This window comes from Oryctolagus cuniculus, chromosome 3, assembly GCF_964237555.1.
Source record: "Oryctolagus cuniculus chromosome 3, mOryCun1.1, whole genome shotgun sequence".
Taxonomy (NCBI): Eukaryota; Metazoa; Chordata; class Mammalia; order Lagomorpha; family Leporidae; genus Oryctolagus; species Oryctolagus cuniculus.
Genome location: NC_091434.1, coordinates 6,334,955 through 6,553,465, shown reverse-complemented (window position 1 = coordinate 6,553,465; position 218,511 = coordinate 6,334,955). Strand labels below are relative to the sequence as shown.

Genomic DNA, 218,511 nt, shown 5'->3' with positions numbered 1-218,511 from the left:
TCTGATTCTCTTTCAACTAAATACAAGTGAGTAAATGAAAGAAAAAACCCACACCCGGAGAAACTATAATATATTAGAATGGATGCGATTACAAAGTCCGATGCTTGCAAGTCTTGGCGAAGATCCAGACTAGAGCGACCGGAAGTTGATAGATGGCTGGCGGGAGTGTGAAGCAGTACAACCGTTTCGGGTAATTACTTGGCAGTTTCTGACAAAACTACACACACACCCCTGTTACCTTGGCGTCAGCACTCCTGAGCCCGACTGCGTGGATGTCCTACGGGGTCTCTGGGGGGAACTCAAGGTCAAGGGCTCCTTTGCAGAGTCTCCGTGTTCCTGTGAATCTGACATGTGAGAAACGGAGCGAGTTAGGAAACACGCATCTCTGCAGGCAGTGCTCCCTGGGACGAGGACGCGAGTGACAGCCCCCGGGAGGAGAAGGGGGAGGAAGGGGCAGGGCCTTCTTCCTCTCAGCCCCGAGTGGGATCTGCTGCACCTCGTGCCGTATTCAGTCACCTGGGACAGCAACCCGGGAACACTACAGTTGTAACACAGGAAACTTCAGGTGTGCGCGGGAGGGTGAGCAGGTGCACCTGTATGTGCACACACGAACCCACACATGCATGCACACACGTACCTGTGCACACGTGTATCTGCACACATGTGCACCACACACATGCATACCTGCACACATACATGCACACATGTACCTGTGCACATGTGTATCTGCACACACATGCATACCTGCACACATGTGCACCCCACACACATGCATACCTGCACGCATGTGCACACACATGCACACACACCGGTGCACATGTGTATCTGCACACATGTGCACCACACACATGCATACCTGCACACACATGCACACACAAACACATACATGCACATATGTACACATGCATATGTATATCTGCACACATGTGCACCTGCACACACATGCATACCTGCACACACATGCACACACATACATGCACACACGTACATGTGCGCCTGCACATGTGTACACGCACACACATGTATACCTGCACACACACAAACACATATATGCACACATGTACACGTGCATATGTATATCTGCACACATGTGCACCTGCACACTCACAAGCACATCTGAGATCACAACCGTAGACACCAGCCTCGTCACTGTCTTAGCAACACAGCTGTAACCATCGCTGTCATTTCTGTTTAGCACTGGTAACTTGGCAACCTTTCACACGTAACACTGTAGCATCACATCAAAGGGTGAGTCTGACACCTTCCCTTGAATGAGGGCTGTCCTCTGGGGGACACCGTGTCACTGCTCTGGTTTGGATTTGAAAGGGCACCCACTGGGCAGATGGGACGAGGGGGCTCCTGTGCCTTCCAGACCCCAGCGGCACGCGCGCCTGTTGCTGGGGAGGGGACCAGAGGAGCCGCGTGGTCAGGCGGCTCCCGCTCATCAGCGAGCGAGAGCCAAGCATCTTCTCCTGGGACTTTGGATCTGGAGGGCCCAAGCTCCCGGGCCGTCCTCCGCTGCTTTCTCAGGCCATCAGCCGGGAGCTGGGTCAGAAGTGGAGCAGCAGGGGCTCGAACCGGCGCCTGCATGGGAGGCTAGCACTGCAGGCAGCGTTTTCTGCAAAAAACTGAGTATGGCAGGAAGACCCACTGGGTAGGTACCTACCCATGCCTAACCAAGTCGGCCCCTGCTCTCTCACTCTCTCTGGCCACATCCTCTACCTTCGTTCCAGTCCCTGCCAAACCCCCACCCCACCACGGAGGGGTCCAGTTCTTGTCCTGTACTGGCCCTGAAGCCTGAGACACAGGGAAAGGCCCTCGGTCTGACCTCCAGGGTTCCTCGAAGGTCAGAGACTTGAACTTGCCCTGTGTGTGAGGATGCGTTTTTACTTAAATTCACGACCATCTTCCAGCACACACAGAAGCTGAAATACTTCCAGGGGTGCCATCTCTGGATTTTTCTCTCTTAATTCTGTGGGACACAGGGTCTCAGTTGCTGTCTGTGGAGGGCACGGTCCAGCAGCATGGTCAACTTCCCCACACCACGTCATCGGGCTGCTCTGGCCGGCAGAGTGCGAGACGAGTGACTGGCCAAGGCCGGGGTCAAGGCCTCCCTGGCTTTCTTGGAACCACAGCTGGTCTGCTGGAGAATGCGCCAGCACCCTGGGGCTGACCTGCTCGTGGAGGGGGGGCATCCTCGTCCTTCTAACCCCAGGTGAGCCACAGCTGACCACAGGGGTCACACCACGGACCCTCAGAATCGTGAGAGGTAGTGAGGATTGCTCTAGGTCTCTGTGGTTTGCAGTGCAAGGCGTAAGGGATATTTTTGAGGGCGTTTATGAAGTGCCAGGGTATGCAGCCGTCTCAGGGGAGCAAACTGCCCCGTGGCATCTGTTGTGCCCCAGAGGCCTTGAAGGCAGCACTCGCAGGCGCTAGGAGAGGCCCCCAGCGCCAACACTGCCATCTGTACAGGTTTCAGGGTTTCTTTATGCTCAGCCAATGCACTCCTGTTTTGAAGATGAAAGTCCCAGGAGCGAGGCTACGACACTGAGGACGCTTGTGACACAGGGGGCCCCAGGTTTCAATCTCACTTATTTTCAGGGCAGCAGGAACCCTGGGGATGAACCAGGAATGGCAAGGATAGGGACGGACCTCAGCACTGTGGAGTTCCCAGGCTCAGATGGTTCCAAGTCCCCATGTAGAATGCACCTGCGGCTGGCGGGGGATGGGGGTGGGGAGGCTTGGCTGGGTCCTGGAACAGGAAGCCGTTTGCATAGAAGTCAGTCTCATTGTATCATTTGGGTCAACGCTCTTTCCTGAAGTACACACCTCATCGTGTTGGGGGAACTGGAAAGTTAGATCTCAGCTCACGTGTGGCACCTGCTGGACCTGTCCTCCCGTCCCCGATGGCTTTCAGAGCCTTTCATTTTACCAGCAGCCTTCAGCGCGGACGAGTGAACGACCAGGCAGAGCCGGGACCCCCGTCCCTGGTACTGACCTGCCAGGCGGCCGGCGTTCCACTCCCGGAGGTCTCTGGCTTTGCTTCTGTGTCTCATGGCACGGTTGAAGATGGAGTTTCTCTGAATTGGAATGTAGCAGCGGGGCTCCTCATCTTGGACCTCGTGGTCTGAGTGAGCAGGGTCCTCTTCTTCTGAGAGCAACTGGGGCCTCATCTCGGCCAGTTCACCGTCAGTTTTCCACGAACCAATCACCGGTTCCCTCTGGGGCTTTTCCAGGTCTTCAGATTCTTTGATTTCCATGGAAATCCATCCATTGGTTTCTCAATAGAATGATCAGTGGTCAGCAACCTCCCCAGACATCGCTGGGTCCGAGCGCTGTAGAACAGAAAGAGAGAGAAAAGGGATCCACTTTTAGTCAGAATCAACAGACTAAAGATTCCATTCCAGGGGTCGGCACTGTGGTGTAGCAGGTAAAGCCACTGCCTGCAGCGCCGGCATCCCATATGGGCGCCGGTTCAAGTCCTGGCTGCTCCTCTTCTGATCCAGCTCTCTGCTGTGTCCTGGGAAAGCAGTAGAAGATGACCCAAGTGCTTGGGCCCCTGCACCCACAAAGGAGACCCAGAAGAAGCTCCAGGCTCCTGGCTTCAGATTGGCCCAGTCCTGCAGTTGTGGCCATTTGGGAAGTGAACCAGGGGATGGAAGACCTCTCTCTCTCTCTCTCTGCCTGCCTCTCTGTAACTCTGACTTCCAGACAAATAAATCTTAAAAAAAAAAAAAAAAAGATTCCATTCGAGCACAAATTCCCCTCCCATTTGGACTGGAATCTGGAATAACCCGCCCACATCCTGGCAACCAGGTCTTTGTCAATGAAAAATCACAATTGTGGCTTTGCAACTTGGATGCATTCGTGTGTCTCGTTTTGTAATTGAGGTGTGTTTATATCATTCATAGGATGCACTCGTGGTGGAGAGGTTTAAAGCGCCTTATATAACTAATGTTCAAGTAAACATTTCTTGAATAATTCAAGCGAAAGAGTAGCAAAAACAGTGAGAAGACTGGGGAAGCATTGGAGAGACACAGAGAGCTGTGGGGAGACCAGAGGGAGGGCCTTGGCCAGGGACTAGACTTGCGCCCCAGGGGGACAGACCTCAGCTGGTGGCTTTGTCCCCTGTGTGTGTGTGTGGGGGGGGGTGTCACTGGCCTCTCTGATAGAAACAGGCCTGGCAGCTGTGGGAGATTACAGACCCCACCCCACCCAGACATCCCTCACCGGCTGGGATCACAGGATGGCTTCATCCCCTCCAGGCTCACCCACATGCCCATCACCTGCACTGGGACCTGTCACAGGACAAGGGTGCCAGAGGGAGGAAGCAGGACTGTGCAGGCCAAGCCATTTCTTTGCAGCGGGGAGGAGGGACTGACTGTATTGAGCCTTGGATCGAGGTGCGAAGCGGGGACACCAGGCTGCGGTTTGAACACGGCTTGTCCTCTCTGGGGCTCAGCTGACTCTGGGCTGCTGCGGTGGCCATGTTGGGAGTGGAGCCATCAGGAGGAAGCGGTGCCTCTCTTGGGGAGGGGGTTCCTTGTCTCGAGTGTGGGCTGAGGCTGCATCTCCTGTTTTCTCTCCCGCATGCCTGAGCGTTGTCTTCCCAGCCGCACCACGAAGCAGCACGGAGCCCCCACCGGAAGCCAAGCAGATGCTGGCGGCCTGCCTGTGGGGTTCCCAGCCCCCTAGCAGTGGGTCGGGGTGAACTTCATGTCTCCCAGTCTCGCGGCTTCTGTGGCAGCGACCTAGTAGCAGCCTGGTGATCCCTCCATGCTCTCCACCTAGCCAAGGACTTGGAACCTGGGGTCCCACGGCCACTGTGGAGTGTCGGGGTACACTGGCCGGGTGTCGGGGTACACGGGCCAGATGCAAAGGCCGGGTGGGTGAGGACGCTTGGCTTCCCGGTGCAGAGCTCCCATCAGGTCTCAGGCAAGTCCCTCTGGTCCCGGCCCCTGTTTCCTGACCCATGGAAGCTGGAGTGTGCACCATGGGGGCAGCGAGGTCCTGTCCAGGTGGTGAACGTCACTGCTATTTCAGATCAAAGCGTGCAGCTGCAAGGTCCCATCTCGGCTGCACAGCGGATATGACAGCTTCCCAGGAGCACCTGGGACGAGGACGCCTGGGCATAAACTGGGCAAGGAACCACAGCTCCAGTGTGAAGGGTGATTTTCACCCACGACAGAGGAGGTGACTATCACTCAGCCAGAGGAGGTGACTATACTCAAAGCTAAAGTGCTATCGAGCCATGTGAGAGAACGAGAGAGAATGAGAGGGGTTTCTATCTTGACCAGATGAGCAGGGACCCCTGCCCTCCCTCTGGTGGGCACCCACCTGAAACGTGGCTGAAGGCCAGGCAGAGAGGACTCAAGAGAGACAAGATCAAGTTGCCTCCATCTGTCCCCGGGGGTGCAGCAGGGGGTGGGGGATGAGGATCGTGGGGAGGCCATGGCTCAGCACAATGTGGGACAGAGGCTGCTTCACAGTGTGAGTCCCAGAGCTGTCCCAAGAGGGAGCGGCGGGGGTAGAAGTGGGGGTGGGGGTGGGGACACATCCCCTCACTTCTTAGCTTGCAGCTGGGTCTGATGATGGTGAGTGGGCAGGGTCTCCTGGGGTGGGTGTGGGGGTGGATAACATAAGAAGGAGTGTGTGCTGGGGTCCGTCTATGGGGGCGTCTCAGAGTCACATCTGTGGGGAGTGGGTGGCAGCCCCTAGAAGTCCTGGGCAGGTGGGTCGGGGCGTGGAGAGCCTTCTGGGCAGGTATCCATAGGTGTGTGGTGAGCGAGCCAAGGGCAGGGCTGGGGTGGGGAGTGGGAGGGAGCCCAGGGCTCTGCCGACGGTGGATCTGGGAGGGGCAGGTGTGGAGCCGCCCGTTGGCAGTGACACTGCCGTGGGAGCCAGGCCGGTCTGGGGTTGGAGCGTGTTGGGCTGGGGGTGTGGGGCTGAGGAATCGCCTGGAAGAGAAGTGCAGCCAGAAATTCCTGGCTGAAGTCGGACTGGGGAGGCCATCCTGCTCTGGCCAGAGGATCCTGCAGGCCTCTGTGCAGTGGGCCTACCACAGGCTTTACTTTCTTGGGCACTGAAAGTTATAATCTTCCTCCTCCTCCACCTCCTCATCATTTTAGTCTGCATTTAAAAATGGAGTTATTGGGGCCAGCGCTGTGGTGTAGTAGGTAAAGCCACTGCCTGCAGTGCCAGCATCCCATATGGGCACTGATTCGAGCCCTGGCTGCTCCTCTTCCAATCCAGCTTTCTGCTATGGCCTGGGAAAGCAGTGGAAGATGTCCCAGGTCCTCGGTCCCTTGCCACCATAGGGAGACCTGGAAGAAGCTCCTGGCTCCTGGCTTTGGCCTGGCCCAGTTCTGGTTGTTGTGGCTATTTCAGGAGTGAACTAGCAGATGGAAGACTTCTCTCTGTCTCTGTCTCCTTCTCTCTCTGTAATTCTGCCTTTCAAATACATAAATAAATAAATATTGGGGGAAAAGGTAGAAACGGAATCAAGTAATGGTGACCAGGAGGTGGGCCTAGTGGGAGGTCACAGGGGCCGGTCTCGGGAGATGATGGTTTTAAAAGCCCAGGTCAGGCCAAGCCACTTCTCTGCTGCCTGGCTCGCCATATCCTCTTGCTTCCACTGGGGCTTGGCTGCCCAGCGCCTTCATCAGACACCAGCCCAACGGGGCTCCTGGATCTTGGACTTGAACCTCCAAAACTATGGTCTAAATAAGTCTTTTCTCCTAGATTTCTCAGCTGTTTCATTGAGTGATGAAAAGCTGACTGATAGAACCATCTTTAAGATCATTACACACACACACACACACACACACCGACACACACACACAGGAAAACGAGTCTAATTACCTCAACTACTGACCATTTCAGGCAAATGTGCTGGAAGTCTGGGATATTGCTGTAGTTGTTTTCATTCATACTATGGTGTGCAACAACTGGTGGAAAGCCCAAGCCCCCCAGCCCATCTCTAACGTGCTAGGCCCATGAGTTTCGGCTCCTGCTGTGAGGTTGAGTTCAGAGTGGAGGTGCACACGGCGAGCTTCGTGATTGGCAGGGTAAGGGCTCAGGGAAAGACACAGTTGCCAATTCTATCCACTCATCCATTCATCCATCCACCATTCCATCCATCCATCCATCCATCCACCTGTTCATCCATCCCATCCATCATCTCTCCATCCATCCATCCATCCATCCATCTGTCCACCCATCCATCCATCCATTCATCCATTATTCCACCCATTCATTCATCCATCCACGATTCCATCCATTCATCCACCCTTCTCTCCATTCATCCATCCATCCATCTGTCCACCCATCCATCCACCTCTCCATCCACCTGTCCATCTGTCTATCCATCCACCTGTGCATCCATCCATCCATCTGTCCAGCCATCCATGCATCCACTCATCCATTCTTCCACCCATTCATTCATCCATCCACGATTCCATTCATTCATCCATCCATCCACCTGTTCATCCATTCATCCATCCATCTCTCCATTCATTGATCCATCCATCCATCCATCCCTCCATCCATCCACTTCTTCATCCACCTGTCCATCCATCCATCTGTTCATCTACCTGTTCATCCATCCCATCCATCCATCTCTCCATCCATCCATCCATCTGTCCACCCATCCATCCATCCATTTGTCCATCCATCCATTTGTCCATCCATCCATTCTTCCACCCATTCATTCATCCATCCACGATTCCCTCCATTCATCCATCCATCTCTCCATCCATCCAACCATCTATCCTATCCCATCCATCCATCTGTCCATCCTTCCACCCATGCATTCACTCAGCAAGCACTCTGGCCACTGGCTGATCCTCTGACCCCTGTCTTTGTCCCCTACTCAGTCAGCTGGTAGCACACAGCAGCCCTCTGTCAACCTTCGTTGTTCACAATGAATGAGTGCACGGGTGACTGTCCTTAGGACTCACAAGCACTGCAGGGGTGGGGGGTGGAGTGTGGAAATTGGCCCTGTTTCGTGGACAGGAAGCTGCGGCTCTGGGGTCTTGGTAACTTGCCTGGGACAGCACAGCCGGCTAACGGGTGGGGAGGCCAACAGGGTGTCTGTCTGACTCATTCACAGGAGTGCAATCCTGTGTACGCGGGCTGACGGCGGGCCTGGGCGAATCAGAGGCAGGAGCAGGGCTCCTAATCGGTGCCTCAGTGCTTGCTATGTAGCTCTGGCCACCTGAGCCAAGAGTGAACGCGCATCCTCCCGGCAATGGGCTGCAGGCCAGGGACCTCCCCTGCGTGAGTCAGTGGCCTGAGAGATCGGGAGACGAGGGGAGGAGGACGGCGGTGGGGGGGTGCCCGCTGTTGGGGCGGGGTGGGGAAGGCATATGGGCGCGGGGAGGGGGCTTCCAGACCAGCGTTTCCCAGACTTCGGTAGCTCTCGCTGAAACGTAGATCCTGTCCAGGTGGGTCGGCCAGCCGACACCCACATGGTCGGTCAGCGCCACCCGCAGGCCAGCGAGGTCCTGCAAGGGGGGAAAGGCAGCCCCAGTGCTGGTGTGGGACGGAGAGGGCCCTGTGCTGGCTCTGCCCGCCTCTGCCCCTGCCCTGGCTGGGCCTGGTGGGTGTCTGCCACAGGCCAGAGATGGCTGGGGCCAGGGGCTGGGGCAGGTGTTGCCCCTCATTGTCCCCTGTGCCTCTTCCAAGTGCAATGCAGCGGCACGGTGGGGAGAGGGTGGAGAAGGTAGGGGAGACCCCTGAGCAGGGCAAATGCCCACGTGGGGCCCGAGCAGCCCCTGATGGGGGACATAGGGGGAGGGGCCTTGGCAGGGAAAGTTTTGGCGGGAGCAGATCACAGGGGGGCTGCAGCACCAGGGGCTTTCACGGAGGGGCGGCCCCCTGGGCTCTGGCTTCCACCCAGCAGGGAGCAGTGTGTGGGGACACTGGTGACACTGGCACCTTGCCTCTGTCTTCAGAGGAGGCACCAGGACACCAGAGGTGACCAGGAGGCACATTAGGGGTCCAGGCAGGGCAGCAATGACAAGGGTGGCCTGAGAGAGGGCCCCTCCCCTCCCCCCAGTCCTTGAGGGAGAGGCCCCCAGGCCACCTGCGTTGTTTCCCTGACAACGACACTCCCTGCACCTAGGCCTCTGCCCAGCTTAGTGCCGCAGGCCCGCCTGGGGCTTCAAAGACAAAACCTTGAACTGGCTCCCCTGGATGGAGGCAGCAGGTGGCACAGGAGGTGCTTAGAGGAATTTCTGGTTTCCCGGAAAAGGCCCCACTAGACAAGTAACCTGGGAAGCACAGACTCCTGCAGGGAGGCGGAGAACAAACCTGGAGGATTTAAAGGGGAAGTTCAGAAACTGGGGAGCAAGCCGAGCCGCGGGAGGCCCAGAGCAGAAAGAGGGAAGAGGTGAGCTGGGGGTGAGGCCTGGAGGCTCGGCTGGCTCCGCCCCCCCCCCCCCCCAGCTCTGCCCCGTGGACCGCAGGGCCACTTGAAGGCAGTGCCAGTTTCAGGAGGGAAGGGGGGACCCCAGATGTGAGAGAAGGGTGGGTGGGACTTTAGAAGCAGGACTAGGGCTGATGCAGTTCACAGAAGGGGCAGAAGGTTTGGTGGCTGAAGGGGTAGCCAGGACTTTCAGGTAGGGTTCAGGTAGGGGCTGGACCTGCAGGGCAGGGTGAGGCGTTGCTGGGTCGGGTGTGTGGCCTGGCCTGGCCTCTCTGATGTGTATGCGTTGGGCCCTGAGGGGAGGAGCACAGAGAGCCAGCCTCAGGGTGGCAAAGCTTTCTGATGGGGCTGGCATCCTGGCACAGTTAAGGACCGCCTACAAGGCTAGCACCCCGTAAGAGCAGTGATTCGAGTCCCAGCTGCTCCGCTTCCAACCCAGCTCCCTCCTAATGCACCTGGGAAAGCAGCAGAAGGAGGCCCAAGTCCTTGGGGCCCTGCACCCACGTGGGAGACCCGGATGGAGTCCCAGGCTGGCCATTGTGGCCCTTTGTGGAGTGAGCTGTTGGATGGAAGCTCTCTCTCTCTGTCTCTGTCTCTTTCTGTGTCTATGTGACTCTGCCTTTCAAATCGATAAAATAAGTCTTTTTTTTTTTTAATAGAAAGCTTTCCAGTGGGATTTGTTGTTGGCTTGCTCTTGGCTCAAGAGAGGGAAAAGTACAGATTCATCCTGGGGTCCCTTGAGGCCATTAAACTAATGAAGCCGGAAGTTGAGGTTAGAGGGAGGTGGGGCCTTTGGCAGGAAGTTCAACTTGAAAATGGTCCATGGTGACAAAGCACCAAGAAAGCGACCTTGTCAATCAACGTAAACTCGGAAGGTACAAAATAAAAGGGTTTTATGTGGGGTCTTGGGAACTGCAGTCATGTCTGAGTCAGAGATACCAGGAAGGCAGGAAAAGCGGGGGCTTGGACGGGGCACCTGGCGTGGAGAAGGGGCAGGAGCCGCGTGGCCAATACAAGGGGAAGAACAGAGTGCATAGCGGAGTGGAAGGGCCCAGAACCTCTGGACACAACACCGTCGTCTGATTGGTTACGTGGGTGCAGGTGCTGGAGGTCAAAGGGTGGAGGTGACTCAGGTCGCATTCCCTGACTGCAGGGAGGAGAGACCGCAGACCCAGGGACATGAGGGAGCGCCCTCCAGGATGCCAAGTTCCAGGCCTCTGCACTCTGGAGCCGCTCTCTTCCCACAGCCCAGCCCCAGGGACCGTCCACGCGGAACTCGGCAAGTGGACAGAAAGAGCCACACAGTGTCTGTGCCTGGGAAAGGAGGGGTCAGGCGCGAGCAGGTACAACAGAACTCGCTGACGTGAATCCCACACCTGAGACGCAGACGGACGGACCGACCGAGGTGGAGGCGGGCTCTGCGTCCACACCTAGACACTGTGGCGGGAGGAGAAACCAGGTACCCTTGTGGACAGAAGTGGCCAGGGACAAGCATAAGGGGCGAGAGGGGTCACAGGTGGGGTCTAGGCTGCGGAAGGCCAAGTGTAAATGAGCCGACGTGGAGGATGGAGCCGGAGAAGGCCTTGGGCCAAGAACAGTGCCTGTGCGGCAGGCGTAAGGCAGACGACGGAACTTTTGAGCAGCTTTGAGCCCAAGACTTGGAAACCTGCTTCCTGGCACACAGTGAGTGCTTAGCCCAAGGTGCTGGATGAAGGAGCAGCTGGCAACGAGGAAACTGGGGTGAACTTAGAGATGGGGGGAGCGAGGAAGACTGCCAGGCCCCCAGTGACACCCCCATCTACTGGAGGGGCAGGTGCTCGCCGGGTGCCAACGGGCAGCACGAGGCCTGTCTGGCCCACACACGCGTCCCCTTCCTTCTGGTGTGTGTGGGGGGAGCTCCAGCATTTGTCCCTTATCGTCCGAAGCGCAGCGCAAACTCTGGCATGAAACAGCTGCTTGTGTAGACCCCAGTTCCCCCGCACTCCCCTAAAAACAGTGCTCAGGTCACCAGTCATCGGGGAAATGCAGACGATAAGCACAACGCGTGATCGCCTCCCTCCCGTGAGGACGGCTGCCACCACAGAACAAAAGACAGTGCGTGTCGGGGAGGGTATAGAGACGAGGGAGCTGGCACACCTGTGGGTGGCAATGGAAATTAGTACAGCCACTATGGGAAATAGCACGGAGGTTCCCCCCGAAATTAGAAGTGGAAGTATCCTATGACTCAGCACTTACAGGGATGCAGTCAACGGAGTAGACCTGCCCCGTGACTCAGCACTTCTGGGGGTGCATTCACAGGGTCTTGACGCAATCTCTGCACCCCCAGGTGGGCTGTGGTCTGATTGAGAGCAGCCGTGACACAGAGACGAACTAAATGGCCGTCAGTGAGTGACACATACCAATGAAATATTATTTAGCCAACAAAAGATGAAATGCTGCCATTTGCAATCAAACGGATGAGCCTGGAAGACTGGTGCCATACAGAGATAAGAAAGGGCGCAGACACTTCGCCTACTGCCAAAGATGCTGGTTGGCGGGCTCACATCCCAAGTTAGGGAGTACCGGGTTCAAGCGCCGGCTCTGGCTCCAGACCCCTGGAGCTCAAGCACACTGGGAGGCAGAAGGCGATGGCTCAAGTGCTTGAATCCCTGCCACCCACGTGGGAGACCTGGATGGAGTTCGTGGCTCCTGATTTTGGTCTGGCCCAGCCCTGACCATTGTGGGCATTCAGGGAGTGAATACGTAGATGGGAGTGCGCTCTCTCTCTCTCTCTCTCTCTCTCTAAATGCATTTTTTCAGTAAAGTTCTTTTTTAAAAGTAATTTAACTTACATGAGCGGGTCTTCAAAAAATTCATGGAAATCACATATGGTGAAAAAAGGATGCACATAAAAGTTCTTTGCACCAAAATAAACTTGTCTATTAATTCCGTTTTCCCATGGACTATTGAAGTGCCGTCACATGTGGAATCTAAGGACATCAAATTCAGCGAAGCAGAGGGTGGGACAGTGGTTGCCAGCGGCTGGGAGAGAGGGGGTGGGAGATGGCGGCCAAAGGGCACGGACTGCAGTTAGGATGTGAGCAAGCTCCGTGATGGCGAGTGTGGCTCGGCTGGGGGGGTGGGGGCATGTCCACTGCTCTGCTCGGAGATGGCGAGTGTGGCTCGGCTGGGGGGGTGGGGGGTGGGGCGTGTCCACTGATTTGATCACAGTAATCATTGCACGTTGCCTGCACGCATCCCATGTATCAAATCACTACATGGCTTCCCTGGAGCATTCTCAGTCTCAGGTAATTAAACAGTGAAAATGCTGGTTAATTAAATATTGAAAACCTTATGAACAGTTTCTAAATCGCAAGGTGAAATCGGGGGGAAGCAGAGAACAGTGATGGCAGCTGCACGCGGAGCAGGATCTTTCCTGCTCGGGAACCGCCGCGGAGCCCATCCCTGCTGCAGCTTGGATCTGCCAGCGTCCCCGAGGCAGTCCTGGAGGAGACGCGGCCCCTGCAGCAACCCCCCTGGATTAAAAAGAGAGAAAGAAGGGAGGAGCCTTGCTTCTGGGGGTGCACCTCCCAGGGAACCCTGGAAAAGTCTGGGGGCCCTGGCTGTTGCAGGCATTTGGGGAGTGAGCAGTGGATGGAAGATCACTTTCTCTCTGTTTCAAATAGCAATAATAGATAAATAAACCTTTCGAGGAATAAAATGAGTAGCAGAGAGTCTTAAATGCAGACATGAGCCAGCTCTAAAACCCAAAAGAGGCAGGGAGGTGATGGGACCCGGCCAGGACCCCCAGGACCCCCAGGAGCCCCCAGGACCCCCCAGGAGCCCATCTTCCCACCAGGGAGATGCTGCCCAGAGGAAGGGGACTGTGAAGCTGCTTCAGAGATTAGATTCCCCTGGATCCAGAGATAGACTCAGAACGGATCGTTAAAGGAGATGTTTTAATCCTTTAGCAAAATATTCTCAGCGTGATGTACATGAAATTGAGGCAATCTCGCCCGCGCTGGGAAGTCCTGCCACAGTACAGCTCGCAGGAGATCAACTGACAAAGCAGACTGCCAGCGCCCGGTGAAAACCTCTGGAGACGAGACTGGCGGGCAAATGGCACGCGTGAAGGGCACGGTGAGTCCCACAGTCACGGCACAGCGAGCAGGCGGGGGCTCCAGCGGGACAGGGGCCCTGCTGTCACCACCACCATCAGCGACACTTGTTTTCTGTCTCTTCCTCTTTTTTTTTTTTTTTTTTTTTTTTTTTTAAGATTTACTTATTTTAAAGGCAGAGTTACAGAAAGGGAGGAAGAGATGAGATCGAGATGGAGATAGATAGAGATGATAGAGAGCTTCCATCTCCCATCTGCTGGTTCACTCCCCAAATGGCCACAACGGCCAGGGCTGGGCCAGGCCAAAGCCAGGAGCCAGGAGCTTCATCTGGGTCTCCCACGTGGGTGCAGGGGCCCAAGCACTTGGGCCATCCTCTGCTGCTTTCCCAGGTGTGTTAGCAGGGAGCTGGATAGGAAGTGGAGCAGCAGGGACCCCACCAGTGCTCATGTGGGATGCCGGCGTCACAGGCTGTGACTCAACCCACTGGCCTCAGCAACGCATTTCTGGAGGTTTGTGTCTGCTTGATGAAATGCAAAACAAATAAGTTTTCAGAAAAAAAAGAAACAATCATAATTTTTTTTATTATCTGTGGAAATAATATGAAGCATTTATTTGATATATTGGACAAGAACAGAGCCAAGTAATCCAACACTACTGCAGCATTACAAAAGAATCATCCCCTCACCAGAGTGTGAGATTTCAGTGTAATCTGCTCAAGGGTGCGTGTCATATAAAACATGGTAAGACTGCCGCTGCCCTGCCAAGTGCTTCCAGTCCCTACCCAGGTCCTACAGAAATACTGGTGGTCCCAAGTTTTATTGAAATAAATCACTTTATTTTTGAAAAATAAAGCATTTAAGGACAAATCAAAATGCCTCAGTAACCATATATCCAACTAAACCTTCATCTATTTAAATGAGTTATATATGCTGCCAACTACTAACCTTTATTTCACTCACACTAGAGCAATAAATCTTCTGTACTTATGTATCTTCCTCGCCCAATTATTCAAAGGAAAAAACTCAAAATGATTAGCAAAGAAAAATGGAGGAATTAACACCCTTTTTAATTTGTTTTAAACATTTTTAAGGTTTAAAAAGTTTAAAGTTAAACAATCATAATTTGAAAGTTACATGGTTTATATGACTAGAGAACCCAGAAAGACCAAATGAAACTGTTGGAATTAGAAAGAATTCATCCCAGGTCCAAAAACAGTGTAGACTCGCTGCCTGTCAACAAAAACAGACGCCAGTCACGGCAGTAAAAGTAACAAAACCAGAAGACTCAAGGTAGTTCTTCTTCTTCTTCTTCTTCTTCTTCTTTTTTTTTTTTTTTTTTTTTTACAAAAATAAATAAATCTAAGGCCCAGTGCTGTGACATAGCTGGCAAAGCCACCACCTGCAATGCTGGCATCCCATATGGCACTGGTTCAAATCCCAGCTGCTCCACTTCCCATCCTGGGAAGGCAGCAGCAGATGACCCAAGTGCTTGGACCCCTGCCATCCATGTGGGAGATCCAGATAGACCTCCTGGCTCCTGGCTTTGGCCTGGCCCAGTCCTGGTTGTTGTGGCCATTTGGGGAGTGAACCAGCAGATCTCTCTCTGTAACTCTGCTTTTCAAATAAATAAATCTTAAAAAAATATATAAATTTAAATTTTTTTTCACTTTATTTGAAACACACACACAGAGAGACGGAGAGAAAGAGAGAGAGAGAGAGGGAGAGAGAGAGAGAGAGAGAGATCTTTCATTGGTAACTCAGTTCCCAAATGCCTGTAACAGCCAGGACTGCCCCAGGCCAAACCAGGAGCCCAGAATTCAATCTGGTTTCCCACTTGGACAGCAGAGATGCAAGCACTCCAGCCATCGTTGCTGCCTCCCAGGGTGTGCGTCAGCAGGGTGGGAACCCAGGGCGTCTGATCCGAGATGAGGGGGGTAGCCCAGGCCCTCCTTTTACAAAGGATACATAACATTGCATGGTTTTCATCACGCATACCGCCATGCTTTGAAGATTTAGCTATAGTGGAGTGGCTAAATCTAGCGAGTTAACAAATGGATTACCTCATCTGGTTGGCATTTTCCTGGGTAGAGAACATAACATCCAGTTTCTACATTTTTAAAGAATCCATCATGTTACCAACCACAGCCACCTCACTGCACTGTAGACCCCATGAGATGCGCTCCTGTCACCTAACTGTAGGGAGAGCACGGGGGAAAGGCTTCATGACATTGGCCTTGGAGAGGATCTTTTGGACAAGAGCTCCAAAGCATGGGCAGCAAAAGCAAAAACAAACAAATGGGGTGAACTGAACCAACAAGCAGAGGAAACAGCAAAGAGACAGCCTACAGCAAGGGGACATGTTTCATCGAACCAGGAGTTAATATCTGAACTATTAAGTCGCTCACACAGCCACATAGTGAAAAACAAACAGGCATAACACAAGGCCGAGTAACCACGTTAAAATCGCCGAATCGACCTTTCTCAAAAGAAGGTACGCAAATGGCCAACAGACGCATGAACAGGTTGTCCACCATCACTGACCATCAGGGCAAGGCACGTGCTCACTACAGCGAGCTAGCACGTCGCCCCAGTTAGAACAGCTATGACCAAAAACCAAGAGATGACAGGTGTTCGCAGGGCTGTGCAGTGTACTTGTGCACTGTTGGTCAGGATACAAAATAGTACACCCACTATGGAAACATCACGGAGGTTCCGGAAAGAATCAAAAGTAGGAGCACCGCATGATGAGCACTTTAATAAAAACAAACTGCCCAGAAGGTTGTACATTACAAAGGCAAGGCTACAAGAGGGGGCGAGTATGTTCAGAGGCCGTTGGTATTTTATGAATGGAAAACCATACTACACATACGCCAGTTCTCTCTGTTAACAGTTTTAGTGGCAATCCAAAGCCCTCATCAGAATGTTCAGACAAAATGATGGGCAGGCAAGATTAGCTTAAACCTTTTGAGAAACAAAAATAATAAAGAGAGCCTACTTGTCCCAAATGTTACAAAAAGTTACAGTAACGAGAAGGACGTGCTATTGGTATAAGACAGTCAGTGAAACAGGACGGCCGGCGCAGAACTGAATGCTTACTGTAAAAATGCTGTTTTATACAGGAAGCATCACGAATATAAAATAATGAAAGGCTTACAAAGCAGGACTAAAACATCACAGAACCAGACCGATGTCTTACTAACACAGAAGTCCTCAACAAAACACCAGCAGGTCAACCCAGTAATATATAAAAAGATTTATACCATGACCACCTAGGCTTTATCCCAGTAGTGCAGGTTTGATGTAACATGCAAAATCAATCAATGTAATGCGCCCTGTGAGTGGGTTAAAGGACGGAAGTCACATGTCATATCATCTCATCATCTCATCACATCATCAGACGCAGGCATCAAATGGCAGTTGAGAAAATTCAACGCCTTCGGATAGAAACACTCAACAAAGCAAGCATAGAGGCGCATTCTAACCTGAGAGAGGATTCTGGAAGCGCCCCAGGTAATCTAGCACAGTACCAAGTTGTGAAAGACTGGGTGCTTTCCTTTTATGATCACTTTATTACTCCACGTGGTAATGGGGGTTCCGGCCAAGGCAATTAGTCAAGAAAAAATTGGAAAGGAAGAATTTAACTATCTCTATTCAGAAACAAAATGATGTTGTACATAGAAAATCCTGAGGAATTCAGTACAAAAAAAAAGTTGTTATAACTAATAAACAAGTTCAACAAGGCAGCAGGATATAATTAATATATAAAATTGATTGCATTTCTATACAGTAAGAAGGAAAAACAAAAATGAATTTTAAAAATTTCAATTACAAAATCATCATAAATAATCAATACGAATAATTTTAAAAAGTGCAAAGCCTAGATTCTAAGAATTACAAAATGTTTTTTAAGTAAATTTTAAGAATACCTAATAAATAAAGACATCCCACTTTTAGGAATCAGAAAAATTAACATTACTAAGATGGCAATATTCCTAAATATATATGTACAGGTGCACATATATATACTCAGCACAACCCAATTAAAATATCAAGTGCTTTCTTTGCAGAAATTGATAAGCTGATCATAAAATTCATCTGAAAATTCAACGGATGCACACCAAAACAATCTTGAAAAATAACACAAAGGTGAATTCACACTTTTTGATTTCAAAGTCTACTACAAAGCAGTATTAAGATAGTGTGGTTCTGACACAAGAATAGACCTAATAGGCAATAGAAAAGGATTGAAAATCTATAAGTAAATGCGCACGACTATGGTCAAATGAGTTTGGCAAGAGTGCTCAGACCATTGAGTAAGAAAAGAACAGTTTTCAACAGGTGATGCTGGGCCAACAGAGTGTCCATATGCCAAAGAATGAATCCGGACCCCTACCCCACACCATATACAAAAGCAGCTTAAAATGACCAAAGATACCCTTGTAAGAACTCAAGCTAAAAAGCTGTTAGAATGTACGCAAATCTTCATAACATTGAATCAGGCAATGATTTTCCAGATAAGACACCCAAAGCACAAGCAATGAAAGAAAGAAAGAAATTGGACACCATAAACATTTAAAACATGTGCATTTCAAAGAACTCCATCAGCAAAATTCTCACAGGGGCCAGCACTGTGGCGTCCCTGCTTCCCCAGCATCCCACATGGGTGCTGGTTTGAGTCCCGGCTGCTCCAGCTCCCTGCTAATGGCCTGGGAAAGGCAGCAGAAGATGGCCCAAGTGGTTGGATCCCTGCTGCCCACATGGGAGACCCGGATGGAGCTCCTGGCTCCTGGCTTAGGTCTTGTCCAGCCCCTGCTGACGCAGCCATCTGGGGAGTGAGCCAGTGGTTGGAAGATCTCTCTCTTTTTCTCTCTCTCTGTCTCTCCCTCTGTCTCTGTAGCCCTGACTTTCAAATAAGATAAATAAGAAATTCTCACAGAACAGAAGAAAATAATTATGAATCATATCTGATAAAGGACTTCTATCTGGAATATATGAGAAGTCATCTAAAAATTCATGGGAAATGTGTATTATGAAACTACGCATGGATTTAAAACATTTCACATTAATATAAATTCATCTTTTTTTAAAAAGATTTATTTTATTTATTTGAAAGAGTTACAGAGAGAGGTAGAGACAGAGAGCGAGGTCTTCCACCCACTGGTTCACTCCCCAGATGGCCCCAATTGCCGGAGCTGCACTGATCTGAAGCCAGGAGCCAGGAACTTCTTCTGGGTCTCCCACGTGGGTGCAGGGGCCCAAGTGCTTGGGCCACCTTCTACTGCTTTCCCAGGTCATAGCAGAGAGCTGGATCGGAAGAGGAGCAGCCGGGACTAGAATTGGCACCCATATGAGATGCCAGCACTTCAGGCCAGGGCTTTAACTCGCTGCACCACAGTGCCAGCCCCCTAAATTCATCTTTTAATTCCATTTTGCACAAACTTTTTAAATCTCCCTTATATTGCAAGTGCATTAGACAACTCAATGATAAAAAATTCAATTAAAATATGGACAAAGTCTCTGAATAGACATTCTTCCAAAGAGAACATACGAATGGCCAATCAGCACATGGAAACTTGTTCAACTTCCTTAGCCATCAGGGAAATGCAAACCCAAACCACACTGAGAGACCACATCCACTAGGGTGTGTGTTCATGGTAGAGGGACCGACAACAGCAAGCATGGAGAATGTGGAGGTGCTGATGGGAATGTGAAATGGTGCAAATACTTTGGAAAACAGCCTGATGGTCTTTCCAAAGGTTAAACATTACCCAGGTACCATATAACCCAGCGATTCTACTCTTAGGTATCTGTCCAAGAGAAAGCAAAACACACACCCATGCAAATAGCTGTGCACACACGTGTTCAGCAGCATGAATTGTAACTGTTGAAGGGTTAAGAATGGAAACACCCAAAATGTCTGTCAGCTGATGAATGGGTTAACAGATATTCATACAATGAGGTACGATTCAGCCACAAGAATAGGATGCGTATGGACGCACACGACAACATGAATGAACCTGTAAACCATTTTGCTAAGTGTCTAAAGAAACTGTCTCTTGTTTGACTGTGTTTACATGAAACACGCAGAGTTGGAGAATCCATGGAGACAGAAAGATGATGAGTGGTTGCCTAGGGCAGGGCGGGGTGGGGGTGAGTCAGGTGGGGAGTGAGTGACGCATACTGGCTACAGGATTCCGTTTGGGGAGATGAGAAAATATTAAAAAAAATTTCATTTGATGATGATTGCACAACTCTGGGGATACAATAATAACCACTGAATTGTATACTCTAAGTGGGCGAATTATGTGCAATATTAATTATATCTCAATAAAGTTGTTATGTGAAGAAAGGAGAGGTGTGGGGTGAGCATTTGGCGCAGGGCTTAAGATGCCATTTGGGGGCCGGTGCCGCAGCTCACTAGGCTAATCCTCCGCCTAGCGGCGCCGGCACACCGGGTTCTAGTCCCAGTCGGGGCACTGGATTCTGTCCCAGTTGCCCCTCTTCCAGTCCAGCTCTCTGCTGTGGCCCAGGAAGGCAGTGGAGGATGGCCCAAGTGCTTGGGCCCTGCACCCGCATGGGAGACCAGGAGAAGCACCTGGCTCCTGGCTTTGGATCGGTGCAGTGCGATTGGGGTGCAGTGCAGTTGGGGAGTGAACCAACGGAAGGAAGACCTTTCTCTCTGTCTTACTCTGCCTGTCAAAAAAAAAAAAAAAAAAGATGCCATTTGGGATGCCTGCGTCCCACGCAGGAGTGCCTGGGTTCATGTCCTGTTCCAGCTTCTGGTCCGTGTGCACCCCAGGAAGCAGCAGGCAGATGACGGCTCAAGTGCTTGGGTGTCTGCCACCCATGGGGGAGACCAGGATTGTGCTTCTCGCTTCTTCCTGGCCCAGTCCTGGCTGCTGCAGGTATCTGGGGAGTGAACAATTAGACGGGAGATTTCCTCTCTCTCTCTCTCTCTCTCTCTCTCTCTCTCTCTCTCTCTCCCTGACCCAGGGGAGACTTTTAGGGGTTTTAGGAGAGATGGACACCCCATCTTCCCCACGGTGCTGCATTTGATCAGTGTTTGCTGGGGACCGTCCTGCAATGGCGCTCACAGAGCAGCAGCAGGAGGCGGCTCACCCATGTGATCACACAGCCGTGAGCTGCCAGCTCCGGGCAGCGCAGGGGGCTGGGACGGGTGCACGTCCTTTCAAAGGAGGAGGGGAGGGCATCCCTGCAGTGGGGTCACGACCGTCAGGAAAAACAGCCGAGTAGCTATGAACCTGCTCTAGCCCACAGCCTGGCAGGTGAGCCAGATCCCTCTCCTGGCCTCCAGGCCACCTGGCAACCCCAGGGAAGCCGTCCAAGGAGGCGTCTCGCCTTGTGCAGCACGACCTTCTGGTGTCCCCTCCAAGGTGAACGCTTTGTGAAATCCCCGCCCAGGTCATCGTGCTCTGGACGGAGCATGCGCAAACCAGGGAAAATGCAGAAGCGCAGCACGTGTCAGAACTGGCAACTTTGGGTTGAGATGCGTCGATCATCAGCTCTTCTCTCTGGTTTTAATTAACCAGCTTGGTATGTTGTCTGTCGAGGCTGTTTTAGGGTTGAATTTAGAAAACCTTTGTGGACAAGGATAGAAGAATGCCCAACATTGTCGTCTCTGGGGAAGAGGGCAGATCCCCGGGGTCGCTTCCATGTGATTTCGGTTTCAACGAATCAGTTAGATTATGAAGGGGGTGGTGTGGGGGAGGATGGTAAACAGTTCACTCCTTCGTATACTTAAAAAATCTAACTATTGTAGTAGGATACAGACAAGCCTGCCCTGGTGTGTTTTGTGTTGTTACAACAAAGGCCTGGAGGCCAAATTACTTCCAAAGCCAAGAGGATCAGTTGGCTTGTGATTCTGGAAGTTTCAATAGCACGGTGCCCCTGTCCTGGGGAGGTCCCCAGCTCGTGACAGCACGGCAGAGGGCAGAAAGGAAACCAGACAGGCCCTGAGGGGGCCAAGCATGTGAGCTGGCCTTGCTTTTATGACACTCGGGCTCTGGGGAGAATGATCGTCGCCTGAGCCCTAATCCACTTCCTTGAGACAGCCATTAATCCCTTCCGAGGGAGGTGCCCGAGACCTAACAGCCTCCCACTAGGCCCCTGCACAATATGGCTACACAGGGAGTCGGGCGAGCCTCTGGGGCCAAACCATGATCCAAACCTGAATCTTAAGCGCACAGACTGCTGGAGGTCCACAAAGTGACCAGAGCCAGACACAGCCATCGGACACATGGCTCGGAATCTGCTGCGAAAGCTTCCCAAGGCTGCCTCGGGGCCACTTCTCCCTGTCCCCAGGGCTAACCTCTGTCCCGTAATAGCACGGACCCCCTTGGCCTATTTGGGTGGGCCAAGTAGATCGTGTTGCTCCACACACTCTCCTTCGCGCCTGGCTTCTCCCTGTGACCTGTTGCTTGTGGGCCCCAGCCCTCTTGTCCCTTGTCCCATTGCACTCGGGTCTTCCTGTCTGTAGCAGTGGCTGTCATGGTCAGTGGGCCCCAGAATCAGCTGCGGAGTTCCGGCGTGGGTTTCTGGGGTCTTGCTTTTCTAACAGGCCCCCAGATGCTGCTGTGACCCAGGCACCACCCTGCGAGGGCCCCCCTTTCTCTGGGGAAGGAGCCTGGCCTTGGTGTAGCTGCTGCTTTCAGAAGTCGTGGGGACAGCAGGTGTCGCAGGGCTGCGGCGGTGTGGGGACGGGGCTGGAGCTCCCAGGCCAGGTCCCGAGCCCCGCAGGCCTGTGCAGTGACAGAGAGGACCCACGTTCTCTCAGGTCCTGACCCCACAGGGCCCCCGTGACTTGGAGCCTGGAGGCTGTGTGGCTCATAGCCTTCTAGCCCTTTTAGAAGTTAGCACGCACCTCCTTGCGGGGAGATTTCCGGAATGTGATCTGGTCTGCCCCGGGCTGGAAGGCACCAGCGGCCAGCTGCACACAGCACCGAAGGACCCCTCCTCATGACCCCATGTCTACCTGGCTCCCTCGGCCCCCTCCAACCTCACTTTCCCCATCCTGGGCCTGCAGGTGCATGTGGGCGGGGCTCCCAGCATCTCTGGGGCTTCCCGCCTCCCTGCTGAGGTCTGGGGCTCTCTCCTCCCCAAGTCACCTCTGTCCTTTTCTTTCTTACTGGCTTATCTGCGCCCAGGGCTTTTACCCAAGGCTCTTCCCAGAGGCCCTGTCCTGCTCTGGGCTGTGTGTCTAACAGCGCCACCCTCCGGCCAGCATTTGCACACCCCCAGGCGGCAGGGAGCCATCCCGAAGCTCTGAGAGGTGGAGCCTGGGTGGCCAGCTGGGGGCTGCAGGCATCCTCCCGCCCCTCTGGGCTCAGGCCACAGGGCTGAGGACAGCAGTGACCGGGCCAGAGGTGGTGGCTGGAACAAGCACTCAGCAGAGAGCAGTGCTGAGCGGGAGATGCTGTGTCCCCCTCTCTGGTCCTCAGGGCAGCTTGGGTGTGGGGGTGACCGTGGGTCCCTTTTGGAGACGGGGAGCCAGAAGCTCAGAGACGTGGCCAGCTGGCCAGTGGCTGAGGCAGGATTTGAATCCGGGTCTTCCAGGCCCCAGAGAAAGGACAGGCCTTAGGTATGACCCACACAGGGGAGGGTGGGTCTTGGCCTGCAGACCAGCTGCCCTGATGGGGGAGTGGAGGTCAGGGCCAGCGGGCACAGCAGGGACAGGGCCAGCCCTGGCTCTGTCTGCAGCCATTGGCCTCTCAGCCATAGAATGCTCAGGAACCCCTCCCTCCATACTGAGGGAGTTCCGGGCACTTTGGAGGTAGGGGTTCAAGGCAGGTGCAAGGGTCCTGTGGCCGTGAACAGTCACCCACAGGCTCCCCACTGAGCAGTGAGTGGGTGGTCAGCCAACTCCCACCTCGTGCAGCCTACTAGGTATTTTTTGGGGGGAGGGGTACTTTCCTTCTCTCTGTTGTCTAAATTGGGCTGCAGCTAAGGGACCCCTGAGACCAGGGTGAGGGTAGGAGCGGCTGGATCTTCCTAGAACTCCCCTGGTAGTGAGGGGATGGCTCTCCTTGGGCACTGGACACACCCCCGAGCCTCAGCTCCCCATGTGTGGGCTGATGCCCGTGCCTACCTCCCACTCTGCCGTCCAGCACGGGGCCTCCGGGCCTGGGTTCCACCACCACTAAGCACGGCGGTGTCCCACACAGGGGCCCCGAGCCCCAGCAGCTCAGAGAGAAAGGAATTTCCTAACATCCTCCATTGTCCAAACACGAGTGTGCCCCTCCCCTGGCCTCTTCTGGAACATTCTCTCTTCTGTGCATCGATAGTGCAGGGACTGAGTGAGATCTTGGTGTCTGCCGTCAACAACCCCACCCCCACCCCCAGGCTCCTGGCAACTGAGCGAATGATCTGCTTGTTTATGGCGCTTTTACTTTTGGGCGGATGGAAAATCAAAGGTGGTAAGAGGTACAAACGCTCAGCACGAAAACAGGTGTTTGGAAAAAAGGACTGAGGGGTCCGTCGGAGCCCCCGCGGGGGCTGTGTCCCAGAGCCACGTCTATGCCTTGTCTGGGCCTGGCTGCGGGGCTGCTGGCCCCAGCTTGGTGACACCTGGCACGGGCGCCGGCTGCCAGCGGTGAATCTGCCGGGTTTGCTGCCTCCACACAGGGCACAAGCCTTAGGAGGGAGTGAGTCGGGGACCAGGACCGGGACTGGGACCAGGACCAGGACCAGGACCAGGACCACTCCCAGGGTGAGCCACCTCCGAATCGGCAGGGCCACCGCCCTTGGCAAGTTCCCCGCCTGCTGCGGGCAAGGTCTGCCCATCCCAGCCAGAGGGAGGAGGCCAGGGCTGCCGAGCGCCCAGCCGCAGCGGGGAGCAAACACTGACGGTGAGCAATGCCCTCTCCGTAGCCAAACAGGACTGTTTATGGGAGGAAGCCGCACGCCCAACACTGGGTCTTTGTTGAATTCCAGGAGGGGGCCCCTGGGCACGTCGGAGTCACTGTGAATTCATTTATTAACCCGTATGCAAGGACACTTATAAAAAGTCCTGCTAAAAAGGACAAGACCAGTACTGGTGTCCTGGCCGTTAGGGCTGCCTTAGCAAAGTAAACACTGGGCCTTACACAGCAGCGTCTGCTTCTCGCCGGAAGGAGGCTGCAAGTCCAAGGTCAGGGCTCTGCTCCTGGCTTGGGGGACCCCCTCCCGCTGTGTCCTCGCGTGGCCTTCCTCTGTGTGTGTGTGTGTGTGTGGGTGTGTGGTTGGTTGGTGGGTTGGGGGCGGAGAGGGGGAGCGTCTTTCTCTCTTCCTCCTCTCGGAGGGCACTTGTGCCACTGTGGGGGCCCCACCCCAGGGCCTCCCCCAGACCCCGTTCCCAGTCCCATCCCGTAGACTTAGGGCTTCCACATAGCACTTTGGGGGAGGCACAGACGCCCAGCCCACAACTGGCTCCATTCACGTCTCCATGCAACTTGATTTCTCCAGATGGCACTGGGGGGCCAGCGTTCATGCCTGCCCCCTTTAGGGAGTTTGCCCATCCTCAGCCCTGGAGGGGCTCTCTGAGCCTCCCGCCCACCAGGCAGAGTGACCTTTGGCCCAGGGGAGTCAGCATGAGGCTGGGCTGTGCTCTTGGACCCAAGGTGAGGACAGGGGTGACGCTGAGCGAAGCTGTGTCCAGCACTGTGCTGGCCCTGGGCTCCAGTGGAGCAGGCAGAGGCAACCCCCCAACATCTCTTCTCGTCTGCAACAGAACACGCCCCTTTGGCCTCCTTCCCTTCTGGAACCTTCCTCACAAGATGATAGACATTACCCCGTAAGCTTGTGGGTAGGAGGGGAACGACTCGGTTCCTGGGCCAGGTTTGCTGGGGGGTCCGGTCAGCTGAGGTGCACAGAGGTGGGGCCCAGACCTCTGACGGCACAAGCAGTCGTGGCAGGGACAGGGACCTGAGGGCCTTTCACTCATGATAGTCCCAGGACCTGGGCGAACTCTAGGTCATTCCTGGTCCTCGCGTGGGGTTGGAGCTGACACTGCGAGAGAGTCGAGGAGGGGTCAGTTGAACACCAAACATCGATAGCTATTGCATTAGTCAGCTCTTCAGTACTGCAAGGAGACACTGGGTAGCTAACTTTATAAAGGAAAAAGTACATTTAGCTCACGGCGTGGGAGGTTCCTGTCCAACCCCGGGCAGCCTCATCGGCTGGGCATCGTCCAAGGGCGGTGGAGTGGCCAGGACAGAGCACACGCCGGGCAGCGCTCGCGGCACGCCAGGAAACACAGAGGCCGGGCCCGCCTCAGGCTTTCTCTGAGAGCACTCCTCATGGCCCAGGGCCCTCCCGGACACCCACCTCCTAGACACCGAGTCTCCACCCTCTTAGTACTGTCAGGGTGTAACACCCTGTGTGAGTTCAGGATCCAAACCATAGCAGCTATGTGTTGCTATGTGTGACAACAGAAGCGACATTGAACGAGGTTTTCCCGAGGGAGCCAGGGAAGCAGGACCTAGGCATGTCCCGGGCTGCTGCCTGGCATTGAACTTGGGTTGCCTCTACCCTTTGACCTCAGGCACCCGGAACAAACAGAACAACCGCGCGCACACTCGTGCCCAGAGGCTCGAGGCACGGACATTTCCGCTCTGTGCACGCAACCGTGCCTTTGCCTCTGCCACTCGCTCGGCCCCTGTGCCTTCTCTGCACTCAGTCCCCCATACGAGCCCCTGTGCTTTCTGGGAACACGAGAGCTCTCCGAACCTGTGTCACCTGTTCTGCAAATCCTAAAACCCCGAATGAGGCCCCTTGCATCTTGCAGCTTCTGAGTTTGGACGGATCAACCTTGTTCCCGGAAAAAAAAAATCCAATTAGCACTTGATGCCTGTGATCTCATAAATATTAATACTTAGGGCGGCAATAAATACGGTAGGGAATGTAAAGCCTACTTGCAGAAAATATTAGAGGTGCAGGTAGCATGTAAATACGGTAAACTCGTAAATGTGAAGACTAAACCAATGACACTCAGGGAGCACTGCACGGATATCCGTGGGGTGGACCAGACGCCAATAGCACCCTCCGCCCCACGCTCACGTCCTCTCCGCATGCCGGTGTGGGCCTGCTCGGAGCAGCACCAACAGCTGGGAACTGCTGTTTAAAAAATTAAGCTGAAATGCAGGGAGAGACCATCAGCAGCTGGGTCACTCTCCAAATGCCTGTGCCATCTGGGGTTGGGCCAGTCCAAAGCCAGGTGCCCAGAACTCCATCCGGGTCTCCCATGTGGGTGGCAGGGGCCTGAGCACTCACACCATCCCCTGCTGCCTCCCAGGGTGCACATCAGTAAGAAGCTGCATCAGGGCCTGGCACGTGGCTCAGTGGGTTAAAGCCACGGCCTCAGTGCCGGCATCCCATATGGGCGCCGGTTTGAGTCCCGGCTGCTCCACTTCCGATCCAGCTCTCAGCTATGGCCTGGGAAAGAAGTGGAAGATGGCCCAGGTCCTTGGGCCCCTGCACCCGTGTGGAAGACCAGGAGGAAGCTCCTGGCTCCTGGCTTTGGCCTGGCTCAGCTCCAGTAGGTGTGGCCATTTAGGAAGTGAATCAGCGGATGGAAGACCTCCCTCTCTGTAACTCTGACTTTCAAATAAATTCTTATAAAAACTAAACAAGCTGAATCAGAAGTGTAGCTGAGACTCAGACACTCACTCAGATCTGGGATACAGGCATCCCAGTGGCACCTTAATCGCCGAGCCAAATGCGTGCCCGTAGAAACTTCAAAGAAATGCAGGTTCTTGGGCCCCACCCAGAGGCCCCGGGCGTGGGGTGTAGGCCTGTTGTAACAAGCCCCTCTCCCGGCTCGGTTCTGCTGCGATGTGCAGCTTCCCTGGGCAGCTTCTCTATTGTCCGCTAAGTCTCCCCCTGAGGCGTCTGCCTGTTTGTTCCTGGCCTGGGCTGGGAAGCCCCTCCACACACAGACTACCCTGGCCTCCCATCCATCCGTTGGCCCCTTGCTGCACCAGCAAACCGTCCCTGCACACCTGCCTGCCCCAGGACAGGCCCTGCTAGGACAAAGGTGTAGTTTGGGCCCAGTGGGGCGGTGGGCGAGCAGGCCAAGACGGCCCCACCACAACGCGCAGGCCTCGAGCTGAGGTCTCCTTGGCAGCAGATCATCCAGGAGTCCCCTCAGTGCCCACGGTGGGGTCTAGGATGCCCCTGATGCCGGCACACTCCAAGACTGCTCAAGTCACACCGAGCGTGTGTCCAAGGCACATGCCAGGCCCTCCTCTTGCTCCAGTTTGACCATGGCCTTGTGGCCCTCACTTTGCCTTTTTCCAGCAGACTAAGATGTAATGCCGTTGGTGTTGTGTGCGCTCCTCGCTCGGGTGAGGGCAGACAGGTGTCCCAGGGGCGTCACGGCCGCTGTGCAAGACGGGCCAGCAAGCCGACTGTGTTTCTCCAGGGAGCCTCTCCCGCGTTCCCAGCAGGGACCAGCTCCCACCTGCCTGGCCCTGCCCACCTTGTCCTTGAAATTGGAGACCTTGGAGAGCACTGCCCACCCACCCCGTCCGCAGCCCTGCCTGCGCCTGTAGCTCCTTCTTCTTCTTCCCCCTCTCAGGACCTGACATCCCCTGCCTCACTCTCCGAGGACCCCTCCCTGCCTACCTGCTTTTCCGCACCTGCTCCAGGCTGCCGGCACCCTCCCGTGTGAGCCTTCATTCACTCACACAACCACAGCCCTCCGCAGGGGCTGCCGCCTCTCTAGCTGGTCCCCACCCGTCCTGCCCACCTCACAGTCAGACTCAAGGCTGCTCTGGACAGGGACACCTTGAGCCCCTGGAGCCTGAGTGCCCTCCAGGGACCAGGACCCTCGTCTTCCTCCAGGTGCTATGGAGGGTGCTCACTGAGACGGCCAGGCAGGAAAGCGCAGTGATTTCTGGGGACCCCAGAGCTGGCCAGACCCGGTCCTGTGAAGTGGAACAGGCCTCCTGCCGTGTGTTGGCTTGCAGCTCTTTAGATGCCAGAAGCAACCCCAAGGCCACCAGGACCGCATCGGAGGCCAGCCTGGGTGGGGGTGCAGTGGGTGGGGCACAGGGCCGACCGCGGCCTGGGGGCCTCTCTGGATGGGTGGACTGCATGGACGTTAGGCTGAGCCGGGGCTTTCTCCCAGCCCCTTGCTCATCAGATGATTTTACCGACCACTTACTGCACACTGGGTGCTGGGGGATGTCAGCTCCTACGGGTGACTGTGACAGCCACCTGATTCCAGAGCTGGACCCCTACTCTGTGTGCCGGCCTTGCAGAGGGCGGCTTTACCCACGATGCTGCAGTGCCGCATCCCCCTCCCCCAGTCTCTCATTTTAAAGATGAGGAAGCAGAGAGTCGCCCAGCCTACCTGCTCGGGCGCACATGGAGCAGGTGTGGCTGTTCTCTGGGTTCCCAGCATCTGCGTGTTAGTAAAGGCCGCCTCCCAACAGGAGTGGCAGGTCAGAGGCACGCCTCCCCCTGCTCCTCTGCCATGACAGACATTGCTAATCAATTGTGGTATGCTTTCCCTTTAGGCTGGGCCTCACCAGATTCCCCTGCTCCTTCTCCATGACAGACATTGCTAATCAATTGTGGTATGCTTTCCCTTTAGGCTGGGCCTCACCAGATTCCCCTGCTCCTTCTCCACGACAGACATTGCTAATCAATTGTGGTATGCTTTCCCTTTAGGCTGGGCCTCACCAGATTGCCTGGCAGCGTGAGGATGGCTCAGAGCCAACTCGTGAGCAGGTCCTGTCTGCCGTTTATGTGACCAGCAGGCTGCTCAGCCTTTCCTCGCCTGCCCCTGCAGTGATGGCAAATCCATCAACCGGGTCGGAAACTGGAGCTCTCTCCCTGCCTGAGCCCCATCCGGCTCCCTGAGCGTCACGGGGCTCCCAGTGTCCTGATGCTGCGACAGAGGGCCCGGAGCTGGCAGGGCCGCTCTTCCATGTGTCCCCACATGGGGGACGGTGTCGGGGAGCAGCGCTGGGGCTGCTCCTACAGCCCAAAGACACAGGCCCTGACACCAGCAGGAAGCAGCTGCACACCAAGCACTTCTGCCCACAGTCTCAGCCTGGAGGTGAGGCTCTCCGGTCCTCCCTCCAGGCGATGGCGCCTGCGTGATTGCAACACACACCCTTCTGCAAAAGAATGAAACCCTAGAGGAGCCAGGCCCTGCAGGCCTCGGGCAGCTAGGGGAGCCTGTGGGTGTCAGCTGGTGCCCTTGGTCTCCTCGTGTGGGCCAAGGTCAAAGATACCTGCATCTGCAGGAGGTGATGCTAGGGGAGTTGATAGCAGACAGTGCATGCTCCATTCTGTATTTCCTTTCTGGCTACACAGCTTTTTGCCATTCGAAGTTTTCAGAGTTGTCCACTACTGCCAAACATGTCAAGGATACATCCAAGAGGTCTGGGGGTCTCCCTGTGGTGGGCTGAATCACGCCTACCCAACCCAGGGGGTGAGCAGTTCAAATCCCAAGACCTCCCATGGCAAGAGGGGGTTGGCAGGTGTGATGCCCTGGGAAGGCCAAGACAGCAACACGGACTGGTAACCCAGCAGGGCCCTGGCGCTGCGCGCGTGGAAAGACGTTGGCTTGGGACCCACGGTGCTTTGTCTTGGCGACGTCCGGCTACTTCCCCAGTGAATACGCATGGCGGCCATAGAGCTGTCCCCACACACAGCCTAGGCGGACCTGCTTCCTTGGAGCACTAAGCTGGCCTTGTTTGGACCCTGAGCCAGAATCTCTCCATTGCTTGCGCTGGGTGAGGAACCAAGTTAGTCAGCTGCAGGGGACTTTGCCCTTGACTGGTAGCAGCCTCCAGAAAGGCTAGGAACTGGAGAAGGTTGCAGGCGGCCGCTGCGGGGTCGAGGGCACGGGGGAGAAAAGTGGGCCCTGGGCCAAAGACTGTTTGTGATCCAGAAACAAAGAACATCAAAATCATTGAAGAGTCCAAAGCGACTTTCCTACAGAGGACCTCGGCCGTGAAGGTGGCTTCCCTGTACCCGGGCTGTCTCGGACGAGAGCACAGGACACACTTCCGGGTGAGGGGTTACAGCCAGAGAGGAGCCTGGGAGACAAAGCCCCCGCACCAGCGTTCCATGGACAAAACCTGTGGCCGTGCTTTGCCTCACGGCTCAGAGTTCGTGGGACTCCGGGCGCAGGAGCGCCCAGTGTGTCAGCTGCGCCAAGGACCCTGGGTTTTCCGAATCCACTTATTCATTCAGCAGAGAAGAGGGGGGGAGGGGATGGCTGAAAGGCAGGTGCGGGGTTGGGGTTCGGGCAGGGGGGTGGCCCTCCTGGCGGCGTGGAACGTCCCCCCGGGATTCAGTCCTCAGGGCGGGGGCATCCACAGTGGACTGAGATCGGGACACAGCAGGCTGTGTGAACGGGAATGTGGGATCCAGCGGCGCTTCCCAGCTCAGCCACTCGGGCTGGGACGGGGCGGGGTCCCCAGCCGCAAGCTTGCCTGCCTTCCCTGTCTCCGTGGGTCCCTGTCACAGGGCTCCCCAGCCCGTCCGGTCCCTGCAGGGCTGGGGAATCTTTTTCTCTGCCCAGGGCCACTTGGATATTTATGACGTCCGTCGCGGGCCACACAAAGTTGTCAACAAGTTGCCAGCTCCCGACGTATTGAACGTCGAGTTCCACCTGCGGCTGCCTTGGTGGGGGTGGACCGAGTGACCTCCGGATGTGCCCCATCCCTGGCCAGGCTTCATGTCCTCTCGAAGCCTGGTTTGTCTCGGGTTGGAAACACGCATTAGTGAGCCACGTAATGTTTTCTGACTTGTCTCGACTGGCACATGGGGTCCAGTTCTGTGCCCAGGTCCAGGGTCCAGTTCTGCTGCCTGTGTGCATCAGGTCACGGCGGGACCAGGGCAGTCAGCGTCTCCATCACTGTAACATTTGCCCCTGCTTCCCCGTGTGCACATTCGCCGTCCTGTCTTGGAGCTCTGTGGAGGTGCCCACTCACACAGGGCCTTCTCCCTCACCGTACCCCTGGGCTCTGAGCGCCCAGTGTTTGCAAACTCATCATGGCCCTGGGTGATTGGTGTTCAGAGTTTCTTGCTGCGGAGACACCAAGGCCGGTGCTGGAAGCTCCAGCCAACAGTGGAGGTGCCTGAGGCAAGGCCACGGGTGCTGTGCACGGAGGGAGCGTGGGCCCCCCACCCCCGGCATGCTGGCCACGCACGTCCCTGCCCCCAATCTCTGTGAGCCTCTGGGGTCCAGGCATCAGGGGCTGTGGTGCTCTGCCCCTCCAGGCAGGCCTCACCCTTCCCCAGGGCACACCCCAGCTTCCCCTGCTAGGCTCCTGTGCCCCCTCGCCGGGAACGTGCACCCCGTGAGAAAGTGGTGGTGCAAGGAGCCTGCGGCGTTGAGCTAGGGTGAGGGTGAAAGAAATCGGTACCCGTTCCCAGGTTCGAGAGCCTGAGCTTACGATGCAGAAAACCAAACCCATCAGCTCTTCTCCTGCAGAGTGGTTCCTAAGCAACATGATGATACCACGCTCAAAGGCCGCCTCCTCCCTGAAGGCCTCCATGATCTTCCCTTTTGTGACTCCCTTCTGCCCCCACTTGAACGCGTGATTTGTTTGTTCGGGCGAGTTGAGGCAGAAGGCTCGAGAACTGGCCTGAGCAGGCTCTGGGATCTTCAATCAGCTGCCTGAGCAGTTTTCCTAAAGGAAGCTGCTAAGGGACTCTCCCCGCAAATGTCCACTCTGGTGCCCAGACGGGGTGGTCTCCCGGGCGCTGGCTTTAGGGGCTGATGTCCCCCAGGAAGGGGGACCGTGAAGGCCTTGTGGGCATTTCCTCTGCTCCCCAGGCAGAGCCCCCACCCCTCTTCTGTCCTCTGCCCCAGCAGGTGCCATGGGCGGCTCGGAAGAGAGGCAGCCCCAGGCTCCCAGGTGAAGCCCCGCTCAGCTCCTCCACCCGATCGCTGTCCCTGGGTGGGAGGTGTCCTGGGCCCCCTCTGCCAGCCTGATGACCTCTGTCCTGTCCGTGCCCCCAGTCACACCCCAAAACCTCACAGGTACAGGTCTCAGCGAGCATGGGAAGCAGGAACCAAGGGGTTCTTGCCATGGTGTGCGGACAGCCTCCCTGCCCCTCGGTGGAGCCAGTGGGTCTGGACTGGCGTCCAGTGGCAAAAGCTGCATGGGCTGCACTGGCTGAGGACAAGAGCACCCCACAGGCCATGTGACAGTGAAGCCATCGTCTCCCTCCGTCTCAGGCCCCTGGAGGGGAGGGCCAGGGACCACTCCTCACGGTCCTGCTGGCTTTCCTGCAGGAGCCCCCCCCCACCTCCAGGGGCGTTCCCAAGGTAGTCTGGACCCCAGACAGGGGTGGGGTGTCTGCTTTCTCAGGCCAGAGAGCTCCAGACCCCCAGGAGGTGCTGCCTTCTGCCTTCTTAAGGCTACGCAACCCCAAAGGGCAGCCCACGCTGGGGCAGAGGGGAAAAGACGGGGAAATTCTCAGTGGGCAACTGGAAGCAGAGGGGAGGGGCAGTGAACGGGGACAAGGGACACGGGGGGAGGGGCGCCCCCACCAGGGGGCTCACGGCATGAAGATCAGCGCTTTTCCAGAACTGTCCAAAGAGGCCGGTGTGGAGTGTGTACAGCCCAAACATTGCTCAAGACCGAAAACAAGAAACAGCACCACCACGTCCGAGAAAACGCGTCCCAAGCGTCTGAGTCACGCCATGCCCTGACTTGAAGCCAGCCAGGTGCACGTATCTGGAAGGTTCTGCCGTCCCTCCGAGCAGGGGAGGGCCGTGGCCGAAGAGCGATGTGCAGCGAGCTATCCCCTCTCGGCTGTGACGGCCCAAGGGTGCTTCCCGACCCTGACCCCTGGGCCATGGGTCCACGGGAATCCCAGCGTCTCCCAGTTTGCACACACGTCCCCCATCAGGGCCGGCGCCCTGGGCAGGGGACCCGGGCAGCCACAGGGCCCCGCTCTCAGACGGTCCTGGCTGGGTCTCACGGTCTCTGCTGCGGTGACAAAATTCTCCGCGACTATTCCACAGAGGCCCTGCGCTTTCCTGTGGTACACCTGCCCCAGCCCCGGCGGGAGAGGGCTGCAGGCAACTGCTCCCCTGACTCCAGGGCAGGGCCCAGCCCCTCGAAGCCCCTGATGGAGAACATGCGCTTGTTCTCCGCGGGTGCTTGGGTGGGGGTCTCCCTAGGACCAGCCCTCACAGGAATCTCTCCCGCATCTCTCATTGCATCTCATTCAAAAGGTACCAAAGCCACTTGCTCACCTGCCTGTGAGGAGCTCCTGGAGGCTGGGCTGCCCTGGCCCGTCCGGGCGGCTTCCAGCAGGGCCGTGGGTCCCCGGCTGAATCCACAGACCGTCCGCTTTGTCCCAGAGAGCACACGGCCGAGTGCTTTGTCTATCACTGGAAGAGCTTCCCTGGGAAGCGCTCCTGACCTTCGGACCCGCCTCTGCTCAGAGCTGGCCCTGTGCCTGTGCCCACCCCTTCCTGGCTGGGTGTTTACCTTCGTGGGCCCCACAGGCCCAGCCAGGGCAGTGACCACACGCCTGATCCAGAGTCCGCGAGGGTAAAGACCAGGGCCGACTGGAATCCCCGCGCCCCGGTGCAAGGTAATGCTGACTGTCCCACAAAAGGGAACCCCAGCCCACCTGACTCAGCAGACACAGGCATTGGCCAGGCCAGCTGCACAGCACTCAGATCTGAGACCTTTGGCTTCTGCTAGCGGTCTGCTCACTTCTTATAGATGGCCACGTGGCCTCAGGACCCTTGCTGCTTTGGGAAGCATCTTGTTCCATTATTACTATTACTATTATTATTATTACTCTTGCTAATAACGTCTCTCTACTTAGTGCTCACTGTATGCAGGCGCTGGGCTAAGTATGTAACGTAAGCTCTCCATGTAATCCTTGGGCTATCACCACGAGCAGTGAATTACACCCATTTCAAAGGTGCAGAAACAGAGGCTTGTAGAAGTTGATCTTGTCCTCAGCTGCATAACTAGTAAGGTAGGGATTCAGGATTCAAGCCCAGAGCAACCTAGAACTAAAACCCAGGCTCTTAGCGACAGTCGTCATTTGCCAAGTGCAGGTAACGTGACGACCATCTCTATAGAAAACCCTGTCAGCTATTGTTCAAGTGGTCCGTCACTGGTGACACATTAACCGCGGGGCTTGGCAGCTTAGTGCAGTTCTCATTGTTATCGCAGTTCCCATGGTCGGGAATCTGGGCACGGCTCGGCTGCTTGCTCTCGCCAGGCTTCCTGCCAGGCTGTGGGCGAGCTGTCATGTGCCCACGGGGAAGGATCCACCTGCAGGCTCCCCACGCGGTGGCAGGATCAAGTCCCTCGTGGCTGTGGCTGGAAGCCTCCTTCGCCCTGGCAGCTCCCTCATGGTGGTGTGTGATGGTGTGTGACAGTGTGTGACGGTGTGTGAACCAACTGCGGAGTGAATCCCATCTCCTGGGCTGCATTTTGCTCATCAGAAGGAGCTGTTAGAGACAGCCCACGTGCAGAGGTAGGCGGTCACACAAGCGTGTGGGTGCCTGGAGGTGGGGACCACCGAGGCCCATCTCGGACTCACACTTAAAACCCCACTGCCTCAGCCGTCTGCTTGCCACAGGATGCTGGGTGCAATTTTGCATATAAAAGCCAGGCAGAAATAGTCTCTCTGCATCCATCCATCATTCACCCACCATCCATCCATCTATCCATCCACTATCCATCCATCCACAATCAATTTACCATCCATCCTTCACACATCCATCCATTCACCATCCATCCATCAATCCACCCATCCATCCATCATTCACCCATCCACCCACCCATCCACCATCCATCCATCCACAATGGATTTGCCATCCATCCACATCCATCCACCATCCATCCACCATCCACCATCCATCCACCATCCATCCATCCATCCATCCACCATCCATCCACCATCCACCATCCACCATCCATCCATCCATCCACATCCATCCACCATCCATCCACCATCCATCCACCATCCATCCATCCATCCACCATCCACCATCCATCCACCCATCCATCCATCCACATCCATCCACCATCCATCCACCATCCACCATCCATCCACCATCCATCCATCCATCCATCCACCATCCATCCACCATCCATCCACCATCCATCCACCATCCATCCATCCATCCATCCACCATCCACCATCCACCATCCATCCACCCATCCATCCACCATCCATCCACCATCCATCCACCATCCATCCACCATCCATCCATCCATCCATCCACCCACCCACCATCCATCCATCCATCCACCCACCCACCATCCATCCATCCATCCATCCATATCCACCCATCCATCCATCCACCATCCACCATCCATCCATCCACATCCATCCATACATCCACCATCCATCCATCCATCCATCCACCATCCATCCATCCATCCACCATCCATCCACCCCTCCATCCATCCACCATCCATCCATCCATCCATCCACCATCCATCCATCCACCATCCATCCACCATCCATCCATCCATCCACCATCCACCATCCACCATCCATCCACCCATCCATCCACCATCCATCCATCCATCCACCATCCATCCACCCCTCCATCCATCCACCATCCATCCATCCATCCATCCACCATCCACCCATCCATCCATCCACCATCCACCCATCCATCCATCCACCATCCACCATCCATCCACCCATCCACCCATCCATCCACCATCCATCCACCCATCTACCATTCATCCACACATCCACCATCCATCCATACATCAACCATTCATTCACCCATCCACCATCCATCCATCCATCCATCCACCCACCCATCCACTCATCCATCCACCATCCACCCATCCACCATCCATCCATCCACCATCCATCCATCCATCTATCCACCCATCCACCATCCATCCATCCATCCACCCACCATCCATCCCTCCACCCATCCATCCATCCACCATCCATCCATATCCACCCATCCATCCATCCACCATCCAACCATCCATCCACCCATCCACCCATCCACTCATCCATCCACCACCCACCACCCACCATCCATCTACCCATCCACCCATCCATCCACCACCCATCCACCATCCATCCATCTACCCATCCATCCATCCACCATCCATCCACCCATCCACCATCCATTCACCCATCCACCCATCCACTTATCCATCCACCATCCACCATCCATCCACCATCCATCCATCCACCATGCACCATCCATCCATCCACCATCCATCCATCCATCCACCCATCCACCCACCCACCATCCATCCCTCCACCCATCCATCCACCATCCATCCATATCCACCCATCCATCCATCCATTCACCATCCACCATCCATCCACCCATCTATCCACATCCATCCATACATCCACCATCCATCCATCCACCCCTCCATCCATCCACCACCCATCCACCCATCCACCATCCATCCACCATCCACCATCCACCATCCATCCACCCATCCACCCATCCTCCATCCACCCATCCACCCATCCACCCATCCACCCATCCTCCATCCACCCATCCACCCATCCACCCATCCTCCATCCACCCATCAACCCCTCCATCCATCCACCACCCATCCACCCATCCACTCATCCATCCACCATCCACCATCCACCATCCATCCACCCATCCACCCATCCACCATCCACCCATCCACCACCCATTCATCCAGCCACCATCTGTCCATCCATCCATCCATCCACAATCTATTTACCATCCATTTATCCATCTATCTATCCACAATCGATTTACCATCCATCCATCCATCCATCCATACCTCCATCCCTTCATTCACTCACCAAACTTGAGAAAGACACCATAAGGCAGATTCCACATCAGACTCAGAAGATACCAGAATAAACATGATGACCCCACGTCCCCTTGCTGTCCCCTGCCCCCAAAGGCCCCCAGTAGAGCCGTCACACCTGCAGGGGCCAGGAGGGTCCTCCATCCTCCGGGTCACCAGCTCTCTCTCCTTTCACCAGTCCCCAGATGTCACATTCCTGAGACCCTTGTCCTTGCGCTCACTCGCCTTCATCGTCTCACTTCTTCTTTTCAATTTTTATTTATTTATTTGACAGGCAGAGTTAGACAGTGAGAGAGAGAGAGAGACAGAGAGAAAGGTCTTCCTTCCTTTGGTTCACTCCCCAAACGACCGCAACGGCTGGCGCTGCACCGATCCGAAGCCAGGAGCCAGGAGCTTCTTCCGGGTCTCCCATGCGGGTGCCGGGGCCCAAGGACTTGGGGCATCTTCCACTGCTTTCTCAGGCCACAGCAGAGAGCTGGATCAGAAGAGCAGCCGCCGGGGCTAGAACCGGCACCCATATGGGATGCCGCAGCCGCAGCCGCAGCCGCAGCCGCAGCCGCAGCCGGAGGATTAACCTACTGTGCCACGGCGCCGTCTCACTTCTTTAAAGTGCATACTGTAGGCGCCTCCTGAAGGCACGTGCCTTGCTAGCTGCTGCAGCTGGCGGCGGAGGCAGGGCCTGGCAGGGATTGTGTGTGTGTGTGAGGGGTTAGCTCCGATGTCCTCGGCTCTCTGTCCCTTTGCTCATTTGCGGTTTTCTCCCTTTAGCTCCCGGGAGAAGCAGGCGCCTCGGCTTCTAGGAGACAGCCGTCACCCCCCGCAGAGCCAGCAGGCATGCCCTACTCCCAGTCCTGCCTCAGCCATGCACTTTTGGGGGTGCCTGGCGGAGCAGGACGAGAAGTGGTTCCACACTCTCACTGGGCAGCAGGTCCAGCCGGGGACACAGAGGAGCAGGAGCCGCGGGCTAAGGCCCGGGGCTGAGGGTGTGATGCCCGAGTAGGGGTGACAGAATGAGCGGCCTGGTGTCCGCGGCGCCCACGGGGTTCACGGGGCATAGAATTGCAACAGAGGAGACCAAGCTCTCCACGGACGCCTGAGCACCCGGCGCGTCGGCACTCAGCTGGGTCTGGCAGCGCCTTCGCAGGCCAATCTGATTTCCGGTTTTCTCTTCCACTCCACTCCACTGCCTCTGAACAAGCCCCCACGGCCTCCCACCAGATGACGGCAGCGTCTTTGAGACAGCTCACCCCCTCCCTCCCCTTCCCACTCAGCATCCAGGGAGTCGGCTGCACAGGCCTGAGCTCCGCACCTCCAGCCTCGCTACCAGTTCCGTGAGTCTCCTCCCAGAAATGCTCTGTCTGTGCAGCGTCTCCCCTCCCCACCCCCTCTCCCGCTCTGTCCTTCCCCTCCCCCTCCCCCTCCCTCTCCCTGCCTCCTCCTCCTCCTCCTCTCTCTCTCTCTCTCTGACGCCTTTTGTTCTACCTCACATGTATCTATAACCTGCGTTGTTGTCTTGGTGATTTTCCAATTCAGCACACCTTAAAGGTCTGCCCCATGTTGTTAACATAGTTTTAAATGTATTTATATGAGAAGGAAAGAGACAGGGACGTGGGGGGGGGGCACTCCTATCTTCTGGTTCACTCACTCCCCAAGTGTCCCGAGTGTCTGGGGCTGGGCTGAGGTTGATTCTGGGACTGGGGACTCAATCCAGCCTTCCCACGTGGGGGACAGGAACCCAATTTCTCGAGCCACGGCTGCTGCCTGCCAGGGTCTGCGTCAGCAGAAAGCTGGAGTCTCCCAGGCACTACAACGCGGGACAAGAGCCCCGAAAGCCCCAGGCCACACACCTGCTCCCCTGCACGGATCGGAGGCTGCGCACTGCTCTGCTCTCGGGGACAGAGGCTCAGGGCGGCGCCACGACCCGGTTCCAGGCCCTCGGTGCCCTTGACCGGAAGCATTTGCCTGAGAGGTAGTCTTAGTAGGTCACTAATGGGCTTAAAAATCATAAACCAATTGTTTAAAAAGGCTTAGAATAACAGTGCTTTGGCAAGAATTAGTCAAATAGAATGAGTTTCATTTATTGCAAGAGAATTTCTTTCAAAATAACCTAATAATTTCCCGTGTTGAGTTTGCCTTTAGGGGTAGGAAGAAGAGAAAAAGTTAAGTGTTTGAAGTTTTGAAAAATTATTTTAGTTAATTTCTTTTCTTTTTTTTTTAAGATTTTTATTTATTTTATTTGAGAGAGTTACAGACAGTGAGAGGGAGAGACAGAGAGAAAGGTCTTCCTTCCATTGGTTCACTCCCCAAATGGCCGCCATGGCTGGAGCTATGCCGATCTGAAGCCAGGAGCCAGGCGCTTCTTCCGGGTCTCCCATGTGGGTGCAGGGGCCCAAGGACTTGGGCCATCTTCTACTGCTTTCCCAGGCCACAGCAGAGAGCTGGATTGGAAGAGGAGCATCTGGGACTAGAACCAGTGCCCATATGGGATGCCAGCGCCACAGGCAGACGATTAACCTACAGCGCCACAGTGCCAGCCCCTGTAGTTAATTTCTTAAAAAATGTAACTGTCTAAAGGTGATGGACGAGAACTGGTCAGGAAAAAGAACTGGGCAGAAGCAGGCACCATGACCAAACCCTCAGGGACCACCTGGGAACCAGATGCAGTTCTTTTAAAAAATTAATTAATTTATTTGAAAGACATAGTTACAGAGAGACGCAGAGAGAGGTCTTCCATCTGCTGGTTCACTACCCAGATGGCCACAGGGCCGGGTTGGGCCAGGCTGAAACCAGGAGCCAGAAGCTTCTTGCAGGTCTCTCACGTGGGTGCAGGGGCCCAAGCACTTGGGCCATCTTCTACTGCTTTCCCTGGTACATTAGCAGGGAGCTGGATTAGAAGTGGAGCTGCCAGGACTTGAACCGTCGCCCATATGGGATGCTGGTGCTGCCGGCCGGGGCTTTAATCCACTGTGCTGCAGCGCCGGCCCCCCATACCCAGCTCTGAGCACGTCCAGTGAGTCCCTTGTTCAACCATGCTGCAGTCTTGGGGTGAGAGGCTGGACGTGCACACATAGAGGCTGCGTTCCTGGGCAGACGGAAGTGTTGAGTGTGTAATTTTATTAAAGTGTAAACGTGTATTTGAGCATGAGAGCAGGAAAGGTAAAACTCCAGGTGGTATAAATGTAGGGAAGAACCCCATGTTTACTCAGGTGAGCTGATGACTAAGGGACAGTTGCATTCCCTAGAGCGTTTGTTTTAACATAACGGTTGCTGGGCTACGGCTAGATAAAAATCACCTATGAAATACAGAAATTCCAAGATGGAATCAGGAAACTGTGACCCCGCTCCTTTTTTTAAGATTTACTTATTAAAAAGAAGAGTGAGGGGCTGACATTGTGACGTAGTGGGTGAAGCCACTGCCCCAGACAGCGGCATCCCATATGGACAACGGTTTGAGTCCCAGTTGCTCCACTTCTAAGCCAGCTTCCTGCTAATGCCCTGGGAAAAGCACTGGAGGGTGCCCAAGTGCCTGAGTCCCTGCTGCCCACCTGGAGACCTGGCCCAGCCCTGCGGAGCGAGCCAGTGGATGGACAAGCTCCTTGTCTCCCTTTTTCTCTGTAACTCTGAATTTCAAATAAATAAATGAATTATTTTTTTTTCCTAAAAGGAAGAGTGATGGAAAGAAAGAGAGAGAGAATCTGTGACCCCTGATGACTGGCAGACGCCAACTCCAGGGAGGGCTCCACCAATCTGGGGTCCACATGGGAGCAATTTCACCATCACACCCGAAAGATAATTCCCACTGAAGATGAGCTTGCACCCCAAAATTGTAAAGTGCTTAAAAACAATCAATATGAAGAATGTAAGTGACCAAAGATTATTATTCCAAAGTATAAAACGCTGGAGGAACTCCATGGTGAAGGAAGGAATTCCACAAAAACAAGAGTTGACAAATAAGGAGACAGAAAAATAGAAGCCATACTTATTAAGAAATAGGACGGCTTCTCACTGTCGGAAGGAGAGTATGAGGCTGTTCCCTTCACGGGATTCCAAGCTGTTGGATGGCTTCTGTCCTCGGACAGTCGGAAGGCTGAGCCAGCCAGGCCTGCAGAAGCACTTGTGCTTTGCTGGGGGAAGTGGCGGGAGCGTTCGTGTGGGGCAGGCAGGGTGTTGCTAGGGCCTTGACCATGGAAATCGATTTTCTCACAGCTCTGGGGGCTGGGGGTCCAGACGACGGTGCCGGTGGGCTCGCTCCTACGAGGCCTCCTACGCTGGCTGGCAGACGGTCACCTTCTGTGTGTGTCCTGATCTCGTCTAATGAGGACACCAGCCATATTGGATTAGCAGCCACCCCACTGGCCTCATTTTACCTTAACCTCCTCTGCAATGACTCTGTCTTCACATGCAGGCACCGTCCTAGATGCTAGAGACAGAGATTTCAGCACACACATTTGTTTTTTCTTAAGGAAGCTTTTATTTAATGAATACAAGTGTCATAGGTACAGCTTTAGGAATTTAGTGGTTCTGCACCCCCATATCCGCCCTCCCACCCGCACTCCTGTCCCACCTCCTACTCCCTCTCCCATCCCATTCTTCATTAAGATTTGTTTTTAATTAACTTTATACAGAAGACCAACTCTATCCTAAGTAAAGATTTCAACAATTTGCACCCACAGATGCACTGTTTGAGAACAAGTTTTACAGTTAATTCTCATAGTTCAACTCATTAAAGACAGAGGTCCGACACAGGGAGTAAGTGCGTAGTGACTCCTGTTGTTGATTTAACAATTGACACTCTTGTTTATAACATCAGTGATCACGCGAGGCTCTTGTAAAAGAGCTACCAAGACCATGGAAGCCTTTTGAGTTCACAAACTCTGTTAGTATTTAAGGCCATAATCAAAGTGGAAGTTCTCTCCTCCCTTCAGAGAAAAGTACCTGCTTCTTTGACGGCCCCTTCTTTCCAGTGGGGTCTCACTCACACAGATCCTTCATGTAGGACATTTTTTGCCACAGTGTCTTGGCTTTCCATGCCGGAAATGCTCTCATGGGCTTATCAGCCAGACCAGGAAGCCTTAAGGGCTGTTTCTGGGAACAGAGTGCTCTTAAGGGCATTTGTCATTCTGTGAGTCTGCTGTGCGTCCTGCTTCCCATGTTGAAACTTTCTCTCCTTTTTAATTCTATCTATTGTTATTACCAGACACGTGGTCTACCATTGACACTTAATCCTATGCATATGATCAATTGCACACTTAGTATGATCGCTTTAACACGTAAGATGGCATTAGTACCCCCCAGCTTAATGGGATTTGAAGTCCCATGGCAAGTTTTTAACTTTACCCCTGGGGTAAGTCTGTGGGAACGTGTACAGTACAGCTCCTTCCTCTCTTCTTCCCACTCTTATTTTTTACTGGGATCTATTTTAATTGACTCAATGCACCTATGATTAATTCTATGTTAAGTAAAGTATTAAGCCAATGGTATTAAGTAGAAAAATAAAAAAAAAATAATAAACTGTTCCTCGACAGTCAAGACAAGGGCTGATCAAGTCATTGCTTCTCATAGTGTCAATTTCACTTCTACAGGTTTCCTTTCAGGTGCTCTATTAGTTATCCCAGATCAGGGAGAACTATGGTATTTGTCTCTTTGGGACCGGATTGTTTCATTAAGTATGATGCTTTCCAGATTCATCCATTTTGTTGCAAATGACTGGATTTCATGGTTTTATTTTTTTCTTTTTTACTGCTGTCAACATACACATTTTAAGGTTACATAATTCCTCCCCAAGCAGAGCAAACCACTTATTTCTATTTTCTTATCCCAATTTAACCAGTTACTAATGGTGTGACTTTGGGCTGGTCGTATATAATCACTTTTTCTCCTTTGTAAAATGGGCATGATAAATAGTGCTTGTTTCATAGGGCTGTCCGTGGACTTACATAAATCAATATATGAAACAAATAAATCAATATAAGAAAGCCCTCAAAAGTAAGTACATTTGGGGTAGGCCTTTGGTGCAGGCACCCACATCCCTCTCCCGATTCTGTCTTCCAGCTAATGCTCACCCTGGAAGACAGCAAACAATGGCTCGAGGAGTTTCGTCCAAGCCACACTCCTAGGAGACAGATTTAATTCCAAGTCTCCCGGTGTCTGCCTGGTCTCACCCCCGCTGTTGCAGGCAGCCGAGGAGTGAACCAGTGGATGAGGCACCACCATCTATCTCTCCACCTTTCAAATACATAGAAAAGGTTTTTAAAAATGCCCCCAAAAGTACAGTTAAAGTGCTGATGGAAATAAAGTAGTAAGAGTATAAAATAAGAGTAGGAAGTTGATATTAATTTTTATAAAAAGAAGACTCAAGGACATTTTTTCAAATTGCATTAAAATATCTAAACTAGACACAATTTTAGATGCAGTGAGAGCTGGAGGTTTGGCAGCTATAGTTGAGAAAATCACACGGAGAGAAGCACCAGGAAGCAGAGACGGAAAATACGAAAGGAGATAACACCCCCGGGGCGATTTGTTACAGCGGTTAAGATGTCACCTGCTAAGCCTGCGGCCCTTGTCCGAGTTCCTGGTCCAGGAGCGTGCACTGCGGCAGGCAGCAGGTCCCTGCCACCCACACGGGAGACCTGGACTGGGCTCCCTGTAGGGGTTGGCTGTGTGGCCATTTGGGGAGTGAACCAGTAGATGGGAGTTTCTTCTATCTCTGCTTCTCAAATAAATAAATAAAAATTTAAAACCTTTTAGGATCTCACAGCGTTATTTGGAAAATAATGCCTTTTAAACTAATAATGAAATTCATGTCACTGGGAGAGTTGAAGGGAGTAGGTCAGCGTGATTTGTAACCACTCTGGTTAATATTAATTGACAGTGTTCACTCAGGCTACAGTCAATAGATATTTACTAACTAGCTATGTCATTTGAGCTATCGTGCTAGGTTTGGGGGTGTAGCAATGCACACTGAGTGGGGTTTTGATCTTTAAGCTAGATGCTCGAGTGCATAATATACTCAAGTTTACAAACGTGGGACCCACCTTGAGTGCTACCCTTCGTAACTCACCGTCCTCGCGTTTTCTCAGGCGTTATCGGGTCTCTAAAGCACGGGTTGGATTCACGGGCTGGTGCCCCACCCGCTCGGCTCCTCTGGTCCCCTACACTTCACCCACTGTGAGAACAACCCCACGGTGGCTCCACCAATCAGCAGGCAGGAAAACAAGGGGCTCTCCTGCCCATCCGTGGGGTGAGGGTCGGAGGTGGGAGCTCTTTGGGGGTGCTTCACATGGGCTGGCCTTTGGGTGGAGGTCAGAGCTGGTGCAAGGGGGGCACAAGAGCAGGAATGAGAGCACGGAACATTCCGCCTGGGACTGCCCTCTGACCTGGGGCCCTCCTGGAGAGCTGACTCAGCACAGAGGAGCTGGCTGTGCCCTTGGCTCTGGGCCACGGGAGCCTCCAAGAGCTGAGCAGTCCACAGAAGGCAGCATGGACTGACCTTGACTGTGAGAGGAGAGGGCCTCCCGTGCCTCGTGGCTCCAGGCCACGGCAGCAAGGGTGCTTTGGGATGAACTTGACCGCGTTTTGATCTCCAGCTCCTGCAGCCACGTCCCTGCTGTCTGGAGGCAGAGCGGGTGAGGCGCTTCCTGTTTCTGCCGGTGGATGACTGGTCCTCCAGGGAGTGGCCTGGAGCCTTGGACACGGTTATGGAGGGCACAGCAGGAAAGGGTTTGCTGTCAGACGCTGCACCTACTGGTCCCTACCGTGGGCCAGCGCTAGAGTAAAGATTCAGACGGTGGGGGCGGGGGCGAGGCAGGTGTTTGGCACAGAGGTTGAGATGTTTCTTGGGTAACATCAGCTGCATCCCACATCAGATGCCTGAATTCAGGCCCTCTTTTCTCCTGACCAAAGCGTCCTGGGAGGCAGGCTTCAGTAGTTGGGTCCTTGCCACCCACATGGGAGACCCAGAAGGATTTCAGTCTCTGGCTTTGGCCTGGCCCAGCCTTGACTGTTGCAGGCATTTGGGGAGTGCACCCCTGGGTGGGACATTCTCTGTCTCTTCCTTTTGCATAAATGAAAACTTTAGTGAAGAGATTTAAATGGGTAATCTGAATGTAGTTCTCACATCGGCCCTGCTGGGAAGGTGTCACTCTTCCTTCAGCAATGAGCATTGATTAGGCACCGACAGTATGCCAGAAACAACCTCAGGCTCTGGGCTATGGAAGCACACACAGCACCCACAGGCTCTGCTCTCATGCAGCTGCCAAACTAGACAGCTCTTTAAGGAACACTGATATCTGTTTGGAAGTGGCCCTTGCTTTGGGAATACGTAGGGGTGCATTAGAAGGGAAGGAAATTTGAAAAAAAAAATTATTTATGTATTTGAAAGTCAGAGTTAGAGAGAGCGGGAGAGAAAGACAGATCTCCCATCCACTGGTTTACTCCCCAACATGGCCACAGCAGCCAGGGCTGGATCAGGCTGAAGCCAGGAGCTTCATCCGGGTCTCCCACATGGGTGGCGGAGGTTAAGACAGTTGGGTCATCTTCCACTGGTTTTCCGAGGCCATTAGCAGCGGCCAGACTTGAACTGGCGCCCATGGAGGATGCCGGCACTGCAGGCGGGAGCTTTACCTACTGGGCTACACCAGCCCCGGGAGGGAGGGACAGTTCTACGGGCAAAGAGGAGGATTGCGTGCGTTCATCTGGGATGGCAACCCTGGCTGCAAGGGTTACCAGCGGAAGCAGGGTCTGTCTGGGGTTGGCCTTGCAGAAGGCTCAGCTGGTGTCTGTGCCCCTGTGGGCCTGGCAGGCTCCGTGTGATGAGCTTGTCTTGGAGCAGGTGTGTGTGAGATCCGCCCTTCCTGTCTTCATTATTATCATCTCGTTAGCAGAAGCGGCTCCACTTTGATTCTGACAATTTTCACATCGTCCCTGCATGGGCCTGCTCACCCAGGCAGCTCACGGCGGAGACAAAACAGCCCAGCCCTTGACCGGGCCCAGCTGTGCTCTGTCCTGGGCCCCCCAGACCCTCCAGGCCCTGGCTAGCCTGTGCTCGTTGGGCCCAGCCCCTGCCCTGCCCTGGGTCCCCCAGACCCTCCAGGCCTGGCTAGCCTGTGCTCGCTGGGCCCAGCCCCTGCCCTGCCCTGGGTCCCCCAGACCCTCCAGGCCTGGCTAGCCTGTGCACACTAGGCCCAGCTGTGCTCTGCCCTGGGTCCCCCAGACCCTCCAGGCCTGGCTAGCCTGTGCTCGCTGGGCACGGGTTCTGCTCGCTGCATCGTTTTGTCACAGGTAAGCTGCACTCAGGCTCTGATTCAGGCATGACTGGGCCAGCGGCTGGACCAGCTTCTTCCTGACTAAGGACAGGCAGTGTCCTAATTGGGCCTGGGGCTGGCCTGCATGGGGACATGGTGCCTGGGGCGTGTTTGGTCAGCTGAGTGGGCGGCAGGTCCCGAGGACTCCCTAGGGTGTATATAGGCGTGAATCGACCAGGGGGCGCCCAGACTCCAGGGGAAGTGGGGAACGCAGGCGTCACTCAGGACCTCTTGGAGAAGGCTCCTTTGCCTCTGCTCACCAGGCCCTGCTTCCTGCCCACGCCCCTGTCCTCGCCTGCGAGCGCTCGCCTACGTTGTTCCTCTGTTGACACAAACAAGACTTCTCGCTACCAGGTAATTTTGAAGTGAGCGAGCCGTGTTTGGGGAACCTCAGACAATGGCGATTTTAAAGAGCCCGCTGGCTCCTGGGACGCCACAGTGGCAGCCCGGGTGCTTGGATGTGCACGGGGCACGTTGGAGGGGGAAGGTGAGGAGCAGGCTTCTCTCAGGCTCAGGAGACCCCATCCTGTCCCCAGGCTCCTGCTGGTCTGCACAAAGGACGCTCAGCCTCCCCGACCCAGCCAGGGGTCGAGCCATTCCTCCCAGCTTGGGACAGAAATCACAGCTGGGCCCCGGCTGAGCGCTGGGTTTTTCCTGCGGAATGAGGCTGACCCCACCTCGGGCCGTGCTGGGGCTGCTGATGCCTGCTGGGTGCAGGCTACCTCCCTCCCCAAACTGAGCACAAGCACACAGACTGTGGGAGTGGGAAAAGCTGCAAGTGCCGATCCCGGCTACCGTGCCATCCTGGAAGGCAGGGGCCGGGGATGATGGGTTTATCTGTCTCCCAGCATACCACGGTACTGACCACGGTGCCGCACGCATGTCTGTGGGTTGCTGGAGCATCTCCCCGAAGCGGGTGAGCAGCGAATGCTGGCGGGGAGGGAGAGGGAAGAAGAGGGAGAGGGAGAGGGAAGAAGAGGGAGAGGGAGAGGGAGAGGGATCGGACAGAATCCCTTCACCGCGCGTCTTTGCAGGGGAACATCGGAGAGCTCGTGGGCCCTGGTGGCCCAGCTGTGGGTCTCACAGCAGGAGAGCCTGGTGGTTGGGAGCGAGGCCTCTGGAATCTGGCAGATCCAGCCCGAGACCCAGCACCTCCCACACCGCGGCTGCACGTCGCCCTGACCCACTTAGCAGCTTCTCTGCAGTGTGACGGCCTCAGGGGCTGTGTGGGGAGCGGGGAGCTTCCTCCTGTGAGATGCTGGGTGCTGTGGCTGCTCCTGGCAAGGCCACAGCCAGCAGCAGCCATTGGCAGCCTTGGGCAGGGCCAGGTGACATTGCTGCTGCAGTAGGACCATTATGGACCGACGGCCGATTTTCAGAGCTGAGCCCGGCAGCTTAACCTGTCCGGTGGCCTGGCTACTGCTGCCCGGGACTGAGTTGTGCTGGGGTCCTGGCCACCCCACCCAAGAGGAGCTGGGTTCCAACACAGTCCAGGCCTGAATCTCATCCAGGCTCCCCAGGTGATCGGGGCACCTGCAGGGTCACCTCACTGGGTCCCTTTTTGCCAGGTGAGGGAGACAGAACCCTGGGAGGCAGGTGCTTGCCTGAAGGCACGCACCTATTAGGAGCAGAATCCAGTCGTGCGACCGCTAACTCGGTTCTCTCACCGCTGCGTCAGCCTGAGCTGTGGAGTTAACCTGCCAACGTCAGGGTCAGGGCAGGCCGAGGGGGGATGGCTGCTGACAGGAGGTGCTGCAGCATCCCCGGGAGTTCCACGAGGGGCAGGGAGATTAGGTTTTCCGGACCTCCTCCAAGGCGATTCTTGAATCCCAGTGCTGCTATTCAGGGTGGCGTGGCCTTGGTTTCTGCATCCGCACAGTGGAAGAATCATCGTATCCGCTTCATGGGGGTGCCAGGAGGGTTCAATGAATAAGCAGCTGTAAATCGCGTTGTACCTAATAGGGTTTGCAAACGCAGTTGACGAACGTTCTTAGGAGATACGGCAGCGCTCAAGGCGTGCCCAGCAGCACGTGAGGGCTGTGTGAGTGTCTGGTGTCCTTACCGTGAGGGCATGCAGGTGGGTGTGTGAGTCTGGCAGCACTCAGGGGCTGAGGGGAACTGGGACAGGCACGGAGCTGATGTTGAGTTCCCCCTCCCCCACCTCTCCCCTGTGTCGGGACAGATGCCTACGGGGGCTGGAGGAGGGTCTCGGGGCTGGTCCTCCACGCCGCCATCTCTCCCCTGGCGCAGGGCCTTTGTGGGTCACCCGAGGCGGTCCCTGCTGGTGTACCGGGCACTGCTGGGAACTCAGTGTAGACGCAGCCCCTGCATCCCCAGGAGAAGGCAGGCCGCCTCGAGCAGCGAGCTGGGTGTCTTTTGTTCCCAGAGCAAATGTGGGTGCAAGAGGAGCACTGTGAATCCCCGCTGCCCGGGGTCGAAAGGGGGACCTGGACCCTGTGGACACCAGGGCAGGTGCTTTCGGCTCCGGCACTCTTGGCTTCGCTGTGGTTTGCAGCTGACCCTGCCGCTTCCATCTCTCAGAGCCAGGCTCCCCTGTGTGGCCCCTGTCCTTGCCTCCTCCAGGCTTTGGTTTGGTCCCACTGGAAAACTTCCATGCACCCCCCTTCCGCTCCCTTTTCCCTGAAACCAGAGCCAGGACTTCCTATAAATACTGCAGGTTGGACCACTCCCTTGCTTCCCCCGGCCTCGGGCTAAAATCCTACTCCAGCAGCCCATAAGCACAGGCAAATGCAGAAAATTAGTCATCAGGGAAATGCAAATCAAACGCGTGGCGAAACACCACTGCACGTGCTTCAGGAAGGCTGGCATCAAAGAGACAGCGTGCCAAGAGCTGTGGGGACCGGGGAGCAAAGGGAAACCCCCCACACTGCAGGGGCAAATGGCGAATGGCAAAGGCGTTCGGGAAGTAGCTTCACAGTTGCTCAAAAAGTGAAATAGCATTGCCATCCGGCCCAGAAATTCCACTCCTACGAATACCAGGCGGCCGGCCATTGCGTCAGCAGGTTAAGTCACTGTTCGAGACCCAACATCCTACGCTGGCACGCCAGTTCCAGTCCTGGCTGCTCTGCTTCTGATCCAGCTCCCTGCTAATGCGCCTAGAAAGATGGCCCAAGTGCTTGGGCCCTGCCACTCACTGAGGGACCCAGACAGAGTTCCTGGCTCCCGGCTGCAGCCTGGCGCAGGCTTGGCTGTTGCAACTATTGGGGAGTGAACCAGCACATCTCTCCCTCTCTCTTTGTAGCTCTGTCTTTCAAATAAAGTAAATAAATCTTTTTTTTTTTAAAGATAATAGAAAATGGAATTAGTAGACCATTTTATTCTGGTGCAAATTAAAAAAAATGCATAGTTTTTTATAGAACACATTTTCCATGAATTTTTTGAAGTTTTCCAATATGCATGGATTTCAACATTTTTTGCACCAAAACAGATTTTTTAATTTTATTTTCCACAAACTTTTTGAAGTACCCTCAGACACCTAAGAGAGCAGAAGGCAGAGGTCCACCCGGCAGCCTGTACGTGAATGCCTATGAGTCAGCACAGCCAAAAACCAGACACCACCCGGTGCACAGCAACCGAGGCCGGGTGGGCCCTCTGATTTGCACAGCTGTGGCAGTCGCACGGACGGCAGACTTTGTGAACCGCAGACATTCGCTTCTCAGGTCTGGAGGCTGGGAAGTTCAAGATCAAGGCCAGGGCATGTGGGTGTCTGGTGAGGGCCCAGCCTCCGCGCCCAAGGTGGCGCCCGCTACTTCATCCTCCTTCTCCCTCGGACGCTCATCCTTGAGCCACAGCTCCCGGGACACAGTCCCCTCCGGATTTCGGGATCCATTTCACCATGAGGGGCGCAAGCACTCCAACCACGGTGTGGTGCAGCCGCGCGGTGCCAATTCTGCTCATCCAGGTAGCTGGGATGGCAGTGTGGGTTTGTGCAACACCACGCGTGAGCCCTGGAGACGCCCCCTAAGAGAAAGAAGCCGGTCACAGTGGACCCCGTGCTGCATGGCTGCTTTGCTGTGATGTGTCCACTGCGTGCCGCTCAGCGAGGCTGAAAATAGACCAGCAGTTTCCGGGGGCTGGGAGAGCGCTGGAGAGTGACTGCTCATGGGTGAGGTTTTCTCCTGGGGGGATGAGAATACCCTGGAATTCAACAGTGGCAAGGGCTTTGAGGTCTGTGAACTCCATCTCAATTCCCAAAACTGAGCGGTCCACTTCCTGGGGACAGGTCGAGGATTCCAGCCGGAGGTGGCCCATCTCCCCTGCTCCGGTTCACTGCCCTCTAAGCGACAGCCACCAGCTCTGTCCCTTTCCTAGGCCTTGGTCTGCATCCACCTTCTCACCCTTTGGAGTTTCTTTGAGGGTGTCCTCAGCGAACCTCGCTCGCGCCTTCTGAGGGCCCGCATGGTGCCGTGTGCAGAGCCGGGTCATCGTAGGAGGTACAGAAAGTTGCCTCTGATTCGGCCAATGTCATTGGAATTTCATCAAGGACACTTCCCAGGGCAAACTCGGCGAAGCCGCAGCAAACCCTCGATCCGTTTTCTGAGCTGCTAAACCGCAGCTCCCTCCTCTCTGGGATTTTCACTTCTAATCCTGTCTGATTCTTTTCCATTTCCATTCCATAACTGAGTTTCAACCAGGCCCCTTGGATTGCGGTGTGCAAGTCTGGATCTTATCACAGAGGCGTCATCCTTCACCCACATTTAGCATCTGCCCTGCTAAGTTTTGCCTTGCTCTGTGGTCCTGATAATGCTCTCTGTGGATGGCTGATAGGTTAGGTTGGAATTGGAGGACAGTCCGTGAGGGACGAAACACCAGCACTCTGAAACAGTGTGCAGAGGAAGGCCCCTGTCCCCTCCTCGTGGAACCCACCCTCCCACTCCCCACTCCAGAGGCCCCTCCCTTGCAGGGGTCCCCCTACCCCGGAAGCAGGTGCTCCCTGGGAAATCTCCAGGCAGGAGGTTTTCGGGGGGGGGTCCCCGGGGGTCAGCACCCGTGGAAGGGGGGGTCCCAGGAGGGGCAGAGGGCAGCTCACCGAGACGAAGCCTCAAGGGAGGCCCCGCTGACCCACAGGGCTCTGGAGCAGGACAACGGGGCCACGTGGGCTCCACGTTCTGGGTGGGCTGCTCCTGACAAGCGGGGGTGACTCGGGGGGCAGCCCTCCCTACAGCTGGGCGTCGGTCACCCTGTACGGGACACCACTGTCACTCCCTGTTGCCAAGGGTGCTCCATTCCTCCCTACCCTTCTGACGCAAATACTCAGTGTTTCATCTTTACTTTCTCACGCCTCTGGGGGCTCTTCCCAGCTCCGCTGAACCACCAGGGGCCTCTGTCACCCCTGCTCTATGCCCCTAGGTGATGCCCACAGGGGAGGGGCCGTGACTGAGCCTGAGCCCCCGCATCCCGGGCAGCAGAGGCTTGAGAACCGGGGATTTTTGTCCCCCTAAAACAACCCTCTAGGGCTGTGGAGGAGCTAGTAAAAGCTCCCAGGTGCCGCCCCCGGCAGCTGCGGGATGCTGTCGGCCAACGCTGCTGTCCTAGCCGGGCTGAGCAGCTGGTTGGCGTGTGGGGTTCGGCAAAAGCAGCTGCAGGTTATCCCAAATCTGTTGAAAGGGGATTATCTCATGAAATAAAAATCCAATACAACATAGACTTTTGCAAATGCTCCCTGCTGACGGCTCACGGACTGGGTGCTGTCAGTCCCACGGGAGGCACCAGCAGGGACATCAGAAGGAGGGAGTCCCCAGTGGGGGTGGCCAGGCTGCCCGGACCTGGGTCAGCCCGCGGTGGTGGTGCAGGGGGGCGGTCAGGGTCCCCCATCTTGGTGGACATCTCCGGCTCCGCCTCAGGTGTGACTGTGGGTGACTTGTCTCCTCTTCCTGTCTGTGCCTTCAGCCCCATGGCCACCTGCCCGGTCCTGCAGAGGGAGACCTTGTTCCAGCTGGGAAGCCACACCTACAGGATCCCGGCTCTGCTCTTCCTGCCCCAGCAGAAGACGCTGCTGGCCTTCGTGGAGAGGCGGGGGAGCAAGACGGATGAGCACGCCGAGTTGATCGTGCTGCGCCGGGGAGACTACGATGCAGCCACCCACCGGGTGCAGGTGAGGCGGGACGGCGTGTGCACGTGTGCGTGTGTGTGTGTGTGTACGTGTGTGTGAGGAACCTGAGAGGCAGGGGTTGGGCGATTGGCTGCAACCTGAAGTTCCAGCTCGAAGACCTGGTGGCTATCTTGATGAAGATGCCCGAGATCACTTACGCTGTTTGAAGGGCTTTGACTGTTATCAGCACGACCCTGAAAGAGATGGACCTGGGCCCAAGTTCTGTGCGCCACTCAGCAGAGTGGTGGCCTTGGGGACTCACCTGCCCTACCCAGGGCCATCCATCTCCGGCTGGAGCTACCAACGCTGTCCCCGGGGCGAGGGAGCAGCAGGGGAGCTTGGGGCGGTCAGGCTGGGCAGGTGCCCGTTGGGGCTGAGCTGTCAGTGGAGGGGGCGACAGACGGCAGAGCTGCAGGGCAGACGTCATGGGCCTGGGGATTATGGGAGCTGACTGTGAGTCCCCAGTGTCCAGGGCTGCACCCCAAGAGTGTGGTGTGTGGATGATGGGAGGGGACATGGCTCAGGCTGTCGCTGCCCCTTGCTAGGGCTTCACTTCCCAAGGACAGCAAGCTGGATGGGACTGGTGCGTGGACAGGAGTAGAGGAAGTAGGGAATGGCCAGGGCTGGGTCATTGCTATGGCGCGGCCTGGTGTGGGTGCTCTGTAAATGCGGCCGATGGGCAGGGAGGGAAAGGCAGGGAGCCATTCTAGCAGAGAGCAGGCGACCTTGGGGGGCAGTAGTCACCCCAGGAGCTGGACAGGAGTTGGGGGGCGAAGCGGTCCCAGCAGACCGCTGAGACGCGGCTGCCGGCTCCTGGCCCCCCTCGGTGCGGGGGAGGCAGCTCCGCTTGCCGTCTGGGGTGGCTCCAAAGCTGTGCTTCTCCTTTCTCTCTCCTTACACACAGTGGCACGCGCAGGAGGTGGTGGCCCAGGCGCAGCTGGAGGGCCACCGGTCCATGAACCCCTGTCCCCTGTATGACGCGAAGACGGGGACTCTCTTCCTCTTCTTCATCGCCATCCCGGGACAGGTCTCTGAGTACCACCAGCTCCACAGCAAGGTCAACAAGACACGGCTGTGCCACGTCACCAGCTCCGACCACGGGAGGACCTGGAGCCAGGCCACAGACCTCACCAGCTCCGTCATTGGCCAGGCCCACAGCGCATGGGCCACCTTTGCCGTGGGCCCCGGGCACTGCCTGCAGCTGCGCAGTGGCAGCCTGGTGGTGCCCGCCTACGCCTACCGGAACCTGCCCGACCTCCTGCACCCTTCCCCCTACGCCTTCTGCTTCCTCAGCCAGGACAACGGGCGCACGTGGAACACGGGGAACTTTGTGGCCCCACAGACCCTGGAGTGCCAGGTGGCAGAAGTCAGGGCGGGGGGGCAGAGGCTGCTGTATCTCAACGCCAGAAGCCCACAGGGCTCCAGGGTCCAGGCCCAGAGCACCAACGGTGGGCTCGATTTTCAGGAGGCCCAGGCCGTGAAGGCGCTCGTGGAACCCCCCCACGGCTGCCACGGGAGCGTGGTCAGCTTCCCCAGCCCCACGGCGGGGCCTCAACGCCGGGGGAGGTGGCTGCTCTACACCCACCCCACCGACTCCCAGCAGAGGTCCAACCTGGGCGCGTACCTCAACCAGCAGCCGCCCAACCCCGAGACCTGGTCGCAGCCCACGCTGCTGGCCGCGGGCAGCTGCGCCTACTCGGACCTGCAGAGCATGGGGCCCGGGCCCGACGGCTCGCCTCTGTTTGGGTGTCTGTACGAGGCCAAGAATTACGAGGAGGTGGTCTTCCTGCTGTTCACACTGAAGCAGGCCTTCCCGACCGCGGTCGCGGCTACGGCTGAGTCCGAGTGAGCCCACGGTGAGTGCACGCAGGTCGGTCCCCTCGCTGCCCCTTCCTTCAGCAGCTACGGAGGCTTGCTTCCCGGTCCTGCCCCCTCCCCAGCACCGCTGCTGTCAGCTGAGAAGCCCCAGGAGGCCGGCTCCCCGTGGGCCCCCCCTGAAAGGTGGGGAGCTCTTCTCCCGGGCTGCCCTCTGCACCGCTCCGCCTGCCTGGTCCCCCACGCCCCAGCCCCCGAGCCAGTCCAGCCTCCTCCGGAGATGCTCACCAGGTTCCTGGGGAATGGCTTCACCCAAGATGGGAACACCCCAAGAGGCGTGTGTGTGTGCGCCTGTGTGTCTATGTGCGTGCATGTGTCTGTGTGTCTACATATCTTTGTGTGTGTGTCTTCACGTTTGTGTCCCTTGTCCGTGGGTTTGTACATGCATGTACCTCTATGTGTCTGTGTGCTCATGGGTGTGGGTCTTTGTGTGTCCTCATGTCTGTGTGTCTACGCTAATGTTGCAGAGCAGACACACCGGGGAACGGCTTTGCAGAGAGAGAGAGAGAAGCCGGGCCTGGGACAACGAAGCCAGCTCAAGTCACTGCCTCTACCAGGACCCGTGCGGCAAACACCACACCCTTGCGGTTGCGGCCTAAAGCTACGGAACAGCATTCCTGCCCAGCGCTGGAGGCTGCAATCTGAAGTCAAGCTGTGGGGGCTGCTCCCTCCAAAGGCTGCGGGGAGATCCTTCCTCACGATCCGGCTCCCGGGGTCTCCCACTGCGTCACTCTGGTCCCTGCCTGCGTCTTCCCACAGCCCTGCCCCCTTGGTTCTCCCTTCTGCCTCCCATAGGACCCGTGTCACTGCACCTGGGGCCCTCGCCAATAATCCAGGCTGATTCCACCTCTCAAGATCTGCAAGGCCCTTCCTTTCTCCAAATATGGCCACGTTCACAGACGCTGGGGCTCAGCACCAGCACTTAGCTGTGGGGGCCACCGTGCAGCCCACTGTAGCCATCACAAGTTCTTTTGTAGCCATGAGGTAGCCAAGGTGGGAGAGAAGCCCAGTGGACCTGAGAGTTCAGAACAGCAGAGGTGGGAGGGTCGAGGTTGTCCTGTGTCTGTGTGCAGACCTGCACTGGGACACGGGGTCTTTGGTGACCTGAGAGCCACACAGAGCTGGAGTGGGGAGGGGTACTGTGCTGGCCTTCCTGTAAGAAAGAACAGGGACAGGGCTGGCGCTGTGGCATAGGGAATAAAACCGCCACCTGCAGTGCCAGCATCCCACATGGGCACGAGTTCGTGTCCCGGCTGCTCCAATTCCGATCCAGCTCCCTGCTAATGCGCCTGGGAAAGCAGCGGAGGGTAGCCCAAGTACTTGGGCCCCAGGACCCACATGGGAGACCTGGAAGAAGCTCCTGGCTCCTGGCTTCAGATCAGCTCAGCTCTGGCTGTTGTGGCTATTTGGGGATTGAACCAGTGGATGGAAGATTCTCTCTCTCTCTGTCTCTCTGCCTCTGCTTCTCTGTAACTCTGCCTTGCAAATAAATAAATAAATAAATAGATAAATAAATAAATAACTTTTAAAAAAAAGAAGGCTGTTCTTTGCTCGGGGGGTGGGCTGGCATCTCGAGAGGGAGCCTAGCATGGGTGGGGGGGGGGGTGGGCACCTCTCTCACCCCTGGGGCTGTTCGGGGACCTCGGTCACATGTCCCTTGGTCACGTGTCCCTCTGTCAGTCAACACAACCCTCTGGAAGGCCCCCAGTCAGAGACATCAAGGACCAGTCATGGCTCTTGCAGCCATCTCCGCATGGACGGGTGTTTAAGTAGAATTTTAAAGTGTGAGGAGCTGGAGGCGTTGCTGGGTTCCTGGAGGGGTCCCTGGCCCTGGCCTGGTTTCAGGGCACTGCTTTTCCATGTGGAGTCCTGGGAAGGCCCCTCTGCTTGGGGGATGCCCACTTGGTGTCTTCCAGAATGATTCAAGGGGAGCTGGCAGAGGGAGGGAGAAGAGGCTGAGTCCAGGAGGGTGAGGACGCGGCCTGTCTGCAGGGACACCCCCCCGCCAGGGGCTCCGGGGTGGGCGGCCCTAGTGCACTGTCCATGCTGGGGTGCCCTTCAGAGTGACGGGAGGTGCTGGGCATAATTCCATCAGGACAGCAGGCACTAGCCAGAACTGTCCCAGACAGACAGAGCGAGGACTGTTCTGGGGGGCTGGCAGCCACTGGCTCCCCAGGCAGAGCCAGCCATCTGCGGCGGGTGCAGGGAGTGGGGAGCAGCATGGGGCACCCGGGCACTGCCAGCTGAGCAGAGTGTGGCTCACCGTCTGCGTTCACAGCTCCGAGTGTGTCTTGGAATTCTCTGGGGGAGTTTTTAAATAATTCTAGTGTCTGGGCTCCAGCCTTCATCAAAGGATTCGGAATATGGGGGTGAGGCCCAGCCAGGGATACTTGCCCCCAAAAACTCTTCTCAATTCTTCTAATGAACAGAAGGAAGCTGCTACCTGGGTACCAGCATCCCATATGGGTGCTGGTTAGAGTCCTGGGTGCTCCACTTCCGATCCAGCTCCCTGCTAATGGCCTGGGAAAGCAGTGGAAGATGGCCCAAGTGCTTGGGCCCCTGACAGCTGTGTGGGAGACCCAGAAAAATCTCCTTGCTCCTGGCTTCGTATTGGCTCAGCTCTGGCCATTGCAGCCATTGGAGAGTGAACCAGTGGATGGAAGACCTCTGTCCCTCTCTCTGTAACTGTGCAACTCTGCCTCTCAAATAAATAAATCTTTAAAAAAGAAAGCACTGGCACAGAAGATCTATAAAGTTCTTCCTAATTTTAATGATATACAGAGGCCAAGGTCTTCTGATTTGAATGTTGAAAAAAAATTTTGATTTGATTAAAGCTGAAGTGATCTTATCAAAGGATACCATTGAGGGAGTGAAGAGAGAAGTCATGGGTTGAGTGTTTGTAATATGTACATCTGCCAAAGGACTTGTATCCAGCATATGTAAAGAGCTCCTACAAATTAATAAGAAAAGGAAAACCGAAAGAAAATGGGCAAGACCTTGAACAGGAATTTCACACTGGAGGATCTGACAAAGGCTGCGAAACGCACATGAAAATTACTCAGCACCATTAGTCATCAGGGAAAAGCAAATGAAACTCACAAGACGCTGAGTCACTCCAGTGACTAAGGTGAGAAACATGGATCATGGCAAATATCCACAAGGATGTGAAGCCACTGGACCCCCTCTCATCTGGAGGGAGAGCGAGTGCTACAAGTGCTCGGGAGAGCAGACATCTAAATCCCTCATGACCCAGAAACGCATTCCAAGCGTGGACTCGAGAGAGCTGAACGCGGAGATCTGACAAGAGCAGCCTCGTTCAGGACGGTCCTGCCTGGAAACAGCCCAAGAGTGGATCAGAGACGCAACACACAGCTGAACTAGGGGACGTTCGCGCCGCGGGATGCTACAAGAACGGAGCACGGCGGCCCACCGCAGCCAGATGATTTGGGGGCATTATACTGAGTGAGAGAAGCCAAAACGGTCTATGCTTCACAGGAGTATCTGTTTCAGGTTCAAGGACAGGCAAAGCTTGTCCAGGGTGTATCCGTCGGGGTAGTGGCCACTTCAGCTGCTGGCTGGGAGAGGGTGAGAGGGAGACTCCTGGGTGCTGGAAGTGTGCCGGTGATTGGCCTGGGCTCCATGTGGGTCGTGTGGGTGATTCCACGTGTGGGAGATCAGTGAGCCGCACACCCAAGATTGCTGTGCCTGGCCGTGCGTGCACTGTGTCTCAGTAAAATCGGAAGTTGGACTGAACGGTGCGTTTGCTAGTGTTGTGCCCGAGTGAGTGCACTGATACATTTTAGAGTCTTTTATTGTCGGCCACAGAGCGGGCTCATGCCCCAAAGGACTCTCGACCCTGAAGCCCAAAGCAACAGGGTTTATAAAGGCAAAAACCGCAAAAGCACGAGGGGAATACATGGTTGCTAAGATCATGGGGAAATATACATAGTTACTGGGGTCAAGCTGACCTAAAACCTATGCAAAATTAATATCAATTATAATCTTGACGTTAATCCAAATATTGGTTTTAATCATACGTAGGATGTAGACAAATTACATTTTTATCATTAACCCAGGTGCAGCCTATTCACTTCCAAGCTTGAGCGATCATGCTAGGGGGTTTCTATGCTCTGCCAAGTGTGATGTAGGGGACTGCTATTGCCCGACTGTGTTAGATCATAGTTTCAGACCAGAGTCTCACGGTGTGTGGTGGTGGTGGGGTGTCTTCCCAGAATAGAGTCTCAGGTTCTCCAAAATGGAGTCCCTACTGTCAAGGTGTCACTTCACTAGTTTCACTCTCAAAACATATATTGGGGGGTTGGTGCTGTGGCACAGTAGGTTAACGCCCTGGCCTGAAACGCCGGCATCCCATATGGGCGCCGGTTCGAGACCTGGCTGCTCCACTTTCAATCCAGCTCTCTGCAATGCCCTGGGAAAGCAGTGGAAGATGGCCCAAGTCCTTGGGCCCCTGCATTCACATGGGAGACCTGGAAGAAGCTCCTGGCTCCTGGCTTCGGATTGGCACAGCTCCAGCTGTTGCAGCCATCTGGGGAGTGAACCAGTGGATGGAAGACCTCTCTCTCTCTCTCTCTCTCTCTCTCTCTGCCTCTCCTCTCTCTGTGCAACTCTGACTTTCAAATAAATGAATAAATCTTAAAAAAAAACAATATATTGGATTTTTGAACTTTAGAATGAGTTTTTTAAAGAAGATTTTTCTTTTGGAATGAATTTTACAGCTACAGAAAAGTTGCAACGATAGAACAGAGCACTCCCCGAGGCCCCATACCCAGCGTCCCTGAAGGTTAGCGTCTTCTGAAACAGCGGGCGACCAGCACTGGCACGTGACTGTTGGCTGAGCTCTGGGGTCCGGACGATTCTGCAGTTTTCCCACTAACATCCTTCATCTGCTGTGGGATCCAACCCAAGATGTAGTCAGAGAAACGGAATTTTTACTGGAATGAGTTTGTATCCTTTGAGACAGACACATATGCAGATCCATGCACATATACAACAGGCCTCTCCCCCCAAAAAAATCACTTTCTTTTTCTCTTTTTTTAAGATTTTTATTTATTTGACAGGTAGAGTTACAGACAGTGAGAGGGAGAGTCAGAGAGAAAGGTCTTCCATCCCCAAATGGTGGTGACGGCTGGTGCTAGACTGATTCGAAGCCCGGAGCTTCTTCCAGGTCTCACATGTGGGTGCAGAGGCCCAAGGACTTGGGCCATCTTCTACTGCTTTCCCAGGCCACAACAGAGAGCTGGATCGGAAGAGGAGCAGCTGCGACTAGAACTGGTGCCCATATGCAATGCTGGTGCCGCAGGTGGAGGATTAACCTCCTGTGCCACAGCACTGGCCACTCCCAAAAAATCAGCCCAGATGGATAGTGTGCAAAGGTCAGAGTTCACCCCTGAGGCTCAGAAGGTGGCCCTTGCATCAGTTATACCAGCTCGTGCCATGGTCAGGGGCACATGGGCCAGATTTGAGTCCAAGGCCACTGCCTGGGACATGCAGGGTTGGTGTGTGTGTGTGTGTGTGTGTGTGCACATGCATGACCATTGCCATGTCCAGTGGAGGCTGGTGGGCCAGCCCTGATCAGCATCCTGCCTGCATCCAGGCAGGGGTCCGGGAAGCCTGGGGTGTGGTTCTTGCAGATGCTGCATGCGGGGCTGCCACCACCCCCCTCACCTCTGCAGCCTGTCCGTGCAGACGCTGCCCTTAACTTCAGCCTCTGATGGGACCTCCGGGCTGTGGACCTTCGTCAGCTCTGAGCATGCGCAAGGCACAACGGGTCCGCAGGCTCCAGGGAGCGCAGTCCTGCTCGGCCTCTCCCTGAGGAAACACCAGGGGCCTTGGGACCTCTGATTCCAGAAGGTCTGCACACGCGCCCTCTTCTGTGTTCTCATGTGGGTCGTAAACAGCGTCAGCGAGAAGGCAGGGGCTGGGGCTTCAGGACTGGGCCGTAGCCAGTATTTCCAGGGCTCACGGGTTTGGAAGTCTTCCGGATGGAATCCATTTCAGAGCATTTTTATCCGGAAGTGGGAGTTGTGTTTTACATTCTTAAACATCACCTTCAAGGGATTTTGAATCTTCCTCTTTGCCTCCAGAACGCCTCTTGGAGGATTTGATTGACAGACGTAATACATACGCACAAGCTTGATGCACGAAGATGTTCATCGCAGTGTTATTTATAACAGAAAAAGAAGTCACGGAACTGCACACTCTGACACGGAAGGACTGGTTAGGCAGTGCCCGGGGCATCTCTGTGACATCCTAACGTTTGCAAGAGAAGAATCTGTAGGAAACACCCGGGACCTAACGTCACTTAGGAAACGGAGCAGCAACCCTGCGTGGATTTTGCAGCTTGATGAGTTCTGGAGAAACAGGGGTGTTCACAGAGAAAAAACCAGAGGAGTGGGGCTCTGGAACACTTTCCCTGGTTCTTTATCCTTGCAAACCGTTGGCACCCATTCCAGAAACGGTGCAAAAATGGAATTTGACAAAGTAGCACAGTCAGCTCTCTCACCTTCTCTTGGAGCGCACATTTAAGTGCTGGGTGTCTTCCTCTCTCCCTCTCTGGGTAGGGCCCCGCTCTTGTGGTCACGACGCATGTGGGGCCCCTGCAGCCCTGGCTCCCTGGGAACCCTGCCCTCTCGGGCCATGGACGAGGCCACAGTCAGGATCTCAGCGCACACGGCCTCTTGGTCCAAACCCCTCTGCCTGGTGGTCCACAGAGCAGGCCACTGCCGGGGCTGCCATCATCCCTTCCCCTGGCGAGGAGGTGAAGGAAGGGCAGCGCCCAGGGCCTCGGGACCCAGGCTTACGACCGAGGTGAGAACACAGAGGAGGGTGTGTGTGCAGACCTTCTGGAATCAGAGGTCCCAAGGCCCCTGGTGTTTCCCGGCCCAGCCTTGCTCACCTGGTGAGAGCTGGGACAGAGGCCTGGGGAGGCCACGCAGTGGGCCAGCCCCTCCCCACCCTCCTGGACAGAAGACAGAGGGTCCCACTAAAGGGTCCCAGCTGTTGCTGCTCCCTTTTCCTTCACACCTGGGAGAGCAGCAGCAGATGACCCGTGAGCTGGGGCCCCTGCCCGCCACGTGGGAGACCTGGGTGGAGTTGCAGGCTCCTGGCTTCGGTCTGGCCCAGCCCTGGCCATTGTGACCATTTGGGGATTGAACCAATGGATGGAAGATCTCTCTGTCTCTCTGTCTTTCCGTCTCAATCTGTAAATCTACCTTTCAAAATATATAAATAAAATATTTTTAAAACTTTTTATTATTATTTATTTGAAAGTCAGAGTTATACAGAGAGAAAAGGAGAGGCAGACAGAGGACTTCCATCTGCTGGTTCATGCCCCAGTTGGCCGGAACGGCCGGAGCTGACCTGACCCAGAGCCAGGAGCCAGGAGCTTCTTCTGGGTCTCCCATGTGGGTGCAGGGGCCCAAGGACTTGAACCATTTTCTTCTGCTTTCCCAGGCCAAAGCAGAGAGCTGGATCGGAAGTGGAGCAGCCAGGACTTGAACTGGCACCCATATGGGATGCTGGCACTGTAGCCGGTGGCTTTACCCACTATGCCACAGAGCCAGCCCCAATAAAATCTTTTTAAAAAAGTGAACATTCCTGAAAGGCTGCTTGCTTGTGGGGCATCAGTCAAAGCCCTTTGCAGGCGTTCTGCGCTCAAACCTCCAGGCAACCTGATGAGACAGGTTACTACGTCGCTTTCATCCGGGAGAGGAAGAACAGAGGCAAAGATTCAGCCAGCTGCCCCCAAGCTCACAAGCTGGAAGTGGCCAAGCCAGGAGGTGGTGTCAGGAGTCTGCCTTCCTCCTGCTCTGACCGGGAGAGGAGTTAGACTGGAAGTCCCCTGCAAGTCCCAGCGTGCTCAGGAGGCCGGGGGTCCTGTCCCCTGCTCCGTGTCTGGGGACCGGGTGCCCGTCAGCATCTGTAGAATACACGAGGGAGTGAACACATGGACGATGCCAACCTGATCCTAGGATGGGTGCAGGGGAGCGTGGGGCGGTGGGAGCGGGGAGAACTGGCTGGGCCCCTGCTAGGGGGCTGCTCTTCCGCCTCGGGGGCTTTCCCCTGCACCCGTGGCCCAGTCCAGTTTGCCTGTCAGGAAGAGATTCTGTTCGACGTGCGGAGGACTGGGTCGGGGGCGTGGGTGAGCTGGGGAGGGGACAGGCTCGGGGAGGCCCGGGGACCTTGACGCAGTCTGGGGACGACTTGCACACGGGCAGAGCGAAGGCAGGGCCAGCAGCGCTGGGGGCCAGGGCAGTGGATTCAAGGAGTCCAGTGACTCATCGGATGTGGGTGGTGAGAGGGGCTGGGACAAGGATGTCACCCCGTGTCTGGCTTGGGGGCAGCCGGTTTGGTGACAGCAATCGAGGCAGGCGCTCCCTGTGGAAGTACTGGGTTTTGGGGGGGGGGAAGGTGGAAAATTCAGATGAGATGCGGTATGAGGAACGGCTTACCAGGCGAGAGCCTGGGAGTGCAGACTTGGAAGCCACAGCCAGGCAGGTGCCCTGGGAGAGAGCGGTGCAGACAGAAGAGGGCGGACACGAAAGCCTGGAGACACCCAGGGACAGAGGGTGGGGAGCAGAGCCAGGTCAGGGAGGCAGACTGAGAACGGGGCGGGTGGGGGCGGGGAGCATGTCAGGAGGGTGGGACAGGCCAGCAGGGAGGGCAGGGAGACGCAGCCAGGTCAGGGAGATGAGGGCCCGGATGCGGCTGGAGAAGGTTTGAGGGAGGGTGGGCCAGAGGTCCAGCAGGAGACAGGGGGCGCTGCTCAGGCACGGGGGAGGGGGAGCCGGGCTCGCTCTCAGCCCCACCTTTGCAGGTTTCTGTTTAATTGGTCTGAGGCCGGGCCTTGCAGCTGTGAACTGAGAACCTCTTCACAGGGAGGTTTTTCATTTTCTTCTGCACTAGAACAAACTTCAGCGCATGCACAGGAAGAAGGGGAGGCGTGGGCAAGGAGGAGAGGGAGAAAACCCAGCAGCCTGGGGCACCGCTGGGAGCTGCTCCCCGCCCCACAGGAAGAGCAGGGGCGGGTGGGGGCTGATGGGGTCCTGGGAGGCGGCCGGGAGATTCACGCTGTCTGTGGGCAGGAGAGTGAGGGGTTTAATGTTTGAGGGTTCTGGAAGGGGGCTGGCCCCAGGCGTGGGCAGAGGTGAGGTGGACAGGGGAGGCCAATCGGAAAACCACAGGCTTTGGCACTGTGGCCGCGGGAGATGGCGGGGCAGCACCTGCTGGTTGGAAACCTTGGGTTGGGACTGTGAGAGATGGAGGGAGGGGCATGGTGGCTCTTGGAATGGCGCAGGGCTCACGGCCAAGGTGGGGGCTGCCTGGGTTCCCTGGCAGCGGTGACAGGAGATGTCCAGGTGTGCAAAGAGCAAGAGGGACTCCCGCCAGGCTCCCAGGAATAGGCTGGGATAAGGGAGACCAGCCCATTTCTTTTCCTTTTTTTTTTTTTTTAAGATTTATTTATTTACTCAAGAGGCAGAGTTACAGACAGAGAGAGGCAGAGACAGGGAGAGAGAGAGGTCTTCCATCCGCTGGTTCACTCCCCAGATGACCACAATGGCTAGAGCTAAGCTGATCTGAAGTCAGGAGCCAGGAGCTTCTTCCAGGTCTCCCACATGGGTGCAGGGGCTCAAGGACTTGGGCATCTTCTACTGCTTTCCCAAGCTGTTAGCAGGGAGCTGGATCAGAAGTGGAGCAGACGAGACTCAAACTGGCACCCATAAGGGATGCTGGCACTGCAGGCAGAGGCTTAACCTAACTGCACCACAGTGCTGGCCCCTAGCCCATTTCTGATTCTGCCCTCCAGGTGCTAAGGAGCCACGGGGCGCTCAGCAGGGGAGGGTCTGAGCATTGCCAGCCCCATGGCAAAGGCGGGCTTTGTACCTGAAGTCTGGGGAGGTGGGCCAGGTCAGTGACCTGGGGCGGGGCACGCGGGTAGTCTGAAGGCTGCTCATCCATACTGGAGTTCACAGCAAAGCCCCCGGAGGTAGGGTGAGACCCCTGTGGGAACCTCCTCTGGGTCTACAGGCTCCGCCCATCTCCAAGGTCCCTTGGAACGGTCACCTGCAATCCAGGCGTGGGCCCTGTGATTTCTGTACCTGTGCTGGTTGCAGTAACAGAGCGGTTGTGGCAAGGGGAGCCCAGGGCTTGCAGGAAGGAGGCGGTGCCGGGCGGAATTTAAGTGAGCAGTGCGCAGGCTCAGAGCCTGAGGAATTCCAGAGGCCAGCACGGACATCCAGCTCACCCAACCCCAGGAGGGAGCGCACGCAATGGTCTGAGATTGAATGTGGAATCTCAGCTCTGCTATGGACTTGCAGGCAGATTACGTGGCCCCTCTGGTCTCAGTTTTCCTGCCAGTAAAATGGACATGACCATGGGCCCAATCGTGCGAGTAAGGCGGTGAGCTGCAGAGAGCGTGTGGTGCTCTGTACTTAACAGCTGTGCATGGGTAGCAGCTGCTGTTACCACCCAGCAGGTTTGCATTTGCATGGGGCACTTCTAGGAACTTCACACTGATTCCCAGATTCGTACCTGGATGTCTCAACTCCCCCATGTGAACGTCTTCAGATAACTAAGGTTACACGAGGTCCCAGGGTGGGTTCCGACCGATACGGCTGATGAGCTTCTAAGAGGAGGATACTCCAGGGAAGGTGGCTGCACACATGGCAGGAACAGACCTGCGCCAGATCCTGTCCACGCCAGCACCTTGACCTCGGGCTGGAGGCTGCGCCTTCAGTGGTCTTTGGTTGCAGCAGCCCGAGCTGAGGCTGTAGATGGGTGCCTGTACAAGGCGAGGTGGACCAGCTGCGAATGAGAGCAGGCTGGGTTCTCACTGGGGTGATGAGTGAGTGGGGGCACCCGGCTAAGGGAGGTGCACACCACGCACGGGGCCCTCAGGAAAGAACGCATGATGAAAAACTGCAAAACCTTTGGCACCCTGATGAGTTTATCTTTTAATGCAATTCTTTCCTCCAAGTCAGGGCAAGTCAGGAGAAGAAAACGCTTTTGTGCAGGCTGGGGGTGGGGTGTGGGATGAGTGGGGGCTGCTGGCTGCTCCTGCAGGCTCGAAGGTGGGGACAGGCCAGGGAAGAAGGGGCTGGCACCGGGGCTGGGGAGCAGGTGGGAGGGAAGGCTTGGCAGAGCCATTGTCCCACTGTCCCCCGATGTGGGATGTTGTAGGGAGAACCTGGGCTTCCTAAGCCGCAGGTGGAGGGAGAGAAGGAGGGGGAGGAGGAGGAAGAGGAGGGAAGCCAGCGAGGGCCAGCCGAGCCTGCTGGGAGCCCACAGGGAGGGCTCTGGCACGCGGGTTAGGAGTGGTGCTGGCAGCGGAGGCGAAGAGGAAGAGGAAGAGACTTGAACTGGGAAGGGGTGCAGCGTAGTCACACGGAAGAGGGCCTGTTGGCAGGAAACGCGTTTGGGAAGTGAGCTAATGGCCCTGCCAAGAGAGCTGTCGTGATTCACGCTCGGGAAGTGCTGGAGGCCAGAACGGAGGCTGGGGGAGGCGCAGGGCCTGCCGTGGGGTGGGGTGGAGGGGTGACCTGCTGCCTCAGCTCAGGGGCTGGCTCAGTCGCTATGGCAATGAGGTGGGATGCGGGGCCGGGCAGGGCCATCCCAGGTGTGCCTGGGGATCCACACATTCTCTTAAAAATTCAAGTCATCCTGTAAATGCCAGAGGGCAGCTTATTCTTTCTCAAAAAATTTTGAAAACATTTATTTATTCCTTTGCAATGCAGAGTGATAGAGCGATCTTCCATCCACTGGTTCACTCCCCAAATACCCACACCTCCAGGCACTGGGCCAGGCTGGCCTCCCATCCTGGTCTCCCACACCTCCAGGCACTGGGCCGGGCTGGCCTCCCATCCTGGTCTCCCACACCTCCAGGCACTGGGCCAGGCTGGCCTCCCATCCTGGTCTCCCACACCTCCAGGCACTGGGCCGGGCTGGCCTCCCATCCTGGTCTCCCACACCTCCAGGCACTGGGCCAGGCTGGCCTCCCATCCTGGTCTCCCATGCGGGTGGCAGGAACCCGAGTATTTGGACCATCGCCCAATGCCTTCCAGGAGCATTAGCAGGAAGCTGGCTCACTAGCACAGGGTAGCTGGGACTTGAGCCGTGCACTCTGATACAGGATGCAAGGGCTTACCCTGCTGAGCCACAACACCTGCCCCTCTTTTTTTATTGTTAAAGATTTATTTATTTATTTGAAAGGCAGAGTTACAGAGAGGCAGAGAGAGAGAGAGAAGTCTTTCATACACTGGTTCACTCCCCAAATGGTTGCAACAGCTGGAACTGGACTGATCCAAAGCCAGGAGCCAGGAGCCTACTCTAGGCCTCCCACGTGGGTGCAGGACCCCAAGCACTTGGGCCATCTTCTACTGCTTTCTCAGGCCATAGCAGAGAGCTGGATCAGAAGTGGAGCAGCCAGGTCTCGAACTGGCACCCATACAGGATGCCGGCATGCAGGCAGCGGCTTTACCTGCTCTACCACAGCATCTGCCCCCTGCCCCTCTGTTTATCTTAAAAAAAAATTATTTAAGGGGCCAGAAAAAAAAAAGAGTAAAGAAACAAAAGGCAGTCTCTTATGTGCAGCGGGGGAGGAGTCTGGGGGTTCAGCCGGCCGTCCACACAAAGCCAGGCTCTTCAGCAGGACTGACGCGCACAGGCTGCAGGAGAGCTGGCTTTCAATGATCTCATGGGTATGGCTACCAAAGTGGCAAAGGAAAGCCGGAGCAGTGAGGGGAGAAGACCCCTGCTCACAGACAGACTGCCTAAGCAGCGTGTTGTTCCGGGAGAGAGTTTCCTGCAGTCGGAGTCCTGCTGTATCTCCAGTCTTGGTTTCCTGAATTTTTCCCCCCACGTGACATCGGTTCTCAATTATTTTCCTGTGGCCTTAACAATCTTTTTTTTCCCTTTTTCTTTTTTTATTTTTTGACAGGCAGGGTGGACAGTGAGTGAGAGAGAGACAGAGAGAAAGGTCTTCCTTTACTGTTGGTTCACCCTCCAATGGCCGCCATAGCTGGCGCACTGCGGCCGGTGCTGTGCTGATCTGAAGCCAGGAGCCAGGTGCTTCCTCCTGGTCTCCCATGGGGTGCAGGGCTCAAGCACCTGGGCCATCCTCCACTGCAATCCCTGACCACAGCAGAGAGCTGGCCTGGAAGAGGGGCAACCGGGACAGAATCCGGCGCCCCGACCGGGACTAGAACCCGGGGTGCCGGTGCCGCAGGCGGATTAGCCTAGTGAGCCGCGGCGCCGCCCGGCCTTAACAATCTTGACGAAGACGTGAGTTGATTTTGTGGCCGTGGCTCTGTTTTCTCCAACTCTTCCCACATCCATCCAGATTCTGTCTCAGCTCAAGCCCATTTGATTCTCTGGAATCTTCTGTACAAGGGCAGAGCTGTTCAGAAGTCTCTGAGCACGGGGATGAACCGTAGGGGTCCTCGGCCCGGAGGGGACGTCCACTCCACTCCTATTGGCTGTGTTTCTTGGGAAGGGACTAGACCTTGGCTCAGGTGTGCCGGCCACAGATCAAGGCTCCCCCTGGTGGCCAAGACTCACACGGCTGTGCCGTGACCCAGAATGTTTTGATTGAGTCAGGTGCTCTTCTACACCTGCGTTTCGGAACTGTGGCAAAGGGCACTGGAGCTGGCTGCCTGCAGGAGCCCGCCACAGAGCGCCAAGGCTGTGCGCGGTGGGCACTGGTCCGGAAGAGCATCTGGGAGGCCCCCTTTCAGACACCCACACCAGGATGTGAGATGGAGACCCCAACCTCGCCCCCGTATGTGGAATTCACGGTCTGGCTTGCAGCTCCGAAACATGGGTGGAAGTGGGGTGGGCAGTGCTGAGAGTGGGGACCGCACTTCTCAGTCTTCCGGCCGTTCCGTGCCCAGGTGGCCTTGGGCTCCAGGGCCTGTGGGATGCAGAGGATGTTTGCAGCCCACTCTGCAAACCTGACCAAAGCTGCGTCTGCAGGGTCCCGGGTGGATCCGGAAAGCCCAGCTCCTAAGATACCAGTCGCAGAGATGGAGCTGGAAACAGAGGTGGAGCAGGTGTTGGGAGGGGAGAGGGAGAAGGGGGCCTGTTGGGAACAGTCAGGGCTCTGATCCCCCAGGTGTGCAGGGGACAGTTCTGCCCTCCACGTGTCTGCTGTCACCCTGGTCAGGGGCTGGGACACAGGTCTCATGTCCCTGGCCTTTGGCGTGGGCGGGGCTGCAGGGGCAGGGTAACTCCTCAGCACAGAGAGTCCGGCTCCTTCCTGACGCAAGCTGAGCAGGGTGCCAGCTCCTGTCTCGGTTGGCCTTCCTGGTGGTCTCTGCAAAGGCAGGAGGCAGGAGCCTGGGAGGCTGCCCCTGATGCCCTGGTCCCCTGGCACTTGACCCTGGGAGGGGTCACTTCTCCCCTTTCTCCAGCCCAAGATGTCTTTTCATCAGGTCTGGGGGTGCGCCAGGTTCACCCCGATCACAGCAGCCCACATGCAGCTCTGCAAGCTCACAGAGCAGAGTTTGCTCCTTTCCCGGGGGTGGGGTGTCCCTTGCACCTAGGGACGCATCCTGAGAAGGGCGTTGCTGGGCGATGCATCCCTGGGAGCAGCCAGGGTGTAGGTACACAAACCTAAGCACAGCTGGACGACTTGAGGCCATGTGTAACAGCCTGTTGTGCGTGGGGGCCAGAGGCAGGCAACACAAGATTCCATCAAGCTGGAGGGAACATGGCTTGGTCCAGACTTGTGGCTGCTGGTGCAACCTGCTACATTGTTTCACAGTCCGTTTGTAATAACTAGGAGTTCACTCTTGTTCACCAGTGTCACAGTCAGCCATGGTCATTACTGAGCCCCACAATTGCACGGGCTCTACTTTTTATGTGGCTGCCACCCACGGCACATAAACTCACGCAATGCATCGTGCGACAATGACACAACAGCTCCTTATAATCGCTCAGGGACCACGCTCGTGTCTGTGGTCTGTTGCTGGCATGACCATGGCCTTGAAGAATAAGAACAAAGTGCAGGAAGCCATTCGCTGAAGACCCCCAAACCCCGGGCTGGGTCCCGGCTGGATCTGGAGGAGTGTGGGATGGCCTGGCCCGAGGACGGCACAGCTGCACAGCCCTCCCCGTGTTGTGACCGTCATGACCACGGCAAACGCTGGCCGTGTTGGGAGGAAGGCTGAAGCTGGCCATGATGCAGAGTGCCCCGCTGGCTCCGGGTGCTCAGACGCGCTCCAGAACCGTCGTCCGTTACAGTGAGGCTGCAGGTGCGGACGTGCCGGCAGGGGGAGAGGTGTCTTGGAAATCCTGGAGCTCATCTCCCTTGTGGGTCCAACCTCCCTATCCCAGAAACCAATGCCCGCAAGGCCCTGCATCCACAGGGAGGCTGGGTCAGTGCCGGGGGTGCATGCTTCTGGCGACAGGGTAACCTGTCTCGCTTGGGGGCAGTGCTGCGGGCTACAGATTGAAATCTTTTGGGATCAGGCTTGGGACGGGCCCCAGGGCCTTCAGCACCTCCTTAAACACACCCGACTGGGGATTCCAGGAGCAATGAGAAGTCGTGAGTGACCCAGTCCCTCCTCCAGGAAGCCCTCCACATCGCTGTGCCGGCCACACTGAGTGGTGCTGCTGAGAGAGGCACCCGAGTGCGAGGAGTTTCCTAGGGGTGCGGAACCTGCCCGCATCCGCCCCTCGCTGGAGCTCTCCGGCCCTTGGTGAAAATGGAGCTGCTCCGCCCAACACCGCCACGTCGACCCAACCGCTGGGCTGGGTGTCATGGCAGCTTTGAGGGTTTGCTGCCTGCAGCGCCCAGGCTGGCGCTGCAACCAAAGCGGATACCGGGGCTGGGAAAGGAGTGCACCATCTGTGAGTGCTCCCCAAGAACCCGGCTTGGATCTGGGGTGCTGCCACCGAGGAGCGCCTGGGGGCTCTCTCTGTGCATCTGCAGAGAGTGAGGAACGAGGCTGAGGACAGGCAGCCGACAGCCCTGGTGCCCACGGCAGGGAGGCGCTCCCTGGAGGTGGTCCCTGAGGGTCCGCTCGCAAGGAGCTGTTGGAACTGGGGCCAGAAAGGGAGCTCCCGGCGGAAGAGGGGGCCGAAGGAGAACAGGGGAGGAAGAGAATCCATAGGAATGGGCCCGGCAGACCCCAACCAGCGTCTTACAAAGTCTGGAAACATGGACCCCAACCCCAAAGGGCTTTCAACATTGAAACAGGAGAGAGAAGCAAACCAGCCTGGAGGTATCTCTGATGAGAGACGTCCCCCCACCCGGGGCAGGCCCTAGGAGGCATTGTCGCACAGGAGATGATGGCTTCCGGCCTGTGGCCGCCTCTGAACACCTTTCAGGGGCCAAGGTGCGGAGCTGGCAGACCGTGACGGCCCTGGCTCCGGGCAGCCTGGCTGCTGTCCAAAGATGTTCAAGGGTGGGCATTGTGGTGCCGCCGGCGTGGCTGCCACTTGGGGCAACCCAGCTCCTCCGCTTCCCATCCTGCTGTCTGCTAATGCACCCTGGAAGGCAGCTCAGGGACCTGGGCCCCTGCCACCCATGTGGGAGACCCAGATGGAGTTCCGGGCTCCTGGCTTCAACCTGGCCCAGCCCGGGCCGTTCTTGGGCATTTGAAAAGTGAACCAGCCAATGGAAGTCCTCTCGCTCTCTTTCTGCTGCTGCTCGGCCTTGCAAATAAATAACCATTTTTGAAATATTTCAAAAAATTAAAAAAATAATTATTTAAATATAGATAAAAGCTTATAGCATAAGCGTATAAAGAAAATATTTTTATACAGTGGTACAACGTATTTATGCTAAGTGATATTATGAGTCCAAAAAATGAAAACATTTAAAGTTGGTAAAAAGTCACAGTAAGCAAAAGTTAATTTATTATCGACAAAAGAAAATCTTTTTACTAATTTCCGTGTAGCCCAAGGGTCCCGTGCTGACGACGCCTGCCACAGCGGGCAGGAATGTCCTTGGTCACCCACCCACTGACTCCAGTCCCTCGAGCTCCCTCAGGTCAGTAGCTGCTCCAGGCGCACCACTTTCTAGCTCTTGTGTCGTGGAGTTCCGCACGTGCTTGCCGTGGTGTTAAGTGGCCTGCCGTGCTTAGTACGGCAGCTCTGTGCAGGTTTGTGTCCTGGGAGCAATGGGCTGGCCCGTGGAGCCTAGGTGTGTGGCGGCTGTGCCATCTGGGTTTGTGCAATGCACTCTGTGACATTTGCACAATGACAAAATCACCCAAAGACGCGTTTCTCAGGACACGTCCCTGCCTAGTGACCAATGACCCCGTCCCCATGTCACAGAGACGTATGTCGACATTATGTATAGACAGATGCATAAGATACACCTGCATAGGAAGGCACTCGATAACAAATGGATGATAGATAAGGGTGCATGACGACATTACGTAGAGGTAGACGCACAAGATATGGCTATATGGGAATGTAGTAGATAAGCAGGGATGGCCAGATCGGGGTGGACTTTCAGGAGTGGCTCACGCGACTGTAGGCTGAGGAATCCAGGATGTTCAGGGTGGGGGGGCAGTTGACATCGGCTGATTCCCTCTTTGGCAGGGCCAGGCTTTCTCCATCCGGGCCTTCAGCGAGTTGGGCGTGGCCACCCACAGAGTCCTCCGATTGCAGTGTTCATCTTGTTTTCAGAATAGCTTCACAGAGACAGCGCAGGTAGGGTGGGACCCCTCGGCGGCGGCTGACACAGCTCCCTCTGCGTGGGTGAGGACCGTGCTCACCACCCCTGCTGATGGTTATCTCCCTGCCCAGGCTGCAGACCCCGGAGTGGGCTGGGGTACAGCACAGGCCCCCAAGGAACACGGCACGGGTGGAGAAGAGGATCAATTCTGAGACGTCCTGTTCGGGAGTGGTGGCCTGGCCTCTGCCCCCTCCTGTCCAGTCGCTACAGCTGGGGCCTCACGGATCCTCTCCTGGTTCAGCCCCTTTCTCAGGCCCTGGAGCCGGTTCTGTTTCTTGTCCGTGGAGGAAAGAGCCCCGGGGGAGTGGCTTCGCGGGGTCTCCGTTGCCCCTCCCGCTCAGCCTGCCCGGCTCCTGCTCTGGGGCCAAATGAGGAGTGCCAGCCGGTGCCCTGCTGACCTCTGACCTGCCCGCAGGAGGGTCAGAAGCAGAAGCCCCGTTATGCCTTGGTGCCTGCCGTGGAGCGTGTTCCTTCAACACTGATGTCTGTGCCTTCTTCCCTGAGCTTCTGGGGTGGCCCAGTGCCCATGACCGGGTGCCTGCCAGACCACCCTGGTGCTGCCCACTGTCCTGCCCTCCCAGAATCTTTCCAAGTCCCCCACCAGTGCTTGCGACTGGCCAGGGCTGGCAGTACCACTGGGTGAGGGCCCCAGCCTCGACCTGGACCCTTATGAGTCCTGACCCCACTGCTGTTCCTCAGCTGCTTTCCAAACTGCCCAACATGCGAGGTTGACCAGATGCTCCAAGGAGCACATCTCATGTCTATGGGATCATCTGGGGGTGTCACTGCTGAGTGTGGCTCCTGGGAACATGGCCTGCACACTCATCATCTCAGTGGCATCCTCTCCCACCTCCCACCTTTGCGGTGATGTCAGGTCTTCCAGGGTGGTCCTGAATCATGCTGGGTGCTGGATGGTCATCCCAGAAGAGCAGGGGGCGCCCTTGTGTGTAGCAGCAGAACTGTGGCCATCGTTAGGGGCTCAGAGAGAGAGAGAGTGAGAATGTGAGAATGCTCCCATCTGCTGTTCACTCCCCAAATACCCACAACAGCAGAGCCTGGGCCAGGTCAAAGCCGGGAGCTGAGTCAGTCCAGGGATCCCACGTGGGTGTCATGAACCCAGCTAACTGCCCCCTCACTGCTGCCTTAGGGTGTAAGAAGCTAGAATCAAACCCAGGCTCTCCGACACGGCACGTGGGCGTCCCTATCTGCGTCCTCACTGCTGGGCTGAACGCCCTCTCTGGGAACAATACCTTTATCGTGACAAAAAAAGGACTTGTCGCCCACATTTTGTTCATACTCTGGGTAAGACACACATTGTGGCCCTCAGAGAGTCAAAGGAATGACCTGGAACGAGTCACGAGAGGGCAAGCTCCCAGCAGCCCCGTGAACAGAGCAGAGTTGTGAGGAGCGGGGCAACAGCACCGGGAAACAGTCCGGGGTGCCAGCGGTGCCGCCCGTGCTGTCTCCATCTGGACAGAGTCCGAAGAGCCAAGAGCAATCACGAGTTGTACCTGAATCTCTGGGCCAGACGCAAAGCCAGCCAGGAGCGGGGCGTCGCACGGGAAAGCATCAGAGCCAGTGACTCCTGGACCCAGAGGGACCGAGAGACAGGGAGCTCCTGACAACAGGACGGTCAGTGTGTGTACCTCGCCTCCCCCCTGGCCACGACTGCAAATCTGTGCCACAAATCCTTGCATCGCACGTGGGTCTGTGGATTTGGTGGCGCACGTGTTGTGTGCACTGTGTAGACGGACCCCAGGCCACACCCCCCAGAGGGGAGGCCCCGATCCAGATGCCGGGATATTCTAAGCATGAGCGGCAAGGGGCGGGGGCCGAGGACGTGCACTGGAGAGGAGCTCGGGCAGCTGGCTGGGGAAGGAAGTGAAGATGGGATGGGCCTGGAAAAGCAGCGATGTGCGCACCTGTGTCCCGCGTGTGTCATATGTGTCCATGTGTGCCATGTGTGTCATGTATGAATGTTACCGGACAAGATAATTGGGCCCTGGCTGCTTGCTGCTGGAGACCTAATGTGCCAGAGACGAGAGTTGGTAAGAGGAACAAGGAGAGATCTGTGGATCCAAGATGTGCCCTCCCCCGCCCCCAACAAGCCAGCAAAAAAGGTTTTTAAAGGGAAGGGCGGAGGTGAGAAAAGAGAAGCCGGTGAGTCCAGGATGCACAGGCAGGTTTTCAGGTTCGTTCCGGTGCTGGCCCCAGCAGGTGGAAGCTTCTGGATCACAGAGCTCAGTGTCCGCAGTTGATGGTGTGAGGTCGGCCCTTCCTCTCCTCTCAGCAGGTCCTGGAGACGCCTCCGGAGACACCGGCACTCACGGGTACTTCAGACGCCAGCAGCAACATGGAAAGAGAGGCAAAGCATCTCCATTACGGCTTACGGGGACCTGGGAAAGACCGGAGGCTTTGAGGTCGAGGGCGAGAAGTTCAGCGGGGAAGTGAGGAGCGGGGAGGGGCGCAACAGAGCCTGGAGTGAGCAGAGATCTCTCGGGGTTGGGGCAGGGTGGTCTCCACGCCGGGGCCGTGGCAGAGCTGGTGCCCTTGGGGCCACGCTGGGCTTTGGGAAGGCCAACTCTCAGCACCACCGTGTCCCCACACCTGGCTCAGGCTCACCTGTCATGTGTGCTGCTGGGTGGGGGGCTGCTGGGGGCTCCTGTTCTGGAACAGTCACCTGTCCAGCCCCTGCACGCACGTGAGCGTCTTCGGGAGCTACGTCCCTCAAATGAGGGAAGGGGGCCCCAGGCTGGGAGACAGAAGAGCTTGACCAAGCTCCCACAGCTCCAAAGCGGAGGTGCTGCCTGGGTGGGGGTGGGGCGGGGTCTGGATGTGCAGTTAGAGGCCACACCTGCTCAGGAGGTTGGCTCTTGCCTCTCTCCTCCCGGCTGCTTGACCACAGGACTAAGGGCACCCAACCCTAGGGTCCCAGGGACAGGTGTCCGCCCCAGACCCACCCCCCCATTCCCTGGAAATCTGCTGCCCTCGGACGGCAGCTCCCGTCTAAGCAGTGGGCTGCGTGGCCGGGCCCACCACCCTCACTCTGCCATGAGGCAGGGCTCGGGAACAAAGGTCGTCTGGGGCCAGCTGGCTCTGGCCGGGACAGTGGGTCTCCACGCCTGGTCTCCAGCATCGGAGGGAAGCCCAGCAGTCCATGGTTCCTGTCTCCAGCTTGCCAGGCTCCCTGTGTGCCTCCCAGCCTGGCAGAGCTGCCCGTGGGGAGTGGGTTGCCCGGGTCCCTTCACCCGCAGCAATGCCACCTGGGCCCTCCGAATCTGCAGGTGGTGGGGCCGAGGCTGCCCAGCGTCCAGGCTGCACTGAGGTGGGGGCAGGGTTCCACCACCCCTCTGTCCTCGGTGCGGCCGAAGAGCTCTGCCCTTGGTTATGCTGGGGGGCCCCCCGAGGAGAGCAGAGGCCAGCCATGGCCATGCTGTGGCCTTCCCACACCTGCTGGGCCCCCTTCTCCAGAAGTGAGCCCCCGTCTCCTGCCCCCTACGGAGCTGGAGTGGCCGGAGAGCGAGGGGAGGGGCTGCACGCCGTGGCTGGGGTGGGCAGGTGCAGCGGGGGCCCGCTCGCTCTGGGTTTTCTGTCATGAGGAAGTTCTCTGAAGCTCAGTTTCCTTTCCCTCGCTGGGTGCCTGAAACAGGAAGTCAGTCAGTTAAGCTGTGGCAGCAGCAGCAGCAGCAGCGGCAGCAGCCGCCGCCAAGGCGACCGAGAGGGGACGGGCAGCAGGTCCCCGGGGTGGCGGCCAGCCGGCCGGGGAGGCCCTCGGCCACCATGGTGCCCTGCTGGAACCACGGCAACATCACGCGCTCCAAGGCGGAGGAGCTGCTCTCCAGGACCGGCAAGGACGGTAGCTTCCTTGTGCGCGCCAGCGAGTCCATCTCCAGGGCGTACGCGCTCTGCGTGCTGTGAGTACTGCCTTCCCGGAACCATGGAGGGGTGGGGGGAGGCCCTGGGGGCCGAGGGACCTGGCTGTGGCTCCCGGAGGCCCACCTTGGCCTTGGAGTCCGCCAGCTCGGCCCGCGGCACGTTTTGCAGCGCCCAAGCCCTCCGAGCCGCTCGGGCCTGATGGCACCTCCAGCTGCGCATGAGCTGTGGGCCAGGAGGAAGCTCAGGAGCTCAGGGCTCCGTGCAGGCAGCAGCGTTGAGAGGCAACTCAGGTGCCAGCCGCAGACGCCAGGCCCAGACACCCCACGGAGGGCGAACGTGGCAGGAGAGAGAGCCCTTCCTGCCCCCTGGCCTGGGGCCCCTGGAAGGAGCCGCCAGCACGGGGTGGGTTTGACGAAGGTGGGACTTTCAGTTCACCCAGAAGTCACGTTCTGGGCCCTGAGAGCAGAGGAAGTCACTGTCCCCACCGCAAGCAGCCTCCTGTGGCCTTGCTCCCCGCTACGCCCTGGGCCGTGTCCCCACCCGTTTGGGTCTCTCTGCCACCAGCCGCTCCCCGCCACCCAGATGGGGACATTGCTGACTGTGCTCGTTGCTGTTCTAAACTCCCCGTCGTGTCCAATGTCAGAGGGAGGCCCTGCTCCCAGACTGGCCTCGGCAGCGCCAGGGCACACTCGGGAACGGTGTGTGCACCTGAGCGTCTCAGGTGGTGTCCCTGGGCTGGCAGCAGGGTCCCTCGGAGCAGCCAGGGCTCAGGCAGCAGCGGGGCGGGTGACAGGTCACAGACCCGCTGTGCTCTGCATTTATTGGCCCACTTGGTCCCCACAACCTGAAATGCACGAACACCCCATTTTACAGATAAGGAAACTGAGGCTCGGGCAGGTTCAAGTGAAGGGCGCCAGCCAAAGCCAAGGCCATCTGCCCCCAGAGACTGCAGCTGAGGACAGGGGACTGTGCAGCCCCCCCCCCCGTCCCTGCTCAGGCCGGGTGTGCACGTGCCCTGGGGTGGAAGCAAGAGAAGGCGGGGTGTTTACAGGGTCACTCCAGGCGTTGGAAACCAACCCAGGCTCACAGCCGGCTACCATCCTGTGCTGGCTGAGTCAGCAGCCCCGCCTCCCAAGGCCGGCTTCCTGTGGCCCCCATCCTCACGCCCCAGGGGAGGGGACGCAGGCCGGTATCTGCCCCCCAGGCGCTGCCCCTGGGGACCTGCTGCCTCCAGGGGCCTTAGGAGGGGAGGCCAGGTTCTCTCAGCATCTCCCAGGCTGGCCCACGTGCCGCTCTCCCCTGGGCCCAAAGAAGCTCTTGGGGCTGGCTGTGTGCTGAGACTCCCAGGGCTTGGGGTCCCCAGGACCAGGGCCCTGTGGCGGGGGGACTCTCTGATTCTCCACAGTGAGCTTTCTAAGGTCCAGGATCCTGGCAGGCAGAGCCGGAGCCGGGGAGGGCAGAGAACCTCCGGGCCAGCAGCCCTGGTTTGCAGGGCACAGACGGAGCTTGGACAGCGGGGGGCCACCATGTTGGCTGGCGGCAAAGCAGGGCTCCAGGCTGTGGATCCTTACTGCTTCCTCCTCTCCTTCTTCTGAACACCTGTCTCGGAGGGAGGTGCCCGGCACTCACAAATGCCCACCACCCTCTTGGCCCAGCTCACTGCTGAGTTCCAAACACCAGCACCGCACCCCCCCCCCCAGGCAGACCTCCCATCACCCAAGCTCAGGGCTCCCCTCTCTCCTCAGCTCACTGGATGCCCGCTGTAGGCGTGGGACCCCAGACAGCAAACTTTCCAAAAACCTCGGGACCACACACACCTGCTATCCCTGATGTTGCCAATTAGGGGGCTTTAAGAACTGGAAAGCAACGGAATGAATGACAGCTGTCATCTTCCAGCAGCCCAGTTCCTGAAAGCATCCTTGAACACCAAGCAGGCAGGAACATATACTTAAAAAAAAAGTAAAAGTCAGTCCTTTTCTGCTAAGGGAACTAATTTCTCAAAGCCAGAATGCCCCACGCTTGATCTTCTCTGGTCCCTGCGGACGACTGAAAGCCAGGCTGCACCTGCCTGGCCACGGCCTGGTGCCTGGGAACCACAGGAGAAGGCCCTGGGCAGGCAGTCCCGGGCAGGCTGGGCTCCAGAAGCAGCAGGCTTTGTCCTCCGGCGGTCCCAGGGGAGGTGCTGTGGGGCTGCCATGCCAGGCCTCTGAAAGGGGTCCGGGCTGCAGGAGGCAGACACAGGCACCCTGCTGCTCCGGAAGCAACCCCAAGTGGGGACAGGCCATGTGCCCTGGCCCCCGCAGGAGCCCCAGGGCTGTGTTCCCTCCCAGGTCCCCTCTGGTGAGCAAGGGGACAGTGGCTGGGCATCACCGGTTGAGCACAGGGACTCCTGCCTGCCTGGGTGGTTTGCGAAGTTGTAGCTGGGACCTGCAGAGTGGAAAGAAGTGAGGTCCCCTTTAGTGGTTCAGTTGTGTTGGGCAGCTGCTGGGACGGGGGAGCTGAGGCCACCGGGCTGCAGTCTGCTGCCTCAGATCGGTGGCTGGGAACTGTCTGAGGCCTGGCTGTGTTCGCGAAGGCGGTGTTGGGGGTGAGACGCAGCCAGGACTGCTGCACAGACTAAGGAGGGGGCTGTGGGGCTCCTGAGTAGGATGAATGCGGGTGCCTAGAGGTGTATGTCATGGTCCCTGTTCTCAGGTCAAAGTCCTAGTAATGAATCCTCAAGAAAATCACAAATAGCAGGGGAAAAAAAAAAAGAGGATGGAACTTAACTATTTAAATAGAGCTGGGGGTGGGGCCAGGGACATGGCAAAAGGCAAGGATGCGCTCGGGTGCTGGCCTCGTGACGTTGGGGGGCACGTCCGTCCCGCGCCCAGCACAACTTTCAGTTCCTGGAGCGAGAGGGCAGCCCCCTGGCCTCCTGCTGGGCAGGAAAGCTTGGATCTGCCCCAGGACGCTCAGTCTGAAGGCAGCCTGGCGCTCCATCCCGGGGGACAGAACCGGCGTGGGAAGACCTAGCAGACCAACATGCGGCTTGAGCCCAGCTCTGCCACCTTGCAGGGGGGACTTGGGAATGTGAGGGGCAGTGAGCTCCTCTGGCTGGGGCCTGGGTCACCCTCACTGGCCCCCCAGCATGTTGGCTCCTGGGGTCCGCTTTGCATAAGACAGAGGGCCAGTGGGCTCTGTGCAGGGGTGCCCCTCCTGAGTGTTGCCCCTGCGTGCAAGCCCAGGAGAGAGCGACGCCTCGGGGGAGATCTATATTTAACTCATCAGCGCGTCTCTGGGGTGAGGTGACTCAGAGCAGCCATGCTGTTTCTCCAAGCGTCCTGTGCACCTGCCCAGCACTCCGGGGCAGTCCTCTGGACACGGGTAGACACTGGCTCTGACAGGTCAAGTTCGCCTGTACATGGACATCAGCCCCTCTCCACTGAATGGCCCGTCTCCCTGGGGTACGGGCTCTGTGTGATATGATCCTGCCCACCGGGCCTTTCTCCCGGCCCCCAGGACGGAGGACCAGGAGCTCTGCCCCAGGTGTGCAGCACTGTGGAGTGAGACTGCCAACTCAGCGTGCGCGCTGGTGACAGCAGGATGGGATGTTCACCCGCGGGGCTGTGCTTTCTCAATTGAAACAGAATTCATATGCCATCAACCATCCTTTTTTTTTTTTTTTTTTTTTTTGACAGGCAGAGTTAGACAGTGAGAGAGAGAGACAGAGAGAAAGATCTTCTTTCCGTTGGTTCACCCCCCAAATGGCCGCGCGCAGCGCCGATCCGAAGCCAGGAGCCAGGTGCTTCTCCTGGTCTCCCATGCGGGTGCAGGGCCTGACCACTTGGGCCATCCTTCACTGCCCTCCCAGGCCACAGCAGAGAGCTGGACTGGAAGGGGAGCAACCGGGACAGAATCTGGCGCCCCGACCGGGACTAGAACCCGGGGTGCCGGCGCCACAGGCGGAGGATTAGCCTAGTGAGCCACGGTGCCGGCCCATCCTTTTTTCTAACTGCAGTTCCATGGTTTATAGTGCATTCGCAGTGCTGAGCAATGTAATTCCAGAAAAAGACCTTAGAAAGAAATCGTGTGCCCGTTCACAATCTCCCCCTACCCACCTCCTGCCAGCCCTGGCACTAGCCCCTTGCTTCGTCTCTGAGGACGGGCCTGTTCTGGGAATTCCATGTATCTGTCATGCTCTGTCATCTGTGGCCTTTTGTCCGGACGTCGTCATGTGGCATAATGCTTGGAAGGCTCATTCATGGCGAGACGTGAGTCATTGTGTTCAGAGGCTGATGCTCCATTGTGTGGGCAGGCCGTACTTGTCCGGTCATCAGGCCACGGACACTGGAGCTGTTCCCACTCCGTGGCTTTGGTGAATCCTATCTGGAACCGCAGCGCTGTGGTCATCCATGGTCAGTAGCCCGGGGTATATGGCCGGGAGTGGACTTCTGGAGTGCGTGCTTATCTTCGGTTTCGCGTGTTGAGCAACTGCTGAGCTGGTTCCCCTGGCAACCGCACCATCCACATCTTCGTCGGCAGCACTGAGGGTCCCGCGATGCTTCCACCTCCTCCCCGACGCTGGTTGCCATCTCTGCTGATGGAGGGTGTGAGACAGCATCTTGTGGCTTCCATTCGCGTTTTCCTAATGACTAACAAAACTGACCGTCTGCAGGTGCACACTAGCCGTCTGTGTGTCTTACTGGGAGAAATGTCTATCTGGGTCCTTTGCACATTTAAAAAATTGGGTTATGTGTCTTTCTGCTGGCGTCACTGGGAGGTGACGGGGGAAGACGTGGGCAGCACACACCGTCCACGGCCGGGACTCAGCGAGCACCTACTAAGTGCCCTGTGTGCTCCAAGTGCGGCCGGCCGATGACGTCTTAGGAGCTAAAAGCGAGCGGTGACATCTGGGAAGTGGGCACCACCGACAGCGGCAGTGTCGCGCCCAGGACTTCCTGCAGGCCTCGGGAGACACTGGGCTGTCGTGTGGGCCTCCTCAGAGGAAGTGCTCGAAGAGACCTAGACAGGAAGAGGACATGAATGACGCACAAGTGGCCGCCGACTGTGGGGCCGGGGCTGGGGCCAGGCGGCTTGAGTGAGGGAGGGGTCTGGGAGGACGGGCAGGTGGAGCCAGGTAGGGGGGAGATGAAATCAGCAGACCGGAAGGCTGGGTGGGAGGGAGGGGCCGAGGGACAGAGGCCTGGGCTCTGAGCAAGCCGAGGAGAAGCAGGGCGGGGAGGAGCCCAGCCCGTCGTCTGTCCGTCTCCTGCTCAGCTCACACCCTCTATCCCCGAGGACTAGCAAAAGCATCCTTTTAACAAGTCCCAGGACCCAACCTGTTGGTGCTTGGTTGCTTATTATAAATAATAGCAGAGGGTGTTGCCCAGGAGGACCTGCTGGTCACCAGCCAGGGATGCACTTTGCAGAGGGAGAGGCTGGCCGGGCCTCAGGGCCAAGGTCATGGTCAGGGCTAGGTGCAAAGGCACAACCCTGAAAACTGCTTTTAAGTCTTGGGGCCCAAGAGTACCAGCGTAAGGCAGAGACTTACGGGACGCACATCAGCACGGGTCATTTGTCCGGGTACCTCTCATCCTCTCCCCCTCGCCACGGCTTGTAGGCTCTCCCTTTGGTGGCTCCCTTCTCTCTGTGAGTAACAGAGGCTTATCACTGCAGTGTGAGGTTCCGACTGAGTTGAAATTTCTTCTGAAATATCACACTTAATGGATGTGCGGGATTCCACTACACAACGCACCCTGTATGGAATAATCCCATTGTTGGACACTTACCAACGTATAAATGTGGCAGTGAGGCCCGGCTGTGTGCAGACATGTTATCTCTGCTTGTTGCAGACTCCTGAGGGGGGTCTCGAGATCAAAGGACAGGAATGGTTCAAGGTTCTTGAAGCAGAATGACAAATGGCTTTCCCGAAATTTCATTCCTGCAGCACAAGCGCGTGCTCGCTCACTGCCATCTCCCCTCCTAAATATCTCCATTTTCCAAAGCATTTTTATGTTGCTAGTGAAAAGTGGCTGATACTCATTTGATTTGCATTTGATTGCAGTTTTGTTGAAGAACTTACCTGATAGCGTTATTGACTCCAAAATTCCTCCTTTGTGAAAATTCTCTCTGCTGTTTTTCTGTGGCATCTGTCACTTTCTGTTATCTACTTGCTGGAGTTGTTCATATAATATTTCCTGCAAATATTTTCACCAGGTTTACCTTTAAACTTTGTGCTTTTAAAAAAAAAAACATTGAGAGACCATAAAGTTTTTTTTTTTTTTTTTTTTTTTTTTTTGACAAGCAGAGTGGACAGTGAGAGAGAGAGAGACAGAAAGAAAGGTCTTCCTTTGCCGTTGGTTCACCCTCCAATGGCCGCCGCGGCTGGCATGCTGCGGCCGGCGCACTGCGCTGATCTGATGGCAGGAGCCAGGTACTTAGCCTGGTCTCCCATGGGGTGCAGGGCCCAAGCACTTGGGTCATCCTCCACTGCACTCCCTGGCCACAGCAGAGAGCTGGCCTGGAAGAGGAGCAACCAGGACAGAATCTGGCGCCCTGACCGGGACTAGAACCCGGTGTGCCGGCGCCACAAGGCGGAGGATTAGCCTAGTGAGCTGCGGCACCGGCCCCATAAAGGTTTTTATAAGAAAGCCCATCAATCTTTTTTCTTTTATGGTGTCTCCCCTGGCTTATCCATGTAGGGAATCTCTGCAGACAGAAATCTACTTATCTCCTCCTATGGGAGACTGAACGGTTATGACGGGGCCCTTGGAGTTAACGTGAGGGTACTTCAAAGTGTTGTTAGAAAATGAAATTAACAGGTAACTTTACTTGGGATACAGAACAAATTTGAGAACCATCGTATGTACAGTCTTCAAAAAGTTTATGGAGAAAATTTTGAAAAAACTATGAATGGAGTTTCATTTCCTTTGAAGCCCGGTAAACTTACCTTTTAATTCTGTTTTTCCCCCAAACTTTTGGCTAGTGGGATGCGTCATCTGGGGGCCCCCAGGGTCGGGGTTATCCAGGGGCTTCTGGCCCTCAAGGCAGTGAGGACTCTGACAGTCACACTGTCGCACTGGGGCCTGGGGAGGGGTGCTGTGAGCCCCCTCTCTGAGGCAAAGCTAGGGTGCCCACTCGAGGGACTCCGCTCCCTGGGCTCCAAGCCCCTGATGGCCGTGGATCCCTCCTGAAGTTCGGGCCACCAGTGCGGGGCGTCTTTCCATGTAAGGGTACCTGCTGGGGCTCTGCTATGCACCCTCTCCCTGTCTCAGGGCGTCTGTCCATGTAGGGGTGCCTGCTGGGGCTCTGCTATGCACCCTCTCCCTGCCTCAGGGCGTCCCCTAGCCTGGGCTCAGGGCTCACGGCTGCCGGCTGGGTCTGCTCCTCTCCCTGTGATGCCCTCCCAGGCCTCCGTGTCCTACAGAGGCTCTGCAGGGTGCTGGGGTTCTTCCCTGGGCACGCACTTTGCGATGCAGATGCGCACTTGCTGCTCTGGTTGTCCTCTGGGGCTGTGGGGGTGAAACCGGGCGCCTCCATTAGCCATCTTTGCAAAGCTCCAGGAATGTGAAGTTCCCCCTGTTGCCCATTTGGCCTGTTCTCTGTGTGTCTAATTTTCTTACCCCAGTATCACACCAAATGCCTTGCCACAGTTTGATAACACATTTTATTTTAGGAGTTTTCGTATCTATCCTTTCCAAATATTTTTCTGGTAAACCAGATAATTTTTTCAAATTGGAATAAAAAAAAACACTTTTGGAACTTTGATGGGAATTGCATGAAATCCATGATATCATTTGTGAAAACTGACGTTTTAGTAGTATTCAGTTCTTCTTAACAGCCACTATGCTTGTCTTTATTATTTGCAATTTTCTTCCTATCGATCCTGTATATTTCTCATTACACGGACGTCTGTTGTTTTGCATTTTTGCTACTATTGCTAATGTCCTTTCCCCTAGCGTGCAGTTTGTGCCCTGATACGTTGGCCCTAGGGTTTCCTTTCCTACTCGCTATTTCAGTTTTCCAGTCGTTTCTCTTGGGTCTTCTTCCTACACCGTCATATTGCCCACCAGTGATGCTCCTCAGTGGTCTCCTTCCAAATAGTGGAAACTCTAATTCGGAGTTCAGAATGAACCAGAATTTCTTTTATCAGAGTGGGGGATATTGAGAAAAGAAAATATCTACCCCAGGGGGAAGTCCTGTGAGAATCATGCCTGGGAGGGACTCGATATGGTGTCCCTGACGGGAGGAAAGTGTCTGTCACGTCAAACAGGGCCTGCCACTCATCTGGGGAGTTCTGAAGTGCTGAGCCCTGAATTTTCTCAAACACCTGTTGGTGCCCGTTCTGATGGTTTCACCCTGTGCCTTGCTTCTCTTACTGGTGTCATAGCTTATTGTTATGTATTTTCTAAGACAAAACCATTTTTGCATGATTAAAACGAACTATTCTTGCTAATGATAAGGATTTAGGACAGTAAGGGCTTGGTGTGCACATAGGTGCTCACAGATGAGATGGATGTGATCTGGGTCGTCTCACGGTCGGAGACTCACGTAAGTTTTGTTAAATATCCTGTGTGAGGCATCACGGGCCGCTTTCTGAAATGTTGGCAATATTCGGGCAAATCCACTTCTGCTCATGGCCGTGTGCAGAGATAATCCCTGAGTACGTACTTCTGTGTCTTCTTGGGTATTGATTTATTCTTTTTTTTTATTTCCTCTCTTGACCCTTTTGACACGGTATATGCACTTTTCAGAGAATAATTCATCCGTATCCAGCTTCTCTGGGCTCTGTCACGCGGGCTCCTCGCTCACTGCTGCTCTATCTCCCTTCAGTTCTAACTCTGTTTGCGGCCAGGCTCCCAGCCGGAAACGGATGACAGGCTCCAAAGGGGCCACAGACCTGGGGACAGAGAAGCCAGCAGCCTGGGGCCCAGAGGGCAGGGCAGGGGCTGCAGTGGGCGTGTGCAGACCCGGGGCAGGGGAGCAGGGACACACACACACACACACACACACACACACCCACCACCACCACCACCCCCGCCCCGCTGCCCGTTCTGCCCTGCCTCCCACTGGCGAACCCTGGGTGGGGGAGCCCAAGGAGGCCACTTCCTGGCGCTGACCCCACTGGGAGAGGGGAGGGGCAGGCGGGAGGAGAGGGCCCCGCCCACTTGCATTTGAGTCTCTGCTTCTCTCTCCTTGTCAGAGGTTTGCTCATTTACTTTCCTGCTTTCCAGGGTGCCTTCATCTGGGCTTATTGACCTGTTCTGCTTTTTGATTTTATATTTATACATATATATAAATAACTCAGGAAGCCCCTCCCTGTCGCATTTGCATCTCTCTATATTCTTCATCTTCTGGATCATGTGATTCAGAGTTAAAAGATTTTTTTTTTTGACAGGCAGAGTGGACAGTGAGAGAGAGAGACAGAGAGAAAGGTCTTCCTTTTGCCGTTGGTTCACCCTCCAATGGCCGCCGCGGCCGGCATGCTGCGGCCAGCGCACCGCGCTGATCCGGCAAGAGCCAGGTGCTTCTCCTGGTCTCCCATGGGGTGCAGGGCCCAAGCACTTGGGCCATCCTCCACTGCACTCCCTGGCCACAGCAGAGAGCTGGCCTGGAAGAGGAGCAACCGGGACAGAATCTGGCGCTCTGACCGGTACTAGAACCCGGTGTGCCGGCGCCGCAGGTGGAGGATTAGCCTAGTGAGCACCAGCCAAAAGATTATTTTTTTTTTCTAATTTATTTGAAAGGCAGAGAGAGACACACACAGAGATTATCCAGCTACTGGTTCGCTCCCCGGATGCCTGAGATAGCTGGCCCTGGGTCAGGCCCAAACCAGGAATTTGCCACTCAATCCGGGTCTCCCACGTGGGTGGTGGCAGGGACCCAAGGACTTGAGCCGTCACCTGCGGCTTCCCACGGTGCACATCGGCGGGAAGCTGGAACCGGGAGAGAAACCAGGATTTGAACCCTGATGCTGCTCTGGGGTACAGTGTCCTAACCCCTCGCCCCATTTGATCATCTCCGTCGCGTCTGCCTGTGGGGATTCCTCAGGGTCCTCCTCCTCAAGAACCTTCACAGACACAGGGGCCATTTCCCGCCTGCTGCTGGCTTAATTCCGACTCTGAACTGCTTGGTTGTTTATTTTTATTTTTATTTTTTCATTTCTGGTCTGTTTTCTTTTTCTCAGCGTGTTCAATTTTCACAGCCCTGATTCAGAGGGGCCTCGTCTCTTAAACCGTACAGAGTTCACGAATCGGATTCCTCCGAAACGCTTTGCTTTCTGTTTCCGAGCGGTGATTCCATCGGGGACGGCGGGCACCCTGCGCGTCCCCGGGGACACGGTGCCCCTGTGTGCGTGGTGATGTCTGCCGTCTGCTGATCATCCTGTCCCAACCCGGACTGCGGGGAAGCATGGCGTCCTCCTAGAGATCTGCGTGGGTTTCTGCCCGAATCCTCTTCCCAAACGGGGAAGGCTGGCCAGGGATGGGGGTGGGAGACGCCCGGTCCTGCTGCACTGGTGGCGGGCGCTCCTCCAGGGCCCACTCCTGGGGCTTTGCTCTGTGCGGTTTGGGCAGAGACTGACTGAGAGGGCCTCGTGCTTCCCGGGAGGGCGCTGTGCAGGCCCCCGACGATACTCTCACCTGCGCACCTGTCCTCACCTCCTCCCCTGCTTCTCTCCTGCACACCCTCACCTGTCCTCACCTCCTCCCCTGCTTCTCACCTGCACACCTGTCCTCACCTCCTCCCCTGCTTCTCACCTGCGCACCTGTCCTCACCTCCTCCCCTGCTTCTCTCCTGCACACCTGTCCTCACCTCCTCCCCTGCTTCTCACCTGCGCACCTGTCCTCACCTCCTCCCCTGCTTCTCACCTGCACACCTGTCCTCACCTCCTCCCCATGATTCTCTCCTGTGCACCCCACCTGTCCTCACCTCCTCCCCCTGCTACTCTCCTGCACACCTGTCCTCACCTCCTCCCCTGCTTCTCACCTGCACACACCCCCTGTCCTCACCTCCTCCCCTGCTTCTCTCCTGCGCACCCCACCTGTCCTCACCTCCTCCCCCTGCTTCTCACCTGTGCACCCAACCTGTCCTCACCTCCTCCCCTGCTTCTCACCTGCACACACCCCCTGTCCTCACCTCCTCCTCTGCTTCTCTCCTGCGCACCCCACCTGTCCTCACCTCCTCCCCCTGCTTCTCACCTGTGCACCCAACCTGTCCTCACCTCCTCCCCTGCTTCTCACCTGCACACACCCCCTGTCCTCACCTCCTCCCCTGCTTCTCACCTGCTCACCCCACCTGTCCTCACCTCCTCCCCCTGCTTCTCAACTACTCACCCCACCTGTCCTCACCTCCTCCCCTGCTTCTCACCTGCTCACCCCACCTGTCCTCACCTCCTCCCCCTGCTTCTCACCTGCTCACCCCTACCTGTCCTCTCTTCCAAACCCCTGCCACTCACTGCTCACCCCATCTCTCTCCTGCTCATCCTGCCTTTCACTGCTCACCTCTACCTCTCACTACTCACCCCTGCCACTCACTGCTCACCCCTGTCTCCCTCCTGTTCATCCTGCCTCTCACTACTCACCCCTGTCTCTCACTGCTCACCCCACCTCTCACTGCTCACCCCTGCCTCTCACTACTCACCCCTGCCTCTCACTGCTCACCCCACCTCTCACCTGCTCACCTCTACCTCTCTCTACTCACCCCTACCTCTCACCTGCTCATCCCTTTCACTGCTCACCCCACCTCTCACCTGCTCACCCCTGCCTCTCTCTACTCACTCCTACCTCTCACCTGCTCACCCCTACCTTTCACTGCTCACCCCGTCTCTCACTGCTCACCTCTACCTCTCACTGCTCACCTCTACCTCTCACTGCTCACCCCTACCTCTCACCTGCTCACCCCTACCTTTCACTGCTCACCCCGTCTCTCACTGCTCACCCCACCTCTCACCTGCTCACCCCACCTCTCACCTGCCATCTCTCTCCTGCTCGCCCCCACCTCTCACTTCACTGCTCACCCCATCTGTCCTCACCTGCTCACCCCACCTCTCACTGCTCACCCCCCCACCTCTTGGCTCTGTCCACCCCCTCCAGCCTCCCCGCTTCTGGATGAGCCCACAGCAGCCGTCACTCATGGTGTTCTCTGGCTGGGATCTGGGGTGGTGGCTGCTGCACGCCTCGCTTCCCACGCGGGGCTTTCTTAGGTCCAAGTCAGCCCAAGGCGCCTTTTTGCTTAGGGGCTTCCCAGGCCCTGATCTCACCCCTGCTGCACCCAGAAGTCTTAGCCAACACACAGAGAAAACACCCACAAACAGCGTTAGAGAGGAGAAGGGCTGAGCGTGTTGTGTGCACAGCAGCATGTGTGTGTGCTTGTGTGAGCTAGGTGTGCACACAGATGCACGGATGTGTATGGGCTGCACAGAGGACCAGGACGAGGTGCAGTGTGGTGAATAGGGGTGGCCCCACGGCGCCCCCAGCACCCGTGGTGTGCACTTGGGAACCACTACTGTTCTGCTGGCTGCTGGTGACGCCTGTGCGTCCCGTTGGAGAGCTCAAGTGACCCCACACAGCCCGGCAGGGGCTTCAGCAGCCGTGTGTCTCGAGGGAGGCGTCTTCGCTGCCCAGTGGACTGGCTTGTGGATTCGCACCCGCCTCAGCAAGGAGCGGCTGTCTCTGTTTCACTGTTTCTAGCGCATCCAGGGAGGGCAGTGCGTCTGCCACGCGGATCTCCTGCCCCGTGTGGCTGCTTTGGCGTCTTCCTGTGAGTCTCTGCTCTTTCTGTGTAACGCGGGGTTGGGGGCTTGCTCCAGCTCTTCCATGCGTTGGCGGCCCTCAGCGGGCCTCGTCTGCACAGCTACAGGAGGAGGTGTCGAGAGCAGAGCTTTGAGAGAGGAGAGCAGAGCAGGTGGAGCCGGCCTCTCCCCTTTGTCTGGCGTCTGGCAGGCCTGCAGAGGGGCCGGTGATGGGGGCCACGGTGAAGGGGGTGAGGTGGGTGCTGGGGTGCTTCTATGTGTCCCTGGGGTGTCTCTGGGCAGTGAGGACTGGACATTCGCCTGGGCCCTCTCTGATACAAGGCAATTATGGTCTGGATTCAGGCTCTGGATTCTGCCCCTGGGGCAGAAATGTGGGAACCAAAGGAACCAAAGTGCACCCTTCCCGTGTGAAGGGAAGAGAAGGTGCGAGTGAAGCGACTCCACACTCTGTGGCCATGCTCTTGAAACACCCACTGATTCAAAAACCGTGAAACCAAAGATCGTAAGATTGCCCACATGAGATTATAAATCTTCCACAATAGCAAAAAGAAAAAAAAAGTCCATAAGCACTGTTAAATAACCCCAAAATATGTTGTAGCATGTATCAGAGTCTTCTAAGAAGCCAAAGACGATACCCAGAAAAGGGAGCCAGGGTCTGCGTTGTGGCACAGCAGGTAAAGCTGCCACCTGCAGCACCAGCGTCCCATACAGTCCTGGTTCAAGTCCCAGCAGGTCCACTTCTGATCCAACTCCCAGCTTATGTGCCTGGGAAAGCAGCAGAAGGTGACCCAAGTGTTTGGGCCCCTGTACCCACATGGGAGACCTGGAAGAAGCTCCTGGCTTCTGTCTGGACCAGCACTAGCTATTGTGGCCATTTGGGGAGTGAACAAGCAGATGGAAGACCCCTCTCCCTCCCCTCTCCCTCCCCCTCCCCTCCCCCTCTCCCTCCCGCTCCCCTGCCCTCTCCTGCCCTCTCCCCCTCTCCCCCTCTCCATCTTTTCCCCTCTCTCTCTGTAACTCTGCCTTTCAAATAAAATAAATCTTTTTTTTTTTTTTAAGTAAGCCAATGACAGGAAAAGGAATTCTCAGAAAAAATTCCGATCGCTGTCATGAGGATGGTGGAACCTTCCTCATAAAAGGCAGATTAAAGCGAGCTGGGGTTTTCTTTCCCCTCTGACTTGCAAAGATGAGAGAGTCTGATAGCAGGCAGCTGGCAGGGTGTGGGGAAGCAGACTCTTGACATCCGGCTGGTCTGAGAGCAGAATGACACGGCCTCGCGGCAGGTGCTAATGGCCGGTGTCTGTCACAGCGTGCAACACAGCGTCAAATGCCCATGTCGCGGCCCACCTGGCTCCCTCTGCTGATTCAGGAACTGTCACGAGGAAAAGCCACTGCGTGCGACCGGCCTGCACCAGGTTCCCTCTGGAGACGCATGCACGTGTTGACTGCACACAGCCACGCGGGGATGTTGTGTCATCGCCCTCCCCAGCTTACGGATGAGGAAGCTGAATTCATTCATGTCTGAGCGGTAGGAACAGAGAGGCTCACTGTAGCATCCCCGGCCCAGCAGAGAGCTAACAGTAACCTCTGGGGCCCTGCCTTGTGCCATTGGACCCGGCTCCCGCTAATGCACCCAGGAAGGCAGCAGGTGATGCCCAAGCCCTCGGGCTGCTGCCACCCATGTGGGAGACCCGGATGGAGCTCCTGGCTCCTGATATCGGCCTGGTCCGGCCCCGGCTGTAGGGGCCATTTGGGGAGTAAACCAGCTGATGGAAGATTCTCTCTGTCTGTCTCTCCTTCTCTCTCTCACTCTGCCTTTCAAATAAATTAATAAATCTCTAAAAACAACCTCCTGTGCTAATCTGAGTCGGGTCAGGTTCACAGCGGTCCAGCCGCTAGGTGGAACAAATGTGGCAAATGAGCCACCTCCCTCAGCTGTCGCAACAGGCTTCTATGATTTCTTTTTTAGCAAAAATAGCAAATTTCGGAACAACCTATACACCTATACACTGTGATATCGTTGGCCTTTAAAAAGATTTGCAGACACGAGCTTGTGCATGCGTGTGTGTGTGTGTGTGGCTGACAAATTCTGGGACATTCTACAGGTAGGAGTGGTGACCCTAAAAAAGTGGGGCTCAAGGGCTGCCGCTTGGTCTCTGTATGGTACGTGTGGTCTTCAGCCTTCGCGAACGTTGTTGTGTAGTGCCATCTGCAGAAGCTTCGAGAAGCACGGGCACGTGGGAAGGCTGAGCAGTAGTCTGAGTGTTGTCTGGGGGCTCAGAGGCGTGGGCGAGTCTTCAGGGTCCTGGAGAACCCCGTATGGGGGGAGGTGAATGTACGTGCCAGCCACCTTGGGGAAGAGTGCTAGATCCACAGAGCATTCGCCTGAACTCACAGGAGCCGCCGGACGCCCGTGGCCGTCTGTGCTCGCGCGGCTCAGATTGCCCAGCAGGACACCCCTCTCCCAGGACTCCCACCCTCCACCCCTTCCCCTTCCTCTCAGAGGGAGGTAAAAATTCCTCCTCCTCCTCCTCTCCCGCACCTCCAGGGGACATCCCTGAAACCAAGGATAAGGATGGCTGAGCTCCAGAGAGAGAAAGGGACCTGGAATTCCCAGCGCTTCCTCACTGGAAACCATTCAGAGGCCGGCTCCCCGGCTGCTGGGGTGCAGGCGGGTCTCTGAAGGGGTGCCCCCACCTTGGGACAGCAAGCCCACAGCACAGCGTGCAGGAACTCACCAGCGGCCCCGCGTGAGCCTCGCCTTGATCTGTGACCCTCTGGCCCAGCCCCCCAGGAATCTGGTTTCAACTCCCAGCACCTCCTCTGGCTCTGTTCTCTGAGCCAACATGGTGGCCGAGTGGCTGAGGAAGCCCCTCCCCAAAGCGTTTGTGCCCAAAGGCCCCTACCTGCCTCTTCCTGCCACTCCTGGAGGGCCGAGGGGGCTGGCTGAGCCAGCAGTGCCTCCGTCCAGACCCGCTGGGTATCACGCTCACCTCCAGCTCAGAGAACGGGCAGCTGCAAGGTGCAGGGACTTGGTGCCCAGTTGCCTGGAGCCAGGTCAGGAAGATTTGTCTCCTCGGGTCCAAGGGTGACTGCTGATGCAGTCTTTGGTCTCTTTCAGGTATCGGAATTGCGTCTACACCTACAGAATCCTGCCCAACGAAGATGACAAGTTCACTGTGCAGGTGAGTCCTTAGACACCTGGACACTTGACCTCAACTTGGGCTGACCCCAGCAGAGAGAGAGAGAGAGAGAGAGAGAGAGAGAGAGAGGAAGACAATGGCCCGCGGCTAAGCAGCTGTGACACAAGGGCCCGAGTGAGCTTTTCTTTCTCCCAGAAGTCCATGGGGCGGCTCAGCGGGTAAACTGTGACCCCAGAGTGCCCGATGTGTGACTAAAGGAGCAGGCATCAAGGAGACATTAACGGGGCTCCTGCGTCTGGCGGTGATGGTCAAGGATGCCTGGAGCAGAGGGGAAGCCGGTGGCCGTGGCTGTGTCCATCCTCTCCCGGGGGCTCTCGGGTGAGTGGGAGCAGGGCAGTGGACAGAGTGGACTGTGTTGCTTAGAGACAAGCAGTCAGCCGGACCCTCCATCTGCAGAGCCCAGCTCCACCCAGGTCTGATCCCTCCGCGTGAAGTCTGAATGTGCAAAATTGGCAGATGGATTTAAAAGCAAAACTCAGCCGTAGCCATCTAAGCCTGAGAGAGACCACTCTTCCCCTTCCCCCACCCCCAGCACAGCACATGTGACAAATACCCAGAGCTTTGTTGAACTCCGAGGTGTGACGGCTGAGTGATGTGGCTGCTTTGATCCGGCTGCCTTAACAGAAAAATGGGGGAGGGAAGAAGGGAGGAGGTGAAGGTCTCGCGTCCTTGGTGGGGAGGAGGGTGTGTGTGATGCTTGGTCCTCGGGTACCCCGGTACGGGGCATGGCGTCCGTCCATGTCTGGAGCAGGCAGGGCGGCCAGGATGGACGGGAGTTTGGTCTCCGAGCCCTGGAAGGGCAGCAGGAGGTTAAACAGAAACCAGAAGTGAGAGCCGGAGTCAAGGGCACCACGGCGGGTGTCTCAGACTCCAAGGGAGTGATTCACTTTGTACAGAACTAGGATCCAGGAGCAGACATGGAGCTGGGCTCGAGGGCTGGACCGCCGGCCGGTCCCTGGGACAAACATCACCAGCGATTAGTCCCGAGGGAGAAGCTGTGTTGGGCTAAGTGCCTCTCGGGGAGGCTACGAGGATGAAAGGGGTCCCTTCCACCAGCCGCTTGGTTCAGAGAATAAGACCCAGAGCGGGGCTCGGAGCTGCCTGCCCTGACGCCTGCATTACTTCCACGGCAGATGCCGGTGTGGGCTGGAGCAGAATTGTTCTGCTGACAGAGGTCGGGCTGGACCTTGCCTCTGGCGTTTCCAGCCCTCCCTGGCGTGTACCTGCACCAGTACGCAACGTGCTTCCCCTGGAGGTGTCCAGCTGGTCTAGGCTGCCCACGGGCCTGGCCTGGTCCTTGATAGATGTTACCAGGGGCAGATGGCTGCATGCCTTAGGTGAGACCCCCCTTTAGAGAACTTGGCAGTTACTCGACATGTGCTACATTGGTCCCCATGTGGGCTCCTCATCTGGGAGGAACGTGGCCTGCTGATGACTGGCAGGTGGTTGGACCAATGACCTCCGTGGTCTTCCCAAGTCCAGGAACTCCCTGAATAGATGGCACCCTTGGTTTATTGAACGGAGTCTGAAGTTCAAAGTCGATCAGTGCCTTTGATCTTCCAGTCTTTCAAAGCCAACACAACTTTAAGTATGACTGGAGAAGCCGTGACTTCAGGGTGCCTTGTGGCATCTGTGCCCATAGCTGGTACCTATAGGTCCAGGGCCTTCAGACTGGGCCCCTGGGCCATCATGCTCTGTCACTGTGTCTCTGTGTATGGCCACCTGCCCTGCGGCAGCGTCATCAGGACTAAGGGCTTGCAGGGAGCAGAGGCCGGCCTGGTGCCTGGGCCAGCTCAGGGAGCCACAGGGAGACCTGTCGGGCAGGGGAGAAGCAGAGGGGTACTGCCCAACAGCCCCCAGGCTTAGCCCAGAAGCGCTCGGGGCCCTGCCCCCGGCTTCCACCTCCATGACTCAGCTCTTCTCTGTGGGTTTGCTCTTCCCCTCCCAACAGGCTCCCTTCTCAGTCTCGGGGGAATCTGATTGGCTCCGCCTCCAACGGCTTTCTCTGGCTGGGCCACTCAGGGCCCCTAGTCTGTATGACTTGGCTGTCTGGGAGCGGGTTCCTGCCCACTGCACACAGGTGGGGGCCAAGGCCTGGGGACAGGGCCCGGTGGCCCACGGCCCACACTCAGCCAGGCAGTCTTCAGGGAGAGGAGTGGCCTTGCTGACTACATCTGCTCCCAAGCCCGGTGGCCAGCACCAGGTAGCCAAGGCCCCGGGAGCTATGGGCTTAGGGCATCTGAGCCTTCCTATAGGATACACCTCCTAAAAGGAAGGAGGAGCCAGCGTGCGCTCACGCCCAATTAAGCCAGCCACCATGTCTTAGGAGGCTCCAACAGCCACCGATCGCTGCTTGTTTTATCTCGGGTTTCTCTCTCCAGCTCCCCCTCTTTCCTGAGCTGAGCCCCCTTGTCTGAACAAGTCGCCCCCGACACCGAGTCTGCAGGGCTGCCAGGCCGTGCAGACAAGCAGCTGGCGGCAGGGCGGGGAGGCCCTGAATGGCGGTGCTGCTTCTTGTGATCATCATCTGAGCTCCTCTCGCCGGAGCTGCTGTCTTGTCAAAGCTGGAGAGGGGCGGCCGGTCTCTGTTCCTTGCATCGTTGGTTCAGACTTTGTGGCCTCCGATAGCCCCACGTGGGCTGGGGGGAGGGTGACCCTGGCACGCAGCAGCTCTCCCCACCCCCCTGCCTTTTGCACACTCACAAGCGTGCAAGCTGGCTCTTCCACTCCCTGATTTCAAATGCAAGTGTCGCCGGGACCTGCAGAGGTTGGCGCCCATGCCGGGTCTCCAGACCGCCCCTGCCCACTCGGCCTTGTTTTCTCCAGCCCAGGAAGTGTTTCCAACGCTTTCCCTGGGCAAGGACGAGCCCAGCCTGCTGCCTCGCGGCACAAGGGTGGCTTCCGCAAGGCCCTGGCCTCTTGTGCTTTACACGGCTGTGGTCACGCCTGCTCACAAACTGGCCCTTGTGGGAAACCAGTGAGGAACCTGGCTCAAAGCAGACGCCTCTACTCGCGGCCGGGAGCTGGGCTCCATCCAGGCTTTGCCAGCCGCGAGACCTCGGGCAAGGAGTGGAAACCACACACAGGCCTCTGGTGCAGTGGCTCAGAATCGGCCAGAGAGGTGGCGTGGGCGAGATGCCGGGGCGGGGGCGGGCTGTTGGCGTGGGGAGCCGCTGCTGTCTTGTTTGTGGTGAGAAGAGCAGGTGTCAAAGGACTCCATCATGCCCACTGCCTAGGATGCATGGGTCCTACCTGATGCTCGGGGTGGGGGGGCCGGAGAGCAGGGAAAAGGGAGAAAATGGGATGGAAAGGGAGGGGGAAAGAAGGGGGGAGAGGGGAGAGAGGAGAGGGGAGGGGAAAGAAGGGGGGAGAGGGGAGAGAGGAGAGGGGAGGGGAAAGAAGGGGGGAGAGGGGAGAGGGGAGGGGGAAGGAGGGGGGAGGGGAGGAGAACAAGGAAAGGGGAAGTGGCACCATTGCAGTGCAGACTCCAGGGGGCGGGCTGGGGGCAGCTGCAGCCTCGGGAGAGGACCTTGTCGCTGGGCACGTGAGCGAGAGTTCAAGGCCCAGCAAGCAGTCCCCGTGGGCGGCCTGGTGTTGTGTGACAGAGAGGCCCCAGGCTGGGGAGCGGCCTGTGTGGCACAGGCCTCTGGCTGCCCCCACCAGGCCCCGTGGCTGGGGTACAGGGGACCCTTTTGCCCCATCCCACAGCCTGCCAGCCCCTGCTCCCTCTCTGCAAATAAAAGCCGAGCTGGCGTCCACAGGACAGCAGCCCCCAGAGCAGGCTTGGACTGGAAGCCTCCCACTCGGGATCCTGTCCCCGCAGCCTTGGGGGAGGGGGAACAAAGGACCGCTCCAAAAGCCATGGTGGCCGGGAGGGCAGCGCTTGTGGTGCTCAGGAAGCCGGTGGCAGCTGGTATTGTTCTCGGTGGTCACCCGGTGCAGGCAAGATTCCGTCTGAGCCGCCGGGCGGAGGGCGTGGCGCCAGCACACTTCCTGACCTTGTGCAACGAGTGAGCGAGCAAGCCGGCAGATATGGCTCAAGCAGCAGAAGCCAGCACTGCCCTGGCCGCTCAGCCGCTCGGAGGGCGGCGGGCCCGCCAGGGGTCCACAAGGCTTGAGTGGCCCCTTTCTGCCATGTTCTAGAAGATTCCATGTCTGCAGAACTTTGATCTGGTTTGTAAACCTCCTACTGTCTTAAAACATCTGGTGGTTGCCTGCGTATTCAGAGGGGCATTTGACGCCGAGAAGGTTCTTGGGGACATTCCACAGTGGTGGTGTTCCAGTGCCTTCTGGAACTCCGTGTTGCACCTCATTCCGGGTACAACATCCAGGGCCAACCTTGCACCGGCTGCCACAGAGGCACCTGGTTTGTCCTTGTCCTCCTTCTGCTGGGGAGTCTTCTCCAAGCTCCTTTGACCCCCTTTGACACAGCGCTTGCAAGGTGCACGCCTCGCTCACTTAGCAAACGCGGGTCTTTCTTTGAGCAGAGATTCTTCTTCTGTTTGGTCTTTTAGATTTTTTAATTCTGCTTTCTTTCTCAGAGTGCTCTGAGTCAGGTCTGCCTCATCTCCTCACCCTCTGGGACACACCAGCAGCTGCCCCTGTCCCCTTCTCCTGTGGGACTTCAGGGTGTCGAAATCTTTTTTTTAAAGATTTATTTTATTTATTTGAAAGATAGGCAGGGAGGGAGGGAGGGAGAGAGAGAGAGAGAGAGAGAGAGAGAGAGATCTTCCATCTGTTGGTTCACTCCCCAAATGACCGCAACGGCTAGCGCTGAACTGATCTGAAGCCGGGAGCCAGGAGCTTCTTCCTGGTCTCCCATGCAGGTGCAGGGGCCCGAGGACTTGGGCCATCCTCTACTGCTTTCCCAGGTGCATTAGCAGGGAGCTGGATGGGAAGTGGAGCAGCTGGGACTCAAACCAGCACCCATAAGAGACACCAGCATTGCAAGCCGTGGCTTTACCTGCAATGCCTCAGCACTGGCCCCAGGATGTCTAATTCTTTCCTGAGAATTTTGGAAGATTCTGGAAAGAGTGACCAGGCTGTTCTTCCTCACTACCCCCAAATGGCCATCTCTGTCCTCTCCCCATTGCCCTCAGCCACCTTGTCTCTGCCTCTCCGTGTTCCAGAACCTTCTGGCTCACCTTGCCCCGGATCATGGGCCTGTTTCCTCACTTTGTTGCCCAAAGCAGTCTAGGACTAACACCAACTTATACCACGTAACTAATGGGTTTACACTGGGGAACGGGAAGCAATTGAATCAATGAGACATGGGGCAGATTGTTTTGTAGGGCTTTGAGTAAAGGCCTGTTTGTCTTAGAAACAGACACAAGGCTCACAGAGCCCCCTCTCTACCTTTGGATGCTGTCACAGCTTCCTGCTTTGTGAAATGACACCTTTCTCCGCAAGTGGTTGGGTTAGGGTTTTCTGACGCCTGCAGCTAAAAGCGTCCCAATGTGTAAAGGTTTGGCCCTCCAAGGGGGATCTCTAAGCAGGCAATGGATATCTTCAACTGTGTATCAAGGACCACGAATCCACAAGCCACGGTCTCACCCAGCGGCCCTGCCTCCCATCCTTGGCCATGGTCGCGGCCTGTCCCAGGCATTCCTGATGCTGTGACTTTGTGTCAAACAGCCCTGGGCTCTGTGTCCCAGATAAGCACATACCCAGTCTGCTGTCTTGCTGCCAGGGGAGGCGTCTGGACTACATCTTATTGCAGGAACGTTAGGACTCTGCTCAAGGGTGTGCTTCAAGGCCAGGTTCTAAGAGGCCACTGGAAATCTCACCCATCGGGAGAGCCCTTCCTCTAAGAAAGGCCCTCGCCCTTGGGAGCGCCCTGCTCAAGCATGCAGTGACAGGCCCCTTGTCCTGATGGTGCCGCTTTGTTTCCTGTGGCACTTGTGACGATGGGACCGCCCACCGTCACCCCTTGGTCTGTGCATTGCCTATCCTGGCCGGAACTCCTCCTCGCACGTCGGGGTGCTCGGTACATCCTCACGGAGCGAACGCACAGACAGAGCTCCAGGCTCCGCCGGGAATGATGCTCCGTGCCCCTAGTATCCTTGGACTTGGCTCCGTGCCCCTAGTATCCTTGGACTTGGCTCCATGCCCCTAGTATCCTTGGACTCGTGGCCCTTGCTCTGGCTGCCTGGGCCAGCCTCCTCCGCGTGTAGAAGGGCTCTGCTGCCCTCGGACTCAGCCCTGCGCTAACTCCCTCCAGGGTGGACTTGAGCTTCACACTGGGTATTCTCTCAGCAGCTGCTCGCTGGGCTCGTCTCCTTCTTCCTCCTGGGGGTCTCCGCTCCCGCCAGGCAGCTAGGTCCTTCCCTGGGCTCGTGCCCTTCCCTCTCTCCGACAGCTGCCTCTGCAGCGAAGACTCCTGCGGGGTTCCCAGGGCGATGGGGTCCCGGCTCGCTTGGCTTGGCCGTCGGTTCTGTCAAACCTGCGTCGCTGTGCCACAAACGGCGCCGTGACAGCGTTGCTCTCCCATAGTGGGTCTGGATGAAAAGAGATGGTTTTTAAAAAAGATTCGTTTATTCCTTTATTTTGAAAGACAGCATTAGAGGGCCGGCGCCGTGGCTCACTAGGCTAATCCTCCGCCTTGCGGCGCTGGCACACTGGGTTCTAGTCCCGGTCGGGGCGCCAGATTCTGTCCCGGTTGCCCCTCTTCCAGGCCAGCTCTCTGCTGTGGCCCAGGAGTGCAGTGGAGGATGGCCCAAGTGCTTGGGCCCTGCACCCACATGGGAGACCAGGAGAAGCACCTGGCTCCTGCCATCGGATCAGTGCGGTGCGCCGGCTGCGGTGCGCCGCCCGTAGCGCGCCGGCTGCGGCGGCCATTGGAGGGTGAACCAACGGCAAAGGAAGACCTTTCTCTCTGTCTCTCTCTCTCACTGTCCACTCTGCCTGTCAAAAACATAAAAATAAAAAAAAAATAGTAGAAAGACAGCGTTAGAGGGAGAGAAAGAGAGAGAGAGCGTGCTCTTCCATCCGCTGGTTCACTCCCCAGATGGCCGCAACAGCCAGGGATCTAGGAGTGTCACCAGAGTGTCCCGGTAGCAGTGGGCCAAGCACTGTGGCCATCTTCTGCTGCTTTCCCAGGCCGTCAGCAGAGAGCTGGATCAGAAGTGGAGCAGCAGGGACTCGAACCAGCGCCATATGAGGTGCCAGCATCGCAGGCGGTGGCTTTACCTGCTACGCCACAGCGCCAGCCTCCAGGGGATGAATGAGTGTTTTAGAATAACAAGAGGCCGGCCAGCTGCAACCCCAAGAGGCAGTGAGGGAGGCAGGGGCGAGGCCTGCGAATGCGGGGACGCTGGGCGGGGCGGGGGGGGGGAGTTCGGTGAGCTGGGGACACAAGAGACTCCCAGGGTTTGAGCCCTGGGACCTGCCCCTGAGAGGGGCAGGGGGAGGAAGGCAGCTGGCAGAGGCCTCTCCGTCGTGTCTCTGCGGGGGCCTGTGTGCTGCACCTGCCCAGGAGACAGAGGCAGGGGCAAGGGCTGGCTGGGGTTCTACCAGGGAGCAGTGCGAGCCTGGGAAATACTGGAGGGGGTGGTGGAGCGAGGGTCCCCATTTCCTGGTTACCGTCGTCACCGGAGCTAGGTGCTTGATCCGTGTCATTTACTTAACCCTGGGAGGGGGGTTTGATTCCGATTCTTCCCATTTCAAAGTCAGGGAAAGCGAAACAGGATGGCACTGCTTGCTTGGGTCGCACACCAAGGGAGTGGCAGACGAGGATGTCATTTGAGCCTCCAGCTGTGGCTCCCGGAGCCGGGGCTGCCTCCGCTTCCTCTGTTTTGGCTCTTAGCCTGGGTGTTGTGCTGCTGTGGCCCGGCCCCCCTCACCCCCCAGCCAGAAGCAGCCTGGTACCTGAGCCAGCCTTCATCTTGAACGAGGGGGCCCCAGTGTTAGCCCTGACTCCTTCCCCTCGGGGTCACAGCGGCTTGGCCGGGAGGTGTCCCGCCCTCCCACCCCCACCGGAGGACATGGACAGCCCAGCCAGGCCCTCCGGGAAGCCCTCCAGGAAGCCCACTCCCCCACCCCACCCCGCAGCTCCCCAGGTGGTTCCCTGTTGCTGCCGCTGCCCCTCCCCGTGGGGGGTGATGGTCGACCCCATGCCCGTCTCCCCAGGGAGCTGTGGCTGCCTCTGCTTCTCCCCGAGCCTGGCCTGGGGCGGGGGATTTGTGACGAGCCCCTCAAGGAAAGGCCCGGGCCTCACAGACCCCCGACCTTGCTTCATCTAGAACACCCCCAGGATAGGAAAGCCCAATGTTCCCCCCAACTTAACTGGGAGCTGACGAGTTAGCCGCTGTCACAGACTGGCCATGAGAGAGGCATGCGTTCTGGCCGTGCCCTCTGTCCAAGCCTTGGGGCCCGTGGGGCTGGCAGTCCCCGCAGTGTCCCCCTGCCTCGCCACCATGGCTGCGTCCCTTCCTGCTGATGTCAACCAAGCCGTGGCCTCAGCCCTTCACCCTGCGACGGCAGCAGAACTTGATGACAGGCCCAGCCTTTAAGGAAACAGATCCCCCGTAAGGCCCCCAAACAGGCAGGTTCAAGGCTGCAAAAAAGTGCCAGTGGGTGAATGGGAAACTGAATAATGGGATGGCTTTGTCCGCCCAGGAAGGCCATGAGGAGATGGTTCCTGCCCCAGCACTGAGCTCCTTCCTGCCCCAGGACCTTTGCACCTGCCCGTGGCTGGCTACTCCAACACTGCACCTCGGAAGCATCTCCCAGGTCTCCCCATCCTAAATCATGCCCACCCCAACGTCGCTCTCATAATGCCTCCTCTTGTTATCCTAATCGATCACTTCCCGTGTAGATCTTCATCTCATACTGCTGCCGTAACAAATTCCCACACACTCAGTGCTTTTAAGGAAAAAAAAAGTCTCATTGATTTGAAAGTCAGAGTTCCAGAGAGAGAGAGAGAGAGAGAGAGAGGAGATCTTCCATCTGCTGGTTCATTCCCCAGACGGCCTGCAGTGGCCAGAGCTGGGCCACCTGCAGCCAGGCGCATTCGGTCCCCTGGGACATCAGCAGAGGTTGCTGAGAGCAGGGCGTTGAGGGCCCGAGTTTCAGCTGCTCTGCGGGGTTGGGGTGCGGCAGGTGCAGCAGCTCTGGGTCTGGGATGAGGCGAGGGCGGGAGAGCAGAGCTGACCGGGAGCGCCTGGGGCTGCGGCTCCCTGGAGGCCTCCCTCTCCGGGGCTGAGGACGTGACGTGTGGCTGTCAGCTGTCACTGCTGCCTCCCCCAGAGCACCCTGAGAGTTTTGCAAAAAAGAAAGAAGCAGTTCGGGCTGTGCAATTATGGATAAAAATAACCCCAGCAGGCTCCGGGCGCCAGGAAGCAGGGGGTCGCGTGCATTTCCGGGATGGCCGGGATGCTTGGAAACCTCCTGACGAGTGCACGGTTTAGGAGTTGATGGGCCCGTGCAATGCGAAACACCACCTGAATACCAGCTGGGCCAGATGCCGTGTGGTTGCATTTTTGAAGGGGAGGGTTTTAAACCGAGCAGCATCTTAAACACGGGACCTGTGCTCCAGGGTGAGAGGGGAAGGGGAATGCACATGGCCCAGGAATGAGCGCTCCGGCTGCAGGGGGCAGAAGCGGGGTGGGCAGGACTTGGAGACCCCCACCAGGTCCCCACCTCCCACCCACTCGGTCTTCCAGCTCCAGGCGCATGAACCAGGCAAAGAAGCCCCCACCCCGCCCCCCGGGCCCCAGCCAGCTCTCTCCACCAATGCTTTGCATCTAAAAGGGCTCAGGATATTCCCGCTGGACAAAGAACGGCACGGCGAAGCATCCCAGTCCCGGTTAGGGAGCAGCGTGGCACACGGATGACACGCGTGGAGCAAGGAGACCTCCTGAATCCTCCGACCGCCTTTTCCGGCTTCAGGCCCGGGAGGAGTTCTGCCCACGGGTCCTCGGGACTCTGCCTTTTCTCTCAGGAAAGCAGTCACGAGGGCGTTCAAATCGAAAACGCGAACCAGAAGTCAGGTGCCCCGTCCCGACGCAGGCGTCCCTCCTCAGGAAGCCCGCCCTGTCGACGCAGTTCTGCAAAACTGAACTGTAGAATCTCTAATATATCTGGTGCCTTAAAAATAGTCCCCGAGGCTTTCCGTGAGCATACTGAGCGCTCTCTGAAGGCCAACCACACTCTGATATTTCGGGGAGGACGGTGGCCGTGGTCAGGCCCTGGTCAGTCCTGGCCAGCGGTGCTCGGGTCTAAGTGTGCTGCGGTTCCTTAACGCGCCTGGGGGTGTAGCCTGGGGACAGGCAGTGGCCACAGTGCTCATCACAGCGTTTGTTGCTCGAGTCCTCTTGATGCGTCAGGCTGGGCACTGCCCCCGCTCCCTCCTACTGCCCGTGGGTGGTGGCTTCAGGCCATGCTCCCATGGCTGAAGAACGCCCTGTTCTTAGCATCTCCTGTGCACCTGCTCCGCTTCCCACCCCATTAACCCTGCGCAGCGCCCCCGGAGCTGAGAATTGGCCATGGCCCTGGTCCTCTCCCTGCAGGGCCTGAGAGATTCTCTGCAGTTGGGCTGTGCCACGGGACAGCCGCTGGCCACGTGCGGCCCTGAGCACTTTGAATGCAGCTGCTCTCATTTTAAAAGAATGTATTTAGCCGGCGCCATGGCTCACTAGGCTAATCCTCCGCCTTGCGGTGCTGGCACACCAGGTTCTAGTCCCGGTCAGGGCGCTGGATTCTGTCCCGATTGCCCCTCTTCCAGGCCAGCTCTCTGCTGTGACCAGGGAGTGCAGTGGAGGATGGCCCAAGTGCTTGGGCCCTGCACCCCATGGGAGACTAGGAGAAGCACCTGGCTCCTGCCTTCGGATCAGCACGGTGTGCCGGCCGCGGCGGCCATTGGAGGGTGAACCAATGGCAAAGGAAGACCTTTCTCTCTGTCTCTCTCTCTCACTGTCCACTCTGCCTGTCAAAAAAATAATTAAAAAAATTAAAAAATTAAAAGAATGTATTTATTTGAAAGGCAAAGTCGCAGAGAGACAGAAAGATCTTCCATCTGTTCATTACCCAAATGGCTGCGACAGCCTGGGCTGGACCAGGCCGAAGTCAGGAGCCTGGAACTCCATCTGGGTCTCCCCTGTGGGTGGCACTTGGGCCGTCCTCTGCTGCTTTCCCAGGTGCATTAGCAGGGAGCTGGATTGGAAGGGGAGCAGCCAGGACTTGAACCAGTACCTATAGGGGCTGCTGGTGCCTCAGTGCCGTGATGCTGGCGCCTGGTTGAATTTGAGATGTGCAAAGTGTAACATGCTCACCAGGGTTCAGAGGCCTAAAAGTATGTAAGATTTCCCATGATATCTTAATTGCACCGCGAGATCTTAACATTTAGATTCTATTGGGTTAGACGGACCATCCAGTTGTTGCTTGGTGCCCAAGGCCATGGTGGGTGCTGGGTCATTGGGGTTCTGGAACCTGAGGCTGCTCAAGTCCCTTCCATAACGTGGGGCAGCATTTGCAGAGAGCTTACACACAGCCTCCCGTGGCCTTCAATTCACCTCTAGGCTTGCTCTCCCACGAATGCCACGTAAAGGCTACGTAGCTTTCAGGCTGGGTTATTTAGGGACCGAGGTCGGGCGAGTGTGTGCTTGTGCAGAGCAGACCCCGTCTCTTCCAAATCGTTCCCATTGGAGGTTGCCTGAAGACATGAGAGTCAGTGGCGGGAATCAGATGGCTCTCGCCCTGCTTAAGACATTTTTATGTGGCTGCTGGAAGATTTAAAATTATGCACGAGGCTCGCGTTCACTTCTACTGCGCCTGGGCGCTCCCAGCGTGGTCCCCAGCCAGCAGCAGCAGCAGCACCCTGGACTCAGTCCAGCCTTCGCACAGGAGCCCAGTGGTCCTTGTGCACACGAGGGTGTGGGTGTGGAGTAGGGGAACGGCGGGAGGGTGTGCACGCTGGGTCAGGGCCCGTCAGTCTGCGTGGCACTGCACCCTGGGAGCAACGCCCCCTCCCTGCAGGGACTCGGCCAATGGGTTGTCCCACGGGCAGAGATGACTGCACAGGAACATTCTGTTACTTCGGTAGGGGGCCAGCCAGCCAGCACCCCAAACATGATGCAAAGGGACCAGATAACCAGTGTACTGTGGTCTCCCCAGTGCACACCAGCCAATGACAGCAGAGCTGAGTCTATTAAGATCTCCAGAATTTAACACAACAGTTGTTTTAAAACTAGAGCTTTGGCTACTGTGCATTGCCCGAGGAACCAACAGTGGGGCCAGGATGGGACAACAGGTCACTGGCAGGTACCCAGAAGAGAAGGGACTTCCGCTTTCCGATTTATACCTATTGGTGCTGGTTGAAATTTTTTTTAACCATGGCCACGTTACAGCTTTTATAATTTTTTTTCTCTTTCACATTTCACTTCTTGTTTTTATGCTAAAAATATTATTACAGGAAATGGGATAGTTTCAGAGCATCTAGGGGTAAGATTGCTGCAATTTGGGGTCTTAAATGGGATCCCCAGGAGAGGCATCTGGGAGAAGGGAGGTTGGAACCGGGTTGCAAAGGGGTTGGATGTTGGGCTGGGGAGTGGACGTCACTCTGCTGACAGCGGGAGCCACGAGGGCTTTGCTGGTCTGGTTATGAAGGTGAAGTTTATGTAACACAAAACCAAGCATTTCAAAGTGAACACTTTCATGCCATTTACAGCATATGTTGGGTTTTTTTTTTTTTTTAAGATTTATTTATTTGAAAGGCGGTTATAGAGAAAAGGGGACACAGAGAGAGAGCCCTTCCATCTGCTGGTTCGCTCCCCAAATGGCCACAAAGGCCGGGGCTGGGCCAGGCCAAAGCCAGGATTCCAGAATTCCGTCTGAGTCTCCCACGTGGGTGACAGGGGCCCGAGGACGTGGGCATCTTCCGTTGCTTTCCCAGGTGCACGGAGCAGGGAGCTGGCTGGGAGGTGGAGCAGCCGGGACTCAAATCGGTGCTCACATGGAATATCTGTGTCAGGGGCGGTGCCTTAACCCACTGCCCCCACCACCCCTTTCCAGAAGGTTCCCAGACATCCCATCACTCAGGCATTCCACGTGACCACGTGGTGGTTCAGGTAATTGAATCCCCTTGGAGCCCCACGTTGAGTCGCAGGCTCCTGGATGATCTGATTCCCTCACCTCAACGCACTTAGAGAAAATATGGTTTTCTTCCAACACCCTTAAAGTCTGTTATATTTAGCTGTTTATTTCCTTTTACAATTGATGTAAAACAGGGACTATAGCTCTGCCTTCAAGTGGACAGCAATGCCACCTGTGAACTAGTGCACACTTTTCGCGCCAATTCGCAATGCCCTCACCTCGTGCACTGACTCCCCACATGGTCCTAACCTGACTCTGGCCTCTTCTTCTCCACGGATCCGCTCATGCATCTGCGCTCCAGTTGTGTGTTTTCAGTAACTGGCTCCCTCAAACCCTCTGTTGGATTTCACATCACGGCAGTGAGGTTCTAAGTTGACGTGAAGAGAATTCACGTCCTTGTCACACTGCTGCTTCTTTCTCTTCCAGGTCGCAGCTTCTCTCCATTTATTCAGATTTTCTATCACATCTCTTTTATGGTTTTTCCACATCACTCGGCCCTTCAGATCCCTGAGTTCTGCTTCTGTCTATTCAAGAAACCGCAAATCGAAAATATCCTGGAAAAATATTGTATCGGTACTAAACACATATGGACTTTTTCCCCCTTGTCATTATTCCCTAAATAATACGGTATGACAGCTATTTCCATTGCGTTGGGTTAGAAGGGACTTGAACATCCTTGGATTTTGGTGTCCTTGGGAACTCAGGAGCCAATCTCCCGGGTACTGAGGGGCCAGTGTGGTTTTTCCACCTGCCCGGTTACCGGGTGTGATGTAGTTCTAGTCGCTCTTGCAAACCGGATCTTTCTTTCGCATGCTATTTTCTTCTTTTTTAAAAAAAAGATTTTATTTATTTTTTTGACAGGCAGAGTTAGACAGTGAGAGAGAGAGACAGAGAGAAAGGTCTTCCTTCCGTTGGTTCACCCCCAAAATGGCCGCCACGGCCGGAGCTTCGCTGATCTGAAGCCAGGAGCCAGGTGCTTCTCCTGGTCTCCCGTGGGGTGCAGGGCCCAACCACTTGGGCCATCCTCCACTGCACTCCCGGGCCACAGCAGAGAGCTGGCCTGGAAGAGGGGCAACCAGGACTAGAACTGGCGTCCATATAGGATGCCGGCACTGCAGATAGAAGATTAACCTAGTGCGCCTAGTTCGCTCCCCTTGCTATTTTCTAATTCGGTTTGGCAGGTGGCTGGGGGAGTTGTAGGTTCTCCAGGGTGCCCTTAACTGTCTTTCCGAATCATCTCTCAGATCTCACGGGTTTGAGGTTCATTCCTTTGGGTTCTGTAGACACTGAGCCTTGCTGTGCTGTGTGTCATCATGACACGCTCATCTCTCTGTTCAGGCCAGCTCACTGGAGGTGGGGGGACAGAAGGTTCTGGTTTGTTCCATGCTGGCCAGCACCCACTGCACAACGAGGAGCGTCCATGGCAGGGGTGCTATGTGCCTTGTTCCTGACTTCCAAGGCCGCTTCTGTTCCTGAAGCAGGACACTGGCCCAAGACAGGAGAGAGACAGGCGTGACAGGGACGGGCACCAGGCCACACCGGTGAGCCAGCTCAATACGCCCGGGGTTCCTCCTTGCCGACGCTTGGTGCTGGGGGAGTGGCCAGTGCCAGACCAGGAGACTCTCCGACCACACCCCTACATCTGCAGACAGCTGGGATCATCTTTAGCGTGCTCCTTAAGCAGAGTAGAATCCTGCCTCCCGGGAGCCTCCTCTCCCGGATCTCAGCTCTGCCCCCGGGGACACACAGGATCTGCAGCTGCTCCGAGAACCAAGCAGATCTCCCCTGAGACGAATCCAGGCCACGCCCTTGAGTGGCTTCAGCCGTTGCCCCTGCCCCTCCCTAACCCTTCCCAGGTCTTCCTCCCATGATGCTCTCTGCCTGGCATCGTCCTGGCTAAGGGGGTGGGGGATGCTAGGAACTCGAAGCTGCAGGCGACCTGGCCCCATGCCGTGAGGGCGCCTGACGGAGCTGGGATCTGAGGCAGCCGCCGTCTCTCGCCTACACTGCATCTGCCGTCCACGCCAACTCCAGTCTCTTGCACACACTCCTGCTGAGCGGGACTCAGAACCTATGATTGCTTGTTCCCAGACCTCACCCGGCTGAACCCAGCGCACTGCTGCAGGGTCTGCCTCACCCTGGTCCCCCACCCCCACCCCGTTACCCAGCGCAGCTGCGATTCCTCCTAGCTTGGCGGTAGCTGCGCGTGGGTAAACCTGCCTCCTGCGCCCTGATCTGAATGGCCCCCAGAGACCTGCGCTGGGGCACTGCTGTGCCCTCATGCTGGCCTGCACCTCTCCAGGGCTCGCCACAAGTCACCAGAGGAAGGAATGTCCCCAGACGCTCTCTTGAACTCCCTCCTCAGTTATTAACTTATAGATCCCCAGCTAGTGGCTCCCATGTTGGACTGACTTAAGAGCTCCATTGGCCTGACTCATACCGCAGTTAAAAGCATTTTTCCTGACTCAGAGACTTCCGCTTACTGTAACTGTTCGCTCCCCTTGACAGTTCTGAAGATCTGGGGAGGACATTTGGCACAGCAGTGAAGTCACCACCACTTGGGGTGCACGCACCCCATATTGGAATAGCTGGCTTGGGCCCTGGCTATTCCACTTCTGATCCAACTTCCTGCTAATGTGCAGCCTGGGAGGTGGCAGAGGATGGCTCAGATCCTTGGGTCCCTGTCACCCACGTGGGAGATCTGAGTTGAGTTCTAGGTACCTGGCTTTGGACTTGCCCAGTCCTAGCTTTGCAAGCATTTGGGGAGTGAACCAGCAGATCTCTCTCTCTCTCTCTCTCTCTCCCTTTCAAATAAAAAAAAATAAAAATTTTAAATGAAAGAAAAATGTGACAATCTGATAATCTTACACCTATTTTTTTTAAAGATATTATTTATTTAATTGAAAGAGTTAGCCGGCGCCGCGGCTCACTAGGCTAATCCTCCGCCTAGCGGCGCCGGCACACTGGGTTCTATTCCCAGTCGGGGCGCCGGATTCTGTCCCGGTTGCCCCTCTTCCAGGCCAGCTCTCTGCTGTGGCCCGGGAGTGCAGTGGAGGATGGCCCAAGTGCTTGGGCCCTGCACCCCATGGGAGACCAGGAGAAGCACCTGGCTCCTGCCTTCGGATCAGCGCAGTGCGCCAGCCGCAGCGGCCATTGGAGGGTTAACCAACAGCAAAGGAAGACCTTTCTCCCTGTCTCTCTCACTGTCCACTCTGCCTGTCAAAAAAAAAAAAAAAAAAAAAAAAAGAAAAAAGAAAGAAAGAGTTAGAGAGACAGAGATTTTCCTTCCTCTGGTTCACTCCTTAAATGGCTGCAACAGCTGGGGCTGGGCCAGGCCATAGGCAGGAGTCTGGAACACCATCTGGCTCTCCCATGAGAGCACAGGGCCCAAGCACTTGGGCCGTTCTCGCCTGCTTTCCCAGGCTCATTTGCAGGGAGCTGGATCAGAAGTGGGGCAGCCGGGACTCGAACCGGTGCCCCTATGGGATGCCGGCCCCCAGGCTCACTTCCTCCCCTGGCATGGAGCCGGCATCAGAGGAAGCAGGTGTGGTGCAGCCCCTTTCTGCCTTGGGCTTTGGTTCCATGATGCAGGGCCACCTGCGTCAGTTTCCATGCGCAGGAGGCACCTGCAGGCGAGACTTTCGGTTCCTCTGACAGCGCAGTGTACGCTGACCTGCCTCTCCACGCCCGTTCACCTAAACCAGGCCTCCCACATCCCAGGTCTGCGGGGAGCCCTGCAGGGGAGCTGGAGGACCTACCTGTGTCACCGCCGCTGGCCACCAGAGCACTGCCACTGGCATCCCCTGGCGTCACGCAGCGCCCTCGACAGCTTCCTGCTTTGAGCTGTGGCGTCTCACTGAATGCAGTGCCCTCCCGCGTTCCTGCGACGGATCAGGAAGCGCGCGATGTGGTGCCAACCGTGCTGTTTCCTGAGCCAGCGCCGCTTTCTAGGGACTGGGGCCAAGGAGCAGGAAAGACGGGGTGCACAGACGCGTCAGGCAACCACTTCTCCAGGGAGGAGGACGAGGCCCTGATTCGCCTGCTTCCACGGTGTAAACACTCTCTCCGTGGATCCCACAGTGGGCACAGTGGCCGCGTTAACAACCAGCCTGGGAAACTACAGCTTGAGCCAGTATAAGGCAGCACCAGCCAGCACCAGCCAGCACCAGCCAGCACCAGCTCACCACGGGCGGTGTGTGTGTCCTACACACCTACTGCTGAGCCCGGGCTCTGCGGGCCTCTGGGATCGGCCGTGTTTGTGTTAGAGACCCCGGGAGCTTGTTAGGAGCGGGCAGGTTCATAACCACCTCCACATTGCTTGGATCCCGATTATTCCCGAAGCCCTTACTTGTTAGTTATTTTAACTCGGGCTTACCTCATCCCGCCTCCCACATTTGGGGAGGATATTTTTTCCACCTGCCCCTTCTGCCTTCTTACCTGTGCGATGCACTGCTCTGAGCCACCGACTGACCTGACAGCGGGACTTGCTAGTGCGGTAGCCCTAGGGACATGGGGCGGGTGCTCTGTGATGATTCTTGTTGCAGAGAGCCATGCCTGGGCTTATCGTAAGCTAGGTCTTAGAATCTTCTTTGATTAGCCTCAAGCAGTTAAATCCCGGATTCCAGGTGGTACAGCCAGTTGGTTGTGGACCCCATTCGAATTTGTGGCTCACACATTTGAAAAAAAAAAAAATGAGTTGCAAACATTGCAAAATCACCGAAGAACCTGGGTTTTTACTTTCTGTTGATGGGCTTGCGACTCCAGCTGAGGTCACTCGGGGCCTGTCCCTGGAGCTGAGTGGACGCTGCTCCACAGATGTGCCGCAGTCCCCACTCCTCCCCACTGCCTGCCTCGCTCACATCAAACCACATGTCTTGTGCTTCTCCCCTTGGACCACAATATTCTTTAACTCACTACTTCCCCTTGCCCCCTCCCACCCCTCCCCGTCACTCATACAAGAAGCTGAGGCACAGAGCATTTAGGCCAAATCACAGAGGCCAGCCTGGAGTAAGAACCGACCGTTCCCTGTCAGGCCGGGCGCGTTCCACTGTAGTCACCTCCCCGCAAACGGGCTCAATCCTCTCCATCCCCACAGTCCTCACCTGTCCCTCCTTCCCATACACCTGAATGCGTCTCTTTATCCGAAGAGTTCTTCCAAAATGTGTGTTGTGCTATGTGCATGCATTGTTAGATTGTCAGAGTTGCCACAAGCAAACCCACGATGGTCGCCTGCTTATGGGAACCAGTGTGAGCCCTGGGAGTGGCATTCCTGGGTCAAAGGTTATGCTGGTGTTTAATTTGTGCAATTGTTATGCATAGTGGCTGCACTGGTTGGTACTGCTGGGGAGGGGGGTGCTTTCCAGTGCGCAGTTCCATCAGGACCGAAGGTCTTTTGAATGGAGTTCAGGGTTGCCTTGTTTCGTCCCGGCAGAATGGCGGGCTCCCAGAGGTCAGGAGCAGGGAACTCAAAGTAAGGGACCTGAGACCTGGGTTCAAGTCCTGGCTCTGCCATGACAGGCCAAGTCGCTTGGTCCCTGTGCACCTCAGTTTCTTTACCTGTAAAATGGGGAGACTGATGGAGCCTTCTCAGCGCTGAGATGAGCACACGATGTGTTTTGTCACCTACAGGCCATCGTTTCTGAGCAGGCACAATCTCGTCTAGCTGGCTCGGGGACTCCCGGGGCCGGAGAGGGGGACTTGGGGTGACCTGTGCAGACAGAAAGGAGGTTGGGTGTGTGCTGAGCAGGGGGTCCAGTGGGGGAGAGGGAAGAGTGAGGGGGGAGAGGCAGGGTCCCCGTGGCAGCCGTGTTTGGGGAGGAAGGAGGAAGAAGAGGAGGCCAAGGGTTTGCATCTGATGAGCTCCTCCACAAAGAGGAAGTGTCCAGATGCCGGCCAGTGCTGCGGGGCTGGGGTTGAGGACTTCAGGGTGAATCCTTGGGTGAGCCGTTGAGGAAGGCTACAGACGGATGAGTACAAGGACTAACTTTGAGGACCAACCACCAGAGTCAAGGTCTCCCAGAGGCTGACCTTGGGCTGGAGCAGGAATCCACTGAAGGGCTCTCCGGGGGCGGTGTCCGGCATAGCGCCGAGATGCATCCCACACTGCAGTACGAGGGTTCGAGTCCCAGCTCCACTTCTGACTCCAGCTCCCTGCTCATGCACACCCTGGGAAGCAGCAGTGATGGCTCAAGTAGCTGGGTCCTTGTCACCCACATGGACATAAATGGAGTTCCCAGCTCCTGGCTTTGACCTGGTCCAGCCTGGCTGTTGTGGGCATTTGGGGTGTAAACCAGTGGACGGGAACGCTCTGAATATCTAGCTCTGCTACTTTCTGTCTCTGCCTTTCAAGTAAATAAAATAAGTACATTTTTTACAAGAAAGAAAGGCCCCCAGAATAAATTAGCAAAGGAGCGGGGGCCACAAGCCAGGGAAGCGGAAGCCACACCAAGGCCCTGTGGCCGGTGGAGCTGAGCCCCTGCCTGATCCCACAAGGAGCTCCAAGTTTGCCAAGGCGCTGGGCTTCTGCACATACTCCGGCTCTCATTGGCTACCTGGGGAAGGGACAGGAACGTCGGCCTCCCCAGGTCCCTCTGGGATCTCTGTGTGAGTGCGGTAGCTCCGGGGTCCAAAGACAATCATTGGAGGTCGCGGCTCCAGGCTTCAGCAACAAAGCACCAGGGTGCCCCAGAAGTGGGGCTGAGGGCGTAGAGCTGGTAAAGGGCCAGCAGCGCAGCAGGTCCCCTGGCAGGACCCACGTGTGTTTTCTGTTGTGCAGACCACGTGTCTGTGTTAGCAGCAGCACCTGGCTGCTCCCTCGGCCCGCCACGATGTCTCCCACCTCCACTCTGCCTGGCCAGCTCCCAGGCTTCCTGTGCAATGCCGCCCAGTGACTGCTGCCCTGAGCCACAGGCAGCGTGCCCTGTCCCTGCTCCTCGGCTCTGTTTACTCAGTGGTCACGGCACCACGTGTGGCTTCTGTGCTGGACTCGTGGCAGGGTCGGGATCTACACTGGTCCCCGCTGGGCAGGGCGCCCCGGAAGAGGTGAGCAAATGCTCATCCGCTGCCTACCGGCTCATTGAAGCCCTGCTCTGGTCTACTCCGGCCCTGCGCAGGTGCACACGGTGGGGTGGGGGCTCCTCCCGGATAACGACTTCCATGAGCGAGGACTGCAGGAGCACAGGCTGCTGGGGAGAGAGCAGCTCTGGGGGCACAGTGGGGCTCGGGTTTCTTGAGAAATGGGGTGGCCAGAGGGACCGGAAGGTCTATACCAAGGCTGAGGTGGGGGCACAGTGGCCTGGGGGAGGCTGGAGTGAGCAGGTAGACCTTGAAGGTTTGTCCCTGGTGCAGGTCCTGGTGGGAAGACACACGGCTGGTGACGGCTCTGAACTGGAGGGCCGGGAAGAGGAGGATCATGAGGAAACGCTTGGGCTGGGCTGTGTGTGCTGCACAACGCTTGCAAAAACCCCAGGACTTAGAACAGCAAACACAGACTTTCCACGCCCGAGGTTGGCTGCTCTGGGCTCTCTTGGACTCAGCGGGACTCCAGGTGTCCAGCAAGGGTCTGGACCGACGGGCTGGAGGCTCCCTGGGCATCTCTTCCCATGGCCAATCCCAGGCAGAAGCCCATGGGTGCCCTGGAAGCCCTCGGCTCAGACCTGAGGCCATCACCCACAGGGCATTGGCCAAAGCTAGTCACGTGGCCTAGCCCCGTGTCGTCAGGACCAAGGGGTGGATTCTTGGCTTCCTAGTGCAAGGTGCCGCACAGGCCTGTGATGGCGGGCATGGTGCGGGATTCCCCGGCAGGCGGGGGTCGCCCAGCCGCAGCCCCTTGGCCTCCCCCTCTTGTGTTGACTGGTGAGCTCCGCTCTCCTGGACGAGGCACGCGCTCGTTTTCTGTGTTGCATGACAACCGCACTGGGACGCCACGTGTGAGGCACGGGCTCTTAGCGGTAACTCTAGTGGCAAAGGACTCATGCTGACCTGAGGTCTCCAGGCAGGGGGTGCATCATCCGAATGCCAGCCTCTGTGTGACAGGGAGCGTTGTCGTCCCCTGCCCCCTTGATCCAGCCACGGGGACATCAAGAGAGACCTCCAGGCTGTCACTTCAGTACCAGCCAGAGTTGTCAACTTCCTACCCACCAGCCTGCAGCTCCTTTGATGTGTGGGTTCCATCCCCTAGAAGCAGCTCAAGTCTTCAAAGAGCACTCAAGGCTGACTCCACTGGCAACAGTGTGAGAGTGTGAACAGCTGGGGTTCGGGGACCTCATGATCCCCACACCCCACTGGGGATCCCAGCTCAGGGGCCACAAGGTAGAACAAGCCCAGGTGAGTCTGAGGTTGACCCGCCCCGGGAGTCCCCGGCAGGAAGCGCAGTAGGAGGGCTGCGGGTGTGGGTGGGAGCCGGTCTGGGGAGAGTGAGACGTGGAGGTGGCAGGGGGGGGGGGGGGGGGGGCGTTGCTAGCCCAGGGACAAGCTGGCTGAAGGCTGTGTCAGCTTCAGGCCTGCTCTCCAACTCTGAGAATCGGGAGGGGCTCCATGGAGAAGCCAGTGCAGACCCTGCTAGGGGGTGGGGTCAGAGCCCAGGCAGAGCCATGCAAGAGAAAAGCTGAAGAACCCGGCTCAGGACGTGGGGGCTGCCCGGAACAGGGAGTGGGAGACCCCAGCCTGCGGCTAGGTACAAGGCAGTCCCCCTTGCCAGTGCCTGGGCCCAGCAGACCTGGGCAGACGCACTCGGCAGCCTGGTGCCCACTCGGAGCTGGGGACCTGCATGGTGTCTGGGCTCTGAACAGTGACTTTCTGCTGGCACTGGCCAGTGGGTGGCCCTGGGCAGGGGCGGCACCCAGGTTCCGCTTTCCTTCCTTGGAGCTTCCTGCCTGCCCCTCCCCCGCCCAGGGCTGCAGCCCCCCCTCCCGTGTGCACATGTGCTACCTTAGCAGGCTTGGTATCAGCTTTCAAGTCCCCAGACGTGTGATTTGGGGATCCCGCCGTGGCGCAGGCCAGCAGGGACAGGCCTATACCCAGAGAAGCAAGGATCAGCCTTCCCACCCCCCCCCCCATCCACACAGCCTGGGGTCAGGCCAGCTGCCGCCCAGGATGAAGGCTTCTCCCGGACGCCAGCTCCACACCACTCAGCCCCTCCACGCAGGAACTGCCTGAGAATCTCCAGCTGCCTGGCTCCTGCCGAGCTGGTAGCCCCAGACTCTTCCTGTCCCAAGAGCTGGCTCCCATCTGGTGAGCCAGTGCACAGACACCCACTCCCAACATCTCCAGTTGTCTCTCATCTGGAAACACCCCTCCGGGCGCTGTTCTTCTAACAGTGCCTCTTACCACCCAGCATCCTCTCTGCGCTCCGTTTTCGCACCTGCAACTTGGAAATGCCGCGTCCACCTGCAGCGTCGGCTGTGCTGTAACGTGGGTATCACACGAGCGCACACCTGGCCCCAGCCTGTCCACACCCGGCGGTTAATCCACCCCTCCTTCTCTCACTTGACGCTCACCACATGTGTGTTCTCCATTTGAGAGGTGGGGTCCCCAACTGGGGAGATCCAGGGAGGTTCTAGGATTCCTCTTGGAGGGACCCCTCCCCTGCCGCTGGCATGAGACACACGGCAGGGACCTGTGCCCTCACCACCATCCGCTGGTACCCAGGACTGTTCAGGGCTCTGAAGCAGGGACCAAGGGCGGGTGGGAAAAGCCCCTCCCTGGGTCTGGAGAGTTCATGTCCCCACCTGCCCTGTTCCCCTCCCAGCAGCACCACACCCCGGGAACCCACAGGGCCAGACGCCTGTCGGAGATACGGCAGCTCGGTGGCCCCCTGGAAAGTTCCCACCAATAGTTCTGAGTCGTCCCCGACAGAGCCCTTCAGGCGCGGCACAGAGCACTGCCCCCGTTCCTCCCTCTGTTCCCACTGCGTGGGTCCCCAATGGGCAAAATACCTTGAAAATGCTTCCACTACCCCCGTACCACCAGAACACCAGGGCTCCTGTCCCAGCCTAGGGCTCCGTAGCAGGTGCCAAAGCTACCTGCCCGTGAGTCCATCAGGCTCTTCATGGCAGAGTGGGGCAGCCTCCTGCCTAGTGCATGGCCTCCGCCCATGCCCAGAGACCCACAGCTCCTCCGTCTACATGTCCATACCATCAGTTTCCAGCTGTCAGCCCCTCCCGCTGGGGCTAAATCAAGTCCATGGCCCTCAGAGAGAACAGAAACTAAGCCCAGAACAACACCTTGCTCCTCAATTGTGTCAGCTTTTTTTTTTTTTTTTAACTATAATGAAATGCCTGAGACAGGCCAAAGTGTAAAGGAAAGAGGCATAGCTTAGTTCACAGACCTGGAGTCCTGGGTCAGGCAGGCCCCATGCTTGGTCTCTGGTGGTGGCATTGCTGGCAGGGTGATGAGGCTGCACAGGCATCGCGTGGCAAGGGGCGGGGAATGCAGGTGCCTGTCTGTCATCCCTCTCCGCAGGATTCATCATGGGCCCCACGTTAACGACCTAATTCAGGCTCATCACCTCCCAAGGCCACACTGCTAAACACCAGAGTTGGCTTTTCTTTTCTTTTTAAAAAAATTAATTATTTATTTATTTATCTGAGAAGCAGAGTTACAGAGAGAGAAAGGGAGAGAGAGAAAGAGAGGGGTCTTCCATCTGCTGGTTCACTCCCCAAATGGCTGCAATGGCCGGAGCTAGGTTGATCCAAAGCCAAGAGCCAGGATTCCTTCCAGGTCTCCCCTGTGACTGCAGGGGCCCAAGCACCTGGGCCACCCTCCACTGCTTTCTCAGGTGCATTAGCAGGGAGCTGGATTGGAAATGGAGCAGCCTGGACTTGAACCGTCACCCATATGGGATGCCTGTGCCGCAGGCAGAGGCTTAACCTACTGTGCCACAGTGCCAGCCCCCGTAGTTGGATTTTCTACCATCCTAGTACCATTAACATAAGCCCTCAAGGAGCAAGCTCCTATGTGAGCCTGGGAGCCGAGTCATATTCGCATCACTGTACCAATGGATGAGATCTTTGCAGGAGCCCGGCTCTGCCACACCCGACCGTCCACTGTGTCTCCAGGCTGCAGCCCTAGCCCACAACACTGGGCTGAGGGAGCCAGTGCTGCCCCTGCCCCCTCTGTTCCGCCCCAGGCAAGGCGGCAGCCCTTGCCGTGATGTTTGTCTGGGTCGTTGCCACCACCTCAGCTCCATGCACGCACACTGTGTGGTGCTGACCCCCGGGATTCTCTTTGTATGCTTTGGTACATCCGTAGAATTACTGTTACCTGGGCCTCGCCGTGTTTCCAGGGTATCTGCAGCCTTTGTCCAGGAATCTAGGCGTGCACAGATCTGTTTTTGTAGCATAAAAGGAAATTGGACACCTTTAGACTTTTACGTCTCTCTCCCCTTTGTGTGTGTGTGCACACTAATTAAATAGGTTACATAAGTTGGTTTCCAGAACTTTTCTTATTGTAGTGTCTTCCTCAAAAAACTGTACGTGTCACCACCTTACCGCCTGAATGCCTTTTTAAAAAATGTTAATATTGAAAATAATCCGACTTAGGAAAATTTTAGGAAGATACAAAGACGTCCTGTGTCCCCAGCACTCCCTGTCCCAAGCCAGCATTCAGCGACCTGAGTTGATGGTTCTCTCATATCACCACTGTTACTCTTCTGAATTCTTGGGGAGTGAGTTGCTGGCAGTGCTTCAGTGTGTTCTTGTTCACTACCACCTTCAACATCAACATCACAAAATTGGGGCTGGTGCTGTGGCGTAGCGGGTAAAGCCACTGGCTGCAGTGCCAACATCCCATATGGGCGTGGGTTCAAGACCCGGCTGCTCCTCTTCTGATCCAGCTCTTGGCTTGTGGACTGGGAAGGCAGTAGAATAGAAGATGGCCCAAGTGCTTGGGCCCCTGCACCCGTGTGGGAGACCCAGAAGCAGTTCCTGGCTCCTGGCTTTGGATCAGCCCAGCTCTGGCCGTTGTGGCCATTCGGGGAGTGAACCAGTGGATGGAAGACCCTCTGTGTCTCTCTTTCTCTCTGTAACTCTGCCTCTCAAATAAATAAATGAATCTTAAAAATCATGAAATTAACACTGATAAAATATTACTATTACTTAGACTCCACTCACATTTCTCCAAAAGTCTTTTCAGAAAACATTTGATTACTTTATTGGAAAGGGGAGACAGGGAGAGAAAGAGAAATCTTGCATCCACTGGTTCACTCCCCAGGGCTGGGCCAAGCCAAAGCCAAGAGCCCAGAACTCGATCCAAGGACTTGCTACGTGAGCCATCATCTGCTGCCTCCCAGGGTGCACGTTAGCAGGAAGTTGGATCTGAAGTGGAGGAGTCGGGACTCTAACCAGGCACCCCAATCTGGGATGTGGGCGTCCCAGCAGGCATTCTAACCGCTGTGCCAAACACCTGTCCTCCCATAGTCTTCATAGAAATAACTACACGTACTGGATGTCTATATATATAGTATGCAGTTATTGCTGTGATTTAGATGTGATGTGTTGCCGCCAAAACTCATGTTGAACTTGAATTGCCATTGATGGCTTTGGCGGGGGGTGGGGGGCAGGATGCTTTTAGCAGTGACAACGTCGTCAGGAAGGGTTGGTGCCTCCTCACAGGCGTGAGTCTTGCTCTCCCCAGCTGTTAGGTGAGGAGAGAGCAGGTTGTTAATAACCACGCAAGCCGCCCCGCGTGGCTCGGCTCTCACACACGCCCACTTGCCCTTTCTCTTTTCACCAGGACCTGAAACAGCAGGAGGCGCTCTCGGGCGCCCCAGGTCCCGGAACCTGTGCTCTGCTCTTTCTAGATGACCTGGTCTTGGTGTTCTGTTATAGCAACAAAAACCGAGCGAAGATGACCAAGTGTGACTATACACCTTCTCCACCTCCGCCAGCCCTGACTTCCAACCAGGTCCAGCCAGGGTCTCGTGTCCCCTGTACTCATCACCCCTTTGAGTGTCCATAAACTGGGCACTGATGGCTCTGCCATGGTCACTTGACTTGGGGTTGCCAGGTGTGTCCCCGTGGCTGGGTCCCCATTTGGCAGGAGCACCCAGCAGTGTTGCTGTGTTCTTCTCTGGCCCTCGTCCCAGAAGGCGCACGGAGCTGCCCTGTCCTGGTGGTGGTGAGGTGACCCGGGAGCACGTGGTTAAGGCCATGTCTGCCAGCTGCTCTTTTCCCTCCGGTGTTTGTAACTGGCAGGGTATCTGAGGGCATCCTCTTCCTCCTCGTGTCGGGGATCGACGACGCTTGCCTGAGCCAGTGGTTACTCTGCTTTGTTCCGTTGCCGTCCCGACCATGCTGGGTGCTCCTGTCCACTGTCCTGTCAGTGTCCCTTTGGGAAGTCCCCAGCACGTGGAGGGCAAGTGCCTGCTTCCTGAGACGGCAGCTGTCCCAGGCTCCTGTGACACTTTCTCAGCGTTTGATCTTGGGGCTGCAGGAATCAGTGATCTCTCGAGCGGGCGCTGGTTCTGTTTGGTGCGGGAAGGTATTTAGTGACCAAGGCGTGAGCAGCAGGTGCGCTCAGTGCTGTTGGGCTATGGCTGCTTTCAGAGGCTCTCAGCAGACAGAGCTAGGAAACTGTGTGTGTGCGTGTATGTGCATGGGGAATATGTGTACATGTACAAGGAACTATGAGCACATACATGGGAAATACATGTTTTCATAGGAACTACATGTGTGTACACATGTATGTGTACACTTGTGTTTACCTGTATATGTACTACAACCCTGAGTTCTCACCGATGCTTCCCATTCTAGCCCAGCACGACAGAGTTCACCCAGCCTAACTCCTTCTTCCGTGTGTATTTCTTTACGCACTTGTTTCCCAGTGTGCAACCTGTCTCCTGTGCCGCCCCCTGCCCCGACCCCCTGCCCGGCCCACTGTGCAGGCTCCGAGGACCCTGGCCGTTTCCTTATCCTGGCTGCATCCCTCACCCCCTGGCTCTGCATCCTCCTGCATCCTGACCTTTGCTTGGCCCCAGCCCCAGAAGCCTGCTGGCCCTGGGCCCTTCAAAGGGAGGGAGTGGAAGGGCGCCATGAAGATGTTTCGCAGGAAAGAGAAGGGAAGGGAGGGAGAGAGGACTATCTATTTCCAGAATGAGATTGATTTGTTGTTTACGTATTTAAAGAAAGGCAGAATGACAGAGAAAAGGGGTGAAGGGGGAAGCTTCCATCCACTGGTTCACTCCCTCACATGGTGCAACAGCCGGAGCTGGGCCAGGCTGAGGCCTGGAGCCAGGAATCCATGCAGATCTCCCACATGGGTGGCAGGCACCCAGCTGCTGGGGCATCGTCTGCAGGGAGCTGGATCAGGAATGGAGCAGCCAGGCCTCGAACTGGCACTCCAACATGGGACGAGGGAAATCCCAGGCAGTGGCTTAACCCGCAGTGCCACAATGCCGGCCAGCCCCACTGACCGTCTTTTAAGGCTGAAGAGGGATTTTTGGCCCTTAAGTAGGCCTGTGCCAAACCTGACCCCCACATCCCCACCCCATGTGACCTTCCCTTCTCATTAAATGTCAGCGACATCAGCCAGGGACCTGGGAATCCCCTCCCTGCCCGCTCCTGGATGTGCTAACAAGTGGCCTGGTGGTCCCAGATCCAGCCCATCTGTGCTCCTCTCCCTCGCTGTGTCTCCCTAGCTCAGCACCAGAGTGGAGCTGTTGGAACCCCGCCTCCATGCCTCCCCACGCCAGGAACAAAGCGATATTTTCGAAGTCTCTATCTGAATGTGTCACTCACACACATGCAGGCACGCGTGCACACACACACACACACACATGCCCAGCTCTGAAAGGCTCCAGATCACTCTAGAATCCTGCCCCTCCTGGGGTGCCTGAGGTCCAGGAGCCCGTCACTGCTCGGCCTGTCCCTGTTCTTGCCCACGCTGGGGTCTGTGAGTCCCAGTGAGAGCTGGGAGGAGAGAACGTGTGAAAGGTTCAGAACCACCAGGACGGAAGGGAAACTAAGACAGTATTCTGGGGGCTGGCAGAGGTGCAGGGGGCTGCAGGGAGGGCCCGGGCTGGGGTGGGCCCACTCACAGTGAGAGTCACAGGACAGGATGGGGCAGGCACGGCGGCAGCAGCCAGCCTGACCCTGTGGCCCAGACCCCCCTGCCATGCAGTTCCCGTCACAGCAGCCGGTGCCGTGGTCACTCCCCTCCTTATGCCCCGTCTAGGGCTTCCCCCGTGACCTTGACACAGCCGCTTTGGAGTGGTGGGATGAGTGAGGTCTTTGTTTCTTTGTGTTGCTTCCTACATCTCAGATCTTTCCCATCATTTGCGAGACGTCCACAGTGGCCGTCTGTGCTTTTTTGGCCATTGATGATTTACCCCGCAGGCTGGCACAGCCTCCAGGAGGGGCTTCCGGGCGCCACAAGGCTCCCGCCCGGCTCCGCGTGTGGCCTTCCTCTGTGATGGTCCTGTTTCACTTCCTCATTCAGAGACAGCAGACGATGCTGAAGTTAAAATTACTCACGGGGAAACTTCAGCCTGTGTGGTACTCTGTGTTCCCTGGCCCGATACCCCGACCCGGGCAGGGCATTGCAACGTCATAGCCAGGACTGCTTCTAGAAGCACACCCTGTCTTCATGCACACGGCCCTGGGCCTCCAGCAGCCTGGACACCGCTGTCCCTTGTTTGAGAGACGGCAGTGCCCTCCCTTTGCTGACTGCCGGGACCACGGGAGGCCCTCGTGCCAGAGCTGGGTGCCTTCCCCGGGGGTCTTGCCCCCTCGGTGAGCTCAGGTGTCCAGCACAAGGACCAAGGGGCCTCTCCCTGCAAGGCCCAGGGTGGCACTCAATAGGCACCTGCTTCTCTTTCTGACCACGAGGTCCACTGAACGCCTCCTTTGCAAGGAGACCTGATCCTTGCGAGACTCCCAAGCGGACATGGGAGCCCAGGCCAAATCAGCCACTGGCTCGCAGCTCGGCTTCCTGGGCAGCTGTCTGCAGAGGCTTGGCAGACATGATCTTGCTGGAAATCACCCAGAACTTTCCCTAGCGCTGGAGATGTCCGTGGGAGGCAGGAGACGGGATCGGTATTTGTTTCACCTCCTTCGAAACGGCTGCGTTTTCTTCGGTACGGCTTTGGGTTGTGATGCTGAGTTCGTGTCCACTCCGTTGGCCCAGCAAACCCTGATGGGGGCTGTCTGGGCCTGGGTCTTCGTACACGTGACTAGGTTAGGGAAAGCTGTTCTTTGGAAGCAAGCTGTCTCCTGCTCGGGTTGTCCGCTCTAGAGAGGAGGGGTCTGCTGCCGGCCCTGCCCCTGGTCCCACCCTGGCCACAGCCTCGACCCCAGAGGATCACAGCACTGGTTAGCACCAGCCTTAGGGCTTCCGGCTGCTGCTTCAGAACGAGGAACGGGGCCCAGCGCTGGACCGCTGGGAAGAAGCCAGCGCAGCCCCCTCCCTGGTGGGAAGTGTGGCAGGTGCTGCCTTCCGGCCCGAAACCGGACAGTTCATGCCCCACCCCTACCCCGCAGGCCCTGCGACACCGTGTCACCTGCTCCCTAACCGCAGCCGTGTCCCGGCATCCGCCTTGTCAGCAGCCCTCAGCGCCGGCCCCCCGGCTTCTCAAGGAGTCCTTTTAGACGGTCCGAGCCGCTTCTCACCGAACGCGCCTTGGATTCCCCGGATTCGCGTCTCTGAAACAGAGCATGCGCAGTCAGCGCTGGTGCTTGGACTTTGTAGCGGGCCACAGGGTCACGCTGTCCACGTCAGTGGACCTTAAGGCCCAGAGCTCACGTGCCATCTCCGGCCCGCACGGCCCACGCACCCTAGGCTGGGAGCCCTTTTCAGATCCACGCACAAATCCTTCCACTTCGATTCTCGCTGGTGTCTTTATTTCCCTTTTCCAAGCACTTAGGCGCCATCCAGTAGCTGAGGGCTCTTTGACAGGTGCCATCCAACGGCTGTCATGGAATCCAGGTCACAGATCTTGCATTATGTCCAATTTTTTTTGTTATTTTGCTTGCTTTTGGGTTTGAACTTATTTGAGCCACTTTGTAGAAAGCTTTGCTGCTGGTGCTGCTGGTGAGAGATTTCTGGTTAACAGTTGCTTGAAAGAAATTGTTCAACAGGGGGCTTTGTGGAAACAAGGAGATTTTTGAAAAGAATAAACAAAGCCTTTTGTGAAACTCTCTATAAATTTGCTCAATAGCTTGAACCATGCAACACACACCATGGATAGATTGATGCGTGTGTACAGTGCGTAGGCACACACAAAGCACATAGAGCGACAGACAGGAGAGGAGAGGGGGCAGAGAAAGCCCGAGTCACAGGTGACTGATGGAGGTGTGGCAGCATGGCAATCGAATTGTCCTGCTGCAGCTTGGAGTTGCCCTCCCAGGAGCGAGAGGTCAAAGGCCTGTGTGAGTGCCGCCCAGTCTTGTCCCCATGTCTGAGCCTGTCCCGCCCACCTGTAATCCTGAAGACCCTCAGGTGCACAGGGGGTCATTGACTGGATGATGCGATGGAGATGACAAGGGGGCAGGATCACAGACACAGAGTGGGCAGGGCTAGGGGTGTTGAATGTGCACCTCTTTGGTGCCCTTGCCAGCCCCCGGGGGGTGTGGCCTCCATGTGGGTGGGGCCTCAGCTGGGCGGGGCCTCAGCAGCAGTAGGGCTGGCGGCTCATGGAAGACCTTGAATTTCTGGCTGGAGCCATACAGCAAGGGACCCCCGGGGTTCGGGCATCTCAACAGCCCCGGGCAGAATCACCGCCATCTCCACTCCTCCCTCACCGTCGATGGAGATCCAAACAGGCAGATTTTTGCCTAGGTCATTTTCTGAGCTTTGAGAAAACAGAATTACAACAAAAAAATGCAAATAAAGGCAAAGCAACTGCCAGAGTAGATTTTCCCCCTGTGTTTAAAAATAAGTGATCTTTGTGGGGGGAGGGGAGAAACAAAAATAACTCCCCCACCAACACATGCCCAAAATGTCTAGAAGAAGCAGATTCCAATTCCTTGTTTAAAAAAAAAAATCAATACAGAGTTCTGATTTTTTGCCAGAGTACAAATGTATTATTTCTGTAAAGAAATACTTGCAAAATAGTGTGGCTTTTGTTTTTTAGACTGCAAGGGAAAAAAAGACCTTAAAATGATCGCATTTGCGCCTTCTGTGGGAGGGCAGGATGTGAGGGTGTGTGTGCAGGCGCCGGGGCCCTCCCTCGGTCTTGCCGGCCCCGCCGCAGGTGGCCTCTGGGGCTGGGCGGCGTCTGCTTGGTGACAGTTTCTTCTGTCCTCAGGCGTCCGAAGGTGTCCCCATGAGGTTCTTCACCAAGCTGGACCAGCTCATCGAGTTCTACAAGAAAGAAAACATGGGGCTGGTGACGCACCTGCAGTACCCCGTGCCCCTGGAGGAAGAGGACGCCGGCGATGAGCCCGAGGAGGACACGGGTAGGAGGGGCCAGGGCGCCTTTGGGATACCCTCCCCCAAGGCTTATGAGTCCCTGTGGACTAGGCGGGTCCTATCGTCACAGGGAGACAGTGCGATGGGGTGGTTAAGGACAAGCAAGGACCGCAGGCTCTGGGCTCAGACAGACGTGGGTGAGAATTCCCGCGTCACAGCTCATGAGCCATGTGACCTTGGACAAGTTGCTAAGCTTCTCTGAACCACGGGCCTCTCTTGAAAGGGACAGTGAGAATAGCATCTCCCGCTCTGGGTGTCGCGAGGATCAGATGAGCCAGTGACTGGTTGTGGGTCAGCCCTGCGCAGGTGCGGCTGCCCGCGGGGGTCCTCACGTGCACAGCGGGCTGGGCTTCACCAGAGAACCGAGGCTGAGGGCCGAGCCCTGGGCAGGAGGAGGAGACGGGTGCTGCTTTAGATCGTCACCCGCGGGGTGGGAGACTCGGGGCTGCCCTCCGCTGTCTGGGACAAAGACCACAGAGCAAGGGACAGCTACACAAAGTCAAGCAGAGACAGACAGCAAGCTCCTGGGAGCGCTCATAGCCTAAGGGGAAGCCACGAGGTGCCTGCTTGAGCCCCTCAGCCGTTCAGAGCTCCCCCTAAATCACACCCCCTGGAGACCACCAGGTCCTGCAGGCTCCCCCGACCTCTGCGAGGGGAGACGAGACCAGAGATGCCGAGGCTGCTGGCCTGGTGCCCACCTGACCCTGCCAGGCACGTGCTGGGTGCCCTTTGAATCCTGCGGGCTTGCCTGTGGGCCACCAGCACCCCCACGTCCACCCTCCCAGAGACCCCCTTTCTGTGGTTACAAGGCTGGGTAGGATGGCAATCTGCCTCCTGAACTCTGGGGGAAGTGTGTTCCCCAAAGGGCGGCAGCCCCATGGAGACGGGGGCAGGGGCAGGGGCCTAGGGATCAGGCCTCCACATGGCCGCCCCCTGCACCGTGCCGCCCCCAGGAGCTGTGGCGCAGCAGTGCCACCTCAGCCCACCCTCTGGGGACGGCCGTCTGGGGAAAGGGCCACGCATGCTTTGTGCAGCGCTAGAAAGGGAACCCTGTCTCGTGACCGCTGGCTTCACTTCCCCCAAACACAGCCACCCAACTGTCAGCCTGAACCGAGCCAAGCGGCATTTGTCTCCCAGGCATCCAAGTCAGCCCCGTTTGTCTCAAGGTGCTGCCGCCTCTGAGGCTCTAACCCGACCAGCACCGTATTCAGGACCCAGGCTCGGGGAGGGAGTGGACCTGTAGCCCAAAAGACCCAGGCAGCCCCTCGGGGTGGGAGAGAGGCTTGGGAAGGGAGTCCTGGCCCCCAGGGGCTAAATGGCCTTTACCTGTGCAGGGCCAGCAGGCTGGCAGCTCTTCTAAACCTGATGGGCAGGGTTCCCATCTCTCAGACCAAGTTCAAGTCGCATTTCATCTTTCAGGTTTCTGAGTGTAGGAGCCCCCTGCCCCCATTTTTCTAGAGGAAGAGAGAAGGGAGGGCAGGGGCGGGAGAGGGGGAGCAGAGAGCGGGGACCACCATGGCATGGGTGGGATGGGAGACAGAGGAGCAGCTGGCTGGGCCTGCCTCCTGCCCCTGCTCTGGCCACCTGTGCTCAGGACCTATGGTAGGGGCTGGGTCTCTGCCCAGGCCTGGCTCAGCCTAACCTGAGACACCTGCTGGCCTGCCTGAAGCTGCAGCTCGGTCTATCCTAGGTCAGCAGCCCTCCAGGCCACCCAGCCTCTGAGCCCAGCGGGACATGTGACTCCAGCAGGTGTCGGCTGAGCGCCACCATGAGTTGGGCACCAGGGACCACAAAGACCCTGCCCCTGCCACTCTTGAGGAAGTAGGAGGGAGAGGAGTGATGGGGGCACCATTAGGAGCCTGGCACATGGGCGCAAGGACCTCACAGGGCTGCGGGGAGCGTGAGGGGCGGAGTCACGCCCTCCTGGAGCCTCATTGCGGGTGTTCCTGCTGTTCTCTCGGGCAGAGAGCGTCGTGTCCCCGCCGGAGCTGCCCCCGAGAAACATCCCTCTGTCTGCCGGGCCCTGTGAGCCCAAGGAGCTTCCTCTTTTGGTGGAGAATTCCCGAGCCCCCGAGGTCAGCCGGCCGAGCCTCTCAGAGATGCTGCTCCAGCGACTGCAGAGTATGGATACCAGCGGGTGAGTCCTTGTCTGGCGGGTCCCCAGGGGGCTGGTAGGTGCCCCACGGAGGCAGGTGCGCCCAGGCCCTCCCAGGAGGCTGGTGGGTGCCCCACGGAGTCAGGTACACCCAGGACTTCCCAGGGGGGCGGTGGGTGCCCCATGGAGGCAGGTGCACCCAGGCCCTCCTGGGAGGCCAGTGAGTGCCCCACGGAGGCAGGTGCACCTAGGTCCTCCCGGGGGGCCAGTGGGTGCCCCACGGAGGCAGGTGCACCCAGGCCCCCCGCTGGCCAGACCCGAGGACTGAGGCCTTCATCCCCACAGGCAGCACCTGTGGTCGTTTTCCTCTACTTTCTAGCCAGGGTTCTATTGTTTTGGCCAAGGGGATATTGTTCGTGTCCCTTGCCTGTTTTGTTTTTGCAACCAGGTTCTTCACGCTTTTCTTACCAACTTTTTTTAAAAATGATTGATTGATCTGAATGGCAGAGTTATGAGGGAAAGGGTAGATATTGATCTTCCATCGCTGGTTCACTCCCCAAATGGTCACAGTAGCTGGGACTGGACCAGGCCAAATCCAGGAGCCTGGAGCTCCAACCAGGTCTCCTCTGTGGGTGCAGGGGCCCAAGCACTTGGGCCATCTTCTGCTGCTTTCCCAGGCCACAGCAGAGAGCTGGATCAGAAGAGCAGCTGGGACTCAAATTGGCGCCCATATGGGATGCCGGCACTGCAGGCAGAGGCTTAGCCCACTGCGGCACAGCGCCGGCCCCTACATTTATTGTAAGCCCTTGTGTAAGAGTCTCAGTTGTCCCCTTTGTGAATGCACACTTTACACTTGGAAGGTTGCCGTCGTCCTCTGGGGAGCGCTGCCTCGGCACCTGCAGTGGCCAGCGCTCCCAGCGCGTTTCCTAGAGCCAAGCAGGCTGCACCTGCTCACTCCGTTCCGTTCTCACAGCACGTGAGTGCAGGCTGCTCCCTCCCACAGACCAGACCAGAGCGCCAGGAAGGTGGCTCATGGGCCCAGAAGGGATCTTTTTCCTCCCTAATGATGCCCCCACCTCCCTGTCTGGCCCCAGGAGGGCATCACGAGGTGATTATCCCCTTAGTGGGGAAGCCAGGCTGCATGGTGACATTTGTGACAGAGCTGAGATGGTCAGAAAAACTCAGGCTGGCCTAAGGTGTCAGATTGGGCCCAGGGCTGGAAACATGCAGATGCAAATGTGATGCAAATGTGATGCAAATGCCATAGCCCTTGGCCTGTCTGGTCCCAGCTGCTGAGTGGAGAGGTCTGGGCTGTGGCATGGGGTCATGAGCCGCCCCCTGGGCCTGCAGGGAACCCTCATGGCCATGAGTGGGAGAAGCTGGTCACTCCGGGGCTTCCCTTCTTGTGTGGCACTGCTGTGGGAGAGCTGCTCACCCTAAGTCACCTGAGCACCAGCCCTGGAATCGGGCCATCCGGGGAGGATTTAACACAGGTCCCAGTGGGCTGTGGGGAAGCCGCGGATGTACCGGGGAAGAGCAGAGGACAGCACCCTGGGCTTGGAGCCTCTGGCCTTGCCACCTTCTTCCTTCCCACAAGAGGCCTGGTTGGGTCAGCTCCGAGAGGAAGGCAGGTCCCACTTCTACCCTAGGACAGCTCGTGGTTGAGCCTGCCTACCCTTGCCAGGGCGTCCGAGGGAGCCCAGCTCACATGGCAGCTGTGGCCACGTGGATACTGGTGGCTTCGCTAGGTGCCCATCTTCCCCAGGCCCAGGAGTCCACACTCCTTCCACCAGGAGCCGGCTCTGCAGTGACAGCGTCCTGGGGCCAAGCACACAGCCCCGATGCAGAGCTGCCCTGTGGGGCTTGCACATGGCTCCTTTTCCTGCCACCAGTACCTGCACTGCCAGGAGTCCCTGAGTAGCTATGGCCTTCACAGAGGAGCCGCCCACACCCACCCCAAGCCTGCTGCCCAGCTCTCCCCTGCTCTGGGCCCCCACAGAGCTGGCTGCTGGCACCCAAGATGGGTAGAGCATTATTTTTATTTATTTACTTATTTGAGAGGTAGAGTTACAGACAGTGAGAGGGAGAGACAGAGAGAGAGGTCTTCCATCCGCTAGTTCACTCCCCAGATGGCTGCAACAGCTGGAGCTGCTCCAATCCGAAGCCAGGAGCCAGGAGCTTCCTCCAGGTCTCCCACGTGGATGCAGGAGCCCAAGCACTTGGGCCATCTTCTACTGCTTTCCCAGGCCATGGCAAAGAGGTGGATTGGAAGAGGAGTAGCCAGGACTAGAACCGGCACCCATATGGGATGCCAGTGCCGCAGACAGAGGATTAGCCTACTGCACCACAGCACCAGCCCCTGGGTGGAGCATTATTTCTGGGTGTGGCAGTGACCATGGGGGCGGCCTTGGCATGGCGCCCCTCTTTGTAGTGGAGGACAGGAGGTGCCATCATTCTAACGCTTCCATGTTTTCTCCCCTTTGGTTGGGGTTTCCCAGCCTGGTCTCACAGGAGCTCCCCTGGCTCCACAGCGAGCCTGGCACCCCCGTGGCTGGGTGATGCTGGCTTCCACTTTCCTGATGCACCTGGCGGCCCACAGCAGGGCCTCCAGCCGGGAAGACCAGGTTGAAGTTGCCAGGGCTGCTCTCCAACCAAAATCAACAGCTTTTCATTCCTTCATGGATTGCTTTGAAAAATCTGTGTGGCCTCTAATGCCGTGGATTCTTTGTCAAGGATGGAACAGGGATTTTGAAAGATTTTTTTTCCACGAAGGTCGTTAACATCTTGGAGTTTCAGGTTCCTCTCTTCTAAAACAGGGATAATAGTAACAACAACAACAGCTGCCTGTGAGATTGACCTGTGGATTTAAAGCTAAAGTATTTAGGGTAGGGTCTGGTGTACTATGCTCAGCGATATTTTCCATTATTATGGGAACAGAGATTCAAACGTTGCCCAGACAAAAAGGTGCTGGAGATGGAATGTAGAGGTTGATGCAACTGCAGGGGACAGCCCCCAGGGGACCCGACAGGGCTCTGCTTGTGCCTGGGCCACAGGGGTCATGGGGCAAGGGCAGCAGGTCCTACCTTCCAGCTCCATCCATTTTGGAAACTTAAGGGCTTGGCCCCAGTCAGGCAGGACTTAGTGGCTTACATCGTCCCCCAGTCCCAGCCCCGTCATGGACCACACAGACTTCCCCAAGGGCCCTGCTCCGCAGTGCGCTGCTGGGAGCCTGGGCCATGCATTTGGAGTCGGCAGGTGAGCCAGGCCTCTGGCCATCTCTACAAGCTCACCCTGCAGCCCTCAGAGCCTATCTGTGTGGCTGGACTTCCCCTGTACGCTTCTTAGTCCGTCGCCTCCTTGTGAAAGGACAGCCGCTTCCCAGCCCTCACACAGCATGGCTTCTTCCCAGCAGTGTGCACACACGCCGCCAGAGGCACCTGCTCTCTCCAGCCTGCCCTGCCGTCTGCCCTCTGCCCCTGCAGTAAGACCCAGGACACGGGTGTGCAGGTGCACACGTGCTCAGCCAGAGACTCCGAGAAGGAAGCCCTGTTCCTGGGGCCGCTGTGGCTGTTGGTGCTGGTGGCCAAGGGAAGCAGAACGAGCTTTGCCGTTTTCTTTCCAGGCTTCCAGAAGAACACCTGAAAGCCATCCAGGATTATCTGAGCACTCAGCTCCCGCTGGACTCGGAATTTGTGAAGACGGGCTCCGGAAGCCTTCCTCATCTCAAGAAGCTGACCACCCTGCTCTGCAGGGAGCTCTACGGGTAAGGGCTCCCCGTGGGGGTGGGGCGGGACGGGGATGCAGGGGCGGGGCCGGCCCCAAGCTGCAGAAGGCGCTCATTAGGGTGACCCTGAGCTCGGCGGGCTCCTCTGAGGCTTCAGGATAATTGGGCAGTGGGCAGAGTTTACAAACCTCTGTGGTCGTTGGAAGGTTTTGTGTCCATAGAATTCGAACGTGTGTATGTGTGTGTGTGTGTGTGTGTATGTTCTCCACTAATTTGACGCTGGCAGCCAGAGCTTTCTCCCTTGCTCAGGATCCAGACCTCAGCGACTTTCGCTGCCACACTTCCTTCTTGCTGTAGCTGGCACATTTGACAAGCACATCAGGGAACCAAGAGGGAACAAATTAAAGTCAGTCTATTTTCAGTGATGGCCCAAGATTTCCGGCATTTGTTTTAAAGTGAGCTGATATTAAATTTTTTTTATTTTTTCCAATACTGAATTTATGGAGCAACCAATTTGGCAACAATTCTGATCTCTTTTGGATTCTCTTCATTTTACAGTTTTAATTTAATTAACATTAAAATGATTTTCAAGCTTTATTACTGTATTGTTTATTTGAGAGAGAAAGAAAGCGTTCCCCAGGCTGAAGCTGGAACCCGGGAATTCAATCCAGGTCTCCCACAGGATGACAGGGACCCAATTACTAGAGTCATCGCTGCCACCTCCCAAGGTCCTTGTTGGCTGGGAGCTGGGATCGGGAGTCAGAGGCAGAGACAGAAACCCCATGCTCCCGCGTGGAAGGCAGGCCCAGCAACTGCCCTTCAAACTTAACTACAGTTCCATGGTCAAGGGCACAAAAGCAAGACTTGGGTTGCATTCTTGGCTCCTGGCTTCCACTTGGGGCCATTGTGGGAATTTGGGGGAACAACCAGCAGATAGGAGTTCTGCCTGTCTCTGCCCCAAATAATTATATATTAAAAGGCAAGACTGATGCTCCATCTGACTTAGCAGACAATATTTTAAATGCTTGATGGGTATAGATTCCCAGGCACCTCGAGGAAGTGACAAGGAACCAACACGATCCCATCACTAGTAAAAGGTCAACATTTTAATTGAACAAATAGCATTTCGGGCATTGTGGCACAGCAGGTTAAGCCACTGCATGCAATGCCCATATGGACACCGGTTCGAGTCCCAGGTGCCTGGGAAAGCAGTGGAGGATGGCCCAAGTCCCTGGGCCCTGAATGCACATGGGAGACTCAGAAATAGCTCATGGCTCCTGGCTTCAGATCCACCCAGCTCTCTCTAATTCTGCCTTTCAAATACATAGTAAATGTTTTTTTAAAGATTTATTTATTGGGGCCAGCGCTGTGGTGCAGCAGGTTAATGCCCTGGCCTGACCCGGCATCCCATGTAGACACCGGATTGAGACCCAGCTGCTCCACTTCTGATCCAGCTCTCTGCTATGGCCTGGGAAAGCAGTAGAGGATGGCCCAAGGCCTTGGGCCCCTGCACCCACGTGAGAGACCTGGAAGAAGCTCCTGGCTCCTGGCTTTGGATTGGTGCAGCTCCAGGCTTTGTTGCCAAGTGAGGAGTGAACCAGGGGATGGAAGACCTCTCTCTCTCTCTCTCTCTCTCTCTGCCTCTCCTCTCTCTGTGTAACTCTTTCAAATAAATAAATAAATAAATCTTTTTTAGAAGATTTTTTAAAAAACAGTAATACAGACAGGAGAGAGAGAGAGAGAGAGAGAAATCTTGCATCGCTGGTTCATTCCCCAAATGGCTGCAATGGTCATGCAGAAGCCAGGAGCCAGGAGCTTCTTCTGGGTCTCCCATGTGTGTACAGGGGCACAAGGACTTGGGCCATCTTCCACTGCTTTCCCAGGCACATTAGCAAAAAGCTGGATCGGAAGTGGAGCAGCCAGGATTTGAACCAGTGCCGAAATGGGATGCTGGCACCACAGAGAGAGGCTTAACTTTCTACCACAGTGCTGGCTCCAATTAAGAAAAAAAAAAAAAAAGACAGCATTTCATTCCTCAGCCTGTGCTGTATTGTTTTATTGTACTAAGCAGCTTCAAGATATTCTTATCAATCAATCTTCGCTTACAAAGAATCTTTCCACACCAGTAATCAAATTCAACTTCCTGTTTAACGGCTCTTAAAAGTGCAATGCGTACTTTTGGTAAAATTGACAAACAATGTCTCTGACAAACAGCCGTGGTCAAATGGGCCAGGCGGGCTGGCCTGCGAGGGGGTGACGGCAGCGCCTCCGGCCACCGGATTCCCGGGCAGGGGTTTTGCTCCGGTCCCGCTGTGGGAGTCGCCCCTGCGGGAAGCCCAGAGCCCCCGCTCAAGACGGCTGCGGACGGCTTTCATTTCTCCTTCCGGGGGAGCCGGTTCTGTGCCGCTTCCTTGTCGAGGAGGAAATACATTTTAAGCCCACGCCAGGCATCCCCGGGCTGGCTCCCGCACATCGGCAGCCTGCCCCCACCTCACCGGATGGGTCCTGAGGGGCCACCTCGTCCCCACGGTGACCGCAGCTGCCCGGCTGCCGGCTGGTCTGGCACGTGTGCTGGCAGACCCGGCTTCCTTCAGCTCTGGCTGTTGCAAGTCTCTGCCGACCGGACAGTTAACTGCGAGTCGCTCTTAGAGCCTCCTCAGTGTTCCAACCCCCCAGCGCTTCCCTGCGTTTTCCTGGGGAACGTGGTAGTCTCGCGGCAGGCTGGATGAAAGGCCAGAATTTTAGAAAACCTTAGATAGGAACAAAGCAGAGCCTGCCGCCCCGACCTGTGCAGGTGCCGTGCCACAGAGCTGTGAACCTGTAGCAATCCAGCTGCTTGGATTGGAGAAGTCTTCAGTTCATTCATTCATACACTTCATTCATTCATTCACTTAAAGGCCTTCCTCTCTCTTGACCTTTTTTTCTTTTTCTAAAGCTTTTATTTATTTATTTGAAAGAGCTACAGAGAGAAGGAGAGAGATCTTCCATCTGCTGGTTCACTCCTGGGGCTGAGCCAGGCCAGGGCCAGGAGCCAGGAGCTTCATCTGGGTCTCCCACGTGGGTGCAGGGTCCCAAGCACTTGGACCATCTTCTGCTGCTTTCCCAGGCCTTAGCAGGGAGCTGGATCAGAAGTGGAGCAACTGGAACTCAAACTAGTGCCCATATGGGATGGTGGAGTCACAGGTGGGGTGTTTACCCACTGTGCCACAATGCTGGCCCTCTTTTAAGACCTCTTGGGAGCTAACATCTCAGCAAGGAGCACAACTGTAGATTAAGAATATAAATAGGGACCGGTGTTGTGGCATAGCAGGTAAAACCTCTGCCTGCAGTGCCAGCATCCCATATGGGCGCTGGTTCAAGTCCCAGATACTCCACTTCTGATCCAGCTCTCTGCTATGGCCTCAGAGGACAGCAGAAGATGGCCCAAGTCCTTGGGACCCTACACCCACGTTGGAGTTCCAGAGGAGGCTCCTGGCTCCTGGCTCCTGGCTTTGGATTGGTGCAGCTCCAGCCATTGCAGCCAATTGGGAACTGAACCAGTGGATGGAAGACCTCTCTCTCTCTCTCTCTCTCTCTCTCTGCCTCTCTCTCTCTCTTTGCCTCTCCTTCTCTCTCTGTATAATTATGACTTTCAAGTAAAATACATAAATCTTTAAAAAAAGAATATAAATAAATAATTTTAGGAAGCAGCTGATGAAAATAAAGCGGAGTAACGTGAGGGAGAGACGTTGGGTGGAAGAGTATCAGGGTCCTCAGGGAATCAAGGAGATGACAGAGCTGGGACGTTGGTGACGAGTGGGAGCCAGCCACCCTGCCACCTGGCTGAGGATCTCCAAGTGCAAATGTCCAGGCAGGAAGCCAGGGTCGTGGGGACACGAGGAGTGAGGGATGGCATTCAGCAGGGAGCAGGCAGAGGCAGCATTGCCAGGTAGAACCACAGGCTGCCCAGTTCAGTGTGAATTTTAGATGAATGCAGACTGTTTTAACATCAGTTGTAGGGGGAGCTCTATCTGTATTTCTCTCACTTACTTCCTCTCAAATAAATAAATAAGAAGTATTTTTTAAAGATTTATTTTATTTATGTGAAAAACAGAGTTAAAGAGAGAGGTAGAGACAGAGAGAGGTCTTCCATCCACTGATTCACTCCCCAGATGGCCGCAAGGGCCAGAGCTGCGCCGATCGGAAGCCAGGAGGCAGGAGCCTCCTCCAGGTCTCCCATGTGGGCACAGGGGCCCGAAAAGTTGGACCATCTTCTACTGCTTTCCCAGGCCATAGCAGAGAGCTGGATCGGAAAAGGAGCAGCCGGGACTAGAACCAGCACCCATATGGGATGCCGGCGCTTCGGGCCAGGGCTTTAACCCCCAGCACCACAGCACCGGCCCCAATAAAAAATATTTTTAAAAAACCATAGTCTTTGGAGACAGGAAACAGAAAGTTAACTTATAGCAGGTAGAATGGGATCGTAAGCCGGCGCCGCGGCTCACTAGGCTAATCCTCCGCCTAGCGGCGCCGGCACACCGGGTTCTAGTCCCGGTCGGGGCGCCGGATTCTGTCCCGGTTGCCCCTCTTCCAGGCCAACCCTCTGCTGTGGCCAGGGAGTGCAGTGGAGGATGGCCCAGGTGCTTGGGCCCTGCACCCCATGGGAGACCAGGAAAAGCACCTGGCTCCTGGCTCCTGCCATCGGATCAGCGTGGTGCGCCGGCCGCAGTGCGCCGGCCGCGGCGGCCATTGGAGGGTGAACCAACGGCAAAGGAAGACCTTTCTCTCTGTCTCTCTCTCTCACTGTCCACTCTGCCTGTCAAAAAAAAAAAAAAAAAAAAAAGAATGGGATCGTGAAGAAGCAGGAAAAAAATGATGCAGAACTGATGATTAAGCATATAATATTTTAAAAAAATCCGATCTTATAAAAGAGCTGACTCCAAGTATTGAGAAGCCTCAGAAAGACCCAGTTAATATAACAATCAAAGAACAAGAAAACCTCTGTTTATTATGCTTCAAAACCACAAAGAAAAATTAATTCAGAAGGTAAATAATTAGGAACATCACCACAGCTTTATATTTTCAGCACTGAACATTCTTCAGACCCTTTGACAAAGCTATAAAAATTCTGAAACAGTATCTTCCAGAAAAGACCACTGACGTTAGATTAGGTCAACCCGGATGTCGTTCAGAATACAGGGAGTCTTTTTAGGAAGCTATGAAAAATGTTCTAATCGAGGTGGTGTTGTGGCACAGTGGGTTAAGCCGCTGCTTGGGACACCAGCGTTCATATCAGAGTGCCTGGGATCAAATCCTGCCTCCACTCCTGTCCAGCTTCTGGCGAATGCACGCCCTCAGGGGCGACAGATGACGGCTCAAGCACTCAGGTCCCTGACACCCGTGTGGCAGACCCGGATAGAGCGCCCGCTCCCGGCCTTGGCCTGGCCCAGCCCTGGCTGTTGCAGCCATTGGAGAATGAACCAATGGATGGAAGATCTCTCTCTCTCTCTCTCTCTCTCTCTCTGCCATTCAAATAAATAAAAATAAAAATTTTAAAAACATGCTCATCTAATGCTTCTGCTACAAAAGGAATCCAAGATTTTTTTTTTCTCCAGAAATTTATAGCACTGGTGATCTTAAAAATAAGAATCTAGGGGCCGGTGCTGTGGCTCACTTGGTTAATCCTCCACCTGCGGCGCCAGCATCCCATATGGGCACAGGTTCTAGTCCCAGCTGCTCCTCTTCCAGTCCAGCTCTCTTCTGTGGCCCGGGAGGACAGTGGAGGATGGCCCAAGTGCTTGGGCCCTGCACCTGCATGGGAAACCAGGAGAAGCACCTGGCTCCTGGCTTCAGATCAGCGCAGCGCCTGACATAGCAGCCATTTGGGGAGTGAACCAGTGGAAAGAAGACCTCTCTCTCTGTCTCTCTCTCTCTCACTGTAACTCTACCTGTTAAATAAATTTTAAAAAATATTAAAAAAAAAATAAGAATCCAGAAGCTCACTGAGCAGCAGGCTATGGAGGTGCTCACAGCAGGATATGTTCATTCTGCACCCCCAAGTGCAATGTGATGGAGACTGATGAAATTAGAAACTAGTCCCAGCTAGCCAGCTACCTGGACATTTAAAGTAACTTGCTTCCTAAATGACAAACGAATTAAGGAAGGAACTGACACAGGCTCGTAATAGCCCACATCTGTGGGGCCACAGACAAGAGTAATCAAACCACTGTCCATCAGAACTCTACAGGTGCAGGCAAACCAGAACTGAGAGGAAAAGGCGTAGCTTTAAATGCGCTGTTATTAATTCAGGGGTGGATCGATCAGATCTAGATGGCAAGTCCCGTGACACCATCGCACGTCCTGTCCTGACCGTGACGTCATCACACGTCGTGTGCTGATCGTGACGCTGTCACTCGTCCTGTCCCGAAGGTGACGCTGTCACTCGTCCTGTCCCGATGGTGATGCCGTCACTCGTCCTGTCCCGATCACCTGGATATTCCCAGCATCTGCAAAGTGCCTGCAGCTCTGACCCACTCAGTGTTCATGAATGAAACATGTGTAGGCTGCGTGCCAGGCACTGGGCCTGGGCTGAGCCAGGGCCCCGAGGAAGCTGTGCTGTGAGGGAGTGCGCACTGGCATCCAGACAGGAGAGCAGCGGAGGGCAGCAGTCACCGTGAAGAGAACTACACCAGGAAAAACAGTAAGGACAATTATTAAAACGTAGAAGGAAACAGAAGAATCAGCATTGGAGATTGCAGATCAATGAAGTAAATGGTGCACAATGACATGGCTACGATTCTACAAATGATAATTACATCGGGCAAATATTTTACAGGAAATATTTAACATAAACATCCCCACGAGTGATCCCCATTCAGTCATCATAACCTACAAATTATTCCCAAGTGACAATCAGCTATTTCACCCTGTACTAAAAATACGGTTCAATACAAACTCCTGACCCCAATACCCGTCTGAAACAAAACCAACTCCAGTTTTATGTATTAATATAGCTGTATGTTATTTTAGTAATATTCAGGCAAATAAAATTTGATGGCATGAAAAGTGTAGGCTTCATCAAGGAAACCACCCCAAAGACGAGCCCACAAAAAGAAAACTGTCATTTAGCAGTGGAGCAAAAGACAAACGGCGCAGTGCGCCGGCCGCAGCACGCCGGCTGCGGCGGCCATTGGAGGGTGAACCAACGGCAAAGGAAGACCTTTCTCTCTGTCTCTCTCTCTCACTGTCCACTCTGCCTGTCAAAATAAATAAATAAATAAAAATTAAAAAAAAGACAAAGGGATCATTGCACAGAACAAGCCCCTTTCTAATTTTAGAGAATTTTTTTTTTTTTGACAGGCAGAGTGGACAGTGAGAGAGAGAGACAGAGAGAAAGGTCTTCCTTTGCCGTTGGTTCACCCTCCAATGGCCGCCGCGGCCGGCGTGCTGCGGCCGGCGCACCGCGCTGATCCGATGGCAGGAGCCAGGTGCTTTTCCTGGTCTCCCATGGGGTGCAGGGCCCAAGCACTTGGGCCATCCTCCACTGCACTCCCGGGCCACAGCAGAGAGCTGGCCTGGAAGAGGGGCAACCGGGACAGAATCCGGCGCCCCGACCGGGACTAGAACCCGGTGTCCCGGCAACTAGAACCCGGTGTGTCGGCGCCGCAAGGCGGAGGGTTAGCCTAGTGAGCCGCGGCGCCGGCCGAGAATCATTTGTAAAAGAGGAGTAGAAGCTGCTTCCTGACTGTGACCTGCTCCAGTGCAGAACCAGTGACACCGGCGTAAAAGCAGTGACACCGGCCAGGGTACCACCGCCGTCAGCCCGGACGCTGCGCAAGCCAGGACGAAGGGCTGCTCTTTGTCACGCGCTTCCGTCACGCTGGATGAGACGGTTTTGCAGAAGCGAGGGAGAAAGAAAGACAAAAATAAAGGAAACGGCAAAGCAGCAGCACGTCCCTTCCAAGTCTCGCGTTCAAAGGTTCTCAGTGTGCGAGCTGCAAACCTGAGCGAGTCTTGGGGAAATTCGCTAACTCGCAGAGAGCAAGAGGGGAGGCCGCTCTCCCTCTGGTCCGCCCAGAAAGACCAGGTGGGGTCCCAGATGTGTCTGGGGCCATCTGGACCCGAGGACCACTGCTCTCCTCGCCTCAGCCTCCCCCAGGGTCCCGGCTCCGCCTTCGGGGACCCGTTCCTTGCGGCAGCGACCGGGGCTGGACAGGTTTCCCAGGAGGCGCTCCTGGACGAACCCTCTCTGTGCCACGAACCTGGTCCTTCCGACCTTAGCTGACACCGCCAGACGCGGCTGGGAGAGCTCCGATTTTCTGAGGTTTTCAAATGGTTGGAAAGACAGGGACAGCGGCCGCGTTCTTGGGAAATCCTGGAGATACAACTCATGCGTCTGCGTCTGTGTTTTCTGGGTAAATCCTGAAAAAGGAGAGTGTCGAGGGATGTCGATCGGATGTGAAACCTCTTCTGAGCTTAGCTTTCGGAAGCAGGCCTAGCCCGGGCTCTCCTGGAGTGATCGTGTCAGAGCACGGACAAGGCAGCTCTGCCGGGGCTGGGGACCCGGGACACCCCTGCCCTGCTGAGCGCCGCCCCACTCCATCGCTGGCCGCACCTCCCACCCTGTCCTCCTGTCCCCATTTCAAGCCAGAAAGCTAAGACAGCGTGGGGCAGTGAAATGGAAATCCACACGCCGGGGGGGCCTGGAATTTTAGAGGAGTGAATCGGAACCTGGAGACAGAACCTGCCACCTTCAGGAAGGGCCTAGCCCAAGAGAACTCTGGGAAGAGGACATGTTGAGTGAAATTGAGCAGCAGTACGGATAAATGTGAGCTACGCGCTAAAAAACCCCTCACACACGAAAAAACGCACATTTAAAAAGCACATGACAGGGGCTGGCGATGGGCAGGCTGGGTTAAGCCACTGCCTGGGGCACTGGTTGGACTCCTGGCTGCTCCACTTCCAGTCCAGCTCCCTGCTAATGCACCTGGGAAAGCAGCAGGAGACGGCCCTAGTGTTTGGGCCCCTGCACCCACATGGGAGACCCGGATGAAGCTCCTGGCTTCAGCCTGGCGTAGCCCTGGGCATTTCAGCCACTTGGGGAGTGAACAGCGGATGGAAGATTTCTCTGCCTTTGCCTCTCCCTCACTGTAACTCTGCCTTTCAAATAAACAAATAAATCTTTTTAAAAAAATAATTTAAAAATTTTAGATAAGGAATTAAACATATGTAACAACAAATCCCTCACATGAAACATATTGTTAAAAGCTAGAAAAAAATTTAAAATGAGCCACTAATTGCTCCCTAGTAAATACGGATGATAAATTTTTAATAAATGCAAGCAAAAAAATGCCGAGGAAGTATGAAAAATAGAGTCATAAAAAATAAAGTAATAATTTAAAATTGTTAATTGTTTTTTAATGAAATCCAGCCCACCCGTGACAATAACATAAGAGAAAAAATAACCTAGATTAAATAAAAGACAAAGCCGTATATAAAAGTTCTCACACAATTACCATAGAAAGTTGGCAAAGCTAATAAACAGTTTATGCAAGGAGAAATACAGTGGAAATCAACAGTAGGAAAATATCTCATGCCACTAGGGATTAAGGATATGCAAATTAATTCATTAATATTGAAGTGTGGTATTATGCCCATTAATAAAGAGAAAAAGGAAGACGTCGCAGAATGCGGAGGAGCTCCGGCGTGAGCAGGTGCGAGCTGAGCCCGACGCTGGCGCCGGTGCCGTCGCGGCAGTCTGGCAATGCTGACCCAGAGCCACAGTCGCTAATTATCCTGATGCTGTCATTGAAACGCAGACGAGCAAAGCTGTTCCCGCAGCCTTTATTTATAACAGCAAAGATCTCAAAGTAACCCAAACATCTAGCAGTCGGTTTGGGTACATTTGCTTGATAGATTATTTTGGAACCATTAGAATGTTAAACATGTAAAAACACGAACAGTTTTTGATGACATAATAAGTGAGAAATGGAACTCAAATGATCGGCCCATCACGCTTAAAATGACAGAACACAGCGAGAAGGGACCAGAAACCTGATAAATCCCTCGTATTAGAGTCACCAATGAGTTTGATCCTGGAGAAGTCCCTGGGGGCTGCCCTCTGCCCCTCTGCTGCTGAGTGGAGATTTGGATCACAAATGGGTGGGGGGTCCAGGTGTATGTGGGGGGGGACAGGGAGAGGGAGAGGGGAGTCTGTCTTTTTTTGGGGGGATTCTTTTAGGTTTTTTTTCCTTTTTTGTTTTTATTCCCCCCCCCCTTTTTTTTTTGAGCGAGAGGTTCTTAGGAACACAAAGGCTGGGAACACTGTTACATGACTAATGACTCTAAAGTGCGTTTGTGATCCCAGATCCAAGTTTTGCGCACGCTGCAGACGAGGGTGGCCCCGACCCGGCGAGATCAGCTCCACACTGCACAGGGCTGTGTGGGACAGGACAGGATGGGGTCGAGGGTGGGCGCCAGCACCAGCAGTCCTCGGTCTTTGCCCGGGCTTGTCCGGGAGGGATTTTCTGCTTTCCCAGACGGGGTGTCACCCTGTCTCCAGCCTGAACCCCCGCAGCCTGGGAAGCCTCGTCCCGGTCCTCACTAATCCCTGCACTTCTCTCTTCTCTTGCACCCCCAGAGAAGTCGTGCGGACCCTCCCGTCCCTGGAGTCTCTGCAGAGACTGTTTGACCAGCAGCTGTCCCCCGGCCTCCGTCCCCGTCCTCAGGTAAGGGCCTTGGCGTTGGAAAGGTGACATGGGTAAGCCAGGGAGGCAGGGGTTTGAGTGCGCCGTGGCCTGCGGGCTCAGAGCCCCAGCACCCTGCTCTCTCCTGGAAGGCAGCTTTTGATGGGAGGAATTAGGATCCCAAATGATGCACTCAGCAAACTTCCCATCCGGCGCTCCCTCGTTTCTCATCAGAAACAGAGAAACGTGAGGTGCCTGAATTCCTGACCCCCGGAAGAGCAAGGCGGGGATACCCCCTCCCACACACCTGCTGACAATGTGGCAGGGCCTGAAGTCAAGCTTCCATTAAGTAAGGGTCTGTGTGATAAATGTCATCAGCAGCAATTGTTTTTAAAAAAGGAAAAGCGGTATCTCTCGTGTAAAAACGTGTAACAAATATTTGAGGCAGAGGATTAATGTGGTTTTTGAAATGCCAACAGATAAGTGGAAAAACAATGCAGGTTTTCAAATGCTTTTTATGAACAAGGACGTTCGCTGAAGAGGGGTGGAGGAAAACCAAACAGGAGGAGAGGTCTGGCCTCTCCACAGTGTCCAGGAAATGACCTTCTGAACAGGGCTGTCTCTTCTTGCCTACCAGAGGCAACAGCTATGGCTGGTTTGTCAGGGCTCTGCTGGGCTGTGGGGTACAGGGCTGTCCTGCTCACTGTTGGGACTGTGAGCATCCTACAAGAGAGGTTGTCTCCGGGCTGCACACGCACAAAGAGGTGATGGCAAAGATATTCATTGTAGCTGTGTCTCTAAAGCTGACAGGGTTGGAATCACAAAAGTAGAGAGAGACAAAGTAGAATCCCTGGGCAGGTGCAGGCCTTCTGTGTAGACCACGTCCCACAGGCGGGTACCTGACCATGGGTTTGGGTCCTGCTCCCAACCCAGCTCCCTGCTAAGGCAGACCCTGGGAGGCAGCAGGGGATGGCTCAAGGGTTTGGGTGGGGTCCCTGGCTGGAGTCCTTGGCCCCTGACTTTGGCCTGGTCCAGCCCTGACTGGTGCAGGCGTCTAGGGAGTGAACCAGCGGATCGGAGATCGATCTCTGTGGCTCTCTCTGCCTTTCAAATGAGACAAAATGTGAAAATAAGTGAAGTAGGGTGCAGGACTCTATGCTAAGCTGTAGGCATTGCCATGGAAGGATCTCCAATGTGGATGGGGCGAAAAGCAAATGGCAGAACGGGATGTGGCCAGTGAGGCGAGTCTGCGTGTGGAAGCCAGGGTAGAGGGCTTGAACCCAGAGGCTCGCCCTGCTCCCCTGGGGAGCGGAGGGGGCTGGGAGGAGAGCAGCTGGACTCGCAGTTTGCCTGCACTGTCTGAGCTGTAGGGGAGGTGAGACGTCCCCCCACTCTCTGGGTTTTGCTGATTTGAGTGTCTAGCAGATTAGCAGGAGAACAGGCAGACCAGAGGATCGCCTGCCTATGCATGGGAGCCTCACAAAATAGAGAAAATCCCGGACTATGGAAGTTTTCACGCCACCCTGAGGCTTTAGGAGGGAGAAGGGCAGGCGGAGTTGGAGATGGGGTGGGGGGCTGGGCAGCCGTACCAATGATGGGGGGGAGGTGCAGGTGGACAGTGCAGAGCCAGTCTCTCAGGCAGCAGCCCTCCCAAGGACACACTGTGCCGGCTCAGCCTGGCACTCACGCTGCTGGGCTGGGGCCGGGCGGATCTGACCCTTCCTAGACCCATGTGACGAGTAAGCTGCAGCCTGCACCTGCTGTTCCCTTGACCAGTGTAGAGGGGCAGATTTGTGTTGTAAAAGGACAGCTCTCCAGAGCCGTACCTCTGAACAGCCAGCCCGTCCCTGGCATTTCTCCCCAAGACAGTGACAGCGAGACATCTGCAAAAGAGGTCTTCATCTCATTGTACTTGGCCTGATCTTTTACGGAAGTGCAGAGAGAGTAGTGATCGACTATCCAGGCCTTTTAAAAATGTGCTTGGCAGGGCCCGCGTTCTGACATCAGCATCCCATATGGCCGCTGGTTCCAGTCCCCGTTGCTCCACTTCCGATCCAACTCCCTGATAATGTGCTTGGAAAAGATGGCCTGGGGTGCTTGGGCCCCTGAACCCACATGGGAGTCCCGGACGAAGTTCTTGGCTCCTATGTGTTTTAAAAGATACGTACATAAAAAACAAAATGTGTCTGGACCTTTTTCCTGAGGAATCCCTGATCCAATTTTAAAAGCCACTCGAGGTTAAGGAGGCAAACGCAGGACGACTTGCCTTGAAACTCCACCTGTAGCACCTGGATAAACCCTGTCTTCTTGAGACTCCAACATCCTGAGGGTCCTGGGCTTGTCAGGAAGAGACCTCCCTTACTCACCATAAGACTAGGAGCCCTGTAGGGAACCACATATGCAAGATACTAGCCAGGCCTGCGCTGCAGCTCACTAGGCTAATCCTCCACCTGCGGCACCAGCACCCCGGGTTCTAGTCCCGGTTGGGGCACCGGATTCTGCCCGGTTGCTCCTCTTCCAGTCTAGCTCTCTGCTGTGGCCCGGGAAGGCAGTGGAGGATGGCCCAGGTGCTTGGGCCCTGTACCCGCATGGGAGACCAGGAGGAAGCACCTGGCTCCTGGCTTCAGATCGGCGCAGTGCACCAGCCGTAGCGACCCTTTGGGGGGTGAACCAATGGTAGGAAGACCTTTCTCTCTGTCTCTCTCTCTCTCACTGTCTAACTCTGCCTGTCAAAAAAAAAAAAAAAAAAAAAGTCTGTATAAATTTAACTCAAGGAAGGTTATGTACCTTTTTTTAAAAATGTCAATGCTTCTCATATAATTAAACACAACAAAGAAGCCTAATTAGTTTAATTTTTTTTACATAGGCCTTTGGAGTGTTCCAGGGCTCTCTGGAAAATATCACTTAAAAGAGAAGACCAAATTCTGGTCTTGTATCGGTACACTGTTTAGATTAAGGTTCATTTTTAAAACCCTTATAATAAACTTTAGTTTATTATATAAAGTTTATATAAAATAAACTTTAGTCGGCTTAGCCACACAAAGTTCTCTCTCTCTTCATCTTCCCAACTTTTTATATCATGTTTTATCATTTATTAGGTCTTTCTTCATTCATTTTGAAACAATCTTTAAATAACCTTTAACTGGACAAAATTGCTCTTCTCTATAACAACACCAGCGAAGCCACATACTTATAACCTCTTACTCTCCTTGTATACTTTGCATATGGACTTGTTCTCCTTATTTCTTGCAGTTTTAATTATATACATTACTTACAATTTTAATTCCTGCCAATTTGAGCCATCATTCTGTAGACAAACCCAGTTTCATAACCACTAGGCATACTTCTCAAAATACGGTATTGCATGTTTACTGTTAGATCCACCACCATCCTTTGTAAGCAGCAGCCCAATGTAGGTTAACTTGAACCGTAAGTTCAGCAATTAATGTTTCAGTGTCTTATCTTTGTAAATCAGTAAATCTCTATCTTTAACTTAGCAAGAATCTGAGAATATCGTTACCAAAGAGGCTTGGGAAACCTTCTTAGTGAAACAGAATAGTTTAAAAGTTCACCTATAGGCCGGCGCCGCGGCTCACTAGGCTAATCCTACGCATGCGGCGCCGGCACTCTGGGTTCTAGTCCCGGTCGGGGCGCCGGATTCTGTCCCGGTTGCCCCTCTTCCAGGCCAGCTCTCTGCTGTGGCCCGGGAGTGCAGTGGAGGATGGCCCAAGTGCTTGGGCCCTGCACCCCATGGGAGACCAGGAGAAGCACCTGGCTCCTGCCTTTGGATCAGCGTGCTGCGCCGGCCACGGCGGCCATTGGAGGGTGAACCAATGGCAAAGGAAGACCTTTCTCTCTGTCTCTCTCTCTCTCACTGTCCACTCTACCTGTCAAAAAAAAAAAAAAAAAAAAACACACACAAAAACTAATGTTAGCGACCAGCTTTGACCCTGTGAGCAGATCATCTCCACTCGTCCATTTGCAGAAACACAAATTGGATCCCACTGTCCTTTTCTAAACTGCTGAGTTTTACATACAGTGTCTGTCCCACAGTTAACATTGTTTCCACGGAAGCCGTAAGGCACTTGTGTCTGCATGTTTGTGAGGGCGTATATGGGTGCACGTGTGCACATGTGATAGATCTCTTCTATTCAAATCAGCTAGAATTAAGTGGCCACTCATCCATGAAATGAACACTCAAAGCTGCTAGAAATACAGGAACTTACTCAAATGCTTTTCAAATTCACATGATCTTAGTCATACTCGGTATATTATTGGTTTACTTAAAACAGGCACGTCTTTCCATCTCCACTCTAGATCCCAGCTCCCTGCTAATGCACACCCCGGGAGGCAGCAGTGGTGGCTTAAGTACTTGGGTCGTTGCCACCCACAAGGGAGCCCAGGCCAGCTCCCGCCTTTGGCCTGGCCTCGGCCCAGCAGGTGCAGGCTTTGGGCAGTGAATCAGCAGATGGGAGCTCCTTCTCTCTCTCTCTGTCTCACTGTGTGTGTGTGTGTCTTTGCCTCTCACATAAATAAATAAACAAAAATTAAAACAAGATATCTGTCAGGATTAAATATAATGTAAATCATACAAATATAAGTTTGATCCAAAAGCAAATGTGCAGAGTAGCATCTATTACTTCTTGCATATCAAGCACAGCAGGAAAATGAAAACTCACACATTGAAGTTCGGAGGTTCGGCTTTGGGGTAAACTGTGTACACAGACTGTACAAATGGTGAGAGGAAAATCAACTGGAGATGACAGCTAGCTTTGTCTACTATCTCATGAAATTTTCCAGGCATAATTGTTAAAAGCAAATGAATTACATATATGTAAGTGGAATAAAAGATTATAGGTGAACTTTTTTTTTTTTTTGGACAGGCAGAGTGGACAGTGAGAGAGAGCGACAGAGAGAAAGGTCTTCCTTTGCCATTGGTTCACCCTCCAATGGCTGCCGCGGCCGGCGTGTTGTTGCGGCCGGCGCACTGCGCTGATCCGATGGCAGGAGCCAGGTGCTTCTCCTGGTCTCAGAGTTACACAGAGAAAGAGATGCACTCACGGGGCAGGGGGGTGGTCTTCCATCCGCTGGTTCACTCCCCAGTTGGCTGCAACAGCCAGAGCTGCACTGATCCAAAGCCAAGAGCCAGGAGCTTCCTCCGGGTCTCCCATGCAGGTGGCAGGGGCCCAAGGACTTGGGCCATCTTCTGCTGCTTTCCCAGGCCACAGCAGAGAGCTGGATCGGAAGTGGAGCAGCCAGGACTCAAACTGGCACCCATATGGGATGCTGGCACTGCAGGCGTCAGCTTTACCTGCTACACCACAGCGCCCGCCCCCTTTGCTTTAATTTGGTCCTCCATGGGCAATAACAACACAGTTACTGGGTTAAGAACTCCACCCTCCAATTTTTTTCTTTTTCTTAACAATTATTTTTTGTTTTGTTGATTATGTATTGCAATGAATGTAGGAGTACAAATACCTTTTGCAAATTTTTAAAAATTTTTATTTATTTGAAAGGCAGAGAAAGACAGAGATCTCCCATCCTGTAGCTACTCCCCAGATGTCTGCAACAGCTGGGGCTGGGCCAGGCTAAAGCTGGGAAACTGGAACTTGGTCCGGGTCTCCTACATGGGTGGCAGGGAGCCAGCTCCTTGAGACGTGTGCATTAGCAGGAAGCTGGAATCAGAAGCAGGGGCAGGACCTGAACCCAGCACTCCACTACGGGATGCAGGTGTCCCAAATAGCATCTTGACAGTGATGCCAAAAGCCCACCCCTTCTTTTTAAATACAGCCAGTTTCTCTACTTTAAAAGTGAGACAAACCAATCAGCCTTTTCCATGGAAGACACAGTGCATAGCACGGTGTTTTCAGCGTGGGAACTGAAGACACAGGCTTCGTGATCCCTCTCCAAGAGACCTTTATTGGCACAGGTGGAGAAGGGGCGTGGCTGTGGGTATGAGCTGGGTCCAGTTCCCCATGGACGCATGGGGTGCTGTGAGGGTGCCTGCAGTCACACACCCACAATCTGTCACACTGAGCAGACTCTGCTGGGGCTGGACCACCAAGCAGGAAACAGAGGCTGAGATGACGGAAGTCCTCGCTGGATGACGCTTCTTGACAAATTCCCCTGAGAGCTGGGCACAGCTCTGTTGTCGCCAGCCCTCTGAGGAGCTGCCAGGCACCTGACAACTGCGCCCTGCACTGGCAGACGAGAGAGAGAGAGAGAGAGAGAGAGATGAGGGAGATCTCACTGGCCCAAACCCCATGCTCTTGGGACATAAAGCAAGAGGAGGGGGCATTGGACACAACTTGGGACCCCCGCATCCTACATTGCCATAGAACCTGGGTTCAAGTCCTGGCACTTCTTGCAAGTCCAGCTTCCTGTTAACCTGCACCCTGGCTGGGAGTGAGAGATAACTCACGTGCGTGGGTCCCTGCCAACCATGTGCAGAACCTGGATCAAGTTCCCAGCACCCAGCTGTGGCCTGGTTCGGCCCTGGCCATTGTAGGCATTTGGGAGTGAACCAGCAGACAGGAGCTCTCTCTCTTTCTCTCCCAGCCTCCCTACTTTTAGAAACAAAGAGCAAAACAAAAGACAAAAGCAGAACCTCATCCAGTGTTTGTCTGAACAGACCTGGTTGCTAGAAACCGTGACTCACCCATCCACAAGGCCGGGCAGAACGCTGACTTACAGGGTCTCTGGCTATGGCCCTTTGCCTCTCCTCTTTCTGATAAAGTGACCCAGACGTCAAAGACCAAGGGAAAGGAAGCCTGTCTCTGGGAGGGAAGTCCTCAGACCAGATGGGCAGCAGAGTGGTGATGACGCAGGAACTAGTTCACGTTCGAGCGTGCTCTAAGTGTTTGTGGATGGACTTGAAAGCAAAGGGTAGGGTGGGCATTCAGTGCAGTGGTTAAGACACTGCCCAGCTCCGCTTCCAATTACAGCTTCCCACTGGTGGACTCCGGGAGACAGTGGTGGTGGCTCCAGGGGCTGGTCTATGCCACTCACACGGAAGGCTTGGCCTGGCCCCGCAGGTTGTAGGCTGTCTGTCTGTCTGTCTCCTTTTCTCTCTCTCTCTCTCAAATAAATCAATTCATTTTAACTAATTAATTTTTGGATTAAAAAAGAGATGTTATTTGGGTGCAAACATATTTTGAAATCCACCACAGTTTTTCATAATACGAATTTTCCATGAACCTTCCATGTTTAGACAGAGAAAAAGGGAACTTATCGCCAACCTTGTTTGAGAGCCAGCAGACTGGCATGGTAAGAAATTTTCCATTCTGGCCGCTTTTATCTGGCCCCACGGTCTCCCTCGCGTAGGATCTGGAGAGAGCAGAGTGACTGGGTCTCCTGGCAGGCTCGCCAAAACCGTAGGCGAGGTGAAACTTTCCCTCTGCTCTCCGAAGCTTCTGTGATTGAGTATCTAGAACAACCTGACGGTAGACAGATGGGCAGGAGGAAAAGAAGATGCGTTTAGTAGGTGCTTGGAAGGGCTGGGTGACCACGTGTTTGTACCGTCTGAGGCCACGGAAAAGAACAGGCATCAGGCTGCGCAAGGGGCAAGAGCGAAGGTGGTGACACCAGTGATGGGAGGAGGGGAGGGGAGGGCAGGTGGACAGCGGCCATCTCCCGGTGCAGACCCAGTCTCCCGTGCCAGCTCAGCCTGTGCACAAGTCCCCCGAGCCAGGGAGGATGTGACTTTTCCTAGGGCCCAGGCCTCTGAGAAAGCTACAGCCTGTATCCCTGTTTTACTTTACTCACGTAGGTGGACAGGGGGTTTGTACACACACACACACACACTCACACAGCTTTGCAGAGCCATTCCTGCGTCTGCCATTTCTCTGAATAGCCATCTCAAAATATGCCAAAGAATCTATTTTGGGGATGGCATATTTCGGTTTTCCATAGAGATTTTTTTTTTACAGAGAAAATGTATTTGCGTTCTATATATACAACTCATCAGCAAAAAAAAATTTTTTTGCTTTCTTCGAAGTGAATGATGGGTTAATGTCTAGGAAAGTAAAAGCAAATATAGATGAAGCAGGGTCCTGGCAGACACTGGCATTTAATCGTTTGAATGGAACAACACAGGGCATCCCGGAAGGAGATCAGAAGAGACAGAACCTGTAGGGCCCACGCTCACGGCGAGCGGCTGCCCAGCTGGGATGGTGGCCCCTGCTCCCAACCCTCCTGTGTTGGAGGAGCCAAAAAATTTTTTAAAAGATTTATGTATTTATTTGAAAGACATAGTTACAGAGAGGCAGAGAGAGAGAGAGTCTTCCATCTGCTGAATCACTCCCCAGATGGCCACAACGCCTGGAGCTGCACCAAACCAAAGCCAAGAGCCAGGAGCTTCTTCCAGGTCTCTCATGCGGGTGCAGGGGCCCAAGGACTTGGGCCATCCTCTACTGCTTTCCCAGGCCACAGCAGAGAGCTGGATAGGAAGTGGAACAGCCGGGACTCAAATTGGCACCTATGTGGGGGTGCCAGCACCGCAGGTGGCAGCTTTACCTGCTACACCACAGTGCCAGCCTCCCAGATGGTATTAAGCACACTTCTGTGACCCCCAGAAGTCACAGGGAGTGACTCACCAGTGAGCTGGGCGTCCCCTGATTCAGTACCTGCATCGCACACAGTGTCAGGAGCCGGTGCCAAGCCCCAGGCCACTCCACCTTTGCTTCTCACTGACCGGCTATCCGCGGGGCCCTGCGAGACCCTAGCTGCAGGTGCAGAATATCTGCTGGAGTGGCCGCCAGAACTCAGAGAAGCGCTTGTACCCATTTTTTAGAAAATATTTATTTATTTATTTATTTGAAAGTCAGAGCTACACACACAGAGAGAGAAGGAGAGGCAGAGAGAAAGAGAGGTCTTCCATCTGCTAGTTCACTCCCCAGTAGACTGCAGGACTTGGGCCATCCTCTACTGCTTTCCCAGACCATAGCAGAGAGCTGGAGCAGCTGGAGCAGCCGGGATCTGAACTGGTGCCCACATGGGATGCCGGCACTGCAGGCGGCAGCTCTACCCGCTATGCCACAGCGCCGGCCCCAATGCATACCCATGTTCAACAAGGATGTCACAGATGAAGAGTTGCAGAGGCCGGATCTGGAGTGTTCGTGCCGTTTCTGGGCCCCACCTCCAGCAGCTCCGTGTCTCCTACTGTCTAAGCCCTCTGTGCGCTGTCCTTGTGGGGTTCTCCAGAGAGCTCACTGCAGCACCACTCGTGTGAATAGAATAGTGAATCCCAGCAACCAGCCAGATGTCTGTTCAGGACCCCTTGGCCTCTCTGTGCAGCCCGCCTTCCTCTTGGGCATGGGGCAGGACTCCTGCTGAAACGGGGGTCTCATCAACTACTGTCAGACAGCGTAGGCCACAGAAAGGCAGGGAAGGTAGGGTGTCTACAACCCACCTGGGGGAAGAGATACTTTCTGTGGCCTGCCCTGGGGAGGGGCTTATGAGCCAGGAACCCTGAATGGAAATGGAAAATTGCACATTATGATATCACACAGGAGACCCCAGATCTTAAAGAAAAGCTGAGAATCTTGCTGATGCCTTGAGGATTTTGCAAATCAAGGAGGGACTCAGGCCACCTGGAGCGCAGGGACGAGCCCCGGTCCCTGGATGAGACACAGCCGGGTGCACACCTGCCTCCCCTCTCTGGTCCTCGGCGCCCTCGGGGTCAGGGCAGAGGGTGACACTGGGTGGGGCGGACATCCGCCTCTTACGTGAGCCTGTTCCCTTCGAGGCGGGCGAGAAGGGGACCCCTGGGCCCCTGTGACACGCAGACCCCCACACACAATTCGTTAACCTCTCCTGGAGCCCCTGTCCCCTTTTGAAAAGTGCAGTTAAAAAGCAAGGTGGGGGTGGGGGTTGGTGTCGTGGTGCAGCTGGTTAAGGTGGCTACCACCTCGGATCTCAGCACCCACATAGAAATACCTGGATTTGAGTCCTGGTGCCGCTCCCGATTCCAGGTTCCTGCTAATGCACACCCTGGAGGCAGCAGATGATGGCCCAAGTGCCTGTGTCTCTGCCACCCACGTGGGAGGCCCGGGTGGAGTCCAGTCTCCTGATTTCAGCCTGGCCCAGCTGCGGCTACTGCGGGCATTTGGAGAGTGAACTAGTGGATGGAAGATCTGTCCCTGTCTCTGTCTTTCAAATAGATTTTATTCAATAAATGAAAATGTGAAAAATAAGATGTGCTTGGCGTAAGAAGCCATGAGCTAACCGCCATTATCAGTTGGAAGCATAGGAAACCCTCCAGCGTTCCCTTAATACCGTCTTGTTCCGAGAACTGACTCCCAGTTTGTCAGTAACGGCAGCTACCCCACACGTGCGTAAGATCTGCCAGACTCCCCCCTAGAAGTCACACATCCAGGGAGGAAGATGGGAGGGGACCAGCCTGAAACTGCAGAGCGGCTGCCCAGGGCAGAAGCGGGGAAGCCGTGGGTCCGAGCAGGGGTGAGGAGGCTCGCGGCCACGTACTGCTCTCGACTCTACGGGGAAAACCACCGTACAACGTGGGGCCCCGGGTCGTCACATCCAGCCAACAGGCGTTCCTCCCAGGCGGCAGGCGGCAGGCGGCTCCGAGTCTGCTCTAACTCAGCTGCACGCCCCCCAGCCATGATCGGTGACTGTAGGTGGAACATGAGCCTTATTAAGGAGCCAGGGAAACCAGAAAGTAGCCAGAGGAAGCAAGCATCGGCAAATCTGAAGTGCGATGATGATGGTGACGAGAGTCACATGTGAGTGTGTGTGTGTGTGTGCGCGCGTGTGGCCACAGGGTGTGTGTAACTACAGTGTTGTGTGTATTACTACAGTGTGTGCATGTGTGACCACAGTGTGTGTGTGTGTGTGTGTGTGAGACCACAGTGTGGGTGTTTGTGTGTGTTACTAGAGTGTGTGTGTGCATGTGTGACCACACAGTGTGTGTGTGTGAGTGTGTGAGACCACAGTGCGTGTGTGTGACCACAGTGCAGGTGTGTGTGTGTGTGACCACAGTGTGGGTGTGTATTACTACAGTGTGTGCATGTGTGACCACAGTGTATGTGTGTGTGTGAGAGAGACCAACCACAGTGCGGGTGTGTGTGTGTTACTATAGTGTGTGTGTGCATGTGTGACCACACAGTGTGTGTGTGTGACCACAGTGCAGGTGTGTGTGTGTATGTGACCATAGGGTGTGTGTGTGTGTGTAACCACAATGCAGGTGTGTGTGTTACTATAGTGTGTGTGTGCATGTGTGACCACACGGGGTGTGTGTGTGTGACCACACGGTGTGTGTGTGTGACCACAGTGCAGGTGTGTGTGTGTATGTGACCACAGGGTGTGTGTGTGTGTGTGTGTGACCACAATGTGGGTGTGTGTGTGTTACTATAGTGTGTGTGTGCATGTGTGACCACACGGGGTGTGTGTGTGTGACCACACGGTGTGTGTGTGTGACCACAGTGCAGGTGTGTGTGTGTATGTGACCACAGGGTGTGTGTGTGTGTGTGACCACAATGTGGGTGTGTGTGTGTTACTATAGTGTGTGTGTGCATGTGTGACCACACGGTGTGTGTGTGTGTGACCACACGGTGTGTGTGTGTGACCACAGTGCAGGTGTGTGTGTGTGTGTGTGACCACAGGGTGTGTGTGTGTGACCACACGGTGTGTGTGTGTGACCACAGTGCAGGTGTGTGTGTGTGTGACCACAATGTGGGTGTGTGTGTGTTACTATAGTGTGTGTGTGCATGTGTGACCACACGGTGTGTGTGTGTGTGACCACACGGTGTGTGTGTGTGACCACAGTGCAGGTGTGTGTGTGTGTGTGTGTGACCACAGGGTGTGTGTGTGTGACCACACGGTGTGTGTGTGTGACCACAGTGCAGGTGTGTGTGTGTGTGTGTGACCACAGGGTGTGTGTGTGTGACCACAGTGCGTGTATGTGTGTTACTACAGTGTGTGTGTGCATGTGTGACCACAGGTTGTGTATGTGCGTGTGTGACCACAGGGTGTGTGTGACCACAGTGTGTGTGTATATTACTACAGTGTGTGTGTGCATGTGTGACCACATGGTGTATATGTGTGTGATCACAGTGTGTGTGTGTGACCATTGTGTGTGTGTATGACCACTGTGTGTGTGAGAGACAACAGTGTGTGTGTGTGACCACAGTGAAGGTGTGTGTGTGTGTGACCACAGTGCAAGTGTGTGTGTGTATGACCACTGTGTGTGTGAGAGACAACAGTGTGTGTGTGTGACCACAGTGAAGGTGTGTGTGTGTGTGACCACAGTGCAAGTGTGTGTGTGTATGACCACTGTGTGTGTGTGAGAGAGACCACAGTGCAGGTATGTGTGTGCATGTGTATGACCACTGTGTGTGAGAGAGAGAGACAACAGTGTGTGTGTGTGTATGACCACTGTGAGTGTGTGACCACAGTGCAGGTGTGTGTGTGTGTATGACCACTGTGTGTGTGAGAGAGAGACCACAGTGCAGGTATGTGTGTGGGTGTGTATAACTACTGTGTGTGTGTGTGACCACAGTGCAGGTGTGTGTGTGTGTGTGTGTGTGTAAAAAAATAAAAGATGCTCCTTGAGACACCTGCGTCCCACATAGAGTGCCTTCAGTGGAGTCCCAGCTCTGCTACTTGTTCCAGCTTCCTGCTAATGACCACTGTGTGTGTGTGAGAGAGACCACAGTGCGGGGGTGTGTGTGTGTTACTATAGTGTGTGTGTGCATGTGTGACCACACGGTGTGTGTGCGTGTGTGACCACTGTGTGTGTGTGAGAGAGAGAGACCACAGTGCAGGTGTGTGTGTGACCACAGTGCAGGTGTGTGTGTGTATGACCACTGTGTGTGTGAGAGAGAGACAACAGTGTGTGTGTGTGACCACAGTGCAGGTGTGTGTGTGTATGACCACTGTGTGTGTGTGAGACAATAGTGTGTGTGTGTGTGACCACAGTGCAGGTGTGTGTGTGTGTGTGAGAGAGACAATATTGTGTGTGTGTGTGACCACAGTGCAGGTGTGTGTGTGTGTGTGTGTATGACCACTGTGTGTGTGAGAGACCACAGTGCAGGTGTGTGTGTGTGTATGACCTCTGTGTGTGTGAGAGACCACAGTGCAGGTGTGTGTGTGTGTGTGTATGACCACTGTGTGTGTGTGTGACCACAGTGCAGGTGTGTGTGTGACCACAGTGCAGGTGTGTGTGTGTGTGTGTATGACCACTGTGTGTGTGTGTGTGTGACCACAGTGCAGGTGTGTGTGTGTGTAAAAAAATAAAAGATGCTCCTTGAGACACCTGCGTCCCACATGGAGTGCCTTCATTGGAGTCCCAGCTCTGCTACTTGTTCCAGCCTCCAGCTAATGACCACTGTGTGTGTGTGAGAGAGACCACAGTGCGGGGGTGTGTCACTTGATTTCCTGTCACTCTAACAAAACAGCCCGAGGCTGGATGACTCATGAAGAGCAGGGGTTCGTTCAGCTCCTCGCCCTGGAGGCTGGGTGGGCCCAGGACCCTGGCACTGCCGAGGGCCTTCCTGCTGCAGCATAGCATGGCCGAAGGGGTAAGCCAGAGAGACAGGGCTGTGGCTTTGCAGTTTTACTTAATCAATTGAATTTGAAAGGCAGAGACACAAAGCGATAGGGATGTCCAGTCTGCTACTTCACTCCCCAGCTGCCCACAACAGCCAAGACTGGGCCAGCCCAAAGCTAGGAACCAGGAGCCCAGTGGGGTCTCCCATGGGGGTGGCAGGGACCCAAGCACTTGAGACATCACCGTTTGCCTTGCAGTGTGCACATTAGCAGGAAGCTGGAACAAGGAGCAGAGCCGGGACTCCACTGAAGGCACTCCATGTGGGACGCAGGTGTCTCAAGGAGCATCTTTTTTTTTTTTTAAAGATTTATTTATGTATTTGAAAGGCAGAGATACAGAGAGCCAGAGGCAGGGAGAGAGAGGTCCTCCATCCACTGGTTCACTCCCCAAATGGCCGCAGCAGCCAGAGCGGGGTCGATCGGAATCCAGGAGCCTGGAGCTTCCTCCAGGTCTCCCATGTGGGTGCAGGGGCCAAGGAGTTAGGCCATCCTCTGCTGCCTTCCCAGGCACATGAGCAGGGAGCGGGATCAGAAGTGGAGCAGCCGGGACTTGAACCAGAGTCCACATGGGATGCCAACACTGCAGGCGACAGCCCCACCTGCTACGCTGCAGCACCAGTCCCCCAAGGAGCATCTTAACTGCTATGCAAACACCCGTCTTAGAGCTCACTTTTATAAAAAAGCTAATCCCTTGATAACTCATTAATCCAGGCTCGGACTAAGACACTGACTGATCTTTCGTGAGGGCCCTGCTCTTCCCAAAGATGCCCACCTCTCACAGGTTCCACCTCACATACCATTAACACAGAACTCCGGGGATCAAGTTTCCAACATGGGAAACCTGGAGGACACATTCAAATTGCAGCACAGCGCCAGAGGTGGAGATGGTGGCATTGTTGCCTGTGATGTTGACGCTGGTGCTGCCGGTGGTGCTGGCGATGACAGAGCACAGAGCAGCGGGGGTGGTGGTGGTGATGCAGTGGGGGTGGTGGTGGTGGTGATGACGGCAGTGGGGTTAGTGGTGGTGGTAGGGCTGGTGGTGGTGGTGATGGAACTGGTGGTGGTGGTGGTGATGACGGCAGTGGGGGTGGTGGTGGTGGTGATGACGGCAGTGGGGTTAGTGGTGGTGGTAGGGCTGGTGGGGATGGTGATGGAACTGGTGGTGGCGGTGGTGACCGCAGTGGGGGTGCTGCTGCTGCTGGTGGTGACGGTGGTGGAGCTGGTGGTCGTAGTGTGACACTGGTGATGGTGACGGCGGTGCTGCTGATGCTGGTGGAACTATGGACAGTGCTGCTGAAGACGGTGGTGTTGCAGGCAGCAGTGGTGGTGGTGGCACTGCTGGTTCTGCAGGCCCTGTTGATGGTAATGCTAAGGGTGATGGTGATGGTGGTGGTGGCAGTGGTGGTGGCAGGGGTGGTGATGGTATTATGGAGGAGCCATGATGGTGGTGCCAGAGATGGTGGTGATAGGGGCGACGGGGTGAGGGTGGTGGCAATGGCAGAAAGAACATAGTGAAGCAGGTGGGTAGAAAACTGAGGTCAAACGCAAAGGCTGGGACACTGGACAAGGGTGAAGTCCAGGGACATCAGTGGGCGGTGGCACCGCTCCTCCCACTCTGCATGGGGTTCCAGCTGATGCCACGTGCGTCTGACTCTCTCGCTCTGCTTCTGGAGGGTGGGGCTGGTGTCATTAACTCGACGTCCCCAGCACCTGGCACTGTGTCTGACCTGCAGCAGGTGATCTGCGAATGTTTGTTCTATAAACAAAGCCTGGAGACCCTGCACTTGGAGCAGAGAACACAGGGACACAAGTCCTGCTCTCCCTGGCCGTGTGACCTTGAACAGGTAGCTTCAGCCCCCTGGACCCCAGTGTTCACTGAACGGCCCTGCTCTAGAGCATCTTCATGGCCAGACACTGTTCAGAGCGCCGAGGTAGCAGCACGGAGCGCTTGGTCTTGGTCTCAGGTCTCACAGAGATACATAGTGTGCCGTGAACATGCAAACGAAGGAAAAACCTTCAGCACGGGTGTTTGATACGGAGTGAAGTGGGGTGATGTGATAAAGAGTGGTCAGGGAGACCTCTCTCTGATCAGAGACACCAATGACCAGGAGACGCCCGTGCCCGGTGACATCTGAGTTTCTAGTGATGGCTTGGAAAGCATAGCTCAGAGCCGTGCAGATGAGAGGCTGAGAGCGGCTCGGGTCACACAGAATGGGACTGGGTCCTACCGAGCGGGAGGGGAGGCTTTCCCTCCCAAGTAGAAGCGTGGTGTGTGGTTGGAAGCCGTGGGAGTGGGTGCGAGCCAGGAGAGGAGAGGTGGGGCCGAGGAGGGTTTACGGTCAGGCCAGGGCTGCGGTGAGAAGTGCTGGGGAGGGCAGCATGGGGGGAGCGTGAAGGTCTGTTTTATGGCCTTGACAGTTTTGGGATGACTGGGGCCATCCCGGCGTGCACACACGGGCACAGAGCGAGCACTGGTGGGGTCGGTGCGTGAGTGGGATGGGGCTACGTGCAGGGAGCAGGCAGCACAGGGCTTCCCCGCAGTGACGGCTTCCTTGTCTGTTCTTGTCCTCTTGCAGGTGCCCGGGGAAGCCAACGTGGCCAGCATGGTGGCCAAGCTGAGCCAGCTGACGAGTGTGCTGTCGTCCATCGAGGACAAGGTACCGGCAGGGCTCCTGCGGCTTCTCTTTGCTTCTCGCAGCTCCACTGTTTGTGCACAGAGTGCCCAGGCATGCTGGCCTTGTGCCCTCTCTGACTCTGTGTGCCGTTGCTGCCGCCCGCAGGTCAAGGCCTTGCTGAACGAGGGGCCCGAGTCCTCCCACCGGCGTTCCCTCATCCCTCCAGTCACCTTCGAGGTACGTGCTCTTGGCTGTGCACTTGGGAGCTGGGGGGATACAGCCCAGCCTGGTCCCACTGACGCATGCATGATGGACGTGCTAGGCTCCTCCGGGACTTCAAGTGGCTCCTTGGGGGGTGTCCTTGGGGATGAGCCATGCTGGGACAAGGAGGTTCAGGAAGTAGAAGCCTGGGGGTGCCATCCAGGACGTCGATCCAAGGCTGTCCGGCAGTGTAGGTGAGGGCTCGGGGTCGGCATCACGGAGGCCTACCGGGAAATCCCTGAGCAGCGTGTCTCTCTCTGCCAAGGTGAAGTCGGAGTCTCTGGGGCTTCCTCAGAAGATGCACCTGAAAGTGGACGTGGAGTCTGGGAAACTGATCGTAAAGAAGTCCAAGGACGGCTCAGAGGACAAGTTCTACAGCCACAAGAAAAGTAAGGCCCCGTGCACCTGCCATGCCCTGGTTCTGCTGGTGCCTCCCCCACGACCTGTCAGGAGACGACTGGTCAACGGCAGACCACCAGGGAACCCAAGCCCTGCTGGGCCTGCGGACCCTCTCCTGGGGTGCCCCGCCCCCACCCTGCCTGCGGAGTTCCTGCCCTTCTCTGGGGTCACCTCTCACGAGGCCTCCCCTGCATACCCCCCTCCTGTGTGCAGCTTGGGGAACAAGCGTGTGCCTCTCTGTTGGTGCTCTGGCAGGGGCTGTTTACCTGCGCTGTGTGTGTGCATGGATATGCATGTGTGTGCATGCGTGTGTGTGTGTGTTCTCTCCCACGTAGGAACCAGGCTGGCCCCATAGCACTTGCACAGAGTGCAAGGCCCGCACAGACAGGGTGTGGTTGACAGCATCCTTAGCACAGCACACACTGAAGTTCATGAACTCGGGAACCAAGTTTCTAAATCTGATTCCCGGCTCTGCCACTCAGCAATTCTGTGACCTCAGATGTGACACACAGCCTCTGGGGGCCTCCGTTTCCTTGTCTATAAAATGGAAAAATAAAATGGGCTCCTTAGGATAGAGCCCGACACATTGTAGCCACTCCGAGAGGCAGCTGAGAATTGTGGGCTCTGAGCCCCATCTTGCTCCATCACGTGACCTCTGAGCTGTTCACACAGCAGGTGCCTCTGCGGAAGGCACTGGGAGCTGGGGTGAGCAGGACAGACGGGGGCCCTGGCCTCGTGGAAGTTAGTGTCTGGCACATTGATGGCTAATAAACAGTCAACTAGGTACCCCAGTACAATGGGCTCGGGGCTGAGAAGTGACCAGTGCAACAGGGGTTTGTGGGAAGAGCATTGCAGCGGGGGCCTGCAGGTCGGCAAAGCAGGGCCTGGGGAAGAGGGAAAGGGCAGTCCAGGGCAGGGGTGTTGGGCCACTTGGCCTGTTGGGAGGGCAACAAGTTCGGATTTCCTCTCCCGCACATGGGCAGGGCTTTGGGAAACTGAATCCAGAGCTTCAGGGTTAACCCTCAGTGCCCTTGAGTTTGCCCTACCTGGGGAGGGATGCTGGGAGACTGCGTGCATGTCTTCCACCCAGTGCTGGGCCCCTCTGCAGGGGCTGGGAGGTAAAAGGTCCAGGTTAGGAGGCCCTACACAGTGTCGGGAGCCTGGGGATGCCAGTGCCCGGCTGGGGGGCCACGTGTGGCCGGCCGCGGCGGGAGCAGAATGAGCACTGAGCAAGCACTGGCGTCTCCCAAGCAGTCCCAGCTCTGGCTGACTGTGAGTGACAGCTCCTGCCCTGAGGTGGCCGTTGCTTTAGGGACCGACAGTTTGGCCTGTGACACTCCACTCACACTGGAGATCCTTCCACCAAAGGACTGCCGCCTTCCCAGGACAGGACCCCCTGAGCCAAGGCCCCTCTGGTCCACAACAGCATCTCTAACCCTGCTGAGTGGGCGCAATTTTGGTCTCCACATTTAGCAAATAAAAGTACAGGAGGCCCAGTTAAATCTGAATTTCAAATGAACAATGAGTAATTTTTTTAGTACCCATATGTCCCTTGCAATGTTGGAGACAATTTTATATATGAAAAAAAAAGTAATGGAGCAGGTGCCCTGGTTAAGATGCCAGCCAGGATACCCACCTCCCACACCAGAGTGCCTGGGTTCAAATCCCAGCTCTGTTCCAGGTCTAGCTTCCTGCTAAGGCAGAGGCTGGGAGGTAGCAGGTGACGGCCCGGGTCCTTGAGTTCCTGCCAGGACTGATTTCACGGCACAGTGGGTTAAGCTGCCACTTGCACAGCAGGCATCCCATAATAGAGTGCCGGCTGGAGTCCTAGCTGCTCCACTTCCAGTTCATCTCCCTGCCAAAGTGTCCGGCAAAGCAGTGGGGTCCCTGCCACACATGTGGGAGACACGTATGGAGTTCTGGGGCTCCTGGCTTCAGTATAGACCAGCCCTAGCCATTGCAGCCATTCTGGAGAGTGAATCAGAGGTGGAAGATTCCCCCCCTTCCCTCCCTCTCTCTCTCTCTCTGTGTTTCCCCAACGCCCCCCTATCACTCTGCCTGTCAAATAAATAAATATTTTAAAGGAAAAACTGGCCCCCTGACACCCATGTAGGGGCCCTGAATTGATTTCCCAGCTGCTGGTCTCTGCCTGGCCCAGCCCCAGCTGTTGCAGGCATTTGAGAAGCGGGAACTCGCTCGCTGCCTCTCACATAAACTTTAAAAATTAATAATAAACCAATGACTCATTGTTTTTCTGAAATTCAGATTTTTCTAGGCATCCTAGAGTTTATCCGGTAACTCCTGGCATCATCAGCATCTTTTTTTTTTTTTTTTTTTTTTTGACAGGCAGAGTGGACAGTGAGAGAGAGAGAGACAGAGAGAAAGGTCTTCCTTTGCCGTTGGTTCACCCTCCAATGGCCGCCGCAGCCGGCGCTCTGTGGCCAGCGTACCATACTGATCCAAAGCCAGGAGCCAGGTGCTTCTCCTGGTCTCCCATGGGATGCAGGGCCCAAGCACTTGGGCCATCCTCCACTGCACTCCCGGGCCACAGCAGAGAGCTGGCCTGGAAGAGGAGCAGCCGGGACAGAATCCGGCGCCCCGACCGGGACTAGAACCCGGTGTGCTGGCACCGCAGGCGGAGGATTAGCCTAGTGAGCCGCGGCACCGGCCTCATCTTTTGTTCTTTACAAAGGAGTTAAAGGAATGGAAAGAACAGAACGGATACACTGGGGATGGAGAGAGGTTCTATAGGGAGTAAACAGAGAAACTTCTCCGTGAACCTAGTGTTATAGTCAAACACACATATGCATTCCTGTGCATAGAGCCAGCACCCAAAATTAACATTTTTCCTGAGAACCACAAGGAAACAAAATAAAGAGATGCGAGCCCTGGGCGGGAGGTTTTGCTGCGGGGAAGCGGAGTGCTGTCTGCCATGTGGGAAGCAGGACTTGTCGGGTGGAAGGTTCTGGAGGCAGGCTTTGGGCTGGAGACATTGGCTGATGTTGGAAAGTTGGGAAAATCCTGCTGCAGCAGCCTGGCCACACAGGGGCCTTTTGGGGGCGGGGGCGGGGGCTGCAGGTGCACGGTGTGTGACTGCTGCTGTTTGGCCCATGCAGGGGAGTGGCCTCAGAATCCTGGCTCTGAAGCCAGCACCCACAGAGAAGCATAAGGCACATCCCACACAGGTTGTTGGGATCCCCAGCCTGGGCCACAGCCGGTCCCAATCAAGGCCCCTCGCCTGGGCTGTCTGTTCAGATGGCAAATATTTGTCCTGACAGCCACACCCCAAGAGTAACCTTGTCCGTGGGCCCTAGGGTCCCCTGGGCTGGCTGTGCAGAGGGGCAGGACGGGCCCAGACACTGTGCAGGCAACAATGGGACCCAGGAGGACTCCACAGGTGGGCTGGCTTCCCGTCTCAGCTCTGCCCTGTGCGGACTGTATCACCCTGGCCTATACTCAGTCTCCCGCCGTTTTCTCACCTGCACAATGGGTATCCGTTGTCGGTCGTGAACTTCTCATAGAGACGACACCAGGAGGGTTGCACTCGTGCATGTGAGCACCGTGCCCCCTCCCAGCCCAACACTCAGTGTGTGGCGGTGTCTCCCGTGCCAGGGAGAGAGGCCGGCCCTGCACGGACCTGGGCCTCCCCTCCTGACTCCTCCTGGGCTCTGGCACTGAGGTCTGAGGACAGCCTGGGGTGGCAGGGAATGGGGGTGTGAAGAGCAGGGGGTAGGGGCGGTGAGGGAAGGGCAGAGGATGGAGGGGGGAGGACATCTACTCCTGTCCTGGGCTCTTGGCTGCGTCCCTGTAGCAAGACAGACAGGAAGCACATGGGTGTCCTTGATGTACGTTACACGGGGTGGGGGCGCTCTCATAAGGAGACAGAGGCCCCAAGAGCGGCTGCACCTGAGTGGTTCAGGCTGAGTTTGTGCAGGGCAGAGAGTGATGGACACTGTGGGGACCTCGGGGGCGTGAGATGCGTGCGGTGGCCTAGCAGGAGCTCGGCAAGACCTGTGTGCTCAGGCCCCTCTCTGTGTCCTGGGCGGGGGGCGGGAGGTCCACACAACAGGCAGGGAGGGCACCGCTCACAGGAGGGCTGGCACCTGCTTCAGAGGCTGGTCCTAGAGCCGGGGCTGCCTCGTGCTGGGTTCCTCAGGCCCACTGCCCGGCCCCTGTTCAATTCCTGGTGAGAAAGCCCTTCCTGCACCTGCCCATGCTCAGACTCCTTCAGCCAAAACTGCTCCATGAGCCAAGGGGCTTTATTTGGGGTGGGGTGTCCTGAACCCCGTGTAGCACAGAGCGCCGTGAGAAGCCCAGGTCCATCTCCCAGGTCGGTCACTCGTGACCTCCGCCTGGGGCCTTCTCTCTGGTACTTTTGAAGATCGCTCGATCTATCTATCCATCTATCTATCAGACAAAGAGAGAGAGATTTTCCATCCCCTGCTTCACTGCCCAGATGACTGCAACAGCCAGGGCTGGGCCAGGCTGAAGCCAGGAGCCAGGAGCTTCCTCCAGGTCTCCCGTGTGGGTAGCAGAGACCCAAACACTTGGGCCATCTTTTGCTGCTTTTCCCAGTCCATTAGCAGGGAACTGGAACCGGAAGTGGAGCAGCCGGGACTCGAGCCCGCGCTCACGTGGGATGCCAGCATCGCAGGCGCAGCTTAACCGGCTGCACACAGCACCAGCCCCCGGGGTCTTCCCTCTGGCCCTCAGTTTGCTCCGCTGTCGAGGGGAACGGAAGTAGCATCCTGCCGGCTGCCGTGAGTCCCGAGTGAGTGACTGTGGGAGGAGGTGGCGCCCAGCATCTAGGAGGTCTCAGTACTGTTCACCGCCACCATCAGCACCGTCATTAGGCCTCCTGTGCCGCCGTGACGGGGGCGGAGTGGAGCAGAGAGCACGCTTAGGTCGGGAAGTCCTTGGACCCTGGGGTTGTCGCGTCCTGCAGAGTTGGACTCAGCGTTGGGCAAGGGCCCTCTGTCCTGTTTCAAGTTGAGAAGGAGCAATGGGGAGCTGCTGATGGTTCGGGCCTGAGGGCTGTGCTGACGGTGATCTATGTGGGACGGCACTTTCTCTCACCTGCCAAGGAGAAAACAGGGGACCCAAGTTTGATGGGAGCAAACAGAGATCTAAGATGAGCCAAGGGATTGTCAGGGTGCCTGATGGTTGCAAAGAACTCGAGGTTGAAAGAATTGCCTTCCAGAGTGCCAAGAAGCACTGTGAACTCTTTCAACTTAGCAGACATCTTTTTAGCATCTTCCGTGTGCCAGCCCAAGGTCATGAGCACTCCTGCAAGGATCTGCAGGGTGGAAGAGGGGGCTGCCCAGGGGCATTGCTGGAACACGCGCCAGGCAAGAGTCAGTGCTGACGGAGGGTTCTTTGGTTCTGTTGTGGGGTGATGCCAAGATAGCTCTGACCGGGCTTTGAAGGGTGAATAGGAGTTTGCCAAGCCCAAGACAAGGGAGTGCTCTGGGCCCCGGGGGGGTGGGCTCTGCAGGAATGGAGCAGGGCATTGGGGAATCAGCAGGGTGTGTGGTCCCCGGGTGGGCATGACCTTGGGTACCAAATTAAGGGCTGGAGCCACGCTCCTGTGGCCTGGAGGTCACTGGGGGGTTTGTGGCTGAGTGGGAAGGTTTGCCCCTTTGTGGAGTAAGACCAGGGACGGGTGAAAGAGCTTCACTCAGACCCGCAGGCCTGAGAAAACCCAGCTCAAGTCCAGGATGGGCCATTTCAGAGTGAGCAGCCTAGGGTCTCTGGGATCCAGGCCCCCTTAGGTGCTGTGTGGTGCAGGCCTGGGGCTGGTGGAGCTCTGCTCACTGTCATGACACATGCCACGTCAGAATGCAGTGACCTGTGCCCTCCACCCAGAGAGGGTGGAATCCACGGGACTTAGCGCGGGCACTGGTGCGGAGCAGGTGCCCCCGGGGCTGGAGGCGCTTACCATGTCACTTACAGATCCTAACTCCGCCCCCTCTTCAACACGGGCTCCGCCTGGGCCAGGATGTGATCCTGACTGTTTACCACTAAATCCCCAGAGCCAAGAGCAGCACTGGGCACAGGAGACATCATCAATAAATGCGTATGGAGTGACTGCATGGTGGGCAGAAGATGTGAGTGAGTGAGTGAGTGCGTGAGTTCTACCCTGGATGAAACCATACGGTGCACCTGACTGCTTGCACTGGGAAGTGTGTAAGTCATGGGGAAAGGCTCTGGGTACACTGGAGGCACGGCCCAGCTGCACAGGTGGTGACAGTGTGATTCCAGTGGAGGGACTTAGGTATTCAAAGCTTCCATCTCCACCTCCACAACACAACCGAGGTTGATGCAAGGGTGAATGGAGGGAGATGTGTTCTGACCACAGAGCCTGCTTAGCACACTTGCAGTCAGCTTCTGTGTTATTTGACTTTTTGTTACTATAACAAAATACCCTAGGCAGCCTAACTTACTAAGAAAAGAGGTGGAGATTCATTGTCCAAAATCAGGTGGCCCCATTGGTCAGTGACTTTGCTGGCAGAGCCCAGTGTTTGCAGAGAGCATGACACGGCAAGAGAGAGGGAGTGTGTCGGTCTGTCTGTCTGTTTATAAAGCCACTAGAATCTAACCCCACGGGGGTGCCACCCTAATGACCTAGTCCAGTCTGATCACTCCCCGAAGGCCAGCACATAGCCGGCTGGAGTTCCTACTCCATGGTTACCATAACTATGACTTTGGGGATTAAACTCCTTCATGAGTTTGGGGACCAAATCATGTGCATAGCATAGCGTGGTTGTGATTACACTGAGGGGCCACCCAGAGGAGACCGGCAGCCACAGCAGGGCTGCTTCCGTGTCCTTTCACGGTTTTTACACGGTGGCCTCTGCTCAGCGGAACAGCCAGTTCTGCCTGGTGCTCCCTCCCTGAGCACCTACCGTGTGCCAGATGTTGAGCCGGGGAGGAGAACAAGCCCGATGGGGTCCCAGCTTGCAGGGGGTTGCATCCAAGCAAGGTAAAGGAGGGTTTGAACAGATAGGCAAATGGATAAGCCAGGAATGTGTCAGGGAGTGGTGAACTGCAGACCGGACATTTAGATAGGAGAGTGACAGACAGGAATGAAGAAACCGGCCAGGGACCTGCCATTGAAGTCCCCCCTGAGCGTGTGGAAGCTACTGGCTGTGCAAACACCAGAGGGAAAGGCCGCTGGGCTGAGTTCCAAGATGGGAGCAAGCTTGGTGTGTGTGGAGGCGGAGGCTGGGCAGGGACCAGGCAGTCGGGCTCGCTTCCATCTTGTTCTAAACGCAGAAGGTGTGCAGCCGGCGGGTGACGTGATTCCCCTGTTAGCGGCAGCTCTGGCAGCTCGCGGAGAACAGCCTGGGAGAGGCAGGGAGCGCAGCGAGGAGGCCCTGGCCGTAGTCAGGTGGGAGACGGTGCCTGGGAACGGCTGGAGGAAGATGAGCCATGTGGGAGAGGCTCGGAGGGGAATGGTGGAAGCTGCACTGGTCAAGTCCCAGGCGCGAGCGGAAGAGGCAGTGAGGAGAGCGTCCAGTTTGATCAGGGTGCCCTTTGCTGGCCCTGCTGGAATGGGGCGGTCCTGACCAAGCACGATGCCACCTGCTGGCGGCGGCTGCGTGGTCCTGAAGCAGGGGTCATGGGAGAGCAGAAAGAGCAAAGGAGACGCAGACTGGCAGCAGCAGGTTTGCGAGAAGCCCCGGCTGTCTGGCCTGCGGTGGCAGGAATTGGCCCTGGGGTCGCCTCCTGCAGCCGCGGCTGATGAGGCCAGCAGGACTCCGGCGGGCACGCGGCGAGACTTCCAGCTGAACGTGTGCACCGTCACCAGGTCCCTCCCGAAAGGCCAGAAAGAGACAAAGTGAGCGGGGGAGAAGCTGGCAGGCGGATGGGTGACGATAGCCGAAGTGTGTGGGAGGAAGCGCTGAGACACTTGACTCCCACCACAGAACCCACAAAAGGGCTCGGGGCCTGATAGCATCAGGGGCCCAGGAGAGGGGCGAAGGCGGGCTAAGAGCAGCAGCCCTGGGGGAAAATCTATTCTGAGAGTTAGACCTGCTCGGTCTGCCCCCACACAGCCAGGGCCTCAGACAACTCGCAGAAGACTGGATGTTTGGTCTCCAGAGAAGGAGAGGCCTAGGGTCACCCGGGCCGGTGAGGCGGGGGACCCCACAAAACAGGGGACTGAGTGACAGTTACTTCCTGCAGGCAGAGCCAGCCGCCTTCCTGGGGCTGCCAACCGGGCCCTCCGCTCCCCTCTAAGCAGGAGGCTGGAGGAGTCTTCTCTGGGAAACCTGACCAGCCCAGGGGCGGAGAGGGAAAGGCATGGCCATCAGACCTCCCGGTGCAGGAGCTCGGTCCCACCCCACCACCCCTGCTGCAACACACAGAGCCAAGGGTCCCAGACCCGAGGGCAGCCAGAGTGGGAGACAGTGTTGTACCAAGTGAACAAGAAGACAAGACATAGGGCAGGCGTTTGGCCTGGTGGTTAAGACAGCCTCATCCCACATCGGAGGACCTGGGTTCGATTCCCAGTTCCTACTCCTGACTCCAGCTTCCTGTCCATGCAGATCCTGGGGGGCAGCAGCAATGGTTAAAGTCCGTGGGTTCCTGCCACCCACATGGGAGACCTGGATGGACGTGTGGCTCTGTCCCGACTATGGCAGGCATTTCGAGTATGAACCAGCAGATGGGCCCTCTCTCTCTCTCTCTCTCTCTCTCTCTCTCTCCCCCCTGTCTTTCAAATAAAAATCAATAATTTTTGAAAGGAACAATTCAGGAAATTCTCAGAACTGAGCAGTTTCTAGGTTGAAAATAACCCCCGTACCCAGTCATGCTTTAAGGAGACACCCTCAACATCAGAAAGTCTCAACGCTGGGTTCAAAGAAAGATCTTTTTTTTTTTTTTTTTTTTTTGACAGGCAGAGTGGACAGTGAGAGAGAGAGAGACAGAGAGAAAGGTCTTCCTTTGCCATCGGTTCACCCTCCAGTGGCTGCCGCGGCTGGCGCACTGCGGCCAGCGCACCGCGCTGATCCGATGGCAGGAACCAGGTGCTTCTCCTGGTCTCCCATGGGGTGCAGGGCCCAAGCACTTGGGCCATCCTCTACTGCACTCCCGGGCCACAGCAGAGAGCTGGCCTGGAAGAGGGGCAACCGGGACAGAATCCGGCACCCCGACCGGGACTAGAACCCGGTGTGCCGGCGCCGCAAGGCAGAGGATTAGCCTAGTGAGCCACGGCGCTGGCCCAAAGAAAGATCTTAAAAGTGCCCAGAGCAGATGGGCTTCACAGCAAAATGGAAATGATGGGAAAAAAAGTCAAATAAATATGGAAGCTAGATAAGTTGAGATGATCTTAGCTGAATAACAGAAAAAAAAAAAGGGAAGAAGTAATGAACGGAGCCTCAGAAACCTTTGGAACACTACCAAAAAATCTAACGTCAGTGTCATTGAAATGCCGGAAGAGAAATAGTATGGGTCTCAAAATACACTTGAAGAAATAATGGATAAAAGCTTCAGGAGTTTGGGAGCTTCCTACTGTCTGCTTCGCTTGTGACAGTTAATACAGCTTTCCTCTGAGAGCGAATGAGGAGAGAAGCCTACAGATTCAAGAAGCTCAGTGACCTCAAACAGTATAAATGCAAGACAGTCCATGTCCAGCCATATCACACTCAGGCCACTAAAGCTAGACAAAGGCAAACCTTCCACGCAAGTAGAGAAAAATGACATATAATGTGCAGAGTAATTCAAATGACCGCTGTTTCTCTTGAGAAACTACAGAGAACAGAAGGCAGGAAACAGTGATTTGAGAAGTGCTATCAATTCAGAATTATATACGCAGTGAACACGTCCTTCCGGAGTGAAGGTGCCATAAAGACGTTCTCAGATGACGGAATACCAAAGACCTGACGCTGCCAGCACACCTGCTCTGTTGGAAGCACCCAAGGAAACACTTGCATATCCTTAATTGGAGCTTGATCATCTGGGTATCCACCCTCAAGAAATGTTAAGTTTTATATTGGGAAGCAATTCTTACATCTGTCTATGATAGTATTTTCATAATCTTGAATCAGGCTGAATTGTTGACAGATTATTCTTCCAAAAGTGAAAAAATGAAGGAAATCCTTTAGAAAGAAATGAAATAATATCAGAAGGTAGCCTGGAAGACTGGAAAGGAAGCAACAGCAATGGTAAATCTCTGAGTCGATGAAATAAATTATTCTTCTCTTTTGGAAAAAAAAAAGTGTCCAGAGCAAAGGAGAGACTAACACCGGTGACGAGGGTCCCCAGAGCCACCCCTCGCTTCAGCGACACGCAGGGAGAACTCCCAGGGCTCCTCATACAACCCTGCTCCCAGCTCTGATCTCTTAGGCTGCCAACATCAGCAGAGAGCAGAGACCCAGGGAACCACGCATACGCTTGGAAGAGTGCTCTCGTGGAGCCACACCGGTCTCTCACTTCCTCCCCAGTGCTCTGTGGCAGCGTGTGTGAAATATGATCTATGCGCAATGCTCACTGGGCACCCAGTGTCCAAGGGTCTAACCGGGGGCTGGTTGTTTAGACACCCTCTGCCTGGAAGGCTCCCAGACTCCAGACCTCCTGCAGGAAAACAGGCAGTCAGCCCAGGCCATATCGTGTGCACAGACAGTACAGGCCGAGCAAGCCTCGCATCCGTTCTGGGAATGGGCGATGGCGGGAGCTGTCCCTGAATCCAAGTTCCCAAGGGCCAACCTTTGCAACCAAGCCCTGATAAGGATAGCACTTCAGGTGTGTGGGGGTTTCTGCACACAGGAGAATCGGAAGAGCTATGCTCCTCAGGAGCCAGCCTGCAAACTGGAGACCACAGAGCAAGGTCTCCAGCGTCCCGAGGAAGACGATTGCAACGTCGAGTTCTGTCAGCGAAGTGTGAGGGTAGAATTTTCAGACATGCAAGGTCTCCAGAAACATATCATCCATTCTTCCTTTCTTGGAAATCTGCTGGAGATGTTGCTGTACTAAAATGAGGCTGTTGGGGCTGGTTAAAGCCCCGGTCTGCAGCACCCACATCCCGTATGGGTGCCGGTTCGAGTCCCGGCTGCTCCACTTCTGATCCAGCTCTCTGCTGTGGCCTGGGAAAGCAGTGGAAGATGGCCCAAGTCCTTGGGCCCCTGCACCCACGTGGGAGACCTGGAAGAAGCTCCTGGCTCCTGGCGTTGCATCAGTGCAGCTCCAGCCGTGTGGCCATTTGGGGAGTGATCCAGTGGGTCGACGACCTCTCTGCATCTGCCTCTCTGTAACTCTGCCTTTCAAATAAATAAATAAATCGTTAAAAAATGAAAATAAATAAAATAAGGGTGTTACTGCGGTTTGGGAAATAGCCTGGCTGTTCCTAGAAGGCCCATGTAATGGAGGCTTGGTCCCCCAAATCTATGTTAATGGTCTTTGGCTAATGAGTCTTGAGCACAGAGGAAGGCCTGCCCTTGGAAGGAAGTTCCTGGGAGGTGAGTTATTTAAGCTGTGTTCTGCTTAGCTTCCTCTCTGCTTCCTGGCTCTCCATGTGAGTCTCTCTCTGCTTGTTTCCGTTGCCCTCATCGGACCTGACACTGATGAGGCTGCTCAGTCTCGGATTGTGACCCTCCAAATTGTGAGCAAAAGCAAAACTTCAAGTCTATGCAGCTGTCCTCAGGTGTTTGTTGTAATAATAGAAAGCTGACTGAACACGTGTGAGACAAGGGAGAGGAAGATTTGAGATATAAGAAGCAGGACCTGGTTGGGGGGGGGGATGAGAGGGAGAGGAGAGAGAGATTGATGGGTTCCTGGATGATAGAGCAGAAAAGCCCCCAAGGAAAACTTCTCTGTCAGGCCTGGAGACCACTGGTTCCGAGAACAGAAGTCCCTGGGGATCTTTGAGAGGCTCCCACAGGGTGAAAGCGCTTGGTCACACAGAAAAGAGAGTTACAACCCAGAGGAGAGTCAGGACCAGCGAAAACACCATGGCAATTGTTAACTCCAGGAAAAACAGAAAGTTGTACAGAGAAAGAAAATCACTCAGAGTTGGTCTGCAAATAGCATTTCTGTAGTCATAGTAACATACACAGTGAGTGCTTATCTGGCCAAAATTATGATATAATGATTGAAAGGACTGAAATTATGCATTGATAGGGAGTGAGGGGGCTGGAAAGACAGGCTGTGTGTGAGAAGTCAACTATTATTTTCCATAGTGGAAAGTCAATATGTAATAGGAAACATATAAAATAGAAACATCATGAAGCGGTATCCTAAATATGTTTTTTGAAAATACGGAGTAAAATTCTAGAAGAATCCATGAAGAGAGTTGAAATTAGTTGTGTCTAGGAAGCAGGACAGAGGGAAGTGGGGCTGGAGGGATGTTATTGTTTACAGAAATCTTACAGAACAACTTGGTTTTCTCAATTGTTGCTACAAATAAAGAATAAAAATTTTAAATTAAGTGAGATGTAAATTAAAAGTGAAGAAGGAAGGAAAAGAGAAAGAAAGGGAAATGAGGTAGGGAGGAGGAGGGGAGAGAGCAGAGGAGGAAGACGGAGGGAGGGGAAATGGGAAACGACCACTTGGGCTGTGTGTTCTGGCCAGGCCACCTCTGGTTATTCCAGGCACGGACCCTGCAGAGAAGCGTAGCCAGGAGCAGAGGGATCTGGGGCGCTGCACACAGACTCAGGGCTCAGTCTGGGGGTGATGGTTAGGGACCCAGAACACAGGGGTAGCTGGATGTGTGAATGAATAACTCCTGCCTCTCTCCAGTCCTGCAGCTGATCAAGTCGCAGAAGTTTCTGAACAAGTTGGTGATTCTGGTGGAAACGGAGAAGGAAAAGATCCAGCGGAAGGAATACGTCTTTGCTGACTCCAAAGTAAGGGACCCCAACCTCCGACAAGGGCCCGAGAGCACGTGAGGGGCATGTGGGGTGCACATCGCTAGCTCACCCAGTTCTCCTGCAAAAACCCATTTCACAGCAGGGAAAGCTGAGCTCAGAGAGGTGGAGGACCGTGTGTTCCCGGTCAGCAGGGATCCGTCGTCATGGCTGTGGCCGTCCTGCCCGTGTGTGCCAACCAGTCTGCCAGGCTGCCTGCAGAGCAAGAGGGGCAGCTCTGAGCCCAGGGTCGCGGGGAGACTTGGCCTTTCTGGGCTGAACTTGGGAGCCCTTTGGGGCACCCTTGGATTTGAACCTGAGTCTGACCAGTGCCCCCTCCCCAAGACATCCGTGTCTACCATTGGCCCACTGTGAGGAAGTAGGTAGCCCCCTGGGGGCTGGCCTCGGGAGAAGGAGGCACTGTGGGCCCCGTGACGGACCCAGGCGGGCCCCTGGCTGTCCCAGCGGGGGTCAGTGTGATTGCTCACTCAGCAGTCCCTGCATGGCGGCCTCACTGTTTGTGCACCTCTGTGCAGCTGGTGTGAGACGGTGAGGGGGGATCGCAGAGCAGTGAGGGCGCCCGTCACAGGAGCGCTGGCTGACCCCAGCTGCTGGACACTTCTGCAAGACTGAGGGCCTGCAGGTGCTCCTGCTTCCGTGTGCCCGGGGGATGAATGGCCGGGCAAAGTCGGGGGGAGGGACATGTGCCGAGAGGGATGCGGTGCCCAGAGCTGGCAGCAACCACAGAAGAGGCTGCAAGAAACACAGTGCGGGCTGGATGGGTGGGGAGAAGAAGAGAAAGAGCACCCAGCCAGGCACCGTGGCAGGCGGTGCGCACAGGTGCAAACCCCAGGAGCTCCGCCCACTGCTGCAAGCTCTGGGGGTTGCGATCCTGAATCTGAGGCACCCCCACCATGACTGCATCCCCTGGGGGCTGCCAGCTTCACAGCGGATGTGCAGTCGTGAGGCTGGGTCCCAGGGAAGTGCGGCCTTAGAAACAGGCAAACGTTGGTCCTTTCCGATGGCACAACCTGAAATGTTGTGTGCTCTCGCTTAAAGTCAGCCAACCCTGTGGTCTGCAACCGAGGACAAGACCAAGCCTGGTCTGGGCTCCTCTGAGGACCTGGAGACCGTGAAGGAAGCTAGGTCGCTTTGTATACTCTGTTTGTTTTAATTAATTTCTTTAATGTACATTTTCCCTTTATTCCATAAGTAATCTCTTCTAACTGGTGGAAAAGCAGCTAGTCCAAATAAGCACCTTTAAAATCACAATTCCCATGGGCCTGGATTACAGCTTTTCAGATATTTTTGACAAATAAAACGGCAATGATGCCATTCACACTGTGTGTGCAAGTAGCTTTTGGTACTTAATGGTAGGTCGTGACCGTCTGGCCGTGGTGACAAAGCGTGCTGCGCCGTAATTGCGCCCCGTTCTAGCTTATGGAGAGCCCCTGTGACTGCACGTGCAGCTCCTTCAGTATTGCAGAACGCGTGGGGGGCCCGGCAGGGCTGGATCTCGGTGCAGGGAATGACAGGGTCGGAGAAGCCGCCTGCCTTCAGGGCTTTGGACGCCTGCGTGCAGGTTGCTGTCCTGGAAGCTGGCTCTGCTGCCCGCTGTTCTCAGTTTGCGGGGAGCTGCCCAAGTCCTCTGCAGGGGTATGGGCGAGGCGGGGAGGGGCAGGGCGGAGGCCTGGCTCAGTCTGTGTCCCTTCGTCCCCAGAAGAGAGAAGGCTTCTGCCAGCTGCTGCAGCAGATGAAGAACAAGCACTCGGAGCAGCCCGAGCCCGACATGATCACCATCTTCATCGGCACCTGGAACATGGGTGGGTCCCGCGCCTCCCTCCTCCCGCGCTCCCGCCTCGCTGCCCCAGCCCCCAGCCCCCCCCTCTCTGGAACTGCACCCTTTCCCAGCAACAATGACCATGACCCGGGGTAAGAGGAAGGCGCTGTGGGGCTGCTGGCCCCTAGGGGGAGCTGGCGGAGGCTCCGCCGGTCTGCAGGGGCAGCCTTAGGTGCGGAGGCCGAGTGCGCAGGGGAAGGGGCTCAGGCCCGCTGCCGGCCCTGGGAAGCAAACCCCAGGGCCCAGGCCTTGCGAGAAAGAGGTCCACCCCAGAGGGGCCGCCAGACGCCTCCAGAGGCACAGGGGAGGGTGGGGAGGAGAGAGTGCGCACCCAGCTACATTTGAATTTCATGACAACAAACGAGTTTTTAGGATAGGTGTTCAGCCAGAAATAAGTTAATAAATAAACAACCAGTGCTGTGGCGCAGCAGGGTAAACTGGCCTGCAGAGCTGGTATCCATGTGGGTGCCAGTTCGAGTCCCGGCTGCTCCGCTTCTGCTCCAGCTCCCTGGGAAAGCAGCAGAAGACGGCCCCAGTCCCTGGGCTCTTGCACCTACGTGGGAGACCCAGAAGAAACTCCTGGCTCTGGCTTCAGTCTGGCCCAGCTCTGGCTGTTGTGGCCATTTAGGGAGTGAACCACTGGCTGGAAGCTCGCTCTCTCTCTCTCTCTCTCTCTCTGTTTCTTTCTCTGCAACTCTACCTTTGAGATAAATAAAATAAATCTTTAAAAAAATCAGTAAATACTAAATGTATATGCTGAATATGCATCATGTATCATGCCAAATGTATATACTACATGTGTAGAAACTTCCAAAAGTTTGTGGAAGAATGGGATTAAAAGCTAAGTTTATTTTGGTGCAGGAAAATCTTGAAATCCATACATAGTTTTATATCAAATGCATTTTCCATGAACTTTTTAAAGATCTTTTATTTTATACAATAAATCTACTACATATAAATTATATTAAATACTATCTTAGTCTAAGTATTGAGCTGGAAATACGTAAGTAGATAGAACATGTTAAACCTGAATCTCAGATACATAGCGATGGCTGTGTCAGCCTAAATGACCAAAGAAACAATCAGCAGAGAGAGAGAGAGAGAGAGAGAGAGCGTCTACAGGATACTGCCATTCACTGGGGCCTAGCAGACCTTGCGGTGGGAACACGCATGTCACAGCGGCCATGAGTGTGTTCAAACAGGCTGAGGCAGGGCAAAGTTTCCGAAGGCACAGACGAGGAGGTTGCGTCAGACAGTTTGACATGATGCCCTTTGGCCACGGTGACTAACGAGCAGGGTGACATTGGGGGTTAGGCTGGGCAGATGTCCTGGAGGGGGACGCTCTGTCTCAGGTGGCCGCTCTGCCAGAGGCTTCGCGGCGCTCACTCAGAGGCAACCACCCGTGAGAACCCTCTCTTTCTAAGCACCCAGATTGTTTTAAGCGTTGACACAGACAACTTCATTTTGATTCTGATAATATTTTTTAAAAAGAATTATTTATTTATTTGAAAGGACGTGAGAGAGAGAGAGATCTTCTACCTGCTGGTTCAGCCCCCAAATGACTCCAAAGGCTGGGGCCGGGCCAGGTAGAAGCCAGGAGCCAGGAGCTTCGTTCGGGTCTCCCACATGAGTAATAGGGGTCCAAGTACTGTACCATCTTCCACTGCTTTGCCAGGTGCACTAGCAGGGAGCTGGATCAGAAGTGGAGCAGCTGGGACTTGAACCAGTGCTGATTTGGGATGCTGGTGTCACAGGCAGCAGCTTAACCCACTGTGCCACAACACCAGCCCCTGATTCTGGCGAATTTCACTTTGCTGCCACATCCCACCTGTTGCTCAAGCGCTGTCCTCTGAGAGTGTTGCTGATCAGTCACCTTGCAGCTGGATTGGGACCGTCCGTCATTCCCGGGATGAGGTCGTCCTGGGTGTTGGTCTGGTCTGGTCCCACACTGGGAGGGAAGTGGGGACAACCAAGGGACGATGTCAAAGCCCCTTCGCCACATCTGAGCGGTGGAGAGGTTCAGGAGAGGTTCTCGGCCGAGGCTGCCAGGAGCTCGCTGTCACGTTGAACTTCCGTACTGCAGGGCACAGTTGCCAATAAAGCACTGGGTCAGTGCTATTTTGTTAGGAGCTGGACTTTGCAGGTTTTTAACAGGCAGCAGGAACAAAGTTGAAAACAGAAAATATTCAACAGAACCAGTAAGGGCGTAACAAATCCAGTGTGCATAATAGTTGTGATTCAAGAAACAGACATACTTTTTCTATAGTAACAATTTGTCCAAAAATAATTAAAGAAAAAGCTATTTATTTGTAAAGTTAATTCAATTTGTTCAGAAAACTGAATTTGAGAGTACTTGTTAGAGTTTTTCCCTGTGGATCTGACTATAAAATTTTTGGAGAAAAATTGAAACATGAACGACAAAACACTTAAAGTAGTTAAAATTTTGAAGAGAGTCCAGCAATTGACAAGAAAGTATAGCTGTTCTGATTTCATACATCATAACAATCATAACCAACAGTTTCTTACCACGAACACTAGAATTTTATACATTTTATATAATCTTTAGAACATTCACATCAATAACATAGCCAAATAAGTGTAACTTGAAGATTTAGCATCAAAGGTTTAAGACATCTGATAAGAATAAGGTCACATCCTTTCAGTCTCTCCCTCTTTGTCTGTTATCTCTGACTTTCAAATTGAAAGGTCTGATATGATATTAAACAGCAGTTAAATAAAATAGCAAGTTACAGAAGATTAAATTATGGTAGGAAATCATAAATATACTTTTTTAAAATAAACTTTTTTAAGATTTATTTTATTTATTTGAAAGAGTTACAGAGAGAAGTAGAAACAGAGAAAGAGAGGGATCTTCCATCTGCTGGTTCACTCCCTAAATGACCACAGCAACCAGAGCTGAGTCGATCTGAAGCCAGGAGCCAGGAGCTTCTTCCGGATTGTCCGCCATGGGTGCAGGGGCCCGAGCATATGGGCCATCTTCTGCTGCTTTCCCAGGTGCATTAGCAGGGAGCTGGATTGGAAGTAGAGCAGCCAGGACTTGAACCGGCGCCCATATGGGATGCCAATCTTGCAGGCCAGGGCTCTAACCCACTAAGCCAGAGCGCTGGCCCCTGAATATACGTTTTTAAAAGAAGCGCTCCGTACTGTGTGTGGATACACCTGTGGTGAAGTATACATTCTTGACTGCGGGGAGACACACCAGCTTCAGAATGGTAGGTGAGTTCAGGGGCAGGAAGGGAGAGGGAGGGTGCGGGAGAAGGACCAGGAGGAGAAGTGTGCCAGGGAGGAGTACAAAAGAGTAGCATTTTATTTCTCTAAAAATCAGGAGCAAATGTGGCAAAATATGTGAAATATGTATATCTGAAATATTTTGTAATTAGGAAGAACTTTAATGGGCACATAGGGTATACCAAATAATAACTAATTCCTCACACTACAAAAATGTATCAACTGATTACATATTATTTAGGCCACACAAAGGTATGTACATACATTAGAGCATTGATAAATAAGATTCAAAAATAAATTTTAAAATGCACAATTAAAAAAATAATAAGGTCACACATCATTGTGAAGATGTGGTCATTCATTTAAATAGAGTGGTTTAATCAGATTTAACCCGAATTGCAAGATGAGCCTTGAGAAGGCTTCAAAAGCAAATAGATCTCAACAAACAAAAACAAAGCCCCTTTTATGATTTGGTCCTTGCTAAGTAACCAAAACCCAGTAGAGACACTAGAAAGCACAAGAAGCTGCGATAACGGAACACAGTCATCTTTGCTCCCCAGGCCAGGGCCTGTACATCTTCATTAAAAACTAATCACTATTTAAAAACGTCAATTAAACATAGAGAATTAAATTCTGCTTTATATTCGTGTATCATTGCTTGATTTTGAGAAACCTATAAACTAGGCTTTTCTTTTTTTTTTTTTAAGAGTTTATTTATTTGAGAGAGTTGTGGAGGGAGGGAGAGAGCGGATAGCTTCCGCCTCCCCGAGACGCTGTCTGCGACAGTCACGCCACAGCCTCGCTTGTCTTCATCTCCTGTCTGAGTGATGCAGTCACTCTAGCTCGGAACAAAAACCTAGCACTGAAGTCTGTCTCGACAGCCCCGGCGTGCTGTGCCCTCACGGGCAGCTCTTAGCCTTGGCTGAGACACCCCCAGAGAGCCTGGGGTCACACCCGCCTCTGGCTCCTAACCCGCACTTCCGCCAATGCGGACCCTGGGGAGCCAGGGTGAGGGCTCGGGTCCCCGAGTCCCTGCCAGTCCTGTGGGACTTGGGTCGAGTCTCATCCTCTCCCAGCTGGCGCAGACGTCTGGGCAGGGAATCACAGCTGAGGACTCCCCCGCCCTCTCTCTCACTGTCTCTCAGATACATAGATAAAAAACTGTAAAATCTATAGCCTCATAATTTTTCACAGGGAGAGGGAGAGAGGGAGAGAGGGAGAGGGAGAGATGGAGAGAGGGAGAAGGGGAGAGAGAGGAGACTCCCTAAAGAATAAAATGTATTTGGGAATACCAGAGCATTGCAATAGAAATTCTGAAATAAATATTCCTTTGAAAATCTCGGGACCGGCACTGTTGCATAGCAGGTAAAGCCACCGCCTGTGATGCCGGCATCCCATATGGGCACCCGTTAGAGTCCTGGCTGATCCACTTCCAATCCAGTTCCCTGATAAAGCTCTTGGGAAAACAGTGGAAGACAGCCCAAGTCCTTGTCCCTGCACCCACGTGGGAGACCTGGAAGAAGCTCCTGGCTCCTGGCTTCAGCCTGGCCCAACCTGGTTGTTGCAGCCTTTTGGGGAGTGAACCAGTGGATGGAAGATCTCTTTCCTTCTCTCTCTCCCTCTCTGTAATTCTACCTTTCAAATAAATAAATAAAATTTAAAAACAAAACAACAACAAAAGAGCACAATTATCACATGATCTAGCAATTCTACTACTTGGAATATATCTAAAATAATTGAAAAGAAAAGAAAACCTCACTGAGTGCTGTTCATTGTGTTATTTTAGGTGGACAACATGGGACATACTTTGTCTAAAAACTCCCCATTGTCCCAAGCAGAGTCAGGCGCTTCCCGACCCTGACATAGCTGGTGGAGAGAATGGGAGGAGGCGGCCTGGGACTTGGGCTCAGCGTCCTGTGCAGGCTCCTGGTCCTGGATGCACAAGGCGCCAGCCTCCCTCAGCCCGGCCACGTCCAGGGTGGCCCAGGGCCTGCAACAGCACTGAAACAGAGCCCTGGCCAGTGCCCATGTCCCCTTCTGTCCTTTCCCGCATCTCTTATTGGCCCCTGATTTCCTCAGCTCTCTCGCTTGTGGGTGCTTGCACACAGGTGCACGTGTTTCCCATGTTTCCACTGTGAGCCGTGAGTTCTTTTGACATAGTCAGGGCCATCCCGTTGCACAACAGCAGGGGGCGCCCCACCCGCAGAAGGCGTGAGGGAGGAGCTGCGACATGTGGGCGGGGCCTCAAGGAGCTCAGACTCCCACTGTGGGTTCACTGGGGAGTAGAACTCAGCCATGGTCAAGGCAACTGCACTTCCTGGCTTCTTAGCACCTGCGAGCCAAGCTGATCTCTTTGGAGAGAGGTCAGGGCCCTTGCAAGGAGGGGTGGACCTCCCTTCATCCCTGGCCTGAGCCGCTCTTGCCCATTCTTCTAAACAGGAATGGAGAGGGATTTGCACGCTCTTCCCTTCTCCCTGGCTGGCGCCTACACATCCTCCGCCCTCCGTGGGGAGCCCTTCTTTTGCCAGCAAGGAAGCCGCTGCTCTCTCCATCCTGAGCTTCTCGGCTCACCTGCCTCCTTCCCAATAGAGTGTGTGTCCGCTGAGGGACAGGAGGGAGCCTCCATTGCTCTGTGGTCCCTAAGCGTAGGACAGTGTCTGCTTAGTGGGAGTCACCTCCCGGGGGCTGCGGGCACTGAGCTCTCCCTGTCACTGCGCTTGCTTGAGGGGTTTGTGCTTTGCCTGCTGTCTGTTGTGGATGCCCCTGGATGTGCCTCTGACTCACTTGGTGTCGGGTTTTGCTGTTGAAGGTAACGCACCCCCTCCCAAGAAGATCACGTCCTGGTTTCTCTCCAAGGGGCAGGGAAAGACGCGGGACGACACCGCCGACTACATCCCCCACGACATCTACGTGATCGGCACCCAGGAGGACCCCCTGGGGGAGAAGGAGTGGCTGGAGATACTCAGGCACTCCCTGCAAGAAATCACCAGCATGACCTTTAAAACAGTGAGCAGCTGCCCCCAGCCTGCGGGCCGGGCCGGGCCGGGCCGGGCCGGGGGGCTCCGGGGGAGGGCTCTCGGAGGCCAGGGCAGCCTCAGGCTGTCAGCTCTCCACTTCTAAAGGTGTCTGGCAGCCCAGTGGTCCCCCCACTTCTGGGTCCAGAGAGATCACTGTATTCAGAACTCAATGGGGCTCGTAGGCCATTCCTGCAAACTCCACCTCCCCACCGCCTGGCTTGCAGGGGACTCGGACCCCAGTCCCCGTCGTTAGGATGCTCTGCCTCCGTGCTGGCATCGAGGGGCTGGGCTGGGGCTGTGCTCTGGGTTCAGACACCACACCCTGGCCGTCCAGTGCAGCACTGTGCACCCCACCAGGTCGCCATCCACACCCTCTGGAACATCCGCATCGTGGTGCTGGCCAAGCCGGAGCATGAGAACCGCATCAGCCACATCTGCACGGACAACGTGAAGACGGGCATCGCAAACACGCTGGGTAAGCGCAGAGGGGCCCAGCTCGGGGTCTACTTCATCCCGGCAGCTGGGATAACGCTCGGGGCGACGCAGGGCGTCTCTGAAGGTCCTCGGCACACTCAGGGTCTGCACCAGTGCTCTGGGGATCTGGCTGAAATGCGGGTTCTGACTCAGCAGGTCTCGGGTGGAGCTCCCAGGAGGCACTGGGGCTACAAGCAGGTGCAGGGCGCCACGCTGAGGAGCAAGAACCTAGAAGAGGGGTGCAGGGACGTCTGCCAGAAAGGGCCCCTAAGTAACTATCCAGGGCCTCGTGGGCCACGTGCAGCTGGCGGGAAGCATCAGCGGCACAGAAAGTGAGGGTGGGGCTGTGTCCCAGGGGCACGTGAGTCTCAGACGCAGGCTGCAGGCCCCAGGCCCCAGGCCTCTTCAGGTTGCAGCGGGAAGCACTGGTGTCAGAGTCAGGGTCAAGGTCGAGGGAGCAGTGAGCTTCAGAGAACTGAGAGAGGAGCGGCAGGGAGACTGCAGGAGTGTGCGCACCTGTATGTGAGTGTGTGTGCAAGTGTGGGAGTGTGTCTACACGCATGTGCTTGTGTAAATGTGTGGGTGGGGATGAGTGAGCAAGCCTGTTTGGAGGAGTGCACGTTAATGTGAGTCTGTAGGTCAGTATGTGAGTGTGTGCGTAGGTGTGTCCAAGTGTGTGTGTGTGTGCACATGTGTTTGTGGTTGTGTGTCCATGTGTGAATGTGCCACCCTGGGTCTATGAATCTGTGTATCAGTCTATCATGTGAGTGTGTGTGCGTCGTTATGTGAGTTTATATGAATCTGTGTATACGAGCCTTTGCATATGAGTTTCCGAGTACACACGTGTGGGCATGTGCACGAGTGTCCAAGTGTGCCTGTGAGTGTCTGAGAGCACTCTGGGCGTGTGTGCAGGGGGGAATGAGTGTGCAAGTGTGTGCCCAAGCACATGGGTGAGGGTCCAAGTGTGCAGATGATGTGGATGTGATGTGAGCGCATGCAAGTGTGTGTCTGGCGTGTCTCCTGTGTGCATGAGTGTGTATGTGTAGGGGTGTGCATGGATGTATCTGAGCGCACACATGCGTGTGAGCGTCTGAGTGCATGTGGGTGTGGGTGCACTGTCACGGGGCCACAGGTGAAGCTGAGGGCGGGGACTTCGGTTTCCGGCGGTTGGAGTCTGGGACAGGACGGTCCTGAGATAACAGGAAATAGAAGGATCGCTGCTGTCAGATGTGAAAAGTGACAAACCGCGAACTGCCCACATCCACGCCCACCGTCCTCCTCCCTTCCTGCCGGCTGCACAGGGCCTGCATGGCCACTCTGGCCTGAGCCTTGCCCTCCCTGCCCAGGAGCCTCCCTTGTCCCGACTCCATCCCCCCGGGTTTCCTGCCTCCCCCACCAGCCTGCTGTACAATTTGCTAAAACCTCGCAGAGCTCGTTACCAACACTGCACAGATGCCCAGGAATCCCCACGCAGCCGGGTGCCAGGCTCCAGGCTGGGTACAGGGTAGTCCCCAAGCAGTAGGCATCCCGCTCACATGAACTCAACAGACAGCGAGTGAGCCAGCAGGTGCAAAGATGGCTCTGAGAGTGAGCTGGCAGAGAAGGGCGTGGTGGAGGGGAGAGGGGCACCAGGGAAGGCGAGGGACAGGGCTGAGTCTCGGAGACGCGGAGGTCACAGCCTCCTGCCTCCTCTCTCCCTCTCTTCTCCCCGAGGGCCTGTCTTCCTCCTCCACTCTCCCAGAGGCTCCCAGGGAGCTCAGTGAGTGAACGCTGGCTGGTCGGCTGGCAGGACGTCGGCCCCACACAGCTAAGGCCCTTGCGGGGTACCCGACACACACGGCGGCCGGGGTGATCTGATTTCATGCAGCCCTGCGGTGGAGGGCACAGGCTGTTCTCCCCACTCACAGATGAAGAAATTGAGGCCATGGAGGGATCTGTACCTGGCCTGGGCAGGGGTTCAAACCCACATTGTCAGGACCCCTGAGCTAGAAGGGGGAAATCTCTGGAGGGCGCCGGGGCCAGGGCCCAAGGCAGGAAGCCGGGTGCTCGTCCTAGTTCTGTGTCTGAGCCACATCACCTGACATCTGCCCAGGCTACTGATCCCCACTCTGGGTCCTGAGGAGGCGGGGCTGGGCGACCTCCAAGGTCCCTCAGGTTCCCGTCTATCCAGAGCTGTCCAGTGGACATCCGATGGGCAGAGCCAGAGCCCCATAGTAAGTAAACGGAAAGCAGTGAGATTCATTTCAGCGATAGATTCCATCAGAACTCACACATCCCAGATGTTGTTTCTGTGGGTATGCGGTAGGACAAAATATGAGACATCTTAGTCTGTTTTCTTACCGGGGCTTCTGGTACCAGCTTCAGACTAGCCCCGTGTCCCACGCTCGGTGGCCGCACAAGGCTGTGCCTGCCGTACTGGGCACTCTCCGGCACGGGTCGCTATCACCCAGCAGGGTTGGCAAGTTTTGTCGGTGAAGGGCCAGAGGGTGACTATTTGAGGTTGTGCAGGCCAGGTGGTCTCTGATGCAAACACTCAACTCCCATTCTCTGTGGCCTGAAAAGCAGCCAGGGCAATGTTTGGATAAGCAGGGGTGTCTGTGTCCCAATAAATATGACACGGGAACCCCAAAACTTGAATCTCATATTTTATTTTAAGATTTATTTATTTATTTGAAAGAGCGTTACACAGAAAGAGAAGGAGAGGCAGAGAGAGAGAGAGAAGTCTCCCATCTGCTGGTTCACTCCCCAGTTGGCTGCAATGGCCAGAGCTGCGCTGATTTGAAGCCAAGAACTTCCTCCAGGTTCCCATGGGGGTGCAGGGGCCCAAGAACTTGGGCCATCTTCCAGTGCTTTCCCAGCCATGGTAGAGAGCTGGATTGGAAGTGGAGCAGCGGGACTTGAACCAGCGCCCCATGGGATGCCGGCACTGCAGGCAGCGGCTTCACCTGCTACGCCACAGTGCCGGCCCCAAATCTCATATTTTAATGTGAAGCAAAGAATTCTTCTTTGATTGATTTTTTTCCCAGTAAGCGTGGCTGCTCCTGCTGCCTTCCAGCCCCCAGCACATCCCTCTTAGAAGAAGCCAGCACTGCTCGGATCGCACGCCCCTTCCTTAGTCCGATGGTGCAGGGGCTCTCTTGTCAGTGGACCCCAACAGTGGTACACACGTACGGGGTGCGCGCGACGTTGCCACTCGCGTGCACCCCCTGTGATGCTGTGGGTCTTGCCTTTCCCTCCCTCTAGGGAATAAAGGAGCCGTGGGGGTGTCATTCATGTTCAACGGGACTTCCCTGGGGTTCGTCAACAGCCACTTGACTTCCGGAAGTGAGAAGAAGCTCAGGTAACGGAGCCCATCCCCTCCCCCCACACACACACACAGAGCCTGTATTTGGGTGATTTGCCAGGACAGACCCCACAGCCCTCAATGCTGAAACCACCCGCTCCTCCCTCTGCAGGTACTGTTGGTTTTTGCGTCCCCGCTGTGGTCTCAGTAAAGGGATCCGCGGCACAGCAGGGCCTCCTGTGTGTCACCTCCTGCGTGTCACCCGCAACCTAGACGCCACCCCCTTCTAAAGGGCAAGAGCTCTCCTGAAATATCAGTGTGGATCAAAGTCCCTTCTGCCTACGGGGGCCGGGCCACAATTGTGTGAAGACAGCCACCCAGAACACTCCCAGCAGGCAGATCCCACGGCTCCTGGCCCTGCCCTCGGCCTCCCCAGTTTGGACTCAGACCCTTTGTAGCCCAGCCCTGACCCACCTGCCTGCTGCAGGAGTCATGGGCATGCTGTGGGGTCAGCTGTAGGGGCAGGGGTCAGAGGTGCACTGTGGGGTCAGCTGTAGGGGCAGGGGTCACAGGTGCACTGTGGGGTCAGCTGTACGGGCAGGGGTCACAGGTGCACTGTGGGGTCAGCCGTGTGGGCAGGGGTCACAGGTGCACTGTGGGGTCAGCTGTAGGGGCAGGGCTAAAGGTCAAAGTCTGACCTCCCCCAGCCCCCTGCCTTCCTGACAGATGGGTGAGGAACCAATGAGCCGGAGCTAGAGACTGCTTTTCCCTTGATTTAGGCGAAACCAAAACTACATGAACATTCTCCGGTTCCTGGCCCTGGGAGACAAGAAGCTGAGTCCCTTTAACATCACCCACCGCTTCACCCACCTCTTCTGGCTTGGGGATCTCAACTACCGTGTGGAGCTGCCCACCTGGGTGAGGAGTGTCCCCAGGGGCTGGCGCTGCAGGGACGGGGGCTCAGGACAGACGGCCCTGGAAACACGTGGGCACACGGAGCTAGGCCGGGGCAGCCATTTCCCTCGGAGGCTCAGTCAGTCCCTTCCACGAAGCCCCAGCAGCTCTCTGCTGCCTCTGGGCCCCCAGGTGATCGGCACAGCCACCCCTCCGTGCGTCGCTGTCAGCTTGCCAGCCCCAGGCCCAGGAAGGGCTGGAGGCTGAGGGCACTGGGTGGTTTGTCCCAGCAGGCCATGGGGCCCCAGTGGTCGGTGGGGCCACAAGGCACAGACACGGCCCTGCTCAACCTGGGGACAGAGGGCTCCTGGGAGGGGCTGGGCAGGGGTGGCCACCGTCCCGTCTAGAACCTGCCGTGGTTGTTTCTGGCACACCCCCTCGCTGGATGGGGCACAGGCGTGGGACCAGCAAGGTGAGCACCCCTCCGCTGCAGCTCAGCAGCCTGTGCACCCCCACGGCGGCCAGCCTGTGAGGGAGGAAGGGACCCATTGTGCACGTGGGGACACTCGTTGTCGACTGCCCCGGCTGCATTCCCAGCTGTCTCCCTGGGGCGCCCACATCTCAGCTGCCTCTGGGCCCCCCGCCACCTCGACAGCTCCAGAGACTGGGCAGGAGCTGTCTCAGGAGGTTACTAAAAGCCAGTGAGCCCAAGTCCGTATTCACGTCCTGGGATTCCATGCACCTCCGTTATCAGGGCTATATCGCTGCTCTTGCAGGGTGTCCTGCTGAGCCCCAAGACGCACCAGCCCAGCCCCCCGGGGGACCACAGCCTGCTGCTGCATCAGGGACTCCGGCCCTGGTGGGGCCGGCCAGGGGTGGGGGACAGGGGTAGCAAGATGCCTCCTTGCTGTACCAGCAAGGGAGGGGTCTGACCCACATGGGGGCCCTTGTTCCAGGAGGCAGAGACCATCATCCAGAAAATCAAGCAGCAGCAGTACACAGACCTGCTGACCCACGACCAGCTGCTCACCGAGAGGAAAGAGCAGAAAGTCTTCCTGCACTTCGGTAAGGGCGGCGGGCTCTCCCCGGCGCCTCTGCGGGCCCTGCAGGGGAGGGGTGGCGCCTGCAGACGCGGGAGCCCCTGTCTGTCTGTCTGTCTGTTTCAGAGGAGGAGGAGATCACGTTCGCGCCGACCTACCGCTTCGAGAGACTGACGCGGGACAGATATGCCTACACAAAGCAGAAGGCCACAGGGGTGGGTCCTCCGCTGACCGCGCCCCTCCTGCGGCCCCGCCTCTCCCCTGCCTGCCTCCCCCTGGTCCTGCCTGCTCCCGTGTGGAGAACAGAAAGTGGAAAGCACCCTCATGCACTAGACAGGGAGAAAGAAAACAGAAACAGGAAAACAAAAATAGAAATCACGGGTGCCCCCTGTGGCCCAGGGCAACCAAGCTCAGGTACCGCAAAGAACCGTGCTCGTGTCCTGATGGTTCGCCACCTCTCCTGACAGCCCGGGATCCCAAGAGGATTTTAAAGCCTTGTTTCCTTAGTTGGGTTCTGAAACGCATTTAAAAAGAAAACAGATTCTATGAGCCAACGTAGTCACAAAACTGCTGAGCCAGCATTAAGTGTCGCTGCGGGACGTGTCCGAGAGTCTGTGGCCTTAAGAGCAGTCTGGCTCTCCGCAAGGACACCTGTTTGCCGGACTCGGTTGCAGGCTACTGATGAGTGTCTCAGGAGAAGCGGTGCTTGCGGAGGGATACAGCAAAACATGCAGAGAGGGATACAGTAAAACATGCAGAGAGGGATACAGTAAAACAGGCAGAGTGGCCTTTTACCGGCCAGGCACACTTCTCCTCCATCAGAGGGCTCCCAGGCGAGGGAGACATCTGCCCCAAGGTCTTTCTTTCTTTTTTTTTTTTTTTTAAGATTTTTTAATTTATTTGTAAGTCAGAATTACACAGAGAGAGAAGGAGAGGCAGAGAGGAGAGAGAGAGAGGTCTTCCATCCTCTGGCTCACTCCCCAATTGGCCACAACATCCAGAGCTGCGCCGATCTGAAGCCAGGAGCTGGGAGCTTCCTCTGGGTCTCCCACACGGGTGCAGGGGCCCAAGGACTTGGGCCGTCTTCTGCTGCTTTCCCAGGCCATAGCAGAGAGCTGGGTTGAAAGTGGAGCAGCTAGGTCTTGAACCGGCACCCATATGGGATGCCGGTGCTTCGAGCCAGGGCATCAACCTGCAGTGCCACAGCGCTGGCCCCCCAAGGACTTTCTGGTAGGACAGACAGGGCAAGCAGCCAGCACACTGTAAGCTGAGGCGGAGCAGGCGATGCCACGCCCAGTGGGGAGCAGTCGGGGAAGGAAATGGCTGCTGGGGCAGGGAAGGATCTGGAAGGCTCCTGGGAGTGGCCAGTGGCTGCTATCAGGGTGGGAGGACTGGCCCACCTCAGCCTGAGAGACCTGCCAGAGCAGGTGCAGAGGCAGACGGTTCTGACATGAGGGGCCTGACCCATGCAAGCCGGCCCAGGCCGGGTCCTGAGGGTCAAAGCAGCAGACTGGGAAGTTACCCAGAGCTGCTAAAAGTTCAAGGTAAGGGAGCCCAAGTCCCGCAAGTGGTGTCTGGGCCTGGGAGTGGAAGAGCACGGCCAGGCGTGGGGTAGATCCCAGGACAGGGCCGGAGAGAGAGCATCGCACAGGGAGGCAGGTCTGCTGCACGGGTCAGGCTGAGACGCCCGGGCAGGACGCCCTGACCCCAGCGTCCGCCGGCTGCTGGGAGACGGGCTGGCTGCATTGAAGGCACTCTGAGTGCAGGTGCATGGGCCGTGCCGCAGGCTGGTGAGCACGCTGTCTGCTCTGACTGCAGGGTAAGTTGGCGCACACTGGGGTCTGAGATGGGAGAGCGACCGGGCCCAGGTGCCAGCTAACGAGAGCCAGCAGGAAGCTGTGCCGAGGGGCTGCCGGCATCACTGTGGCACATAGGGAATTTTTATTTTATAACTAAAAAATTACATGTTTTTATGAGGTGCTGTGCAACATTTGTTTTTTATTTTAAGATTTATTTACTTGAAAGGCAAAGTTACAAAGAAAAATAGAGAGACAAAGATAGAGAAAGGTCTTCCATCCACTGGTTCACTCCCCCAGATGGCTGCAATGAACAGGTTAGACCAGGCTGAAGCCAAGAGCCAGGAGCCAGGAGCTTCTTCCAGGTCTCCCACCTGCGTGCAGGGGCCCAAGGACTTGGGCCATCTTGTACTGCTTTCCCAGGCCACAGCAGAGAGCTGGATCAGAAGTGGAGAAGCCGGGACCCCAACAGCACCCATATGGGATGCTGGTGCTGCAGGCCAGGGCTTTAACCCGCTGTACCACAGTGCCGGCCCTCCATGCAATGTTCCTCTACATGTCCACACTGAATGATATCCAGTTAGGGTACACATATCTGTCTCCTCAAACATTTACCATTTCTTTATGGTGAAAACATTCAAAATCCCTTGTTCTAGCTTTCTGCTTTCAGGACGTATACAGCAGGTGGTATTAGCTACAGTCCCGTACCGTGTGCTGGGACCCCAGGACGTCCTGCACCTGTCCAGCTTCCGCTTAGTGTCTGATCATCAACCCCTCCCCATCCCCCCTGCCCCGACACTACCCAGTCTCTTCTACCACGATTGCACTCTTAACTGCTATGACATCAGCTTTTTGCTGTCCTGCCCGTGGCGGGGTTGGGGGGTCATGTAGCACTTGTCTTTCTCTGCCTGGCTTACTTCACGTAACCTGATAACCCCTGGTTCTGTGCATGTTCCTGCAAATGCAGGACTTCATCCCTTGATGGCTGGCTAGTGTCCCATTGCTCATCTGTGCCACGTTTCTTCATGCGTTCTCAGCCAGAGGACGCCTGGTTTGCTTCCACGATCGGCTGTCACGCACAGTGTTCCAGGGAGACACCGCTTCACCAGGAAGATCCCTCTTCCTCGGATATACAGCCGGCAGCGGGGTCGCCAGCTCCTATGCCAGTTCTGTGTTTAGCTCATCCCCAGTGGCGGTACTCACGCTCATTCCCACCGACAGTGTGTGAGGGCCCCGCTTCCTTCACATTCTCACTTAGTACAGAGGATGAGGGCGACACAGGGCACCTATGAGGAGGCCACAGAGGTGGCTCCGACTGAGAAATCATTAGGGCCAGAATCAGGAGAAAAACAGTGAAAATGAAAGAAGAGGGGAAAAGGATATGTTGAGGGGCCGGCATTGTGGCGTAGTAGTAAAGCCATCGCCTGCAGTGCTAGCATCCCGTTGGGTGCTGGTTCGAGACCCAGCTGCTCCACTTCTGATCCAGCCCCCTTTTAATGGCTTGGGAAAGCAACAGAAGATGACCCAAGTGCTTGGGCCCCTGCACCCACATGGGAGAGTCAAAAGTAGGTCCAGGCTCCTGGCTTTGGCCCAGCCCAGCCTGACTGTCGTGGCCAATTGAGGCCATTTGAGGAGTGAACCAGCAGATGGACAATTTGTCTGTCTGTCTCTCTCTCCCTCTCCCCCTGTAACTCTGTCTTTCAAATAAATAAAAAATAATCTTTTTTGAAAAAAAGATATGTTAAAAGGCCCAATTGCCAGAAAATCCAAAGACAGAACTGACTTGGAGAAAGTAAAACTTGCTTTCAGATGGATTGATCACATAACTTTAGCGGGAAATCTCAAGTAGGACCTCCAGCAGGCAGCTGAGAATCCTGGGTGGATGCAGAAGAGATCTATGAGGGCTGGCTTTGCCGATCTGCAGGCATCCGTCCACAGAGGATGCATGAATGCGAGAGTGGAGGTGAGGCTGTCGAGGAAGGAGATGAGAGAGCTGAGGGTGGGCCTGGGGGCTGCCTGTGTGGAGGTTAGAGGATGGAGTAGTGGTGACAAAGGAGCCAGACGAAGAGCGGGGGGAGGAGGACCAGCAGCCCGCTGGGTGGCTCCGTGGCACAGAAGCTGGGCTGGAGAGACTCGGGAGAATTAGTGGTCAGCAGGTGAAGTGAGAACCCAGCAGGGGAGGAGAGCCGTGCACAAGGAGGTGCGTGGATCTGGCCGCTCAGAGCTTCGGGCAGGCTGGAAGAGCGCGGTGTGAGTGGAATCTTGGATGTGCAATCAGACTGCAGGAGGACAGGGATGGTTCTTTCCCAAGCTGTGCAGAGGAACCCTGGTTCCAGATATCCAGGTGCCTGGGCCTCAGCCCTGAGGTTCTGAGGCAGCGGCCTGGCCGGGCCCTGCTCTACAGTGTAACTGTCTGGAACGTGCACCTCTTCTGTGATTCAGGAATTCTGCTCTGGTGGGTGCCCGGGAGAAATGCGTCTGGGAATCTTGATCCTAATAGCGTTCGCCTCTAGGAAGTGCTAGTATTGACAAGGCAAGGGTAGGAGGGAAGCTTCTGGAATGAGGGGAGTGTTCAGTATTTTTATCTGGTGAAACACGTTTATACAAATGTAAAAATTCAGTGTGTAGGCTGTACCTCTAATTAAAGGGGGAGAGAACATTCTTGAAAGAAAATTGGTAAAAGGAAGAAAAGAAACAATAATAATTGAAGGAGATGGCAGAGAAGGAAGAGTTAGAACCTGGGGAATAAGCATCGTGAAGGTGGGTTCTTAGCTGCTGCTGGTTGACCTTCCCTACCAGGCCTTAGCCTGGGGCTCTGGAGAGAACTTGTGATACTGGAGGTATGGTCTGCATGGTTGGACGGGCGCAAGGATGGATGGAAGGGTGGATGGACGGGTGGATGGGTGCACAGATGGGTGGATGAGTGGGTGGGTGGATGGATGGGTGGATGGTGGATGAGTGGGTGGGTGGATGGATGGTTGGATGGTGGATGGGTGGATGAATGGGTGGGTGGGTGGATGGACGGGTGGATGGATGGATGGTGGATGGGTGGGTGGGTGGATGGTGGATGGGTGGATGGGTGGGTGGGTGGATGGTGGATGGATGGGTGGATGGATGGGTGGATGGATGGATGGTGGATGGGTGGATGGGTGGGTGGGTGGGTGGGTGGGTGATGGATGGTGGATGGATGGGTGGAGGGGTGGAGGGGTGGATGGATGGATGGATGCACAGATGGATGGGTGGAGGGGTGGGTGGGTAGATGGATGGATGGTGGATGGTGGATGGGTGGAGGGGTGGATGGGTGGAGGGGTGGGTGGGTGGATGGATGGATGGATGGTGGATGAGTGGGTGGGTGGATGGTGGATGGGTGGGTAGGTGGATGGTGGATGGGTGGATGGGTGGGTGGGTGGATGGATAGGTGGATGGATGGGTGGGTAGATGGATGGATGGATGGGTAGATGGATGGATGGATGGGTGGATGGGTGGGTGGATGGATGGATGGATGGGTGGATGGATGGTGGATGGTGGATGGATGGGTGGATGGATGGGTGGATGGATGGTGGATGGGTGGAGGGGTGGATGGATGGGTGGATGGATGGGTGCACAGATGGATGGATGGATGGGTAGATGGATGGATGGATGGATGGGTGGATGGGTGGGTGGATGGATGGATGGATGGGTGGATGGATGGTGGATGGTGGATGGATGGTGGATGGATGGTGGATGGGTGGAGGGGTGGATGGATGGGTGGGTAGATGGATGGATGGGTGGAGGGATGGATGGATGGATGGATGTACAGATGGATGGATGGATGGGTAGATGGGTGGATGGGTGGGTGGATGGATGGATGGATGGATGGGTGCACAGATGGATGGGTGGGTGGATAAATGTGTAGATATTTGGCTGAACAGTTAGGCAGATGTGTGAGTGGGTGTATGGGTGGGCAGATGGATGGACAGCTGGGTTGGGTAAGTGAGTGGGTTAGAAGGGCAGGTGGCTGTGAGCCGGTGACTGGGGCTATGACCACAGCACGTTATTAAAGTAAGTAGCTCATGCAGGCGCGTGGAGACTGACTTGAGTAGAGAGGCTTTTCTCAGTCAGAGAAGAAAGTAGGAGAAATGAAGATGCAAGAGGCACTGAAGCAGTGAGGAGGACCAGTGAGGGGACGCAGTGAGGTGGATTGATTTATTCCAAAGCCAGAGCCCAGGACATGTGAACATGTAGGGCAAGGCAATGGGGTTGAACTTGAAGCAAGCGGAAAGGGTTTGAAGCCGTTGATGGGGAAATTCTAGAAAGAGCCAACAGGAGACATATTTGAGGATTGCAGGGGGCCAGTTAATCTCCTATTGATTATAAAGCAAAGGTAGCAGGCATTTTACCAAGTCTGTGACTCTGATTTGCAGATGAAATACAACTTGCCCTCCTGGTGTGACCGCGTCCTCTGGAAGTCTTACCCGCTGGTGCACGTGGTGTGTCAGTCCTACGGTGAGTCGGAACCCTGAGTGGAGGCAGACACGACTCAGAGAGCAGCTCCGAGCTGGGAGGTAGCCGCCGCGCTGAAGCTGGGGGCTTCGGCCTGCTCATCCGCACGCAGGGAGAACTCCCTTCAACCCTTCTCAGCGACCTCACAGACCGCAGTGTGATAGACGTCCCTGCTGTAGGAGACAGTTTGAGTCCTGGGTCACTTTTGAAATACATTTAGTTTCATTTATTTTGTAAAAAACATAGTAGGCTTGAACCATTTGAAAGGGGTATTTTCATAGGTCAAAACAGTCAAATGATGGAAGTTCATATAGTTCAACCTCATCTATAAGTGTACACACATGTATTTGGAGAGATTTAAAGATAAATTAATGAAAAAGGCATAATATATAAGATAAAATAAATAATTCTGGAGCAAATGATCAAAACAAGAAATAACTGTTAATCCTCTAAATTGAAAGTGTGCTAAAGAAGTTGTTACTTGCCTAAGTGTTTATTCTGAAAAAGCACTGGTTAGTGTCCCTTACTTGCCAAATGAGACCTTAACATTTAACAGAACAGAGTAACTGAGCATTCTGCTAAGAATCATGGTATTATTTTTAAAACATTGCAGATCCCTAGACAGTAACATCCTGGCCCATGACACGCACCACACATGAGCAAATTACAGGCATGGAGACCCTGGTGGGCTCACAGCCCATCACATCTGTCCAGCTGGGCCCCACAGCCCCACCCCACCTACTCAGGGTGAGGAGAAGAGGGGGCGAGCCTTGCCACTGCCCAGTGGCCACAGGCATGGCTCCGCCCTCCTCCCACCTTTCTCTGTGGCAATTAATTCCTGTTGCTTTCTTCTGGACATGCCCAGCAGGGCCCAGAGCAACCATACCTGCTCCTGCATTGCTTCAGCTGCTGAGCCGTCTCCCGAGTGGCTGCACTGATGCACACCTCACAACACCGTTAGACGTGCAGAAGGGCAACCGCCCCCATAGCCCTGCGCAAGGAATTGTTCTACCTTCAGAATCTAGAACTGCCCACACCCACCTTTGTGTGTTCCTCCTCATGGCCTCCACACCGTGGAGCCTTCCAGGCTGTGACCCCTTCCCAGCCGTATGCAGAGTCACTCAGAACCCTAATCCCAGCTCTGCCTCTACTCGCCCTGTCCTGCAATGCTGAGGGTCCGGCCAGTCCTTGCCTCCAGCCCCTGCAGAATTACAGCCAGGCTGTGGCGGTGGCTTACGGGATTGCCACTTGCTGTTTTGAACCTGAACTTGGCATTGAGAACTGCACGATGGTGGAGGTTTTAGGGGGACGGGAGGGAGGCGGCTCTAGAAGTGGCAATGAGAGCAGGGAAGACACGCCCTTGTCACCCCTGGGCCCAGGACTTGAGGGATGCAGAGGAAAACCAGCCCTCACCTGGTGGCCACGGTGCCTTTCCGGGAAGCCCAGGCCTGACACACCAAGGACAGGCAGTTTTCTCAGAATTCCCTGGGCTGGGCGCAATTGGGACTGCTGGTGTCTGCTATATATTTGGTGTCAACTGGGCCCCCTCAGGGAAGCCCACTCAGGGTCAGGGTTGGCTGGCGGGCAGCAGGGCAGGGGTGGTAACTCACCATCCTGCAGGCAGGTGCAGGCTTCCTCGCCTCCTGGTCTCGCGGCTCCTTTGCCTCCCTGGAACACCCTCTCTTCCATGGGCACCACAGATGGTAGCTCTGCGCGCAGCCCAACTCCCTGCCTCCGTCCTCTCCTACTTCCAGCTCTGGGCCTCGTTCACTTCTTCCTGCCCGTGCCCATGGGTGGGCTGATACTCAGGCCCCGACCCCTGTCCTGTGTAGAAAAAGACATCAAATCTGTTTCGTCGCCTCCCGTGGTGACCCTGTCCTTTGCCCACCCTTGATGGCTGCGGTGTCCTGGAGTCTCTTTCCCGCCTCTTGTCTTCCTTGGTGCCCTCCTGTGGGCTCTGCTTCTACCTAACCTCACAGGGAGTGCCCGATGTCCTGCTGTGTCTTCGTCTCCAGCTCTGACCTCCTCCAAACCTGTCTGCTGCCTGCCCTTTCACTCAGGCTCCAAGCTCTTTGAAAGAGTCGTCTACACCCCACGTCTACACTCCTTCACCTTACACTCTGACCTGATCCTGGAGGCATGGCAGGGTGTGGAGGTTGTCCCGCGTCTCTTACCGATGAGCTGAGTGACCCTTAATCCCCACCCGCTCTGGGCCTTGAGCTCCTCATTAGTAAAATAAAGCCATTAATTAGACCAGAAAACTGCATGGTCCACACTCCATAATCTGTTTAAAGGTTCACGAGTCTTTAGGAAACACCAGCACAGGCTCACTTTATCCAAGGTGGTAGCAGTGTGCACGCCACGCTGCCTTCCACAGAACCTTTAAAAATCAGGGTGTGGAAGGTCAGTGGGCAGCAGGTGCACAGCTGGGATGCTTGCGGAGACCCCGCTGTGTCGGTCTGTTTCTGCCTCTGATACTGGACCAGAGGGCTGCCTCTTCCTTGCTCATCAGTGCCTCCCTCCCTGCAGGCAGCACCAGCGACATCATGACAAGTGACCACAGCCCTGTCTTTGCCACATTCGAGGCAGGGGTCACCTCCCAGTTTGTCTCCAAGAATGGTAAGTGGGGGGCAGTGTCCATTTCTCTGTGTTCTGTGAGGACAAGAGGCCGGGGGTACTCATCTCCTGTTGTAACAGGCAGGTGTCTGCACTGGGGGAGGACAAAGCCAGGCCTCTTACTGGGTCCCTTCATGTCCAAGCCAAGTCACTGTTTCAGTCCAGAGAATTCCCTTCCTCTGAGAAGCAAACCCATCAGGCTTCCGAGTCTTGGTTTTAGTAGACCGGAAAAATTAGTCAAACCCGTGATAACCTGTCCACCCCCAGACTTGATTCCAAGGAAACACAGAGGAACCCTTACCAGTAATGCATTCGTTCTTGGATGTTTTAAATTTCTCTCTTCCGTGTGAAGCAAACAATGTTGGTTTTTCATTTAGCTTTGTGATATATTTTGAGTTTCATTTAAGTTTAAAAAGGGAGCCTATTTAAAGACAAGATTGAGTAAATATTAGTGTGGATGCCTAGCAGGCGGAGATGGTTAAACGGTGGCAGGGGTGTGCTATGGCTGAGTTTTGGGAACCAAAACCAATGCTTTCCAGACTCTGTCCACTTAGCCCTCAGCCTGGGTAACCAGGGAGCCACGTGGTCAGCTCCTCCGTCCACTCGCCGCTCCATGCTCAGCACACGATCCAGGCTGATTCAGGAAGGCGGGAGTAGAAAGGGCAGGGAGAGCACTCCTTACTGCTGAGCCAAAGGCCACGGCCCGCAGGGATGCCGCCTCCCCGTTCCATCCACTTGACCCACTGTCTCCTTCCCAGCTGGAACCACTGCCTCTCCAGACTTCCAAGCTGTTAGGTTCCTCCTGCTTCCAATCCGACTCACCTCCCCTCTCTCTGAGGCCTAGCAGCCGGGGCGGGTGTACTGGCAACACCGGGGACGTCCCCACCGTTAGGTCTCACGCAGTGGTTCTCAAAAATCCCAGTTCCCTGGATGGAGTTGGGTGAACCTCTACGTAAGCAGAGCCTGGCCTGGGTGCTGAGGGGTTTAGACGGAGAAAGGAAAGAAGGAGGCGTTGGGGGGGGTGGAGGAAGGAAGTAATCTGCATTTGCTCCTAGGTGACTCAGAATTTACAGGGAAGGACAGCATAGTTGCTGTTTTTTTAAGATTTATTTATTTATTTGAAAGTCAGAATTACACAGAGAGAGAAAGAGAAGGAGAGGCAGAGAGAGGTCTTCCATCTGCTGGTTCACTCCCCAGTTGGCTGCAATGGCCCCGAGCTGCGCCGATCCAAAGCCAGGAGCTTCCTCCAGGTCTCCCACGTGAGCGAGGGGGCCCAAAGACTTGGCCATCTTCTACTGCTTTCCCAGGCCATAGCAGAGAGCTGGATTGGAAGTGGAGCAGACGGTCTCAAACTGGCGCCCATATGGGATGCCGGCACTGCAGGCGACAGCTTAACCCGCTATGCCACAGCACCGGCCCCAGGATAGTTGTTTAACACCAATGTAAAGGGGCCGGTGCTGTGGCATAGTGGGTTAAACCGCCGTCTGCGATACCGCCATCCCATATGGGCACCAGTTTGAGACTGGCTGCTCTACTTCTGATCCAGCTCCCTGCTAATGCACCTGGGAAAGCAGTGGATCATGGCCCAAGTCCCTGGGCCTCTGCAGCCACATGGGAGACCTAGATGGGGCTCCAGGCTCCTGGCACAGCCATGGCTGTTGTGGCCATTTGGGGAGTGAGGCAGCAGATGAAAGATTCTCTCTCTCTCTCCTCCTTTTCCTCCTCCCCCTCCTCCTCTTCCTCTTCTCTCTATAACTCTGCCTTTCAAATAAATAAATAAAAAATCTTTAAAGCCAATGTAAAAAGACATGAGCTGTTGACTCAGTACAGAGCCCGGCTAAGGAGTGGGGGTGGCTGTGTCTGAGGGGGAAAGAACAGGGACCCCCACTCTGTGAGCTCAGAAACGGAAGACATGTGGGAAGGGAGCAGCTGAGCCACTCTTTATTCTCTGCTGGAGCGATCCGGCGACTGAGGCCGTGCACCGTGGCAGCAGAGCTGAGAGCGAGGCTCGTCTGCTCCACCAGCGAGGCTCCGCGTGCTGGTGGCTTCACGGGAGCTTGCCCTCAGCAAAGCTTCCCCCTCGTCCACCTGGACACGCACCTCCGCGGGAGCGCAGCCTGGGCACTGAGCCTGGCGAGGGAGGAAGCCGCAGGGAGAGGCTGGCTGGAAGCGCCCCTCCCCAGGCACACTGTGTGACCGAAATCCCTCTTCTTCCCAGGTCCCGGGACGGTCGACAGCCAAGGGCAGATTGAGTTTCTCAGGTGCTACGCCACGTTGAAGACCAAGTCCCAGACCAAGTTCTACCTGGAGTTCCACTCGAGCTGCCTGGAGAGTGTGTAGCTGGGGACCTGGGGTGGGGTGGGAACGGGCCGCGCCTCTTGCTCATAACGCCTTCCCGTGAATGGCACCACACCCCGCTTCTCCTGTCTCTGGAATGGGCTCCCAGATGCAGCTCGGTGGGGTCAGAGAAGTGACAGCAGGGGGAGGGGCGAAGTGGACACCCTGAGGGCAGGCACAGCCATTGATGTACCCACCCCGGCCCCTCGTGGGCAGCTGGCTCCTCTCCCTGCCCCCTCAGGGCAGAGCCACTTGAGGTCCCCGCCCCACCAAGCTCCAACTCAACCGGAGAGTCCTGGGCAAAGTTGCAGAGTTCATGGGCACTGGCGCCAGGGCCGGGCAGCTGCCTGCTGGGGGCCTGACACCTGCTGCTCCTTCGGCACCATGAGCCCCTTGCTCTGGACATCCCTGGAGATGGACAGCACCCCCTACCCCGCCCCACCCCACCCCAGCCATCATCCGCGGCGGGTAGGAAGCACGCTGGCCGGGTGACATTTCCAGCCGTGTGCGTGAAGCTGTTCCTCCGTGGTGCGGGCTCTCCTCGCTGGATGCTCTGGGTAGCGGCGTGGGCAGCAGCAGGGGAGTGACTCCTTGGAAGGAGGCGTTTGGTGAGGGCCTGGCTGGGATGCTTCCAGGCTTCAGGGAGACGTGTGCTGCCAGCCGCCGCTCCATCCCTTCTCCCCCTCAGCCAGCCCCGGGGCCTGGGATGCAGCAGTCTGCAGGCTCCAGGGTCAAAGCGGTTTCCAAAAAGGACGAGGAGTTTTGTGCGGTTGTTTTTAATAAACCCGAGACATTTGCATACATTTCTATGGAAACAGCATATTAGGAAGCTTAAATTAGAATTTCAAAAGGCTGCTATCTTGAGTGGCGTGGGACGAGCTGTCATGTTTCCTAATCTCCTTGCCTGTGATGTGATGATTTCTTTGTTGCCTGGTTTGGTGCAAAGAGGAGCTGAAAAGGAGGGGGCATCGCTCTGCTTTTCCTAAAAATAACTAGACCACGATGGCAAGTGACTGCCCCCTGTGCAGACACAGGGTCCCCCCCAAGCCTGACTCTGGACGATGCCAAGGGGCCTGGAGCTGGGAGAAGAGAGCATCGTCCTTGGCCCCGGGGGTGGGGGGCACTTGAGGAGTGTTTTCTGCATGGTCCTTGCTCTGTCTCCTGCAAAGCCAGCCTTCTTATCCCCCAACAGGTTTCGTCAAGAGCCAGGAAGGAGAAAATGAAGAAGGCAGTGAGGGGGAGCTGGTGGTGAAGTTTGGCGAGTCCCTTCCCAAGGTAACCCAAAGGCAAGGCCGTCTCCAGGGAGACGCGTGCCTTCTCCGGGCTGGGGGGAGGTGGCCAGCCGCACAGCTATGGCCAGGCCTGCCCAGAGCGGGCGGGAGTCCCTCAGACCACATGCGGGGGAGGCCAGCTCTCCAGGCTGTTGGCCACACACACTTTTCAGCAGTGGTAGAAGCGGCCCCTGTATTCCTGGGTGGTTTTCAGTTCCTGTAATGGATCTCAGAAGGATCTAGAAGTCCACTCCTCTAACCATGTGACTTTGCAAGAGGGACACTGCGGTGCAGAGCTGAGAGAGAAGGGCCTGTGCATCGGCTCCTGGCTGTGGTGGCAGCCTCAGGACCCAGCCCCCAAGTCCCCAGCTCCCTCTCGCACTCATCCACCTGCAGCCAGCGCCAGCTGGCAGGGTCAGTGAGGACAGAGCGAGGAGTCTGCGGTAGCCAGGAGCCCGTCGGCACTGTGAGCACAGGAAATGCTTGATGCGTCTGTGGCCCTGCGTGAGTAGGGAGGGGACTGAACACCGGCAGGCAAGCCGCTTTCGTGACGCCAGGTTGGCAGGGAGGCGGAATAGGAGTTTGCTGGGTCTCCGATGTTCACACTGGGTGCAAAGTGGAGTAGGACCTGGTTCTTCCTCACAGCACAAGCGAGAGGTACAAAGAAGGGGAGCCCGGGGCCAGGTCCAACCGTCACAGAGGGCAGGGGTCGCAGGGGCTCTCCCAGGAAGTCCCTTGGAGGTGACACCCAAGGGGCTTTTATTTTTAAATTCAGGAGGAGAGAGCAAGCGCGCACACTCATATCTGTTGGTTCACTCCCCTATTGCCCATAATCGCCAGGGTTGGGCCAGGGCCAAGCAGGCCAGCAGCTGGGAACTGAGTCTGAGTCTCCCACGGGAGTGGCCGTTACCATCACCTTCCAGGGTCGGCACTGGCAGGTAGCTGGAGTTAGGAACCAGAGCCAGGAGTCCAGCTCAGGCCACTCTGATGTGGGCCATTGGCATCTCCACCAGCGCCTGAACTGCAAGGCCAATGCCTGACCCCAGGGTCACTGTCAGAGGCTGGCCTTGAACAGGTGGAGGGCTCACGTTCTCCCGACCATGGCTTCACCCTCTGCTCCAGCTCCAGGCCCTCCAGGGCCCTGCACTCCCCACATCCTAACTCTCGCCAAGTCCTGCTGCTCCTCCTGCCCTGACCCCTCCCCTTGGTCTCTGTCCCTCCTGGTTTCCTGCTGAGTCATCCTGAAGCCTGGTGGATCTTTCTGGAATGCCCATCTGATCATGGTGTCCTTCTCTTTATCTGGCCAACTCTGTGGCGCCAAGCAGGGCACCTCTCCAGCCTCATTTGCTGTCCCTGCAGCCCCTCCATGGTCTTTGCTACAGTTCTGCTCCTGGACCTTCTACCACCTCCTCTGTCACCTGACGGTCCCCTCCCTTCTCCCTCGAGATCCCCACATCAGCACCCTAGGGGGTCTGCCTCCCCATCCCTGCCATCCTGGTTGTGTCCCTCAGAGTCGCTCACTGTGTGGGCCTCTGTCATGCCCCAAAGCAGCCTACTGATGATGGGATCCCCCTCCTGCCTATGCAGCCCCCAACCCCAGCCCTGGGTTTAACCCTAGGGCAGACATTGTTGTGTATCAGGGAAGCCAGCGACGGGAGCAGCCCCTGCATCCCAGAACAGCCCAGAGTTCCCACTGACTTCCAGCCATTTGATCCGGAACTTTCTGAATGGAGATATACTAAGTCCATGCTGTTGGCCAACATTGCCCCAAAGCCCTCATCATGTCCCTTCTGTAGAGGGAAGACAGGGACCACTCAGAGCAAAGTCTGACCTTCAGACTCAACCTTTCTGTGTTGGGGCCATCACGGGAGCATTGCGTGCACCTGTTAGGACACATGTTGAGGGCCTGGGTTCAAGTCCTAGCTCTGCCCCCAATTCCAGCTTTCTGCTAATGTGTACCCTGTGAGGCGGCAGATGAGGGCTCCAGTGTGTGGGTCCCTGCCCATCCAGGTGGGAGACCCGGATCGTGTTCTGGGCTCCTGTCTTCAGACTGCCCCAGCTTCAGCTGTTGCGGCCACTGGGGTGTGTGCCAGAAAATGGAAGATCTCTCCGTGCCTGTCCGTTTCTGTCTCTCTGCCTTCCAAATAAATATAAGTAAATAAAGGCTTTTAAAAAGGAGAAGAATCAGCTTTGAGTTGGGAAAACCCAGAGGCTGCCCGGTGACCAGCCTGCAGGAGCTAGCCTGCACATAAGCTCTGCCCTGCACCTGCACGCACCCAGCCCTTTGAGTTCCACCCAGTGGTGTGCAAAGCTCGGTGTGAACCCACCCTGAGCCAGACCCTGACTCTGAAAAATTGCTCCCAGCAGGGAGGTGGGGACAGTGGCGTGCAGGAGCCTGTGCCCATCATCCATTGGGCCAAACCTCCAACAACCTGCAGGACACTCCAGCCCACACGGGAGGCTCTGCTGCCACTCCAGGCCCGGCCCCACCTGCCACGATCCTGGGAGAGGAGGAGAGGGAGGCAACGGAGGGGCTGTTTGAGGTCAGGCCTCTCCCTGGGGCACTCAGCCCGACTTAGGAGGCTTGGAGCGCAGTGCGGTGGTGAGGACATGGGAGAAAGTTAGCACCTGCCTTGCTGTACACCTGTTCTCCTGGGCGTGGAGCCAGAGGCCGGAATGTGGTTAATAAGGACATCACCTGTCCTGTTTTCCATGAACTCCCCACGTGCAGACCAGTGCCCCTCATCCTCCTGTCTGCACACCTGTTCCCTCACCTGCTCCCCCTGCTAGCGCTCACCCGTGCCCTTCTCTCCGCAGCTGACACCCATTATCTCCGACCCCGAGTACCTGCTGGACCAGCATGTCCTCATCAGCATTAAGTCTTGCGACAGTGATGAGTCCTACGGTAAGAGCCTATGACAGGTGCTGCACCTGCCCGTGAGCCCACGGCCTCTGCGGTGAGGGAGGCCGTGGCGTCTCCTCCAGGGAAAGCCCACCTGCGGCTTTCCATCCTGTTTTCCTGCCACTCCCTGCCCAATCTCAGGGCGGCCAGAGGGACCATGACCAGTGAGTTGTCCTCTCTGCCCCTCCTGTTCCGCTTCCGGGCCTAACAGCAGCCGCAGTGCCTCTGTCAGCTGCAGTAGTCAGAGTCTGAGAAAATCAAAGTCGCTGGTCAAACTGAGGATTCCAACCCGGAAACAAGCAGTCAGCGGGCTGTGCTGAGTTAGGCGACAGGTTCTATTGTTTCCTTACGGGGTGAGTGCCTGCATTGAGTCAGGTTTAGAACAGTGCAGGTGTTTGGGTGGTCATGAGTCACACTGAAAACTGAAGGTCGCCTGGTACCAGCCAACAGACCTGCTGATTGGTTAGGAAGTCTCATTGACTAGGGAGGCACGCGTCCTTTCCACATGGGATGGAGAACAATGGGGCCGTGACCCTCTCCTCCCACAGTGACCCACAGGCAGAAAGCGCACTCCTTGCGGTACAGCAGAGATTTGTGGGAAGGTCTGGTGACGCTGGAAGCAGCTACAGGGTGGCCTCCCAGCAGGGACAGTGTTCGACTTGCTAAGGCGTCTGCGGTCACCTTTTCTGCCCATGCCTTCCACCTCTGAGCCTTCCCCACGTCCCAGTCCACGCCTGGTGCTCTGCAGACGTTGTTGGATTCAGTCCTGCCAAGACCTTACGAACCAAGGTTCTAGTCTCCCCGTCCAGAGATGGGCACATGGCGCTTCAGAGAGGTCAGGGGGCTCACCCAAGTCACATGGCAGTAGTTGGCTGAGCCTAGTCTGAGCCATCACACGGCAGTAGTTGGCTGAGCCTAGTCTGAACCATCACATGGCAGTAGTTGGCTGAGCCTAGTCTGAACCATCACATGGCAGTAGTTGGCTGAGCCTAGTCTGAGCCATCACACGGCAGTAGTTGGCTGAGCCTAGTCTGAACCCAGGTCTGCCTGCCCCGCTGTGCTGCTTGCTCACCACAGCTGCAGAGCTGCAGGCCCCGCCCTCCTGGGCGGGTCTCTAAAACACCTGCTCACACACGAAGGCGCTCTTTCTTCTGCCCTGCAGTGGCCACCCTCGGCGTGAAGACTGTCTTCTCCCAGCCCCCCGGATTTGGAATGAAATGTGGTAGAGTTCTGAGTGTGCTGGGGGTGATGAACACATCTGTCCGGCGATCTCTGGTCAGCATTGCCCGGCTTCCGGACTTCGGGGGGCTGTGGAGTCCTGCAGCTCCACCCACTGACTACCAGAGACACCACGGCTCTTATTAACATCTTCAGCCCATTCATGGCTCTGGCCCAGTGCCAGGTTCACCACTGAACTTGGGTACAGCAGAGGGCGAGAAAGCAGGTGGCGAGAGAGAGAGAGAGAGGCTAGAGACAAGCGACAGACCAAGAAGTTCTTAACAAGCCAGGCCAAGGATAATAGGGAGCCACCAAAGATTTGAGCAAGACAGCAACATGATCAGATTTGCAAACTGATGTTTGCAGCGATCAAACTTAGAAACGAGGGAGCCAGGGTGGAGGGAGTGATAGTAAAAAGGGAGAGGAGGGGCTAAAAGTGAGAGGTGCTACAGGGGGAGACTGTGTGGCCATGGGGATTGGAGGGTGGGGGGCTGTGGGTAAGGATGAAGCCACACTGGGGTTCGCACAGCTGGGTGAACAGTGTTCCCATTTCCGGCACTGGGCCAGTCCCAGTACCACTGGCAAAGGAGACAGAGAAGGCACAGCCGGTGGGGGGGGGGGGTCAGAAGGAAAGCACAAGGCGTGATGTGGGGACCACATCACAAGAGGCCGTGGGTACAGTAGCAGATGTGGCGAGGGGACAGCAAAGTAAAGACGGAGCAGTGTCCCTTAGACCCAGGGGCTCGGTGGGAGCAGCGGCTGTGGAGGGCAGCAGTGAGCACAGACTCCAGCAGTCAGGGAGCAGGTGCGGGTGGGGAGGCAGAGACCGTGAGCCTGGTCCAAGAGCGGGCCTGGTGTTGAGGCACCTGTTTGGGATGACGAGACCTGAATGTGCATGAATTCTGAGAGAGAGGCTGCCGACACATGGGTTAACCGCACGAGGAGCTGCCCTCGGCCAGCACTGCGGGAGGGGGGGAAGGCAGCTTGGAGGCTGCCCCAGGTTGTGCAGCTACGGAATGACTTGAGGAAAGCAATTGCTCGAACTTGGACTTGAACCCCAAGCAGCCCAGCTGCAGACCCCACAGCCTCGGTCTCCTCCCAAATGCAGCACTGTGACGTCACCCCACAGTGACGCCCGGCACAAAGGCTGTTCCTCATAAATTCTTGCTTCTGTCCTGGCATGCAGGGAGATGCAGGTCCCCCTGCTCAGGGGCCAGTGCATGGCCCGTTTTCCTCCCCTGCTTGTGGGCTGCACATTGTCCTTGTTCCTGATACGTGATCTGCATGGCCTCCAAAATATGCCTTGGCTTCGCTGTATCCTCATTTAAAAAAAAAAAAAAAAGAGGTTTATTTATTTATTTGAAAGGCAGAATTACAGAGAGAGGAGAAGGGAGACGAGAGATTGATTGCATCTGTTGGTTCACTCCTCAAATGGTCACAATGGCTGGACCTGGCTCAGACCAAACCCAGGAGCCAGGGACCCCACCCAGGTCTCCCACATGCGTGGCAGAGACTCAAGCACTTGGGTCATCTTCTGCTGCTTTCCCAGGCGCATCAGCTGGAAGCCGGATCGGAAGTGGAGCAGCCGGGAAGGACCTGAATTGGCACCCAGGTGGGATGCTGGCACCACAGGCGGCAGCTCAATCCATTCTGCCACAGTGCCGGCCCCTGCATCATTTTTAAAAGTGCTCCCTTGGAGCCAGCACTGTGGCATAGTGGGGAAAGCCACCGCCTGTCATGCCAGCATCCCACATGGGTGCTGGTTCGAATCCCGGCTGCTCCACAGGAGCCAGGAGCTTCTTCCAGGTCTCCCATGTGGGTGCAGGGCCCCAAGGACTTGGGCCATCTTCCACTGCGTTCCCAGGCCACAGCAGAGAGCTGGATTGGAAGAGGAGCAGCTGGGACTTGAACCGGTGCCCATGTGGAATGCTGACACTGCAGGTGGCAGCTTTACCCACTATGCCATAGCACCAGCCCCGTCAGCATCATTTTTATTCTTTTTTTTTTATTATTATTTGACAGGTAGAGTTATAGACAGTGAGAGAGAGAGAGAGAGAGAGAGAGACAGAGAGAAAGGTCTTCCTTCTGTTGGTTCACTCCCAAATGGCCGCTACAGCCAGCGCTACACTGATCTGAAGCCAGGAGCCAGGTGCTTCTTCCTGGTCTCCCATGCGGGTGCAGGGCCCAAGCACTTGGGCCATTCTCCACTGCCTTCCCGGGGCCACAGCAGAGAGCTGGACTGGAAGAGGAGCAACCAGGACTAGAACCCAGCGCCCATATGGGGTGCCGGTACCACAGGCAGAGGACTAACCTAGTGAGCCACGGTGCCGGCCCCCATTTTTATTCTTCTGGATCCTCTCTGAGGACAGGTTCCCACATTTGCAGGGTCAGAGGGCATCAACATGAGGGTACCTCAGAAACTGTGGGGCAGGTGTTAGCCTAGTGGTTGGTAAGCTGGTTGAGATGCCCATGTCCCATGTTGCAGTACCTAAGTGTGATGCCCGGCTTCAGCTCACAACTCCAAATCCTGCTAATGCCTAGCCTGCGACTCAAGGACTTGGATTTTCTGAGCTCCTGACCTTGGCCTGGCCCAGCCCCAGTTATTATGGGCTGGAGAATGAACCAGCAAATAGGAGCTCTTTTCTCTCTGTTTTTTAATTTGCAGGCTGATGGAATTAAAAGGCATTTGTGCATTTGTGCATTTGCCGCACACTTTTGAAGACCCCGCATATGCTTGGGATTCGTGGCCCTTGTCAAACTGATAGCTGGGGAGGCCGTCTCTGTAGATCTTGCCACATTCAAAGATTGGGGTCCCCACATCCTTGCTGGAACTTTGTGCTAACTTTGTGCCTTTTAAGAGTACTTCACTGGGCAGGTAAAGCTGCCGCCTGCAGTGCTGGCACCCCATATTGGTGCTGGTTCGAGTCCCAGCTGCTCCACTTCCGATCCAGCTCTCTGCTATGGCCTGGGAAATCAGTAGAAGACGGCCCAAGTACTTGGGCCCCTGCACCTGCGTGGGAGACCCAGAAGAAGGTCCTGGCTCCTGGCTTCAGATTGGCACAGCTCCAACCATTGCAGCCAATTGGGGGTGAACCAGCAGATGGAAGACCTCTCTCTCTCTCTGCCTCTCCTTCTCTCTCTGTATAACTCTGACTTTCAAATAAATAAATAAATCTTTTAAACAAAAGTGCTTCGCTGCTTCATTAACTCGCATTTTTCTGGCTAAGAAGGCAGAACCATTCCCATTTATTGAATCAGCCGGCTGCCATTCTTTCTGTGCGAAGCATCTGTCGGGATGTATCTGCCTGCCTGTCTGCGGGGGTTCCACTTCGAGGAGTCCCCGGGGTTCAGCGGTGTCACCTCATTGTCTGTGACTCGGGCTGCAGGTGCCACTCCCTGTCAGTTTCCTTTTATGTTAGTTTTTTTCTTTGTGCAGAAGTTTGAAATTTGTATAGCCTCCAACCTGCCAGTCCAGCTTGTCAATGTTTGCATTGCTTCAAACCTTGGGAAGTCATCATCCTTTAGAGCAAGCTGGTTAGCACTGATTCCTGGCTTTCTGAAGTTTCCTCTGAAATGTGATTTCCACCCCCTTTTTTGTCTTTTTTCACGTGGGCTAATCAGGTATGTTTCCAAGCTGGGAAACACGTGCCCCATATTGCTCAGCATTGCTCCTAGGGGTGGTTTTGTGTCGTTGTTCATTTTGGTTTGGTTTGGTTTAAGATTTATTTCATTTATTTGAAAGGCAGAGTGATGGAGACAGAGGGAGAGATGGAGAAAGAAACAGAAAATGTCCATCCACGGGGTTCACTCCCCAAATGGCTTCAATGCCAGGAACCCGGACTTCTGGGTCTCACATGTGGGTGGCAGGGGCCCAGGTGCTCGGGCCATCTTCCACTGCTTTCCCAGGCACGTTGGCAGGAGTCCAGAGTGGAGCAGCCAAGACTCAAACTGGTGCTCTGATGTGCGACACCATTGTCACAGGTGGTGGCTTAACCCTCTGCGCGGCAACACTGGCCCCCTGTGGGATTTAAAAAAAGATTTATTTATTTGAAAGGCAGAGTTACTGGGGGGGGGGGGGGGAGAAAGAGAGAGAGAGAGGCTGGTTCACTGCCCAGATGGCCTCAATGGCCGGAGCTGGGTCCATCCAAAGCCAGGCGCTGGGAGCCTTTTCCAGGTCGCCCACGCCGGTGCAGAGCCGCAAGCCTCTGGGCCGTCCTGACGTGGCTCCTGTCTCTCCTGTCCCCTCAGGCGAGGGCTGCATCGCTCTCCGGCTGGAGGCCACCGAGACGCCGCTGGCCACCCACACGCCACTCACGCACCACGGGGAGATGACTGGCCACTTCCACGGGGAGATCAAGCTGCAGACGGCTCAGGGCAAGAAGCGGGAGAAGCTGTATGGTAAGTGGGGCCGCGTGAGCCAGGCGCGTCCCGCCAAGCTGCCGCGTGTCCTCCGCAGCGCCTGGGAGCGCAGACCCGGCGTGGCGCAGGGATCTTCCCACGGAGCCCCAGGGTCCAGCAGCCGTGGCCGGCCCCTCCCGACACGTCAGGGGACACCCATTAGGGCCCAGAGCTTTTGAGGGTTCCCCAAGGCCTCCGCTCTGGCCTCTTAGCATCTCCGGGCTTTGTCGCCCCGAATAGCGCCACTGCCTGGGGACCAGCAGGGCCGCTGCCTAGGGACCAGCGCTGTCGTCGCCACCGAGGAAAGCCATGGCCACAGCTAAGGTGGAGAATTTCCCACTCCTCCATGGCCACGTTCATCCCTGCGCTGCAGCCAGAAGCCCCACCATCATCCTCGTCATCTTCCTATGTCTCTCTGGCCTGTCCCTACTCCGGTGCCAGCCACCCCCAGTATGGCCAGGTCCTCTGGTCCCCCCTCCCCAGTGGGTGCCATCATCGTCCCCAACTCCCCTTTCTGACAGTCGCTCCGCTCAGCTGCTGCAATGCTGGCCTTTGGGAGGGTGGCCAGGTGGCTCTCAGCACCACCCTTGGTGACACAGACTCCTACGGGCGATTCTGACACCCCCCACACACCCTCGAATGGCAGCCTTAGGAGTCATCCCCTCCCCACCCCGTCCCCAAGGAGATCCTGCTGATGCATCTCTAAGGTCAAAACCGCCATCACTCTGTTGTGAGAATGAGGAGATGTGGCCAGAGGGACCGCACAAGGATGTGTCTGAATTCAAATCTGTCATGTAAAAAATATTGGTTTATTTGAAGTACAGAGTGAGAGAGAGAGAGATATTTCTTCCATCTGCTGGTTCACTCCCCAAATGGCTGCAATGGCCAGGCTGGGCCAGGCTGAAGCCAGGAGCCTGGAACTCCATTCAGCTCTCCCACATGGGTGGCAGGGACCCAAACCGTTGGGCCTTCATCCACTGCCTTCCCATTGGCAGGGAGCTGGATCGGAAGCGGAGCAGCCAGGACTCCACGCTGTGCTCTGATGTGGGATGCCAGCATCATAGGCGACACCTTAGCTTGCTACACCACAGTGCCAGCCCCTGAATTTGTCATTTGCTCTAAATCATACCCAGAATTTTGAAACTTGGAAAATAAAGTCATTAAATTTATACTTTCCAATAGTATCGGTCGGGTAGAACTTCCCAAGTTGAAACACTGCAAGGTTCGGCAGGAGCAGAGCTGCACACGTCTTAGTAGAGTCTTTCTTCCCTTTCACCCGGGCAGCAGGTAGATTTTTTCCCCATTTTCCACTCCCCCTTCCCTTTGATGCCTACTCAGAAGCACCCAGGTCACAGCACCTACGATGAGTTGGGCTTGAACCGTGAACTTGAGGATGTGTGACCGGAGCGTCTCCTAAATGTCATCTCGTGTGCCTGTCACACCAGCCTGTGAGCCAACGATTGTCCTTGACTGGCACCCGGGGAAACTGAGGCAGCACAGTGTGTGATGGGCTGAAGGTCACCTCCCTGGGAAGGGGCGAGTGCAAGCCCACCCGGTGCTGGGTGACTCGGAAATGGGATGTTTCCCTGCCTGCCACAGGGAGACCCCACCATCCCCGCTTGTCCAAACCCCGGGTGCTGCCTGCTGTGCATGTGGCGCCCCCTGCTGGCCACAAAACCTGGTCAGGGTGATGGCAGACACGCCTCTCTGCAACCACAGGCCAGAGCAGGTTGGCTTTGAGTAACAAGTGCCCCGCTGTGTTTGTCGTATTCTAAGCTGACGAGAAATGTCTGCTCGTTTCGCCCCTTGCTGAGGTCAACAAGTTGGAAAAGTCACGTGAAACAGCAATTCTGGGTCACTCGTGCCAATTCTCCTTGCTTTGAAGCCATGGCAGCCATAACCAGTCCATCCCTGCACCCATAAGAGGCCTCAGAATCTTGCTTAACCCACCTGCCAGGTGGCCGTCACTCCCTGCCCCGCTTCCTGAAAATGGAAGCCATTTTGCCTCACCTGCTCACCCGTGCTCTTTCCTGGCCCTTGTCTTCCAGATTTTGTGAAGACAGAACGGGATGACACCAGCGGGCTGAAGTCCCTGAAGAGCCTCACCAGCCACGACCCCATGAAGCAGTGGGAGCCGGCCAGCAGGTAGGGCGTGGGGGCTGGGGCTTGTCACAAACCAGCTTGGCTCTGCAGACCCTGGCCTGTGAGAGGGCCAAGGACGGAGGAAGCCGGGGTCCCCAGGCCAGGGGGGAGCTCTCTGCCCTCACTTCTGATCATGGCTCCCGTCACGGGGCCGTTGGGGTCACCCTGGTGGAGCTGGGGAGGCTCCTGCGTTGAGCCGTTCAGCTCAGCTCCGCCAGCGTTTGTGGGGCACCTGCTGCATGTCAGGGTCTGGAGGAACCAGGGGAAGTCGGGGGCAGAGCCTGACCTGGGAGCTCACTGCAGCCCAGGAAGAAGTGAGTGCAGAGGTCACCGCCAGGTCTCCTGGGAGCAAGGGGGCACCAGCAGCCCTGGCGCCTGAGCTCAGCAAACCCCATCCTCACCCAAAGGGAGAGTTCAAGGGGGCAGTGCGTGCATGCTGCTCTTGACAGAGATTGACTTGGGAATAATTCAGATCAAGTCAGCGTTGCAAGGGGACAGCTGTCCCCACTAGCAGGGTTGCCTCAGCTCACCTGTGGGGCCTTGAGTGCCAGAATCTAGCCAGTGAGCACCCGGGTCTTTGCAAACTCACCTGCTGATGGGGCAGAGATATGCCAGGAGCGGGCATAGCTGTCCCTCTGCTCCCTGCGGTCCCCACACTGCTTGTCCCTCCAGCCCTCACCCTTCACACCCTCTGTGCACACAGGAATGCCTGTTGCTAGCTCATTCCTTGGTCTACATCCAGCTGTGATGGTCAGAGCCATGGGCAGCCTCCTTCTGTCAGTATCCCATCAACAAGTGCATCCTAGCTCTAAAGCACCTCTCGGCTCCAGAATCGGGACCGGTGTTGGTCCCCTGGGTCTCTCCTATCTGAGGGTTTGCTTCAGTGTCATTTCCTCATGGTCAGCCACTGTACAAAAATATTCAATGGAAAGTTCCAGAAACAGACAAGTCTTATGTTTCAAGTAACTTTCTATTACGGTATTTGTCATCATTGTTCCGTTTTCTTGTTATCTATTGTCTCTAAACTCTTCCTAGGCCTTGTTTATAAATTAAGCCTCATCATAGATATGTGGATATACAAAAACTCATAGTATATGAGCATGCTTCAAAAAGTTCGTGAAAAACACATATTATGAAAAAACTATGCATGGATTTTAAAATGTTTTTGCACCAAAATAAACTTACCTCTTAATTCCATTTTTCCATGAACTTTTTGAAGTCCCTTGTCTAGAGGATGTTGTCCTATCACGGGTTCAAAAATCCCCTGGGGGATCGTGGAACCCCTTGTACCATGGCCCTGCCACTGGGCCTGTTTGTCCATCCCCCAAAAACGGAGCCCACGGCTGCCTCATTCAGGACCACACTCCCTCCTCCTGGCCCAGGCCTGGTGCTTGCTACACCCTCAGTACCTGTTCTGTTGTGTAACTGAATGAGAACTGAGGAGAGCCTGGGGCCACCAGAGGGCGCTGTCCTTGGGCTGGCGCTGACCCCAGGAAAGACAGGGAGCCCTGAGATTAACTCTGCGTCTTCCCGCAGGGCTCCTCCATGCAGTGGCTCCAACATCACCGAAATCATCAACCCCAACTACATGGGGATGGGGCCCTTTGGGCAGCCAGCACCCCTGCCCGGGAAGCAGACGCTGTCCCCTGACCAGCAGCTCACAGCCTGGAGCTACGACCAGCCGCCCAAGGACTCCTCACTGGGGCCCGGCAGGGGCGAGAGCCCTCCGACACCTCCCTCCCAGCCGCCCCTGTCGCCAAAGAAGTTCTCGTCCTCAGTGGCAAACCGGGGCCCCTGTCTCAGGACGCAGGAGTCACGGTGAGCGTCTTCCTCTGCCCTCCCCTCCCTGCTCACCGCGGGTCCCTGCGTCTGCCCCGGGACGGCAGCTTTGGGAGGGCAGGGGCTTGTGTCCACTTCACGCTGACATCCCCAGGCCCGGAACACAGTCGGCACTCGAGACCTGTTTGTGGGCCTCCCTTCTCCTAACCTACTGGTACAACTGGATTCTAGAAAAGGAGGGCAGGCGGTGTTTACACAGGGGCTAAAACACCAGTTCCGACACCCGTGGCCTGGGGCCAGCGTTGTGGCACAGTGGGTTAAGCCACCACCTGCATCACCAGCATCCCATATGAGCGCCGGGGCTGCTCCGCCTCCAACCCAGCTCCCTGCTAATGCGCCTGGGAAAGTAGCGGAGGACGGCCCAAGTGCTCGAGCCCCTGGCATCCTCATGGGAGACCCAGATGGAATTTCAGGCCCCTGGCTTTGGCCTGGGCCAGCCCTGGTTGTTTGTGGCCATTTGAAGAGTGAACAAGAGGATGGGAGACTTGTCTGTGTCTCGCCCTCGCTCTAAAAACTCTGCCTTTCAAGTAAAATAAAATAAACATTAAAAAAAAGAAAAACAAGCATAAACACATTGTAACAGCAACAACAAAATACACCTGTGTCCCTTATCAGAGTGGCCCCGTGATGCCTCCAGTCACTGGGTTCCTGCTACCCACGTGGGAGACCTGGATTGAGTTCCTGGCTCCTGGCCGAGGCTCCGGCTGGGGGCCACTGCAGGCACTGGGGAGTGAACCGGCAGATGGAAGCCCTCTCCTGCTCACTCTCTGGTTTTCTGGTTCTCTCTCTGTTTCTCTGCCTCTCAAGTGAAAAAATATAAATAAAGGGGCTAGAAAATTGTAAAGATACTGCCAAGAAAAGCAACCTCCTATAAGAACTATATTTGTTCAGAATGGATTTCCAGAACCGTGAACTCCCAGGCGTTTCTCACTCCTGGAGGCCCCGTGGACAGGGTTAGGAATCTCCATGCAGAAGCTCCTCCCAGACCCAGTCCCCACTCTGCTCTCAATCACAAGGAGGAAAAGGCCCCGTGTGCAACCTTCTGTCCTCTCCTAATTGTTGGGGACAGTGACAGTCAGGAGCAAGTGGGAATAGGAACACAAAAGGCAGGTGGCAGCCAGCCTGGGGAGGGAGAGGGCCTTGGCCACAAAGCCCCGGGGAGGCCCACGCAGTCCGAGAAGGCTGCTCTGAGCCTGGAACCAGTGCAGGCGGAGGTCAGAGCCAGGAGCAGACCTGGCTGGGCATGGCCACCGAGGAGCGACATCAGTGCTTCCCAAGGCTGCCAGTGCCCTTCACACACACTGCCCAGAACAAACCGTGCTGGCCGCTGAGCTGGACGGGGTCCCGACATGTTCCGGTCTCCCCAGGGTGATGAGGACATGGCAGGTGCGGCTCCATAGAGGTCAAACCTTGTCTTCCCCCAAGCCTGCCTTGTTTCTTCCTCCGGGAGAGGGTGGCCTGAGGGTGCTGCCTGCTGCCTTGCCGTCAGGAGCCTGCGGAGGGAGCCGGCGTCACCCATAGCGCAGCCTCCATGGGCTCCTCCACCTGTGCACGCCCAGCCTGGCCAGCGTCGCCTCTTAGGGTAGGAGCAGCCAGTAGTTTTGTCCTTAAGCTCCTCCTATAAAGAATGGACAGATGAGAGGTGGTGAGGGCGTGGGGACGAGGGTGGTGGCAGGAGGGGGCAGGGAGGAGGCAGCCTGGGCACCGATGTGTCTACTGCACCTCTGGTTTTCAGGATTTATGGAGGATGTTTTGGACTCTGTCCCTTCCCTGAGAAACTTGGGGGCGGGACAGACCACAGCAGAGGGACTGAGCACAAGCACCCTTATATCTAGGGCTCTCCTCCCAGCCACGGTCCTGATTCCCCCAGGGGCCCCCCTCTCCCAGCCCCGAGAGGGGCCGGCCACGGTCAGCTCCTGCACTGCTTCTCCGCTCCTTTCCAGGAGGTAATGAGCCTGCTGTCGAGTCCCTAGGCACGCCCTGAGGCTGGCCTCCCCTACCACCCCCGACATGGCGTCTCATGGCACCTGCTCAAGGATGACAGCCGCCTCCCTCCGCGGGCCCACGTCTGCTCCCCAAAAGTCGATCAGAGCTTGGCTGTGGAGCAGCTGCTGAGCAGTCAGTGCCAGGCGCCTTGGGGTGCCCGGGGACCCCCACTGTCTTCACGACAGGTTCCTTCTCTGCAGAGCGCTGCCCTGGATGGAGTATGCCACTGGGCAGAAAACGCGTAAAACATGCTCGCGCGCCCCTTCTCAGTGCCCCCAGGAACCACCTCCATCAGAGGCCACGCCGCCCGCTCAGGGTCACAGCCTGGCTCTCCGTCTCTGGCCTGTTTGCTTGTCTTTGCCCAACACTGGCCTCCGTCCAGACTCCCTCTGATTGTCAGCACCATTGCGAGCTGGGAAAGGCAGGAAACCACTCTCCCCGGAGCCCTCCCAGGAAGGAACTTGGCCTTGCAGGAGAGAGCTCTGTGCTGATTGGTCCCCCGAGCACAGATTTGGTTCTTTGGCTCCTGGCTGTCCCTGGGCCACGTCTCACGCATCATCGGTGCTTGTTAGTGGTGCAGCCTGAGCTGAGACCCTCAGCTACCACGAATGGTCAGAGGGGAGCAGGTCAGGTGGCCAGCGAGGCTTCCCTCCTGCAAGGCTCTGTGTGGAAGTGCTGAAGACGGGGCCCTGGGGGAAGCCGGGAAAGGGGGCCCGGTGATAGCAAGGGCTGGGGGCGTGGAGCACAGGCCTCTGAAGAGGAGGGGGCAGTGTGAGGGTGCTGTGTGCGTCCACTCTTCCCTTTCTCTTCTAAAACCTCCAGCAAAGTTGCCCTTCCTCACTGATCCTCTGCTGGGAGCCGTTCTTTATTTTATTTTATTTTATTTTATTTTATTTATTTATTTATTTATTTATTTTTGACAGGCCGAGTTAGACAGTGAGAGAGAGACAGAGAGAGACAGAGAGAAATGTCTTCCTTTTTCCATTGGTTCACTCCCCAAGTTGCCGCTACGGCCAGTGTGTTGTGGCTAGCATGCTGCGCCGATCCGAAGCCAGGAGCCAGGTGCTTCTTCCTGGTCTCCCATGCTGGTGCAGGGCCCAAGGACCTGGGCCATCCTCCACTGCCCTCCCGGGCCACAGCAGAGAGCTGGACTGGAAGAGGAGCAACCGGGACAGATTCCAGTGCCCCGACCGGGACTAGAACCTGGGGTGCTGGCACCGCAGGTGGAGGATTAGCCTAGTGAGCTGTGGCGCCGGCTGGGAACTGCTCTCATGGTGGAAAATGTCCCCAGCCTGACCAGGATTGCCTGTGAGGACCACACGTGAATAACAGAAGCGGCTCTTCTTCTTTTGTCTTTCTAAACATGTTTATTTGTTTTCATTTTATTTGAAAGGCAAACAGGACAGAGAGGCAAAAGCAGAGATACAGAGCGAGCAAGCTTCCATCTGCTGGTTCACCCCCCACCTCTGTCCCCAAAGCTTGCAACAACCGGCGCTGGGCCAAAGTTCACCCCCCCACACACCCCACCTCCACCCCTACCCCCCTCTGTCCCCAAGGCTCGCAACAACCAGCGCTGGGCCAAGCCAAAGGCAAGAGACCAAGTGGGTGGCAGGGACCCAAGCCCTTGAGCTGTCACCTGCCGCCTCCCAGGGTGTGCATGAGCAGGACCTGGCTCAGAAGGGGAGGAGCCAGGACTCAACCCATCGCTCTGATGTGAGATGCAGGTGCTGCAAACAGCCTCCTAACCGCTGCGCCAAACACCGCCCCTCCTCTTGATTTCTTTTTATCAAGGTGAACTTTGCATGACATAAAATCAACCACTTCAAAACGAACAGTGAGGTGGCATTCAGTGCGTTCACCGTGCCGTGCAGCCGGCACCTCTGTCTTGTTCCAACCCCGAGACATCTTGTTCCAACCCCAAGACAGAAGCCCAGCCCCCTGAAGCAGCCTGTCCCCTCACGTGTCCACTTTCTCCCAACCCCAGGCCCGGCGACCTGGGGAAGAGCACAGCCGACGCCTCCGCGCACGAGGACCTGCAGCCGAGCAAGCCGGAGATGTTCGAGAACCCGCTGTACGGCTCCGTGAGCGCCTTCCCTAAGCCGGCTCCCAGGAAAGAGCAGGAGTCCCCCAAGCCGCTGCGGAAGGAGCCCCCGGCCTGCCCAGACCCGGCGCTCCTGTCGCCCAGCATTGTGCTCACCAAAGCCCAGGAGGCCGAGGGCAGCAAGGGCCCGGGCAAGCAGGGCCCCGTGCCCTTCCTCAGCCCGGCGCCCCGACTACGCTCCTTCACCTGCTCCTCCTCCGCCGCCGAGGGCAGGCCGGCCAGTGGGGACAAGAGCCAGGGGAAGCCCAAGGCCCCCGCCAGCTCCCAGGCCCCAGTGCCAGCCAAGAGGCCCATCAAGCCTTCCAGGTCGGAGATGGGCCAGCAGCCCGCGGCCACGCCGATACCACCCACCCCATCCCCAAGGCCACCCCTGCCCATCAAGAGCCCAGCAGTCCTGCACCTGCAGCACTCCAAGGGCCGCGACTACCGCGAGAACACGGAGCTCCCCCACCATGGCAAGCACCGGCCAGAGGAGGCGCCGCTCGGCAGGACCGCCATGCAGGTAGGTGGGTGCGGGCGTGTGTGCAGCACGTGTGCGCATTGTGTTCACGTGTGTGCTCACGTGTGCGCTGAGATCAGCCTGGAGCCACTCCATGAGGAAGCATTGGAATCAGGATTTGTTTGGGGATTTTTAAGTATTTTTATTTGAAAGGTAGAGAGAGACAGGGGAAAAAAATCTACTGCCAATGGTTCACTCCCCAAATGCCCTCAGTAACAGGCTGGACCCATGGGGCCGGCACTGTGGCTCACTTGGTTAATCCTCCACCTGCGGTGCCAGCATCCCATATGGGCACAGGGTTCTAGTCCTGGTTGCTCCTCTTCCAGCCCAGCTCTCTGCTGTGGCCTGGAAAGGCAGTGGAGGATGTCCCACGTGCTTAGGCCCCTGCACCCGCGTGGGAAACCAGGAAGAAGCACCCGGCTCCTGGCTTTGGATTGGTGCAGCGCCAGCTGTGGTGGCCATTTGGGGAGTGAACCAATGGAAGGTTGAGCTGTCTCTCTCTCTGTCTGTAACTCTACCTGTCAAATAAAAAATAAAATAAAATAAAATAAAATAACATTTAAAAAAAAAAAAACAGGCTGGATCTGCCGAAGCTGGGAGCCAGAAATTCAATTCTGGGTCACCCCCATGGGTAGCAGGGACTCAGCTACTTGAGTTAGCACCTGCTGCCTCCCAGGACCTGAACCAGCAGGAGGCTGGGATCAGAGGTGAAGGTGGAACTCAGAACCAGGCATTCCAGTACGGGACACAGGTGCCTCAGCAGTGTCTGAAACATTGCCAGACACTCTCTCCTGGAATCAGGATGGGAACCCACATCTGTCTGCCCACCCCCCGAACACACATGCAAGTCCCTGACCCTACATGGCCTCTTCAGTGACTGTTGAAAGGAATAAAGTACCACGGATAAACCCCCAGCCCTGTGGAATGAAACACCACGAAGAAAAGGAATCTTGATGATTTATTTCATTATTATCATCCTTAGAATGCATACTTAAAAAAAACTCAATGTTTTTTCAAAAGATTGATTTGAAAGGCAGAGTTAGAGAGAGAGAGGATCTTCCATCTGCTGGTTCAGTCCCCAAATGGCCACAACAGCTGGGCCCAGGCCAGGCTGAAGCCAGGAATCAGGAGCTCCCCTAGGTCTCCCACGTGGCTGCAGGGGCCCAAGGACTTGGGCCACCTTCCACTGCTTTCCCAGATGCATTAGCAGGGAGCTGGATTGGAAGTCAAGCAGTCAGGACTCAAACCAATGCCTATTTGGGATGCTGGTGCTACAGGCAGTGGCTTAACTGGCTGCACCACAGCACTAGCCCAAAATCCCAGTGTTTGAGAGACTTCAGAGGCAACTTCCTCTTCATTCCTTTAAAGGGCATTTCTCCTTTTTAAATTTTTCATGTATTTATTCATTTCAAAGATGGAGAGACAGACAGCAATCTCCGCTTGGGCCGTTCCCTGCAGCCTTCCCGGGTGGAGGAAGCTGCAAACACGTGTGGAGCCAGGGCTTGAACCAGGCTCTGACATGGGCTGCAAGCATCCCAGTGTCTGAACCCCTGTGCCCAACACCCACCGCCTCTAATATGTTTCTTGCCTAGCGAAACAAGCAGTAATTAAAACTCAGATGCTGCACTGCACTCGAGTCCCAGCTCCCCACTGCTGGGTCTGTGCCGTGAGTCCGTTTTCTCCTCTGTCGGAGGGGCCTGTTGGCGGCACCTCCCTCGTGGGGTTAGAGCTAAGACTGCATCCTGTGTGACTGTGCGTTAGTGTTGTGCACAGTTATCCCTGGGGATCTATGGGGGGGCTGCTTCCAGGGCCCCACGGACACCAAAACCCACAGATGCTGAAGCCCCTTAGGAAACAGCGTGAGACCTACACACATCTTCCTACACACTTTAAGTCATCTCTGGATTCCTTCTCACCCAGTGCAATGCAAATGCCGTAGAAATAGTTGTTGCACAGCGCTGCTTAGGAAATAACGACAAGAAAACCACTCTGTGTTGAGTACAGAGGCAATTTGGTTTTTAAATATTTTCCTTCTGTGATTGGAATGTATGTGCAGCTATGTATAGAGTATTAGAGTATCTATAATTGACTACAAGAGGGCTGTGAAAAGCCCAGGGACAATGCACGTTTGTCTTTCAAAATTGTTGTTAGGCCGGCGCCGCGGCTCACTAGGCTAATCCTCCGCCTAGCGGCGCCGGCACACCGGGTTCTAGTCCCGGTCGGGGCTCCGGATTCTGTCCCGGTTGCCCCTCTTCCAGGCCAGCCCTCTGCTGTGGCCAGGGAGTGCAGTGGAGGATGGCCCAGGTGCTTGGGCCCTGCACCCCATGGGAGACCAGGAAAAGCACCTGGCTCCTGGCTCCTGCCATCGGATCAGCGCGGTGCGCCGGCCGCGGCAGCCATTGGAGGGTGAACCAACGGCAAAAAGGAAGACCTTTCTCTCTGTCTCTCTCTCTCTCACTGTCCACTCTGCCTGTCAAAAAAAAAAAATTGTTGTTATTTTATTTGAAAGGCAGAGAGCAGACAGGCAGGCAGATAGAGAGCCTCTGTCCTCCGGTTCTCTCTCCAAATGCCCACAACAGCCAGGACTGGGCCAGGCTGAAGCTGGGAGCCGCGAGCTCAATCCAGCCCGCCCACATGGATGGCAGGGACCCAACTACTTGAGCCGTCACCTGCTGCTCCTAGGGTGTGCGTTAGCAGGAAGCTGGAAACCAGAAACAGAGCTGGGAATCAAACCCAGCACTGCTCTGCAGTATGGGACAAGGGGGTCTTAACTGCTGCGCCAAATGCCGGTCCCTGTGCTACCTTTTAATTCCACTTTCCAAGAATGTGTTGAAGTCCCCTCATGTGCAGAAAGTACCTGGAACCATGTGTGCTGCATGATCCAGGAGGCCGGGTACAGGCGTGCGGGGACGTGGGGGCCACTCGGCGCACCGAAGCCTGGGGGAATGACAACCTTTCTGTTCTTGTCCCGCAGTGAAGCCTTGGGAAGCCGCTGGCGTTTCGGGTCAGGAGTCCACAGGAGCAGCAGACGCCACCCACAGCCTCTTCTGAGACCTGCCAGCTCCTCCCACCCAGCTCCCCAGGCCCAGCTTCGTATTGTTTCAGGAAAGGGCCCAGCTTCTGAGAGGTGCAAGCCGTGGGCTGGCTGCGAGGCTGGGTACCGCGTGCTGAGAGTGGAAGGGAAACACACACCCGCTGGGCAGCGCACACCTGCACGCCGGTCCCCAGCTCCGTCTTGGTACTCGGGACCCCTGCACCTTGTTCACGTCCCCATAAGAAAGGACCCAAAGCACCGATTCAAGGGTGGAGAGATCAATAATAATAATAATAATATGAATATGAATAATAATAATGGCCACATGGATCGAGCACTCACTGTGTGCCACTTGCTTCCAGAACATTCTGTCGGGACCCCCTCCAGGGCTGAGACTCCAGTCCACTAAGAACATGCGTCCAAACCCACCAGCTGAGAACTGGGTGTCCTGAGGGGTTTGCACAAAGCATTAAGAAGGCCAGTGCCCTCCTGGAGCAAGGCCGGGGCTCAACCTTAGGAAGCTGCATGGTCTGAGCAGCTCAGTGAGGGTACAAAGGGCCTGGCCCTGTCCAGCTCCCCTGATGCGGCTGCTTTAGCGAAAGCCCAGGGGGCCCGGCCCCTCAGAAGAGGAAGGGTCTGCCTGTTTCTCCAGTTCCTCAGGTGGCAGCTCCAACTCTCCAGCAGAGAGATCTGGCCACAGCCCGGGGCCAGCCACACCAAGGCCCGTTCCGGGTGTCCGTGCCAGGTTGCCATGTTCCCCTCGAAGTGGGCAGCCGCCACCAGGCCACGGGCTGAGCCAAGCCCCTGCCACTCACTCTGTCCCAGCGGCAGGCAGCTGCTGCTCCTGAGAGCCCAGCTCTGCAGCCTGGTTGCCTGGTAGGGTGGGCAGCTCGGTTCCGGGCTCCCGAAATAGATCAACCTCTGCTTGCTGAGCTCCGTGGCTTCCAACCCTGCTTCCTTGGTGACTAGAAGAATAGGTTGGTGACAGCTCTTCTTGTACTGCTTTTTGACATAACAGAGTTAAGGTAGGAAACCCAACCCAGTGTGTTGTGTGTGAGAGTGTGTATGTGTGTGTGCGTGCAGAGGAGGGTTCATACCCCATGTGCTCAGGGGTCTCCATCTGTGTGACCAATAAACCATGCCTTTCTCACTCTGCTGTTCTCTGTGTGGCATCTCCCCCAACCCCAGACATTCAGAGCCCCAGACATGTGTGTGGGCTGAGGGAGCAACTGCGGGGGCACGAGAGACGGCTGTTGAGGGTTTGTGGGGGTGACGGGAAAGCATGGCCCTGAGCAGATAGGACCCCACAGAGCCAGCTTGAAGCTAGCATGGATAACTGGGTGGACATCGGTCCCCACACATATGCCTCCTCCAGCCTCCAGGAGGGGCACCCCGCCACGCACACACACCTGCTGTCTTAGAGCCCGTAAGTTCCTCCCAGCTCTTATCCTTCACCACTCAAGCTCCAGGGACAAGGCACATGCATGGAACGATCCCCAGGTCATGGGCAGGGAGCAGCCTTGGAGACCCACCTGCAGGGTGTGGTGGCCAGCACTGCCCCTCAGGCTGCTCAGCCTCTGTCCTGCTCACAGACCCCAGGCCTGGGCTCCAGACGGAGCTCGAGGGAGTGGCATCTTTGTCTGCCATGGAGGAAAGCAGTCACTGGTGCCCTGGTGACAGGTGGACACTGACAGGATGGGGCTGAGGCCACTGGGACCTCCCTGCTGGCTGGCTTTCTGGTCCCCACAGTGAACCTGACCCACGCCCCCACCAGCCTCAGCTCTCTGGCCCAGCAGGCCGTGGGCCAGGGTAGAGAGGCAGCTGGAGACACCCAGACATGGCAGGTCCTCCCCACCATTGCTAGGGGGTCCCAGGAGCAGCTCAGAGGGGAGCACAGCACGGGGCAGGCCTGACCTTTGTGCTGAGTCCAGCCCTGAGCACGCGCGTGGCCCTCCTCCGCCATCCCCACAGTCAGGTGCGGGCTGCTGTGCAGACCTGGCGCTGGCGGCACGTGTGCCCAGAACTGCGCGGTTTCAGGACATGCAGCTGTGTCCTTTCCACCTCTCAGCCGGAGCTCCCTCCTTGGGCTCCTGGCTGCCACCATCTGTTGGGGCCGCCTTCAGTCACCTGTCCCGTCTCTCCTCTCCTGATGACCCTCGGGAGCTCCATAACCGAGAAGGCAGCCGATCGAGATTCCCCCGCAAGGGCACCCCCAGTCCCAAGGTCAAGTCTACTGCGCTCCTTTGCATGGTTATAGGAAAGCTGGCTGGAAACGCAACACCAAGGTGTTGTCATCACAATGGACAGTCCCTGGCACCGGCACAG

The 218,511-nt window shown here is 56.0% G+C and overlaps 3 protein-coding genes across 4 annotated transcripts in view; 2 read left to right on the top strand and 1 right to left on the bottom strand.

Annotated features, from left to right (window-relative positions):
- Nucleotides 1-33,911, bottom strand: part of NGEF (neuronal guanine nucleotide exchange factor) — a 100,409-nt gene extending 66,498 nt beyond the window's left edge. Inside the window, exons 1-3 of the mRNA XM_051834194.2 lie at nt 33,751-33,911; nt 2,999-3,335; nt 239-344 (exon numbers count right to left, since the gene is read on the bottom strand). Coding sequence (XP_051690154.2) covers nt 239-344; nt 2,999-3,260 — 368 coding nt within the window. The 5' untranslated portion in view covers nt 3,261-3,335; nt 33,751-33,911. The remainder of the gene's footprint in view (nt 1-238; nt 345-2,998; nt 3,336-33,750) is intronic.
- Nucleotides 33,912-46,789: 12,878 nt separating this feature from the next.
- Nucleotides 46,790-56,121, top strand: NEU2 (neuraminidase 2). Of its 2 annotated transcripts, none has more exons than XM_051834147.2 (4): nt 46,790-46,959; nt 52,516-52,720; nt 53,622-54,573; nt 55,065-56,121. In XM_051834147.2, exons 2-3 carry the CDS (start codon nt 52,520-52,522, stop codon nt 54,564-54,566), a joined length of 1,146 nt encoding a protein of 381 aa, XP_051690107.2. In that variant the 5' UTR covers nt 46,790-46,959; nt 52,516-52,519; the 3' UTR covers nt 54,567-54,573; nt 55,065-56,121. The 2 variants fall into 2 exon arrangements, with proteins under 2 accessions (XP_051690107.2, XP_017193027.2); XM_017337538.3 differs by having other exon boundaries at nt 55,060-56,121.
- A 19,722-nt stretch (nt 56,122-75,843) lies between these two features.
- On the top strand, nt 75,844-217,336 carry INPP5D (inositol polyphosphate-5-phosphatase D). The gene is made up of 27 exons (XM_070070037.1): nt 75,844-76,210; nt 92,027-92,090; nt 123,439-123,589; nt 125,568-125,739; nt 129,320-129,460; nt 140,040-140,127; nt 156,228-156,308; nt 156,432-156,503; nt 156,793-156,916; nt 169,662-169,768; nt 171,489-171,591; nt 177,667-177,863; nt 178,232-178,349; nt 181,592-181,688; nt 182,411-182,549; nt 183,482-183,590; nt 183,692-183,780; nt 189,765-189,846; nt 192,373-192,462; nt 194,678-194,791; nt 195,989-196,071; nt 198,885-198,972; nt 204,436-204,585; nt 206,634-206,730; nt 208,264-208,545; nt 212,537-213,155; nt 216,127-217,336. Exons 1-27 carry the CDS (start codon nt 75,891-75,893, stop codon nt 216,127-216,129), a joined length of 3,780 nt encoding a protein of 1,259 aa, XP_069926138.1. The 5' UTR covers nt 75,844-75,890; the 3' UTR covers nt 216,130-217,336.
- Nucleotides 217,337-218,511: the final 1,175 nt, after the last annotated feature.

Excerpts from the sequence above, each read along its gene's own strand:
- NEU2 (XM_051834147.2), top strand. The coding sequence starts at position 52,520 with ATGGCCACCTGCCCGGTCCTGCAGAGGGAGACCTTGTTCCAGCTGGGA. Across the intron at positions 52,721-53,621 it reads CAGCCACCCACCGGGTGCAG|TGGCACGCGCAGGAGGTGGT; the intron begins GTGAGGCGGGAC and ends CCTTACACACAG.
- INPP5D (XM_070070037.1), top strand. The coding sequence starts at position 75,891 with ATGAGGAAGTTCTCTGAAGCTCAGTTTCCTTTCCCTCGCTGGGTGCCT. Across the intron at positions 204,586-206,633 it reads GAAGCGGGAGAAGCTGTATG|ATTTTGTGAAGACAGAACGG; the intron begins GTAAGTGGGGCC and ends CTTGTCTTCCAG. Across the intron at positions 206,731-208,263 it reads CAGTGGGAGCCGGCCAGCAG|GGCTCCTCCATGCAGTGGCT; the intron begins GTAGGGCGTGGG and ends GTCTTCCCGCAG.